The sequence below is a fragment of the Rhinoderma darwinii genome, chromosome 4, assembly GCF_050947455.1.
Source record: "Rhinoderma darwinii isolate aRhiDar2 chromosome 4, aRhiDar2.hap1, whole genome shotgun sequence".
In the NCBI taxonomy this organism is placed as follows: Eukaryota; Metazoa; Chordata; class Amphibia; order Anura; family Rhinodermatidae; genus Rhinoderma; species Rhinoderma darwinii.
The window spans coordinates 93,152,871-93,441,228 of record NC_134690.1 but is presented as its reverse complement, the minus strand read 5'-3'; the positions used below and the strand labels follow the sequence as shown (position 1 = coordinate 93,441,228).

The 288,358-nt window shown below is 42.8% G+C and overlaps 2 protein-coding genes across 8 annotated transcripts; one reads left to right on the top strand and one right to left on the bottom strand.

Moving 5' to 3' along the window:
- The first annotated feature begins 10,849 nt into the window (after positions 1-10,849).
- Positions 10,850-38,393, top strand: MTERF4 (mitochondrial transcription termination factor 4). Of its 2 annotated transcripts, XM_075861365.1 has the most exons (5): positions 10,850-10,933; positions 17,634-17,759; positions 18,029-18,805; positions 20,634-20,996; positions 22,372-22,550. In XM_075861365.1, the coding sequence occupies exons 3-4, from the start codon at positions 18,037-18,039 to the stop codon at positions 20,993-20,995; spliced, it is 1,131 nt and encodes a 376-aa protein (XP_075717480.1). In that variant the 5' UTR covers positions 10,850-10,933; positions 17,634-17,759; positions 18,029-18,036; the 3' UTR covers position 20,996; positions 22,372-22,550. The 2 variants fall into 2 exon arrangements, with proteins under 2 accessions (XP_075717480.1, XP_075717482.1); XM_075861367.1 differs by lacking the exons at positions 17,634-17,759; positions 18,029-18,805; positions 20,634-20,996; positions 22,372-22,550 and adding exons at positions 35,987-36,293; positions 36,464-36,648; positions 37,868-38,393 and having other exon boundaries at positions 10,858-10,933.
- A 9,601-nt stretch (positions 38,394-47,994) lies between these two features.
- On the bottom strand, positions 47,995-270,461 carry SNED1 (sushi, nidogen and EGF like domains 1). 6 transcript variants are annotated; one of them, XM_075861359.1, is made up of 42 exons: positions 269,676-270,461; positions 191,759-192,046; positions 189,854-189,994; positions 184,790-184,952; positions 179,363-179,488; positions 179,092-179,205; positions 177,951-178,064; positions 173,014-173,127; positions 169,626-169,739; positions 169,419-169,532; positions 168,880-168,993; positions 167,464-167,577; positions 164,517-164,630; positions 160,085-160,198; positions 159,749-159,862; positions 149,508-149,621; positions 147,713-147,820; positions 145,916-146,029; positions 144,181-144,294; positions 138,005-138,130; positions 112,094-112,195; positions 107,552-107,668; positions 103,523-103,639; positions 102,289-102,405; positions 101,750-101,866; positions 100,294-100,470; positions 100,092-100,205; positions 87,307-87,420; positions 69,165-69,278; positions 65,175-65,291; positions 63,840-64,127; positions 62,009-62,189; positions 60,440-60,552; positions 59,380-59,658; positions 59,158-59,296; positions 58,996-59,078; positions 58,805-58,903; positions 57,727-57,834; positions 56,371-56,458; positions 52,643-52,723; positions 49,875-49,912; positions 47,995-48,984 (listed from the first exon to the last, which is right to left on the bottom strand). In XM_075861359.1, exons 1-42 carry the CDS (start codon positions 269,871-269,873, stop codon positions 48,953-48,955), a joined length of 5,367 nt encoding a protein of 1,788 aa, XP_075717474.1. In that variant the 5' UTR covers positions 269,874-270,461; the 3' UTR covers positions 47,995-48,952. The 6 variants fall into 6 exon arrangements, with proteins under 6 accessions (XP_075717474.1, XP_075717475.1, XP_075717476.1 ...); XM_075861360.1 differs by having other exon boundaries at positions 52,647-52,723; XM_075861361.1 differs by having other exon boundaries at positions 147,782-147,820.
- Positions 270,462-288,358: the final 17,897 nt, after the last annotated feature.

Below are 288,358 nucleotides of genomic sequence, written 5' to 3'. Positions count from 1 at the left end.
CTGTGAAGACAGTAAGGCTGGGTTCACACGACCATGTTACGTCCGTAATGTACGGAACGTATTTCGGCCGGAAGACCCGGACCGAACACAGTGCAGGGAGCCGGGCTCCTAGCATCATAGTTATGTACGATGCTAGGAGTCCCTGCCTCGCTGCAGGACAACTGTCCCGTACTGTAATCATGATTACAGTACGGGACAGTAGTTCCACGCAGAGGCAGGGACTCCTAGCGTCGTACATAACTATGATGCTAGGAGCCCGGCTCCCTGCAGTGTGTTCAGTCCGGGACTTGCGGCCGAAATACGTTCCGTCCATTACGGACGTAATGTGCTCGTGTGAATCCAGCCTAAAGCGTGGTGCTGCAAAAATCATGATATGGGGATGTTTCTTATACCATGGTGTCGGGCCTATTTATCGCATACAAGGGATTATGGATCAGTTTGAATATATCAAAACACTTGAGGAGATCATGTTGCCTTATGCCGAAGAAATGCCCTTGAAATGAGTTTTTCAACACACAAATGACCCAAAACACACCAGGAAGCAAACAATATCTCTGTTACAGACCAACAGGATTAACCCCTTCCCGACATGCGCCGTACATGTACGGCGCTGTCGGGAGGTGCTTCCCGCAAAGCGCCGTATATGTACGGCGCAGTGATGGTGCGGGCTCAGAAGCAGAGCCGGCACCATCACCGCGGGGTGACAGCTGTATTATACAGCTGGCACCCTCCTGTAACTGCCAGGACCGGAGCTACTCTCCGATCCGGCAGATTAACCCCTCAGATGCTGCGCTCAATAGAGCGCAGCATCTGATAGGTTTTCACCCTACCGGCAACCCAGTGATGCAATCGCTGGGTTGCTGTGGCAATCGGACGCCAGAAAATGGCGTCCGAGTCTGCCTTGTAAGGGAGTCGATGAGGACCCGCCTGCGGCGTGTCCTCATAGGCTTGCTGTCAGTGAATAACTGACAGCGCTAATACACTGCACTACGTATGTAGTGCAGTGTATTAGAGTAGCGATCGGTGCATCAGGCCCTCATGTCCCCTAGTGGGACAAGTCAGAAAAGTAAAAAAAAGATATTAACATGTGGTAAAACAATAAAAACACACACATTTCAAATAAAGATAAAGCTAAACTGACTTTTTTCCCATAGTAAGACTTTTATTATGGGAAAAAACGTAAAAATTAAAAAAAACTATACATAATTGGTATCGCCGCGTCCGTAACGACCCAAACTACAAAACAATTATGTAATTTATCCCGCACGGTGAACGCCGTAAAAAAAAAACATGAAAAACAACGCCAGAATCTTTGTTTTTAGGTCACATCTCCTTCCAAAAAATGCTATAAAAAGTAATCAAAAAGTCACATTTACTCCAAAATAGTACTAATAAAAAACGCCAATCCGTCCCGCAAAAAATAATTCCTGACACCGCTTTGTGCACGCAAAAATAAAAAAGTTATGGGTCTTAGAATATGGCGACACAGAAAACAAATGATTTTATAAAAAAAGTGATTTTATTGTGCAAAAGCCGCAATACATAAAAAAAACTATACATAATTGGTATCGCCGCGTACGTAACGACCCAAACTACAAAACTATTATGTAATTTATCCCGCATGGTGAACAACGTAAAAAAAAAACAACGCCAGAATATTTGTTTTTAGGTCACATCTCCTTCCAAAAAATGCTATAAAAAGTGATCAAAAAGTCACATTTACACCAAAATAGTACTAATAAAAAACGACAATCCGTCTCGCAAAAAATAATCCCTGACTCCGCTTTGTGCATGCAAAAATAAAAAAGTTATGGGTCTTACAATATGTCGACACAGAAAACAAATGATTTTATAAAACAAGTGATTTTATTGTGCAAAAGCTGCAATACATAAAAAAAACTATATAAATTTGGTATCGCCGTAATCGTATCGACCCGCAGAATAAAGCTAACATGTAATTTAGGGCGCACTGTGGATGCCGATAAAAAAAACAATAAAAAACTATTCCAGAATTGCTTGTTTTTGGTAATTTCCTTTACCAAAAAATGAAATAAAAAGTGATCAAAAAGTCGTATGTGTTCTAAAATGGTACCAATAAAATCTACAGCCCGTCTCGCAAAAAACAAGCCCGCACACCGCTCAATCAACTGAAAAATAAAAAAGTTACAGCACTAGTAATGCGGTGATGAAACATCTCAATGCGCAGGCCGGAGGGAAACATTCATTCAGTTTCAGGGCCCTAGTATTTAGGAACTAGGAAAGGGAAGGGACATCGCACATCCACTGGAAGCGAGGTCGCCCGTATTATACCAGCGCAACACTTTCCCAGTAATATTTCCCAAACTACGAAGGAGAAAAAGTCCTCAAAAGGTGCAGAAAGTTGCAGAAGGGGAGTGAGAAAGAAAACCGTTTATCAGTGTGACACCGGCCTGTGCATAACGGATCGCTTCACATCGTACCACACATCTATGGATAATTGTATTATTTACCCCATTATTATACCCTCTTATTATGCCCTGATGTTCTCCGCACAGATTACATATGCCCCCACATTATAAACTGAAATACCAGCAAAACTCAAACAAAACTACCAAGCAAAATCCATGCTCAAAATGGCGGTCTATTCCTTCTTAGCCCTACAGCGTGCCCAAACAGCAATTTATGGCCACAAGTAAGGCATTACCATACCCGGGAGAACCCGCTTAACAATTTATGGGGTAAGATTCTCTAGGGGCACAACATATTGTGCGATGAATAGGCAGATCAGTGGAAAAATTGCAATTTTCACTTTGCACAATCCACTGCGTATTCATTTCTGAAAAACACCTGTGGAGTCTAAATTCTCACTACACCCCTTGATAAATGCCTTTAGGGGTGTAGTTTCTAAAACGGGGTCACTTTTGTTTGGTACATCAGGGGTTTTGCAAATGCAACATGGCGTCCGCAAACCATTCCAGCAAAATCTACGCTCCAAAAGATAAATACCGCTCCTTTTCTTCTGAATGCTCCCATATACGTAAACAGCTGATTATAACCACATATGGGGTGTTACCGTACTCGGGAGAAATTACTTTACAAATGTTGGCATGCTTTTTCTTCTCTATTCCTTGTAAAAATGAAAAATGTGTATCTAAAACGACATCTTGTTGGGAAAAAAAAATATTTTTCATTTTCATAGCTTAATTCTAATTAATTCAGCAAAAAACCTTTGGGATCCAAATTTTCACTATACCCCTAGATGATTCCTCAGGGGGTGCAGTTTGCCAAATGGAGTCAATTTTGTGGTGTTTCCACTGTACTAGTACTACAGGGGCTCAGCAAATGTGACATGGCGCCCAGACACTATCCAAAATCCAAATGGTGCTAGTTCCATTCTGAGCCCTACCGTGTGTCCAAACAGATGTTTGTGACCACATGTGGGGTATTGTTTTACTCGGGAGAAGTTGCTTTACTAATCTTATGGTGCTTTTTCTCCTTCAGTCCTTGTGGAAATTAAAAAAAAATACCTAAACCTACATTTTATTTGAAAAAATGTAGATTTTCATTTTTACGGCCTACTTCCAATAAGTTCTGTAAAAGACCTGTGGGGTCAAACGGCTCACTGTACCCCTAGATAATTTCCTCATGGGGTGTAGTTTCTAAAATGGGGTCACTTGTTGGGGGTTTCCACTGTTTTGTCCCCTCAGGAGCTTTGCAAATGTGACATGGCCTCCGCAAACCATTCCTGCTAAATTTGAGTTCCAAAAGCCAAATGGCGCTCTTTCCCTTCTCAGCCCTGCCGTGTGTCCAAATAACCGTTTATTACCACATGTGGGGTATTGTTTTACTCGGGAGAAATTGCTCTACAAATGTTGTAGTGCTTTTTCTACTTTAGTTCTTTTGGAAATGAAAAAAAATTAGCTAAACCTACATTTTATTTGAAAAAATTTAGATTTTCATTTTCATGGCCTAGTTCCAAAAATTTTTGCAAAAAAAAACTGGCCGGTCAAAATGCTTGCTACACCCCTAGATAAATTCCTCGAGGGGTGTAGTTTCCCAAATGGGGTCACTTTTGGGGGGTTTCCACTGTTTTAGTTCCACAAGACCTGTCCAAAGCTGACATGGTGCCTAAAATATATTCTAATAAAAAGGAGACCCAAAATCCACTAGGTGCTCCTTTGCTTCTGAGGCCGGTGTTTCAGTCCATTACCACACTAGAGCCACATGTGGGATATTTCCTAAAACTGCAGAACCTGGGCAATAAATATTGAGTTGCATTTCTTGGGTAAAATATTCTGTGGTACAAAAAAAATGGATTCAAAATGAATTTCTGGAAAAAAATAATGAACTTTGTAAATTTCACCTCTACTTTGCCTTAATTCCTGCGCAATGTCTAAAGGGTTAATAAACTTTCTAAATGCTGTTTTGAATACTTTGAGGGGTGCAGTTTTTAAAATGGGGTGACTTATTGGCGGTTTCTAATATCTAAGGACCTCAAAGCCAGTTCACAACTGAACTGGCCCCTGTAAAAATAGGATTTTGAAATTTTCTTGAAAATGTGAGAAATTGCTGCTAAAGTTCTAAGCCTTGTGATGTCATAGAAAAATAAAATGATGTTCAAAAAACGATGCCAATCTAAAGTAGACATATGGGGGATGTTAGTTAGCAACATTTTTGTGTGGTATAACTGCCTGTCTTACAAGCAGATACATTTAAATTGAGAAAAATGCTAATTTTTGCAATTTTTCGCTAAATTTTGGTGTTTTTTACAATTAAATACTGGATGTATCAGGCAAATTTTGTCAGTAACATAAAGTCCAATGTGTCACGAGAAAACAATCTCAGAATCACTTGGATAGGTAAAAGCATTCCGGAGTTATTACCACATAAAGTGAAACATGTCAGATTTGAAAAATGAGGCTCTGTCAGGAAGGTCAAAAGCAGCCAAAGAGGGAAGGGGTTAAGGTAATGTCGTGGCCAGCCGAATCCCCTGACCTCAATCCCATAGAGAACTTGTGGGGTGACATAAAAAATTGTTTTTTTTTAGGCAAAACCCAAAAATGCAGAAGAACCGTGAAATGTCGTCCAATCTTCCTGTACTGGAATATCTGTTCAGAGGGGACAGAAGTTGGTTGACTCCATGCAACACAGACATCAAGCAGTTCTCAGAAACAACAGTTATGCCACTAAATATTAGTTCAGTAAAGGGAAATGTGAAACATTTTTTCAGTTTATACATTACATTTCTGAATTTTTATAGAAATATGCTGGCACAATTTTTTTTTTTTTTGAACAGCCTAATATTCCTTTTTATTTACTTTCTGTAAAGGATTAACTCCTTCCTGCACCTTGACGTAACTGCATGTCAAGGTGAGCAGTAACTTCGCGCACCTTGACGTGCAGTTACATCTGTACTTTGACAGTTAACCGCCGCACGGCGCAACACTACAGCGGCGGTTAACTGTGCAGGGTGTCCGCCCTGCATTCCCTGTTGCCGATCAGCGGCCCATCACCGCTGATTTCGGCAGTTAACCCCTTTGATGCGGCGGTCGATTGCGATCGTCGCATTTAAGGTGTTTAGTGCAGATCGGCAGCCCCCACGTGAAATCACGGGGGCTGGCGATGTTACCCATGGTAACCGGACACCAGACAATGGCCTCTGGGCTCCCATGTACGGAAGCCTATGAGAACCAGCCAGAAGCTGGTCCTCGTAGGCTTCCTGTCAGGGTGACTGTCCCGTCACAATGACAGTTAGGTATGTGCACACGTAAACTGCAATTACCTCTGAAATTATGGAGCTGTTTTCAGGAGAAAACAGCTCCGTCATTTCAGACGTAATTGCTCATACTCGCATTTTGCGAGGCGACTTTGACGGCCGTAATTGTGAGCTGTTCTTCATTGGAATCAATGAAAAACGGCTCAAATTACGTCCAAAGAAGTGTCCTGCACTTCTTTGACGAGGCTGATATTTTACGCGTCGTCGTTTGACAGCTGTCAAACGACGACACGTAAATTACAGGTCATCGGCAAACCCATTCAAATGAATGGAAAGATGTTTGCCGACGTATTGGAGCCGTATTTTCAGGCGTAAATCGAGGCATAATACACCTCGTTTACGCCTGAAAATAGGTTGTGTGAACCCAGCCTTTGAATACATTACACTGCGGAGGTAGTGTAATGTATTCTAGGAGCGATCAGAGCTGCAAGTCTCGTATTCCCCTAGTGGGACAAGTGAAAAGAAGATAAAAATGTTTTATAAAAGTTTAAGAAAAAGTTAAAGTAAAAATAAAAGTTATAAGTTACATAAACAAAAAATGCTTTTTTTCCTATAATAAGTCTTTTATTATAGGAAAAAAAAAGAACACGTTAAAAAAGTACACATATTTGGTTTCACCGCGTTCGTATCGACCCAAACTATGAAACTATAATGTTATTTTTCCCGCACGGTGAACACCGCAAAAAAAAAAAAAAGTAAAAAACAATGCCAGAATCACTATTTTTTTGGTCACCACCCCTCCAAAAATATACAATAAAAAGTCGCATGCATGCTAAAAATTGTACCAATAAAAACTACAACCTGTCCCGCAAAAAACAAGCCCTTACACAGCTTTTTTGACTGAAAAATAGTTATGGCTCAGAATATGGGGACACAAAAAATAAATTATTTTATAAAAAATGATTTTATTGCGCAAACGCTGCAAAACGTAAAAAAAAAACTATCGCCGTAATCGTATCGACCCGCATTATAAAGTTAAATTGGCATTTATAGCCCAGGGTGAACACTGTAAAAAGAATAAAAAGCATTGTCAGAATTGCTGGTTTTTGGTCACCTTGCTTGCCAAAAAATGGAATAAAAAGTGATTAAAAAAAACGCATATACCCCAAAATGGTACCAATGAAAACTACAGATTGTCCTGAAACAAGCCCTCACACAGCTCCGGTGGAGAAAAAAAGAAAAAAAATTCTGGCTCTCAGAAAATGGCGATGCAAAATGTAAAGAGTTCCAAAAGCGGATAAGATCGGGCGCCATTTATCAGTGCGACACTGGCCACACATCTATGAAATATTATTTATATACCACATTATTATACCCTGATGTACTCTGCGCAGCTTACATATGCCCCCACATTATAAACTGAAATACAAGTAAAACCCCAAACAGAACAACCACCAAGTTAAATCTGCGCTCCAAAAGCCAAATGCCGCTCCCTCCTTTCTGAGCCCTGCAGCGTGCACAAACAGCAGTTTACGTCCACAAGTATGGCTTTGCCATACCCGGGAGAACCCAATTAATATTTTATGAGGTATTTGTCTTCAGTGGCACAAACTGGGCACAACATATTGTGCACTAAAATGGCACATCTGTGGAAAATTTAAATTTTCACTCTGCACCACCCGTTGTGCATTAACCCCTTCGTGCACCACAACTTAATAGCATGTCGTGGTGTGTGGGGGGGGGGATGTATGGAGCGGGCCCACGCGCTTAGCCCGTGCTATACTTTGCGGGTGTCAGCTGTGTATTACAGCTGACACCTGGGACTAACGGACAGAAACAGCAATCGTGACGTTAGAGCCTGTAAAAATGACAATATACTGCAATACATTAGTATTGCAATGTAATGTACCAGCAATCTAATGATTGCTGGTTCAAGTCCCCTAGGGGGACTAATAAAATGTGTAAAAAAAAATGAAATAAAGTTATTAGTGAAAAAAATTTAATAAATATTTAAAGTCCAAAAGGAAACCCTTTTCCCATTTTTTCGCTAAAGCAATGTAAAAATACACAAAATTGGTATTGCTGCGTCCGGAAAAGTCCGATCTATTACAATATACCATTATTTAACTCGCATGGTGAACGCTGTAAATAATAAAGAATTAAAAACGCCCAAATCGCTGTTTTTTGCTCACCTTAGCTCTAAAAAAAAATTTAATAAAAAGTGCTCAAAAAGTTGTACGTACCAATAAAAACTACAGTAGGTCCCGCAAGAAATAAGCCCTCACACCGCTCTACTAACCGAATAATAAAACCATTATGGCTCTTGGAAGGCGGGGAGTGAAAAACGAAAAAAAAAAATTGATCAGTCCAGAAAGGGTTAATTAATTTCTAATAAAAAACATTTATGACCACATGTGGGATATAGCCGTACTTGGGAGAAATTGCTTAACACACATTGGGGTGCTTTTTCCTCCTTTTATTCTTTGTGAAAATTAAGAAATTCAACATTTTAGTGGAAATAATGTTGATGTTCATTTTCACGGCCTAATTCTAATAAATGCTGCAAAAGGCGTGTGGGGTCTAAATGCTCACTATACCCCTAGATAGTTTCCTTAAGTGGTGTAATTTCACAAATGGGGTTACTTTTGGGGGGTTTCCACTGTTTTGGTCCCTCCAGTTAATTGCAAATGCGACGTGGCACTGAAAACTAATCTAGCAAAATCAGCACTCCAAAATCCAAATGGCGCTCCTTCTCTTCTGAGCCCTGCTGTGGGTCCAAACAGCAGTTTATTACCACATATGGGCTATTGTTGTAATCGGGAGAAATTGCTTTACAAATGCTGGAGTGTTATTTATTTTTTATTCCTTGTAAAAATTAAAAATTTCTACGTTTTTTCAGAAAAAAAAGTCGATTTTAATCTTCACAGACTAATTCAAATACATTTAGCAAAAAAACTGTGGAGTCAAAACGCTAACTATACCCCTAGATAAATTCATTGAGGGGTGTAGTTTCCAAAATGGGGTAACTTTTGTTTTTTTTCTATTGTTTTGGCACCACAAGAGCTCTTCAAACCTAACATGGTGCCTAAAATATATTTTTAAAAAAAGAAGGCCCCAAAATCCACTAGGTGCTTTTTTTCCCTTGAGTCCTGTGTTGCAGAATCTGGGCAAAAAATATTGAGATGCATTTCTCAGGTAAAACCTTCTGTGGTACAGAAAAAAATGTATTACAAATGATTTTTGGCAAAAAAAAAAAATGTCACCTCTACTTTGCTTTAATTCCTGAGAAACGCCTATGGCGTTAAAACACTTTCTGAATGCTGTTTTGGATAGTTTGGGGGATGCAGTTTTCAAAATGGGGTGATTTATGGGGACTTTCTAATATATAAGGCCCTCAAAGCCACTTCAGAACTGAACTGGTCCCTGAAAAAATGGGCTTTTCAAATTTTCTTGAAAATATGAGAAATTGCTGCTAAAGTTCTAAGCCTTGTAACGTCCTAGGAAAATAAAAGGATGTTCAAAAAACATTGCCAACTAGTATCACATTCCTCTCCATCCCTTCACACTGTAGTATCACATTCCTCTCCATCCCTGCACACTGTAGTATCACATTCCTCTCCATCCCTGCACACTGTAGTATCACATTCCTCTCCATCCCTGCACAATGTAGTATCACGTTCCTCTCCATCCCTGCACACTGTAGTATCACATTCCTCTCCATCCCTGCACAATGTAGTATCACGTTCCTCTCCATCCCTGCACACTGTAGTATCACATTCCTCTCCATCCCTGCACACTGTAGTATCACATTCCTCTCCATCCCTGCACTGTGGTATCATATTCCTCTCCATCCCTGCACACTGTAGTATCACGTTCCTCTCCATCCCTGCACACTGTAGTATCACATTCCTCTCCATCCCTGCACACTGTAGTATCACGTTCCTCTCCATCCCTGCACACTGTAGTATCATGTTCCTCTCCATCCCTGCACACTGTAGTATCACGTTCCTCTCCATCCCTGCACACTGTAGTATCACGTTCCTCTCCATCCCTGCACTGTAGTATCACGTCCTCTCCATCCCTGCACACTGTAGTATCACGTTCCTCTCCATCCCTGCACACTGTAGTATCACGTTCCTCTCCATCCCTGCACACTGTAGTATCACGTCCTCTCCATCCCTGCACACTGTAGTATCACGTTCCTCTCCATCCCTGCACACTGTAGTATCACGTTCCTCTCCATCCCTGCACACTGTAGTATCACGTTCCTCTCCATCCCTGCACACTGTAGTATCACGTTCCTCTCCATCCCTGCACACTGTAGTATCACGTTCCTCTCCATCCCTGCACACTGTAGTATCACGTTCCTCTCCATCCCTGCACACTGTAGTATCACGTTCCTCTCCATCCCTGCACACTGTAGTATCACGTCCTCTCCATCCCTGCACACTGTAGTTTCACGTTCCTCTCCATCCCTGCACACTGTAGTATCACGTTCCTCTCCATCCCTGCACACTGTAGTATCACGTTCCTCTCCATCCCTGCACACTGTAGTATCACGTTCCTCTCCATCCCTGCACACTGTAGTATCACGCTCCTCTCCATCCCTGCACTGCAGTATCACGTTCCTCTCCATCCCTGCACACTGTAGTATCACGTTCCTCTCCATCCCTGCACACTGTAGTATCACGTTCCTCTCCATCCCTGCACACTGTAGTATCACGTTCCTCTCCATCCCTGCACACTGTAGTATCACGCTCCTCTCCATCCCTGCACTGCAGTATCACGTTCCTCTCCATCCCTGAACACTGCAGTATCACGTTCCTCTCCATCCCTGCACACTGTAGTATCACGTTCCTCTCCATCCCCGCACACTGTAGTATCACGTTCCTCTCCATCCCTGCACACTGTAGTATCACGTTCCTCTCCATCCCCGCACACTGTAGTATCACGTTCCTCTCCATCCCCGCACACTGTAGTATCACATACTTCTCCATCCCCGCACACTGTAGTATCACATACTTCTCCATCCCTGCACACGGCAGTATGAAGTTTCTCCTGAGGATCACTATGTGTAAAACCCTCCTCTGCTTCTGATATTTCTCTAGCACTATGACTCCTCCCTCCCAGGCATGTGACCGACCACATGATCATGACATCATCAAAGGTCCTTTAGCATCTTGTGCTGTGAGAAGTGTGGAAGATCGAGAACTACAGGAGGAGGTAGCGCGGACAATGGTGAGTTGTAGTTATTTGCTGGGACTTGTAGTTCCTCACTGGGCGGACTGTGATGTACTGATCGTGGACATGGGGCTGGTTGTTGGGATGAGCGCCACATGACCGCTCTCCTCCTGTGCAGGTCACACTCTGGTGTCATTGTCATAGCTTTAGAGGAGACAAGTGATGGACAATTAGAGTTTTCTTATACAATGTCTTACCTCCCGTGGTTTAGGTAAAGTCACAGAAAAAACTGACTGATCAAAAAAAAAACAACTGCTCAATAAAACGTGACTTTTACTTCATATTGATAAAAAAAGAGGGTGGCTCAGAAATGCTATAGGGAACGCCATGGGAATGTATTCCATGGTTTAGAGCATAACACCGCGCTCCCATACTTTACACCAGCAGTCACTGCGCCCCCCCATACCAGTGCCAGCTAGTGCCCCACTACAGCTTTACACCAGCAGTCACTGCGCCCCCCCCATACCAGTGCCAGCTAGTGCCCCACTACAGCTTTACACCAGCAGTCACTGCGCCCCCCCCATACCAGTGCCAGCTAGTGCCCCACTACAGCTTTACACCAGCAGTCACTGCGCCCCCCCCCCATACCAGTGCCAGCTAGTGCCCCACTACAGCTTTACACCAGCAGTCACTGCGCGCCCCCCCCATACCAGTGCCAGCTAGTGCCCCACTACAGCTTTACACAAGCAGTCACTGCGCCCCCCCCATACCAGTGCCAGCTAGTGCCCCACTACAGCTTTACACCAGAAGTCACTGCGCCCCCCATACCAGTGCCAGCTAGTGCCCCACTACAGCTTTACACCAGCAGTCACTGCGCCCCCCCATATCAGTGCCAGCTAGTGCCCCACTACAGCTTTACACCAGCAGTCACTGCGCCCCCCATACCAGTGCCAGCTAGTGCCCCACTACAGCTTTACACCAGCAGTCACTGCGCCCCCCCATATCAGTGCCAGCTAGTGCCCCACTACAGCTTTACACCAGCAGTCACTTCGCCCCCCACACCAGTGCCAGCTAGTGCCCCACTACAGCATTACACCAGCAGTCACTGCGCCCCGCCACACCAGTGCCAGCTAGTGCCCCACTACAGCTTTACACCAGCAGTCACTTCGCCCCCCACACCAGTGCCAGCTAGTGCCCCACTACAGCTTTACACCAGCAGTCACATTGCCATTATACTAGTTCCAGTCAGTGCCCCACCATACATTACACCATCGGTCACAGCGCCCCCATACCAGTGTTACACCAGCAGTCACGGTGCCTCCATAACGGTGCCCCAATGCACCATTACACCAGCAGTCACAGCTCTCCCATACATGTCTAAGATGGGAATAACCCATTAAAGGCACAGGAAATAGAATACATGAGAAGATTTAAAAAATATACATCTAGAAAACAACCATTATTTTTGTTTGTAAATTACATTTAATAGTTACGCATAATAATAGACCATACAGAAAGAACCAGAGCATATAGCCAAAAGTATACAAAAATATGTCAATTTTATTACACAAATATAACAATGTATTAAAAAACATATAAAGACACAACTCTAGTAAAGTTTTATGGAGCAAAACAATTTGATGGATGACATGTAAAAAATATATATATAAGGACTGTACTAGAAAGCTGCAAGATTTTATTTCAGACCCAGAGGGGTCTCATACTGATTAACTCCAATCCCTGTAAACATTATTGACAAATAGGAAGGGGAACGGGAGAAAGTGTCAGTGCACGCAGATATAGCTCAAAACAGCCTTACCCGTAACAGCAAAAGGAGTTATATGAACCAATGTTTGCTCCACCACAAAGACCCCAACGCGCGTTTCGCCGTGAGTGCTTCCTGAAGTACTTGGGTACTTGAGGCTATATGCTCTGGTTCTTTCTGTATGGTTTATGTATTTATGGAGCTGCCTATATGGTAAATTATGGGGGGATGTTGGTGCTCTAGACATTTTCCAGCCCTTAACAGAACTGCTTTTGGAGTTTATATTTTGATTATAATAATAGACCTCTATAATGCGTGATGTAGGATTGAAGATCCGGTCAGGGGTCCTGCCCTCCGCTGTCTGTCTCCCATTTGGTGTTAAATCGAGAGAATTCACGTGCCCGCCGTTATACTCCCATGTGAATAATACCTTGGGGACTGAAGCATAGATTACACTGGCCAAATGTTGTCACAAATTCTTAATTTCCAAGATATTTTAACGATAATTGTCCAGTGTGAATGAAGGAGAAGATCAATAATAAAACACAAGTCGTTGTTCAGATTTGCTGCATATTTTTCATGCAATTTTTGAGTCCAAACCAGGATTGGGTCCAGGAGAGCCTTCCTTTATATATATTTCTTCTGATTAGGTGCCGTTTCTCGTTTTGGCTTGAAAAATGCAAAATCTGCTGCAAATCTGCACTATGTGAACAAGGCCTAAAACCACAGTTTATCTTCATAGTTTGTGCTACCTAAAAATCATTATTGGTGGCAAAATCGGCAAATGTAATTGCTGCTCCTAGAACTGGTCTGTCTCCGGCTTCTTTTCCAGCTCAAGTTGAATCTGAAATGCCGCTCATCATCTCATAAAATTGCAGAAAAAATACCCATTTTAAACAAGTGATAGGCACTGATGATATTGACCCAGCGTGTGATTCAGTCCTGCTCTATGGTCCACGACGTGGCACAGCGTCAGTGGGTCTGTGTTTAGAGTAGGGATTATACCGCTGCTGTATAGTTTTGTAACGTTCAGCTGCTGCATAGTTTGATCTTTGTGCAGAGGTCCCTGCCACCACCAGAAGGTACAAACGTACTTGATCTAAGGTTGTTTTTGCACATGGAGCAAATATCTATTTAAAGGGTAACTCCAGTTTACCATATGATTCTTAGGCCTCATGCACACGACCGTAAAAACTCCTGTTATTACGGGTCGTAATTACGACCCGTAATAACGGGGCTCATAGACTTCTATTGGCGACGGGTGCCTTCCCGTTTTCTCACGGGAAGGTGCCCGTGCCGTTGAAAAAGATAGAACATGTCCTATTTCAGGCCGTAATAACGGCACGGACAGTCCATAGAAGTCTATGGAGCTCTCGTAATGACGGGTGGCTACATGTGTGCACCCGTCATTACGGGAGCGTTGCTAGGCGACGTCAGTAAATAGTCACTGTCCAGGGAGCTGAAAGAGTTAACTGATCGGCAGTAACTCTTTCAGCACCCTGGACAGTGACTACCGATCAGTATAAACCTGTAAAAAATAAAAATAAAAGACGTTCATACTTACCGAGAACTTCCTGCTTCCTCCAGTCCGGTCTCCCGCCCGTTGCCTTGGTGACGCGTCCCTCTCGACATCCGGCCCGACGTCCTGGATGACGTTTCAGGCCATGTGACCGCTGCAGCCAATCACAGGTCAATCACAGGCTGCAGCGGTCACATGGACTGCCGCGTCATCCAGGGAGGTCGGGCTGGATGTGAAGAGAGGGACGCGTCACCAAGACAACGGCCGGGTAAGTATGAATTTCTTTAACTTTTATTACAGAAAGGGCTGTCCCTTCTCTCTATCCTGCACTGATAGAGAGAAGGGGCTGCCGATTAGTGCAGTGCTATTTTGCCGCCAAAAACGTGCCCGTAAATACGGGTGACACCGGACCCATATTTACGGGCACGGGTTCGTAAATACTGGTGCAAAACGGGTGGAATACGTGTGACACCGGACCCGTATTTACGCCAGTATTTACGGGTGGGAAAAAATACGGTCGTGTGCATGAGGCCTTACATGATGACTTATACCTGTGCTGTTTCTTCTGGCTTTTTGCATAGCAAGGTATCTGCTGGAATTTGCCTGGATGGTTGTATCCGGTGACCACATAAGATCTCCATACCCCTGTGTGATCTGGAGTTGTCACTGGGAGATCGTTCAGGTCACTTCCCGTCCCCTTTAGATGATGATAAGCTTGTGCCATGGAATTGGCTATTTCCCGTCCCACAGAGGAGTTTCTCCCCTCAAAGCTGAGTCTAGACGTCAAGTAATTATGCTACCAGGTAGGGCTGGGCGATTTTGGCAAAAAATTAAATCTAGATTTTTTTCAACCCTTTGGGCGATTTTCGATTTGAATCTCGATTTTATTCTTCGTTTTTCCCCGTTTATTTAACAGTAATACCAAGAGATAATTTAATAAATTATTTCCTTTATATAAATAACTGAACATATATTGCTATAATAATTGTACGTAACTTCACAACTTTTAACCCCTGCAAATACCTTTTTATCAGAAATACAATTGGAAAAATGACTATCTAATTGATTATTATAACTTCTGTGTTCCCTGGCATGGAACAGGTTAACAGAATCTATAATCAATGATGTGCTGCGTGCACTAACATCCCTCTCTGCCCGTCACCACCTCAAACGGTCTCCGACATTGCAGGGGAGAGCAGTGTAATTTGCAGCAGGGCCTGGCAGATAGCGCCGAGCGGGCACTCTGGGGGGAGATCACATTATAGTGTCTGAGGTGTGACACTATGTAGTACCAGTCCCACGATGGTGTTTTAAATAAATGACCGTGATTGGACCGTGAAAAACGGTCCGTGTCTCTGCCGGATTTCCCAGCCCGATCACGGTACATGTAAACGGGACTCCTGGCATCATAAACATTTCGGCTAGTCACACGATGGTAAAAGAAAAAAGAATGGTCATTTAAAAACTGATCAAATGTCAGTCCGTCTGTCTGTTTTTCATAAAAAAAAAAAAAGGATGGATCTCATTTGTCAGGAATTGTTGTATTAATCCCCTGAAAACAGCAGTGCCCATGTAGATAGTGCCGCAATGTCCACATATAGTGATAGTGCCACCCCTTAATATAGTGCCATAGTGCCCCACACCCTTGCAGATAGCACCCCCCACCCCATGTAGATTGCAGCACCCCTCCTCGTTTGTAGATGGCAACCACAGATGTGGGTCTCACCCCCACCACCCTTGTAGATCGCAGCACAACCTCCACTCCCTTGTAGATCGCACATCCCCCCCTCTTCCTTGTAGATATCGCCACTGCAGCTGCCACTAGGAGCTGAATCCCCGGACAGAGGTTGCCGGCACTTTGGCCGGGGATTCAGCTCCTAGTGGGATGCGATATACAAGGGGGGGTGGTGGTGCGATCTGCAAGTGGGGTGGTGGTGCGATCGGCAAGGGGGGTTGTGGTGGTTTGATCTGCAGGGGAGGTGTTATCTACCGCCGGGTGGTATCGCTATATACGAGGGGTCCCTGCTTCCCCGCGGAACTTCTGTTCTGTATTGTATCGTTTGGTTCAGTACAGCACAGCAGTTCCGTGGGAAAGCAGAGACAGCACACCAGGCAGTGACGAGGCGGCAGGGCAGAGCTTCCTCCTGCAGCGCGGCGGCGGTGCCACTAAAGAATCTATTCAACGATTCTGTTTAAAAACAGAATTTAGACGACCATCTCAGTGGGTAAGAGTAGATATAAGGACTTTATTGTCAATAGGGCTACGCGTTTCGACACCGAACCGGCGTCTTCCTCAGGCCAATCGCGCCGTTGGTCCATTTTTCCTCATTTTTAATCACTCTACAATCGACAGCAAACTCTGTTTGGCTGTGCTGTGGACCTGGCTGCAGCTTTCCATGCCCTATTGACACCTATGGTGTCCACCATCCGAGGTGAGCGTAATCGTCGCATCCACCACGTTCCTTTATCTTATTAGATTCTGATTTGGTTTTCTTGTGGCGCCGTGTCTCTTTTTTCTAATTATTTAGCAAAAAACAGAATTATGAGAGTCCTTGAGGGTGAATTAATCGAATTAATTTGATCGCCCAGCCCTACTGCCAGGTTACTCCCTACTGTAGGGGACCAGTTGAATTTCTAAATGCAATAGGTGGGTGAAAGAGCATTTGTCTCCAGACAGAGCTCTTTATCCTCTACTAAAGGGAAGGAGGTGTTTGTAGGATCTGTGTGGCATGTGCCAGGGAGGTGCTATCGAGCCTTTCTGCCTTAGAAAGGGTGTTAGATACAGGCTCCGCACGTCATCACTTTCTGACCATTTTAAAAAGCGTTGCTGAAGGAGCATGGCACCCAAAACAGCACCACGGCACCTATTTTGTAACAGTTGGTGGGAGTCCCAGTGGCTAGACCCCCACAATCATACGTTTATGGCCTCTTCAATCAAAAAAAGTTTGTGATGGGAAAACCTCTTTTTAATTCTGGATCAATACATTTGAATATATTTTTGTTTTATTACATTTATGGATGATAATAAGAGCTTTATTAAGACTTTACCTCTCGGACGTTGGTTATAACGTCCCACAATAACTGGATATTACACGGCTCTTCTAGCTGGTTACTTCCACACAGTCGTCTTGTCCGGTTTTGTTACCTTAGGCAACTCTATGCTGGATGCGTCTTATGCTTGCAGATGCCAGATTAAAGGAATTTTATTTGGGAAGGTATATGTTTTATGTCATACTGTGCCGTATAAACTAGAACATACTGGTGTAACCGGAAAATGACATGTGCACCTTCTATTTTTCCCTCTTTTCGTGGGTGTACAATCTTTTGATCACTCACTTAAAATAAACAAATCCATAAATAAAATATAAAGTTGTACTTACATTTTTAAATTCGCAGAAGTTGCGACATTGCGTCTTTATTACATATTGATTCGCACCAGGGTGTTACTCCCGGAAGTGTCTCTCTTTCCTTAGAATATCAAGCATCTCTGCGGCTGCTCTTCTGCATGAAGGACGCCATCTGGATCCACCATCTTTATTCAAGATACTCCAATTTATTGCTCGCTCTTCACTGCTATTAGGAATCTTATCACATAAAAAGTAAGTATTTTTCTCTTTTTATGTAAAACGTCTCATGTAAAATGATGAACTGAAACTTTAAACCACTGTTGAAGGAGCTGTTCGATACGGCACGTTCCAGTACTATAGGGCATCGATGGGGGGATATGTTCTAAGCCGACCTGTCCAGGGAATACAGTACTCTGTGTATTCCCTGTACTTACATGAAATTTATACTGTGTAAGCTGCACTACTGAAGAACTATTTTGCTTGGGGTTCATGTTATTCTTTTTCTTCTCCACCCTTGACAGTATCCACCATGTTCTTGACGGTGCCATATTTGATTCTGAGAAGATTGAGAGCCCGACGTGAACAATTAAATGAAGAAGTTCGCTATGAGCCCCCGCCACGTCCGTACAGACAGAGCAATAATAATATTAATAGAAGACAGTTCTTAAGACGGCGACGACGGAGGAGAATATTCCCTGTAAGAATTAATCTATCTGAAATTGATGAACATGACATTAAAGAACGTTACCGCCTTAATTCAGATGCTATAATGTCTTTATATGAACTCATCAAGAAAGACTTGATCTCCACTACAAAGAGAAGTAATGCTGTGCCAGGGATTGTGAAATTACTCTGTGCCCTTCATTATTTCACCAGCGGGTCCTTACAGAGTACTGTGGCTGAAGCTGGAGGCATAACCCAAAGCACTTTCAGCCGCGCTCTTTCCGAGGTGATATCCGCTATTCTCAAACTCGCTGACCAGTTCATAAAGTTCCCCGGCGACGCTGCCGGCTTACAACTCATAAAGCAAGGATTCCAGAGCATCGATGGTTTTCCAGATGTCTTGGGTGCAGTGGGTTGTACACATATAGCCATATCTCCACCATCAGAGATGGAGCAGATGTATCGCAACACGAAGCACTATCACTCCATCAATGTGCAGATTATATGTGACACGGACATGAGGATCTTGGACGTGGTCTCACAGCTTCCTGGATCCACACATGACTCTTCAGTCCTGAGACAGTCTGGAATTCATGATAGATTTGAGAAAGGAGAATATAGTGGGTGGCTGTTGGGTAAGTATTATGGGCCTGTGCTTAAACAGTAACGTAATCTAACCACAGAGTATATGTCATGTTTGATAACAAAGCGACAAGACATTCCCAACATGTCGGACAATGAGTCCAGGTGAGGGGTTCCCTTCTCTTGTAGATCTTTAATGCAGTCTGTCAGAAGGCTTGACCCCATATGGTGTTAACAACGCTAAATAGGTCTGAATTAAGTTTTATTCATGTGCACGTCGTATACCGATGAAGCCTAAAGGGTCCGTCAGCCGTTCAATCTTCGGTGCAGTGACCTGGGTCATCGGTGGCAACTTCTCCCCCTCCTGATTGACGTCTCCTGGAAAAGACGTCAAATTATGCAGGAGATGTCAATCGAGAGTGGTGGAGAGCGGTTGCCACCGATAACCCAGGGCACTGCACTGAAGATTGAAGGGCGTCCGGACTCTTGAGACTTCATCAGCATACGACGTGCGCATGAAGAAAGCGTTTTCTCAGGTATGGTTACATTATCACAGCAAACATGGGGATGTTTGAACTGCTTTAACATCTTTAGTGAAGGTCAAACCTGCTGACAGACTCCATTTTTAATTGGTTGTGCTTACCTAATAAAGGTGGCTGTTGGCAGTGGTATCGGTAAATGGGGACGCTGCTCGTTTCGACAATTAGGCTATTTTCACTCGGTTTGGATTTTCTGTGGAAAAAGAAACCTATTCATTGGAGTCTTTTTGCTGCAAAATAGAGCATTTACTTGCAAAGCTCCGTAGTTTGCTGTGGATTTTCGATGCAGAATCTGCATGGAACATTAACAGCAAATCCAACCCATGTGAACATGGTCTTGTAATGACTAGCGCATGGATCTCAGGTGATCTGTTGCTAGGCAGCCATGATGAAAAATGTCCATCAGAAATGGTTCCTCATAAACAGAGCTTAGGACAGGTGAACCTTCTCCTCCAGACGTAAAGGATCCAGATGTCGTGCGTGCACCTTCCACACCGCAGATCCAGCCCGTTACTGGAAAGTCAAGCAGCTTTGTAATATATACGTTGTGTGTGCATGAAAACTGTGCACAGCAACCAATCAGATCACAGCTTTCATTTGCTACCCTGCTTTTGGAAAATAAAGCTGGGATGTGATTGGTTGCCATGGGCAACCTTTTATTTGCATGATTCCCTGTTGGGCCCGTTTATCAATTATTTTTTATAAAGGAAAAATTGGACCAATTGTGATAAATTTTATTAAAGCGACATTTATTTAGCACAACCCACAACATACCAGGCATTCTTAAAGGGGTTTTCCCATAATCCATATTTATAAATAGTTGAGCGGTGGGGGTCCAACCGCTGAGACCCCCAACTATCCCAAAAGCAGTCTTACCTGGCCATCCCTATGTGCCCCATATGAATGGAGCCGTACTGCACATGCTCGGCCACCGCTCCATTCACTTTCTATAGGGCTGCCGGAGATGGCCCTTGGAAGTCTTTCATAAATGTGCATGCTACTGCCACCGTTTTTCTAACGCACTTTACGCCACTTTTCTAGAGCATTTTATTTGATCAATGTGCCCCTGTGTGTTACCGTTTTTTATTTTTCAAAATCCCGACCTGCTGTCGATGAGTGGGAACATGCGTGTTTATGTCCAGTGGCTAAAAACCTGTACAACGTAATATTTTTCACAATGGTAGAATACCTCTTTAATATGTTGAAGCATGGCAATATTTTGTTCATGGATGTATAGGTTGCTGTTTATTTGCCATTTTCCTGTTCGGCATGTAACTTTTCATTTTGTCCTCTGCTGTTGGGAAGAGTTTGACATTATTCTATTATATAACCTGTCTTCCAGGGGATGCCGGGTACGGCGTTAAACCTTGGCTTCTAACACCTTTTGAGAACCCGGTTACTGAGTCAGAAGTTCGTTACAACTTGTCACACAACGCATCTTATTCTGTGGTGGAGCGGACTATTGATGTACTGAAAAGCCGCTTCCGCTGTTTGGACAATCCCAATGGGGTTCTCCTATATAATCCTGAGAAAGTCAGTAAAATCATTCTTGTATGCTGTATAATACACAATATCGCAGTGGTAAAAAATATTGAGGTTGACCTTGCACTGGATCTTAGACCTTCAATCAAAGATGAATCGACCGAGGATGACACAATGGAGGGCACTGCGCAGAGAGATAAAGTGGTGGCGGAATACTTCTGAAGTAAGACGCGTCAGGAGTTACTCTTCCCGTGAAGCCGTTTGTATGGGTGATGGGTTATGTCCCTGTAAGCTGAAAACCAACACGTATCTGTAAAATGTTTATTCACAGACCCTGACTATAGTGTGAAGTTCAGGAAATCTTGTCCAAGATTAGAAAAAAAGGCTTTGCTTTTTCCAGGAGCCGCGACACATCTGACAATGGGCTGTATGTGGTATTTCAGCTCATCCCCATTTAAGAGAATACTGTAATACCAGACACAGCTCATGGCTCTATTGGCGTGATGTTGTACATGAAGCTCTCCATTTTCTTCTTTTCTCTAAACAAACCTGTCCCCATGGGGATCACTATGTAGCAAGGGGATATTTTAAAGTGGATCTTAAGTCTTTCACACAAGATGTACTCAAAAATGTTGAGTGTTTGGACTATGACCATAACCTCCAAACTGCAGTGCGGACCAGTAGGGTTTCTTCCGCTGCATTGGTCCCTGGGTTCTGCAGTGTAAAAGGTCCCTACTCATCCAAGTAATGAATTAATTTATTTGTAGCCAGTGACAGTGCGTGCGACGTTTCGGTCAAAACATTGACCTTCCTCAGGCACTTTAGTCAATGCTGGTCCTGCGTGGCTGGCGCTGTAAGATTGGCGGGTAACCGCTGTGTGAGGCACAGCACAGCGGTTACCTGCCAATCTTACAGCGCCAGCCACGCCGGACCAGCATTGACTAAAGTGCCTGAGGAAGGTCAATGTTTTGACCGAAACGTCACACGCACTGTCACTGGCTACAAATAAATAAATTACTTGGATAAATAACTCCATATTGGTGTGCATAGTACTTCGTTTCTTTACTGGATCGGGTTGGGCCCCTACTCATGCACCCACACTATTACCTAGAGCTATCCGAACCTTGTAACTAAGGTCCCTACTCATTGCATTGCCCTTGGTGGGAGCAAACTGGTAGAAATCAATGTGACTGCCAATCCCTCACATGGCACAGCCTTTGCCAGTCCGTTGTTGCCAGAGAATAATATGTTTCCCGCTTTTTTTCATCATATATGCGGAGATCAATTTAAGATTGTAAACTGAAATGTACAGATCCTTCCATGATCCGATAATCCAGAAAATCCAATAATCTAGGACTGTTTTCCAGCACAGAACTGCAATATTATGTGGAATGTCACTAGACAAAGCCAATTCTCCAGAATATAAAATCTGCTACAGTGTTTTTTTAATACGTTTCCTGACCATGACAAGTGAGTCTTCTATTCTGTTTCAGTATGTCTGATAATCTGGCACCTGTCAGGTCCTGTTGATGCCGTTATACAATTTTGTGATGTAGATGTTGTCTGACTGTTTTTTGTTTTTTTATCTTATGTTGTAGAATAAACGGATGAGAATACTGTAGAGACCTCCGAGGCTGACGCCGCCTATAGCATGCATGGTCTCCGCCTGTAACATCTCATTTCTTTTGTACTACTTTGTCACATTGTGTTGTTACTTCTGGTTCTTGGCTGCACTTACTACAATGTTTGTATTAATAAATATTTTCTTTTTCTAGAATCGTTATCTTGTCTCTTTGCAAAACAAATCCATTCACAGCTTCGTAAATGGTTTTGTATTTTTACCTAAAATCCGCATAAACGAAGCAGAATAGGACATTCAGTGAGTTTCTTGGAATGGACACACACTCCGTGAAAAAACACGGACACGTAAATAGGCCTATTGAAGTTAGTGTGCTGTCCTTAGGTAAAATGGACAGCAGGCGGACGAGAAGCACATTTGTGTGAATAAGGCCTAATGTTATGATATATCCCTTGCAGCAATATTGGAGCAGGCGACCTATCATGGCAAAGATAATCTGTGGCATTCACCCAAAATATCAAGGTTTGATTCTGACATAGATTCTTATAAAAGAATGGCCTGATAGGACAGAAACCAAAATTGCAGCCAAAAGGAAGAAACGGGAGGACGTATATTTACTGGGGATATCCTGATGCTCTTTACGGAGTACCCAGGGTTCGGATTATGCTCCTTTTTAAAGAACCTTCTAATGTTGGCGTCGCCTGTGGTATTAATACAATCATGGCATCTAATATCTTGTGAGCTATCCTCATTGGATGAATTTATTTTCAGCCCACTATTGTTCGGCTCATATTGCAGTAATAAGCTGACCGTCTATTTGGATTGATCTCATCGTAGAATCTGTTTTTGGCCGTGTCCAAGCGACCACAATGTTTGAAGCGAAAACAAAAATGATTTTAATAAAAATGTTTATATCTTGACAAGACTCCAAATGGAAATGTTGATAATTCATCCAAATATGCCAAGCATAAGTGTATATGGATGCCATCCCGGCTGGTAAACAATTTTCATATTGCCTTTAATCTAGTAATTGTATTAGTATTTCTAGAGACCATTGCACATCACGCTACGTCTCACTCTATCCGCTGAAACATACATTAGAAACAGTATAATTGTTTATGACGTTTCACCACAAATGAACCATAGTAACTAGAGGGATTCCCATATTGTCCGCACTGTTTTGGAAGCCGTCATAACAGTCTGCAGTCATCCCACTGGCACATTGCAGGCTGCCGGAAACTATGACAGAGAGGAAACATTTCTTTTTAGTTACTTGTACCCATGTAAAGTTACTTCTTTTAAAGTGTTTCTGGAGAGATGGTCAACTTACAATTAACTGGTTGCCGACACAGGACGAGTATGCTCGTCCTGAGCGGCGAGCACTTCGCGCATTAGGACGAGCATACTCGTCCTGTGTGACAGCCGTCCCTGCCGTCTCTGTGTGTGCGATCGAGAGCGGGGCAACGGCTGTAATATACAGCCACGGCCCCGCTCTGACAGCGGAGAGGAGAGAAACATCTTCTCTCCGCTGTTAACCCTTTGAACGCCGCGATGACAGCTGATCGCGGCGTTCAAAGAGAGGGGACTGCACATTGATCGCGTCACAGAAAATAACTGTGACGCGATCAAAGCCCACAACTCGTATGGCCAGACAGCCCAGGGTCCAGTGAAGGACCCCAGGGCTGTCTGAACATATTTCCTGTTGTTAGGGCATACTGAGGTATGCCCTAACAACTGCCTGTGTACGATCAGTAACAGGCTAATGTACTGGCATATAGATCTATGCCAGTACATTACAGTTACAAAATAAAAATCAAAATGATAAATCCCTTTATGGGATTAACAAAAAAAGTTAAATGAATGTAAAAAAAAAATAATGGTAAATAAATAAATAAAAAGTAAATAAAATACACAGAAATACACATTTTTTATAATAAATAAACTTTTTAAAATATAAGTCCCAAAACATGAAATAATATGGACATATTTGGTATCGCCACGACCGTAACAACGTGTACAACAAATGTATACCATTATTTATGATGATCGGTGTATGGTGTAAAAAAAAAAATATTAAAACTGCTGCGCAACTGCTTTTTTTCTGCATTTTAATCTAATTAAAAATTTATAGAAATTAAACGATAATGTATTTGTACCAAAAAATGGTACCTACATAAAGTACAACTCGTCCCGCAAAAAACAAAGTCTCATACAACTATGTCGTACAAAAAATAAAAGCGTTATGGGCGTCGGGATGCAAAGAGGGAAATGTAAAAAAAATTGCTCTGTCCTCAAGGCTAAAATTGGCCGTGTCCTTAAGGGGTTAAGTCTCCTTTTTGTTTATTGCCTTTCTCCCTCTTCCAAGCGGTGGTGGGGTGGGTTTGTACAAGGGGTTAAAACTAAAAGGGGAAAGAAAATGGTAATAAAATGTTGTTTTTTCTAAGGGTATGTTCACACGAGGTCGATACGTCCGTAATTGGCGGACGTATTTCGGCCGCAAGTACCGGACCGAACACAGTGCAGGGAGCCGGGCTCCTAGCATCATAGTTATGTACGACGCTAGGAGTCCTTTCCTCGCTGCAGGACAACTGTCCCGTACTGAAAACATGATTACAGTACGGGACAGTTGTCCTGCAGCGAGGCAGGGACTCCTAGCATCGTACATAACTATGATGCTAGGAGCCCGGCTCCCTGCACTGTGTTTGGTCCGGTACTTGCGGCCGAATTACGTCCGTCCATTACGGACGTAATGACCTCGTGTGAACATACCCTAATATTGATAATTATTTTTTTTTATATTACTAAAGAAAGACTGAAAAAAAAAGTTTATATTACTAGGGCTTTGTATTTTGGAGATTAGTAGAGGAGACCTCCACTTTTTAATTTTGATATTGAATTAAATTAGGTTTTCCCTCCATGCTCAGGTGTACACCACCTATTGAATTGTAGAAATGGTAGGTAAGGGGAGAGGAGGAAAAGGAGCGTGGTGGGTTAAATGTCGCCTTCAATTATTATATTGATACCGACTGGAATAAGAGCAGAAAGATTATGTTGTGCAATGTCCCCTTTTGTTATTGCCACATTGTATAATATTATTAAATTGTTACAATGTGTAGTTGCGACTTATATCTGATTCAACAAAGTAGAAAGCCTGATAGTTGCTTTCACTACTTTGGTGAGAATAAAAGAGGTAGTGCTGCAAGGATAATTGATATATTGTATCTGTGAGATTTCTTGCATAAGCACTCCGCAAGAGGTTGTATTCAGACTCCGTGAGCAACTGCGTATTGCCTGAATGCGTTTTTTGTCGTTCCAATTGGTTGGTTGGTTATACTATGGTGCAAAACGGACTGCAATTTATGCCGGTAAGCAGTTGGTTTGCTAGTGCGTTTTATTTACAACGCTTTTGATTCAATCCTAGTTAGATATGCACCTTGGTCAGCAACGTGAACAAATAGTATCTATCGTAGTAAACTGCTGATTCATAGTCTATTGTGTATTACATTCAGGCGGCAGTGTACACAGGTAGACAGGCTCTTCTTAAGTTGTGAGCATTACTGATAAATTCAATTATGAGACTTGCTGGTTATTTGCGCCAGCAAGTTATCAGGATATAAGCTGTCAGAGCCACGACAGCTCAGTAGCCTGTGATGATATTACCACCACGTTCGTTCGTTCCCCCTTTGTGCGGAACGAACTGTCAGCTCGACAACTTGTAATGGTGTTACCACTACCTCCGTTCGTTCCGGGTTTGCAAGGGACGAACTGATTGCGGTAAGATTAGATTTTTTAAATTTTCTATTGCTAATCTTGCCCTCTATAGTCGATAATCTTTCCCTATTACCAGGGTCGGTATGGTCCCGACGCGCGTTTCACTGAGCTAAGTCAGCTTCTTCCGGGGGCGGGAGCATTTTGTTTCTGGAGCTACTTAAAGCCCAGGCTTTGATTGACATTGAGTGTAGCCAATCGGCTACCAGGTGATTTCTTACACTGTTTCTATTGTCAAGGAAACTGTAATTGTATCCCCGTCAATAGTTGCAAACCAACCTCATTCTATACAAAATTCACCTCAGCGATGTTTAATGGATTGACTAAATTCTTTAACATTTGTTTGTATGTCCAAATCAATTGGACATGTTATGTTGAATGGTATCTCTTCTTATACTGTATATTATTAAATAAATTTAAAAGTGATATGCTACTGAAGTATTTTATGCTTTACTTATTTTATTATTTGACTTACAAAATCTTTATTTTTTTATTTTGTATATTAATTTTAATTGTTTTTGTAGTATTTTTTAATATTAATTTTATTGTTTTTAAATGTTTTTTAAAAAATTTTTGGTTTTTAGTAATTTTTATATTTACTGTTTTGGGTAATTTCTAACCCTTATAGGTAAAGTACTGTATTACATATACCATTTCTGCTAGTTCTAAGTAAAAACCATGTGTGAGTAAACTACGTCATACATTGGTAAGGGGAATTGTCCCAAAATTGAGTCTACCTTAAATAGCTGTTAGCTAGAATACCGTGTATGTTAATGTAGAGTGGTTTCGTGTGAATAATATCACTGCCACTTATTTGTCAATCCCTTGATTGTTATCTCATTAATATTCCAGAGGTTCCAGCCTCTGCAATTCTTTATTTCCTAAAACATGTATTTCATGTACCCTTGTAGTGGATATTCCTTGAGATTATGGCACTTTATTGCACACAATCTTGCAGGATCTCCTAATTATTTTTGATCTGATTTTATAATGGACTTCTTATAATATACGATTGGCTTATGACTGCATGTTTTAACACATAATGTAGGCTAGTTATTTTGGGAAATTGTAGTTATTGTGGATAGGGTGAATATGGGAGTGTCACTTATTTAAAGAAAGCAGCCAAAATTGAAGGATTCATTTAGTCCATGTGGGCTCACAGAGTTCATGTTAAAAATCCACTTAATCTTTCTGCTCTTATTCCAGTCGGTATCAATATAATAATCAATATAATAATTGAAGGCGACATTTAACCCACCACGCTCCTTTTCCTCCTCTCCCCTTACCTACCATTTCTACAATTCAATAGGTGGTGTACACCTGAGCATGGAGGGAAAACCTAATTTAATTCAATATCAAAATTAAAAAGTGGAGGTCTCCTCTACTAATCTCTAAACCAACTTGTGTCCTGCTTGGATACTTCTTGATCTTCCACTTAGGGTGATAAATGTGAATCCATGGCTACTTACAATATAGTGGATAAAATCAAAGAACGACAAAACAAACAACTATCATCAGTACACAATTTATTCTCAGCAGAGGATGTACTAACAAATGAAGTGGATAACCCTAATTTAGACATTTCATCACTCTTGAAACAATTTAAGGACTTAACGCTACAACAGACTCAAGCCTGGTGGACAAAGTCCACATTAGAGCAATATCTGTCTTTAAATCTGATCACTAGAGGTTTGAGAATACCGTTATTCCCAAGCTACGAACTCAGTAAAAAATAATTTAAAAACTAGGTGGGAGGAAGCTCTGACAGTCTGCTCTAGAACACTGATGACAATTCTGGTGGAAGATGAATCCATCCTGCTAGAAAAAATAGAAGCCCTTGAAACACACAAACAAAATAAAGAATTTGAGGATAAATTTGACAAAGTCCTGGTCCAGATTGACAAAATTGAAGCTAAAATAAAAGAAAAAAAGAGAAGGAAATTCTTACGTGACCAGCGTGACTACAAGTCCAATTCAGTATACATCTGGGGTAATAGATCCCAGAGGGCTGCAGATAAAAATTACAAAAAGAGTACTAAACCAGGATTCTCTCGATATAATCAAGAAAATAGTGAATCTGAAGTTTCAGACTCTTCAGAAATAGAGGGGGAATCCGAAAGAACAAAAAGCAGTACCTCCAGGGGTCAATCAAACCCAGAGACACAACAAGAACAATCAACTTTTTTACGGGACAGATTACGCTGGGGATACAGGGGACAACAGAGAGACAGAGGAGGTCCCCCAGGGGCAGGAGAAGGAGATAAATATACACACTGGTGAATACAACACAATGCAAATAATCAATCTGTCACAACATGTGCTTACGAAAGCACAAACCAATATCCTTAAAAGAGGTTATAACTTTTGCATAACACCTAGACTCAACAAGTTTGAGGTTATAAAAGACTTACACCTATTTGGTCGGAAATTAATATATAAAAAAATCTTTACTCAAAGAGATAGGGAAGTGGACCCCTTCAAAAGGAGCCTTAATGCACAAGAAAGTGCAACTCTGAGGAACTTAGAAGAACTAAGATTAGAAGGCGAGATTTTGAGTGAAGAAATTAACTTGGAAATTGCAACAACAGAATTAGAGGAAACCAATACCCTAAATCCGAGATTAAAATTAAAATCTAAAAAAATGCCCCCTTTGGACATATGTCCACAAGTAAAAATTTTAGTGGAATTAGTCACAAAAGATCTTCAGAAAATAAGTGAAAATCCACGACAAAATAATATCACACGTGACGAATATAAGGCTCTTGAAGAATTTAAAACCTGGACCGATGTGGTATTCAAACAATCGGACAAGGGTGGGAATGTGGTCATCTGGCCCAAGGATCTTTACATAAGGGAAGCCAAAAAACAGCTCAATAATAAAGATTGCTATAAACCCCTATGGGGGGATCCCACCATTCAATTTCAACAGGAATATGAGAGACTAATTAAGTCAGGTGTAGAAGAAAGGGCCATTTCTGAAAGTGAGGCCAAGTTTCTCTCAGTTGGGCATCCTAAGGTGGCAACCTTCTATATGCTACCAAAAATTCATAAAAATGCGGAACATCCACCGGGTAGACCCAATTGTGTCTGGCCAAGGATGTCTAACTGAGAGATGCAGTCAATGGCTCGATCAAGAACTAAGAGATTTTGTATACAAACTACCCTCCTACACCAGGGATACGATGCAAATACTCCAAGAGCTAAACAATGCTAACTTGGAGGAGGGAGAAATCCTCGTAACCCTGGATGTAGAGAGTCTTATACGAACATCAGACATGATTTGGGCTGCAAAGCTGTGGACTTCTTTTTGGGACGAGAACAAGATTATGAAAAAGCAAAAAGGAGACCCCCTAGTGGCTGGCAGGGATAATTAAACAATGAAGAGAAATGTGCCGAGGCACAGAGTCCCAATTTCCCAGCCACCAGTCGACTAGTCGATAAGTGTCAGTAAAGGCAGTTAAAATATAACTTTTATTAGGTATCAAACAGACAGACAACACTGAAGAGTTAAAATTATATCAAGAGACGGCCAGTATGTGTCGCAGAAGTCAGTGTGCATGCACCCAGTACAACGCTGGACGCAGTGAGAGAGACTGATTCGGCAGCTGCAGACTGCCGTGCATAGAAACAGTCCCCCACGAGTGGAAGCAATGACTGGACCGTCAGTGATAGATTAAAATGGCGATAGCCCCCCCGACATGTTTCGCTGCAGAAGCAGCGTCCTCAGGGGATAACACGGGGCTAATGAGCGCGCGTTTGAAAAACTGCTCCCTATATAGACTCGTGTGTCTGACGTCTGCATGACGTGTAGCGGCAACAACTCTCCTCAAGGCCAATCAGGTAGTCGCAAATGACAAGCCCCCACGTCGAGAAGAGTGGCATGGCAACAGGCCAATAGAACACCGTGATCAGGCATCCAATCACCACGGGAGCTGGGCGCAAGCGCACACCAGTCAAAACGGGTGATAGTCATTCAGAAAGCTCTATGTGCGGGGAGATTGACAACAAGGGCAGCCAGTAAAGAATACAGAACGGCGCCCAATCGAAATACACAAATCCAAACAAGTTGATAACGCAGAGAGCCTCAATCAATGGTGACAGCAAATGCCAAGTAACACATAAACATGCATTCAATACAATATACACGTCATGATAGCCGCAGAGAGAGCATGAATATACCTACACAACGTAACATGCAGAGTCAATACACGCAAGTGCATAATAATACATTCACATAAACACGTCCAGTGGACAGAACTAAATAGTGGGAGAGAGCAGGGATCAGAGCAAGTCGTCTGTTGTATCGATAACAGCATCAATGGTAATAAACATGCTTATCAAGCATTAATATAGTATAACTAGATATACATCAAGACTGCATATGTGGTGATCAGTATATCACATACCTGTCATACCGACAGAAGTATCAAAAGGAAAGTATGTTCAGCAGGAAAGATTAATTCAGCGAAAAGGGTTTAGCAAAAAAAGTGTTTAGCAAAAAAGTTTATGACAACAGGAGAAGAGGGTTCAGTACCTCCTATAGAAAAGCCATGAAGGTGAACCCCTCATTTAGGCCATTGGGACTCAGAGAACTGAGCCTATGTATCCATCGTGCCTCCTCCTGCAGTAGCCTCCTATCTAAGTTGCCGGCCCTAGGTCCAAGTTTCAACTGCGTAATGCCCCAAAATTGAAGTACCTTGGAGTCGCTCCCATGAAAAGATCTCACGTGTCTGGAAATAGAGGTGTCCTCTTTCATATTAATACTACTAACATGTCTAGAGATTCTTCTCCTGAGTTGCTGGGTGGTCTTGCCAACATACAATTTGGGGCAAGGGCCGCTACACGTCAGGAGAGTTGTTGCCGCTACACGTCATGCAGACGTCAGACACACGAGTCTATATAGGGAGCAGTTTTTCAAACGCGCGCTCATTAGCCCCGTGTTATCCCCTGAGGACGCTGCTTCTGCAGCGAAACATGTCGGGGGGGTTATCGCCATTTTAATCTATCACTGACGGTCCAGTCATTGCTTCCACTCGTGGGGGACTGTTTCTATGCACGGCAGTCTGCAGCTGCCGAATCAGTCTCTCTCACTGCGTCCAGCGTTGTACTGGGTGCATGCACACTGACTTCTGCGACACATACTGGCCGTCTCTTGATATAATTTTAACTCTTCAGTGTTGTCTGTCTGTTTGATACCCAATAAAAGTTATATTTTAACTGCCTTTACTGACACTTATCGACTAGTCGACTGGTGGCTGGGAAATTGGGACTCTGTGCCTCGGCACATTTCTCTTCAGAGAACAAGATTATAACCCCAACAGGAGGATCTTTGCCAATAAGATATTGAAATTTATTCTAAGTAGGAATTACTTTGTGTTTGACTCCCGCTTCTTCCTACAAATCCAGGGAATGGCGATGGGGACAACCTGTGCACCTACCTTTGCCAACCTGTTCCTTGGATGGTGGGAAGAAGAAGTTGTTTTTGGCGAGCCACTCCAGATATACATAGAGAAGATTACGATATGGCGAAGATATATCGACGATATCGTGTTCATCTGGAGGGGCACAGAGGGCGAACTACAAAACTTCATTAAGGAACTTAATACCAACGACCTGAATTTGAAATTAACCCTAAATTACAGCAGGCAGGAGGTCACATTCCTAGATATTAAAATTGGTACTGATCATAATCGTGATATTATCACGAACCTGTATCGGAAAGAGACAGCTACTAACAGCCTGCTAGATGCAAACAGTGCTCACCTCAAGAGAACTATTAGAGGGGTCCCCAAAGGGGAATTCCTCAGATTAAGGAGAAACTGCTCTACCTTTGAAAATTTCAAGAAGGGAGCAGTAGACTTGAAAAAAAGATTAAAAGACAGACATTACTCTGGACACCAGATAAAACAGGCATACAACATTGCACTTAGGACAGACAGGGACACATTGCTAGTTACAAAGGCAAAGTCGAAAAGTGAAAATACAGTGAGGTTTATCACCACACTGCACGAAAAATGGCAAGAAATGCACAACATCATGGCAAAACATTGGCAGATTTTACTACTGGACGAAGACCTTAAACAACATCTCGGTACAACAATCTCCTCAGGTTACAGAAAAAGCAACACCATAGAACAACACATTGTAAAAAGTCATTTTTCGAGGGATTGCATAAAAAAGAAACAACAAAAATACCCAGGGTTCTATCCATGCGGCCTATGTACAGCCTGTCAAATCCTCATAAAAAAGCAGGGTTTTAAGAATGGAAAAGGAGATCACCACAAAATTCGGGAACATATCACCTGTGCCACCAAGGGGGTGATATATGTCCTAAGATGCACGTGTAACCTACATTATGTGGGAAAAACCAAGAGAGATCTTAAAACTAGAATAAGGGAACATATTGGAAGCATAAGAAATTATGACAAAGTGGAAATGGAGACAAAAAAACAAAATAAACAGTTTCAACCCACACCAGTGGCCAGACACTTCAAACACAGCCATAATCTCAATCTTAAAGAATTATCAGGCTGGGCCATTTGCCACCTCACCACGGGAATCAGAGGTGGGGATGTGGACTCTTTGTTGCTAAAAGAAGAGAGTAAGTGGATTTTTAACATGAACTCTGTGAGCCCACATGGACTAAATGAATCCTTCAATTTTGGCTGCTTTCTTTAAATAAGTGACACTCCCATATTCACCCTATCCACAATAACTACAATTTCCCAAAATAACTAGCCTACATTATGTGTTAAAACATGCAGTCATAAGCCAATCGTATATTATAAGAAGTCCATTATAAAATCAGATCAAAAATAATTAGGAGATCCTGCAAGATTGTGTGCAATAAAGTGCCATAATTTCAAGGAATATCCACTACAAGGGTACATGAAATACATGTTTTAGGAAATAAAGAATTGCAGAGGCTGGAACCTCTGGAATATTAATGAGATAACAATCAAGGGATTGACAAATAAGTGGCAGTGATATTATTCACACGAAACCACTCTACATTAACATACACGGTATTCTAGCTAACAGCTATTTAAGGTAGACTCAATTTTGGGACAATTCCCCTTACCAATGTATGACGTAGTTTACTCACACATGGTTTTTACTTAGAACTAGCAGAAATGGTATATGTAATACAGTACTTTACCTATAAGGGTTAGAAATTACCCAAAACAGTAAATATAAAAATTACTAAAAACCAAAAATTTTTTAAAAAACATTTAAAAACAATAAAATTAATATTAAAAAATACTACAAAAACAATTAAAATTAATATACAAAATAAAAAAATAAAGATTTTGTAAGTCAAATAATAAAATAAGTAAAGCATAAAATACTTCAGTAGCATATCACTTTTAAATTTATTTAATAATATACAGTATAAGAAGAGATACCATTCAACATAACATGTCCAATTGATTTGGACATACAAACAAATGTTAAAGAATTTAGTCAATCCATTAAACATCGCTGAGGTGAATTTTGTATAGAATGAGGTTGGTTTGCAACTATTGACGGGGATACAATTACAGTTTCCTTGACAATAGAAACAGTGTAAGAAATCACCTGGTAGCCGATTGGCTACACTCAATGTCAATCAAAGCCTGGGCTTTAAGTAGCTCCAGAAACAAAATGCTCCCGCCCCCGGAAGAAGCTGACTTAGCTCAGTGAAACGCGCGTCGGGACCATACCGACCCTGGTAATAGGGAAAGATTATCGACTATAGAGGGCAAGATTAGCAATAGAAAATTTAAAAAATCTAATCTTACCGCAATCAGTTCGTCCCTTGTAAACCCGGAACGAACGGAGGTAGTGGTAACACCATTACAAGTTGTCGAGCTGACAGTTCGTTCCGCACAAAGGGGGAACGAACGAACGAACGTGGTGGTAATATCATCACAGGCTACTGAGCGGTCGTGGCTCTGACAGCTTATATCCTGATAACTTGCTGGCGCAAATAACCAGCAAGTCTCATAATTGAATTTATCAGTAATGCTCACAACTTAAGAAGAGCCTGTCTACCTGTGTACACTGCCGCCTGAATGTAATACACAATAGACTATGAATCAGCAGTTTACTACGATAGATACTATTTGTTCACGTTGCTGACCAAGGTGCATATCTAACTAGGATTGAATCAAAAGCGTTGTAAATAAAACGCACTAGCAAACCAACTGCTTACCGGCATAAATTGCAGTCCGTTTTGCACCATAGTATAACCAACCAACCAATTGGAACGACAAAAAACGCATTCAGGCAATACGCAGTTGCTCACGGAGTCTGAATACAACCTCTTGCGGAGTGCTTATGCAAGAAATCTCACAGATACAATATATCAATTATCCTTGCAGCACTACCTCTTTTATTCTCACCAAAGTAGTGAAAGCAACTATCAGGCTTTCTACTTTGTTGAATCAGATATAAGTCGCAACTACACATTGTAACAATTTAATAATATTATACAATGTGGCAATAACAAAAGGGGACATTGCACAACATAATCTTTCTGCTCTTATTCCAGTCGGTATCAATATAATAATTGAAGGCGACATTTAACCCACCACGCTCCTTTTCCTCCTCTCCCCTTACCTACCATTTCTTTGTATTTTGGACCATTACCTGATTGACATGGCAGACAAGTTTACTGTCGGATTACCCCTCTAAATGTCACTACTGCATATATGGTGTAAGCTACTAAATAAGGCTGGCCATGCACATTAAAACACTCATTCAGTCTTCAGCTATTACTTCAGAACCCCCCCCCCCCCATACACATGCAGGTTTAGCCTAGCGTGCATGCATTCTGAATGGGGAGAGGGGAGTAAGCGACTGGCAGTGGCTCATCTCCCCTGAGAACAAAAGGATCGGGCATGTTGAAATCCACCTGCCTGATTCTTCTCTCTACCGACATCTGCCGTCGGGGAGAGTCGGGAGGCCCCCATATACATTAGATGGTCGGCCGATCCTCACACATTGTATGGCCACCTGAAGAATGGATGCTGTTGTGGCAGACTTGGCCTGCCTATGTAATACAAGGTGGCCCATTTATTTCAATGGGCACAGACAATACTAAATAATGCTACATTTGTTATGCTACATGTGTCTATTTTTTTTCTATAGGCTTCTCTATGGGACAAAAATGGCAGGAAAAATGCATTGAAAAAATGACACTAATTCTAAAAACGCCACCAAAAATGCAAACAAAAATGTTAGCGCACAGGAAAAAAAAGTGTTTAAAGGTGACCTAAATCTGTGGAGTAAACTGGAATCAAGTGTTCAGTTCCCCTACAGAGCTGCAGGAAATAAAGCATTACATGGTGCCCATTGAAATCCATGGCTGTCCCCCGTGTAAGGCATGGATGCAGAGAGAGAAACACACTTTAGCTGTTCTTTCCTCCTTCTAATTGATGGAGGTCTCAAATGGGTATCCCCCTCTATTATTTCAGAAGTTCCTAAGAAAGTATTTGAGAATGTTTTCTAAACCAGATGACCCCTTTAAAGGTTGCAGCTTTGTCTTGTATTTATTTATGTGTGTGTGTGTGAGAGAGAGAATCGGCTTGTTATTTGACAGTGTTGCTCTGTATCTATCCACTTTGCAATGTAAGTATTGTGATATTCCTCCTACAAGGCTGGACATGGTCTAAATATATACGTGAACAATAGGGGCCCATAAAAAATCGAGCTTTTAAATTTGCACATGGCCGTCTCCGAGCTAGAGTCTCGTTTACAAATTAGACGACCCGTCACTGAGCAGACGCTGCTTTTGTAGCTTTCTGCTGGGTTTCCGAGTATCTGCAGTATTCCAGGTGTTTCCTACATGATCTGATTTTCCATCTGTCTCTTGACCTCTGTAGGTGTCCCTGTGTCTCAGACACGTTATCGCTTTCAGTCGGACCAGTCTGTGTTTGAGGAGTGTGTCCAATATTCCTAATGCAAGACAGGAACTTCTTGACCTTGGTTTCTCTGAGGAGCAAGCTGAAAAGCTCCAGAGTATGAGATGCCCTCCACACAAGATGCCCAACATCAAGGAGCTATGTCTAATTGGATTAAGTCACGAGACAGTACTGAAAATACTTCAAGACAGTCCGGAGCTTCTGAGGACTACAGTCAAGGAGCTGAGGGACAAAGTAGACACTCTGAGGGGCCTTGGCTTGGGAGAAGGTAAGATGTTTCAGCAAAAGAGACAGGTTAGCTGGGGGAGTATATACTGCATATTGGTTGTCTCTCAACATAAATCCTCTGTTCTTTTTCTTAAAAGTCATGAAATCTTCGTTTTGACTAGTATTTTCCCAAAAATGTTTTCTTTTATTTATCGACCTCTTACCCTATAGGGTCTCTGCAGAATGCTCTGACAAGTTGTCCAGCTCTTCTGTCAGTGCCACGCTCCCGTCTACTAGCTGCAACACAGTGTCTCAAAAGTCGATGTCACTTCACATCTCAACAGGTACTGAAAATCCTAAACACTGCTCCTCAAACACTGACTGAAGACCCCAGCCATTTAGAAGAAGTATTTCAGGTGAGTGGACACACGTCAGAGCAGCACCTGTTTAATTTTCATATGCTGTCATTTTAAAGAGTATGTAGATCTTTGTAACCAATACAAACAAACCCTGCTTGGTCTAATCCTGCATTCATACTGCAAATAGTCTTGTTGAAAAAATCCTACCATTTTATGTCTTCAGCTGCTAAGTAGACCATTGTGTTTCCATGGTTACAGACTACAAACAAGCCCTGCGTGTTGTCTGACCCTTCCACACATCCCCATTAACATACATTTGATATAACCTTTTAACTAAGAGCATCTATTAGATATATTTTGAAAAAATAAGTAAGGAGATACGACCAGAACTGTAGATCTGCACCCCTAGCTACCAGCTATAAAATAGAGGCCCCTCTTGGCTGTGAGCAGATCACGTGACTATCGATGACTCCTTTCTGCAAAAGAGCCAGATGTTCTTTTCTGAGCCTATTAGGTCAAGAGGGGACTAGATTTTGCTTATTGTGCATGGCCTCTACTTTTGTACTGAATGGAAATTAGTGACACAGAACAGTGGGTGCAGTAGTACCTGCTTACTTCTCTCTTTCAGAGGCTCTTAGTTAAAGGCGTTTGTCCTGGTGGAATAAAAAGGCCACGGACCGGACATGCTGCAATTTTTAATAAGAGACAGCAGGTCCTCAAATCCACTATGTGCACTCCTGCTGTGTAACACATTAATGTCACATATACACGAAAAACATTTAGGTTTAAAAAAATGAAGTACGTTATAGATGTGAAATAGATTTAGGCTGGGTTCACACGACCTATTTTCAGACGTAAACGAGGCGTATTATGCCTCGTTTTACGTCTGAAAATAGGGCTACAATACGTCGGCAAACATCTGCCCATTCATTTGAATGGGTTTGCCGACGTACTGTGCAGACGACCTGTCATTTACGCGTCGTCGTTTGACAGCTGTCAAACGACGACCCGTAAAAATACAGCCTCGTCAAAAGAAGTGCAGGACACTTCTTTGGACGTTTTTGGAGCTGTTTTCTCATAGACTCCAATGAAAACAGCTCCAAAAACGGACGTGAAAAACGCGAGTTGCTCAAAAAACGTCTGAAAATCAGGGGCCGTTTTCCCTTGAAAACAGCTCTGTATTTTCAGACGTTTTTGGTCATTACGTGTGCACATACCCTTTAGGTTACTATCTAGATAATGTATTGTTCAAGCATCTTTTTGTTTCCACCTATAGTACGTATATTTCCGCATGGGCGGGAAGCATGGGGAGATAATTTCTTCTCAAGTTTACCAAACATCGATTGACGAGATTAGAGTTCGTCATCAGTTCTTGGAACGTCTTGGCAAGTTCCAGCCCCCTGACAAGAAAAGGGTGTGTCCTCCTTCCAACCCTAAACTAAAAGAAGTCATCCAGTTCTCAGAGGACGACTTCTTATCCCATATAGCACACTCCTCATCTGAAGAACTCAACACTTTCCGTAAACTTTTGGAGCGAGAGGAGCGTGAAGGTGAACAGCACGTTGAGGACATGGATGATGAGCTAAGTAATGATGAGTCCGATGATGCGCAAGATTCAGATAGTGAAGAGGACTCTGAAGATGAAGACTTGAAAGAGAACGTTCATGAAGATAAACCTAATCACCGTCACAACAAAAAATAGAATTCTGGATGTTATTTTTGACTTTTGTAGTCCTCAACCTAAATATTTCATATGCTGTGCCTTTAAAGAACTCCACAAATAAATTCCACAGATTCTTCTATGACTGCATGTGGTTTCATGTAATCCAGTTACTAGTTATGGAATGTAGTAGTAGTGAAGCAGGCACACAATGCAATGTGGTTGGTATTCAAGTAATACTTTAAAGTTTGCCTATGCAGACACTGTGTTGTATCACGTAAACTTTAAAGCAAAGTCCTTTTGATTTTAACCACTTAACAGTTCATCTGCAGGAAAAGGCTCTTACAGTTTAGTCCGCGCAAAGCTTGGGCAGTGGGAGTGCAGAAGGTGCTGCTACTCTAAAGACTCTAGCTAGAAAGGGGCTCTTGGCTTTAAAACTAGACCAGAATCACGGTTCTGGACGTGATCTAGCCTGAGTTAGAGCCGGTTGACGTGGGAGCTGCATATACTGTACTTGCAGCTCCCACTTTTAGCCTTTGTAAAGAGCAGGGGGCAAGCAGAGGAGGACTTGCAGGGAGAGGAGGAGAATCTGTTATCTTGTCCCTGCATGGATTCAGATAAGCCCAGAGGGAGGGATAACAAGACCTTTTAGATTGGGTTCCCATAGTGCAGATTTGCTGCAGATGTGTGTTGAATGCGTTTTTTAAGCCAAAACCAGGAACGGAACCTAAGCAGAAGAAATATATAAAGAAAGGCCTTATAGGTCTGCTCTCCTGGATCCAATTCTGGTTTTGGCTTACAAAATGCATGCAAAATCTGCAGCAAATCTGCACTGTGGGAACCCAGTCTTAGGCCTCATGCACACGACCGTATTTTTTCCCACCCGTAAATACTGGCGTAAATACGGGTCCAATGTCACACGTATTCCACCCGTTTTGCACCAGTATTTACGAACCCGTGCTCGTAAATATGGGTCCGGTGTCACACGTATTCCACCCGTATTTACGAGCACGTTTTTGGCGGCAAAATAGCACTGCACTAATCGGCAGCCCCTTCTCTCTATCAGTGCAGGATAGAGAGAAGGGACAGCCTTTTCTGTAATAAAAGTTAAAGAAATTCATACTTACCCGGCCGTTGTCTTGGTGACGCGTCCCTCTCTTCACATCCAGCCCGACATCCCTGGATGACGCGGCAGTCCATGTGACCGCTGCAGCCTGTGATTGACCTGTGATTGGCTGCAGCGGTCACATGGCCTGAAACGTCATCCAGGACGTCGGGCCGGATGTCGAGAGAGACGCGTCACCAAGGCAACGGGCGGGAGACCGGACTGGAGGAAGCAGGAAGTTGTCGGTAAGTATGAACGTCTTTTATTTTTATTTTTTACAGGTTTATACTGATCGGTAGTCACTGTCCAGGGTGCTGAAAGAGTTACTGCCGATCAGTTAACTCTTTCAGCTCCCTGGACAGTGACTATTTACTGACGTCGCTTAGCAACGCTGCCGTAATGACGGGTGCACACATGTAGCCACCCGTCATTACGAGAGCTCCATAGACTTCTATGGACTGTCCGTGCCGTTATTACGGCCTGAAATAGGACATGTTCTATCTTTTTCAACGGCACGGGCACCTTCCCGTGAGAAAACGGGAAGGCACCCGTCGCCAATAGAAGTCTATGAGCCCGTTATTAGGGGTCGTAATTACGACCCGTAATAACGGGAGTTTTTACGGTCGTGTGCATGAGGCCTTAGTCCTAGGCTACAATTATCAATTGACAGCTGCAGTCGACAAGATTGCATGCAACTCAATAGGGGTCATTTATTAAGCATTCTACGCCAGTTTTCTGAAGAGGAATAGTCGCAATCTGCTCAAAAACTCCTTTGCATTTTTATGCCACCTCCTGCACTTTTCAAACCAGAGGGTGGGGTTTAGAAGGAGGGGGCAGAGCCACCCGCTGCCCAAGAAACTCACTATAGTTTACTCCAGAAACTGGCGTAAAGTATAGCGGAAATCTATTCTAGATCACATCTGCTGTAGATTTCCCTTTGTTTGTCATGGACTGGCAGATATGCCCCTTTTTTTTATTAAGAGGCGTGTGACTCTTAACCCCATCCCGACATTTGTCGTATGGATACGTCATGGAAAGCCAGTGCTTCCCGTAATTTGCCCTATCCCCACGACAAATGGAGAAGGGATTACAGTGTAAAGTTAAGTTACAAAGTAAAAATGTCTGCTGTTCATAACCGCAGCCATCTTTACACAACGCCCAGGGGGCTGGCCCCCCTGTCCTGGGAGTTAGTGGGAAAATAGTGTGGGATTTGGTGCACCCACTGCTGGACCAGGGTTACCACCTTTACGTGGATAACTTCTACACCAGCATCCCACTATTTAAATGCCTCTCCACCAAAAGTACTGCAGCATGCGGCACTGTGCGCAAAAAGCAGAGAGGCCTCTCTAAAACTCTGACTGGGCAACCCCTAAGAAAGGTGTAAAGTGTGTTACAAAAGGGGGAGAAGGCGAGACACGACTTCTCATTGTGAAACCTGCCACAGCAAACCTGGCTTGTGTATAAAGGAGTGCTTCAAAGTTTATCACACATCGATGGATTTTTAATTGAATAATTTTTTAAATGCTCACTATACCCCTAGATAAATTCCTTGAGGGGTGTAGTTTTCCAAATGGAGTCACTTTTGGGGGGTTTCCACTGTTTTGGCCACTCAGGGGCTTTGCAAATGCGACATGGCGCCGCAATCCATTCCAGCTAAATTTGAACTCCAAATGGTGCTCTTTCCCTTCTGAGCCCTGCCGTGTGTCCAACATCCGTTTATGACCACATATGGGGTATTGATTTACTCGGGAGAAACTGCTCTACAAATGCTGCGGTGATTTTTCATTTTCACGGCCTACTTCCAATAATTTCTGCAAAAATCCTGTGGGGTCAAAATGCTCACTATACCGCTAGATAATTTTCTCAAGGGGTGTAGTTTCCAAAATGAGGTCATGGGGGATTTCCACTGTTTTGGCACCTCAAGAGCCCTTCAAACCTGACATGGTGGGGGGGGCGTGGCTAGCGGGCAAGATGGCCGGACGCGTGTGAGCTGCTCTCCAGGGGACCGCTGAATACTCCTGAAATATCCTGGCTTGACAGCATGCTTTGGTGATCGGCAGCAGCCGGAACCGAACCACCATACCCCTGACTACCTCCAGTTCAAAGCGGTAACATCTGCCTCCACCGGAAGCAACACAGAGGGCCGGGAGAGCCGCGTGTAAATGCGGCCTAGCTGCTCTCCCTGAACGCCGACCGCACCAAGACACGCCGGCTATACATACCGCATATCCTGCAGGACTATACCGGCGGGTACCCGGAATAACAGACGTTCCTGGGAGGACGTCTCTATTGAAGGAGGTAGGAAAGATTAAACCTTGCAGACTCCTACCTTATTAACGGCCCTGAGACCTGCACGACACAGCCAGGCCTTCTGAGTGAGGTGCAGAGGAAGTAAGAGACGCCCAGGCCCCTGCACAGTGCCGAGAGGTCACCCCAGCATACATCCTTCTTAACCACTAATAATCTGCAGTCTGCCAGGACTGTTACAACGAGGAAAACACATTAAATAGTCCTGAAATCCTGACATTACTCTCCAAGACCATCCTGCATTTTCAGGGACAATAACCCTCAGTTATACACTTCCCCCTGCAATACAGGGCCCCATCCCTTACCTGGCTACTTTTGGAACACCGTGATATCACGCATAGAAGACATGCACAAATCTAAACTTCAGCCCACTATGGATAGGCTGAAAGAATATGCTCATACAGATGACGACGACGCTGTCGCCACTCCACGTGCCACACGCTCCACAAAGTAAAAATGTCTGCTGTTCATAACCGCAGCCATCTTTACACAACGCCCAAACGTAAGGCACGGCATGATGGGAGTTACATAATTCTAATCTATTGTAACATATTCACACCTTTATGTCCACTAGGTGTCATACTCGATATATAGCCTGTGGAGTGGCACATGACATGCAATGGGCAGTTGCCTCTCTGGACACCATGAAGGCTTTTGACTCAGTAGAATGGCCATTCTTATGGGCCTGCTTGGAACGTTTTGGCTTTGGTCCTCAATTTTGCCAATGGATCAGATTAATATACAAATCTCCTAAGGCTAACGTGGTGGTAAATAATACTCCTTCTCTCCCGTTCTCACTTTTCAGAGGCACCCGACAAGGCTGTCCGTTATCACCCGCCCTATTTGCGATTGCCATAGAGGCACTGGCGATTCGGCTCAGAGCCACCCCAGACCTTGCAGGTATACAATGGAAGGGCAGAACTTCTGTAGTAGGCCACTACGCAGACGACATGGTCCTTTTTCTGGATAACCCAAACTCCTCGTTTCATGTGGCGGCCAGGTTATTAGATGAATTTTCGAAGTACTCAGGTCTGAAAGTTAATTGGCAGAAATTGGCCATTTTATATACAGCTAAACATCCGACTCCAGACCCATATATGTCACAATATGGCCTTGAAACCGTCTCTAGCTTTAGATATCTGGGAGTAACTATAGTCCAAGATCATGGCCAAACTCGAGATACATCCTTAACCCCATTACTGACTAAGGTAGGAGACAGATTTAGGAAGTGGGCTAGACTCCCGTTATCTGTGGCAGGACGCATCAATTTGGTTAAGATGGTAGTCCAGCCCCAATGTACATATATCTTGCAACACATGCCTGTTATAGTCCCCATATCGTTTTTTAAATCTCTTAATACCTTGATAACACGTTTTATATGGGGATCTTCTAGGTCTAAACTTAGTCTAGCCACACTGCAGCGGCCAAAACTTGAAGGGGGAATGGCCTTAACGGATTTCCACTTATACTACTTGGCAGGACAACTCCGCAATATCCAAGGTTGGGTGCGGGATTCCCCTCTGTCTGACACAGATTACTATTTAGCCTCCCAGGTGGCAGGAAAAAATCTGATTAGTTTCCTAGAATACCCTAAGTTTACCCCCCATACAGACCTACTTCCTATACATGTTCTGGCATTGGCGGTCTGGCGGGCGGCCAAGAAAATAATTGTATACCATGATGTAATCCCGGAACTCCCTCTGTGGCATAATCCCACATTACCATGCCTTCAGTCATTGACTGATGCACGGGTGTGGCTTGATATGGGAGTCACCAAATTAGGAGATATGTATGATAGTGGTCTGATCCTTACATTCCTACAGGTCAAAGAGATACATAATATTCCAGATTTGCAGTGGTTCAAATATTTACAAGCACGTCACGCCATACAGACTCAATTCCCACCTCATTCCACGATCTTCTCAGCGTACCCTCTTATAGGCATACTGAAATCTCAAGGCCCTAAGGGTCTTATCACAGCTCTATACACACATCTGATCTCGGCTAAAATAAACCATACCCCACTCCCTGTCCTGGCCAAGTGGAAGACACAAATACCAGACCTTTCACTAGAAGATTTGTCTGACATCTTAAATTCACATTTGACAGTATCTCCGGCTATCAATAATAAACTCATACAATTATACATTATACACCAAGCTTATCTCACCCCAGTGAGATTACACCAAATGGGAAAAGTACATACTTCAGCATGTCATAGATGTGGTCAGCCAGAGGCAGATTTCTGGCACCTTATGTGGGAATGTTCATACATATTAACATTTTGGACGAAGGTATATGAGGTTATTACTCCGTTATTGCCTAGTCCTCTGACGTTTTCCCCGAAGATAGCCCTATTGGGACTCATTGATGATGAAAATTGGACACGGCACACTGGTATTTTTATTAGAGTCTTTATTTTTAGCTAGAAAAACAATAGCAATGCACTGGATGGCAGATACAGCACCATCAATAATCTCCTGGAAACGATTGGTTAGTACTGTTGTTACATACGAACAGTTGGTATACTCCCACAGAGGGTGTCCGGACAAATTTCAGGGAGTGTGGGGAAAATGGTTAGACTCCAGAGTAGCTCCTGATGAGAACTTTACTCCGCAATAGGATAATTTAATCCCCCGATTCTCCGGCAGGGGATAGGGTAATAATATCTGTGACCTTGCAATGCGACATAGGCGACCTGTTTTGTTTTGTTTGATCGATCTATATAAATGTTCCCTTTCGTATATGGAAAACAGCATGTAATAATCCTGTAATTCACTATTTGATCGAGAATTGACTAGTAGATTATTGCTATAAAGATAACTGTTTTTAATGGTTATATTATATACTGTATATATACTGTCATCATGGATATTGTCATGTTATATCCAATTGCTGTGATACTCTGTATGTGATATTTTGAATAAACGAATTTAAAAAAAACCTGACATGGTGTCTCAAAATATATTCTAACAAAAAGGAGGCCCAAAATCCTCTAGGTGCTCCTTTGCTTCTGCGGCCTGTGCGCCAGTCCATTAGCACACTAGGGCCACATGTGGGATATTTCTAAAAACTGCATAATCTGGGCAATAAATATTGAGTTGCGTTTCTCTGGTAAAACCTTTTGTGTTTAAAAAATAAATAAAAAAAGAATTTCTGAAAAAAAAAATGAAATTTGTAAATTTCACCTCTACTTTGCTTTAATTCCTGTGAAACGTCTAAAGGGTTAAGAAACTTTCTAAATGCTGTTTTGAATACTTTGAGGGGTGCAGTTTTTAAAATGGGGTGACTTTTATTGGGGGTTTCTGATGTATAAGGCCCTCAAAGCCACTTCACAACTGAACTGGTCCCTGAAAAAATAGCCTTTTGAAATATTCTTGAAAATGTGAGAAATTGCTGCTAAAGTTCTAAGCCTTGTAACGTCCTAGAAAAATAAAAGGATGTTCAAAAAAACGATGCCAATCTAAAGTAGACATATGTTAATTAGCAACAATTTTGTGTGGTATTACTATCTGTTTTACAAGTAGATACATTTAAATTTAGAAAAATATAAATTTTTCCAATTTATCGCTAAATTTTGGTGTTTTTCACAATTAAATACTCAATGTATAAAGCTAATTTTGCCAGTAACATAAAGTCCAATGTGTCACGAGAAAACAGTCTCAGAATCACTTGGATAGGTAGAAGCATTCCGAAGTTATTACCATATAAAGTGAAACATGTCAGATTTGAAAAATGAGGCTCTGTCAGGAAGTTCAAAAGTGGCTGCAGTCGGAAGGGGTTAACATATTAGGCGCATTTTACTCCAGTGCTCTTTATATTAATAAATAAAATTCCCCCATTGTATTTATGTGATTTCAACTATCAAGCTACAGCTGCAGTCCAATCAGTTGTGCTACAAAACGTCTCTGTGTAGCCCCATGCACACAACCGTAAAAAATCCTACGTAATTGCGGACCCACCCGGTTCTATTGGCCGCGGACACCTTTCTGGATCGCTACGGATAGGTGTCCATGCCGGGAATTATGGAGCATGTCCTATACTTTTCATTTTTTACGGGCTGTGCTCCCATACTTTGTATGGGAGAAAGGCCTAAAAATGCGGCCCGCGGCAGTCCGTGCCCGCAGCCGCGGGCTGTGATTACAGGCACGGCAGGTGAGCATGAGGCCTTATTCTATCTAAGATCGTCACACCTGTTCATGGTTTGTGTCTGGTATTGCAGCTGTGTTTAATGGATGGGGCTGAGCTGAAATACCATACACACCTGCAGACAGGTATGGCGCTTTTTCTGGAATAAAGCAGCTATGTTTTTGTAATCCATTACAATCCCTTGGCAAGTAACATTGTATCCCATTTGCCTAGGCGATGCTGTGTGCTCCTTATGCAATAAGCTTACTGCTCAGGCCATTCCTCATTAGGGTAAGGCCACATGGAGCGGCCCTTACACGGTTAATAACCGTGCCTGCACCATGTTCGGCATGGCTGTCAGTTAATGGCCGCACGTTATTGCGGGTAAAACGTCCCTTTACCTGTAAAATCGTGCAGCCATAAAGGGTGTATTAATTAATGGCCGCACGATTTTGTAGATAAAGGGATGTTTTACCTGCATTAACATACGCTGTTATCAGGGCCACTCCGTGTAGCCTTACCCTTAGGCCTTAGGGCATGACCACACGTGGCGGATTTCCTCCGCAACTGTCCGTATCAATGCCGCACAGAATCTGCGTTGCAGATTCTGCTGCGGATCTGCACAAAATGTGCAGTAAATTGATGCGGACTAGCTGCTGCGGACTGCGGTAAAAGTACTTCCCTTCTCCCTATCAGTGCAGGATAGAGAGAAGGGACAGCACTTTCCCTTGTGAAAGTCAAAGAAATTCATACTTACCGCCCGTTGTCTTGGTGACGCGTCCCTCCTTCGGCATCCAGCCCGACCTCCCTGGATGACGCGGCAGTCCATGTGACCGCTGCAGCCTGTTATTAGCCTGTGATTGGCTGCAGCCGTCACTTAGACTGAAACGTCATCCTGGGAGGCCGGACTGGAGACAGAAGCAGGGAGTTCTCGGTAAGTATGAACTTCATTTTTTTTTACAGATAGATGTATATTGGGATCGGTAGTCACTGTCCCGGGTGCAGAAACAGTTACTGCCGGTCGCTTAACTCTTTCAGCACCCTGGACAGTGACTATTTACTGACGTCTCCTAGCAACGCTCCCGTCATTACGGGAGCCCCATTGACTTCCTCAGTCTGGCTGTAGACCTAGAAATACATAGGTCCAGCCAGAATGAAGAAATGTCAAGTTAAAAAAGCAAGACGGATCCGCAGCACACATAACATGTGCATGACAGCTGCGGACTTCATTGCGGAAATTAGAATCTCCATTGAAGTCAATGGAGAAATTCCGCCATGAGTCCGCCACTGCTCCGCAACAGACAGAGCATGCTGCGGACACCAAATTCCGCTCCGCAGCCTATGCTCCGCAGCGGAATTTTACGCCTCGTCTAAACGAACACTGCTAAATTAAAGTGTAAGTCAATGGACAAACGGCTCCGCTGCGGATTAACGCTGCGGAGTGTCCGCAGCGGAATTTAAGTGAAATTCCGCCACGTGTGAACCCAGCCTTATTCACATGAACGTTGGTTATATCTGTGGGACGGCCGTTAAAACAACAGCCGTCACACGGACCTATGTAATTCAATGGGGCCGTTGTTTCAATGGACCGTATGAAGGGTCCGTTAAAAGATAGGACATGTCCTATTTTTTTGAGCTTCACGCATCCCTCCATATACTCTATATGGGGGATGCGTGATAAATGCACCTCGGGCAGTTTTTCACGTCCGAGGTTTCATACGCTCGTGAGAATCTAGCCTTACACTTGTCAACGCCAAATGCATCTCCCTACATAACATCACGGCGCTGTCTGTAAGCGCTACCATTGCCTGCCGGGATTTGCCCGTTATAGCTAGATGCACACGTGGAGTACAGTACCAGCCATGTAGATGAGAGCAGATGTCTTCCGCATGTTGCGAAATTTTTCCGCATGGAAACTGACATGCAATGCAGATTTTAATATCTGCATAATATACATTTCTGCTGCAGATTTTCACCATGGATTTCACGCCTTTGAATGAGATGGGTGAAATCTGCAGCGAATTTGCAGTGGATTTTTCTGCCGCGTGTGCACCTTTGCTATCGTCTAAGTGTTAGGCTATGGCCTAAGGCATTTATTGTTCTAGTAATTTACAAAATGAATAAGTCGGATTAGGAAGAGAAAAAAAATTAACTTGTTTTATAAAATGTTTTATTATAAAAACAAAAAAAAAACAACAAAGCGCCTGGTCTGAAGGCAATACGTAACACACTGTTCGAGCCCAATCTTCTGAGGTTCAGCTCTGAGTATTGTCATTCCCTCACCTGGAGGTACAACCTAACTTGCTGCTGCCTGGGCTGGTAAAAAGTAACGTGCGCAACACTCTGACTTACTGCTGCTGCTACAGCGTATGTGGGACGTGGGAATTTCTGGGTAAGGACCTAACATCCTGAATAAAAATTCTTTACCTATCCCCTCATGACACAGAAACTGCTGAGACAATCCCACATACACAAAATGCTTTAGAGTCTCAATGAAAAAAAACAAGGTTTGCGAAATTGCACAACGAGCTTCTTAAATTGTCTTGAGCTTTTCCATCAATCTCTAAACTACATAATAATTGAGGAGTTTTACAGTTTCAAACTGAGCTTGCAGATGCAGTGACGAAACAGAGCAGCAGAGACATGTATCTGTGGTCTTCAAAGTGAAAACGTTTTCCATCTCCCACATACTGATCCATTTAGTTTGTGCCATTTCAGAGCAGCACCACAATCTGCAGGTCATTCCAGCATGGAGCTAATAAAACGGACATGGATATGGAGTCCTGTGCTACATATCCCAAAATTGGGGCCAGCACTGGGCCTGTTTGAGTCATTGAGTGTAACAAGATTTCGTTGAGATTGGTAGTAGAGGCGGTAATCCTGTGCTCTGCTTGTCTGATAAATTAGACGGTACAAATGCCACCAGACCTATAGGAAGAATGAGTAATGGTCTTGTAGATCTTTGGCTGAAGAGAAAAGGGAATGCCACCCCGGTAGACGAAGCCAAGGTGAGAGTTTCTTCTTTGGTCGCTCGGTGATGGCAGAACATGGCCGGTGCCAGCTGCGCCTTTGCACACTAAGAGAAGTTGCAGGGTCCCATGAAGTTGGGGAGAGGGGCAGACCAGCTTAGTGACTCACATGGGGCCATGCGAAGTATGAATTCATCCCCAAGCAGTGGCTTGTGCTTCTGTGTCTATGAAAGGATGAAAAGCTGTAATTATTTACACAGATTGTATTTATGTTCGTACTCGCACACGCCGTTACTTTCCTATGGGCTGTGCAAGGTGTTGCAGAATTGTCACATTAAAGTAAAGAGGAGGAAAATGGATGTCACACAGAAACTACACAGAGGCAACATGGACATTCATATGCATGACATGCTCGTGTGAATAAGGCCTTAATGGAAAGAAAGTTGGAGTAAGATGCGACACGTGTATTATGAGATGAACGCCTTTTAATAAATGTGTCGCATTTTTCCCAGGCCATGCGCCATCCATTCTATTCTCACAGCCATAAAATAAAAACACACTCTCACCTCTCAGGCTCCCTCAGCATGCCACGTGGCTGGTACAAGCTCCTAACACTGAACAGCATCTGGGCCTTATATGCGACACAGCACTCAACGTCATCACCTGCTGCCCGGCGTCAGGACCTTGTATAAGCCGTGCGGCATGCTGAGGGGACCCAACGGCGGGAAGAGGAGTGGTGAGGTGAGCATAATTTTTTTTTATTACAGGCCTCTCCCTTGCTACGCCCTACAGAGTGAAATCTTTGCCGGCTATGAGCTGCCGTAGATTTCCACTTAAATTTTCGCCAAATTTTCTGGCGTAAATCATAATAAATTATAATAAATTCTGGCGTCAATTATAATAAATTTGTTGGGCCGGCCCCTTTTGAAAAGACACGCCCCTTCCAACGAAAGTGGCGAAGGCAGTGTAAAAAGGCAAAGAGTTGCAGTTTGCGACTTTTGGGCCTTATTGCCAGAAAACTGGCGTAGCAAGGTTGATTAATTCTCCCTATATCCTTATAGTTGTACGTGTATCTTAAAAAGATACAGATAACTGCAGCTTTCCAGTCACTTACCTGATCTAATCTTCAAGGTTTGCTTGAGACTCTCTTTCCTTTGAAAAAATAAAAAATATGAATGTTACTGATCTTACATACTCTTAGCACATGTGAATGAATGCATGTAATTTAGGGGGAGGGAGAGAGGTGGCTGTCAGAGATTGGTGCCACTTATCTAGGAGAGAAAAGGACGGACAGGTTTAAACCTGTCAAAGTGATGTACCATTTCAGCTTAGGCTCTTTTCACACTGCGTTTAGTGGTTTTCGTTTGAACGTATACACAGGGAAAAGCTCCTGACTTATAGGTTAAACAGGCCGTGAGGGATGCCACTGTTAGGTATCAGTTTCACGCATTCGTCACCGATAGGATATATGGCATCCGTTTAACTTATACATCATGAAAAGCTATCGAAAGGCTCATGGCACTTCCTAAATTCTATAAACAAGTGACCTAGTACCTCCTGGTGAAGGAGAAAACATGACAAATTAGAATTTCCAGTGTCTCAAGTATATGTATCTCTCAAAAAAACTTTTCTGTAAATAAGTTACTGAACTTTATCACTATATATTCTATATTAACCCTTTCATGACCAAGGGTCATTGATGCCCTTGTGTCCAGGTAAAATTTTATATTTTTTATATGCAGTTCTTTAAATGATAATATCTCTGGAACCCCTTTGAATATCACAACTATTTTTACTTGTTTTTTTACAAGACTTATGTGGCTTTCATTTTCTAGATTAGTTTAATTAATTCAGTGTTTTTAATTTTTATTATGAGCAGACAAATCACAAAAAATTTAAGAAAAAACACTTTTTTGTATATATATATATATATATATATATATATATATATATATATATATATATATATATATATACACATATACACATACACACATACACTGTAGAGCTCTATAACAATTAGTCCTCTTCTCTCACCGTCACCCTGGATTGCTGTGAGGAGAGAGTGAAGACGGCTATATAAACACGACCGTGAAAAAAATGGCAGTAAACAACGAATCAACTGTCAGTTTTTCATGGCTGTTTTGCATCAATGTGTCTCAAAATTTGAATCCATTTCCCGGCCGTCTGACCGTTTTTAACCGGCATTTGCCATCCGTTTTTCATGGACGTTAAAAAAAAATTATGAATTTTATTCGTAAGGGCTTTTCATCTCAACCCCCTGAAAATAAAACAGTGCTCATGTAGATAGTGACGCAATACCACTGTAGATAGTGCCACATTGTCCACATAAGTAGTGCCAGTGCCCACATAGGTAGTGCCCACTGTAAATAGTGCCATAGTGCCACAGTTCTCCCTGTAGATAATGCCCACTTACTGCCACACACAGTGACCATGTAGATAGTGTCACAGTGTCCCCTGTAGAGTGCCAATATAATGCCACAGTACCCATGGAGATAGTGCCACACCCCCTGTAAATAGCGTCACCCCCCTGTAGATAGCAATATCCCCCCTTTATTTAGCAATATTCCCGCTGCAGATAGCGCCACCCCCTCACCCCAGTAAATGGCACCCCCTTCGTGTAAATAGCACCACTGTAGCTCCCAGTAGGAGCGGAATCCCTCTGGCCGAAGATTCCGCTCCTACAGGAAGCCCCTGATGTCTCTGTCCATATATGGACAGTGACGTTAAGGGTTGACTCTAAGAGCGGAATCCCCTGCCAGAGCGGGGATTCCGCTCCAGGAGTAGCCCCTGACCTCACTGTCCATATATAGATAGTGACACCAGGGGCTTCTCCAGTAGCGGAATCCCCGACACAGAGCGACTCGACACCAGGGATTCCGCTCCTAGAGAGAGCCGCTGACGTCATTGTCCATATATGGATAGTGACACCAGGGGCTTCTCAAGTAGCGGAATCCCCGGCCAGAGTGTCGCCCGGAGATTCCGCTCCTAGAGGGAGCCACTAACGTCACTGTGCAAATGGACAGTGAGGTCAGGTGCAATCTCTAGAAGCAAAATCCCTGGCCAGTGCGATCTGACACAGGGGATTCCGCTCCTAGAGTCAGTTCAGGTGGAGTGGGGTGTGCGATGCTAGATAGCAAATCTCCGCTGTAGATAGCATCGCACCCCCACTGTAAATAGCGCCACCTGAACTGAGTCTAGGAGCGGAATCCCCGGTGTCAGATCGCACTGGCCGGGGATTCCGCTTCTAGACAGAGCCCGACATCACTGTCCAGACAGTGACGTTAGTGGCTCTGTCTAGGAGCGGAATCCCCAGCCAGTGAGATCTGCCACTGGGGATTCCGCTCCCAGACTCAGTTCAGGTGGCGCTATTTACAGTGGGGGGTGCGATGACATCTACTGCGGGGTGGGGGGGGAAGGGGGTTTCTATCTGCAGGGAGGGTGGCACTATCTACAGCGGGGATGGAAAGACGGCGGGGGCTCCAATTAGGAGGGGAATCCTCGGCCAGGGATTCCAATGCTGGAAGCAGCTTAGGTGGCGATATCTACAGAGGGTTTTGCGGGGGCTGTGGGTGGCACTATCTACAGTGGGGGGTGTATTCCGGGGCTCTCAAAGCCCCGGCACACATGCTCACACTGAAGCAGCACTGCACTCATTAAACCCCTTCCAGGCTGCCGATATCTATACACGTGCTAACTGCAAGGGGCATTGGCAGTTAGAATGTATATAGCCGTATGGCAGTCGTGAAGGGGTTGATAACTTGGCCTTTCCAATTTTTCATGCTCTGTGTAATCCCATATCATGCCCTGAAAGAAAAAAACAAGGTACTGATGAGCTTATAGCAGTTACTGTCATTTTACCCACTTGGTCGGCCTCTGGCAGTGCCTTCACAGATCTCTCTGGAGCATACATCATGTTGTACCTTATATACCCGCCTGTACCTGCAAAAAAAAAGGAAAAAACATATTCGTTATCATATCAGAGCTTACAGTTGCAAGAAAAAGTAATTGAAATATTTGGAATTACCTGGATTTCTACATTGATTAAGCCCTGATCACATCTGGAGGCTCCGTTAGGGGCCTCCGTTGCAGATTCCGCCGAACATATGCTGCGCTATTGTTTCCGGTAAATCTACGGACACCCTGACGGAACCCATTAAAATCAATGGGTTCTGTTGAGACAGCGGTTATCTGCGTCATTCTCATTATTCTGCTCCTCTGCTCGAGCAGAAGAACGGAATGCCGAAATTCGATGTGAACGTGGCCTTACTAATAAAATATGGTCTGATTGTAGTATGTCACAATTATAGATGAACACAATCTAACTAAAAACTCACCAATAGTTACACTGTTCATATCTTTTATTCAGTAATTCAATTTAATAGCCTGTAGATCTTCCATTAATCACCTCCACCAAATGTTTTTGGTGGCTGCAACTGAGATTTGCACAACGTTGAATATTGGATCTTTCCTCTCTGCAAATGTGTTTCAGTTTATGAATTTTTCTGAGATGCGTTGCATGTGCAGCCCTCTTCAGGTCATGCTACATCATCTCTATAGGGTTAAGGTCAGGACACTGACTTGGCTATTCCAAAACACAAATCTTCTTTTTCAACTATACTTTAGTTATTTACCTGTGTGCTGTGGATCATTGTCTTGTTGCAACACCCATCGTTCACTTCAGCTTGAGTTCATGGTCTGCTGCCCTTACATTCTCATGTAAAATGGTTTGATATAACCTTGAATTCATTTTGAATTCCATAACATGTCTTCTGAAGGTTGTTTGCTTGGAGGCAGGGTTCACACTAACCAATCTTTATTGAGAAGAACTGCTTTGACAGTAACCAGGCTTTGTGTGCCTTTATTTAATGAGAAAAGCACCTGTGAAACCCAAACCTCTAATCTCATCTCCTTAATTGAAACAGCTTTTGCCAATTAGCTCTTGGAGAAGTCAGTAACACAGAGGATCACTTAAGTTTCCTCCTGCACTATGGATGTTTAACTCAATGTGCTCAATAAAAGACTTGAACAGTACAACTGATTGTGTGTTATTATGTTAGTCAGACTGTTTGTCTATATTTGTGACTTAGGTAACAATCAGAACACATTATTTAATAATCACTGTGAGAGACACCTGCGCACAGTTCGTATGGTGCACTGGTATTGATAATTTTCCCTTGTGATAAAATAAAGAGCAGTAAATGAGAGCATTCAGATGTCAGAAAAGAAGCACAAAACTATATATAACTGGCTTGATCATTTCTACTGTTGTTAGTTTTGAACGGCCTGTACAGGCAAAACGCGCTGTTGTATCTAATTGCAATTACCATGGTCAATAACTAGGGGGCACCACTGTAAGAGTCCTATTACACAGGGCAATTATCGGGCAAACAAGTGTTCACAGAACGCTCTTTCCCGATTTATTGCCCTGTGTAAACAGGACAACAATCAGCCGATGTATCGTTTCTGCAGCCTAAAATATTATCTTTATCGGCAGCACCTCTTCCTGTGTAAACAGGGAGAGGTGCTGCCACATGAAGAAAATACATGGGGATTGCTCGCTCCCAAACATAGCTCCTTGTGAAAGGCGCAAACGAGCGCTGATCAATGAGCTGTCTCGTTGATCGGCGTTCGTTTACATGTCCCATGACGGGCCGTGTAAGAGGACACTAACTCTATTAGATAACGATAGTTATAATATTGTCCTAAATCTGGCATAAACACAGTTTAACAGTCCTCAAAAATACCAGACAAGTTGGATTTTAGCCTGATGCCTGGTTCCCGCTCATCCCTATTAGGATAAACTTGTACACTCAAAAGCAAGTGTTTATAGTGGTGTTGGCTGTCCGTTGAACGCACTAGCTATTGAATACATGTGACTGGCTTCAGACTATCCGCCAAGTAAGGGTCTGTCCACTGTGATCTTTAATGTTTTGTTAATTTTCAGCAGGAAATTGGTTTTCCCAATACATTCAGTAGTGCTCGCCAAATGTAGTAAATTTGATTTTATGTTGCAGGATGGAAGGATCTAGCAGCTGGCTGTTTAATTACTATTATTATGTGAAGGGCCTCCTGTGATTTCAATCTAATGCTCGGATTGCTCCCTCCTCCAGCACAGATAGCGGTAACTGAAGCTGAGCAGCGAAGGTCCAAGTGGATTAAAGTGCATAGGTTTTGAAGAGATCAAAGGCCTCAGGGACAGATATGTAGCAGAGCCATGTAGACAAACCCTGTACTACGGAGCCATAGACACTATGTATACTGCCACATGGTGTCTCTAAACAGCACCGTGTTACGGAGCCATAGACACTCTAAACAGCACCGTGTTACGGAGATATGCTCCCCTAGAAGAAATGGGGCAGATTTACTATTTCAGTCTTTCTTTATGCTTTTTAAATATGTGTCAAAGTGGTGTTTATACAGTGAGATTTATTAATTTGACGCACGGCAGTACGTCAATTTGGTGCATCGGTACATGCTCATCTCTGCAACAGAACGGGACAAGGTGATCAGTCTCAGTTATATCAACGAAGTATTGGTATGTATTGTGTCAAATGTTTGTGACAAAAACTCTCATAGAACACCCTTAGGCTTCGTTCACAATTGCGTCAGGCCTCCGGTCCGACATTCTGTCCGAGCTTTCCATCGAGCCCAGACTGACACAACCGGAAAGCATAGGTTTCCGTTTCCATCACCATTGTTTTCAATGGTGACTGATCCGCTGCCAATGGTTTACGTTTGTCTCCGTTGTGCAAGGGTTCCTTCGTTTTGAAGGAATGAATAACGTAGTCGACTACAGTATTGATTCCGTCAAAATAACGTAGACAAACGGAAACCATTGGCAACGGATCTGTCAACTTTGAAATCAAGGGTGATGAAAACCTATGGTTTCCGTCTGTGCCAGTCAGAGCTCCGTTCCGACGGAAAGCTCCAACGGAACGTCGGAACGGAGCCCTGAAGCAGATGTGAACAAAGCCTTAGGCCTAATTCACACGGGCGTTGCGCATCTCGGACGAGAAAAACTGATGTTTTTCACGTCCGAGGTGCATCTGTGCTTTTCTCTTACGTGGCCCCCTCAGACACCAGGACTCGTGTGACTGCTACCTCTGCACCCCCTATATCTATGCCCCTGCTGAGGACCAATGAAAGTGGAGTTATGCGTTAAGCGTTTTATTTAGTCCTGGAGAAATTTTAGTTTATAGCTTCTTTAAAAGAAACTGCACCGAACAGCATGGGCATAAGTTGGCGCACAGTTGGCCTTTTCTCAATAACAATCGAAATCCTTTGTGCGAAAGGTAAATTGGTAACAATAATAGTGAGATTATTGTTTTCCAATGGGTTAAACAAAGCTGTAAATTTGAGTTATGAGTTTGCAGAGCACAGAGTTGAGTAAATATGGGTATGATAAGTCTCTTTGATCAGAGAAACATTCACATTTGTTATTCATGCAGTGTCTCCTGCCAATTCCGACCAAAGGCTCTGGAGAGAATCCACTCTCCCTGCGCTGTGCTTTTAATGGAACAGTCCGTTCCGCACCTTACAGGTGATGACAGGAGGGCGCAATGATGTAGTCGGGGTTAATTACTTACAGGTGGTGACAGACTCCTCCCTCCCACACCGGATGTGACAGCGTTTCCGAGTAGAGTCTGGTGCAGGCAAAGGATTCCTTTCTGCAGGCTAAAGAGCAAAGGTGTCACCCTCTATAACAGCTCGCACACTTATATATTCCAATAAACAGCCGCAGCGTGCACACCACAATCACACTACAACCGTAGCGGCCAAATGACTCATTCCGTCTCTAGTGACCCATACAAGCGAATATTCACATTGTGTAACATCACGGCCCCTGCTGCTGGACTGGGTTAACTGATTTAATTATATGCAGCAGCCTAGAGATTTATACTGGAGAATAGAAGTCCGTCATCAGAATACTCCCAAGAAAAAACTTTTGAAGTCGTTTATTCGCGCAGCTGCAGTCGTATTAACCAGTGCAGCTACATATGGACAGCGCTGTGAGAAAGTCCAGATACACGGGGGAAACTAGAGGAATAGTTTAGAAACGTTCGCCACGTCTACAATAGGTGGTAATACAACCTACGTGCTCACTTTCTGTTCGCAGTCTACCGGCATTGCCCCACTAGTCAGGTTTAAAAATTATGACAAATTTGCGACATTTGTCTTCCCACTCCAATAAAAAAAGAACAGGCTAGAAAAGCATGCGTGATCAAGTAGTAAATGTAGTTTTTGCGTCAGTTCACATGGCGGATTTTGCGTGGCGGGCCCCGCAATAAAATCCGCTGCAGAATTATTCCTCCTAACAAGGATTTCAATGGGAGGTTCAGGGGGAATCCGCACGAAGATCGGGTGGGACGCTTCTTTTTCCTGCTGGCTGAAGAAAATAAGCTAGCGGGAAAAAGAAGCATCCGACTCCCATTAAAATGAATGGGAGGCAGAATTGTGCGGTGGAATCCGCGGCTGATTCTGCTGCAGAAATTCTGCTGTGTGAACAGGGCATTAGACTCTTATCAAAAGCAAAGGTTAAAAGGGCGCAAACTAGTTGTGCAGATGTAGTCAGACTATTCCAAATGTGCCCGATTTATTAGGAGGTGTGTGCTTTTAAATAAATTGGCGCAATTCTCACCAACTACTCTTTTCAATTTCATTGGTGCAAAATACTTCATTATTAATAAATGTGAGCCGCTGTCTTTACTTAATTTGACTACTGCTTTACATAGTTCTGCCGTACGTTAGTGGTTGTCACTGTAACAAAGTAATGTTATTATAGCATAACTAACTGGTGCAAACACTACACCCACCAATGCATCTGGGACTATTGTACCCCATTCAGTAAAACTGAGCTGGTGTCCAACCATGCAGCAGCATCCCCTGAAACTGATGAAATTACATTGTGAGCTCCATAAATATTGACCTTTTTGTATACCTACCCAACTGGCACTGCTGCCCTTTAAATCCGGGGGGGCAATCACAGATTTCTCCATTCACACAGGTTCCTCCATTAATGCATGGTGTTTCCAGGCAGCCTCCACGGGCACCTGTGAGACAATAAGTCCATAAACTATATGTAAGTGTTAGCGAGTGTTGTATTGCTGTAACGTGGCCGTAACATGGGGTGGATACTTACCAGATCCCCTGCTCGTTTTATACCGCTTTTTTATGCTATTATTTTGTATCACATTTCTTTGCTTCATAACTCTTTCATGGTCCTAACCGATTTCACTTGTGATTCCGCTGTCGCGTTGCTGTATTTAACTACTGTGTTCTTTTGTACTTACAGTTGATATGTTGTTTACACACTTCAATACTCTGTATGTGATTCTGATGTATTACAATACATTTTATTTGTGAATTTAAAAAAGTGGCTTTACCATAATCTACTAATTTGAGCCAAACATTAAAAGAACTAGCTGGATGCCAACACCAAACCAATAGTGTAAACTAAGTCTTAAACTCTGTTCACATCTGCATCTTTCATTTCTATTGTTCTGCTCCTTCATAGAAGCAGAACAACGAAAATGACGGCAATGAAGGATCCGTCACATGAAAGACATCAACGGCACCCGACGGGACTTTAATGGGTTCCATCAGGTTTCCGTCATGGTGTCCTTTATTTTCCTGGACAAAATAGCGCTGCATGCTGCACTATTTTTTCCAGGATGTTTAACGGAGCCTCCAATGTAAATGTGAACTCAGCTCTATAAACAGCCAATCTGTACATAGGCTGATGCAAAAATCAGTCAGGTCCAATCAGGATGTGACCGGGTGTCGACTGTGAATAAAATGTACAAATTATCACCCCAAATGTTTGCAATCAGAATAAAGGATGGCAGCATCTTGTCCAGAAAAAAAAATATTAGTCCAATCTATTTCACATACTGCAATATTTTGGGAGGGTTGGCAGGGTTACATGTCATTATCATGGCAGAATGGAGGTGGAGCGAAATGTATTGGGACATTAAGCAAACAATTCACTAGTCACGTGGGGTCAGCTTGCCTGTTACATACCATCTCTATTACTTTGCTCAGGGCCGTGCAGTTGCAGTGCTTGTCTTATGGGGATGGAGGATTCGTCAGTGTTCTCCATTCTGATAGGAGTTTCAGGTTCTGAAAAAAAAATAAAAACAGAATAAGGAAAGTGTTTTTTTGTATGTACTGTGGATTTTTTTTATATATGTTATGCAAAGAATTCTATTCACCTTTAGTGATGTTAATAGACCTGTTGCTATGATGACTGAATCTGGCAGTAATACGTCTTCGCCCATCCGTCAGCTCAGTAAATCTGTAATGCAAAGGACAGGTAAAATGTGATACAATGTAAGTTATGCTTCTGTTTGCAAACAGATGATATATATGTGTACCTGTGGGCTTGTGGAGTGTCAGCAGGCGGAGGACCCCTTTCTGTTAGCATGCGTATTTCTGGAGGAGTTTGTGGTGGAGGTCTGTTCCTTAAAATCCTAGGAGATGTCCATCGAGGCTCCTGAGTTCCCTCCCTCTGCACTGTAATATACACAGATAAATAATGGTGCAAGAGCTCCGTACAAGCACAGCACTATTGTCCTCTACCACAGCGCCGTACTTACATGTCTGTATCCTTAGAGTCTTTGGGTCACTATTCACAGGCCCCTGCGGGGTATTGCGCAGAGCCGTCGCAGTGATCCGATATCTCTGACCGGGTTGTAATTCTCTGACAGTATACGATGTCATCTTGCCATTAGGTATGTATCGGCTCTTGGTGCTGTGGTTGTGTGTTACATTAAATATGTATCCATCCACAGAGCTGTCAGGGGGTGAATCCCAATTTAAGTGCACAGTGCTTGTAGTGACCAGTACTGCTGAGAAGTTCCTGGGAGGAAGGGGACCTAGTGAATGAAAGGGTGAAATTCTTACAGACATGATTATGGCTACAATGAGTTTGGAAAACAAACTAAGTTCATATCTCGTTTTGTGCACACGTTTGTGATATAAGACGAAGTATACATTTTTTAAAGTTACAAAAACAAATGCATTTGTAACATATGCTTAGGTTTTATCGTAGTGTAAGTTTTTATACCTTTGTGTCCGTTCCTCTAAAAACGTTTCCTTTTTTTGCTCTGGAACTAAATCAATCTTTATAAAATCAAGATTTGTAAAGTCAAAATATAAAGGAAGAAGAAGGGAGTGGCTGCAGTGATTTCTGGCACCAGTGCTGAGGGATTTGGCAGGAGGAGGCACTGTTTTATATCATAAAGATTGCATACGTCATCCATACGTCGCCATTGACTTCAATACAAATAAAAACGTATACGTGTGGTATATGTTTTGGAAAAGTGCTGAAAAGCATCGTAGACTACGCTTTGTAAGACTTGCAAAAAAAAAGATAGAAGGTAAGCAAACAAAGCATATACACAAACTACACTATTAGGGCATCCATCCTGACCATGTTTTAACGCTGTTTTTTCATGCCGAAACGTGAACGTCGGATGTAGAGTAAAAACAAGATGTGAACTTAGCCTAATCTTGATTATTTTTTATTTAGGGATAATATACACATAAGTACTCCCAATATTTCAACCACAACCAAACCTCACACCATTGTATATAAAGAGAAAGAAAAAAATCCATATTATCTGTTTAATAGCAACCCTCTTTTCGTTTTCTTACGTGTCCAAGCCATCAGGGGTACACTGGGCAGGCTCTCTGAAGATGGGTTGCCTGGGTCGGAACTGCTTAATGTACTGATTTGAATCGAATATTTTTCTCCAGGCAGTAAATCTCTGTGGATATAAGAACATATATTAATGATGCTGAAATTATGATATTTTTTTTGTTCTAAAGCCAAAATTGCATAATGCAAATATAAAGTCGGCACACTGGGCTTGGCCCAAGCACTAGGTAGTGTCCCACTTGCCTATGAACAGATTGGTCCAGATGTTTTACCCTTTTATTATAAGAAGTGGGAGCTGTGATGGTGGGCCAACTCTCTAACATTGCGCCAATTATCCTATAATGAGTGACTAGAACACGTTATTCTCAATAATTACCCAAAGAAGATGGATCAATTGGGTAAAAAAAGAGATACACATGGTTGGGATGTGCTATTGGAGACTGTCCAAAATAAGTTTAGAAATCGGACCATATAAAAGAGGACAATGTAAAAAGTTGTAGAAGTATGACACTATAACCATACCATAATGGTGACCCCCGCATCCAATGGGCATGATCTTGGGGTTTTCAACATAACAAACTCAGCATACTGATCAAGAAGTCAAACTATATTAAACCAAACATCTCCCAGCTCGCTATTAGTTACACATTGGCATAGGTGGGTTGTAGAAACAAGCATGCACACGAGATGCCCAAGCCAATGGCGGATCATCATTGGGTGTTTTGGGCGGCCTCCCGGGGAGACCATAGCCGCCCCAAGTACAATGCGTTTTTGCAGCGAATCGCGGCAGAAACTGCGACAAAACGTCATTGTGTATGTCCTGTAAAGGACCTGCAGACATAAAGGTCACATGACCTTATGTCTGCAGTTCTTGTTACTGATTAGAGACATGCTGGTCACATGACCGCAGGTCCTACAACAGCAGCAAGAGAGAAGACCGTGAGGTGAGCTGCGAGGTAAGTATATCATGGATTTCTTTAAGGGGTCTGTATTTAGGGTGGTCTGTATTAGTTTAAAGGGTCTGTATTTAGGTGGTCTGGGGATGGTTGGAGAGTGTCAGTATGTAGGGACACAGCCCTTTGACAAGAGGAATCGTTTGTCAATGCTCTCACAAAAAGGTGGTGTTCATTATAGGCCCAGCAGAGCGGCGGTGGGGAAGGGGGCCCAAGTTTGTGGAACAGCCCAGGGCCTATGGTCTACTTAATCCGCCACTGGTCCAAGCTAATAAGTGGTGGCTACCTGTCACCTGGTGTAATAAAACCTGATAGCGAACAAGGTACGTTTTTAGGGTATCATATGGGTTTGGTCACCACGAGGCTGCTCATCGTGGTTTTAGATGGTTTTTTTTCTGCTGGAACGGTTTTCTTCAAGCAAAGTCCAAGCACCATAACATAAAAGTCTTCCCAGGTGGGCACGTATCTGCCCTACTTTTCTTATTTCATGGAAGTATAAAACCACCAAAAACGTTGAAACATTTTTAGGTCGATGACTTTAGCATGCTGTGGCCTGAATGCATTATGTGACCACTTAAACTAAGTAATCTTTTATGTACTCCTAATCCTCACCTAAATGTATATTCTCCTGCTGAAGGTTCTTGCTCTGCTTGCTGAATCCGTTCATTTGGGTGCTGAAAGGACAGTCTTACATGCGCAACTGGCAAGTGTCTGTGCGGGTTGAGTGACCAAGATACAGTAATGGAAGACTCCGTCACGGAACTGATCCGTGGTCTGTCCACTGTCGGTGGTCCTATGGAGCCAAACATACATTTTTAATATGCTAAGTATGTACAGCAGTCTTAAAAACACATACACCGCATTCCAAATTATTATGCAAATGTTATTTTTCGCTGATTTTCCTAAATAGTCGATGCAAATTACAGTCAGTATAATCTTCAAGCCATCAACCGTTGGAGTATAATGCAAATTTTATTGAACAAATCTCCTAATGATAACAAATTTTTTTTTAGAAGTAAAAAAACTCAAAATGCACTGTTTCAAATTATTATGCACAACAGAGATCAAAATATTTTAAAGGTTGTAAAGAGAACTAAAATGGTAATTTGTTGAATTTGCAGCATCAGGAGGTCATATTTACAGAAATCAAAAGCTCTTTCAATCAAAAAAAACTTAACAGGCCAAGTTACGTGTTAACGTAGGACCCCTTCTTTGATATCACCTTCACAATTCTTGCACCCATTGAATTTGTAAGTATTTGGACAGTTTCTGCTTGAATATCTTTGCAGGATGTCAGAATAACCTCGCAGAGCTTCTGTTTTGATGTGAACTGCCTCCCACCCTCATAGATATTTTGCTTGAGGATGCTCCAAAGGTTCTCAAGTTTCTCTCCTTTTATGCCCATAGCAGCCAATGACACAGAGGTATTCTTTGCAGCATGAGATGGTGCATTGTCATGCATGAAGATAATTTTGCTACAGAAGGCACGGTTCTTCTTTTTGTACCACAGAAGAAAGTGGTCAGTCATAAACTCTACGTACTTTGCAGAGGTCATTTTCACACCGTCAGGGACCCTAAATGGGCCTACCAGCTCTCTCCCCATGATTCCAGCCCAAAACATGACTCCGCCACCTCCTTGCTGACGTCGCAGCCTTGTTGGGACATGGTGACCAACCATCCACTACTCCATCCATCTGGACCATCCAGGGTTGCACGGCACTCATCAGTAAACAACACGGTTTGAAAATTAGTCTTCATGTATTTCTGAGCCCACTGCAACCGTTTCTGCTTGTGAGCATTGATTAGGGGTGGCCGAATAATAGCTTTATGCACACTTGCAAACCTCTGGAGGATCCTACACCTTGAGGTTCGCGGGACTCCAGAGGCACCAGCGGCTTCAAATACCTGTTTGCTGCTTTGCAATGGCATTTTAGCAGCTGCTCTCCTAATCCTATTAATTTGTCTGGCAGAAACCTTCCTCATTATGCCTTCATCTGAACGAACCCGTCTGTGCTCTGAATCAGCCACAAATCTTTTCACAGTATGATGATCACGCTTAAGTTTTCTTGAAATATCCAATGTTTTCATACCTTGTCCAAGGTATTGCACTATTTCACGCTTTTCGGCAGCAGAGAGATCCTTTTTCTTTCCCATATTGCTTGAAACCTGTGGCCTGCTTAATAATGGGCAACGTCCTTCTTAAGTAGTTTTCCTTTGATTGGGCACACCTGGCAAACTAATTATCACAGGTGTCTGAGATTGATTACAATGATCCAAAGAGCCCTAAGACACAATACCATCCATGAGTTTAATTGAAAAACTAATAATTAAATGTTTATGACACTTAAATCTAATGTGCATAATAATTTGGAACACGGTGTATACAACAGTCCTCTAAAAATTATAGGATTTGGGTATAATGGGCATATTAATGATGTCTTACTTGTGCGGGCAGAGAGCGTAAGTGGGCGGCTTATATCATTGTGGCGCATGTTGCGTTTCACTGTGACAATGGTAATGTTATAAGGGCGACCTGGGATGAGGCCTCGCAACTCATGCTCCGTTTGACCTCTCTCCACAAAGTCTGTCCTTGAGGAGCCATCTGGAGCTGTGTAGCTCACAGCAAAACCATCTGACGAATGTCCAGGCACTTCATCGGGAGGTGTCCAAAACACCCATACACTGTTCTCGCCCACAGCACCCAGCGACAAAGACAAAGGAGGGAGCAGATCTGTAGGAGGAAGGAGAAAGAGATAGGTATTAACCGTTAATATTATGTATGATATTAACCGTTAATATTGTGTATATAATATAAACTGTACATATTCTATATGTAAAGTATATTCAGGCATGTATATACTAATTTCTTCACATAAGGATCAAGTAGACTGTGGAGTCTGATGCTAGAACACCCACTGATCCATAGAATAAAGAGTGCCTGTTCCTGGTGGAGAGTTGCCCGAGTATGCTCAATCACTTTTCCTATAAATGAATGGAAGATATGGAAACAGCGCTGAAGCGGTTAAACTCACACCAGGAATTGTTTTGGCAAACTAGTGAAGTAAGTAGAACTAGCAGGATGATATGACATCATGGATAGAGGGTGTAACTTGTAAAAGAACAATTAAAGGGGGGCTGTGACTATTGAGGATCTGTGTGACTACTAGGAATGATAGGTGTGGGGGGTGCTTGCAGTGAGTACTGGGGAAGTGGACGTACATGCTGTGACTAATGGGGCATTGAGAAGGTCTTGCTATGATTATTTGGTAAGTGGGAGGTGCCTACTTTGACAACTGGGTACGTTTGGGAGGGGTCTACTGGGGATAATGCTGACCCCTAACTTTTGGATCATATACACATTATGTGACTGTCGGCTGAACATGCCGATTCTAGCATTAATTTAACATGCCCAATCCTTCCTTCCCCTGACATCTGCTGTCGGGGAGTGGCGGAACCCCCCCCCCCCCAACCCATTAAATGGTCATCTGGTACTGCCACTCCCTCGATGGAAGATATCTGAGAAAAGAAGAATTGGGCATGCTAGATTTCAAAATGCCCGATCCTATGTTTTCACTGGAGATAAGTCGCCACCAATGGAGTCTTGTGGCGGCGTATTCCCCTCTCCCCAATGTATCGGGAGGTTGTGAGTAATAGCTGTAGGCTAAACGAGTGTTTGGCCGACAGTTATCTAAGGTGTATGGCCAAATTTAGACCTGGTTAAGATTTGTCCAGGCCTCATGTACTGTGTAATTTAACAAACTTCACAAACTAATGTTACCTCTTTCACAAGTGATGCCGGTATAGCCAGTCCGGCAATTACAGCTAACTGCACCCTCTGCACTGGACATACAGACACCACGACTGCCACATGGGTTGAGCAAGCATAAGTCACTTACTACAAAACACAATTTTATGTAAAGGATCAGATAATACCTTTGAATAAAAAAAAGCACACTATTAACAATAACAGCTAACACAAGGATATAGTTCAGGGGTCTCAAACATGCGGCCCCTGAGACTGTCATCTTCGGCCCGCGGGGCACTGTAGCTCCCTCAGGAGAGGAGAGAGCAGGCTGAAGGAGGAATGCGCCGGCGCTCCTTCATTATGTCATGAAGGAGCACAGTCCGTTGGTGGTAGGTGAGCATTGGTCACACAGCCCCCTGTAGATATTGCAACCCCCCCTGTTGATATTGCCCCCCCCCCTGTAGTTAGCCCTACATTCCCCCCGGGCCATACATCTCAACCGTCCCGGACTCAGTGGGACAGTTTCCGGATCTCGGGCTGTGTCTCGCTGTCCTGGGCGGCCAGGGTTATGTCCCGCTGTCACCTGTAACTGTGTCCTGCGTTCTGAGTGGAGGAGCAGAGGGCTCCCCAGCAGGGGATTCTGCTCCATGAGTAGCCCCTGACATCATTGTCCATATATGGACAGTGACATCAGGGGTTCCCTATAGGAGCGGAATCCCCGGCCTATGCTCTGGCTGGAGATTCCACTCCTAGAGGGAGTCCCAATGGTGCTATCTACAGGGGTGGCACTATCTACAGAGGGCACTATGGCATTATCTACAGCGGGCAGTATGGCATTATTTACAGAGGGCAGTGTGGCCCTATCTACAGAGGGCACGGTGGCATTATCTACAGAGGGCACTGTAAAATATCTACAGAGGGCACTGTGGCATGATCTACAGAGGGCACTGAACTATGTCTACTCACACATTAACTTTACTGAAGTGTCTGGACAGTGAAGTGTCTATTCACAATCCCGACACTTCGGTAACGTTTGTGTGGGACTTAATGGCAGCAAGCGTGATCTCGTGAGATCACGCTGTAAATGACAGCACAGCGTGATCTCGATGTGCTGTGTGAGTAAGTGACACGCAAACGTTACCGAAGTGTCGGGATTGTGAATAGACACCGCGTCCTGGCTGGAACTGATGTCTATTCACTCTCAAGACACTTCAGTAACGTTAATGTGTGAGTAAGTGACAGCACATCGTGATCTCGCAAGATCACTATGTGCTGAGTACATGAATGGAGAGAAGTGTATGACGCTGATTGGGTACTTATAGTGTGGTGACAGAGCCTTTTTAAACTGGAAAACTGGATTGTTAAAATAAGCATGTGGAGTAAACTTGCAAATTTCCAGTAAATTTAAACCTAGCAGTATTATTATAGTAATATAGTATTGTTATAGTAATGTAGTGTTATAGCATTGTAGTATTATTATAGCAATGTAGTAATGTAGTGTTATTATTATAGTATTGTAGTATTGTTATAGTAATGTAGTATTATTCTAGTAATGTATTATTCTAGTAATGTAGTATTGTTATAGTAGTGTAGTATTATAGTAATGTAGTATTATAGTAATGTAGTATTATTATAGTAATGTAATATTATAGTAATGTAGTGTTATAGTAATGTATTACTATTATAGTAATGTAGTATTGTAGTAATGAAGTATTATTATAGTAATGTTGTATTGTTATAGTAGTTCAAATAAGTAATTGATTAACGATAATTTTGTATTGTATTAAATTTGAAAGTAATGCGGCTCGTGAACTTCAAATTTTTTCTGTGTGGCCCATTTTGAGACCCCTGATATAGTCTATAACATATAGTTCACCTACTGAACAAATTCTTTCATTTAGTAATTTCAAAATTGTAACCATTAAATAGATAATTATTCATATTAACCTGTTAGAAAGAACTTCAAATGTTAGTAAAGTAGTTTCACCTGATGTGTTAATATATTCTATGCAACATAAGGCATAACATAAAATCAAAAGCTGTCTATATACACTACCGTTCAAAAGTTTGGGGTCACCCAGATAATTTTGTGTTTTCCATGAAAACTCACTTATATTTATCAAATGAGTTGTAAAATGACTAGAAAATATAGTCAAGACATTGACAAGGTTAGAAATAATGATTTTTTATTTCAAATAATAATTTTCTCCTTCAAACTTTGCTTTCGTCAAAGAATGCTTCATTTGCAGCAATTACAACATTGCAGACCTTTGGCATTCTAGCTGTTAATTTGCTGAGGTAATCGGGAGAAATTTCACCCCATGCTTCCAGAAGGCCCTCCCACAAGTTGGATTGGCTTGATGGGCACTTCTTGCGTACCATACGGTCAAGCTGCTCCCACAACAGCTCTATGGGGTTGAGATCTGGTGACTGCGCTGGCCACTCCATTACAGATAGAATACCAGCTGCCTGCTTCTTCCCTAAATAGTTCTTGCATAATTTGGAGGTGTGCTTTGGGTCATTGTCCTGTTGTAGGATGAAATTGGCTCCAATCAAGCGCTGTCCACAGGGTATGGCATGGCGTTGCAAAATGGAGTGATAGCCTTCCTTATTCAAAATCCCTTTTACCTTGTACAAATCTCCCACTTTACCAGCACCAAAGCAACCCCAGACCATCACATTACCTCCACCATGCTTGACAGATGGCGTCAGGCACTCTTCCAGCATCTTTTCAGTTGTTCTGCGTCTCACAAATGTTCTTCTGTGTGATCCAAACACCTCAAACTTCGATTCGTCTGTCCTTAACACTTTTTCCCAATCTTCCTCTGTCCAATGTCTGTATGCTTTTGCCCATATTAATCTTTTCCTTTTATTAGCCAGTCTCAGATATGGCTTTTTCTTTGCAACTCTGCCCTGAAGGCCAGCATCCCGGAGTCGCCTCTTCACTGTAGACGTTGACACTGGCGTTTTGTGGGTACTATTTAATGAAGCTGCCAGTTGAGGACCTGTGAGGCGTCTATTTCTCAAACTAGGGACTCTAATGTACTTGTCTTGTTGCTCAGTTGTGCAGCGGGGCCTCCCACTTCTTTTTCTACTCTAGTTAGAGCCTGTGTGTGCTGTCCTCTGAAGGGAGTAGTACACACCGTTGTAGGAAATCTTCAGTTTCTTGGCAATTTCTCGCATGGAATAGCCTTCATTTCTAAGAACTAGAATAGACTGTCGAGTTTCACATGAAAGCTCTCTTTTTCTAGCCATTTTGAGAGTTTAATCGAACCCACAAATGTAATGCTCCAGATTCTCAACTAGCTCATAGGAAGGTCAGTTTTATAGCTCCTCTAAACAGCAAAACTGTTTACAGCGGTGCTAACATAATTGCACAAGGGTTTTCAAGTGTTTTCTAATCATCCATTAGCCTTCTAACACAGTTAGCAAACACAATGTACCATTAGAACACTGGAGTGATGGTTGCTGTAAATGGGCCTCTATACACCTATGTAGATATTGCATTAAAAACCAGACGTTTACAGCTAGAATAGTCATTTAGCACATTAACAATGTATAGAGTGTATTTCTGATTAATTTAATGTTATCTTAATTGAAAAAAAACTGTGCTTTTCTTTCAAAAATAAGGAAATTTCTAAGTGACCCTAAACTTTTGAACGGTAGTGTATATGTGTGTAAATTTGTCTAAATCCTGGTCATTAAAGGCCATATCTTGTTTTAGAAAAAAGTGTTTGCTTATTTTTTACAAAAACACTTCCATTCTTGTCCATGGAATGTGTCTGGAGGGCTAATCTGCAATACTAGATACTTCCTATGGACAAGAGTGGTGCTATTTCTGTTTTTTATTTCTATTCCTGGACAACCTCTTTTAAACAAACTGATGACTATAATGTTTGTATCCCTTTGTAACCAGGCCAAATTTTATATTTGGAAGCATCAAGCAAAATACATTCCTCATTCCAACACAGAAAATGTGGCTATGCTGGGACAAATATTACCTTATTTTATATCTACACTCACCTGTCTGACAGTGATAGCCATAGAAACCTCTAGGACACACACACAGGTAAGAACCTGCCAGATTCTCACACTTGCCCCCATTCTGACACGGAGATGACTCACAACTATCCAGCTCTGAAGACAACAATTGTATAAGGGAAATGAAAAATACATTAAAACAGAGACATTTTTTATAAAAAACATAATATTAATTTTCTCCCCCCCCCCTTTTATTACTTTTTCCTTTTTTGAACTGTTGCAATATTCAGAATATATTTGTTTGTTGTGATTCAATCTATGGGGTTAGACCCCCGGGTGCTGATTGCATTGTTTGATGTACAGTTCTGGGGTAACATCTAAGGATCTTCAATTTTTGACATACTCTTGTTCTTGAGTAATTGGCCAGTGTCCCTAAGGCATGTTATGCGCATAATTGATAGGTTTGGCTCTTTATCGGGATTAACGATCAATTGGAAGAAGTCCTCTCTCTTGTTGGTGGGACCCCAACCCCCTGGGGTGGAGGCTGCCACAGGGAAATTCCAAAGGGTTTCCTGGTTTAAATATCTCGGAATACATGTGAGTGACAGAGTTATGGATTTTGAGTCTCTTAATATTGACCCGTTATTAGGTAAGCTCCAGAGTAAGACGACAGAATGGTGTAATCTGCCGCTTAGCGTGGTGGGTAGAGCCAATCTTTCTAAAATTATATTTATGCCTCAGATATTATATTTATTGCATAATGCCCTGGTATGGGTTCCCCAAAGGATCTTTCATAAAATTACTGCTATATTTCAGGATCTGATATGGAAAAAAGGCGTTCCAAGGATTCGTATGGAAACTGTGCAGAGGCCAAAGGAGGATGGGGGTTGGTGGTGCCAAACCCGTGGTTGTATTATATTGCTGCTCAGTTGCAAGATATCAGAGGGTGGGGAGCGGAAGTACTATTTAATGCAGCGGGGAAGTTAATTAGTGTGGTGACTGGTGAGAAATAGCTATTATTGGTTCTGGAATCTGGGAGACTGGGAGAAAGAAGGTCGGACTTTCCTACATTAGCTATGATCTATAAGGTCTGGGACAGAGCGAAGGCTTTGGTGGGACTAGTGGAAAACACTCCTTATTCCCCTATCTGGGGAAATGCTCTTTATAAATAATTTGATAAATTAGTGAGGTTTGAGGAGTGTCAGCGTAAAGGTATTAGAACCCTTCAGAGTCTTTTTTCGAATTGTGTGTTTCGTACATTTGATGATCTTCAGGAGCAATTTGATCTGCAGAGATCAAGTTTTTATCAGTATTTGCAGCTTAGGCACGCTTATGATGTACAGAATAGACTTGTCCCGATAGTCCAGTCCTCTCATACTTCTTTTTGTTCTGGCGCAACCCGGTAACACTAAGGATATATTCTCCTTGTTGTACGGGTCCTTACTGGAATCCACTCTTAATGCTCGGCCTCTTAGGGTATGTTCACACGATTAACAAAATACGTCTGAAAATGCGGAGCTGTTATTTGACGAGCCGTCATTTTACGCGCCGTATTTTGACAGCGACGCGTAAAATGACAGCTCGTCTGCACAGAACATCGTAAGACCCATTGCAAGCAATGGGCAGATGTTTGCCGACGTATTGGAGCCGTCTTTTCAGGCGTGATTTGAGGCGTAAAACTTCTCCATTACGTCTGAAAAGAGGTCGTGTGCACATACCCTTACTATAAAGGAAATGTGGGAGAGAGATTTAGGTCAGATTGCTGACGAGGTTTGGAGGGACATTCTAGATTCAGTACCCAGCACATCACTGAGTGAGATGTATCGTCTTTCTCAGCTTTTTCTTTTACATAGGGTGTATAAAACCCCTCTTCTTCTTTATAAGATGGGATATAAAGGGGATTCCTGTTGCTATCGCTGTGGGGAACATGGCGCTGATCTTTTGCATGTTATGTGGAGTTGCTCGCGGCTTGGGGAGTTTTGGAGGAAGGTAGTGGGTCTCATAGGTCAGGTGTATAAATGTACAATTCCCTTGGATCCGATTGTCTGTGTCCTGGGCTACACTTCTGAATTGCCTGTGACAGAGAGGCAGAGACGGGCAGTTCTGAGACTTTTGTATCAGGCTCGTAAGCTGATAGCTGTGCATTGGAAGGATACTGATCCCCCTGAGCTTATAGAATTTAAATCCAGGGTCAATATTCTACTGCGGCTCAAAAATTTGTACATTTAAGGCGGGGCAAGTATAAGAGGTTTGAGGACTTATGGGCTCCTTGGTTGGATACACCGGATTTGGCCTCAGTTGTGCTGCTCTTGGACAGATTGCCTCGCTGATCAGATCTCTCCATTGGCGACGTTGTGAGTTCTTGCCAGTCTCTGGCCCTCCTCTGATAATGATGGGTATGATATGTGATGATAATGTGTATTGTATTCGTCAAGTGTTCTTTTATACTGACTAAAACAGTGATTTGATGTTGATATGATATTGACTGTTCATTATGATGGACCTCTATTGGTCTCTGATTATTCCATGTAACAAGTGCTAATTTGTGTTATACAGTATTATTTTCTAAATGCTGATTCTCATTTTGAGCAAGGGGTGGGTTAGGGGAAGGGTGTTCAGGGTTGTTTTCATGTATGTAAATTATGAAAATGTTAATAAAAAATGATTTGATTCAAAAAGGCTCTTCAATTTTTCTTACACTAAATAAAGTCAGAGTTTACAAGTCTAAATGTATAGAATGTCTATGGGAGGATAACAAAGGAGGAGCAGCCACTTTCCAATAACACTGAGGCCCATTTAATGTTTGCTGGACCCAATTGGATCAGCCTTTAGCAAGCTGAAAGAATGTTATGTAGACAGATATTTGGAGGAAACCAAAAACTGCAAATCAACAGAAAAACCTCAAACAAGAAACGTAAGCCATGTTCACACGTTGTAGATTTCTGCACCTAAATCAGCATCATATCCGCTCACAATCTGCTTCAATTGCAAGTGAATAGGGTTTTTATAACTCCATTCACTTTTCCAGTAACAAATCCACGACACGCTCATTCTTTGCGGATGTGCCACGGATCTTCTCCATTGACTTCAATAGAGGATCTAAAATCTGCGCGCAATTCACAGTGGTGCTAAAAACAAGCGGATTGGCATCAGGATCCAAGTCACATGAGCATGTGCAGATTTACAGCCAGGAACCGGAAACCCCCCTGGGGTATAGGCACAGCAGGTTGGGCATCAGAGGAATAGCCTCATGTGATCATGTGATACCATGATGAAGGGGACTGGATGTGTGGTACCCGGTAGAAGTCCATAAACCCCGAAGTGTCAATTGGGAAAATTGGTCACATATTGAACGCCTGCTGCGACCTGCAACGGCTCAACAGAGAGCGGGCCCTGTGTGTCTCAAAAACAGAGGATCGCCATAATTTAAAAGAAGGGTGCGAAACGCGCGTCGATTTGTTTCTTCTTTGACGGTTAGCAGCCATCATGCCAGCGGCAGGTAACTGTACCACTAGGTAAGATGTTGTTTATGTGATTTTAGATTTCAAATTCTGACTCTATATTATGTATACTTTGGGTTTGCATAGGGATTTGAGACTGTTTTAAACACACTCTCCCTGTACATCTGTAAGTCTGTTGTATAAAATACAATGAAATAACTCTAAATTGCATTATTGGTACACAGCTGATGGTCTCAGATGATTCTATTTTTAATTGTGCTTTAATTTTTGTATATATATTTGTTTTCTTGGGGGGGTTATCCATGTTTATGGATCAATAAAGTATATTTATGGACATCATGTGTCTGTATTGATATGTATCATATTTTTGAAGTTGAGACATATATTGGTTTATTTATGTTTGTATTATGTCTTGCGTATATACTGACGCCCAAAGGATATTATAGGTGTTAATAATGTAAAAGAATGTTTAGAATCACATAAAACATTGGATTTAATGGGGTGGTCCGGGCATTTTATATTGATGGCCTATTCTTAGGATAGGTCATCAATATCAGATTGGTGGGGGTCCTGGCACCCTCCACCGATCAGCTGACTGAAGGGGCCATGGTGTTCATCGCCGTAGCCTCTCCAGTGTTTACCAGGCACAGTGCCGTACACTTCCGTAGCGATTGTGCCTGGGATTGCACTTGAATGGGACCTGAACTGCAATGCCTGGCAAAGTCGCTACAATGTGCCTGTAAACTGGGAAAAGTCAGCGGCGGCGAACAGCAAGGCCCCATCAATCAGCTTATCATGGGGGTGCTGGGAGTCGGACCCTCACCGATATGATATTGATGACCTATTTTCTGGACAACTTCTGTAATGGAAAAAAAGCTTTCAAAACGTGGCAATTTTCACAAAAATTAGTGAAAAGACTCTCTCCTGAAGAGACATGGCGTTTGGAGTGGGATGGGTGGAGTTTTTTTTTGTCATGTGGGGTAGTACAAACTCAAGGAGGTGTATTCTTAAAGAGACTCTGTCACCACTTTATAAGTGCCCTATCTCCTACATAAGGAGATTGGCGCTGTAATGTAGGTGACAGCAGTGGTTTTTATTTAGTAAAACAATCTATTTTTACCACGTTATGAGCGGTTTTAACTTTATGCTAATTAGTTTCTTAATGCCCAAGTGGGCGTGTTTTTACTTTAGACCAAGTGGGAATTGTACAGAGGAGTGTATGACGCTGACCAATCAGTGACCAATCAGCGTCATGCACTTCTCTTCATTGATTTAGTCAGTACATAGTGACACTGCGTTATTCACTATGTGCTGTCTTATACTGACATATTAACGTCACTGAAGTGTTTAGACAGTGAATAGACATTCCTTCCAGACAGGACGGGATGTCTATTCACAATCCCTGCACTTCGTTAACATTTCTGTGGTACTTACAGCAGAGCAAGCGTAATCTCGCTGTAAATGACAGGTTACAGCGAGATTACGCCTTGCTCTGCTGTAAGTACCACAGAAACGTTAACGAAGTGCAGGGATTGTGAATAGACATCCCGTCCTGGCTGGAAGGAATGTCTATTCACTGTCTAAACACTTCAGTAACGTTAATTTGTCAGTATCAGACAGCACATAGTGAATAACGCAGTGTCCCTATGCGCTGACTAAATGAATGGAGAGAAGTGTATGACGCTGATTGGTCAGCGTCATACGCTCCTCTGTACAACGCCCACTTGGTCTAAAGTAAAAAAACACCCACTTGTGCAATTAGAAACGAATTAGCATAAAGCTAAAATCGCTCCTAAGGTGGTAAAAATTATCGTTTTTCTAAATAAAAAGCACTGCTGTCACCTACATTATAGCGCCAGGACAAAAAGAAAATGAGGCAGCACTACCAGATATTTGGATAAAGATCCTTTTATTCCACGTGCGACGTTTCAGCTCAGTGTGAGCCTTTCTCTGCTTGAGAAAGGCTCACACTGAGCTGAAACGTCGCACGTGGAATAAAAGGATCTTTATCCAAATATCTGGTAGTGCTGCCTCATTTTCTTTTTGTCCTGATTGAGGGGTCACTCTTGGACTGTGACCTAGGAGGCGTGCACCTGTTTTAGAGAAATTATCCTGTGCTGCTGATTTGCATCTATCTACATTATAGCGCCAATCTCCTTATGTAGGAGATAGAGCACTTAGAATGTGGTGACAGAGCCTCTTTAAAATCTGCATGAAAATCTGAGTGACAATCCACGGTAAAATCCACATACCATCCAGGGGCGTATACATAACACCATAGGGCCCCATAGAGAAACTCCAACTGAGAGCTATGACAAATATACACATTTTTATTAAGTTAATGTTCACTGTATTTTATAGGTAAAGCGCTTTTAATACGTATACATTGTGCGAGCGGTGTGCCAGTATGCTGTGTGTGTAAGATTGGGGTGCACTCCATGTTGATAAATCTGACTAAAGCTTTTCTAACAATTTAGTAGAAAAGTGATGGAATTTTTTAATAAACAAGTCGTGCTCCACACAACTCTAAAGCCTCGCCAACTTTACCAGACTCATATGTCGGAAAAAAGAAACAGGTGCTTCATAAATTTAGCGCTTAGTCTGAACATCATATTTTTCAATGTATTTACACCAGACAAATTAAATCTCCTCCATACAGCTCCAAATTCCCTGCTACCCTTCACACAGCATATAATAAACTGGCTGCCTGCAGCCACCACTAGGGGGAGCTCAGTACATATGAATTTATAAAGCTATCAATGAAATCCGTAAAAATCTCTATACCCTGAGCTCCCCCTAGTGGTGACTGCAGTAAAATGTTATGGCTCTATATCGGTAAGCAGGAGATCAGAGCTGGGCCCCTTCTCACAACAGGCCCTATTGCAGTGGCATGGCCTGCCTGTTTCAAATTGAAAATCTGTGTCAAAATTCTGCACGAAAATGAGCGAACTTCTGAAGCGGATTCCTTTGCAAAATCCATAACATGTGAACAAGGGATTTAGTTGTCCAATTTTTATTTGTATTGTTAATTTATAGAAAAGAAAATGATACAGTTGTATAACTTAATAGTACTAAACATGGCATCAGTCACATGACCTGCCCACACACCAACATATACACATCATGTGATCCTTAACATTCAGTTAGCAACATGGTTACATGCCATACATGTACATGTGTTGGGGCAAAATAGAGGATGAATCCATGGGCTAAGTGATGAGGATTAACGGTGGAATAATAGTGAACAGCTACGTCACTGTGCGTGTATTACTTGCATAACTAGTTGCCGTCTATAGGTGATGTATAACATTCCTGTCTATAGGTGACGATGTCATGTTGTCATGTTGATAATAAATTAACTGTAAAAAAAAACATACGCAACACACAAAGAAGATGAAGAAGAATGTAATAGCTGCTCCTACAAAAAAAAAATGATTTATTGTAAAGTTCAGACATTATGTTCTGAGCAAATAAACAGGGTTGACCCCTTTTTATAATGCCAGCTGCCACGGGTCCTGCTTCAGAAACAGCCAGCGATCAGCTATTATGACCGGGCAAAGCTCTGGCTGGCCATGTATAAGTTAGCATTACATGCTGGCGATTCAAATGAATGACTATCCATGTTAGAGGGGATTAAGCCAGTAGCACAGCGATACGCGTGAAGTGTTTTTTCCTACATTAAACCATGGGAACCATAGGAACATCACCATTTGTGCACATCCTAGCTCAATGAGACTTTTTGATATTGTATTGCTTGCTTCTACTTTTTTAGGGTGGATTCACACGAACGTGTATTGGGTCCGTGCGGGCCGCGTGGTTTTCACGCGCCAGGGAGGTGGGGCCAGATGTCAAGAGAGGCGCGTCACCAAGGCAACGGCCGGGAGGGAAGTTCTCGGTAAGTACGAACTTTTTCTTTTTTTTAAACAGGTTTCTCGATATTGTGATCGGCATTCACTGTCGAGGGTGCTGAAAGAGTTAACTGCCGATCAGTTAACTCTTTCAGCACCCTGGACAGTGACTGACGTCGACTAGACTCATCTCTATGATGGTAGCTGCGCGAAAATCACGCAGCCGCGCATCATACACGGATGACACACGGAGCTGTCAAGTGGTTTTTGCGTGCGCAAAACGCCGCGTTTTTTGCGCGCGCAAAAACGCAACGTTCGTCTGAATAAGCCCTTAGAGTGTAAGCTTTTATGCACCATATGCATGGTGTAAGTATCCTAGGTTCCACTGCATTTGTTCCATATGTGGTTGTCCTCTGACCCCCATTAGGTTTTAGAACTGTTGTTACACATGTGTCTATGCATTTTTAAAGAGAACCTGTCACTAGGTCATACATTAGTTGAACTGCTTTACTGACCTGAATAGTACTGTGTCCCCGATTCCAGCACTGTTTTTATTTTTTTCCTGGACCCCTCTGTTCCAAAGATATGGGAAGTATATGAAAATATGCTGTAGTTAGCCAAAGGGGTGGAGATAGCTTCCCTGCCTCTGAATCTGACCAATCAGCGCAATACAAAATGAGGGTAGTTCACACCCTGTTGGCTAACTACAGTAAAATAGCATAGAGGGAGCCAACACAACAGTGGGCCATATATCTGGAACAGACAGGGTAGGGTGGTCCAGGAATTAAAGAAAAAAAGCACTGGAATCAGGGTGACAGCGCTATTCAGGTCATATAATTAATTCAACTTATATGACCTATTGACAGGACCTCTTTAATTGTTTTTAATTAATATCTCGCCAACTTTATCCTCAGAAATCCGAAAAAATAATAATTTTAAACTCGTTTTATTGAAAAAGAATATTAGTTTATAGCAGTATGAACTATAAAAGGTACAGGACAAGTGTCCCTATAAATGTGACAATGCACACACAGGTGCTGAATATGATAGTATAGTATTGCAGCAATATATAAAACAAAAGGAACTAGTTAAGTTACAAAAGAAATAGAAGACATCAGTCAGAGTGCATGTTATACTATGTAGGCAGATATGCAAGAGGTCCAGGAGAGAACCACCAAGTGATCAGAACTGACCACCTCCCCATTCCTCCCACCAGGGCATACAATGCCAGGTCTAGTTCCCTGGAGGAGTAAGTAGTATCTGGAGATCTGCACTACGAGCCCCAAATTTAATTAAATTTGTCAGGGCAATTTCTGTGTTTGAATATAATACCTTCGTACGATACAGTAGAATTAGCCATGTGTTTCCAAATTGCAACATTGGGAGGACGTCTATACATCCACCGTTTAGAGATGCCTTTACGAGCCAAAAACAAAGTCTCACGCAAAAAGATTCTTGTATGATAAGGCCATAACATCGAGTTAAGGAAGCTAACAATCGAGGACCAATAGGACTTCATTTTAAACAATAGCAAAAGGCAATAAATGAGCTTGTTATTGGCTGCGAGCGATACATGTAAGTGAGATGTTAATAATTCCTCAATAGAATCTTCCATGAGCGACGGCATCAGTTGGGACCATTTGGAGGCAGTTGGTAGAGGAATATCAGAAGCCTTCTTTTCAATTAGGTGAGCATAGATAGTAGAAATCAAACCCCTAGGGCCTTGGGATCTGACCACTCCGATGAGAGGATAAGAGATGGGCTGGAGCGGCTGAGGAATTGTGTCGCAGGCAGATGACGCAACTGGATGTATATGAAGAAAAGTTGACTCGGAATGTGAAATTTTTCTATACATTTGTTCGAAGGACAAGAAGGCATTATCATCATATAGATCATCGAGCACATGTATGCCCGCATCGATCCAGTACACTGCATCTGGGTAGTTGAATAAGGACTCTAATGTGTCGTTGTGCCACAATAGAGTTTCCGCAGGAGTGTCAGAGCAGTTTGAAATTCACATAGCCGCTTTCCACACTCCCCTGGCCGTACGATGGATAGGCAACATAGATATTCTAGGGGTTCGGTGATGAAACAATACAGCCATAGTGATGTATGTGCAGAATAGTCCAGTAACATGCCGTCAGGGCCAGTTGGACGACTTATATATGAGTCCAGGAGCCAAGATACTTGAGTTGGCCAGCCAAATAGTAGAGGTAAAGATCTGGGAGAGCAATACCAGCCATCTCTTTTGGTCTTTGCAGTTTGTGTAGGGCCAGTTTGGACCTAGAGCGTCTCCATATCAATGAGATAATTAGAGAGTCCAGCTGTTTGAAAAAGGATTACGGTATAGGAATAAAGACATGTTGCAGAATATAAAGACATTTTGGAAGCACTACCATCTTTATCAAATTGATTCGGCCCATTACTGATAATGGAAGAGCTGCCCATATCTTGAATTTCTCTCTAAAAATGGCCAGAAGGGGAAGAACATTTGAGTGGAAGAAAGGGTTTAGCGATATGTACTCCCAGATACTTGAAGTGATCAACCACTGCAAGGCCTTCTAGCGTAGAACCCACAGGCTGTGAATCTCCAGGGTGGAGAAACAATAAGGCCGACTTTGTCCAATTAATACAAAGTCCCGGATAATCTCCAAATTTTTTTATAAGGTGCATTGCCCTAGGTAGGGAAAGCTGTGTATGTGATATAAAAAGCATGATGTCGTCTGCGTATAGGACAATACGATCCTCGCCTGCTTCATGTGAGATACCCTGCACCTCTGGGTCCGGCCGAATGGTTATGGCCAGCGGTTCCATCACTACAGCAAAAAGCAGGGGTGACAGGGGGCATCCCTGTCTCGTTCCCCGGCCAAGAACAAATGAGGTGGATGTTAGACCGTTCAAGGCTATAGTGGCCTTTGGATTTTTATAAATGATCTGTATCCATGACACAAATTCAGGACCAAAGCCAAAACTGGAAAGGACACTGGAGAGATTAGGCTATTTAATGGTGTCGAATGCCTTGGCGGCATCTAAGGAGGCCAAGGCCCAGTCATTATTGCCATGTTCACCCATCTGCGCCACTGCCTGGACCCTCCGTAGATTGTCAGATGTACTTCTTCCAGGTATGAATCCCGATTGATTAGAATGGATAAGATTGGTAATTACGGAGTTTAGTCGGATCGCAAACACTTTGGTCAACAATTTGTAGTCCATATTGAGCAGGGAATAGGCCTATAGGAACCACAATCCATAGGTGATTTATCTGGTTTCAGGATCACTACTATAGTGGCATCATAGAACGAAGCAGGTAAAGTTCCTCTTTCAAATGATGTATGTAAAATGGTAAGTAACTGATGTAGAAGGTGATCCCGGTAATTGTTGTATACTTCAAGTGGTATTCCATCATGGCCTGACGACTTTCCCTTTGCCATTGATGATAAAGCTTCTTTCAATTCGGTCATAGTGATAGGGGCGTCCATAAACTCTCTTTGTAACGCAGTAAGCGTGGGTATATTTATCTCCGATGGGTAATCCCGGATATTCGATAAGGAGACCTGTAATTTAGAACAGTAGAGTTCCCTGTAGAAGTTGGAGAAACGTGTGAGAATATCCACATTATCATGCAGGGTATCCCCTGACTCTGAGTTAATACGTAATATAGCTGGTGAAGTGGAATTACTATGAATGAGATGTGCCAATAGGCTACTTGACTGATTACCGAACTTGAAGTATCTCTGATTAGAGAAGTAGGTGCGTCGTTTAGTCTTTTCATGGAGGAAGAGTAAATATTGCCTACTCTTCTGTAACCAACACTGTTGGTTGAGGGGAGAGGGACCAGCAATAAATGTGACTTCTAGGGTTGTGTATTCAGTGGCACGCATCTGTTCCATCTTAGAGGATTGCTTCTTGAGATATGACATTGAGGATTGTAAACAACCACATAGATGGGCTTTTAGTACGTCCCATAGGACTGAGTGATTATAAAAGGGGAAGTTATCTTCAAAGAAAAGCGTTAATTGGTCCGGTATGCGATCCTGTTCACCAAATAGTGTGAGACTGAATGGGTGTATCTTCCTAGGGCCCCTACTCATCAATTGTGGACATAGGTTGATTTTAACAAGTATAGACGAGTGATTCGACATTGCTCAGGTAAATGGGAAATCATCTCCATCATACTATATACTTTAGAAATACTGCACACTTAATCAATTCTAGATAGGGAGTTCCTCCTGGGGGTGAAGCAGGTAAATGTAAATAGTGACCACTAAAGAAAAAGAACAGCACAGAGTATCACACGGCAGTCTCAAGTCGGTGCATACCCCTATAGGGTTTTTATGATAAATTTGAGAGACTGGGCACGAGTATTACCTATAGATTATCAGTAATTCAAAGCCATACATAGCAATACTGTAACATTAATTAGGAGCACGAGAGAGTAGAAAAGGAAGGAAATCAGAATTTTTAAACTGATCTCTCAAGTATCCTATATGGACAGAGAATAACCCTCTCATATAATGCGTGCAAGTAATGATTTAGCGGATGGCCAGACTAACGATATGACAAAGATCATATATACTGTACACGCATATACTCATCTGGGAATTCTAGACGATCACTCGCTCAGGAAGGTAAATTAACAGAGTATATATGGTGGAAAGTTCCAAGTGGAGCGGAATTCTCAAATTTTAAAACGACCAATGGAGCTAATCCAATCATCAGCTTCTGTCGGATTATTGAAGAATATAGTATGTTCCTGATGAATGAGTCTCAAACGTGCCGGAAATGCCATACAATAGGAGATTTGGAATTCTCGAAGTTGTCTCTTGACCTGCACAAAGGAGGCCCGTGTTTTCTGCAATGCAGCGGAAAAAACAGGAAATAGCTGTATGGCAGCATTCTGGAACTGGATCTCTCCATGTTTACGAGCAGCCTGCAAAATGGCATCTCGATCCCGGCTGCTGAAAAGGCGGGCTAGCAAGGGTCTCGGAGGAGCCCCAGGTAGTGGGGGCCTGGCCGGCACATGATGTGCCCATTCAATGGTATAAGAGGATGACAATATGGCGTCAGGTAAGATCTTTTTGAACCAGGATTCAATAAATAAACATGGGTCTCTGCCTTCGCTGCTTTAACCCCTTAAAGCCGAAGCACGGATATATCCGTCCTCTGCAGCTGCTAGTTCGCGCAGGAGGACGGATATATCCGTCCTGTGATGGCGCGGGTACTGCCACTGTACCCACGCGATCAGCGGCAGGAGCACGGATGTTATACACAGCCTGGCTCCTGCTGCAACTGCCGGAATCGAAGCGCGCTCCGATTCCAGCAGTTTAACCCATCAAATGCCGCTGTCAATAGTGTCACCCCCATCGGCGCCTCCGCAAAGAAATCGCGGGTCGCCGTCGGGTTTCCATGGCAGCCGGGGGCCTAACAAAGACCCCCAGGTCTGCCTCCAGCATCTGCCTGTTAGGCCATGCCGGAGGCATGGCCTAATAGATTGCCTGTCAGTTTTACACTGACAGGCAATAATGCTTTGGTATACTAAGTATACCAAAGCATTATATATGCAATCAGCAGATCGCATAGTGAAGTCCCCTGGTGGGACAAAAAAAAAAATGTAAATCAGTTAAATAATGTTTGTGAAAAAAAAATAAACGTAAATTACAGTCAAAATCATATAAAACTACTTTTTTTTGCCCACATACACATACACATACACATATATGGTATCCCAGCGATCGTAACAACTTGAACAATAAAATGAACACATTAATTAAACCGCTGGATGATCGGTGTCCAAAAAAAACGCAAAAAACCACGGCAAAATTCTCTCTTTTCTCCCATTCCCCCCATAAAAAAATTAAATAAAAGTTAATCTATAAGTCCTATGTATCCCAAAATAGTACTAATGAAAACTACACATTGGCCCGCAAAAATCAAGCCCACATACGGCCACATCGACGGACAAATAAAAAAATTACGGCTCTTGGAATGCGGCGATGCAAAAACAAGTAATTTTCTTCTAAAAGGCTTTTTATTGTGCAAACGTAGGAAAACATATAAAACCTTTACATATTTGGTATCCCCGTAATCGTGCCGACCCATAGAATAAAGTTAACATGTTATTTGTGCTGCATAGTAAACGGCGTAAATTTATGACGTGAAAATTAATGCTGGAATAGCTGCTTATTTTCAATTCTCTCCTAAAATAAAGTTAATAAAAGTTAATCAATATATTATAAGCATCTAAAAATGGTACAATTACAAAATACAACTCGTCCCGCAAAAAACAAGCCCTTATACGGCTATGTCGACGGAATTAAAAAAAAGTTAGGACTCTTGGAATACGACCGTGAAAAAACAAAAAATAATCCTTGGTCATTAATGTGCAAAATGGCCTGGTCATTAAGGGGTTAAGGTAGTCCCAAAATCCTTATATTATTGCGGCGAAGACTGTTTTCCAAATCATCCGCGCGTTTTATCCATTGGTTTGAAACCTTTTCAAGTTGAGCCGGCTTTGATGTATGCGGTGCCACCCTGTCCTCCAGCCCGGAAATGCGATCTTCCGTCTCTCTCACCTGGTCTCTCAAATTTTGCAAATCCTGCCTGAGCAGGCCCACATCAGACTTCACCTCGGCTATCTTCCCAGTTAAGGATGACGTAGACTGCTGGATCGCGTCTAGGAGTTTGGAGGATACTTGCACTAGGGTGAGTGCAGGCTCTGCATCAGACGGAGGATCAAGATGCTCACCCTCTGATGAGGGAGTCGGCAATGATACAGAGTCTCCGGCACCATCTTGGGGAGTAGCGCGCGCAAACTCTTTCAGTCACCAAGGATTGGCGTGTACGGTTCATCTCAGTAGCACCTTGTCGACGGCAACGTCTGCCAGACCGTAGAGGAATTTTAGCGGTAATGTCAGCAGGATAATAGGTGGAAAAACTCAGCTGGATTCGGAGCTCCTAAAGCATGCGACTGTCCAAGTCGGCAGTTGGCCACACCCCCTCCAATCCGAAAATTGTTAAAAGAATTAGCGCTTAGTACGAACATCATATTTTTCAATGTATTTACACCAGATCGATGACATAAATACACGAATAAATATCCTCCATATAGTATCACATAATAATATAAAAAAATTATTGTCATTGTTCTAGAGGGGAGTCAGTTATACGTGGGTTTTTTGTTTTTTTAAAGGTTTATTACAATTTTTGTCCACATAAAACTGGCACTCTTATTGTCTTATTTCAGTGGTGCCCGCATTTCCTGGTGTTGCATATTACACATGGACAGGCCGGGTCAATAAGAGCAAAAGCTGCTGTTTGCATTGATTCTCTGTTACGGTACATAGAGGGGTCTCTTTAATTATATCCATATGCTCTAATCGGGCATATAGACAGGAGATGTTGTAATGAGCCAACCCCTTTAAATATATTGCATTATATAATACTGCAAATATAATGCAGTATTCCTACACTGCAAGTATTTTAAAGGGGTTGTACCAGAATAGACAATTACCATCTGATCACCACCCCCACCGATTGCAGGAACGATCCCGCAGTGAGGAGGAGCTTAATTGGAGCGGAGGTCGAACATTTGCCCGCCTCTCCATTCAATGTCCATGCGACTGACGGAAACAGCTGAGCACTGTATTGGGCTGTTTCTGTCATTCCCATAGACTTTGAATGGAGCAGCATCACGCATGCTCGACCGCCACTTTATTGAATGTCCTCCTCGCTGCAGTCGAGTAGTTAGTAGGAACAATTGGTTCGGGATCCTCCTTCTTGCGATCGGTAGGGCTCCCAGCGGTAGTGGTAGGTGATAATTGTCAATTCTGGATAAACCCCTTTAAAGAGACTCTGTCACCACATTATAAGTGCCCTATCTCCTATATAAGGAGATGGGCGCTGTAATGTAGGTGACAGTAATGCTTTTTATTTAAAAAAAACGATCTTTTTTCACAACGTTAGGAGCGATTTTGGTTTATGCTAATGAGCTTTCTTAATGCCCAAGTGGGCGTACTTTTACTTTCGACCAAGTGGGCGTTGTACAGAGGAGTGCATGACGCTGACCAATCAGCATCATGCACTCCTCTCCATTCATTTACACTGCACTAACGATATAGTTATATCACTATGTGCAGCCTCATACACAAGCCCTAACAAGCCCTAACAAGCCCTCCGGCAAGTGAAACCAAATCTCGCGAGATTACGGAGCTAAACGAGATTTGGTTTAGTTGCCGGAATCTCACAAAAAAGAGTCAGAAGTGTCAGGATTCTGAGTACACATGACGTCCAGGCTGGATGGTCATGTGTATTCATTATCAGGACACTGCAGTAATGTTAGGGTTTGTGTATGTAGCTGCACATAGCGATATATCTATATCGCTAGTGCAGTGTAAATGAATGGAGAGGAGTGCATGATGCCGATTGGTCAGCGTCATGCACTCCTCTGTACAATGCCCACTTGGTCGAAAGTAAAAGTACGCCCACTTGGGCATTAAGAAAGCTCATTAACATAAACCAAAATCGCTTCTAACGTTGTGAAAATAGATCGTTTTTTTAAATAAAAAGCATTACTGTCACCTACGTTACAGCGCCCATCTCCTTATATAGGAGATAGGACACTTATAATGTGGTGACAGAGCCTCTTTAAGATAAAACAGTTTTTATGGAGAACCAACTTGAGTAACAAGAGGTGAAATTAGGAAAAAAATATAACATTTAATAAAATTATCAAAAGGTACAGGGGTAGCGTTCGCTGGAGACCTGCATGAAAATGTAGCCTGTCCCTGTGGAAATTAGTTTATAAGAACTGGAATATTTGTCTAAAAAATGCAGTAAGGACCAGGGCAACAAATTTAAACTCGAGACACTTTGCCACTGTAAGAGGAATAGGGGGTATATGAGAAGCCTGAGGAGCTGAACACACAATGGTGACACAGATCTGAAGTGTAAGTAGACAAGGCCACCTTGTGCACTAAAAGTGATTTTTGGCATACATCATGCATTTAACCCAAGTCCAAAGGACTAAATTTATTATTTGCGAGTTCTGCATCTTATGTGATTTAGAATGTCCCAGAAATAATTTTGTAAGATTATCACTAATAATATACATTCACAAACAGCATATTATATTTAGAGAGTAGAAAACAGGAGTCTTTCTATGAAGACTCCAAAAGTACCAAGCATGCATATATGTAATGGGTTTCCAAATGTCAGCACCATTCAAGAGCCGTGCTGTAATGTTCCACCACTCAGAGGGGAAAACTAAGCTGCTACAAGACGTGCCAATACTGGCATACGACCCTGGCAGTGATTCCAAGGTTATGATGCGTGAAGATGGCAGCGCAAGTATAACTGCATATGCTTATTTTTTAATAAAATTCTTCTAAATGTCTTCCATGCACTAACTGTAGTCTTCAAAGAAAGACACTTAAAGAGGCTCTGTCACCAGATTCTCAAATCCCTATCTCCTATTGCATGTGATCGGCGCTGCAATGTAGAGAACAGTAACGTGTTTTTTTTTAAAAAACGTTCATTTTTGGCCAAGTTATGAGCTATTTTATATATATATGCAAATGAGCTTTGAAATGGACAACTGGGTGTTTTTTTTTTCGTTATGTCCGACTGGGCGTGTATTGTGTTTTTAACTGGGCGTGTTTATGTGTATGACACTGACCAATCCGTGACCAGTCAGCGTCATACACTCCTCTACATTCATTTACAAGCAGCACAGCGTTCTTACTAGAAGTGCAGCCACATACACAAGTGTCCTGATAATGAATACACATGAAATCCAGCCTGGACGTCATGTGTACTCAGAATCCTGACACTTCTGAATCTTTTCTGTGAGATTGCAGCAAGCCACTCGTAATCTCACGAGATTACGAGGTAAACGAGATTTTTTTTCTCTTGCTGGAAATCTCAGAGAAAAGATTCAGAAGTGTCAGGATTCTCAATACACATGACGTCCAGGCTGGATGGTCATGTGTATTCATTATCAGGACACTTGATTAACGTTAATCTAGTGTCCTGATAATGAATACACATGACCATCCAGCCTGGACGTCATGTGTATTGAGAATCCTGACACTTCTGACTCGCAATAGAAACGAAATCTCGTTTACCTCGTAATCTCGCGAGATTACGAGTGGCTTGCTGCAATCTCAAAGAAAAGAGTCAGAAGTGTCAGGATTCTGAGTACACATGACGTCCAGGCTGGATTTCATGTGTATTCATTATCAGGACACTTGTGTATGTGGCTGCACTTCTAGTAAGAACGCTGTGCTGCTTGTAAATGAATGTAGAGGAGTGTATGACGCTGACTGGTCACGGATTGGTCAGTGTCATACACATAAACACGCCCAGTTAAAAACACTATACACGCCCAGTTGGACATAACGAAAAAAAGACGCCCAGTTGTCCATTTCAAAGCTCATTTGCATATATATATAAAATAGCTCATAACTTGGCCAAAAATGAACGTTTTAAAAAAAAACAAAAACGTTACTGTTATCTACATTGCAGCGCCGATGACATGCAATAGGAGATAGGGATTTGAGAATCTGGTGACAGAGCCTCTTTAAGATCCCAACCATATTCAGAAGTAATAAAATTAAGATTCCCTGTTCTTTTGAGCTATAAAGCTATGGGGAATGATAAGAAAACACACTTCTGTTACTCCTCTAATCTGTACAGCCTTATGAACTAAACATTTGATCAAAGAAAAATAAATGATGATTGTACAGGGAGTGGGTCTTATCAAACTGCAGAGCTATTATTTGTAACATCTGGTGTGTTACGCCTTTCTCTGATCTCACTTATAACTACAAGCAAACAAGTAATAACATGTGCCACTTATGTAAACTTTTGTTTCTTTACCAGTCTCACAGTGGGAACCAACAAAGCCCTCAGGGCAGGTACAAAGGTAGGCACCGGATAAATTCTGGCAAGTTCCTTCATTTTTACATGGATCCAAAGAGCACTCATTAATGTCTGGAAATAAACCATAAAAAACTGCAGTCAAGCAAAGTGCATAAATACAACCCCACATTTCTTTCCCATTTTCTGTCAGTACAGGTATCAGGATCTACCTCTCCAATACCGCACTCCAATCACACTACACTGTGAATACGTGAAGAAAACACAAACCCACCTAGTTGAAAAGTGCTAAAATGTTCCTGTGTCTTATACCCTGAATGAGACAGTGCTTCTTATCAGCCAGTGTGTCTTAGAGCTCATGCACAAGGCCGAGCCGTGTGGACAGAGCCTGTATGGTAGTGCAAGAAGGCTATACGGGTCTCTAGTACGGTGATGTGCTGTTCATGTGTGCTATCAGGTCCGTCGGGAGCCATATGTATGGAGATATTCTCCCCTGAAAGCAATGCTTTTAACGAAGAATACCTCTGGACATATGGAGTCAAATGGAACAAGACATTTTTTCTGTATGCCTCTATATGAAATCATAAGGAGGTACAGTAAGGACCCATACAAGTATATGAGTACTCTATTATGGCTCCAAACAACTCGGAGGTTGTAAAGAGCCATAATCCAGCCATGTGTATGAACCCTTTTAGTACAAAAATATGGCGTATACTCAAATATAACCTGTTACCTGTGCTATTTTATTTGCCACCATATATCATGTATATCACAGTTGTCACGGTCACGGACCGCTGCCGTTCCTTACCTCGCGACAGCCGCAACAACAGTCCACTGACATCCTGCATCTCCCCCTCCTAGGACACTGCAGCACTCGCGGCCGTCCGGCCCTGCTCTGAATGTTAGGGTGCGCACGTTCTCAGTCTCGACCTTAAAGGGCCAGCTCACGCACATGTTAAAGTTCCCTAACCACCCTAGACTATAAAAAGGGCTCCGCCCGTCCACTCAACTGAGCATTGTTGTTGTTTACCTATGTTCGTATTGCAAATGGTCCCTTAGTTGTATCCTGCTCCCAGTATCCTATATCCCGTGCTTTGTTTGTTCCTGAGCCTTTTCTAGTGTCGGAGTCGTGTTGTGTCATCTGCTACGCCTGCTGTTATACACCACGTCTGGTCTCATCTGCTACGCCTGCTGTTATACACGTCTGGTGTCATCTGCTACGCTTGTTGTCATACACCAGGTCTGGTGTCATCTGCCACTCCTGGTAACATCTGCCACGTCTGGCGCTACCTGCCACGTCAAGTTCCATCTGTGCCAAAGCCCCCGCTACTGTCTGGACTCTCTCAGGTACCCTTGTGCTAAGGACCTTGCATAAACTTTATATAGACTGTGACTTGGCCAGCTGCCACCCGCTACACTGGAGCGGCCTAGTGGGTCTACATACCCCTAAATCGTGACAATACGCACAGGCAAGGGAACCCGTTGGCCAACCTAAGACCGCCGTTCAGGTGATGCAAACGGATATGCGTGACCTGCGTGCACGCCAGAATCAACTCCTCGTGGCAGTAAACACTATCATTGCCCGACTGGATCAGCCTCCTGCTCCTCCTCCGGATGCTGAAGCCGTTCCACTGCCCGTTACTCCTACTGTCAGTTCTGGATCCATGGTTTTGCTGCCTCTTCCAACTCGCTATGACAGTGATCCTAGAGCCTGTAGAGGTTTCATCAACCAATGCACCATCCATTTTAGACTGCCTGCTCATCTCTTCCCCTCTGATGAGGCCAAGGTAGCGTTCATCATTTCCCTTCTTGCTGGCAAGGCCCTAGAATGGGCGAACCCTATCTTGGAATGAGAGGGCCCTGACTTCTCAGACCTAGCATTATACTTAGAGACTTTTCATACTGTGTTCGAGGAGCCGGGTTGAACATCCTCTGCAGCGGCCACTCTGCTAACTCTCAAGCAAGGAGGGTCCACGGTGGGAGAGTATGCTATCTCCTTCCTTACACTGGCAGCAGAGTTGGCATGGAACAATGAGGCGTTGGTGGCGACCTTTTCGCAGGGACTGTCCTCACACATCAAAGACTAGCTAGCAGCGATCTTCCTTCTACCCTGGATGCTCTTATCCTTTTGGATACCCAGGTCGACATGAGGATCCAGGAACGTAGTCAGGAGGTTCGGCGGGAGAGACTTTTGAGAGACAGACTGGCTTCCTCATTCCAGAGACCCCTATTGCCTCTTCCTGTTGCTCTACCTGAAGAATCTATGCAGGTAGACAGAATCAAATTATCCGAGCAGGAGAAACAGTTCAGACGCTCTTCTGGTCTGTGTTTGTGTTGCGGCCTTAAAGGCCATTTCGTGCGCCAATGTCCACAAACCCGGGAAACTCCAGCACCTAAGTTTGGTTGGAGAGACAACCCTAGGTGGGACGACCCCAAACGTCTAAGCCTCTCCCAAGTTATCCATTCCTGTGACTATCATCTCTGGATAGACATCACACCCCTCCTCTGCCTATCTGGATTCCAGAGCAGCTGCAAACTTTAGCCACCAGGAGCTAGTAGATCGCCTACATCTACCCACAGCTCTTCTGGAGAGACCCCCGGCTGTTGCCTCTGTGAATGGACTGCCATTCCCCGATCCTATTGTGTCTGTCACTAAACAACTGACACTACAAATCGGAGTCCTTCACTCGGAACAGATCACCTTCCTCATCCTACTTAAAGCTATCAACCCTGTTCTGCTGGGTCTGCTTTGGCTTCGTCTACACGCTCCGGTTTTCGACTGGAGTTCTGGAGAAGTCCTCCAATGGGGGCCCAAATGCCTTAACCACTGCCTGCCACAGGTTCGTCCTGTTTTGCCCCCACTGCCTCAGTCACTCTCAGATCTACCTTCACATTATGCTAGTTTTGCGGACGTCTTCAGTAAGAAGGAAGCAGACTTCCGGTTCCGGCGCTGGCGATGCAGGACGCGAGTGACTGAGCTCCCGCTCCCACTTAACCTGCTTGCCTGCAACAGTCGCTTCGGCGGCGAAAATCAGCTGTCAGACACCGGCCCTGCACACAGGAGCGTACCCGGTGGTGCCTGCATGGAACGGTACCTCCTCAGAAGCGCACACAAGCCAGCCATGGAGGATTCAGCCGCGGCCGTGGAGAAGGGAGGTAAGATGGCGGCGCTTCCCGCCACTGCTCCCCCGCTATACACACAGGATGATGAGCTGCAGCAGCCTCAGTCCCCGTTTTCAAGCCCTGCAGAGCCCATAGCCTCTTCTTATCCTGCACCTGTCGATTATATAGCCCTGGCCCATGAAGTGGCTAAGCGGATAGCTCCTGACCTGCAAAAAGCACTGGAAAAAAACGGTGCAAGCTTCTCTTAACCGCATGCATGCGGATCTGGCACAAGTAACTTCCAGGACTGATGAATTAGAACAGCGTATAATGCTGTTGGAGGATGAAAATGAGCGCCTGCAATCCAAACTTAAAGTGGTGTTGTCTACTACTACGCAGCTGGGGGACAAGGTGGACCTAGAAAACCGCTCCAGGAGGAGCAACGTGCAACTTGTGGGTCTGAAAGAAGTGGTGGTCCCTTCTGATTTGCAGCGTCTATGTGAGAGGACATTGCCAGCGCCCCTGCCGGGTGGAAAGGGCGCACAGGGTGGGACCGGACTCCAGAAATCTTCCATCAGCGGACGGCAGCAGCTCGCATCGCCCCAGACAAGTCATCTTTAAGCTGTTGGATTACAATGATAAGGTGGCACTTGTGAAGGCATTTCACAGCAGATCTCGACCTTTAGAGATAATGGGCATGAGAGTGCTACTTTTCGAGGACTATTCTACGGAGGTCGCGAAACGCAGGCGTTCTTTCAGCAAGATCTGTACCGCGCTGTTCCAAGCGAAAGTGCGTTTTAACCTGCAATATCCAGCCATCTTACGGGTGTTTCAAGAGAGTGGTCGGACCAAGACATTTACCACACCGAAGGAAGCGAAGGACGCACTTGCAGAGTTATGTAGAAACCGCCCCCCGCATGAGGAGCAACGCAGTCCAGGACACAACCCACGTCGCAAATCAAGAGAAGTCGGACGGAGTCGGTTGGATATGGAGCGAACCTGGGCAGAAGCTTTAATGCCCACACCCGGAAGAGCCCGTGGAGGACGATCCAGGAATGGAGGGGACTCTCCAAAGCCGCAGAGACGGCCACGGGACTGCACCCGGTCTACGTCTCCTGATTGACGAGTGGAGTTTTCTCAGGACCCTTATATCTTATGAGGTGGTTCTGTGGACGCTGTAGATCAATCGCAGGTTTCAATCTTTTGCAGATAAGTTTGCAGATAATTCTTGATGATTGCACTTGACTGTCTTATAATGCAGCATTTTTTTCTGTCGTCAACTGCTCTAATGTTACAATGTTAAAATGTATGCTTTTTGATATTCTGCGTATTTACACTGCAGGGGGTTTGAGTTTGAGTTAGGGCCTGTTCTAGGCTCTCTCCTTATATGCATCTCCGATCGAGAATTCTACAAGGCCTCTCTCTCGTAAGGGATTAGTCATGTCCGTTGCAGGTCACATACTCGGGGAATGTTCGGTAGGGGCCTCTGGGTCGTTGTGCGTGGCAGCCTTGAAGTGGAGCAGTGTTTATGTCTATATACTATACTGTAATCTGAACGGATTCTGGGCTGTTGGTCCTTTGGTATAAGACTGTGTACCGACTGCAAGGGGTTTATGGTATGTTATGGGCTGGTGCAGCTCTGTCACTATATGTGGTAAAAAAAAAAATTGCTACGCAGGTTTGGGGGGAAGGGGGAGGGAGGGACGTGTTAGTGCACAACAGAAAAAAGTGAAGTCTCTTATGCCAATGGGTACTAGGGGGTTGAAGGCCCTTGCCGCAGGCGTTTTTTCTTTTTCTTTTGGTCAAGGTCTGATGGCTTTGGAGTTTAGTTTTGTTCTCTAGGCCGGGTTTTGGCTGGGGGGAGACCTTAATACTGTAAGGTCCTCCAGGGAGAATAGGAGTGCAGGGGCCATTTCGCATAGAAATAGGGATAGGATCTTGCCAGACTTTTTAAGACACACTGCCCTTACAGATGCTTGGAGGAGTTTACACCCAGATGCTCGGGAATACACAGACTATTCCCATGTCCATCAATCGTGGTCGCGTATTGATTATTTGCTGGTGAATGACGCCTTTTCCCGCCGGTTACGTGACGCGGCAATAGAGGATCTCATCATTTCGGATCATGCCCCAGTTACCATTACTCTGGCCGACACAGTAGCTAGGGGACTGGATTTTATATGGAGGTTCCCCTCCTTTCTGGCAACGGATGAGGGCTTTTTACAGAAGTTAAGGGGATGGTGGACGGAATTTGATGGGGATAATGCGTCGCATCGTTCGGACCCGTCATTGTACTGGCGTACAGCTAAAGCGATAATTAGCGGGAAAATTATAACATTTATGTCTAATCTTAAACGCAAGACTACCGAAGGGTACAAGACGGCGAGTGAACGATTACAGTGTGCATGCACGGCATTTTTACACTCTCCGTCAACGTCTCTGGGGGAAACCTGGAGGGAAGCCAAGCGGCAATTTGATCAGTGGTTAGATAAAAGAGAAAGTATTTATCGGTCCCAATTTGATGCTGATCTCATGCGTTTCGGCAATAAAGCGGGCAAATTATTAGCACACCTAGCGAAGGGGAGGTATGCACCGTCGCACATTTTAACACTTAACGATACCAACGGAATTCCTACATCAGATCCTAAAAAAATTAACACTATTTTGCGTAAGTATTACCAAGCCCTTTACTCAGACACGCCCATTGACCCCGAAAAAGGTAGGGAATTTCTGGAGAAGGTAAATTTGCCTGGGCTCACTCAGGAGCAGAACGATTACCTGAGCGCAGAGGTTACATTGGAGGAAATCACGAGTACCATTAGGACCTTATCTAACGGAAAGGCCCCGGGGCCAGATGGGTTTACGGGAGAATTTTTTAAGTCCCTAAGAGAGGAAGTTAGCCCCATCTTGGTGGAATATTATAATACTTTATTAAGGACCGGTACTTTCCCAGCGGAGGCCAAAATAGCACATATAAAAGGTATTGCCCAAGAAAGGGAAGGATCCTCTTGACCAGGGGTCATATAGTCCTATATCATTGATAGACCAAGACCAGAAATTACTCACCAAAATTTTAGCTAATCGCTTGGCTAGGTATCTACCCACATTGGTGGGAAAATCCCAAGTGGGCTTTGTAAAGGGCAGGGCAGCAGTGACTAATCTGTGCAAGGTGTTGACGGTGCTAGAAACAGTCAGGCATGATCCCCAGCCAGGTACCCGGCCGGCACTCTTGGTGCTAGACGCAGAGAAAGCTTTTGATAACATACAGTGGGAATGGCTGGGGATGGTGCTGGACAAGATGAATGTCCAGGGAGCATTTCGGATCTTTTTGAAAGGTGTCTACAATAATCCCCAAGCTCGCGTTTACTCCTCAGGAGTCCACAGTGTTCAGAGGTATTCAGGTGGGGTCTCAGGCAGTTAAGTTAGCCCTGTTTGCTGACGACGTGATACTTTTTATGTCAAATCCTCAAGAGCATTTATTACCTGTCTTTAATTTTTTACAGGACTTTGGACAATGCTTGGGATACAAAGTCAACCTAGCTAAAAGCGAACTGCTGGAGTTGGGCAAACCGTTACCTAGGACCTTTTGGCAATCTTTGGGATGTGGGATATCTCCGGTCAAGCACTGCATTACTTATCTAGGCATTAAGATAGGGAAGGCGCCTGAAACCCTGTATGGCCTGAATTATCCACAGCTATTTAAAAAAATACAGGCGGAACTCACCAGATGGTGTTAGTTGCCGTTATCCCTTCTGGATAACTAATTAAGATGGTTAGTTTCCCCAGACTGCTATATCCCTTTCAAACACTCCCGCTCTTACTGAAACATGTGGATGTCTCCAAACTGACTTCCTCATTCACAAAATTTATATGGGCAGGAAAGAGGCCTCGCATTGCACTCACTAAGCTCATGATAGGCAAGCATGAGGGGGGGCTGAAGTTTCCAAATATCAGGGGTTATAACGTGGTATGTCTCTTTCGTCATGTAGTGGATTGGCTCCACGAAACGAGCCATTATTCCAACTTAGAGCTGGAAGGGGCGTATGCCTCACCCTGGAACCTGAAGAGTTGCTTCTCTTCCGTGCCGTCTCAAAACCTCCATTGTGCTGAGAGATACAGTCCTAGCCTGGAAAGCGGTTCGAAAATTCTTTGACCTGCCTCACCTGCTCTCTAAACATATGCCGTTGTGTGGACACCCGGAATTCCTACCGGGAGTAGATAGTGGGGATAGATTTGCCTCTTGGGGGATGCAGGCATTAATAGCGCAGGGGACCTTATGCATATAGAGGAAAGGAGATGGTTAACCGGGGCGGAAATCACCGCTAAACTCAGACCCTTAGAGGGTAATGTTAATTTTTTACAAGTTCTTCAGGTGCGCTCATTCTGTACCTCTAGGCTCAGGGATTTGAGTACGGAAGCCACCACTCATACTCTAGATGAGGTCATAGGCCCAACGACTCTTCGGGCGACTATTTCAAGGTTGTATAGAGCACTTGGGGATTGTTTTGTCCGCCCGCGACCACGGGCTATGTTCAAAGTCTGAGAACGATGGACTCAAGATCCAGGTATAGGAGAGATCATATTGGGGGGGTTGGGAGATGGTACGGAAGAGTATCGTGAACGAGAGCTGGAGAGAAACCTATTTTAAATTAATGCATTCGGCTATATATGGCTTCAATATTTTGCCTTCACAGTCCTTCCCCGATCGCATTACGTGTTGTCCCAAATGTCACACCCCCCTGACGAATTTGTGGCATGGAGTATGGGGTTGTGCTCATACCAAACAATATTGGGTGATGGTACACAATTATATTGTGGATCATTGGAAGGCGAATCTTCCAATGACGCCTCAAGCGCTGCTGTTCCATCAGGAACGACCGCCAGAGGAAGAGGGTGCTCGAGGGATGAGATCTCCTCCCCCTTTGGTACACACGATTTTACTGGTGGCCTTTAGATGCCTTCTAGGTAAATGGCTGGAAACTGACACGCCGGGGCTAGACATGATAGTGTCCCGTTTGAAACAGTTATTGGCTCTTGAGCGGGTGGAGGTGGAAAGACGGAAAGAAACGGGAGCCAAGCAGTTATTCGCTAAATGGCAAATATTTATAGAATCGCAATGCACAGTGGCCGAGGTGGTGGAAATTGATACGCCTTTCAGGCACACAGCGTGGTATCATACGCAGCTTCTGGCAGGCACTTTAGGAGGCTTGCAACTTCAGTTTAGTTAGGGGATAGATGGGACGTAGCTACTCATTGATGACCTAAGTCGTGTTCAGGGATAGGGGAAGTCATGTTTTTTCAGTTGATATGAGGATCGAAACTTATGCCATGATTGTATGTTATGCTATGTTAGTTTAATGTTATTTTGTTGCCAATTGCGTGCAGTTCACTTATGACGCAACCTTTATGTGAAATGTTTATAAGAAAATGTGAAAACTGTTAATAAAAAATGATGTTTTAAAAAAAAAGAAGGAAGCAGAGACTCTTCCCCCTCATCGTGTCTACGACTGCCCTGTTGAGTTACTTCCTGATGCCTCACCACCTCGAGGGCGAGTTTATCCTCTCTCCCTGCCAGACACCCTGCCATGTCTGCCTACGTTGAGGAGAACCTTTAACATGTGCGCGCGCTCATCCGGAAGTCTTCCTCCCCGGCCGGAGCCGGATTCTTCTTCGTGAAGAAGAAGGACAGATCCCTTCGTTCTTGAACCAAATTACGGTCAGGAATAAGTATCCCCTACCGCTCATCTCAGAACTTTTTTATAGAATTCGTGGGGCCGAGGTGTTCACTAAGCTGGATCTGCGCGGAGCTTTTAACATGATCCGTAACCGCAAAGGTGACGAGTGGAAAACCGAATTTAACACCCGTGATGGCCACTACGAATATGTTGTGATGCCCTTTGGTCTATGTAACGCTCCAGCTGTGTTCCAGGATTTTGTAAATTTTCCAGGACCTGCTGTATGTCTGTGTGGTGGTCTATCTGGATGACAGCCTGATCTATTTACCTGATTTGATAACACATCGGAAGCATGCTCGACAAGTTCTGTCGTGGTTAAGGGGGAATTGCCTATATGCTAAACTTTAGAAGTGTGTGTTCGAGCAGAGCTCTCTGCAATTCATGGGCTACCAAGGTTTGGCTTCTGGAGGGAGAATCAGCTTTTATTAACCTTTAAGAGCGCTTTCACCTCAGCCTCCGAACTCCATCACCTGATGCTTCTTGGCAGTTCTTTCTGGAGGCGGACGCGTCTTCCGTTGGTGTGGGAGCACTACGATGCCAAAAGAACGCTAAAGGCAAGATAGTGGCTTGTGGCTTCTTTTCAAAAATATTCTCTCTAGCAGAATGCAACTATTCCATCGGGGATCGGGAGTTGCTGGCCGTCAAGTTGGCCTTAGAGGAGTGGAGACACCTGTTAGAGGGTGCTATCTATCCTATTATCTATACTGACCACAGGAACCTCACGTACCTATAGTCGGCTTGGACCCTGTTCTTCGGCCCAATTTCAGTTTTTGTTCACTTTCGTCCTGCAGACAAGAATGTGAAGGCTGACGCTCTGTTTGAAACCAATGACTGAGGGGACTCCTCAATACACCATAGATCCTTCTAGGATTATTGCCGCCAACCCTCTGAAAATTAGAGACATTCCTCCTGGAAAAACTTTTGTTCGTCTTGCTGACAGGAAGAGAATTCTTTGCTGGGGACACAACTCTAAACTGGCTGGGCATTCTGGTGTCTGTAAGACACAGGACTTGATAGCTCATCAATATTGGTGGCCCACTCTGCCTAGAGATGTTGCAGACAATGTTTCTTCATGTATGAACTGTGCCTTGAACAAGTCTACCCGCTCCAAACCTGCTGGTCTGCTACTACCCCTGCCTGTTCCTGATGCCCCTTGGCAGCATATCGCTATGGAAATTATCACTGACCTTCCTCTCTCAGCTGGATGTACTACGATCTGGTTAGGAGTGGATCGTTTCTCTAAAATGGCACATTTTATTCTGTTGACTGGTCTCCTGTCTGCTCCTCACCTGGCAAACCTGTTTATTCTGCACATCTTCCGTCTGCACGGACTTCCTCTGCATTTTGTCTGGGACCGGGGTGTACAGTTTACATCCAAGTTCTGGAGAGCCCTGTACAACCTGTAAGACGTAAAACTGGACATCTCTTCTGCCTATCACCCACAGTCCAATTGTCAAGTGGAGAGGACCAATCAAATTTTAGAGAATTATCTTCGTCATTTAGTTTCCGCCCAACATGACAATTGGGTGCAACTTCTGCCTTGGGCGGAATTCTCGTACAACAATCATACAAGTGAGTAAACTGCCTCGTCTCCTTTCTACATTGTGCACAGCCAGCATCCTCGAGTTCCTCTTCTTGTGCCAGCCATGACACAGGGACCAGCAGCAAATTCTTCATTTGGGACTTTTATTCACATCTGGCAGTAAACTAAGTCTTCGATCCTCCAGGCAGTGGACCGCATGAAAAAGCATGCTGCTAAAAGAAGAAAAGTTCCTCCTCAGTTCTCTCCTAGAGTCAAGGTCTGGTTATCCTCGAGAAACATTAGTCTCAGGATGCCTTCTCACAAATTTGCACCCAGGTTCCTCGGTCCTTTCAAAGTTCTGCAACGGATAAACCCTGTATCCTATAAACTTCGGTTGCCTCCCACTCTCAAGATTCCCAACTCATTCCACGTGTCTCCTTAAGCTTGTGGTTCTGAACCGCTATAGTAAAGCTCCAAGGTCTGCAGCTCCTCTCAGCGGTTCTTCTGATGTGTTGGGGGTGAAGGAGATTCTGGACTATAAGAGAGTAGGAGGAAGAACTTTCTATCTAGTGGACTGTAGAGGGTTTGGTCCTGAGGAGAGGTCCTGGGAGCCAGAAGAGAACCCCAATGCCCCTACCCTCATAAGGAAATTCCTCTTACGCTCTGGACCCAAAAAGAGGGGGCATAAGGGAGGGGGTACTGTCACCACCGTGGTCACGGACCGCCGCCGTTCCTTACCTCACGACGGACGCGACCACACAACGTTGACATTCTGCCAGCATCTCCCTCCTAGGAAACGCCAGAACTCGCGGCCGTCCGGCCCTACTCTGAATGTTAGGGTGCGTGCCCGACCTTAAAGAGGCTCTGTCACCAGATTTTGCAACCCCTATCTGCTATTGCAGCAGATAGGCGCTGCAATGTAGATTACAGTAACGTTTTCATTTTTAAAAAACGAGCATTTTTGGCCAAGTTATGACCATTTTTGTATTTATGCAAATGAGGCTTGCAAAAGTACAACTGGGCGTGTTTACAGTAAAAGTACAACTGGACGTGTATTATGTGTGTTACATCTGGGCGTGTTTACTTCTTTTACTAGCTGGGCGTTCTGACGAGAAGTATCATCCACTTCTCTTCAGAACGCCCAGCTTCTGGCAGTGCAGACACACAGCGTGTTCTCGAGAGATCACGCTGTGACGTCACTCACTTCCTGCCCCAGGTCCTGCATCGTGTCGGACGAGCGAGGACACATCGGCACCAGAGGCTACAGTTGATTCTGGAGCAGCATCAGCGTTTGCACGTAAGTAGCTACATCGACTTACCTGCAAATGCTGCTGCAGAATCAAATGTAGCCTCTGGTGCCGATGTGTCCTCGCTCGTCCGACACGATGCAGGACCTGGGGCAGGAAGTGAGTGACGTCACAGCGTGATCTCTCGAGAACACGCTGTGTCTGCACTGCCAGAAGCTGGGCGTTGTGTAGAGAAGTGGATGATACTTCTCGTCAGAACGCCCAGCTAGTAAAAGTAGTAAACACGTACAGATGTAACACACATAATACACGCCCAGTTGGACTTTTACTTTAAACACGCCCAGTTGGACTTTTGCAAGCCTCATTTGCATAAATAAAAAAATGGTCATAACTTGGCCAAAAATGCTCGTTTTTTAAAAATAAAAACAATACTGTAATCTACATTGCAGCGCCTATCTGCTGCAATAGCAGATAGGGGTTGCAAAATCTGGTGACAGAGCATCTTTAAAGGGCCAGCGCGTGGAAATTTTTTAAAGTTCCCTAACCTATCTCTGATCACTGTGGACTATAAAAAGGGCTCCGCCCTTCCACTCCTTGCCTGAGCGTTGTTGTTGTCTAGCCATGTTCGTATTGCAAATGGTACCTTACTTGTATCCTGCTCCCAGTGTTCCAGTGCCCTGATACCAGTATCCTATATCCCGTGCTGTGTTTGTTCCTGAGCCCTTTCTAGTGTTGAAGTCATGTCGTGTCATCTGCTACGCCTGCTATTATACACCATGTCTAGTGTCATCTGCTACGCCTGCTGTTATAAACCACATCTGGTGTCATCTGCTACGCCTGGTGTCATAAACCACATATGGTGTCATCTGCTACGCCTGGTGTCATAAACCACATATGGTGTCATCTGCTACGCCTGGTGTCATACACCACGTCTAGTGTCATCTGCCACTCCTGGTATCATCCGCCATGTCTGGCACTATCTGCCACATCAAGTTCCATTTGTGCCAAAGCCTCCGCTACTGTCTGGACTCTCTCAGGTACCCTTGTGCTAAGAACTTTGCATAAACTTTGTATAGACTGTGACTTGGCCAGCTGCTAGTCCACTACGGTGCAGCGGCCTAGTGGGTCCATATACCCCTAGATCGTGACAACTGTTCTTTTAAAGAGAAATGGTCTTACCCAATTCACAATGTTCTCCACTGTATCCTTCTTGACAATCACATAGGAAGTGGGAGACCCGATCCTTGCACACTGCACCATTCTGGCATGGCTGTGACTGACACTCATCGATTTCTATGCAAGAGAATAGCCATAAATTTATAATTTTTACTTTATCAGCCATCCTACTCTCCATCCTATGACAGTAGAGGAAAGGACTTACCCTCACACTGTGGAGCTTCACTCCACATGCCATCCTCGCTGCATATGCGGGTATTGTTTGGGCTGCTCATTATGTACCCCTCGTTACAATGGTACTCTGCTTTTCCACCAGGAAATGTTGATGTTACAACTACTTTGGCATATTTTACATGTTCTGGAGGACCACAGTCCAATTCAGCTATAAAATTGTCAAATGAATGTTGGTGAGTTTCACACATTTATACTTAAGCTCTGTTCACATCTGCGTTTGGGTTTTCCGTTGTTCTTCTTCGTCATAGGAGCAGAACAACGGAAAAACGGAGTTGCCGAATCTGTTGCATGATAGAAACCAAGTGCGCCCAACGGAACCCATTGGGTTTTGTTGAGTTTCCATCATAGTGTCCGTCATTTTCTGACGGAATCTGCGATGAAGGCACCCAACGGAGTCTGCAGCGCAGATGTAAACAGATCTTGAATGGAGCAAATAGAATAAGGATAAACACAGAATGTGGTAAAATATAAAGTGATGTACTGCAACCACACTGTAACATTCACACGTCTTGTTTCCATGTTTCACATAACTTACATCACTTTTATCACATATAAAAGACAGCTCAGCTCAGCACATCATATCATATCATTCATACATATCACACATAGAGCCATTAATCCTAATTCCCCGTCCAGCATGCACATTCAGCATATGTAAGCAGGGCGCAACTGCCAGAGTAGTATATACAGCAACTGTTATGGGGTCCAGTAGCTGAGGGACCACTGTTAAAGGACCATCGAAAGTGATGCAAAGGAAGTAGGGCAAGAGAGAGCCTGACTGGGTAAAGGAAAAAGTAGGAAGAGAAATTTAGGGAGGCAGGAAAAGATGCACAGGACCAACAGATGGCAACTCATCTTCATATGCATGTTAAATAACACAAAATAATTATAGCCCTATTATGTGTTACACGACTGTATGTAAGGTCTATGAAGAATTGAAAGACGAAGCTGCCTGGGACTTCTGTCACTGCTTTTCCCTCAATCATACTCTTCATACTATTCTTTCACTTTATCGAGCGGAATCTGCTCACGATAATTAAAATTCTTTGGGAGGTTTAAAGGGGTTGCCTCAGGATAGACATGGTCGCACATCTCTATGATATGTCTGATCGACAGACGGCTAATTTTTTTCCATGCAGCTGCATAGTCGGTCATTGACTATAATGCGCCTACCATGTAGGCGTGTATCGACAAGAGGCAAAGTGGCAAAAAAAGAAGCCCCGTTTGGGCATACAAAGACTCGGAGTATAGATTATTTTCATGTGTTTAGGGGTAAAGTACACTGTTCATGGTGCAGATGTGTTTTCTTTTGCTTGGGATACTCTTGGAAAATGCATCTATATTACACAGGATGATCTGGACGAACAAACTCAGCATATGAAGAAATAAAAAGACAAAAAAATACAATGACCACTGCTGTCACTTACCTTTCTCACAGTGTCGGCCAGAGAAGTGTGTTGGGCAATCACATTTGTATTTGCCAAGATAGTGAAAACATGTGCCTCCATTGTGACATGGACCAGACGAGCAAGGGCCTCTCATTCCTGGATTGAACGGTATAAGATCTGTGTTAAGTGTACCATTTGTCATCTGTCTATACAAATAAAATACACCTAAGTAGCATCAAGCACGGATCCACCACATATAAGATAAAGGTTTAGGGTTAATCCTTGTGTCCTGTATGAGTTGCAGCCTATGACTGCTGTATGAAGATGGCTCCACAAATAAGCGGATATAAACTAAGGTCATATATTAACTACATATTCCACTATTACTAAAAATGATTATTTTTAAATCTGGAGGTAATTTTGGGGAGACACATTCTGATACTGGACAATTATTGTTCCATAAATGGTCACAATGTATGTGGTTTGACTAAGAGGTAACCAATGCAAATAGAAAGAAAACAACAAAATAGGAAAAAAAAGAAAAATGAAAACACATTCCATGTGCGCATTCTTCTCACCTGTCTCGCAGTGTTTCCCAGTGAAAGGGTAGGGGCACACACAGTAATAATCATCATTGGCCTCCTTACATGTTCCTCCATTCCGACAAGGTAGCAGACTACACAGGACCGGCTTTACTGAGAGAGACAGAAGTAGATAGAGAGGGAAGAAAACATTGGCTTATCAGTGAGCAAACCTGGCTTATACACATGCACGGTCACTCTCCATTATAATCAATGGTAGGTTTGGAAAAGGGCCAAGTATCCAAATCCTCAATAGACATTAATGGAGAGTGCCCGCTCATATGCGGGCAATTCTCCACTTTGAGTGATTAGGCACCCCTGTGCTTTTTTTTTTATCAACATGTTTTTGTTGTAAATATTTTATAACTTTTTACAACTAGCCATGGATTTCCACGGAAAACAGAAACAGAACAGGAGGGGAGGGGAGGAAAAAAAAAAAGGGGTGGGGAGGATTAAAGGGTTCAGAAAGAGAAAAGTCTCTAGGTCATTTAGGGGTCGTTCCGATGAGAGGGCTCCAGGCAGCAGGTCATCCAGGGTGAGTAGGCACCCTCGTTCTTGATATGTTATGAATGTCATTCAAGGGAAAACCTCTTTAATTTTTGCCCTGATATTTTAGTCTCTCTTAACACAAGCGTCAGGGCTTCTATTTCCCATGGTTTGTTTTTTTAATAGAATCTAAAGCGAAAGCTATATGTCATTGACCATGACCTCTCAATAAACAAAAGAAAGCAGGCAAAAATGATGCCAACCGATGACATCTGCCATTACAGAAATCCCACTGTAATCAATGGGGAAATTAACGGAAACTAATGGGACATCCTTTACATATTTCTGCTTGCCCAATAAGAAGTCAGCGAGACCAATCTTTTTACTAGAAAATCTGTTTTTCTTTTATGCTAGATTCCGCTTAGCTGCTTGGCTCTGCTCTGCTTTTGAGAATATGCTACAAGTGTGATGGTGTAATAAAAACTAGAATATTCCTAAATAAAGCTAGTACTTCTGCTATGGACTTGTTAACTCTTTTTGCAAGTGCTTTTCAATAAGACCAAACTTTCTCTTATTGGAAATCGGATTTCCATAATAATCCATAAAATATATGCTACCCTGACACTAAATATCCAATGAATGTCTATATTTATCAGGAGCCATACTACTGGCATTTTGTTCTGTATTTGATTGTACGCTTTTTCCTTCATTAAATATACAATATATGTAAAACATTTGTTCTTACCTTGTTCACACATTATTCCTATGAATCCACGGGGACACACACAGGAATAGGTATCTTCCTGAGATTCACATCTTCCACCATTTAAGCAAGGATCAGAGTCACAAGGAGAAGGCAGAGCTAGAAAAACACAGCAGTATGGATATAACCTTTAATACGTCATTACATTTTAATAGAAGTAGTTTAAAAAAGGAACATATCCACAAGTGCCGATATACAGTTAGGTCCAGAATTATTTGGACAGTGACACAAGTTTTGGCATTTTAGCTGTTTTCCAAAACATATTGAATATACAGTTAGAAAATCAATATGGGCTTAAAGTGCAGACTCTCAGCTTTAATTTGAGGGTATTCACATCCTAATTTGAGGAAGTGTTTAGCAATTACAGCTCTTTAATATGTAGCTGCCTCTTTTTCAAGGGACCAAAGGTAATTGGACAATTATCTCAAAAGCTATTTAATGGGCTCAGGGCCGGCTCCAGGTTTATGTGGGCCCTTGGGCAACACAGACTTAGTGGGCCCCTTTTGCGGGGGAACTCACTTTAAGCTGCATTAAAACGGAAATTTGTTACCCCATATATAAGTTAGGCCTTCAGTTTGTGCCCCCATATTGAGGTTAGGCCCCCTGTTTATGTCCCCATATATATAGTGCCCTCTGTAGATAATGCCATACAGCCCACTGTAGATAATGCCACACCCCCTGTAGATAATGCCACACCCACCCCCTGTAGATGATGCCACACAGCCCCCAGTAGATAATTCCACACACAGCCCCCTGTAGATAATACCACACACAGCCACCTGTAGATATTACCACACACAGCCACCTGTAGATATTACCACACACTGCCCCCTGTAGATATTACCACACTGAACCCTGTAGATATTACCACACTGCCCCCTGTCGATATTACCACACACTGCCCCCTATAGATAACGCCACACACTGCCTCCTGTAGAGAATGCCACACATTGCTCCCTGAAGAGAATGCCACACACTGCTCACTGTAGATAATGCCACACACTGCTCCCTGTAGATAATGCCACACACTGCTCCCTGTAGATAATGCCACACACTGCTCCCTGTAGATATTACCACACACTGTTCCCTGTAGATATTACCACACACTGCTCCCTGTAGATATTACCACACTGCCCCCTGTAGATAATGCCACACACAGTCATAGATGCTCAGACACCACCTTGCAAATAATCCCCCCCCCCATAGGGCCCTTTGCAGTCAGCGAGATGCTTAGACCCTCCCTTGCAAACAGCCAAAATCCCCTCCTGCAAAGTCAAAATCCCCCCCTTGCTAACAACCAAAATCCCCCTCTTGCTAACAGACAAAATCCCCCTTTGCTACCCCCTTGCTAACAGCCAACCACCCCCCCTGCTAACAGCTGAACCCTCCCTTGCTAACAGCCAAACCCCCCCTTGCAAACAGCTAAAATCCACACCCCCCTGCAAACAGCCAAAATCCCCCCCCAATCCCTAGTGTCGGCCGGCGATTACTTTTTTAAGTTAATAAGGGGCAGGGGGGGCAGGAGGCTGAGTGCAGTGAGCGGCGCTCAGTTGTTTTAAGCCAGGGCTCACCTCAATCTCAGCCCGGCTGCCTCTCCTCGGTGTCTTCTCTCTGGAGCTCCTGCTCCGCTCTGGTGGTGCATGTTCTAGCAGACGTGCCTATCGCCGCACGTCTGCTACATAAGAGATCTTAAAGGAATAGTGCGGCAAAATGTGGAGAACGGCCCTAAAAGTTTAATGTAGGACCGGCCGGGGGGAAACCGCCCCTGGACTTCCCGGGGAAGCCAGGACGGCAGCCATGAGGAGAGCCATGATGGCAACATCAGCACCCGGTGGTCGAGTGGGCCCCCCCGGGTGTAGTGGGCCCCGGCAATTGCCGGGTTCTCACGCCGGCCCTGAATGGGCTACATGGGCTATTCCCTCATTAATCCATCATCAATTAAGCAGGTAAAAGGGTCTGGAGTTGATTCCAGATGTGGCATTTGCATTTGGAAGCTGTTGCTGTGAACCCACTACATGAGGTCAAAGTAGCTCTCAATGCAAGTGAAACAGACCATCGTTAGGCTGAAAAAAAAATGGTACATTCTTGGGGGGGGGGGGAGAGTGCACTGGTGATCTCGTGAACTCAAAAAGGCCTGGACATCCACGGAAGACAACAGTGGTGGATGATCACAGAATCCTATCTATGGTGGAGAATAACCCCTTCACAACATCTACCCAAGTAAAGAACACTCTCCTGGAAGTAGGTGTATCAGTATCTAAGTCTACCATAAAGAGAAGTCTTCATGAGAGCAAATAAAGAGGGTATACCACAAGGTGAAAACCATTAATCAGCCTCAAAAATAGAAAGGCCAGATTAGACTTTGCCAAACAACATCTAAAGAAGCCACCCAGTTCTGGAACAGCATTCTTTGGACAGATGGAACTAAGATCAACCTGTACCAGAATGATGGGAGGAAGAAAGTATGGAGAAGGCTTGGAACAGCTCATGATCCAAAGCACACCACATCCTCTGTAAAACATGGTGGAGGCAGTGTGATGGCATGGGCATGCATGGCTGCCAAAGGCACTGGGTCACTGGTGTTTGTTGATGATGTGACTGAAGACAGAAGAAGCCGGATGAATTCTGAAGTGTTCAGGGATAAACTTTCTGCTCAGATTCAACCAAATGCAGCAAGGTTGATTGGACGTCGCTTCACAGTACAGATGGGCAATGACCCAAAACATACTGCGAAAGCAGCCCAGGAGTTTTTTAAGGCAAAGAAGTGGAATATTCTGCAATGGCCAAGTCAATCACCAGATCTCAACCCGATCGAGCTGCATTTCACCTGCTTAAGACAAAACTTAAGGCAGAAAGATCCACAAACAAGCAACAACTGAAGACGGCTGCAGTAAAGGCCGGGCAGAGCATCACAAAGGAGGAAACCCAGCGTTTGGTGATGTCCATGGGTACCAGACTTCAGGCAGTCATTGCCTGCAAAGGATTCTCTACAAAGTATTAAAAAAACCATTTTATTTATGGTAATGTTAATTTGTCCGAATACTTTTGAGGCCCTGAAATGAGGAGGCTGCGTAGAAAAATGGTTGCAATTCCTAAACGTTTCACAGGATATTTCTGTTCAACCCCTTGAATTAAACCTGAAAGTCTACATTTCAATTGCATCTCAGTTGTTTCATTTCAAATGCAATATGGTGGCATGCAGAGCCCAAATCATGAAGATTGTGTCACTGTCCAAATAATTCTGGACCTAACTGTATATACAGAACTGTATACATATCAGTGATGTAGAATAAAAGCTTAACTCAATGAAAAACCTAAAAACACCAGTTAAAGGGGTCATGGGGGAACCAAAAATTATTAGCAGTTTACTCACTGCAGTATGTTTGTACACTCGCTAATATATATTCCGATCCCCCGTCGCCCTTATTCTGAGATTTTAATCGATTTTTATAGCGCTGCCGGGAGACCGGAAGTCTAGTTGCACAGCCTTCTTTGATGACGATACAACTCTTCGTCACATGACAGACTCCGCTGTACTCCATGTACTCGCTGTACTACTGCTCCTGCTTGTACGTGGAGTACAGCGAGGTCGGTCACATGATGAAGAGTCATATCATCATCAAAGAAGTCTGTGCAACTAGAATTCCCGTCTCCGGCAGCGCTATAAAAATCTATTAAAATCTCAGAATCAGCGCGACGGGGGTCTGGAATTTATATTAGCGAGTGTACTCATATACTGAAGTGAGTACACTGCTAATACTTATTGGTCCCCGCATAACCCCTTTAACGCCAATATCCCTTTCTAACGGTCAAAGTAGTCAGGGAATAAGAAAAAGTGCTTAGTTTTATTTTATTCTTCTAAAAACAGCAAGTGAATGGGGCTAAACTGCAATACCAGACACAATCCATTGACAATAGTGGCACTGATTTTTGGCAAAAAAATGCGAACCTTTGTTCTAATCTAAGACAACCCTTTTAACACTTAAGTACTATTAATGCAGCATAACTTACAGTGGTTGCTGATGATATAATCTGTGTGACACACACACCGGTAGCTGCCTCCATATTCCATGCAGGAGCCGCCATCTGGGCACTGAGAGCCCATACTGCAGGGCAGAGAGGTGACCTCTGAAAACCAAAGCGGAGCAATAAAGAATTAGATACATTACTATGGAATGGCCACATTTCTTTATATTTTTAAAGCCACAAAATATATTTCTTGAAGGTTTGTAACACAGACTCATGAGAGACTTATTTTGTGACATCTATAGAGCCTAGTGGTAAAATGATGTAGTTGGGGACCAGATGAAACTGCAAAAAAACATTTTCAGGGGCTAGGCATGGGTGGTTATTATAAATACTCAAACTGAAGATGTTAGAAATGTCAGCCATTCAGATGACTAATCTTTTTCTCTGGGCCCCAGTGGATAAGCTGTATCTGTGACTTCCATCTAACTTTAACTATTTAGGATCTAAGAAGAAGAAAAAATGATATATTTTAAACTAAATTTATCTGGCTCAAAAGGCAAACAAATTTTTTGGTCCAAGGGCCATTTTGCCAGATTGAACTACTTAATGGGAACCGACAAATTGGATTGTTACTGCACCTCTTGCCACAAGCTGCATAGAACAGGATTGCGGGTCGCATGCTGTACATGTATGATCTAGGTATCATGATAAAGTTTTTGCGTGTTTAAAGAAATGATCGCCCCATTGCACTGATTTTTTTATAATCCTGCTTTATTATGTCAATGAGTGGGCTATAAACCCCTAGAGTGCTGGGTCCATTTGGGACTGCCACTCCTGCAACCCCTATAGTTACCACTGGCAAGGACATTATTATATTTGCACCTCTTTAAGTGTTTCTAAGCTTTTTCCTATGATAATGATGAACAAAAATTTTGAAGTGGTGACTGCATTAAACAGTAAATCAACAAAGTAAATTTTTTTATTCAATTAACCAAAAATCCCTTTCTAGACTAATGTAATGGAGATTTGACATTAGCTGTTGTAATTGAATTTTTTACTATAGCAATAAACTAAAACAAAGAAATCATAATACAGATATAACTGAACTCAAGTGGGAAAAACACTTGGAAACAAAAAAGTGGAATTTAGGAAATTCTTCCAACAAACTTATAAAGACCAGTTTTTTGTTTACAGTCAATACTAGTAGAAGTCCTTGTTTCTGATACGATTTACTCAGATATATTGAACTTGCCCTTATTCTATATAAAAGGTAATGTTAGAAAGTGGAGCTGGTAAAACCATTTGCATACACTCATGGGCCATGAGGACAGAAACAGTCTAGTAAATATGCATTGTGCAAGGCCAAGATGTGTCATTTTGGCTCTAGCTTTTATTTTACATAAACAATTTTCTCATTAATATCATTGGAGGACACGGCACCATGGGTATAGGCCCTGCCACTAGGAGGTTGACACTAGGATAAAAGTTGGCTTTTCCTATGCAGGGTATATCCCTCCCACAGGCTCTAGGATAATCAGTTTTGAGCCCAATGTCCTTAGGAAGCAGAAACTACCTGCTTAATAGGTCTGCTGCATTTTTTTAATTTAGCTTAATATCTTTTTTTTTTTTTTTATCCCACAGGCAGCGATGGAAACAGGGCTCAGACTCGTTTTCCCTCACCCCTTTGCACAGGGCTTTTGTCAGCATTGGGCTGCCATGCTAGTCATACTCCCCTGAGGGTGCAAGGAAACCAGGCAGAAACCTGCACTGTATTTTACTCCACCTCTGGTCACCTGTTCTCCTTCTCAGATTTGTGGTAACTCCACTTCTAGTGCGAGAATTACCGAAGGGGTGACCCAGCACGCACCTGAACATGGCAGAAGGGAAAGTACCTACGTAGCCTTTCCTCTGCTGTCCTCGATCCTCTGTCTCTATCTTTTTCTGCATTCCACATAAATGAGGATATTGTTCTCCCCTCTTTTTGCCCTGGATTTGGTATGTGATTACGGAAGCAAATTGGGCCAAGGGCAAGGTTCCTCCATATCAAGTGACTGTCCACTCCACATGGGATGTTGGAGCTTTCACGGCTGACCAGCATCAAGCTTCAACCTCTCAGGTTTGCAGGGCCACCACCTGGTGCTTGCCAGATTCAACCAGGTTCAAACCATGGCAGTTGCCAGTCGGGGCCGCAATATACTTCAGGCCACTGTGCACTAGACGGGTCACATGACAAATCTTACTCTTTTAATCCCAAATCTTACTCTTTTAAACGCTAGGACGTACCATGGTGCTGTGTCCCCGAAATGATACTAACGAGAAACTAGGATTTTTGTACTCGCCGTAAAGTGCTTTTCTCGTTGGATTGATGGAGGGACACAGTTCCCACCCATTATTGGTTCTGCTTGGACTGGGATCCTTATGGTTGTTTGGTTCAGTTTTTTCCCGGGACCAGGCTGTTTTCTGTTTTCTTCACTAAGTTGCTTCTTCATGTGGGTCTCCTACTACTCCTACTGCTTTTTTACAAAAAAAGGTGAGTATAGCTATGCCTGTGGGTATAGCCTGTATAGAAGGAGAAAACTTTTTTTTATCCTAGTGTCAGTGACCAAGTGACAGGGCCTATACCGATGGTGCTGTGTCCTTCAATTAAGCCAACTGATCCTAGATCTTCGATTGCCGATGACATCAATGCTCTAGATGTAATATTTGGGAAGCAGCATAAAAAGTTACTTTCTGGTTCTGTGTCTCTGTAGTGTAGGGGGTGGTACTGTGATTTCTCACCCCGTCCAGCCTTCCATCGACCCCAGTGGTATGATATATTATCACCCCTTAACCAATTACAGAGTATATGCTCTCTCTGACTTTCACAAATAGTTTTTTTTCTTTTAGTCTACTAAAGGGGTGAAAAGATGAGAAGTTGCACATCTAATTGTGTCTAATCAGGCCATTTGTGTACTTAAGAATCTGGATTGCAGAGATATATGGTCTCTTGAGTTTTGATGATTTTTTGAAGATATGTGCATGTTGTATGCTAAAGTGGCATTTATGAACTCAGCACATCTTGAACTTTTTTAGCATGTGTTGAGTGTGGAAGGCTCTGCTTAGGTCAGACGTTTAATCACAAACATGAATTTTTGTGCATCTTTTTACAAAACATTACACTTTGATGCAAAATTGCATGAAAGTGCCTGTTTGTGTGATGTCCTGAATGGCATTTTCCCCATGTGCCATGTGTTTAACTGCAGGAATGCATGATCTCTTTATCTTAGAACTCAGTTTTCATGTGGGTATATCAGGAAGTGTGAAAATTGTAGCGCAACCCGTAGCAGCGAAAGTCTAAACATTCCATAATGGAGAGTTATGTAACTAATATACTTTGTACCTGAGTTACAGGTTTTCTATGAGAAGAGCTTCTATGTCTGTGTACCCATAAGAACATTCCCCTATGCCAATGCAGTTCAGCATCGCCAAAGCAACATAGTGTGGATTCAAATCTACACTCATATTAAAGGGGTCGTCTGCTTTTCACAATCCCCTTACATCTTACAACAAAAATAGCCTGATCACATGGTGTCCTGCTGCTAGGACCCCAGGTGGTCGGCTGTAATTTGAAGGGGAACCTAGTAGCTAGTGTTGAATTCTCTTGAAGATCAATAAGGCGTATGGTGCCCATTGAAATCAATGGACTGTGCATAAACTGCATAATGCTGCACCCTCTAGAAACACTTTTCACAATTGCTCTCTGCTACAGCTTATTGATGGAGGTCTCGAATAAGTGACTCCCCTCTACTTTCACAGAAGGACCTAATAGCATATTTAAAAATTGACTTTCTAAACAGACAACCCCTTTAATGTCCACTGACTTGAATAGTAGTAAAAAGGAAGTGGACATTGGAGTGGATCCTTTGGAGCCTCATAGGGCAGATTTACTATTGTGTCTAGGTCTAGAAAGTGTAGAAAAATGTGCCAAATGGCGCATTAGGATAATTGCACCTCACTAGACACTTTTTAAAAAAGTCTTCCGAAAAGGTGTATGGCTTAGCGGGGAAAGGGTGCATGGCTTAAAATGTGCTAATGTGCACCAAAAAAGTGCCAAAAAACTGCGCAAAATAATAATAATAAAAAGTGGTATAAGGCAGAGAAAAGTGTCTAACAGGTCACGTAAGATGCTCCAGAATTATCTTGCATCATGCACCACTGGGATAAATTTGGTGCATTTTGTGACTGCCTGATCTATGTTCACCCTGTCTAACTATTACACAGCATTCCTAAATGTGGGCCATAGTCTTTTTTATGAGTATGCTGACCTGTTGGAAAATCTGGCAGAGATGATGCTCTTATCTGTAACTTCAGCACAGGAATAAGGTATTCAAAAGGGCTTCATATATGTATCAATATCTACTGTTAATAGAAAGCAGCAGTTTTCTGAGAAGCAACTGATACAATATGATAAAAGTGGCAAATCTTGGTGAAAATTTTGCTTTAAATATGTACACCTTCTACCATGTCTGTTATGGTTTTTTTTTAGACATCCATAACAGATGAAAAATATAATTAAAGTAAGTTGAACATGCACTTCAATCTTACCATATTCACAATGAAGACCAAAGAACCCCGGAAGGCAATGACAGGTGTTGTTTCCATCAGCACAGCGCCCCCCATTCCTACAGGCACAGCCATCGGACAAATCTGGGGCAAACTCATGAGAGAGGGCAGATCACTAGAGTGTCATCATAGACAAAGTGAAGCGTCACTTTTGATTAACATTGGCTATACAGAGAGCATATGTCAAATCTAGTTTAGCTGTAATATATCTTTATTACTTTTTTTTAACGTTTTCAGTTATTTTCCTGTTAATTGCTACCTTGTACGGTGGAGAAAAAAAATGTTGCTCCATGGAAACCATCAAATAAGCAGGCTGCTGTTAATGGATCTTATTAGTGCAAGTATTGGATATACATGTGTTTATAAGTATGGTGCAGAAGGTACTAAGGGGTAATGAACCAATTAGCATGAGCGGGACACGAATGTGTATTTGTGTCATACAACATGAAAACAGCGTTTAATAGGCTGTAGAAAGGCAGAGGGTAATTTTTTTAGTTTTTAAATCCATAAAATTGAATGCCCTAGGCAACCACCTAGTCTGGCTACCACATGTCCTGGCCCATTAACAGCAAGCATTGCAAAGCCTAGACACACGATGATAATAATAGCTGATTCATTAATTACCTGGAGATTATTATACTGAGTAAAAAAAAAACATGAAAATTACATGAAAACAGAAAAATGGTAATAAATGATATATTACAAAATTGCCAGATTTCACATTTGCTTCACTGTGAAATGAACAGTATATGTGTAGGCGTTAACAGATAAGACTGTAAAGTTTTCCATTGTAACAGTTAAAGACAATATCCAGTGTGATCCCAATGATTGGCTAGTATTGCCTTAGGAACTGCCACGTGTAAATTTAAGAGGACCTGAACAAAACTGTCTGTTGTTTTTTTCCTGGACCCTCCTGTTCCAGAGATATGGTCCACTGTTGTGTTGGAATCCCTATATGCTAATTTGCTGTAGTTAGCCAACGGGGAGGAGCTAGCTTCCCTGCCTCTTATGCTAACCAATCAGCGTGAGGCAGCTTGAGGGTAGTTCACGCCCTGTTGGCTAACTACAGCAAAATTGCATAGAGGGAACCAACACAACAGTGGGCCATATCTACGGAATGGGGGTTCCAGGAAAAAAGAAAAACAGTGCTGGAATTAGGGAGACTGTGCTATTCAGGTCAGTTAACCAGTTCAACTTATATGACCTAGTGACAGGTCCTCTTTAAAGCTTTATATGGCACCCAATGAAATCAACAGGCATCCATTGATGTTAATGGACACCTGTTTTTGAGCAGAGATTAAAGCCAATAGGGGGACTATCCTCTCTGACATGAACGTGCCCTATTACAATGGGTGAATTGCAGACCAAGGACTGAAAAAAAAGATTATTATTTGCAGTTAAATCCCTCACGATGTCTATTCAGACTCAATGATTTGGCACCAGAGCAACGTCCAGTCATGATCAGCTTGCAGAAAAAGTTTATTTTTATTATGTCTATGCCAGGGCGTGAAATATTTGTACATTTGACATTTCAATTATTTGAAATGCTCATCCTTTACTGGCAGTCGAATACAGGGTTCAAAAGGATTATGGACAGGAAAGTACTCTGTTTTATAGTGCCAGCAAATGCATGTCTGTACGACCTCGTTGACAGCACAGCAGGCACTGGACACGTAATATTAGCTTACAGATATTTCCGGTTAAATTAGATATCAAGCAACATTGTTCACTGATGGCAATATGTCTATATAGGATGGCTATACAGTGATAATTTATATTGTAGTGCACAATGTTATTGGGCTGGGAGGAGAATGGGTAATGGGTGTGGGGATGTTGCGTGTTTTTGTCAAAAACCTTTTTGTATGTGAAAAATTGAAACAAAAACATTTAACTTAAAAAAAAAAATGAGATATTAAAACACGTCACATTTAAAGCAGGTCTGTGACAAATGGCCAGTTGTCATGTTTTTTCTAGGCAATCTATTGAACATCCAGACAACTCTCTTTGCTAATTTTCTGGGGAAACAAATAGATGGGACACAAAAGGTTTCCCCAGGTGGCAGCTCTAGGGCTCTAGAGTGTCTGCCAGGCCTCAGAGATATTAACCCCTTAGTGACCACCAATACGCCTTTTTACGTTGGTCACTAAGGGGCCTTAGGCTAGGCTGACGCCTTTTCACGTTCGCCTAGTCTAAGTCCTGCACGGGTCTCCCGTGAGGCTGGAGCCGGGGCTCAGCTGTCTGATGACAGCTGAGCTCCTGCTCCAACGCCCGCGATCGAAGTTTACTTCGATCGCGGCCGTTTAACCCGTTAAATGCCGCCGTCAATAGCGACCGCGGCATTTAACTTTGTTTACAGAGGGAGTGAGCTCCCTCTGTCATCCATCGGCGGCCCGCGAATGCAATCGCGGGTCTCCGATGGGGTGTCATGGCAGCCAGGGGCTTGATAAAAGCCCCCAGGTCTGCCCTGGACATATGCCTGTTAGGACGCGCCGGAGGCACGTCCTAACAGATTGCCTGTCAGATTTACACTGACAGGCAATAATGCTCTGGTATACGAAGTATACCAGAGCATTATATCAGTGATCTGAAGATCGCACAGTAAAGTCCCCTAGTGGGACTAGTGAAATAAATAATAAATGTGAAATAAAGATTAATAATAAAAGTTACAGTAAAAAAATAAAACCATTTTTTTCCATAAAAAGTGTTTTTTTTTTAGTAAAAGTGTAAAAAACAAATAAAAGTACACATATATGGTATCGCCGCGACCGTAATGACTCCATTAATAAAGTTAATATGTAATTTAAACCGCAAGGTGAACACCGTAAAAAACGCAAAAAAACAATGGCGAAATGGCAATTTTTTTCCATTGCCCCCCAAAAAAGTCATAATAAAAATGAATCAATAAGTCCCATGCACCCCAAAACAGTATCAAAACTACGTCTCGTCCCGCAGAAAACAAGCCCAAAAAATCACTACATTGATGGAAAAATAAAAAAGTTACGGCTCTTGGAAAGCGACGATGCAAAAACAAATAATTTTAGTTCAAAAGTGTTTTTATTGTGCAAAAGTCACAAAACATAAAAAACCTCTACATATGTGATATCGCCGTAATCGTACCGATCCATAGAATAAAGGTAACATGTTATTTATGTCGCATAGTGAACGGCGTCAATTTAAAAACGCATAGAACAATGGCAGAATTTCAGGTTTTTTTTATAATCCCCCCCCCAAAAAGTTAATAAAAGTTAATAAAAAAATTATATGTACCCAAAAATGGTGCTATTAAAAAGTACAACTAATCCCGCAAAAAACAAGTCCTCATACAGCTGTGTAGACGAAAAAATAAAAAAGTTATAGCTCTTTGAATGCGACTATAGAAAAACGAATAAAATAGCTTGGTCATTAGGGCCTAAAATGGGCTGGTCACTAAGGGGTTAAAATATCAGCTAAATCTGTTAATAAAATTTATTGCCAGCTTTACACGGTTAAATTTGCAATGATCCAAACAAAACTAATGTCCAATAAAAAAAATCTCTTCACTACTGAAGTGCATCAATAAAAAATTTCCAAAGACACTTTTACAAATCCAACATCACACTTCGGTATCTGGACACCTGTAGACCCTAGGGAAACTATTATTTTCCCTAATAATACACATAAAGAGCAGCGTCTTTTTTTTATGACTCCCTGTATCACTCCCAAACTCACTACCTCTGTAAATGGGAGCAAGATTTCGAAGCTCAATTTTCAGTTAAAGATATTGTCCGGTTTCAGCAATTAATGTTATTTTTGTATAATTAAAAGCTATACAATTTTCCAATATACTTTCTGTATTAACTCCTCATAGTTTTCAAGACCTCTGCATGCTCACTTGAATGGGAGAAAGCTGTAATACTGTGAACCGCTGCTAGAAGTGTGTTGGCGATTCACAGCATGGAGCACTGACAGGAATGAAGGGAAAGCAGTGCTCGTATGAGCGCCGCAGCCTCATTTAAAACAGCTGAATGGCAGGGCTGCCAAGAGTCGGAGCCCCACCGATCAGATATTGATGGCTCATCCTGAGGATAGGTCATCAATTTGCTGATTTGTGGATTGCTGGGTCATCAGCCGAAATATCTATCGGATCTATTATTTATGGACAGTCCCGAGAATGTTCCAAAAATGTTATAACTGCCATGACTTCAGGAAGAGTACGTTCAGCATCAGACAGAAACAACAACATGTCACCTGCGTACAGAGCTATTCTCTCCTTTACTGTACCATATGTGAAACCCTTAATCCTATCATGTTGTCGAATGGCACACGCTAATGGTTCCACTGCCAAAGCAAAGAGAAGAGGCGATAACAGGCATCCCTGACGCGTACCTCTATCCAAAGAAAATCTTCCAGACAACACTACATTCGCCCGAATTCTAGCTGTAGGGGCTATATAAAGCAACTTCACCCACTTGATATAATTAGGCCCAAATACCATTTTACTCCGACCTGCCATAAGTAATCCCACTGAACACAATCGAATGCTTTAGCCGCATTTAGTGTTAAAACTGCTCTTCTCATATGTTCCTCCGGCCTCTACTCTAAATTGAGAAACAGCCGTCTGAGGTTAACCGCTGTAGATTTTGAGGGTATAAAGCCTGATTGGTCCCCATGTATCACAGATATCACTTAGGGTTAGACGCAAAGCCAATATTGCTAAAATTTTTGTGTCAAAGGACAATAAAGAGACCGGCCTATAGGACTCCGGTAACTGCAGATCTTTCCCTACCTTGGGTAGGACCACTATCGTCGCCTTGTACAAGGAATCAGGTAGTCTTCCCCTCTCAAAGCTATCCATGAAGGTGTCCAATATTCGTGGCCCATGCACTTCCCCATGCTCCTTAAAAATTTCAATTGGCAGGCCATCCGGTCCCGGGGCCTTTTCATTTGCCATACTCCGTATAGCAATCTCAATCTCTTCCAAAGAGATAGGCGCTTCCAATTCTCCCCGGTCCTCTTGATCTATACTAGGAAGCCGTATATGACTCAAGTAATCGTCCAGTTGTCACATGGTAAACTGTGCTCTGGAAGTATACAGGTCAGCATAGAATCTAACAAAAATTTGTAAAATCTGTCCCGTAGTCATTACTAATTGTCCCCCCGTTCCCCTCATATGGTGTATGTAGTTATTACCCCTCTCGGCCTGTGCCATTCTTGCTAACCCGTCTACCAGTGGTTTCATAAAAATTGTAGGTATAGGGAGAGAGGAAAAGTAGAGCATGGTGGACAATGTCGCCTTCAATTATTTATTGGTACCGACTAGTGTAGTAGAAGAAGGATTATACTGTGCAATGTCCCCTTTACTTCCACGTTGTGTGGTATTTCAATTAAATTATTGCACAGTGTGATTACAGCTTTAAACAATTCCACTGAGTGGAAGCTAATATAGGCTCTACCACTCAAGTGGAAATATGGGAGGTAGTGCTGCAAGGGTTATTTATTTATTGTTTTATTTATCAGTAAGATACCCTGCATATGCGCACTACAAGAGATTGTGTTCAAACTCTATGGGCAACTACCTGTTCATTGAATGCCTTTTATTCGTTGCCGCTCGAAACTTTGATTGAGCAGCAGCGCAAAAGGATGTTCATCTGGCGGGGCTCGGAGGGCGAACTACATAACTTCATTGGGGAACTTAATACCAATGAACTGAACCTAAAACTGACTTTAAATTATAGCAAGCAGGAGGTCACATTCCTAGATATCAAAATTGGTATTGATCATAACCATGATATTATTACGAACTTGTATCGGAAAGAGACAGCTACTAACAGCTTGCTAGATGCAAACAGTGCTCACCTCAAGAGAACAATCAGAGGAGTCCCCAAAGGGGAATTCCTCAGATTAAGGAGAAATTGTTCTACCTTCGAAAATTTGAAGAAGGGAGCAACAGATCTACAATTTTTATGATTTAACAGGTGGTGCACACCAGAGCATGGAGGGATAAATTTAACAACTTATAACACAATTGGAGGTCTACTCTATTTATTTCATTACCAGTGGTTTCACCCGCTTCATAATATTGTTGCCTAAGGAGCATTCTTCTATAGTCAGCATTCTCTAATTGATGATTTCTTAGTCATTTCTGAGCTTCTACCCAATTTGCAAGAGCGTTAGGAGAGCCCTCCTCCACATGCTGCCTTTCAGTATCCGCCACTTGTGATAACAGACTGTCTTCTAGCTGCCGAGTTTTTGGTTTGATTCGCCGTATATTTCTTATTAACACCCCTCTTATCCATGCTTTCATGGCGTCCCACAGCACCGCATGAGGGACAGTATCTGTATTAAATTGAAAATACTCCGCTATCTCTCCACACATAGCAGTCTTATCCAATTATCTCAGTCAGAACGCATTCAGCTTCCAGCTCCCCAGACTTCTATGCGGTTGTGCACCCAGTATTAAGGTTATCACCATAGGGGAGTGATCCGACAAAGCCCTTTGTAAATACTCTACTCGTATAATATGTGGTACTGCAGTAGAGGAGCACAAAACCAGATCAATGCGAGATAGGGACCTATATGTAGAAAAACAACACGAATACTGGCGTATTTCCGCATGTTTATCTCTCCATATGTCACAAAGCCCCAATTCCATAATGAGCCTTCCAAGGTCATTTCCACCTGCGAATCCCCATCCTGTGTGTGAAATCTGTCAAAGCCCTCCTGCATCACAGCGTTAAAGTCTCCTATCAGAATTAGCAGCACATGAGGCAAATTTGTGATTTTTTCTATAATTTTTTTAAGCGGAGTACTGGAAAATAGAGGGGGAACATATACCACCTCCACACACTCCCAATAGTAAAGGGTACAATGCACTCCTACAAATCTCCCCTCCCCATCTGAAAAGGAGGAATGACAGACAAAGGGCACATTCTTGTGTACCAGAAGAGTCACCCCCCCTAGAGTAGGTAGAATGAAAAAAGTGAAATCTGTGGGCTATCCAAACCCTATGTAACAGAGACACCGAATTTCTGGTCAGGTGCGTCTTTTGCAACCCTATTACTAGAGAATACTGTTGCTGAATATAATTAAACACCACATGACGCTTCCTCGGCTCCCTCAGACCCCAGATATTCCAGGACAGACAGTTAACCGACCCCATCACAGTTTAGAATAGACATATCAGATACATACACAATAACAAAAATCCCTAAAGTACCAGACTGTGCTCCCCACCACCCCCTTACCCATCCCTCAACTCCCAATAAACCTCCCCTTCTAGAAGGGTCAGGGCGACCACTAAAGTCTTCCCTAGCCAATGAAGACATAACCGAAAAGAGCAACATTTCACATTTGTTCCTTCGCCTTATCCTACCAATTGCCCCCCCCTTTAGACAGTAGATCCCACTGTCACGGAAACAATACAATATATTCTGCTAAACCAATATATGGAGCAGGTACATAACCCCAGCTGATAGCAGCAAGTATTGCAACAAACGTCCCAAAAAACATTGAACAGATAGCGAACAATTACTGGTACAGGTAATGCATTGAATCCCATTTGATATCAAAGTCTCACTGCCAGGGCATCTCTCCCAAAGCTGATTCCCACATAGGAGCACTCTCTCTGTCCACTCCTGCAGGTCTCCGTAACTGAGCTTCATGGCTATCCAGCTATCTCACCGCCTCTCTAGGTGTATCAAAGAATGAAGTAGACCCCATGGCCACCACCCGAAGTGTCACCGGATACATCATAGAGTATTGAACGTTCAAACTTCTGAGGTGTTGTTTCATATACACAAATTGCGCCCTTTTCTTCTGCACCTCAACAGATTCAGGAAAAAAAGAAATCCTCACACCGTTCATGGAAATATTCTGTCGTTCCCTCGCTTGCCGCAGTATCCGGTCCCAGTACTTGTAATGCAGTATTTTTATAAGAACTGGTCTTGGCGACCTGCCTGGAGGGCCCAGTCTTGTGGGCATCCTGTGCTGCCCGTTCCACAGCGCACAAGGAAGTCGGTTCAGTATGCCCAAATGTGTCCAGCAACCATATTTCAAAGAAGTCATCAGGATTATTCCCCTCTACTTTTTTTGGTACTCCTACCAGACGAACAAAAAACATCATCTGCTTTTGCATGCAGCGCCGTCACAGCCTGAGAGTGCGTTTGTATATCCTGCCGCATAGTCGGAATAGCGTCCTCCAAATCCGACTCTCTCCCCTCCACTGCAGTAGTTCTTTCCGCATCCTTTTGCAAATCATTACACAGCAACCGAAGGTTTTCTTTCAGTCCCCCCATCTGACCAGTAAGCAGAGAATGTACTGTAGCATTCTGCTTTACAGCAGCAAATACGTCAGTCAGGGAAGGTTCTGCCGGTCTATCTTCACCCACACATAATCCACCATTAGCAGCAGGCTGTCCACGTGGCGCTGTCCCGCTCATGTCCTCAGCCTCCTCCTCACTCACCATATCCCCTCCCAATACAGAATATTTAAAGCTGTACGATGGGCTATCAGCAGTTCCTCCGGCAGCTGCTGCCAGTTTGCTTACCGCGGAGCCACCAGCTCATGGTGTCCAAGAATATTTCTCCAGCTTGTCTGCCGCGTCTTGCCGAACGCTCCTGTGTTGGCTCTCCCTCACCCCTGTGCCATCTTGGGTTGCGGGCCCCCGGACTCGCCATCAGAGTTTTCTGTTTTTTAGAGAGGGTCATTGCAGCAAAATAAGTTGTCCTCGATTCCTCCATTCTCAAGCCCAGGGGGTCAGTATTTTATCCCCTGGAATAGCAGGTATATATATGTGAACAGGATGGGCACAGCGGGAGCTCCGGCTACACACATCTGCCTACATCTGCAGAGAGGCCACGTCCCTTCATGACTCATCTCTAATATTTTGAGAAAATGCTACCATTTTACTATGGGTCAGCATAAGAAACTTCTTATTCCCCCAAACACCATCTTTAATACAAAACCATAGCAGAAACTGGATGCCTGCTATTTTGCAGACACATCAGCCTACTGTCTTCCTAGTTCTAGTTAGTGTATAATAGAGGAGGAAAGATCAACCAGAAAATATGAGGCCTTTCAGCCCAGTTTTTTAAGACTTTGTCCACTTGAATTGGGACCACATCTTCAGTCTCAGCCTCCATTACTGCCACCATACACCATGGAGGTGATCTACAGCTATGAGAGCTACCACCACTGAGGGGTTTCCAGATTCAGCCTGAGACCTATAAGCCTGGAGATAAATTTCACTAGTCTCATGGAAGCTTCTCTTGAATAACTCAAACCGTGGGGAGTCCAGGACCAGTCTAACCTTGCTATCATCACGCTTTTCTACTCCCTTAAGAATAGGCTTGCACTAGATGAATAGCAGCACTAAGTGTCTCCAAATCATACACACAAACAGTGCAACCCTTGATACTGTCGATGGAAGCCACTCGCCCTTCATGGTCCATACATGTCTGCAGCCCAATAATTCTCTTTACAGCAATCTTTTTAATAAATTACATGACATATAGCCTTCCGCTTAAGCTTACTACCTGCTTGACAACTTATGCACTTCTTGTTTGCTGGCAAATTTTGGAACCGTACCAGAACTCTCTGACAAACAAGTGGGACTAACACACCTCATACATTACATCGCACTTAAAGGGGTTGTACGGGATTAGAAAAACATGGCTGCTTTCTTCCAAAAACAGTTCCACATCTGTCCACATGTTGCGTGAGGTATTGCAGCTCATCCCCATTCTCTTCAATAAAGCAGAGCTGCAATACCATACACAACCCAATGTCAGGTGTGGCGCTGTTTCTGTAAGAAAGCGGCTATGTATTTCTAACCCTGTACAACCTCTTTAAAGGACAACTAAACTTTCAAAAAAACTTCTGACATGTCAGTGACATGTGAGAAGTTTTTATCCGTGAGGGTCCGAGCACTGAGACCTCCGCCAATTGCTAAAATGAGTGGATGAGCGATGAGCAGCTTAGTTTCCGATCCACTTTCCTCGGAAAGCTGAGCAATTATTGTACAGGCTCAATAGAAAGTCTATTAGCCCGTACACCAATTGAAAAGCCGAGAAAATCTGGTCAGAAATGAAGCAGCTCAGCGCTCACCCGAGCGATTCTGCACTTCGTTTTAGTGATCAGTGGGGGTCATAGTGCTCAGATTCCCACCGATCAAAATTTCTGACATGTCACTATGATATGTCAGAAGTTTTTTGAAAGTTTAGTTACCCTTTAAAACTATTCTTCATCGGTACCTCGCACTATGCAGGCTATCCAAAGCCAAACTCCTCATACTTAACCCCTTCCCGCACCTGGACGTAACTGTACGTCCAGGTGAGCAGTAACTTTGCGCACCTTGGCGTACAGTTACGTCCGCGCTTTAACAGTTAGGGTATGTTCACACGCACTAATTACGGACGTAATTCGGGCGTTTTTGCCCCGAATAACGTCCGAAAATAGCGCCTCAATAGCGCTGACAAACATCTGCCCATTGAAAGCAATGGGCAGACGTTTGTCTGTTCACACGAGGCGTAATTTACGCGCCGCTGTCAAATGACGGCACGTAAATAGACGCCCGCGTCAAAGAAGTGACCTGTCACTTCTTTGGCCGTAATTGGAGCCGTTATTCATTGACTCCAATGAATAGCAGCGCCAATTACGTCCGTAATGGACGCGGCGTTCAAGCGCCTGCATATGCCGTTACGGCTGAAATTACGGGGATGTTTTCAGGCTGAAACATCCCCGTAATTTCAGCCGTTACGGACGCCCTCGTGTGAACATACCCTAAACCGCCGCGCGGCGCTACACCGCAGCGGCGGTTAACTGTGCAGGGTGTCAGCCCTGCTCTCCCCGTTGCCGATCAGCGGTCTGTCGCCGCTGAAATCGGCAATTAACCCCTTCGATGCGGTGGTCGATTGCGATCACCACATCGTAGAGGTTTACAGCGGATCGGCAGCCCCCCACATGTATTTGCGGGGGCTGGCGATCCTTATCATGGCAACCCGAGGCCAGACAATGACCTCCGGGTTGCCATGTACGGAAGCCTCGGAGGATCAGCCCCCGGCCGGTCCTCCGATGCTTCCTGTCAGTGTGACTGTCACGTCACAATGACAGTTAGAACACATTACACTACGTGTGTAGTGTAATGTGTTCCAGCAGCGATCAGAGCTGCCAGTCTAAGTGTCCCCTAGTGGGACAAGTAAAAAAAGTAAAAAAAAGATAATAAAAATGTTTTTAAAAAGTGTAAAAATAAAAGTTAGAAGTGACATAAACAAAGAATGCTTTTTTTCCTATAATAAGTCTTTTATTATAGGAAAAAAATTAACACGTTAAAAAAAGTACACATATTTGGTATCGCCGCGTTCGTAACGACCCCAACTATAAAACTGTAATATTATTTTTCCCGCACGATGAACACCGCAAAAAAAATAAACAAAAAACAGTGCCCGAATCACAATTTTTTGGTTACCAACCCTCCCAAAATATATAATAAAAAGTGATCAAAAAGTCGCATGTACGCCAAAATGGTACCAATACAAACTACATCCCGTCCCGCAAAAAACAAGCCCTTACATCGCTTTTTTGACTGAAAAATAAAAACGTTATGGCTCTCAGAATACGGTGACACAAAAATGTATTTATTTTATAAATAAGTGATTTTATTGCGCAAACGCTGCAAAACATAACAAAATTATATACATATGGTATCGCTGTAATCGTATCGACCCGCAGAATAAAGTATAATGGTCATTTATAGCCCATGGTGAAGGCCATAAAAAAACGAATAAAAAACATTGTCAGAATTGATGGTTTTTGGTCACCTGGCTTGCCAAAAAATGGAATAAAACGTGATCAAAAAAATTTCTGGTACCCCAAAATGGTACCAATGAAAACTACAGATTGTCCCGCAAAGAATAAACCCTCACACAGCTCCGGTGGAGAAAAAATAAAACCGTTCTGGCTCTCAGAATATGGCGATGCAAAACGTGCAGAGTGTTCCAAAAGCAGATAAGATTGGGCGCCATTTACCAGTGCGACACCGGTCACATATCTGCGGATTATTATTTATTTACCCCATTATTATACCCTCTTATTATACCCTGATGTACCCCGCACAGATAACATATACCCTGATGTACTCCGCACAGATAACATGTACCCTGATGTACCCCGCACAGATAACATGTACCCTGATGTACCCCGCACAGATTACATATGCCCCCACATTACAAACTGAAACACCAGTAAAACCCCAAACAGAACAACTACCAAGCTACATCTGCGCCCCAAAAGCCAAATGCCGCTCCCTCCCTTCTGAGCCCTGCAGCGTGCCCAAACACCAGTTTACGTCCACAGATATGGCATCGCCATACCCGGGAGAACCCGGTTAATATTTTATGAGGTATTTGTCTTCAGTGGCACAAACTGGGCATAACATATAGTGCACTAAAGTGGCATATGAGTGGAAAATTGTAATTTTCACTCCGCACCATGCGCTGCGCATTAACCCCTTCGCGCACCACAACATAGCATGTCTTAGTGTGGGGGGTGATGTATGGAGCGTCTCACGTGAAAAATAAAGAATTTAAAACGGCAAAATCGCTGTTTTTTTGGTCACCTTCGCTCTAGCTAAAAATGTAATAAAAAGTGCTCAAACAGTTGTATGTACCAAAAAATGGTACCAATAAAAACGACCGCTCGTCCCTCAATAAATAAGCCCTCATACCGCTCTATTGACTGAAAAATAAAAAAGTTGTGGCTCTTCGAACGCGGGGAGGAAAAAACTAAAAAGGAAAAGAAAAAAATGGATCAGTCCAGAAAGGGTTAATTACTTTCTAATGAAAAACCATTTATGACCACACGTGGGGTACAGCCGTACTCGGGAGAAATTGCTTTACAAATGTTGGGCGGCTTTTACCCCCTTTATCCTTTGTAAAATTGAAAAAAATGCAACATTTTAGTGGAAGAAATGTTGATATTCATTTTCATGGCCCAATTCTAATAAATCCTGCAAAAGACTTGTGGGGTCTAAATGCCCACTATACCCCTAGATAGATTCTTTAAGTGGTGTAATTTCCACTTTTGGTGGGTTTCCCCTGTTTTGGCCTCTCAGGGGCTTTGCAAATGCGACATGGCACCCAAAAACCATTTCAGCTAAATTTGAGCTCCCAAAGCCAAATAGCGCTCCTTGCCTTCTAAGCCCCGCTGTGGGTCCAAACAGCACTTTATTACCACATATGGCGTATTTACGTAATCGGGAGAAATGGTTTTAGAAATGTTTGGGTGCTTTTTCGCCTTTATTCCTTGTAAAAATTAAAAATGGCTACCTTTTTTCAGAAAAAAAGTCTATTTTTACCTTTACAGAATAATTCCAATGAATTCAGCAAAACAACCGTGTGGTCAAAATGCTAACTTTACCCCTAGAAAAATTCCTTGATGAGTGTAGTTTCCAAAATGGGGTCACTTTCCGGGGGATTCCACTATTTTGTTCCCTCCAGTGCAATTCAAACGCGACATGGCACTGAAAACCATACCAGCAAAATCAGAATTTCAAAATCCAAATGGTGCTCCTTCCCTTCTGAGTCCTGCTGTGGGTCCAAACAGCAGTTTATTACCACATATGGGGTATTGCTATAATCAGGAGAAATTGCTTTACATATGTTGGGGTGTTTTTTCTCTTTTATTCCTTGAAAAAATTACAAATTTCTACGTTTTTTCAGAAAAAAAGTAGATTTTCACCTTCACAAACTAATTCAAATAAATTTAGCAAAAAAAACTGTGGGTTCAAAATGCTAATTATACCCCTAGATAAATTCCCTGAGGGGTGTAGTTTCCAAAATGAGGTCACTTTTGGGGGTCTTTATTGTTTTGGCCCCACAAGACCTCTTCAAACCTGACATGGTAAGTAAAATATATGCTAAAAAAAAGGAGGCCCCAAAATCCACTAGGTGCTCCTTTGCTTCTGAGGCCGGTGTTTCAGTCCATGACCGCACTAGAGCCACATGTGGGATATTTCTAAAAACTGCAGAATCTGGGCAATAAATAATAAGTTAAATTTCTCGGGTAAAACCTCCTGTGGTATAGAAAAAAATGTATTACAAATGAATTTTGTAAAAAAAAAATGAAATTTGTAACTTTCACCTCTACTTTGCTTTAATTCCTGTGAAACGCCTAAAGGGTTAATACACTTTCTGAATGCTGTTTTGAATACTTTGAGGGGTCCAGTTTTCAAAATGGGGTGATTTATGGGGACTTTCTAATATATAAGGTCCTCAAAGCCACTTCAGAACTGAACTGGTCCTTGTAAAAATCACCTTTTGAAATTTTCTTGAAAATATGAGAAATCGCTGCTAAAGTTCTAAGTCTTGTAACGTCCTAGAAAAATAAAAGAATGTTCAAAAAACGATGCAAACATAAAGTAGACATATGGGTGATGTTAACTAGTGACTATTTTGTGTGGTATTACTACCGTGTTTCCCCGAAAGTAAGACAGTGTCTTACTTTCTTTTTATCCCCAAAAGCCCCACTATGTCTTACTTTCGGGGTATGTCTTATATTAGAAAAAAATTGTCGAATTTTTTGCACTTTACTTTATTATTTTTTTATTACTATGGTCTGTCCCTCAAAGGTCAAAAAAGACCTTTGGGGAACTTTATATATATTTTTTTCTTTCTTTTACACCATCTTTTCCCCTGTAACTGGAGCTGCACAGCAGCCCCAGTTACAGGGGAAATCAGCCCTCTCATAGTGACGATTGTCACTAATAGGGCTGTGCTGGGTCTTGTTAGACACAGCAGCAGCCTGCCACTAACGGGACCCGGCGATCATGTGACCTGTCACATGATCATCGGGAGGAATAGAGACAGCGCCGCTGCTGCTGTCTCTATTCCTATACACAGCGTTCATTGAACGCTGTGTAAAAACACATCGGAGAAGACAGAAGCAGCTAAAGCTGCTTCTATCTTCTCCTCCGGGTCCCCGGCAGTCACTGACAGCCGGAGACCCGACATTCAGCTGCCCGATCGCGCGGGCAGCAAGTTAAAACCCGAGCCGTAAAAAGTCTATGGCTCGGGTTTTAAGGAGGAGGCGGCATTGACAAGTGCTGGGGGTGACGTATGGAGAGGGGGGCGGCGCGGAAGTGGGCAGGAGGCGGCAATACCCCGTGTTTCCCCGAAAGTAAGACATATGTCTTACTTTCGGGGTACGGCTTATATTAGCCGACCCCCCTGAAACCCCCGATACGTCTTACAATCGGGGGTGTCTTACTATCGGGGAAACACGGTATCTGTTTCACAAGCAGATACATTTAAATTGAGAAAAATGCTAATTTTTGCAAATTTTCTCCAAATCTTGGTGTTTTTTACAAATAAATATTGAATTTATCAACCAAATTTTTTCACTAACATAAAGTACAATATGTCACGAGAAAACAATCTCAGAATCGCTTGGATAGGTAAAAGCATTCCGGAGTTATTACCACATAAAGTGACACATGTCAGATTTGAAAAATCGGCTTCGTCCTGAAGGCCAAAACAGGCTCAGTCCTGAAGGGGTTAAACCTCTGCTGGAGGAAATGTGGACATAAAAACAAAACACTTCCACATGTGCCAACTTGTCAACCCTTTCTGGGATTCATTATTGTCCTTTATCTCTTTGCTTGTCCTCCTTCCAATTTAGAGCCCAACCAAATTAGCACTGTGTTTTATTCATCTGGGAAATACACTCACGAATGCATGAACGGTGGTAAATATACTAGCCGCAAGATTTACCACGAAGAACTGGAAGAATACTAAACCACCCAGCATCACTTAAAGAGGCTCTGTCACCAAATTATTAGTGGCCTATCTTGTACATAATGTGATCGGCGCTGTAATGTAGATTACAGCAGTGTTTTTTATTTAGAAAAACAATCATTTTTGACGGTGTTATGACCTATTTTAGCTTTATGCTAATGAGTTACTTAATGAACAACTGGGCCTGTTTTTACTTTTTGACCAAGTGGGTGTTGTGGGGAGAAGTGTATGACGCTGACCAATCAGTGACCAATTAGCGCCATACACTTCTCCCCATTCATTTACACAGCATATAGTAATCTTATTACATCACTATGTGCAGCCACATAAACACACAGTAACGTTACTGAAGTGTCCTGACAGTGAATGTACATTAACTCCAGCCAGGACGTGATGTCTATTCAGAATCCTGACACTTCTATAGCGTTTCTGTGAGATTTACAGCAAGGCAAGCGTAATCTCGCGAGATTACGATGTAACCTGTCATTTAAAACGAGATTACGCTTGCCTTGCTGTAAATATCACACAGACGCTACGGAAGTCTCAGGATTCTGAATAGACATCACGTCCTGGCTGGAGGTAATGTACATTCACTGTCAGGAGACTTTAGTAACGTTACTGTGTGTTTATGTGGCTGCACATAGTGATGTAATAAGATCATTATATGCTGTGTAAATGAATGGGGAGAAGTGTATGACGCTGATTGGTCTAATTGGTCAGCGTCATACATTTCTCTCCACAGCGCCCACTAGGTCTAAAAAAGAAAAACACGCCCAGTTGTCCATTAAGTAACTCATTAGCATAAAGCAAAAATAGGTCATAACTCAGTCAAAAATGATCGTTTTTCTAAATAAAAAACACTGCTGTAATCTACATTACAGCGCCAATCATATTATGTACAAGATAGGGCACTTATAATGTGGTGACAGAGCCTCTTTAAGTTGTTTAGCTTCCCAAGGCTAATTTCACCATGGAACAATTTTTCACGATAAAAGTTCATTCGCCACAGAGCTTCCTGGAATCTTGGAGCCAAAGGCTTTTCTATACAGTCTAGCTTTTCCATAAGCAGATTTTACTAATTAAAGAGGTGTTTCTATCATAGAAAGGGATGGCCTAGGATATGCTATCATTTTCTGATTGGTGCAGGGCTGAATGAAGCGGCCGCTGCCTTGAAAAGTTTAAGAACAAACCTTAGGAGAGTGCAGGGAATTAACATGGGAGGGGAAGGGAAAGAAGTAGGAATTTGGGATGCCTTGTTATAGGTAGTCCGCAAAGCTGTGTTCATGGGTTGGCTTATGCTTGTGCAATCCATGTTTTGCTGCTTGATGACAAATAAAGGGAACAATTTTGCGGTATAACATTTACATTGTTCAGTGATATACCTTCCATAGGTGAGTGTTTGTAGATTGTACCATGGATTTACATTTATCTTTGTTAAACCGCAATAAAAAAAATAGTTATCGACCATGTCGAGAAGTTGCCATCATCCAAGATTAATGGTATCTATGTAAAGGATCTGCCAGGCACAGCTTCTGTGTCAATGCCCATAGGTAATCAGTCTGCACCTGCTTCTATGTCTGTGAGACTGACTCCATCTTCCACCACTCAGGATGGCAGGCTTAGGAGTGGGAGAGCCTATCACAGCCTGGCCACACGGAGCTAGCTCCCGCCCTCTGTCTATTTATACCTGCCTTTCCTGTTCCTCCTTGCTTGTGATTCTTCTCGTTTGGTTTCCTGGCCCTGCTGCAGCTTCTGAACTATTTGACCCTGCTTCATATTGACCCTGGCTTACTGACTACTCTCCTGCTCTGCGTTTGGTACCTCGTACACTCCTGGTTTGACTCGGCTTGTTCACTACTCTCCTGCTCTGCGTTTGGTACCTCGTACACTCCTGGTTTGACTCGGCTCGTTCACCACTCTTGTTGCTCACGGTGTTGCCGTGGGCAACTGCCCCATTTCCCTCTGCTTCTGTGTACCCTTGTCTGTTTGTCTGTCGTGCACTTATTGAGCGTAGGGACCGTTGCCCACTTGTACCCCGTCGCCTAGGGCGGGTCGTTGCAAGTAGGCAGGGACTGAGTGGCGGGTATATTAGGGCTCACTTGTCTGTTTCCCTACCCCCATCATTACATAATCACAAGCCCATATACCTAGTCTACCCTGGTCCCTCACACTACTATGGACCCCCTTGAGACCCTGGCTCAGCAAATGCAGGGTCTCTCCCTACAGGTCCAGGCCCTGGCTCAGAGGGTCAACCAGCCTGATGCTACCATGGTAGTGCCCCTCACCTCACCTCTTGAACCCCACCTCAAGTTGCCTGACCGGTTCTCAGGGGACCGGAAGACTTTTCTCTCCTTTCGGGAGAGTTGTAGGCTCTATTTTCGCTAAAAGCCCCACTCCTCAGGTTCTGAGAGCCAGCGGGTGGGTATAATTATGTCCCGGCTCCAGGAAGGGCCCCAAGAATGGGCCTTCTCCTTGGCTCCTGACGCCCCTGAACTTTCCTCCGTTGATCTTTTCTTTTCTGCTCTCGGACTCATTTATGACGAGACTGACAGGACTGCCTTTGCCGAGAGTCAGCTGGTGACCTTACGTCAGGGTAAGAGACCTGTTGAGGAGTATTGTTCTGACATTAGGAAGTGGTGCGTAGATTCTCGGTGGAATGACCCTGCCTTAAGGTGCCAGTTTAGGTTGGGTCTGTCGAACGCCCTGAAAGACCTGCTAGTTAGCTATCCCTCTTCTGACTCCCTAGACCAGGTTATGGCTTTAGCGGTACGACTTGACCGACGTCTCAGGGAACGACAACTTTAAAGTTTTTGTGTTTTCACCTCTGACTCCCCCATGATGCCTCCCGAGGTTCCGTTGCCTCGCTCTTCCACGGAAGACTCGGAGGTACCTATGCAACTCGGGGCCTCCGTGTCCCCCCGACTACGTAGAGAGTTCCGCAGGAAGAATGGTCTCTGCTTCTATTGTGGGGATGACAAGCATCAAGTGAACACCTGTCCTAGGCGTAAGAATAAGCAGCCGGAAAACTTCCGCGCCTAAGTGATTATCGGGGAAGTCACTTGGGCGCACAGGTATTTCCCGTAAATATGAAACGTAATAAAATCTTGCTTCCCTTTCAGGTCTCTTTTGGTGGTAGGTCTGCTACCGGCAGTGCCTTCGTGGATTCAGGGTCTTCTGCTAATATCATGTCTGTGGAATTTGCTATATCTCTAGCTATGCCTTTGATTGATTTGCCTAAACCTGTCCCGGTAGTGGGTATCGACTCCACTCCTCTTGCTAATGGTTATTTTACACAGCATACCACTGTTTTTGAACTCCTTGTTGGCTCCATGCATTTGGAGCAGTGCTCTGTACTGTTGATGCAGGGATTATCGTCCGATTTGGTTTTAGGCCTTCCCTGGTTGCAGTTGCATAATCCCACGTTTGACTGGAATACTGGGGAGCTTACCAAATGGGGTAATGAATGCTTGACGTCATGTTTTTCTGTTAATTCTATTTCTCCCCCTGAGGAGGTGAACACTCTACCTGAGTTTGTTCAGGACTTCGCTGATGTTTTCTCTAAGGAGGCCTCCGAAGTGTTACTTCCTCATAGAGAATACGATTGCGCTATCGATTTGGTACCAGGAGCTAAGCTCCCTAAGGGTAGGATATTTAATCTCTCTTGTCCCGAACGTGAAGCCATGAGAGAGTATATCCAGGAATGCCTGGCCAAGGGTTACATTCGCCCTTCTACTTCTCCGGTAGGTGCTGGCTTCTTCTTCGTAGGGAAGAAGGATGGTGGTCTTAGGCCATGCATTGACTACCGTAACTTGAATAAGGTCGCTGTAATGAACCAATATCCCCTTCCTTTGATTCCTGATCTCTTTAATCAGGTTCAGGGGGCCCAATGGTTCTCTAAGTTTGATCTTCAGGGGGCGTATAACCTTATCCGCATCAAAGAGGGGGATGAGTGGAAGACTGCGTTTAACACACCCGAAGGTCATTTCGAATACCTCGTCATGCCCTTTGGGTTGTGTAATGCTCCCGCGGTCTTCCAGAATTTCATAAATGAGATTTTAAGAGATTACCTGGGGGTATTTCTTGTAGTGTACTTTGATGACAGACTTGTGTTTTCCAAGGACTGGTCCTCCCACATTGAGCATGTCAGAAAGGTGCTCCAGGTCCTTCAGGAAAACAAACTGTTTGCGAAGACCGAAAAATGTGTGTTTGGGGTGCAGGAGATACCATTTTTGGGTCAAATCCTCACTCCTCATGAATTCCGCATGGACCCCGCCAAGGTCCAGGCTGTGGCGGAATGGGTCCAACCTGCCTCCCTGAAGGCGTTACAGTGGTTCTTGGGGTTCGCTAATTATTACAGGAGATTTATTGCTACCTTCTCGGTCATCACTAAGCCTCTTACGGACCTCACTCGCAAAGGTGCTGATCTCCTCCACTGGCCTCCTGAGGCTGTCCAGGCTTTTGAGGTCCTTAAGAAGTGCTTTATCTCGGCCCCGGTGCTGGTTCAGCCCAACCAAATGGAGCCATTTATCGTGGAGGTTGACGCATCCAAGGTGGGAGTGGGGGCTGTCTTGTCCCAGGGTACCAGGTCCCTCACCCATCTCCGTCCCTGTGCCTACTTCTCCAGGAAGTTTTCGCCCACTGAGAGTAACTATGATATTGGCAACCGCGAACTCTTAGCCATTAAATGTGCATTTGAAGAGTGGCGCCACTTCCTGGAGGGGGCTAGGCACCAGGTAACGGTCCTTACCGACCACAAGAATCTGGTTTTCCTAGAATCTGCCCGGAGGCTGAACCCGAGACAAGCTCGATGGGCGTTATTTTTTACCAGATTCAACTTTTTGGTTACCTATAGGGCTGGGTCTAAAAATATTAAGACTGATGCACTGTCGCGTAGCTTCATGGCCAGCCCTCCTTCGGAGGAAAATCCTGCTTGTATTTTGCCTCCAGGTATAATCATTTCCTCTATTGATTCTGATTTAGTCTCTGAAATTGCGGCTGATCAAGGTTCAGCTCCCGGGAACTTTCCTGAGAACAAGCTGTTTGTTCCCCTGCAATTCCGGCTAAGGGTACTTAGGGAGAATCATGAGTCCGCACTATCTGGTCATCCAGGCATCCTGGGTACCAAGCACCTCATTGCCAGAAACTATTGGTGGCCTGGGTTGCCTAAAGACGTTAAGGCCTACGTCGCCGCTTGTGAGGTTTGTGCTAGGTCCAAGACTCCCAGGTCCCGACCAGCGGGCTTACTACGTTCTTTGCCCATTCCCCAGAGACCTTGGACCCATATCTCCATGGATTTTATCACCGATTTGCCTCCATCTCAAGGCAAGTCGGTGGTGTGGGTTGTAGTAGACCGCTTCAGTAAGATATGCCACTTTGTGCCCCTCAAGAAACTACCCAATGCTAAGACGTTAGCTACCTTGTTTGTCAAACACATCCTGCGTCTCCATGGGGTCCCTGTCAATATTGTTTCTGACAGAGGGGTACAATTTGTTTCATTGTTTTGGAGAGCCTTCTGTAAAAAGTTGGAGATTGATCTGTCCTTCTCCTCTGCCTTCCATCCTGAAACTAATGGCCAAACCGAGAGGACTAATCAGTCTCTAGAACAATATTTAAGGTGTTTTATCTCCGACTGTCAATATAATTGGGTCTCATTCATTCCCCTCGCCGAATTTTCCCTCAATTACCGGGTCAGTAACTCGTCAGGGGTCTCCCCCTTTTTCTGTAATTTTGGGTTTAATCCACGGTTCTCCTCCGTTTCTCCTGGTAGTTCCAACAATCCCGAGGTAGAGGTTGTTCATCGGGAACTGTGCACAGTCTGGGCCCAGGTTCAGAAGAACCTAGAGGCGTCCCAGAGCATACAAAAAACTCAGGCAGATAGAAGACGTTCTGCTAACCCCTTGTTTATGGTCGGGGATCTGGTGTGGCTATCGTCAAAGAACTTGCGCCTTAAAGTCCCGTCCAAGAAGTTTGCCCCCCGGTTTATAGGGCCATACAAGGTCATTGAAGTCCTCAATCCTGTCTCCTTCCGACTGGAGTTGCCCCCATATTTTCGAGTACATGACGTGTTTCATGCCTCCCTCCTTAAACGCTGCTCCCCGTCCTTGGCTCCCTCGAGGAAACCTCCTGTCCCCGTTCTCACCCCCGAGGGGGTGGAATTCGAGGTGGCCAAGATTGTGGACAGCAAGATGGTCCAAGGCTCCCTCCAGTACCTGGTTCATTGGAGAGGATACGGGCCTGAGGAGAGGACTTGGGTACCTGCCCGGGATGTTCACGCTGGGGTATTGGTCAGGAGGTTCCACCTTCGTTTTCCCAATAAACCAGGTCCATCTAGAAAGGGTCCGGTGGCCCTCATAAAAGGGGGGGTACTGTAAAGGATCTGCCAGGCACAGCTTCTGTGTCAACGCCCATAGGTAATCAGTCTGCACCTGCTTCTATGTCTGTGAGACTGACTCCATCTTCCACCACTCAGGATGGCAGGCTTAGGAGTGGGAGAGCCTATCACAGCCTATTTATACCTGCCTTTCCTGTTCCTCCTTGCTTGTGATTCTTCTCGTTTGGTTTCCTGGCCCTGCTGCAGCTTCTGAACTATTTGACCCTGCTTCATATTGACCCTGGCTTACTGACTACTCTCCTGCTCTGCGTTTGGTACCTCGTACACTCCTGGTTTGACTCGGCTTGTTCACTACTCTCCTTCTCTGCGTTTGGTACCTCGTACACTCCTGGTTTGACTCGGTTCGTTCACCACTCTTGTTGCTCACGGTGTTGCCGTGGGCAACTGCCCCATTTCCCTTTGCTTCTGTGTACCCTTGTCTGTTTGTCTGTCGTGCACATATTGAGCGTAGGGACCGTCGCCCAGTTGTACCCCGTCGCCTAGGGCGGGTCGTTGCAAGTAGGCAGGGACTGAGTGGCGGGTAGATTAGGGCTCACTTGTCTGTTTACCTACCCCCATCATTACATCTATCTGCACCTACGACAACGGGTAGAGGGCAGGGGAAAGGGAGGAGAAGGGATTACAACAAATCAATTCGAATAGTAACAAAGTTACAACATTTCACCTGCTCTGACAAAGTATTTCAGAAGATTGTAAAGTAACAGTAAATTTCAACACTTTACAATTATGCGTGTGAGAAGTTCACCGAACAGAAGAAAAGGATAATCCTAGATTTCCAATGTTGCAAAGCAACCTGTGTTAAAACAAGTTAAATATTGTCTGGTCTTAAGATATTTGTGGCATGCGGGCTCCTTTGTGTAATGCCTCTACAACCATTCACCCAACATCAATGGGTGGATCCTAGAGAAGCATTCTCTCCTGGTACCAGACTGTCAGCCCTAAATAAAATCTCTCATGGCCCGACGTACAGTTAGGTCAAGAATTATTTGGAGATGCAATTGAAGTGTAGACTTTCAGGTTTAATTCAAGGGGTTGAACAAAAATATCCTGTGAAACGTTCAGGAATTGCAACCATTTTTCTACACAGTCTCCTCATTTCAGGGGCTCAAAAGTAATTGGACAAATTAACACTACCATAAATAAAATGTTTTCTTTTTAATACTTTGTAGAGAATCCTTTGCAGGCAATGACTGCCTGAAGTCTGGAACCCATGGACATCACCAAACGCTGGGTTTCCTCCTTTGTGATGCTTTGCCCGGCCTTTACTGCAGCTGTCTTCAGGTGTTGCTTGTTTGTGGGTCTTTCTAAGCAGGTGAAATGCAGCTCGATCGGGTTGAGATCTGGTGATTGACTTGGCCATTGAAGAATATTCCACTTCTTTGCCATACAAAACTCCTGGATTCCTTTCGCAGTATGTTTTGGGTCATTGTCCATCTGTACTGTGAAGCGACGTCCAATCAACCTTTCTGAATTTGGTTGAATCTAAGCAGAAACTATATCCCTGAACACTTCGGAATTCATCCGGCTGCTTCTGTCTTCAGTCACATCATCAATAAACACCAGTGACCCAGTGCCTTTGGCAGCCATGCATGCCCATGCCATCACACTGACTCCACCATGTTTTACTGAGAATGTGGTGTGCTTTGCATCGTGAGCCGTTCAAAGCCTCTTCCATACTTTCTTCCTCCCATCATTCTGGTACAGGTTGATCTTACTTTCATGCTGTTCCAGAACTAGGCTGGCCTCTTTAGATGTTGTTTGGCAAAGACTAATCTGGCCTTTCTATTTTTGAGGCTGATTAATGGTTTGCACCTTGTGGTGAACCCTATTTATTTGCTCTCATGAAGTCTTCTCTTTATGGTAGACTTAGATACTGATACACCTACTTCCAGGAGTGTTCTTCACTTGTGTAGATGTTGTGAAGGGGTTTTTCTTCCCCATGGAAAGGATTCTGCAATCATCCACCATTGTTGTCTTCTGTGGACATCCAGGCCTTTTGGAGTTCACGAGATCACCAGTGCGCTTTTTTTTCAAGAAGGTACCAAACTGTTGATTTGGCCACTCCTAACATTTGTGCTATTCTCTCTGATGGATTTCTTCATTTTTTTCACCCTAACGATGGTCTTTTTCACTTGCATTGAGAGCTCCTTTGACCTCATGTTGTGGGTTCACAGCAACAGCTTCCAAATGCAAATGCCACATCTGAAATCAACTCCAGACCTTTTACCTGCTTAATTGATGATGGATTAACGAGGGAATAGCCCAAGCAGCCCATTAAATAGCTTTTGAGATAATTGTCCAATTACCTTTGGTTCCTTGAAAAAGAGGCAGCTACATATTAAAGAGCTGTAATTCCTAAACCCTTCCTCAAATTAGGATGTGAATACCCTCAAATTACAGCTGAGAGTCTGCACTTTAAGCCCATATTGATTATATAATTGTATATTCAATATGTTTTGGTAAACAGCTAAAATGCCAAAACTTGAGTCACTGTCCAGATAATTCTGGACCTAACTGTATGTGATTTGGCGGACTGCGATACAGCTCTTTGAAATATTAAAACATTTTTCTACTTTTCTCTTCTTGCTTAGGGATACCTCCACCCAACTCATCCTCATTATAATAGAAAGATTTTCAAAAAATAGCCTGAATGCATGGTTGGGTTAAGCAATGTTTGGAGAATGCTTTTGCATCCTACCACCGCGACCGTGGTAAGAAACTAACGGGATCCTTTATTAAAATGGATTGGTTTCCGGATCCCTATATTCAAATATAGCCCATATGGGTTTTCTTGGAACATAATTTGTGAGGTGTTTGGATGCGGCCCCTTTAAATCCTTGCATCTGGTCAGCGGCTATGCAACTAACTGAAGTATAGTCCCATTCACTTGAATGGAGCTGTGCTGCAGTTCCCTGTAAAGCGGGTGTCAGGGAAAAACTGAGAAGGAGTAGCAGCTCTCAACCAGCACTGCTGATCCTTCATTCTCAGGATTGGTAGGGGTCCCGGCCCCTCCCCACCAATCATAAAGTGATGGTATATCTCAGCCATATCATGCCATTACTTCCTGTGAATGGGAAAACCCTTTTTACTTTTAACCGATTGCTGCTTTCGGATGAGAAGCCATTTTGTTTTGCAATAATAATTAATTTTTCAGTCTTAGATAATTTTTTTTTTTTTCCTGATGATGACATCTGTCTGACTGCTTTTGCGACACCAACCTTTGTTGAAAAGTCCATAATCAAGTGCCATCCAACTGTTTTGGGTGTCCCTGTGGTTATGTTGACTGGATAAAGTTTGCACTCTATTCCATTTGTTCGTTGTTTTTATTTTGACTGTTCCTGTTAGAATTTTTATCTACTGCTTTCATCACATATATCGCTAATATTTGGAAATCTATGAAGTTTGTTTAATCCCTTTTACCTTCATGTTATTAATGTATTTTTGCTCCAAAGTAAAACTAAAGAAAAAACTATTTTGCAAATGTATATGTATAAAATTTCCATATCCATTGTGTCCAAAAAATTCTTATCACCATTCGGACTATGAACAAAGCTTGTAAATGCATGTATGGGGAATGGCTGCGATTTCTTTAGGTACAATGGGAACTAAAATGGCCGGGTAAGAAATACCTTCCAAAAGGTCTGACTGGGACCAAAATCTAAAACCTTAGAGCCCAGCATTAAACAATCTTTCCATCGAAGATCTATAGTAACCTAGGTGAAGAGGATACTCACGGTTCTCGCAATGTATCCCAGTATATGCTGCAGGACAATCACATAAATATGCATCATCTGATTCTCTGCATACACCATTGTTCTGACATGGAGAGGAGAAGCATGGTCCCGGTAATTCCAAGATCTCTAGAACGTAAAGAAAAGGGGATAATGAAGACATATCAAGTATAAGAGTCAGTACACACGGTGGATTTTTCGTGGCGGGTCCTTCCACAAAATCCCCTGCGGAATTATTCCTGCCATCGGCAGCAAGTTTCCTCCTCCAATTGACTTCAATGACTTTGAAGATCGGGCAGGAAGCTTCTTTTTCCCACTAGCATGAAAATATCAGCTAGCAAGAAAAAGAAGCATCCAACTCCCATTGAAATGAATGGGAGGCGGAACGTAGCAGCGGAATCCGCTGCAGGTTTTGCCACAAAAATTCCACCGTGTGAACAGGGCCTAAGAGATTCTATTGGATTCACCCAATCACGATTAATGATACTATATACTGTAAGTTAGTTGTTTCAATGTCAAACACTGAATTAAAACATCTTACAGTATCCTATAAACGGAATGTGTCATCAGAAAATGACCTATAGTTTAAATCAAGTTTTTTTTTTTGTTTTTTTTTTAAATATACAGGTGATACATTCCCTTTAAGACGCCACAGAAAGCCATGGTGATTGTCACAGGCTGATTTCCATCCACAGTTGACAGATTTAAAGAATCAGAGGGACTGAAAAGCACAGGAATGGAGATTAAAGATGTAATCCATGGACCAACACTACACAATCTTATGTTAGAGACGTCTTAGAAGAAATGCTATAATCCAAAAAACACATCTATCATATTACATCAGCTAAATACAAGAGCTAAATATAGTGGAATAAAATGCTGAATCGAAGTATTTACTGGAAGTTCAAGATGAGTAAATAGCTCTTGATCTGGTGAGTCATAGAACAACCAAAATTATAAAGGTCATATCCAGTCACAATTCATGATCCACTGGCTCCAGGCATTTAATAAACCCAAAAAAAAGTTTTCTTCCAGACAGATTGTCAGAAATGATCTAAATCCATACTATGAACATTTTAATGAAACAACATTTCATGAAGTCCTTTCACTGAAAACCATGAAGGTAAGATTAAATGCTATTTTATTTTTTCAAGTGTAACTAAACTTTTAGATAACTTTCGACATGTCATAGTGACATGTCAGAAGTTTTGATCAAGCATTGACCCCAAATGATCGCTATAATGAAGCTGCAGAAGCGCTAGGGTGAGCGATGTGCTGCTTCGTTTCTGATCAGCTTTTCTTGGAAAGCCGAGTGAGCAGTGTCAGACTCATAGACTTTCCATTGAGCCTGTACACCGCTCCGATGAAATCGGAGCAGATCCGATCAGAAACTAAGTGGCACAGCGCTCACCCGGGCGCTTCTGCTGCTTTATTTTAGCAATCAGTGGAGGGTCTCAGTGTTCAGACCCCCACTGATCAAAACTTCTGACATGTCACTATGACATGTCAAAAGATTTTTAAAAGTTTAGTTACAATTTAAGTATCTTGTTTGCAGAAACACAATACGGTTCTAAACCAGTATGAAAAATTTTATTTGATTGTATACATTTCTGGCCACAAGTTTTGAGACAAATTTTAGTTTTCACAAAGTGTGTTGCTTCAGTTTTTATAGTAGCAATTTGCATTAACTCTAGATTATTATGAAGAATAATCAGATATTGCAAAGTCATTCCTTGCTCTGCAAATTAATCACACAAAAAAAAAATGTCCACTGCATTTGAGCTCTGCTACATGTTAACATCATTTTAGTGATCTAATCGTTCGCTCAGGAGAAAGGATTAATGAGGAATAGGCAGCAGATATCACTCTGTCATGTGGATTGAATTTTAAGAGCAGACTGGTTGCTTTAAAAGGGGGATGGTGTTTGAAATCATTGTCTTTTTCTGTTAACAATGGTTACCCCCAAGGAAACACGTGCAGTCATCATTGCTTTGCAACAAAAGGGCTTTATAGTCAAGGACATTGCTGCTTGTAAGATTGGCCCTAAATCAACCATTTATCGGATCATCAAGAACTTTAAGGAGAGAGGTTCAATTGCTGTAAAAAAGGCTTCTGGTGCCCAAGAAAGTTCAGCAAGTGCCAAGATCGTCTCCTAAAGAGGATTTGGCTACGGGATCAGTTCAACACCAGTCCAGAGCTTGCTCAGGAATGGTAGCAGGCAGATGTCAGTGCATCTGCACGCACAGTGAGGCGAAGGCTTTTGGAGGCTGGCCTGGTGTCAAGAAGGGCAGCAAATAAGTCACTTCTCTCCAAGAAAGACATCGAGGACAGACTGACATTCTACAGGAAGTACAGGGATTGGACTGAAGATGACTGGGATAAACTCTGATGAAGCCACCTTTAGACTGTTTGGGACATTTGGAAGAATGATTGTCCGGAGAAGAAAAAGTGAGCGCTACCATGAGTCCTGTGGCATGCCAACAGTAAACAATCCTGAGACCATTTATGTGTGTGGTTGCTTTTCATCCAAGGGAGATGGGCTCACTCACAATTTTGCCTAAGAACACTTTCATGAATAAAGAATGGTATCTAAACATCCCCCAAGAGCAACTTCTCCCAACGATCCAGGAGCAATTTGGTGATGAACAATGCTTTTTCCAGGATGAAGGAGCACCACGTCACACGGCAAAAGTGATAACTAAGTGGTTCGGTGAACAAATCATTGACATTTTGGGTCCATGGCCAGGAAACTCCCCAAACCTTCATCATATTGAGAACCTTTGGTCAATCTCCAAAAAGCGAGTACCGCACAAACAGGCGGGTAACAAACAAAAACACAGAAATTGTGATAAACTCCAAGCACTGATTAGGCAAGAATGGGGTGCCATCAGTCAGGATTTGGCCCAGGAGCTGATATCCAGCATGCCAGGGCGAATTGCAGAAGTCTTGAAAAAGAAGGGTCGACACTATATTGAGGCTTTGCCTAAACTTGATGTATTTGTCAAGAAAAGTTACAAAAATGTATGAAATGCTTATAATTGTACTTTGGTAACCATAGAAACGTCTTATTAAAAGATCCAAAAACTCTGAAGCAGCAAACTTTGTGAGAACTAAAATTTTTGTCAGTCTCAAAACTTTTGGCCAGGACTGTATCCTAATGAAAGAGGGACAGCTGGGATTCTGAAGCAAATGTCCAAAATTTTTACAATGAAAGAAGCTAAATGTAGTTCTGTCTGTAGTGGGATTGACAACTCTGCTCTAAATCCTGTTTTGCCACAGTCCTGTGTTGGAAGATTTCTGCACACAACACCGCAGCCCGAGAGTCAAAAATAGTGCAGCTATTCAACACAAAAGCTTATTCAGCAAACGGGAAGCTTCAGAAATGTGGAATAATGTGTGTTAGAAAGGTGGTACATGTGGCTTGCCCAATATTTATGAAAAATGTGTGCCATGTATAATCCTGTTCTGCATTATATACAAGAGATTTGAAAAAGATACAATAACCCGTTCACTGTCAAGGACATATGTAATATGTTATGACTTTAAGTGTTTGGCATGACTAGAATATAAGGTATAAAGCTTAGATATCATATTAAAGCCCAGAAGATGGGGCTTCTAGAGGGGTGAGAAGAATGGACAGTTGCACATCTTAATAACACATTGCGCCTAATCAGACAATTAGTCGACTCCGTTACTCGGATGTTTACTGGCCTCTGTATTGCAAGATTTTTGGTCTCTTCAGTTTTGCTGATTTTATGAAGATATGTGCAAGTAAACATAGACCTAAATGGCCTGTATGAACTTTGCACATCTTGAACTATTCTTTCTAGGAGGTGTTGAGTTTCTCAGGTTCTGCTTGGGTCAGACCATTAGCCATAAACGTTACTTTTTATGCATTTTTTACACAATGTTATGGCTTGTCCACATGTAACGGAATTGCTGCGTATTTTCCTTCCAGAATTGCAGATGGAAAATATGCAGCAGAATACAGTAGCAGCAAAATGGGTGAGATGTAACATCCACACCCTGCGTAAAATTTCCGAGTAGAAATTCACCTGCGGTGCGTATGCTTCGTACCCCAGCATGTCAATTCCTGCTGCGGAAAATGGACTGATTTGCTGCTATCACCATCTCCCAGCATTGAAAAAAACGCAGAAAAATCGGCACCATTTTCTGCAGTAAAAATGCAGGAAATGGTGCAGTTTTTCCGCAGCGGAATGTCTGCTAGTTTTAACGAAAATGCTGCAGACATTTACTGCAGGAATTCCGTTATGTGTGCACAAGCCCTTATGCTTCGATGCAAAATTGCATGAAGGCGCTTATGAGTATTTGGTTGGCATTTTTAAAATGCTTAAGGTGTCTACTTTCATAAAATATATGGGTCTGTGGTATATTATGATTTTTGGATTAGACATGACATTCTTTTGGTATTGGTAATATTTGTTTTTTATTTTTTTACTGCACATATTCACTAGTGGTCAATCTGATGTGGTGAAAATGTATATTTTGGAAATTAGACTCTTAGGCTGAGCTCACATAGGGCGGATACGCCGCGTAGTAGCACGCAGCGTATCCTCCCTGTGCGCTGTAGGGAATTCCGGCCGAAAAACCGCACCAAACTGCTAGCAGGCTGGCCTCCTGGGATGACGTTTCATCCTAGGCGACCGTTGCAGACTGTGATTGGCTGCAGCGGCGGTCACACGGGATGAAGCTTCATCCCAGGAGGCCGGCCCTTTGACATAATCCAGGCCGGCCTCTTGGAATGAAGTTTCAACCCATGTATCCGCCCCTACAGCCTGTGATTGGCTGCAGCAGTCACATGGGATGAAACGTTATCCCAGGAGGCCGCGCTGGAGGGAGGAACACAGACTTTTTATTAAGTATCAGGCTTATTTTTTTTCTGAGTTGCTTTTTTTTGTGGCCGAATTGCATCGAACCTGCCGCAAAAAACGCAACAACTGCTATTTGTTGCGGGATTTACCTCCCATTGAATTCAATGGGGAAAACCCGCAACAAAAAAGTAACGTTGACGCAAATAAAATTGACATGCTGCGGAATAAAATTCCGCTCAGCATTTACGCAGCGTGTGGATGAGATTTGTTTTATCTCATACACTTTGCTGCTACTGTATTTTCTGCGGATTTTCCGCAATGAATTCCGTTGCGGAAAAACCACAGTATTTACACAACGTGTGAACTGACCCTTATTGTACTTTTTTTTCCACTACATGCCATGAGTTATTACTATATGGTTAAAGAACAACCCATTTAAAGTCTGCCGGCGAGAATACTATACTGCTGGTATATATAATGCTACTATGTCTTCTCATCAAGTGGGGAAATAGTTATAACTATGACACACACTTTACGCAAAGAGTTCATGAAATGAAGCAGATATGATAAGCTTATACTAGCCATCCACATTACTCAATGGTGCTGTATGGAAATCTGATTTGTAGCATTGCAAAACCTCACCTTTTACATGCTAATCCCAATGGAGCAGATTTACTAATACTATCTAAGTTTTAGACAGTGTAAACTTAGACAAGGCAGTCAGAAAATGCGCCAAAATGCTGTGTGATAAATTTGTCGCATCTAGCTAGATATGCTAGACACTTCTCTCTTCCATAGACTACCTCTTCGTTGGCTATTTTGGCGCACAGGGTCGCCTTTTTAGCCTAGCCCCTTTTTGCTAGACCAAGTCCATTTCTAGCTAAGCAATGCCCCCTTGTTGAGCGTTTTGAAAAATGTGTATAAAACAAGTAATAAATGTGGCGCAAAGCTTGTGTGCATAATACAACCAGCAAAATTATATCCATTAGGCCTTATTAAGACAAACGTACATCTTGTCCATGTAACGGCCGTTTTTTTTTAACGCCCTTCACATGGACACATGTATTTCAATGGGGCTGTTCACACGGGCCATTGTTTTAACGGACCGTGTGAAGGGCCTGTGAATAAATAGGACATGTCCTCTTTTTGTCCAGTTTACAGATCCATCAATAGACTCAAATCTATGAGGGATCCGTGAAAACGGGTCCCACACGGGTGTGACTCGTACATGAAAAATTGCCATTTTAAACGTCAGAGTTTGCACTCGTTCATCTGAATCAGGCCTAACAGCGCTTCATTGCATTTTATCAGACACTTGATATAAAGAGTTATTAGAGTACTTCTCACCTGTCTCACAATGCAGTCCAGTAAATGCAGTGGTGCACACACAGCTATAACCATCACCCATATCCTCGCAGGTACCACCATTGACACAAGGCGATGACAAGCATGGCCTGAACTCTAGGTATAATGGGAAAACAACACAAAACAGCTCATACTCTTAAATAATAAATAATAACATAAACAGACATCTGAAGATTGGTGAAGTCATGATCAAGAGTAACTAATGGTACAAGTATTTTTTCCATGAATGCAGTTAAAAATATTTCGTTGTTTTTTTCTTTATAAATTAGCTCGGCAGAAAATTAGAACAATCATGAAATGAAATATATTAACAGGATCAAAAAAAAAAAAGCCAAAAAATTAATTGTTGTGTGATCAATTTGTCATAAACTAAGCATAAGCATTACCCAAAGTTACTGTATGGAAGATAAAGAAGGCCGGCACTGCCCCAATGCAGGGAAAAACACAGTCTCTGCGTGTAAAAGCTGTGTGGCTCAAAACACGTGGAAATACAGCTGTCAAAATGTTGCCCGCGGGGTGCTCATCGGTAGAAAACAGCATATGTGTAAAACTTGATTGTAGAAAGTAGAAAATACGAGGCACTCACCGCAATGGCAATAAAAGATTTATTGAAGTTGATCTCGGTCTGTTATAATGTGGAGGATGCCAACGACCGTTTCACGCTACAAGCGCTTTGTCAAGGCTCATGCGTCACTTCCTTATTGCTCCTTTTATAACGTGCTCCATTTAACATCTAACATTTAAGTTAGGAAGGAACTGAGATCGTTGCGGTCATTCAGACCCAGCGGTCCCAATGCCTCAGTTTGACCGCAACGATCTCAGTTCCTTCCTAACTTAAATGTTTTTTCATTTTCCTTAATAAATATTGTGCTGAATGTGTATTGTTATATTTTAGAAGCCTGCTATTTATTGCTGTTTATCCTTTTGCTCTCTTTTTGTTTCTATTTATTTTCTTTTGTATAATGTATTATGTAAGCTCACATGGAGCACGTTATAAAAGGAGCAATAAGGAAGTGACGCATGAGCCTTGACAAAGCGCTTGTAGCGTGAAACGGTCGTTGGCATCCTCCACATTATAACAGACCGAGATCAACTTCAATAAATCTTTTATTGCCATTGCGGTGAGTGCCTCGTAATTTCTACTTTCTACAATTATCCAGAGTTAGTTTGAAGAGCTCTAATATAGAATTTGTTAAAGGGCAACTAAACGTTCAACAAACTTCTGACATGTCATAGTGACTTGTCAGAAGTTTTGATCGGTGGGGGTCCGAGCACTGAGACCCCCACCAATAGCTAAAACGAAGCGGCAGAAGCGCTCGGGTGAGCGCCGAGCCGCTTAGTTTCTGTTCAGCTTTTTCCGGAAAGTGATGTAGCGGTGTACGGATTCAATAGAAAGTCTATGAGCCCATACACCGCTACATCGGCTTTCCGTAAAAAGCCGAACAGAAACTAAGCGGCCGAGCGCTCACATAAGTGCTTCTGCCGTTTTGTTGCAGCGATTGGTGGGGGTCTCAGCGCTCGGACCCCCACCGATCAAAACTTCTGAAATGTCACTATGACATGTCAGAAGTTTGTTGAACGTTTAGTGACCCTTTAAAGCAAGCTAACTAAATTTGGAAATGCTTTTGGAAAAGAGTGCTGGGAATGATTTACCTCTGCTTTTCTACAAAATAAACAAAGTAAAAAAATGACAAAAATTGCTTCAACTTTCACTCACCAGTCTCACAGTGTTTCCCGGTGAATCCCCATGTGCACACACAACTGTAACTATTAGCTTTATCCTTGCACATTCCGCCATTCAGACATGGAGATGAGGAGCACGGTCGGACTTCTAGAAATATATGGAGGCAAAGGCTAAAGAAGATTGTTTAAATAAATCTGAAACATGCTTCTTATTATTGAGATGAAGAGGATTTAAAGAGCTTGTGTCAGGACATACATTGATGGCATATCACTGGGCTAGGTAAGCGGCTGTCAACTCCGCTCAGCTTTTTTCAGGCAACATGGCCCACCATTAACTATAATGGGTCGACAATGTGGCCTTAGGAGAAAGCGAAGGCATGTTCTATCCTAGAGCTGTTGCCACTTCGTTCTAGCAAAAGGCATGTGTCACGGATGTCAGACCCCCGCCAAACTGACAATGGCATATCCTAGTGATATGCAATCAATATCTGTCCCGAGGCAAATTCTTTAAAGCAGTACAGGAGTGGAACACATGCACAACTGGGAAGATTTGGATGACAAGGAATTTAAAAAAATGTGTATTTGTTTATTAGGGTATGTTCACACGGCAGCGTCCGTTACGGCTGAAATTACGAGGCTGTTTTCAGGAGAAAACAGCTCCGTAATTTCAGCCGTCTTGGCATGTTGAGGCGCTTTTTCGCTGCGTCAATTACGGATGTAAATGGAGCTGTTTTTCCATGGAGTCAATGGAAAACGGCTCCATTTACGTCTGAAGAAGTGACAGGTACTTCTTTGACGTGGGCGTCTTTTTTACGCCCCGCCTTTTGACAACGGGGCGTAAAAAAAATGACCGTCGAAACAGAACATCGTAAGACCCATTCAAATGAATGGGCAGATGTTTGCCGATGCTATCGAGCCGAATTTTCGGACGTAAATCGAGGCGGAAAACGCCCGAATTACGTCCGTAAATAAGCCGTGTGAACATACCCTAAGGCAACCTCACCTCTGTATAAATTTTGCATAAAAACTTGATGGACTTTTGTGTCTCTTTCAACCTACTGTATGTAACTATGTATATGGATTATAAGACCTCATTCCCCTCCTAACTGTCAGTGTTTTCCCCACTGTACTTATTTTAGCAGTGTACACAGCACAGCAGCCAGGTGCTACATCAGCTTTGTGAACATCTCATTCATATTTTCGGTTTTGAAGACATTGCTAGTAGAGATTACTATGATTTTTACATTTTTATTTTACCACACCAAATGTGAAAAGGGGCTTAAAACAGTCACTGTATTTCTGTGATACCATAATGGAAATGTCTTAGGCTATGTTCACACGGGGTATTTTGCCGAGTTTTTTGACGCGGAAACCGCGTCGCAAAACTCGGCAGAAACGGCCCGAGAACGCCTCCCATTGATTTCAATGGGAGGCGTCGGCGTCTTTTTCCCGCGAGCAGTAAAACTGCCTCGCGGGAAAAAGAAGCGACATGCCCTATCTTCGGGCGCTTCCGCCTCCGACCTCCCATTGCCTTCAATGGGAGGCAGGAGAAAGCGTATTTCTCGCTGTTTTATGCCCGCGGCGCTCAATGGCCGCGGGCGAAAAACGGCGCGATAATTGCCGCGAAAATCGGCGTGCAGGGAGAGGAATATCTGCCTCAAAGTTCCAAACGGAATTTTGAGGCAGATATTCCTCCCCCAAAATACTCCGTGTGAACATAGCCTTATAGGATTGTTGATCTAAGTGTATCGTTTGGACTTTTTTGGATTGAATGTATCTGGTCTATCTGGATAGATATATTTAAAATAAAACAGCTAGCATTGGACTTTACCACAGTTTGTCCCAGTGAAACCCTGCGCGCAAACACAGATATAAGTAATCCCCACGTCTTTGCACACACCTCCATTAAGACAATGAGATGAAGAACAAGGTTTGATTTCTATGGAAAAATAGAAGGGAAAAAATATATATATTATTATTATTTTCATGCACAATGAATAACTCTCAATTCCCAGTGGAATCAGTAGTATGGCAAATCTATTCTGGTCAATCATTGATCAATAACAACTACTATCCATAGTCATATTAGGGTATGTTCACACTCTGAGTCAAAAACTTCTGAAAATACGGAGCTGTTTTCAAGGGAAAACAGCTCCTGATCTTCAGATGTTTTATAAGCCAGTCGCGATTTTCGCTGCGTTTTTTACGGCTGTTTTTGGAGCTTTTTTCAATAGAGTCTATGAAAAACAGCTCCAAAAACGTCCCAAGAAGTGTCCAGCACTTCTTTTTCGTGGCCGTTTTTTTACGCGGCCATTTTTCAAAACGGCCGCGTAAAAAAACGGCCCATCGGAAACAGAAGGCCGTTTTTCCCATTGATTTCAATGGGTAGATGTTTGGAGGCGTCTGCTTCCGATTTTTCTTCCGTTTTTCTGGCGCTTACGGTTCGAAAAACGTCCGAGACTCCAAAACGTCTGAAAAAAAATATGGAGCTGTTTTCAAGGGAAAACAGCGTCTGATTTTCAGACGCTTTTTGAGCAGCTTGCGTTTTTCACAGTGTTTTCGCTGGTTTTTTTTACGGCCGTTTTTGGAGCTGTTTTCAATAGAGTCTATGAAAAACGGCTCCAAAAACGTCAATGACTTCAATGGGTGCGTGATGCGTGAAAAACGGGAAAATATAGGACATGTCGTGAGTTTTACGCAGCGGACATACGCTGCTTGAAAATCACTGACAGTCTGAACGGCCCCATTGACTAACATAGGTCCGTGCGACGCGCGTGAAAATCACACGAGTATCACGGACGTATTATACGTTCGTCTGAATAAGGCCTAATAGAGGGAGGGGGAGCAGGAAAACAGTCAAATAAGAGAAGAAAGAGGCTTGTTACTCTGATATTACTGATATTAATATTACAAAGTTTCTTATAATCGCCTATACTATTCATTTCTGCAAAGTTTGTTGAAATGACAGTAACCCATTTAACGCTAGGTATCTCTGATAGTGATCTATGTTTCAGAATCTTTTTGCATGCAGTATCGTTCTATCCCAGGTTTCTGGCCTGCAGTGCATGTTCATGAATACATACTTTGGTTTCCTGTGAGCATGGAAATGGAAATCTACCAACTGCTTATACTTGGGTCAATGGTTGAATCTAGTTAACTCCTTCATCCTGTATTACAAGGTACTCTATATAACCAGAAAGTGTCCAATGAAATTCGACAAAGTATAGTCTACTTGGCTGAATACTCCAGTTTGCGGATCCGTTACAAAGGTTCAGAAACCTGCCTTCTAACCATCTGGAGTTGACCACCGTTTGTCTGACGGGTAGGGGAGCAGTGCGTGTGTTTGTGTAGTATGCTGTATGGTTGACACTTGTAACTGGCCCTATTGATACCAATTTTCTAATGTTCGCCTGTATTAACCATTCTGACTTATGTGGATACAATGTATCTGCATTTCTTATTCAGTTTATGCATTTGACCTGCTCACAGCTGTGTTGTTTTATTGTTTTTTTCTATGTTGGAAAAACTGCAAAAGAAAAACGTAAAAAAAAAACAAAGGAAATCTGTAGTGAATCTCTGGCCTATTTAAAAGTGACTTGAATGTAATGATAGTAATAAGCACTTACCTGTCTGGCAGTGATTTCCAGTGTATCCTTGTTTACACATACAGATGTATCCTTCGGCTGTATCCTCACAGATGCCCCCATTTAGACATGGATAGGATGAGCAGGGTTTAACTTCTACAGGCAGGAAATGAAAGATTTAAGTACTTTATGGTTGAGTATTTCTGAAATAAGCTGCTAACCCTCACATCAGAGGGTATCAGGTAAGTAAACTCTGCATTTCCCAGCAAACTGTATGTTCACACGGAGTGTTTTCAGCTGTTTTTCGGGCCGTAAACGTCCCGAAATACGGCTGAAAAATCAGAAGACTATAGAAAAACAGCTCCAAAAACGGCCGTGAAAAACGCGACTTTGATTAAAAAACGTCTGAAAATCAGGAGCTGTTTTCCCTTGAAAACAGCTCCGTACTTTCAGACGTTTTTTTTTTTGTGTGTGCACATACCCTCACTCTGAAGACATTTCTAAATTGGGAAGCTGATGAATCTTAGCAGACCCAAATCATCTCTACAGAGCGTGTAAAGAGGCTGTATTTCCCCCTGTAATTGTGGCTAATATATTAGCCCCAGTTCTAAGGGAAAATTAGAAATTAAAGAAAAAGGTACGTGATGTTGAAATGTCCCTTAAAGGTCTGTTATGGCTTCATAGGAGGCACAAAGTGTAAAAAAAATTATTTGAATACCCGAGTGAGGAAAATCTGCATGTACTACAAAAAAACAGCTAAACTGCACCTGATCATTAACCCTTTAGGGTATGCTCACATGGAGTGTTTTCAATCGTATTTCGGGGTGTTTACGCCTCGAAAAATGCCTGAAAAACAGAAGCAGAACGCCTCCAAACATCTGCCCATTGATTTCAATGGGAAATACGGTGTTCTGTTTACTACGGGGCATTTTTTTACGCCTCGTTTTCCAAAAACGGCACGTGAAAAGACGCCCGCGAACAAGAAGTGTATGTTACTTCTTGGGACATTTTTGGAGCCATTTTTCATTGACTCTGTAGAAAAACAGCTCCGAAAACGGCCGTTAAAAACGTCATAAAAATCGCGAGTGGCTTAAAAAACGTCTGAAAATTAGGAGCTGTTTTCACTTGTATTTTTTGGTTAAGCGGGTGAACATAGCCTTAAGGACACAGACAATTTCTTTTTTTTCTGTTTCGTTTTTTCATTGTTACATTTTAAGAGCCATAAATTTTTTATTTTAACGTCGGCATAGCCATATGAGCGCTTGTTTGTTGTAGGTCAAGTGGTGTTCTTAATAGTGCCATTTAATGTACCATATAATGTACTGAAAAACTTTTAAAAATAATTTTGTGGAGTGTAAGGGCATGGCCCCACGTGGCGGTTTTCTTCCGCAACTGTCCGCATCAATGCCGCACAGAATCTGCGTTGCAGATTCTGTGGCGGATCTGCCCAAAATGTGCAGTAAATTGATGCGGACTAGCCGTTGCGTATTGAGGTGAAAGTGCTTCCCTTCTCTCTATCAGTGCAGGATAGAGAGAAGGGACAGCCCTTTCCCTAGTGAAAGTAAAAGAATTTCATACTTACCGGCCGTTGTCTTGGTGACGCGTCCCTCTTTCGGCATCCAGCCCGACCTCCCTGGATGACGCGGCAGTCCATGTGACCGCTGCAGCCTGTGATTGGCTGCAGCCGTCACTTAGACTGAAACGTCATCCTGGGAGGCCGGACTGGAGGAATAAGCAGGGAGTTCTCGGTAAGAATGAACTTCTTTTTTTTTTACAGGTTGATGTATATTGTGATCGGTAGTCACTGTCCAGGGTGCTGAAACAGTTACTGCCGATCGCTTAACTCTTTCAGTACCCTGGACAGTGACTATTTACTGACGTCGCCTAGCAACGCTCCCATAATTACGGGTGCACACACGTAGTCACCCGTAATTACGGGAGCCCCATTGACTTCCTCAGTCTGGCTGTAGACCTAGAAATACATAGGTCCAGCCAGAATGAAGAAATGTCATGTTAAAAAACCAATACGCATCCACAGCACACATAACATGTACATGATATCTGTGGACTTCATTGCGGAATTTAGAATGTCCATTGAAGTCAATGGAGATCTTCCGCAATGAGTCCGCAACCAGTCCGCCACAACTCCGCAACATCCATTGTATACTGCGGACACCAAATTCCGCAACGCAGCCTATGCTCCGCAGCGGAATTTTCCGCCTCGTCTAAACGAAGCCTACTAAAAAGAAGTGGAAGGCAATGGAGAAACGGGTCCGCTGTGGATTAACGCTGCGGAGTGTCCGCAGCGGAATTCCAGAACAATTCCGCCACGTGTGGCTTTGCCCTAATTGAAAAAGAACGCAATTTCACTATGGTTTTTTTTTTTTTTATTTGTACCGCATTCACTGTGCCATAAAAGTGACATGTCAACTTTATTCTGTGAGTTAAGACGATTCCCGTGATACCATATTTATATGTTTTTTATCTGTTACTACTATTACAAAATAAAAATAATTTATTTAAAAAATGTACATTTGTGTCGCCATATTCTGAAACCCATAACTTTTTTAGTTTTGAGTTGAAGATGCTGTGTGAAAGCTTGTTTTTTGTAGAACGGGCTGTTTTTTTATTGACACACTTTTGGGGTACATGCGACTTTTGAATCACTTTTTTTCAATTTTTTTTGGGGAAGTTAAGTGACCAAAAAAAAAAACCAGCAATTCTGACATTGTGAATGTTTTTTTTTTCCTACGACATTTTCCCAGATTAAATACTGAGAATTTTAATAGTTCTGATTTCACGGACGCGGCGATACCAATTATGTTTACTTTTTATGTGTGTGAATGGAAAAAGTTTTTTTTTTACTTTTATTTTTTTCAATTTTTATAAGTTTTATTAAACTTTTTAACTTTTTTTTTTAGTCCTGCTAGGGGATTTTACCATACGGCAATACTTATATTTTGCCATGGATTGCCTTTTTCTGTGCTTTGCTTTTAAGCCCTGCCTGTAGCAAGGCTTTAGTGAAGCACAGAAGGCGGACCTGGAGGTCTTCACTAGATCTCCGGCTGCTATGGCTAGTGATCGACACTCCACAATTTCATTGTGGGGGTGCCGATCGCAAGACATAGAGAGCTTGCGCCCTCTGTCTAATCGCTCAGATGCCGCAGTCACTATTGACTGTGGCATCCGAAGGGTTAAACAGCTAGGATCACAGTAATCTGCAATCCAAGCCGTTGCAAGCAGGTGTCCGCTGAATAAAACAGCCGCCACCCACCGGGTATTGTGCGGGCTCAGCTCCTGAGCTTATGCCATATTGACATAGCGCACATCTGCCGTACATGTACGGCGTATGGCGCTAAGGGGAAAATGACCTGATTTTGAACTGGTTAAGGCTGGATTCGCATATGACACATTTTTACGCCACGGATTTGGCCGCAGCGAATCCATCACAAAATCTGCATATTTTATATGCAGATTTTGATGCGTATTTTCAGCGGAATTGCTGTGGATTTAACCCTTTGCAATGGTTCAATATCTGCATGGAGTTTGTATGTTCTCCCTGTTTTCGTGTTGGTTTTTTTCTGGGTTACCCTGGTTTCCTCCCACACTCCAAAAACATACTGATAGATTAATATGAAATTCAAATTCTGAGCCAATGGAGATAGGGACCGATGTGAGGGATGACAATCTCTGTACAGCAGTGCTAAATATATTAGGGCTCTATAAATGAATAAAATAAATATAAATATTAGTGTCTTTGTAGTTTTAACCCCTTAGTGTCTAAGCCTGTTTTGGTCTTCAGGACCAGCCCCATTTTTGCAAATCTGACATGTGTCACTTTATGTGGTAATAACTCCAGAATGATTTTGCCTATGCAAGCGATTCTGGGATTGTTTTCTCGTGACATGTTGTACTTTATGATACTGAAAAAACTTCGTCGTTAAATTCAATATTTATTTGTAAGAAACGCCAAGATTTAGAGAAAATTAGCAAAAATTAGCATTTTTCTAAATTTTAATGTATTTACTTGTAAAACAGATAGTAATACCACACAAAATACTTACTAGTTTATATTTCCCATATGTCTACTTTATGTTTGCGTCGTTTTTTGAACATTCTTTTATTTTTCTGGGACGTTACGAGGCTTAGAACTTTAGCAGCAATTTCTCACATTTTTAAGAAAATTTCAAAAGGCTATTTTTTCAGGGACCAGTTCAGTTCTGAAATGGCTTTGAGGGCCTTATATATTAGAAAGTCCCCAGAAGTCACCCCATTTTGAAAACTGCACCCATCAAAGTATTCAAAACAGCATTCACAAAGTGTTTTAGCCCTTTAGGCGTTTCACAGGAATTAAAGCAAAGTAGAGGTGAAATTTACAAATTTCATTTTTTTCTTCAAAAATTCATTTCTAATACATTTTTTATGTACCGCAGAAGGTTTTACCCAAGAAATGCAACTCAATATTTATTGCCCAGATTCTGCAGTTTTTAGAAATATCCCACATGTGGCCCTAGTGTGCTAATGGACTGAAACACAGGCCTCAGAAGCAAAGGAGCACCTAGTGGATTTTGGGCCTCCTTTTTTTAGAATATATTTTAGGTACCATGTCAGGTTTGAGGAGGTCTTGTGCTGCCAAAACAGTGGAAACCCCCCAAAAGTGACCCCATTTTGGAAACTATACCCCTCAAGGAATTTATCTATGGGTATAGTTAGCATTTTGAACCCACAGTTTTTTTGCTAAATTTATTTGAATTAGTATGTGAAGGTGAAAATCTACTTTTTTTGTGAAAAAACTTAGAAATTTTAAATTTTTACAAGGAATAAAGTAGAAAAAACACCCCAACATATGTAAAGCAATTTCTTCCAATTATAGCAATACCCCATATGTGGTAATAAACTGCTGTTTGGACCCACAGCAGGCCTCAGAAGAGAAGGAGCACCATTTGGATTTTGGATTTCTGATTTTGCTGGAATAGTTTTCAGTGCCGTGTCGCGTTTGCAATGCACTGGAGGGATGAAAACCATGGAAACCCCCCAATAGTGACCCCATTTTGGAAGCTACACCCCTCAGGGCATTTTTCTAGGGGTAAAGTTAGCATTTTGACCCCACAGTTGTTTTGCTGAATTCATTGGAATTAGTCTGTAAAGGTAAAAATCTACTTTTTTTCTGAAAAAAGGTAGCCATTTTTAATTTTTACAAGGAATAAAGGAGAAAAAGCACCCCAACATTTGTAAAACAATTTCTCCCGATTACGTAAATACCCCATATGTGGTAATAAACTACTGTTTGGACCCACACCGGGGCTTAGAAGGGAAGGAGCGCTATTTGGCTTTTGGAGCTCAAATTTAGCTGGAATAGTTTTTGGGTGTCATGTCGAATTTGCAAAGCCCCTGAGAGACCGAAACAGTGGAAGCCCCCCAAAAGTAACCCCATTTGGGAAACTACACCACTTAAGGAATCTATCTAGGGGTATAGTGAGCATTTAGGCCCCACACGTCTTTTGCAGAATTTATCAGAATTAGGGCGTGAAAATTAATATCAACATTATTTCCACTAAAATGTTGATTTTTTTCAATTTCACAAAGGATATAGGAGAAAATGCACCCCAACATTTGTAAAGCAATTTCTCCCAAGTACGGCTGTACCCCACATGTGGTCATAAAAGTTTTTTCATTCGAAAGTAATTAACCCTTTACGAACTAATTCATGTTTTGCTTTTTCGTTTTTCCTCCCCGCTTTCCGAGAGCCACTACTTTTTTATTTTTCTGTCAATAGAGTGGTGTGAGGGCATATTTTTTGCGGGACGAGCAGTAGTTTTTATTGGTACCATTTTGGGGTACATGAGATTTTGTTGATCACTTTTTATTCAATTTTTCGGCAAGCCAGGTGACCAAAAACCATCAATTCTGACAATGATTTTTATTTATTTTTTACAGCGTTCACCCTGGGCTATAAATGACTATTATACTTTATTCTGCGGGTCGGTACGATTACGGCGATACCATATGTATATACGTTTTTTTATGTGTTGCAGCGTTTGCGCAATAAAATCACTTATTTAGAAAATAATTTATTTTTTGTGTCACCATATTCTGAGAGCCGTAACTTTTTTATTTTTCAGTCAAAAAAGCTGTGTAAGGGCTTGATTTTTGCGGGACGGGTTGTAGTATGTATTGGTACCATTTTGGCGTACATGCGACTTTTTGATCACTTTCTATTGTATATTTTGGGAGGGGTGGTGACCAAAAAATAGTGATTCTGGCATTGTTTTTCGTTTATTTTTTTTGCGGTGTTTACCGTGCGGGAAAAATAATATTATAGTTTTATAGTTGGGGTTGTTACGAACGCGGTGATACCAAATATGTGTACTTTTTTTTTACGTATTCATTTTTTTTCCTATAATAAAAGACTTATAATAGGAAAAAAAGCAGTTCTTGTTTATGTAACTTATAACTTTTATTTTTACACTTTTTTTAAAACATTTTTATCCTTTTTTTTACTTTTTTCACTTGTCCCACTAGAGGACACTTAGACTTGCAGCTCTGATCGCTGCTGGAATACATTACACTACACACGTAGTGTAATGCATTCCAACTGTCATTGTGACGTGACAGTCACACTGACAGGAAGCCTACGACGACCACCCTCGGGGTGGTCCTCATAGGCTTCTGTACATGGCAACCCGGAAGCCATTGTCTGGCGTCCGGTTGCCATGGGTACGATCGCCAGCCCCCGTGATTTCACATGGGGGCTGCCGATCGGCGCTAAAGACCTTAATTGTGGCGTTCAAAATCGAGCGCCGCAATTAAGGGGTTAACTGCTGATATCAGCGGCGACAGGCCGCTGATCGGCAACGGGGAGAGCAGGGCTGACACCCTGCACAGTTAACCGCCGCTGCGGTGTAGCGCCGCGCGGCGGTTAACTGTCAAAGCACTGACGTAACTGTACGTCAAGGTGCGCGAACTTACTGCTCACCTTGACGTACAGTTACGTCATGGTGCGTTAAGGGGTTAATATCTGTATAGTAGGCATTCGGCCAACAAATAACTCAGTTAACTTAAGGGGGTTTTACACTGGGCGATTATCGTGCGGACCAGCGTTCATATAACGCTCGTTGCTGATAATTGCCCTGTGTAAACAGGGGAACTTTCAGGAGATGAACGAGCAAATGCTTGTTCATCTTCTGATCGTATCGTTTTAAAAAAGTAAAATATTATCGTTGTCAGCAGCAGATCTACTTGTGTAAACATGGAGACGCGCTGCCGACATAATAATAATGTATGGGGACGAGCGATCGTAGTAACCACCGCTCATCCCCATCCATAGCTCCGTGTGACAGGATCAAACGCTCGCTGCACCAGCCAAAATCGGCCGATGTAATAGGGGCTTTGCACACATTCCAGTCTTTCGTCCTACGCTGCCTGTATCATAACATATGATACTGAACAAAACCACACTTTACAATAAGTTGTAAACCACAATTTTTCTCTTCCACAAAGTCGTAGAAAAGTCAAACTCCAGGTGACACAAAGGCAATGCTCCCTTTTCTAGACCCAACCATAAAATGTTGTTTATGTCAGGAAAAGTTGTAAGGAAAGAGGGCGCTTCATAAATCTAATGTTTGTGCCTAATACCATTTTTTCCAATACATTTACATCAGAAACCCCAGAATGTATATTATGGCTTCATGTTGTTTCTTTGCATTTCTGCAGCAGTGTGACTAAAGGCAAATAGTAGTCAATTATGCTTATATATCTGGCTCTTTTTGTTGCTTCATGGTGCTTAATTCTCACAAGTTATCTAGGTGTAAGGCCGGGTTCCAACGGTTCGGATACGCTGCGTAAAAACTGTGCATCGTACCTGACCTGGAACCCGCAGCACCTTCCGTCCGAAAAACCGCAGCACATTGGAAAGTAGCGCTGAAAAAAACAACCACATTTATACTTACCCCCTCACTCTCTTCTGCGCATAGTCCGGCCTCTTAAGATGATGTTGCATGCCATGTGACGCTGCAGCAGTCACATGGGATGAAAAATCATACCAGGAGGCCGACCTGCAGCAAAAAGGAGAGAGTTCTGGATAGGTATGATTTTTATTTTTTTCATGAGTTGCAATCTTTGTGGCGGAATCGCTGCGATTCCGCTGCAAAAGTTGCAAAACTTGGCTTTCTGTTGCGGGTTTTGTAATGGGGATAACCGGCAACAGAAAATCAACGAAAACGTAGCATAAGTTGACATGCTGCGGATTGACATGTACCACAGGTCAATTTACTAACGTTTACACTGCGTTTTTTTCCCCGCAGCGTGGGCAGGAGATTTTCTAATTCTCATCCACTTTGCTGCTACTGTAAATGCTGCAGAATTTCCGCACACAATTCCGTTGCGGAAATTCCGCAGCGTTTATACTACGTGGGAACCCGACCTAAACCTTCAATCGCAGGTTTCTTTGATATGATTTGGGGCAGTCTGGTGTGTGACTACTGATACAAAGAAGCAAAAAGTTAATTTGCTACCTGTGTAGATGATGATACATTAATGGTTCTGCTACAGGGCTTTTTCTTAAATAAATAAATAAATAAATAAACAAACAAACTCAATGTGTGTGTGTGTGTTGCACATCTATTAGGCTTTATTCAAACGATTTGCACCCGTGCGGGACCCGTCTTCACGGATCCCTTATAGACTTGAGTCTATTGAGGGGTCCAGGAAAACGGGAAAAAATATGACATGTTTTTCCCGGGCCGTTCGCACGGTCTGTTTGAAAAAAGATCGGTCATACGGCCGAGTTTCCCTGTCATCTGAATTGGGGCTTAATCATTCTGACTCAAAACAGAATTTGATGAATAAATAGCCGATATATTTCTAAAACAGTCTCAAGTGTCTAATTTGAGTCATAGTTATTTTAGAGCACACATACACAATGTGTGGTCGAGAGCAATGTATGATCAAGATGCTTGGCTGCAGCTGTGGCATTAAGTGATAATATGACAGGCTACAGAAAGTCTTTAAAGGGTACCTGTTATTTTAGGTGATTTTTCAGAATCAGCCGTCATGTGTATGTACAGGAGGAATAAAACTATTCCTGACCATTATGACTTATGTTCTGCCTTTTTCAGCAGTTTCCCCTCTTCCGGCATCATATCTAATTGTCAGTTTCCCCTTAAAGAGGCTCTGTCACCAGATTTTGCAACCCCTATCTGCTATTGCAGCAGATCGGCGCTGCAATGTAGATTACAGTAACGTTTTTACTAACGAGCCATTTTTGTATTTATGCAAATGAGGCTTGCAAAAGTACAACTGGGCGTGTTGAAAAGTAAAAGTACAACTGGGCGTGTATTATGTGCGTACATCGGGGCGTGTTTACTACTTTTACTAGCTGGGCGTTCTGATGAGAAGTATCATCCACTTCTCTTCAGAACGCCCAGCTTCTGGCAGTGCAGATCTGTGACGTCACTCACATGTCCTGCATCGTGTCGGCCACATCGGCACCAGAGGCTACAGTTGATTCTGCAGCAGCATCAGCGTTTGCAGGTAAGTAGCTACATCCATTTACCTGCAAACGCCGATGCTGCTGCAGAATCAACTGTAGCCTCTGGTGCCGATGTGTCCTCGCTCGTCTGACACGATGCAGGACCTGTGAGTGACGACACAGCGTGATCTCTCGAGAACACGGCTGTGTCTGCACTGTCAGAAGCTGGGCGTTGTGAAGAGAAGTGGATGATACTTCTCATCAGAGCGCCCAGCTAGTAAAAGTAGTAAACACGCCCCGATGTACGCACATAATACACGCCCAGTTGTACTTTTACTTTTCAACACGCCCAGTTGTACTTTTGCAAGCCTCATTTGCATAAATACAAAAATGGTCATAACTTGGCCAAAAATGCTCGTTTTTTAAAAATAAAAACGTTACTGTAATCTACATTGCAGCGCCTATCTGCTGCAATAGGAGATAGGGGTTGCAAAATCTGGTGACAGAGCCTCTTTAACTCAGCTCCCGGGCGAGGGGGCTAGCTGCTACGATGTCTCTCATACACAGCACAGGGAGGACATCCAGCCCCCGTATCTCTCACACACACATAGAAGCAGCAGCATGGAAGACATTACATAGATGTAATGAGCAATGTTACTGTGAATCCAGAATAGGGTGAGACAGTAGGAGACTTACTAGAAGAAATTTTATGTGACTCACAAATAATTAGTATAAAATTTTTCCAACACCCCTCCAACAACCCCCCCCCCCCCCATTACCATATATGCAAACAAGCAAGCAGTAATCTTGTCACCTGTTTCACAATGTTCTCCAGTGAACCCACTTGAACACAAACAACTGTACTCAGCACCGAGGTCCTTACACAAACCTCCATTCAGGCAAGGAGAAGAAGAACAAGGCCGAGGCTCTAAAGGCAGGAAAGAAATTAAATCGAGAATAAGATAAGAGAAATATAATATAATACAGAAATAGAGATATTTACTCTACACTACTTTATAGTGGTAGGAGACACAAAAGTTCCTAAACTGACACAATTAAACATTGATTTGTGTTCTGACACACCATAAGAGGACATATATAGAATCAAATATACATCTATCTATTATGGACTCAGTGAATGTGATCTCACCTGTTTCACAATGGTCCCCAGTGAAGCCTCCTGTACAAATGCAGTTATAACCATTAACCAGGTCTTTGCAGATTCCTCCATTAAGGCAAGGAGATGACCAACAGGGTCGGACCTCTAGGAAAAGGTAAAAAAATACTTAAAGGGAATGTGTCATCGTAAAAAATAACCTTTTGTTTAAATCAAGTTTTCAAGTTAAGCATATATTTTAGGAATTTTCAATGATTTTTTTCTATATCATTATCTTTTTTAAAAAAAAATCTTAAAGGGAAGGTGTCATGATTTTTTTTTAATTATTATTATATTGCTGTTAATATGATATTAACATACATTTTATTTATTTGTGTTCTCATGTTCTACATTTTACCGCGTTTTTACTTTTACTTCTCTATGGGTGCTGCCATTTTTTTTTCATCTCTGTATGTAACGACACATACAGAGATGGAATACGGCACATACAACCCCATAGAGAATGCGAACGGGAGCCGTTCCATTCTCTGAAGCGTACGCCGTCTGTGTGGGAACGGCGCATGCGCCGCTCCCACACAGACCAAAACGAAGCTCATTCGCAGAGCGAAATCCGGTGCCATTTTCATGTGGACCGGAAGCCGCTGCCGGACAGTAAGATGACGACTTCCGGCCGCGGCTTCCGGCCATATGTTCAAGGAAGCGAAGGCGCAAGGAATAGGACTGGAGGCGGCAGCGGCGGCAGGAGCAGGTAATTTATGTTCGCGTATGTGATGTGTGTTTTATGTTCGTGTATGTTCTTGTTATACTGTCTGCTGAGCCCTGTATCTAATCCTCCTACACTGTGCAGTCGCTCAGAAAATGGCAGCACACAGTGTAGGAGGTTTGAAGATTCAACCCCCTCCTTCTCCTGGCACTAGCCAGAAGAAAGGAGGGGGGATTGTGTGAGGACACTAGAGAAGAGTGTGTCCACCCCAAATTTGCAGCATAAATCAATGAAGTTGCTTTACCACAGTGACCATGCTGCAATTTTGGGAACTGCTCCCTCTAGTGCCCAGCACATGGACATGTTATAAATTAGAATCTAATTTATAATATTTCCTGACTTGTGAAAAAATTAAAACAATGTGTAATCACTCAAATACTAATTGTTTAACTGAAAAAAAATAAAAATAATTCTAGTGACACATTCCCTTTAGGCCTCGTTTACACGAGCGTGATATACGTGCGTGCGACGCGCGTGCTTTTCACGCGTGTCGTATGCACCTATATTAGTCTATGGGGGCATGCAGACAGTCCGTGAGTTTTGCTCAGCGTGAGTCCGCTGAAAAAAACTCATGACATGTCCTATCTTTGTGCGCTGTTCGCGCATCACGCACCCATTGAAGTCAATGGGTGCGTGAAAATCACGCGCACCACACGGAAGCACTTCCGTGGGACGCGTGTGATTCGCGCAACAGCAGTCAAAAGTATGTTTGCAAACAGAAAAGCACCACGTGCTTTTCTGTTGACAAACATCCAAACGGAGTGTCATCGTGATGGCGGCTGCGCGAAAAGCACGCACCCGCGCATCATACAGGGCTGACACACGGAGCTGTTAAGTGCCTTTTGCGCACGCAAATCGCCGCGGTTTTTGCGTGCGCAAAACGCACACGCTCGTGTAAATGAGCCCTTAAACTATTGCAGTTTTCACTCTGGCCACTGAGACTTTCAATAGACGGACATTTCCTGTTCTGTAAAGTTCACTTCTCAGCAGTCACCTCATTATCATCACATGCAGGATTACAATGACAGGTAACACCTCTATATAAATAACACGGGATCCACCATTGATAATATGTGATGGATACAGCTCCCCGCCTCCCCTCCCTGCACAATGACCTCTATAGAGGTCACAGAGCATGCCTAGAAAACTCTCCCATATATGTTAATGGTCCCCTCCTGTTTGCAGGTTAATTTGGCGCATGTGGCTGCTGTAAAGCATACCGCTAAATGCTGGCAACAGCAGCTCAGGCAAGATGGCCGCCCCCATAATCATGTACAGAAAATAGAATTTAAAAAATCTATAATCAAAAAATAAAAAAAGATTATGTTTTACTATCTGGTTTTAATATTAGCGATACATTCACTTCAGCATTTTAACAAAACATTGTCACCGGTTAATATAATTCTTTGAGCTGTTTTCTTCTGTCAAGTTGCTAAACATTTTATTTGACCTTCCAAAACAGATGTTTCAATTTTGGGTAAAAAAGGAATAGAAAATTAAAAAAAGCGGTGTAGGTCTATCCCTCAAATCAGAATAGAGAGGTCAAAGACTAATTCTGCTGGTTGACCCCTGATTACTGATGGAGGACTCCCCTGCACCTAGTAGCAGGAGACATTTTCTATTTCTTTCTTCTGTGACATTCTGGCTTCCAATCTTTCCAGAGCACTGTTTGCTATGAGAATGACCTATTCAGATGAAGACCTGTCAGGAAATAACTAACAAATGTGTGAACATAGCCCTGCTCTCTGGAAACTGGGCACCATCTGGTCAATATGGGAATTTGATAATTCAGCACCAATGTGAAGGCAGTTTAAAAAGTAAAAAAATGTAAATTTTTAAAATGTGAACCAAAAAGAGCAATTTCTCAACTGGCTAGGTGGTATTATTGTGAATAAATGTTTGCTGAATATCTATTAATATATGTTCTGTAAATATACATATATAATTTTCTTCCAGTGAATATCTAACCATTAGCCAAGTCATTAAAGGGTTATTCCTATCTCGGCTCAATTCTCAAATAAAAATGATAAATATCTGTGTCTTCAAAATAAGAATCCTGCCTTGTCTTCTTCTGTTTTGAACTTCATTTCCCTGCTTCTCGCTCCCTGTCGCTGGCCGTTTGTAGGGGTTTCGCCTTATATGTCAGTCAGGTGGCGCTGTGATAACCTCACATTGCGCTTGCTTCAATGTGTGCTCTCTTGAGCAAGCACACTGTGAAAGCCCTGATAAGGGCTTAGCATCTACATACCATGTGCAAAACTATAGAACAGCTCCAGGGCTACTGCGAATGTCCGTGAGCCGTTCTATAGACTTACATAAGGCTGCATAGAGGTGGCCTGGTCTCGCGAGATCCTAGGCATTCTCACTGACACAAGCAAGGACAGCCGGATCCATAAGCTACCTTAAAAAATACAAATGAAAAAGGCCATGGCTGTACGGTCATCTGGATCTCGGACACTGTATCTTATTTGAAAATGACGCTAATTGGGAAAATTCTGATCTTGGTATTTTCTGACAATTGTTACAAGATGGGAATACCCCTTTAAGCAGAGAATTAAGTAGCAAGCTACCGATTTCTGGTAAAAACCAAGGAAATAGACTGAGAATGAATTATAAATATATGGAAAGCCTGAATATTTATATAAAAGAATTCAATCTTTTTCTCAATGGAATCAATGTGCAGTCTCGGATTACTAATCCCAATCTCACAAATGTTACAGTCATCACCTACCAATAGATTACCTGAAAAATGAATAAATACAAGTTGTCTAACTTGTACTAAACAATAAAAGCTGATCACCAATTGGTTTGTGTTATTTGATAGAAATGGTTTGTCCAAAATAATTGTTTGTGATTGCCTGTTAAAGGTGGCCAGGAAACAGCGCAATAACTTACCATAGCTGCAATACGCCAATAGAAGCAGGATAAAGTCGACAGCGCCAGTTCAAAGAAGGAGAGCTACAAAATTTACCTTTCTTTGTCATTATGCCAAACTAGTACAGTATAGTAGTATACATAGTATAGAGGAAAAAGAAGGTAATGTGTCCTTGTCTAGGCGATGCAACAGGTTCAACACATGTGCATCTGGTTCACTGAGGATGCCAAAAACTATTACTAGGTACGTACCACTGGTCACTGGGGTGTTACCATTCCCTTTGTCAATAGGAAGAGTCCTTACGCAGTCAGCACTGATTAGACAGTGTGTAGGAGCATGCCCCATTGATAAAGGGAATGGTAACACCAAGAAATCAACGTATTCATATATTTCCAGGAGGAATAATAGAGGAACAGCAATACACAATTCTAAGAAAATATGCTCTGGAAGTGTCATTTTATGCAAGTATTTACTAAAACAGACATGTCAGGAGAGCCCACAGGTTCTCTCTTAAGAACAGTTTGGCTGGTGGCTTGCATGAGCAGTGATGTCAAGGAGCAATTCAGTCAATTTATTACAGTTGTAGACCTGAGCTCTGGACCTTGCTGAGCAAAACATAGTCCAGCTCATAGGTTATAAAACTGCCCAAAACATGGGTACAAGATAAACATATTAAACTGTTAGGTTCAATGAGGCAAGAAATGATGTAAATCAATACATTATCTGTACTAAACTGTGAAATATGGAAATCTTGTAAAAATAATAAAAAATGTGGTCACATAAACGTGTAACAAATTCATTTTTGTAAACATTTCAATAATTTTTACCTGTCTCGCAGTGCGCCCCAATGAAGCCCTGTCTGCACAAACAGATGTAGTGATTTCCATCATCCTCACATGTACCGCCATTAAGACACGGAGCCGAGAAGCATGGTCTGATCTCTGGGGGGAAGAGTAACATCTTCAGTAATTGACAGTTTTATAGAGGCTGATGCCAACAACAAAACTACACTCCTCATCATTAAAATTGCAACACCAAGAAGGAAAAGTTTTGGAATTGTGGAAATCACAGGATCGATAGACATGTTAATGATATGCAAGTGATAAAAAAATGGAAACAAAATATTTCAAACATCTTTATTTATTCAATATTGAGTATGAACGCCACACGCAGAAATACCCACACTTAGGCCTCATGCACACGACCGTATTTTTTCCCACCCGTAAATACTGGCGTAAATACGGGTTCGGTGTCACACGTATTCCACCCGTTTTGCACCAGTATTTACGAACCCGTGCCCGTAAATATGGGTCCGGTGTCACACGTATTCCACCCGTATTTACGAGCACGTTTTTGGCGGCAAAATAGCACTGCACTAATCGGCAGCCCCTTCTCTCTATCAGTGCAGGATAGAGAGAAGGGACAGCCCTTTCTGTAATAAAAGTTAAAGAAATTCATACTTACCCAGCCGTTGTCTTGGTGACGCGTCCCTCTCTTCACATCCAGCCCGACATCCCTGGATGACGCGGCAGTCCATGTGACCGCTGCAGCCTGTGATTGACCTGTGATTGGCTGCAGCGGTCACATGGCCTGAAACGTCATCCAGGACGTCGGCCCGGATGTCGAGAGGGACGCGTCACCAAGGCAACGGGCGGGAGACCGGACTGGAGGAAGCAGGAAGTTGTCGGTAAGTATGAACGTCTTTTATTTTTATTTTTTACAGGTTTATACTGATCGGTAGTCACTGTCCAGGGTGCTGAAAGAGTTACTGCCGATCAGTTAACTCTTTCAGCTCCCTGGACAGTGACTATTTACTGACGTCGCTTAGCAACGCTGCCGTAATGACGGGTGCACACATGTAGCCACCCGTCATTACGAGAGCTCCATAGACTTCTATGGACTGTCCGTGCCGTTATTACGGCCTGAAATAGGACATGTTCTATCTTTTTCAATGGCACGGGCACCTTCCCGTGAGAAAACGGGAAGCCACCCGTCGCCAATAGAAGTCTATGAGCCCGTTATTACGGGTCGTGATTACGACCCGTAATAACGGGAGTTTTTACGGTCGTGTGCATGAGGCCTTACATGCCTTGACATGCTATCAATGAGGTTATTAAAGCAAATCATCAAGATTGGCTGCTAGCATCTCCCTTTGCGATTGCCGACAAATGACGTCCAAGATGTGCTCGATAGGAGACAAGTCTAGAGATGCTGCAGGCCATGGTAGCACGTTTAGGAATCGCAGGGTGCTCACAGTAGTATGAGCAACATGGGGCCTGGCATTGTCCTGTTGAAAAACTTCTTCTGGGACACTTTGGAGAAATATCCGTACCACTGGTACCACGACCAAATCAATGTAACGACGAGCTATTAGTGTTCCTGAAATGAAGACTAGAGGGGTCCGGCTACTGTACATTATGCCACCCCAAACCATAATCCCGGGAGGGAGTAGGACCGGTGTGACGTTCTCTTGTTAAGGCCTCTTCTTGGCGTTGCCCACATGGTCTGCAGACCAATCTCAGGCTATCATTGCGTCCGAGACAAAACCGGACTCATCGCTGAAGAGGATAGACCTCCATTCCAGCCTCCATTGCCGTCTTGCTATGCACCATGTAAGCCTTTGAGAGTGGTGGCGTGTGGTCAATGGAACACCTGTAGCTGGACGTCTGGATCGTAGCCTTATGTCATGCAAACGCCTTCTAATAGTTCGTGTCAACACTGGTTGCCGCCCTAGGTTTGGGTTCTGACGTCCAATTTCACTTGTAGTACAGAATGGATCACTACACGCAATTATTCTTATCAGATTATACGTCCGTGCAGAGGTTCGCCTCTGTGCACCTCTTGCTGTCACTCCTGTTTGTTATTGTTCTCCCAACCTCTGGCACACGCAACTTTAAACAGCGCTGACATCTCGGCCAAAGCGTGTAGCGATCTGCCAGAGTGATAAACCAAGGTCAGTCAGTTCGAGGATTCTGTCCCTCTCAGTTTGCGACAAGGGGCGATAACTGGCACGGCGACGAACAGGAGGCATCGCACAATCAATCCCACACCACTTGATCCAATTTTTGAGATTTCATGTGGTTAAAAAACTATGCCTTCAATCTGGATTGTGTGCCCTCCCAAATGCCACAAATTGGAGCGAAGTGCTTGAAAATGTGATAATTTGCAGATCTTAGCGACACCTGCTACTTCCTCCATTTGCATAACCTTACGACTTGTCCTTCTTGGTGTTTTAATTTCAATGTTGAGGAGTGTAGATAGTCTGAACTGTTATACAATGAAAGTATGCAACAGAAAAAAAAACAATATACAGGTAAGTTACGTGTCCATTTAACTGCAAATGAATCTAAAAATTACACATAAAAGGAAATAACTAGGCAAATGTTTACACATAATACTGAAGCCTAAAATAAAACTTGATATAAAGGAGCAACGAATAACACTTAATTTATGTCAAACCTGATATAGAAATATATATATAATTTTTTTTATTTCAAGGACCACATATAAAAGGAGATCAAATATAACTGTAGCCGGGGGCATAACTAGAGTTGGATGGGGAGGGCTGGCGTTGCTTGTGCCAGAAGTTTTTGGAGATGGGGGGGGGGGAGTGATTTAGCATAAAGCCACTTTGCCTTGGCTGGGGTATTTAGATATGGGGACAGAACGAGACACAGACATAGAACATTTTATATTTGTGACTTTTATAAGTACTTCTGTTATATTTTTCAACGACAAATAGAAAGTAACCAGAAAATAATTCCCAATCCTTACCAGTTTCGCAGTGTCTCCCAGTAAACCTCTGCTTACACTCACATCTGTATGTATCACCCACATCCTCACACATTCCCCCATGGAGACAAGGGGATGAAGAACATGGTCGGAGTTCTGTGGTGTGAAATGCATCACATAACAGTTAGTGGAATCTGAATATTTTCCTGTAGTCTACATGTTAATGTTGTGTAATATTCTTCTCAGAGATAGAAAAAAAACATATGTCTTTTTTCTGCCTAACAAATTATGTTACTATAGTTATACTTAAAGGGAGTCATTTATTAATTTTGACATTTGTACAACTCTATCGTTTATGTTGAGATGCCACTAAAAATGTTAAAATGTGCATCAACTTCAGATATGTTGTGCATTTTAATAAATTCATCACTCAAACGGGTGTATTGTACCCTTATTTGAGAGTCTATATTTTGGATGTAATACCCAGACCTCTGCAGTTCTACTGAATTGAACATACAGCACCATTGATCCCCATATAGCACGATATGATTGTGTAAATTTGGTTCAGTAGAACCTCAGGGGTCTGGCTGTTACATCTGAAATACTAAGGGTATGTGCACACGGCTTATTTTCGGCCATTTTCCGGGCCCTAAGAGGCTGAAAAAACGGCCGAAGCATCGAAAGCCGAACGCCTCCAAACATCTGCCCATTGATTTCAATGGGAAATACGGCGTTCTGTTCTGACGGGCCGTTTTTTTTAAAAACGGCCACGAAAAAGTGCATGTCACTTCTTGAGCCGTTTTTTGAGCCGTTTTTCATTGACTCTATAGAAAAACAGCTCCAAAAACGGTCGTAAAAAACGCAGCGAAAAATGCGAATTTGATTAAAAACATCGGAAAATCTGGAGTTGTTTTCCCTTGAAAACAGCTCCATATTTTCAGAAGTTTTTTAGTAAGGGTATGTTCACAGGGAGTGTTTTCAGCCTTTTTCTTGGGCCGTAAACGTCCCGAAAAACGGCAGAAAAGTATGAAGCAGAATGCCTCCAAACATCTGCCCATTGATTTCAATAGGAAAAACGGCGTTCTGTTCCGACGGGGCGTTTTTTACGCGGCCATTTTTCAAAACGGCCTAATGGTATGTTCACACGCCCTATTTACGGACGTAATTCAGGCGTTTTACACCTCGAATTACGCCCGAAAAAACGGCTCCAAACCATCTGCAAACATCTACCCAAAAGACGGCGAGTAAAAAGATGCCCGCCTCAAAGAAGGGCATGTCACTTCTTGGGATGTAATTGGAGCCGTTTTTCATTGACTCCAATGAAAACCAGCTCCAATTACGTCCGTAAAAGTCTGCGAAAAACGCCTGAAAACAGCTCCGTAATTTGAGACAAAATTGGCGTTGCCGTGTGAACATACCCTCATAGACATGACAATAGGTAATCTGTGAGTTCCTTACCTGTCTCACACCTTCTTCCAGTGAATCGCTGCAGGCATAAGCAGCTGAAACTAGAACCAATATCTTCACAGCGGCCTCCATTCAGACATGGAGAGGAAAAGCAGGGCTTAAGCTCTGGTAGGAAAAAATGTAAAACTGAGGAATGGTGTTAAATAATCACAACTTATCAACCAGGTTTATGAATTATATTAAATCCGTCATACTTGTTATAAGGGAGACTCCAAAGAATTAATAGATGGAAATTGCAAGGAAAATTAAGAAATAGTAATTCTTCAGAAATGCACTCCAAAATATTGAACCTTTACATGAATATGTAGTGCTATTTAAACATCGAATTCAACCATAATGCCAATATAGAAAATAATTTTTTACTAGAGGATGCAATGAATTACCAACTGTAAAGGCCTATACTATTGTAGATTGCTCTTTTGCCACGAGACACACTGAAGAACATCAACGTCAATGAATGAAGACCTGAAGCAGGTCAGATCCCATGAATTATGCATTTCACAAGACTACTAAACTGTTATGCCTCTCACCTGTCTCACAGTTCAGACCAGTAAATCCCCGAGTACAGAGACAAGAGTGGGTATCACCCAGATCTTCACATGTTGCCCCATTCATACATGGAGCTGAAGAGCACGGTTTGATCTCTGGGAAATCAGACAGTGATAATATTGTTAGCTGGGACATAAATCCTTTTTTTACTTGTAATGCAAGCATACCATTAAATCCTGGACGCTTACCATTCTCACAGTGTGCGCCAGTGAACGATGATGAGCAAGAACACGTGTAAGTAAGACCCAACTCCACACAGGTTCCTCCATTCATACAGGGTCCAGAAAAACAAGGACTGACTTCTGGGAAAGGAAAAACACAAAAAAACAGATACTAGAGAGGGTAGAACATACACTTTTAAAGTTTATTAATGTTATTGTCCCCGCAGCATTCTTAATGGCAAAAACTAAATTGCATTCCCACCTATAAATCCTCCAATAAATACAAGTAATCTTCCGTCAAGTTGTTAAAAAAGCTATTCTGAAATTCTATAGTTATATTTATATTCCCTCTCTGATTTTTAACTTAAATTACAGCGCCAATAGGAATTGTCACCCAGTTTTACCATGCTCCTGAACAGCACACCTATCTAGTTGTTTATGCAGAAATATGTGGATGGGGATTTTTGCTACATAACTAGCCATCATTGTCATTCTGGAGTGCAGGAAAACTGGGTAACAGCCTGTGTTAGAAGATGGCCAAAAGTATGTGACACCTGACCATCACACCTATATCATATATGCTTGCTGGACATCGTATTCCAAAACCATGGGCGTTAATATGGAGTTGGGTCCCCTTTTGTGTCTTTAACAGCCTTCACCAATTTGGGAAGGCTTTCCACAAGATTTTGGAGTGTGTCTGTGGGAATTTGTCTGCATTCAGCCAAAAGAGCATTTGTCAAGTCGGCCACTGATGTTGGGCAAGAAGGTCTGACTCACAATCTGCATTCTAAATCATCCCAAAGGTGCTTAAAGAGGCTCTGTCACCAGATTTTGCAACCCCTATCTGCTATTGCAGCAGATAGGCGCTGCAATGTAGATTACAGTAACGTTTTTATTTTTAAAAAACGAGCATTTTTGGCCAAGTTATGACCATTTTTGTAGTTATGCAAATGAGGCTTGCAAAAATCCAAGTGGGTGTGTTTAAAAGTAAAAGTACAAGTGGGCGTGTATTAGGTGCGTACATCGGGGCGTTTTTAATACTTTTACTAGCTGGGCGCTGTGAGGAGAAGTAACATCCTCTTCTCTTCAGAACTCCCAGCTTCTGGCAGTGCAGATCTGTGACGTCACTCACAGGTCCTGCATCGTGACGGCCACATCGGCACCAGAGGCTACAGTTGATTCTGCAGCAGCCATCAGCGTTTGCAGGTAAGATCGACTTACCTGCAAACGCTGATGCTGCTGCAGAATCAACTGTAGCCTCTGGTGCCGATGTGGCCGTCACGATGCAGGACCTGTGAGTGACGTCACAGATCTGCACTGTCACAAGCTGGGCGTTCTGAAGAGAAGAGGATGTTACTTCTCTTCACAACGCCCAGCTAGTAAAAGTATTAAAAACGCCCCGATGTACGCACCTAATACACGCCCACTTGGACTTTTACTTTTAAACACACCCACTTGGACTTTTGCAAGCCTCATTTGCATAATTACAAAAATGGTCATAACTTGGCCAAAAATGCTCGTTTTTTAAAAATAAAAACGTTACTGTAATCTACATTGCAGCGCCTATCTGCTGCAATAGCAGATAGGGGTTGCAAAATCTGGTGACAGAGCCTCTTTAATAGGGTTTAGGTCAGAGCTCTGTGCAGGCCACTCGAGTTCCTCCACACCAAACTTGTCAAACAATGTCTTTATAGACCTCGCTTTGCACACAGTGGAACAGTCATGCTGGAACAGGAAAGAGCATTCCCAAAACTGTTCCCACGAGGCATACCATTTTCCAAACTGTCTTTGCATACGGTATCTTAGATCCGTCCATCAGACTGCCATATTGTGAAACATGATTCATCACTCCAGAGAACACGACTCCAGCCCATGGTTGGAATTGAGCATGGTTAGACTTATGTGCAGCTGCTCCGACATGGAAACTAATTTCATAAAGCCCCCAGTGATGGGTTTTTGTAACGACGTTACTTCTAGAGGCAGTTTGAGACTCTTTAGAGAATGATCTAACAGAGAATTGGCGATTTCGACAAACCAAATTGACATGTGGCAAAAGTGGCAGCTCTTCAGTACCACTCATACTACTACCAATGTTTGTGTAATGATGGGGGTAGGGAAACAGACAAGTGAGCACTAATCTACCCGCCACTCAGTCCCTGACTACTTGCAACGACCCGCCCTAGGCGACGGGGTACAACTGGGCGACGGTCCCTACGCTCAGTAAGTGCACGACAGACAAACAGACAAGAGTATACAGAAGCTAAGGGAAATGGGGCAGTTGCCCACGGCAACACCGTGAGCAACAAGAGTGGTGAACGAGTCGAGTCAAACCAGGAGTGTACGAGGTACCAAACGCAGAGCAGGAGAGTAGTGAACAAGCCGAGTCAAACCAGGAGTGTACGAGGTACCAAACGCAGAGCAGGAGAGTAGTCAGTAAGCCAGGGTCAATATGAAGCAGGGTCAAATAGTTCAGAAGCTGCAGCAGGGCCAGGAAACCAAACGAGAAGAATCACAAGCAAGGAGGAACAGGAAAGGCAGGTATAAATAGACAGAGGGCGGGAGCTAGCTCCATCTGGCCAGGCTGTGATAGGCTCTCCCACTCCTAAGCCTGCCATGCTGAGTGGTGGAAGATGGAGTCAGTCTCACAGACATAGAAGCAGGTGCAGACTGATTACCTATGGGCGTTGACACAGAAGCTGTGCCTGGCAGATCCTTTAGGCTGTGTTCACATGACCTATTTTCAGACATAAACCAGGCGTATTATGCCTCGTTTTACGTCTGAAAATAGGGCTACAATACGTCGGCAAACATCTGGCCATTCATTTGAATGGGTTTGCCGACGTACTGTGCAGACGACCTGTAATTTACGCGTCGTCGTTTGACAGCTGTCAAACGACGACGCGTAAATTGACTGCCTCGGCAAAGAAGTGCAGGGCACTTCTTTGCCACGTAATTTGAGCTGTTCTTCATTGAACTCAATGAAGCACAGCTCAAGATTTACGAGCATCTCAGAGCGTCTCAGACGCCTCGTAAATTACGAGGAGGAGCATTTACGTGTGAAACGAGGCAGCTGTTAACAGTCTGTCTTTTCACACGTAAATGCCTCTCATCGTGTGAACATACCCTTACAGTTTGTCTATTGAGATTGTATTGTTATGTGCTTGATTTTATGTACTTGTTCACAATGGGTGTGGGTGAAACACCTAAAACTCCATAAGTATGAGGGGTGTCCACATACTTTTGGCCACATTTTATATTCTATAACTAAGACATTGTTGAACAGAATTTTATAATCATAGAAAAATCTTAAAACAAATCTCAATGATTCAAGTTTACAAGAATTGTTTTTTACATTTTAGTTGCAAATGCTTAAAAAAATCCAAATAATGATTTTTCTTAGTTCTGCAGGCTTTACCTCTTTCACAGTGTGCTCCTTCGAATCCTGAATTGCAGAGACAACGGTAGGTTGTCCCCAAGTCTTCACAGATTCCACCATTTAGACAAGGAGTCGAAGAGCAAGGTCTTATCTCTAAAAAACAAATAATTAATGAAGTTGTACAAAGTCAGAGAGATTTATGTTTGCATGTGGTTTGAGCCAACATATCTTGTCTCCTTAATGAGGCTTTTCACCCAAAACGTAAAAATGAATTAAGGCATTAGCAGTTCCAAAAGTTTGGTATTTTTATATATGTTTTTACTTTTAGAGAAATTAGAATTTGTCTGTTTTGTTGAGGCAGAAGCATTTATTTTTTGCATAAGTGAAAACAGAAAGTTACTCAAATTGGTTGTCACTTTCAAATAAGCATCTCGGAAACCAACAACCGACTGCCATTTTGTCAGCATGTTCAACCAAAACAAAGTGACAGTGTCATTAGTTGCTGAGGACCTAATTCAAAGGTAACACCCAATATGGCTGCACTTGCCATTGTCACTTTTGGGGAAACCAACATCACTTTAAGTAAAACACATATAATAACAAAACTTCTGATTTTCTAAATTAAGGTATTTTGTAAAAAAATTATAGAAATTCACTTAAATAGAATTTATTTTCCCAATTGGTACAACAACAAAAAATAAGCCCACCAGGTAGATTGCTATTGGACTTAATTTGTGCCTTGTTTAAGAAGTTTATATGTGACAACCTAAGGCATACTTACTGCCATTGGATTGTCACCTATGAAAAACAGTTCCCTCCTCCTTGACCCCTCTTGTCCTAAACTCTGATTCACTATCAATCGTCCTGAAGTCCAGCATCTTCCTCCATGTCCACAAATAGAGATCAAATCCAGTATTTAGAAAGAGCTGATAAGTGCCCCGTCTGCATGTGGAGTGGGTGATGTAGCAGATGGATGAAGCTGATCCCCCAGAAATATGTATGGTAAGGAGGTGCTCATACCTTGATATTTAGAAGCTACATGCATTTTCCCCTTGTGCTTTTATTTCTCCAATGTCGTTTTACCACAAAAAAAGTCAATGGGGAAAAAAACCCACATTGAACATCAGGAATAGAGCAAACTGTGATCTGCAAAAACTGCCCCCCGCCCACGAATCCATGCGGTTCAGATTAATATAAACTCTTCTTTGTAGTCTGAAAGTTCAAAAGCCGTCATTTGACATACAGTGAAGGAAATAAGTATTTGATCCCTTGCTGATTTTGTAAGTTTGCCCACTGTCAAAGACATGAACAGTCTAGAATTTTTAGGCTAGGTTAATTTTACCAGTGAGAGATAGATTATATTTAAAAAAAACAACAGAAAATCACATTGTCATAATTATATATATTTATTTGCATTGTGCACAGAGAAATAAGTATTTGATCCCTTTGGCAAACAAGACTTAATACTTGGTGGCAAAACCCTTGTTGGCAAGCACAGCAGTCAGACGTTTTTTTGTAGTTGATGATGAGGTTTGCACACATGTTAGATGGAATTTTGGCCCACTCCTCTTTGCAGATCATCTGTAAATCATTAAGATTTCGAGGCTGTCGCTTGGCAACTCGGATCTTCAGCTCCCTCCATAAGTTTTTGATGGGATTAACCCCTTAATGACCAGCCTATTTTGGACCTTAATGACCAAGCTATTTTTTACGTTTTTCAATCGTCGCATTCCAAGAGCTATAACCTTCTTATTTTTGCATCGACATAGCTGTATAAGGTCTTGTTTTTTGCGGGACAAGTTGTATTTTTTAATAGCACCATTTTTAGGTACATATTATTTATTGATTAACTTTTATTAACTTTTTTTTGGGGGGGAATAGAAAAAAATCTGACACTTCGCCACACTTTTTTGCGTCCTAAATCTACGCCGTTTACCGTGTGGTATAAATAACACAATAACTTTATTCAGCGGGTTGTTACGATTGCAATGATACCAAATTTGCATAGTTTTTGTATGTTTTACTACTTTTACACAGTAAAAACGCTTTAGCCGTAACGTTTTAATTTTTTCGCCGATGCGGTTGTATGAGGGCTTTTTTTTTGCGGGACGACTTGTAGTTTTTATTGGTACCATTTTGGAGTAGATGCGACTTTTTGATCACTTTTTATTACATTTTTTTAAAGTCAGGATTCACAGAAAACAGCAATTTTTCCATAGTTTTTTATTATTTTTTTTACGGCGTTCACTGTGCGGGTTAAATAATGTAATAGATTTATAGTCGGGGTCGTTACGGAAGCGGCGATACCAAATATGTGTAACTTTTTTACATTATTTTGGTTTTATAATAGTAAAGCATTTTGTAAGGGGAAAAGCTGGGTTTTTCATTTTTTTTCACATTTTTTTTAAAATTAACTTTATTATACTTTTTTTTTACTTTTTTACTAGTCCCACTAGGGGACTATAATATGCGATTCTCCGATCGCATTTATAATACACTGCAATACTTTTGTATTGCAGTGTATTACTGCCTGGCCGTTTAACACGGACAGGCATCTGCTAGGTCATGCCTGCGGCATGATCTAGCAGGCATTCACTCCAGGCAGCCTGGGGGCCTTTATTAGACCCCCGGCTGCCATTAGAGACACAGACACTCGGCGATCGTATCGCCGGGTGTCGGTGGGGAGAGAGGGAGCTCCCTCCCTCTCTCCAAAACCACTCAGATGTGGTGCTCGCTATTGAGCACCGCATCTGAGGGGTTAAACGTGTGAGATCGATACTAATATCGATCTCACACGGCAGAGCAGGGACGCTCCCAGCCCTCAGCTGCCTCTGGCAGCTGAGAGCAGGGAGACTTGACAGCTCCCTGCTCTGTTTACTTATTCCGATGCCGCGACGTAAAAAGTCTATGGCATCGGAATAAGGCCCGTTAGTGACCGACGTAGAAACACGATGGGTCGGTCACTAACGGGTTAAGGTCTGGAGACTGGCTAGGCCACTCCATGACCTTAATGTGCTTCTTTTTGAGCCACTCCTTTGTTGCCTTGGCTGTATGTTTCGGGTCATTGTCGTGCTGGAAGACCCAGCCACGAGCCATTTTTAATGTCCTGGTGGAGGGAAGGAGGTTGTCACTCAGGATTTGACGGTACATGGCTCCATCCATTCTCCCATTGATGCGGTGAAGTAGTCCTGTGCCCTTAGCAGAGAAACACCCCCAAAACATAATGTTTCCACCTCCATGCTTGACAGTGGGGACGGTGTTCTTTGGGTCATAGGCAGCATTTCTCTTCCTCCAAACACGGCGAGTTGAGTTAATGCCAAAGAGCTCAATTTTAGTCTCATCTGACCACAGCACCTTCTCCCAATCACTCTCAGAATCATCCAGATGTTCATTTGCAAACTTCAGATGGGCCTGTACATGTGCCTTCTTGAGCAGGGGGACCTTGCGGGCACTGCAGGATTTTAATCCATTACGGCGTAATGTGTTACCAATGGTTTTCTTGGTGACTGTGGTCCCAGCTGCCTTGAGATCATTAACAAGTTCCCCCCGTGTAGTTTTCGGCTGAGCTCTCACCTTCCTCAGGATCAAGGATACCCCACAAGGTGAGATTTTGCATGGAGCCCCAGATCGATGTCGATTGACAGTCATTTTGTATGTCTTCCATTTTCCTACTATTGCACCAACAGTTGTCTCCTTCTCACCCAGCGTCTTACTTATGGTTTTGTAGCCCATTCCAGCCTTGTGCAGGTCTATGATCTTGTCCCTGACATCCTTATAAAGCTCTTTGGTCTTGCCCATGTTGTAGAGGTTAGAGTCAGACTGATTAATTGAGTCTGAGGACAGGAGTCTTTTATACAGGTGACCATGTAAGACAGCTGTCTTTAATGCAGGCACCAAGTTGATTTGGAGTGTGTAACTGGTCTGGAGGAGGCTGAACTCTTAATGGTTGGTAGGGGATCAAATACTTATTTCTCTGTGCACAATGCAAATAAATATATATAATTTTGACAATGTGATTTTCTGTTTTGTTTTTTTTTAATATAATCTATCTCTCACTGGTAAAATTAACCTAGCCTAAAAATTCTAGACTGTTCATGTCTTTGACAGTGGGCAAACTTTCCTTCACTGTATATGTGATGTGAGAGCATTACTGTATCTGAGTTCCTGGGTCCGCCAAGCCCGTTGTTGCAGAGTAAGCATACTAGGAGAATTGGTGGTTTCAGTGGCAATCAGTTTGGCATCTCTATGGTACAGGCTGATGAGAAGGAGACTGAGGAGGGGATGTGCAGTTCCACATGAGAAATCCTCTTGTTGGCAATGCTGCACCCTCTCTCTGGCAGAGAAGCCCAACATCTATTTTGACCCCCCCAAATTTGCTTGTCAGGGACATTTTACAGGCTTTTATTGTGGCTACTACTTTATTGAACACCTGATTGAGCGTAGGCTCGGTGTCCGAGGATTCAATGTCCTCGGTGTGTTCAGAAGGAAAGGCTGATTAAACAGGCCATGGAGGTGAAGAGGGCCATCATTTTGGTGTAGTTGTCTACCAAATTTTTTAAGCTGTTCCACTAAAAAGGCAGATTTATCGCAACTGATTATACTTCTCCAGTGATGCCCTCTCTGTTTTTACTGCATAGGGAGGTTACTTTGAGCATTTGGGATGGGGTTAGCATGCGGTAAAACACGGGCTAGTAGCGGATACTACAGAGAAATACATTTGTACATTACAGCAGTAAGCCAGTCTGAATGAGCCTTATCAGAACAGCATAACTTTGTCTACAGGTTACAATAAACAAAAGCAAAATTCGGAGAGAGATTAACATGATGTTCTGTGATTATTACATTTCAGCTTTATTTTGCCAGCATTGTGGACTAGACTTATTTCATCATACATTACCATAAGTATTGTTCATCATCCATTCATGGTAACACTAGTGCAGTATTGCTCATTGACATGTCATCTTAATTTTCCTTACCGGTCTCACACTGGTCGCCTGTATATCTTGGGTGACACTGGCACACTGCAATCCCATTGTAAACATGGCAGAGTCCTCCATTCCAACAGTTCTTGCCAGTGCAGGGCGATACCTCTAGGATAAAAACAACAGGCAGGAACTAAACTGCCATAAATCTCTTTAATGTCAGAAATACATGGAAATCCTCACTGCACTAAGGGCTGTATAAGTTGTAGAACATCATACCATAGAGATGCAAACCAGAAAAATGACAGACCTAACTGTCCAGAAAACATCTGCTCACAGGATGAACGACAACCTTTCGGCACAGCATCTAATCTGCCTTTAGTTTTTACTCTGTTTATGGTTCTTTTTGTTGTAGCCCATAATTTAAGCAATGATGGAGCACTGTCAATTCTAGATTTACTACTATTTGTATGAATGTTTGATATGTCATAAATAATTGGTCAGAGTCTGACTGATCAGATTGAAAAAACAGTGTCAACTCACGAGCAACCAACACTTCGTGGAAACAAAGGACTGGTCACCCTATCCCATTGATCTCAAATTTGGGCCACATGCACACAATGTGTATTCTATACGGATGTGCCGCACAGATTTTCCTGCATTAGATCTGCCGCGTAATACAGTACCAGCAAAGTAAATGAGACACCAAGTAATCTCCTCTACATGTTGCAGAATTTTTACATCCGCACCAGTTTCTGCATCAAAATGTAAAAACCGCACCTAAAAACGCATGAAAATATGCAACGTGTACATGTTCTCTTATGCCACATCACAAAATTTGTGAGAAAACCTTTAACAGTTTATTTTCATTAAGGCCCAAAAAAACAGTATTAAAGGGGTTTTTCAGCCACTACAAATTGATGGCCTATCCTCAGGATAGGCCATCAATAGCTTATCTGTAGGGGTCCGACTTTTCCCTCATTCACTTCAATGGGAGAAAAGGCTGCAATGTCCTGAAAGTTGGACCCTGACCCATCAGCTATTGATGGCATATCTTGAGGATGGGCCATCAATTTTTAGTGGCTGGAAAAAACCTTTAAGTGGTTAATGCTCTATAATGTACTGCGAAATGTTAATACGTAGCATGTGACACAGTGTGCAGCATGCCTATCTGAAGAACCGGTTCTGAAATTACCTGTCTCACATAATGGTCCAGTGAAGTCTGCCGGACATATACAGGAGAAGGATCCGGGTTTATCCACACAGGTGCCACCATTCTGACATGGCTGAAAGAAGCATTTTCCCATGTCTGCAAGACAAGTTGGACATATATATAAGAATGTGTAAGACACGTGAAGTCTTTTTTGTAAAATTATCATATAATCTTGCATAATCCTGCAGGGATGTGTAAACTCACACATAGCAAATTATTATCAAACTCTCTATGAAAAAAAATGATTTATTACCAATATGACAATGTTTCCCGGTGAAGCCACTAAGACAGGAACATGTATAAGAAGGGTTCCCAGTGACACAGTCATCAATACATCTGCCACCATTGCGGCAGGGGCGCAAAGTCCAGCAAACAGAGGCTGAAATAAGAAAAAAAAGAATCTCATGTAAATATGAAATATTATTATCATAAACGGCATCACTACACCCAGTGTTGCCTATGTATAGTGACATAATTAGACATTAAAATCAAAGCGACAGATGTAGAATTTCCATCATGAAACAGTATATTCAGGAACTATATTATCCGCAATTTCTATATACATATGTAATACCTGAATTGTTCATTTGTAAAGGGAGCTTCATCTTAAAAAACCATATATAAAATACATATCAACAATTATTACTAATTATTTTCATTTCCAATAGAGTAGTGAACTGTCATATCAACTTCTGTTTCTCTTTATACTTGATGTGTCCACCTTTGAAATCTTACTTACAACTTTATTGCTCTAATGCATCTAAAATAAACAATGAAGTAACTTTGCTAAATCTTCATTAAAAGTATCTTAGTTTTGAGTCTACAGTTACTATGCAGACCTATGTGTCTCCATGGTTACAGACTACAAACAAACCTTGTGTAGTCTGATTCTGCAGTCATACTCCCTTCCATCTGTCACCTACTTCTGGTTAAAATACATTTGGCGGGTAAGAAAGAAGTAGAGGACAGATGGGAATATGACTACAGGATCTGCTCAAACAGAGTTTACTTGTAGTCGGTTACCATGGAGACAGATTGGGACCTTGGTCAATTAAACTTTCATCAGAGCCTGTCTATACAGTTAAGAGATGACTATTTATTCAAGCAGTGGTCATCGTCTTACTGCATTTTACGCCATGATCAGGGTCATTCATAAATGACACACTGTCGTTCCAGTGTCCTCCTATCCCTTCCATAATTGCTCCGTGAGACCAGCAATACAGCTCTACTCACAAGTTAAATATTTAAATATATATATACATATATATATATATATATATATATATATATACATACATACACACTACCGTTCAAAAGTTTAGGGTCACTTAGAAATTTCCTTATTTTTGAAAGAAAAGCACAGTTTTTTTCAATGAAGATAACATTAAATTAATCAGAAATACACTCTATACATTGTTAATGTGCTAAATGACTATTCTAGCTGCAAACGTCTGGTTTTTAATGCAATATCTACAAAGGTGTATAGAGGCCCATTTCCAGCAACCATCACTCCTGTGTTCTAATGGTACATTGTGTTTGCTAACTGTGTTAGAAGGCTAATGGATGATTAGAAAACACTTGAAAACCATTGTGCAATTATGTTAGCACCGCTGTAAACAATTTTGCTGTTTAGAGGAGCTATAAAACTGACCTTCCTTTGAGCTAGTTGAGAATCTGGAGCATTACATTTGAGGGTTCGATTAAACTCTCAAAATGGCTAGAAAAAGAGAGCTTTCATGTGAAACTCGACAGTCTATTCTTGTTCTTAGAAATGAAGGCTATTCCATGCGAGAAATTGCCAAGAAACTGAAGATTTCCTACAACGGTGTGTACTACTCCCTTCAGAGGACAGCACACACAGGCTCTAACCAGAGTAGAAAGAGAAGTGGGAGGCCCCGCTGCACAACTGAGCAACAAGACAAGTACATTAGAGTCTCTAGTTTGAGAAATAGATGCCTCACAGGTCCTCAACTGGCAGCTTCATTAAATAGTACCCGCAAAACGCCAGTGTCAACGTCTACAGTGAAGAGGCGACTCCGGGATGCTGGCATTCAGGGCAGTGTGGCAAAGAAAAAGCCATATCTGAGACTGGCTAATAAAAGGAAAAGATTAATATGGGCAATAGCACACAGACGTTGAACAGAGGAAGATTGGAAAAAAGTGTTATGGACAGACGAATCGAAGTTTGAGGTGTTTGGATCACACAGAAGAACATTTGTGAGACGCAGAACAACTGAAAAGATGCTGGAAGAGTGACTGACGCCATCTGTCAAGCATGGTGGAGGTAATGTGATGGTCTGGGGTTGCTTTGGTGCTGGTAAAGTGGGAGATTTGTACAAGGTAAAAGGGATTTTGAATAAGTAAGGCTATCACTCCATTTTGCAACGCCATGCCACACCCTGTGGACAGCGCTTGATTGGAGCCAATTTCATCCTACAACAGGACAATGACCCAAAGCACACCTCCAAATTATGCAAGAACTATTTACGGAAGCAGCAGGCAGCTGGTATTCTATCTGTAATGGAGTGGCCAGCACAGTCACCAGATCTCAACCCCATAGAGCTGTTGTTGGAGCAGCTTGACCGTATGGTACGCAAGAAGTGCCCATCAAGCCAATCCAATTTGTGGGAGGGGCTTCTGGAAGCATGGGGTGAAATTTCTCCCGATTACCTCAGCAAATTAACAGCTAGAATGCCAAAGGTCTGCAATGCTGTAATTTCTGCAAATGGAGCATTCTTTGACGAAAGCAAAGTTTGAAGGAGAAAATTATTATTTGAAATAAAAATCATTATTTCTAACCTTGTCAATGTCTTGACTATATTTTCTAGTCATTTTGCAACTCATTTGATAAATATAAGTGTGAGTTTTCATGGAAAACACAAAATTGTCTGGGTGACCCCAAACTTTTGAACAGTAGTGTGTATATATATATATATATATATATATATATATATATATACATATATATATATATATATATATATACATACACAGTGAAGGAAATAAGTATTTGATCCCTTGCTGATTTTGCAAGTTTGCCCACTGTCAAAGATATGAACAGTCTAGAATTTTTAGGCTAGGTTAATTTTACCAGTGAGAGATAGATTATATAAAAAAAAAAAAAGAAAATCACATTGTCAAAATTATATATATTTATTTGCATTGTGCACAGAGAAATAAGTATTTGATCCCTTTGGCAAACAAGACTTAATACTTGGTGGCAAAACCCTTGTTGGCAAGCACAGCAGTCAGACGTTTTGTGTAGTTGATGATGAGGTTTGCACACATGTTAGATGGAATTTTGGCCCACTCCTCTTTGCAGATCATCTGTAAATCATTAAGATTTTGAGGCTGTCGCTTGGCAACTCGGATCTTCAGCTCCCTCCATAAGTTTTCGATGGGATTAAGGTCTGGAGACTGGCTAGGCCACCCCATGACTTTAATGTGCTTCTTTTTGAGCCACTCCTTTGTTGCCTTGGCTGTATGTTTCAGGTCATTGTCGTGCTGGAAGACCCAGCCACGAGCCATTTTTAATGTCCTGGTGGAGGGAAGGAGGTTGTCACTCAGGATTTGACGGTACATGGCTCCATCCATTCTCCCATTGATGCGGTGAAGTAGTCCTGTGCCCTTAGCAAAGAAACACCCCCAAAACATAATGTTTCCACCTCCATGCTTGACAGTGGGGACGGTGTTCTTTGGGTCATAGGCAGCATTTCTCTTCCTCCAAACACGTTGAGTAGAGTTAATGCCAAAGAGCTCAATTTTAGTCTCATCTGACCACAGCACCTTCTCCCAATCACTCTCAGAATCATCCAGATGTTCATTTGCAAACTTCAGACGGGCCTGTACATGTGCCTTCTTGAGCAGGGAGACCTTGCGGGCACTGCAGGATTTTAATCCATTACGGCGTAATGTGTTACCAATGGTTTTCTTGGTGACTGTGGTCCCAGCTGCCTTGAGATCATTAACAAGTTCCCCCCGTGTCGTTTTCGGCTGAGCTCTCACCTTCCTCAGGATCAAGGATACCCCACGAGGTGAGATTTTGCATGGAGCCCCAGATCGATGTCGATTGACAGTCATTTTGTATGTCTTCCATTTTCTTACTATTGCACCAACAGTTGTCTCCTTGTCACCCAGCATCTTACTTATGGTTTTGTAGCCCATTCCAGCCTTGTGCAGGTCTATGATCTTGTCCCGGACATCCTTAGAAAGCTCTTTGGTCTTGCCCATGTTGTAGAGGTTAGTCAGACTGATTAATTGAGTCTGTGGATAGGAGTCTTTTATACAGGTGACCATGTAAGACAGCTGTCTTTAATGCAGGCACCAAGTTGATTCGGAGCGTGTAACTGGTCTGGAGGAGGCTGAACTCTTAATGGTTGGTAGGGGATCAAATACTTATTTCTCTGTGCACCATGCAAATAAATATATATAATTTTGACAATGTGATTTTCTTTTTTTTTTAATATATAATCTATCTCTCACTGGTAAAATTAACCTAGCCTAAAAATTCTAGACTGTTCATGACTTTGACAGTGGGCAAACTTACAAAATCAGCAAGGGATCAAATACTTATTTCCTTCACTGTATATAAATATATATATATGTATTATTTTTTTACATAGGAAGGAATATAAAAATAAGAATTTATACATCAATATAAATTACGATTTTTTTATCTTCTCGGTTATACAATGACAGCAGAGAAAGAGCACTTTGTTTCTTATATGTATATTTGTTTTTCATTGACTTCTAAGTCAAATATTTTTAAACAGAAGCTTGGTTCCTTGGCATAGGCTGAAGTCAATATTTACTAATTGGTGGATTCCAGAACTCCCAACAATGGAACACAACATTCCATTTCAATGGGCAGTAATGTGTTGCCCAGATGTGTTGGCATTTTAAGGATTAACAAAGTTTTAACCTGGCATGTCACGCTGCTGTTTTGGGGCTGTATAAGGCTTGCTCTATTCTACTTTGCAGCTAATAAATTGTTTGACTGTAGCTCAGTTCCATGTCAGCCATTTTTGTTGCACTTCCTGAAAGGTTTATTCAATGTGGGAGAATAAAATTTACAGTTACCCACATTATAAATGTTGTTTTTAAAATATAAATGTCAAAATGAAGTAATGCGAAGCTTAACATATGATAGAATTTCTTCCAGAAAAGTGCAAGCAATACCCATTTATTTATTAACTTAAATCACCCTTTAGTATTTTCCTTCCAAAAAAGTAAATCACCAGTAAATATAGGCCACTGAGTTCTTATTTTTCCTCATATTGTTAAATAGTCATTACTTAGTTCTACCTGTGTATGAGAAAAGTTGAGTGATGTCCAATACGGCCTCCACAAAAGCGCCAACAAGGGTTGTCACCTCAGACTCCTTCCTGAACGACAACTCTGCCTACTTATGCAGCAAAACAGCCCAGATCACTTAAAACTGCCGTTCACAACTCTAGAAAAGCTGGGTAACCACCACTGAGGAAGATGCAATGGACGCTCTCTGAAACCCTCAAAATAAACACTGGGCGATTACCAAAAGAGCAGGAATGTAATGTATCACAGTTGGTCTGATCACCAGGTTATAGAAGCAGAAAACCAGTACAAACATCTGCTGATGTGCAATCCCAATACAGAAAGAGGCTAAAACATGACAGGAATCCCTTGTCCTGGTGCCACGTACTTGCGTTATTGCATCCCCCAACCTGCACGTGGTTGTTGTCGATTCGAAAAACCCAACGTCCGGGAATTCCTACATTAGTGGTGTTTGCGATTCCTGCAATGTCATCCGTGCGAGAGCCGGGAATATTAAAATACCTCCAGCCATCTCCTGCATTGAAGCCTGCCTAGGAGACAAAGAGGAGTGAATTATGAGACACAATAAAGAGATCTGTTCAATATAAAAGGGACCCGCAACTTAGAAATTCATCAGATTTAAAGCGTTCTCCTAACTCCAGACTTCTCCTTGTTCCTTCTTGTCAGCCATATTAGCACATAATGTTTTGTCTATATTTAAGTAAGGCCTTGCCTGTCTCCCCCTCTGTCAGCTCAATCTGGTCACCACTAAATGGGTGACAAATCTCTCTTTATTGTAAAAATGCATTTCTCTACAAATATACATATACCATTGCTTCCTTAAATGAGATCAAATAGATTTATTCACTTTAAGATATTCAGCAAGGTTGAAGGTTGCGGCTTACAGGATGAAGAAATGCTGAAATATATGCTGACTAGCTACCACACGAACATTCCCATCCTAGAACATCCATGTTGCCCACCCATCAATAGCCTTACCTCCAACCCTGCCTGGTTGCCCATTCTACTGACAGGCCATCAATGAAACTTCCTGGAAAACCTCTTTAATATTGTAATATAATACATGAATGGTGTTTACTGCATTTCAGAGAGAGAGAGAGCTGTAAATACCTTCCTTATACTAGGGTTTCATAAAAGGGTTGTCTCATTGCGAGAATCCCTTTTTAAAATTAGGCTGGCATGGCTCCAGAAGTTGCGCCCGCCATACATCTAGTACTACATGCCAGCCACAGAAAGTACATTGACACCATGAGTCCGTCTGGGTAAGAGTTGATTATCAGCTCCCCAGTCTGGCTGATAGAGTAGCGAACTACACCAAGAGGCGTAACTAGGGGTTTAGCACAGGGGGACGAAATATATCTGAGTGGGCCCCAACCCAGTGGACCCCTTCAACGCATGTAAGACGCAGAATCGAGCTGTTAACAATCACATCTAAGGCTTCGTTCACATCTGCGTCTGAGTTCCGATCATGGGTTCTGTCAGACCTTTCCAACCTTTCACACAGATGTGAACGATGCCTAAATTCATAACTTAGATGTGATCAATAACAGGTGGATACTAGGTGTCAGAGACACGCAGGATCAGCTGTTACTGAACCCGTCAGTCCCGCCGGCCTTGACGGGTTCAGGTCTCTGTGCTAGATACAGCCGCTGTGTATACAGGATACAAAGCAGCTGTATCTCAAAAAGTGACAATAATTTTTAATAAAATCTAATTAGAAATTTGCACTGGTCCAGCCATCATCACTGTATATAACCCCATCAACCCGTATATAACCCCCATCATCCCTATACAGTTAGGTCCAGAATTATTTGGACAGTGACACAAGTTTTGGCATTTTAGCTGTTTACCAAAACATACTGAATATACAGTTATATAATCAATATGGGCTTAAAGTGCAGACACTCAGCTTAAATTTGAGGGTATTCACATCCTAAATTGAGGAAGGGGTTTTGAATTACAGCTCTTTAATATGTAGCTGCCTCTTTTTCAAGGGACCAAAGGTAATGGGACAATTATTTCAAAAGCTATTTAAAGGGCTGCATGGGCTATTCCCTCGTAAATCCATCATCAATTAATCAGGTAAAAGGTCTGGAGTTGATGTCAGGTGTGGCATTTGCATTTGAAAGCTGTTGCTGTGAATCCACAGCGTGAGGTCAAAGGAGCTCCCAATGCAAGTGAAACAGACCATCGATAGGCTGAAAAAAATGAAGAAATCCATCAGAGAGTTAGCACAAATGTTAGGAGTGGCCAAATCCACAGTTTGGTACATTCTTGAAAAAAAAGAGTGCACTGGTGATCTCGTGAAGTCCAAAAGGCCTGGACGTTCACGGAAGACAACAGTGGTGGATGATCGCAGAATCCTATCTATGGTGGAGAATAACCCCTTCACAACATCTACCCAAGTGAAGAACACTCTCCTGGAAGTAGGTGTATCAGTATCTAAGTCTACCATAAAGAGAAGACTTCATGAGAGCAAATACAGAGGATTCACCACAAGGTGCAAACCATTAATCAGCCTAAAAAATAGAAAGGCCAGACCAGATTTTGCCAAACAACACCTAAAGAAGCCGCCCAGTTCTGGAACAGCATTCTTTGGCCAGATGAAACTAAGATCAACCTATACCAGAATGATGGGAGGAAGAAAGTATGGAGAAGGCTTGGAACGGCAAATGATCCAAAGCACACCACATCCTCTGTATGTCACTGTGATGGCATGGGCATGCATGGCTGCCAAAGGCACTGGGTCACTAGTGTTTATTGATGATGTGACTGAAGACAGAAGCAGCCGGATGAATTCTGAAGTGTTCAGGGATATACTTTCTGCTCAGATTCAACCAAATGCAGCAAGGTTGATTGGACGTCGCTTCACAGTACAGATGGACAATGACCCAAAACATACTGCGGAAGCAACCCAGGACTTTTTAAGGCAAAGAAATGGAATATTCTGCAATGGCCAAGTCAATCACCAGATCTCAACCCGATCGAGCTGCATTTCACCTGCTTAATACAAAACTTAAAGAGGCTCTGTCACCACATTATAAGTGCCCTATCTTGTACATAATATGGTCGACGCTGTAATGTAGATTACAGCAGTGTTTTTTATTTAGAAAAACAATAATTTTTGACGGAGTTATGACCTATTTTAGATTTATGCTAATGAGTTTCTTAATGCCCAACTGGGCATGTTTTACTTTTTCACCAAGTGGGCGTTGTGGAGAGAAGTTTATGACGCTGACCAATCAGCATCATACGCTTCTCCCCATTCATTTACACAGCACATAGTGATCTAGCCAGATCACTATGTGCAGCAACATACACACACATTACCGTTACTCAAGTGTCCTGACAATGAATAGGCATCACCTCCAGCCAGGACGTGATGTCTATTCGGAATCCTGACACTTCGGTAACGTTTGTGTGAGATTACAGCAAGGCAAGCGTAATCTCGCGAGATTACACTGTAAACTGTCATTTAAAACGAGATTACGCATGCCTTGCTGTAAATCACACACAAACGTTACCAAAGTGTCAGGATTCTGAATAGACATCACGTCCTGGCTGGTAGTGATGTCTATTCACTGTCAGGATACTTGAGTAACGTTAATGTGTGTGTATGTGGCTGCACATAGGGATCTAGCTAGATCACTATGTGCTGTGTAAATGAATGGAGAGAAGTGTATGACGCTGATTGGTCAGCGTCATACACTTCTCTCCACAACGCCCACTTGGTCAAAAAGTAAAACACGCCCAGTTGGGCATTAAGAAACTCAATAGCATAAAGCTAAAATCTTTCATAACTCTGTCAAAAATGATAGTTTTTCTAAATAAAAAACACTGCTGTAATCTACATTACAGCGCCGATCACATCATGTACAATATAGGCCACTTATAATGTGGTGACAGAGCCTCTTTAAGGCAGAAAGACCCACAAACAAGCAACAACTGAAGACAGCTGCAGTAAAAGCCGAGCAAAGCATCACAAAGGAGGAAACCCAGCGTTTGGTGATGTCGATGGGTTCCAGACTTCAGGCAGTCCTTGCCTGCAAAGGATTCTCTACAAAGTATTAAAAAGAAAACATTTTATTTATTGTAATGTTAATTTGTCCAACTACTTTTGAGCCCCTGAAATGAAGAGGTTATGTAGAAAAATGGTTGCAATTCCTATACGTTTCACAGGATATTTTTGTTAAACCCCTTGAATTAAACCTGAAAGTTCTTCTTCAATTGCATCTCAGATGTTTCATTTCAAATCCAATGTGGTGGCATGCGGAGCCCAAATCATGAAGATTGTGTCACTGTCCAAATAATTCTATACAGGAATGATGGCTGATATATACAGGGATGATGGTTGTTATATACAGGGATGATGGGTGTTATATAAAGGGATGATGGGTAGCCCAGCCATCATCCCTGTATTAACCCCCATCATCCTTGTATATACAAGCCATTATCCCTGTATATAAACCCTAACTATATAACTTTATCCATCAGGGAGGGGTGCTTACTCATCCTCTCCTCACATGCAGGCTTCTACTGCTCCTGACGGGCAGCGTCAGAGGCGTGCTCTAGCAGACATGCCTAGCGTGCGGCACGTCTGCTAGATTGAATAATACTGTAGCGTGGCCGCACCAGTCATTGTGGGGCGGCGGAGCGGCTAGGCAGAAGCAGAACAATGAGCAGAGATAACCAATTAGAAGACTTCTCTGATAAAAAATAAGAAGGGGTAATAGAATGGTTTACATTCAAATTTTATTATGGGCTATCTTCCTTGAGCTTTCAAATTCCAAAGTGAAAATTACATACGTTTCTTTGACGAAAATCTGAATATTTTATAATATAGCACCTTTCAGTCAGTTAAAGTTAAAGGAATTTCACTACATGCTTTTTCTTTTTACATTTTATTATTTTGTTTTACCAGTTTAAGGCTCTTTTATATGCTATATATCACGTCGATCTGCGCTCCTTTAGCTCCATTTAGCTGAAGCAGTCATTGCACATTCGGCTGCACATATCCCGGTGTTAACAGGGGATGCGCTGCAGACAATTCTGCAAACTGTATGGAGACAAACAAGATTGTTCGTTCCAATACAGTTTGCATCATTGCTTGTAGCACATCCCATTTATATGGGGAGATGTACTGACAACAACGATGATTTTTACTGCCGCGTAAAAGATGCGAACAGCCGACAACAGTGCGTTTGCTCGTTTGTCAGCTGATCGTGAGACCATAATACAAGCCGATGACCAGGAGGGAGTGTTCCAGTCCTTCGATCGTTGCCCCTTGTAAAATGGAGAACTTGATTGACTTTGATAATCTAAAATATGACCCAGGTAAATAAGAAGCTTTGTTCAATTAATGACTGTGATCACTATGTAAGTACAAAAATAACAATGTGTGTGCATGGGGTATGCTGATAAAATACCGTACCTGCGCAGCAATGCCACCTCTACCCCAAGTGTCACCTCCACTGCTTGCATGTCGACCAGTGGTCCATTCTATTGTCTCATAGTTGAAGATGGTGAAGGATCGAAGCCCATCTGTAATCAAGACGATCTGGAAGGTGTTCACCTGCAAGTTCAGAATATTACAGTTCAGGTATATAACTTATCTGGGGATGTAATAGCAGCAGTTAATAGGTAGCAGTATTCACATGTGCCAGTATGTATGGGTAGTATTATGGTAAAAAAAAATGCAGGTCAAAACCATGAGCAATTTTTACTTCGAATTACCATGATTTTTCTATGCAGATTTTCATTGTGCAGTTTTTACGGGTGAAGAGGCATTTTCGACCATGCGACACATTGCTGGTATGAATACTCCCGAAAATAAAAAAGTAGATTCAGAAATTAATCCCATTTAAGGAGGATCTGTCAGCTCTACATACATAGCAATGCTGGGGCACCTTTTCTTAAAATCTTTGCATTGTGTAATTTTTCTGTCATTCCTCCTGGAAATGTCTAAAATTGTCAACTGGGTGTTACCATTCCCCTTGTCAATGGAGTCTGTCCCTACAAACTATGACACTGTCCAATGAGTGCTGACAGTATCAGACTGTCCAGGCACACACCTTATTGACTTTGGAAATAGTAACACTCAGTTGTCAATTTGTTTATACATTTCTAGGATAAATAAATGAAGAATGACACAATGCAGAGTGCTAAGTAAAGATGCTCCAGAATTGTTATTTCATGGGGAATACGGGGAAGTATGAACTAAACAGACATGTCACGAGAGGAGACAAGTCCTGTTTAAAAGGGTTGACCTTGTTTCAGCAAATTAATGCTAGTTTTTGTATAACTAAAAGTTCTACAATTTTCCAATATACTTTCTGCATTATTTCCTTACGGTTTTCAAGATCTCTGCTTGCTGTCGCTGCGTGGGAAAATTCATTGTTTACTTACAGTGGATACAATTCTGTCCATGGTCATGTGATGGACACACAGGTGCATGGCTCGTTACAAGACACAGCTCTGTAACACATACTGTAACGATCTCAGCACTTGTATGTCCATCACATGACCATGGACAGAATTGTAGCCACTGGAAGTAAACAATAAATGTTCCCACTGAGCGACCGCAAGCAGAGATCTTGAAAACCGTCAGGAATTAATACAGAAAGTATAATGGAAAATTGTATGACTTTTAATTATACAAAAAATAATATTCATTTTATTAAACCGGGCAGTACCATGAATGATTAAAAGGAATGATGACTAATGAAAGAATATAAGAGACTGCATAAACCCAATCAGGCCGCATCGAAGCTGACCTTTTCCAACACACATACAGCCCATCAATAGAAATCTGAGTATACTTAGGGTATGTTCACATACAAAATAAAAAATGGCTGAAAATGACAGAGCTGTTTCCAAGGGAAAACAGCCCTTGGTTTTCAGCCATTTTGAAGTCGAAAAATTTTTGGAGGCGTTTTTGGAGCTGTTTTTCCATTGACAAATTGAAAACCAGCTCCAAAACCGGCTCAAGAAGTGACATGCTCCTTCTTTTTATGGGGCGTATTTTTACGCGACATTTTTTAAAACAGCGGCTTAAAAAAATATGCCATGTCTGAACATAACGTCGTTTTTCCCATTGATTTCAATGGGCACATGCTTGTAGGCGTTCAGCTAGAATCTTTTCATGCGTATTTCAAGGTGTTTACGCCACGAAATACGCCTGAAAACACAGCGTGTGAACATACCCTTAATGTGTAAGAGGTATTAAAATACACTATGTAAAAATGCCAAAAATTCCAGGACCCACCTCTTTTGGCACCACACTTTCAGTGTGACATATCATATAGAAACTGAACTTTTATAAGTATAATTCACTCACTGGTGAATTGGCATCTCCACCATAGAAAGTGACTCTGTGCCAAGTAGAAATGAAGACCCAAGTGGCACTGAAGTCAGGCAATTCAGGAAAGTAAGCTTGTACATCCTGGCTGGCACGTTTCAAGACTCTAGGGTCCTCTGTCTCCCGGTAAAATACATCCCCTCCTCTGCGGTTATCTACATCAGCCCAAAATGCAGCCACAACTCTGCGGTCACCAGAAACAGGAAATGCCACGGGAGTAAACTGAGACACCTCACGAAGGAAAGACACAACCCCATTATTATTTACCTAAAAAACAAAAGCAAAAACATTACAGGCTATAGAGAGAAACTTCATACAGGGATACACCTCTCATCACTATAATCTCCATAATGTAACTTTGCAGGGTACCGGGCTCTTTCCACCATCTCTCTCATCCCATTAAATGGCCACTAGATCAGCTCACTCATTTCTTGCCATAGGAAATTATGATGTTAAAGAACTTTTTTTTATGTTAGTTGAATGGAGAAGCAACAGTATAAACAGTAAAATAAATTAACAAACCATATAAAGGAATACAAATATAATACGGACAGACTATCCACAACATATGGACAGCTTGATTGTATTAAACATTGCGCAATTCATATAGTGCTAGCCCAGATGAATATAGTTGTTCAGAGCTTTATAGCATAACAGACTGGATATCATAGGGCACATTTCAGAAGTGGCAGACTCGTTGCGTATTTCCACGACAGAGAGTCCGCAGCGGAAATCCGTAGTGCACTTGTATCTCATTCATTTATATAGATACACTACCGTTCAAAAGTTTGGGGTCACCCAGACAAGTTTGTATTTTCCATGAAAACTCACACTTATATTTATCAAATGAGTTGCAAAATGACTAGAAAATATAGTCAAGACATTGACAAGGTTAGAAATAATGATTTTTATTTGAAATAATAATTTTCTCCTTCAAACTTTGCTTTCGTCAAAGAATGCTCCATTTGCAGCAATCACAGCATTGCAGACCTTTGGCATTCTAGCTGTTAATTTGCTGAGGTAATCGGGAGAAATTTCACCCCATGCTTCCAGAAGCCCCTCCCACAAGTTGGATTGGCTTGATGGCCACTTCTTGCTTACCATACGGTCAAGCTGCTCCCACAACAGCTCTATGGGGTTGAGATCTGGTGACCAACATAAATGGTTAAAATTCTCAGTGCATGGATCGGGTCAGCAACCATTAGTGGTTGTGTCAGTATGCACGTGTATTTGCCGTCTATATCTGCAGACCGGCAAAGTCTGGAGAACGTTGATAGCAACAATGGACTCCTGAGCATGTACATTTACATGCTGGATCTTAGGGTTTAACAATTTAACAATCGAACTGCTCAGGAGTCCATTGTTGCTATCAACGTTCTCCAGACTTTGCCGGTCTGCAGATATAGACGGCAAATACACGTGCATACTGACACAACCACTAATGGTTGCTGACCCGATCCATGCACTGAGAATTTTAACCATTTATGTTGGTCTGTCTGTTTGTCTGTTTGCTGAATCAGCATAATAAAGATTACATTTTAAAATTTAACAATTTCTATGGTAGCTGGGAAATAGGGCTTCTTTGCCTCTGGCATCTGTTTTTCAATTGTTGTATTTGGCCTGCCAGTTACCAAGGGTCCAAACCATATCTTTTTGGAGATCTGGTGACTGCGCTGGCCACTCCATTACAGATAGAATACCAGCTGCCTGCTTCTTCCCTAAATAGTTCTTGCATAATTTGGAGGTGTGCTTTGGGTCATTGTCCTGTTGTAGGATGAAATTGGCTCCAATCAAGCGCTGTCCACAGGGTATGGCATGGCGTTGCAAAATGGAGTGATAGCCTTCCTTATTCAAAATCCCTTTTACCTTGTACAAATCTCCCACTTTACCAGCACCAAAGCAACCCCAGACCATCACATTACCTCCACCATGCTTGACAGATGGCGTCAGGCACTCTTCCAGCATCTTGTCAGTTGTTCTGCGTCTCACAAATGTTCTTCTGTGTGATCCAAACACCTCAAACTTCGATTCGTCTGTCCATAACACTTTTTTCCAATCTTCCTCTGTCCAATGTCTGTGTGCTTTTGCCCATATTAATCTTTTCCTTTTATTAGCCAGTCTCAGATATGGCTTTTTCTTTGCCACTCTGCCCTAAAGGCCAGCATCCCGTAGTCGCCTCTTCACTGTAAACGTTGACACTGGCGTTTTGCGGGTACTATTTAATGAAGCTGCCAGTTGAGGACCTGTGAGGCGTCTATTTCTCAAACTAGAGACTCTAATGTACTTGTCTTGTTGCTCAGTTGTGCAGCGGGGCCTCCCACTTCTCTTTCTACTCTGGTTAGAGCCTGTTTGTGCTGTCCTCTGAAGGGAGTAGTACACACCGTTGTAGGAAATCTTCAGTTTCTTGGCAATTTCTCGCATGGAATAGCCTTCATTTTTAAGAACAAGTATAGACTGTTGAGTTTCACATGAAAGCTCTCTTTTTCTAGCCATTTGGAGAGTTGAATCGAACCCACAAATGTAATGCTCCAGTTTCTCAACTAGCTCAAAGGAAGGTCAGTTTTATAGCTCCTCTAAACAGCAAAACAGTTTACAGCGGTGCTAACATAATTGCACAAGGGTTTTCAAGTGTTTTCTAATCATCCATTAGCCTTCTTACACAGTTAGCAAACACAATGTACCATTAGAACACTGGAGTGATGGTTGCTGGAAATGGGCCTCTATACACCTATGTAGATATTGCATTAAAAACCAGGCGTTTGCAGCTAGAATAGTCATTTAGAACATTAACAATGTATAGAGTGTATTTCTGATTAATTTAATGTTATCTTAATTGAACAAAAACTGTGCTTTTCTTTAAAAAATAAGGACATTTCTAAGTGACCCTAAACTTTTGAACGGTAGTGTATTTCTTTTAGTTAGTGCATAAGTTGGGAAAAAAATCTGTGTGGAAATTAGATTGCGGAGTGAAATTTAGATTCCGCAGCATGCTCTTTCTGTTGCAGGGAAGTAGCGGATTTACAACTCAAATTTCACACTTTGCAATGCATAGGCTGAGATCTGCATCAAATCCATATCAAAATCTGCATGTTCCGTAAGCAGATTTTGCCGCAGATCCATTGGTGATTGTCGTTATTTCACTGCAAAATTCACAGTGGAAATTGTCCGCCAAGTCTGAATGTGCCCTAAAGTCAGGAGTGGTTGCCACTTTTTATAGAAGATATAACAGTATAATTGATATGTAATTATGCTAGACCTTATAAACTTATGATCACACTTGGCAGCACAGGTAAATCGCTACATGGAGAAAAAAACAATGGATAAGGAATAGACATACAGTAGTTTTAGTACTCAAATGGAACGTGTAAACCACCTGAATAAGAGACGAGGATAATAACACAACTTTATTGTTCAATTTAAAAAGAAAGGAGGACAGAATGAACAACTAGTGAGAAATATATAATATATGCTGGAATACCGTACAATACTCACAGTATGGAATTTTAGTGTAGCATGCAGATTGAGGAGTATGACACAACTACCAATTACACTACGGCCTCGTTCACATCTGCATTGGAGGCTCCATCAGGGGATTCCGTCGCCGATCTGGCCAACAATACCGGAAACAATAGTGCAGAATGCTGCGCTACTTGTTCTGGTAAAACCATAAACACCCTGAGGGAAACCATTAAAATCAATGGGTCCCGTCGACCAGCAGTGGTGTCCAGGGTGCAACGGAACCGGCCCTTCCGTGGTTCTGCTCTTCCAGAACGACGGAAAGCCGTACGCAGGTGTGAACCTGGCATAAGTTGTACCTCTTGCAGCTCTCCATCACTGTGCCACACAGAAAATTGTAAATAAGAGTCAAACAGTATGCAACCTGCAAACTAAACCCAAAGTTTTTTCCTCATGAAAAATTTGTGTCAGAAAAAGTGGCTTGTGTGTGTGTGTGCGTGTGTGTGTGTGTGTGTGTGTGTGTGTGTGTGTGTGTGGAGGGGGGGGGGTAATTTGGCTAATAAATTTGGCGCTCAGCCAGACGCCAATTTTTTTCAATGTAATTACGCAAAAAAAATTGTTGTGATTGAATTGACTAAGTTGCCCATATCAGTAATTCACCAAACTTTTTACCATGGAGGAACAGCTGACAAAAGTGTTCCCCTTATGGAGAACTCCACAAACTACCCCATCCCTCCTGTAATAGTGACAGCTGTTGCAGTCTTCTGGGTATCGGTGCACCTAATCAAATTACGGCCTTATAAAAGGAACACTTATTTCATTCATTGATATTGATCAAATTATCCATCCCTTCCAGTACCTCTACTTTGGCATGAAAGCAGTCTGCACACATAGAGCACATACTTTGGTATGACAAGAGTCTACCACGAGCACAAAGAAATGGTGAAAGATTCCTGTTCACCTTAGTTTATTACATTAGAAATATTTATGCCGGCCTAACTAGCGTTATTATTCTATTTTGCTCGCCCAAACCACCGACCCCACTTCAATACACCGCACAGAGTAAGAACATATGGTACACAATCAGTAAATACAGGCTACGGTACATCGATCAAAAAATGTTGTCCATATATATTTTTTTCATGTCATTTTTATTGCAAGATTATAAATTTACATATACAAAAAAAAAAAACAAGAACGAAATACTACTCCCTACCACCACCAATTCTTGCACTAATAACCAATATCTGATTTTGAACATCCATAACAGTATACTTGCCATTTTACGCAGAGATTATGTCTTATGGGTACACAAATAGATAGTGTGTCGTCACAAATATTGTATCGTCACAGAAATGTGACAGATATTGATTACCAGAAAGCCTATATTAACCCACAATGATCTGTCCCTAGTGAGTGAATAGGGGGCCAAACCAGGCGTATCTAACCATTAGATATGCAGTACATGTTTTGCTATATAAAGTCGCCAATTAAAGGTACTCGACAATTATCATTTATTCACAGGATAGGTAATAATTGTCTGATCGCTGGGACCCCACCAACAGGACTCCTACTGATTGCGAGAACAAGGGGCCTGTAGCCCCTGTTTCTCCCAACTGCTTGACCGCAGTGAGAAGAAGCTTGAATGGAGCGGCAGGCGAGCATGCGCACTCAATTCAAAGTCTATGGGAATGACGGAAACAACCGAGTACAGCAAGAACAGTGAATATAGCGGTTGACCCATGCTTGAACGCCGCTCCATTCAAGCGGCAGTGAGGGTTATCTGGGGTTTAGGACCCTCATTCTTGCGATCAGTGGAGGTCCCAATGGTTGGGCCCCCAGCGATCAGGCAATTATCACCTATCCTGTGGACAGATAAACTTTGTCGATTTTGGGACAACCCCTTTAACATTTATTTTAAACTCTTGTACTGTAAGTGGTTGATTATCAACCAATGTTGTACTATTAGTTTTCTAGCTGTGTATAGCATTCTAGCTATAGCCAGTCTGACATGTTCAGAGATCGACACATCCTGTACATAAACTAAAATGCGGACAAAAGCGGTTGGAGCCACCGACACTTGATAGATTGAGTTCATTTTGCCCATACTCTAATACGTGTTCTGCTTCCATTCTAGTTGTCATTTCTTATATAACCATCACTTGTAACAGATATAGTAAGGCTAAATGATTGATTTCTCCTGATCATTCAGTATGCCAACGTCATTGCATTATTCAAGGTGGAAGGTCTTACTTTACCTTGTATACTTTTGAGCCTATGTTTTTTTCTTTGCATTTTCTGTATAGTGAATTCCCACTAATCTACTCTTTGTGTGAATGCATTCACTTGTGTTATTCATGTTTTTTCTTGAAATCCATAAATAAAGCCTTACAAAAAAAAAACAAAACATATCTCTGAAACCTAATACTATATAAGACAGTGATCCCCAACTAGTGGCATGGGAACCACACGTAGCCTTTGAGCCCGTATGAGCTAGACGCACCAGTCGGCACCATGTGTGGGTTAGCAAGAAAAAAGGGCTGAGGGAGTGGAGTAACACATGGACTATGCATAAAATGAAAGCTGAACTTTGATTGGTTAACAAGGCCACTTTGTCAGTTTTACATATATGAGGTCCAGAGGTGTAGCTAGGTGTTTATATAGAAAAATTGCCAGAGGCAATAGAACCCCGTTTATTTCCCAACTACTTGCTACCTAGTAAAATTGTTGAATTGTAAAAAATACCTTTAGTTAAATCAAGTAGGGACAAACAACATAGAATTTAAAACTACAATGTGTGCCGACCAGTAATAGTATTAGTAATAGTATCAAAGTTCCTATGCCATACAAGAGATAAGAATAGCCCAATGCAAATTATAAGCACTGAGTAAAAGTGCTAGCTGTAGTCAATAGTATAGATCAGCTATCACTAAGTAAAGATACTAACTGTAGTCAATAGTAAAGGTCAGCTGTTAACCCCTTCCCGCTATTGAGCGTGACTGTACGTCCTGATTTACAGTGCATTCCCGAAATAGGGCGTACAGTCACGCCATGTAGATGAAACAGGCACAGGAGCATCTTCATCTTCAGCGGCTATCAGCTGTAATATACAGCTGACATCCCACTGCAACGGCGGCGATGGCAGTTACCGCCAATCGCCGCTGTTTAACCCCTTCAATGCGGCTGTCAAGAGCGTCCGCCGCAGTGAAGTAAAAGAAAAAAAAAATGTTAAAGAAAAATAAATAAATAAAACGTTTTAACTAATAAAAACAATAATCGCCGTTTCCCTGATCAAGTCCTTTATAATTAGTAAAAAAAAAATGAAACCATTAAAAAAAGTATACATAATAGGTATCGCCGCGTTCGGAACGGCCTGATCTATAAAAATATCACATTATTTTTACCGGAAGGTGAACGTCGTAAAAAAATGAAATTAAAAACAATGACGGCATTTTATTTTTTGGTCATCTTGCAAGTAACCCAGAATGGTAGCAATAGAAACTACAGTTCGTCACGCATAAAACTAGCCCTCCCGCAGCGATATTAACAGAAAAATAAAAAAGTTATGGCTGTCAGAAAATGGCGACACTAAAACATGATTTTTTTTTATAGAAAAGAGTATTTTTATTGTGGGAACGTTGTGAAATTCAAAAAAACAATATAAATTTGGTGTCGCTGTAATCGTATCGAATAAAAAATAAAGTTAACATGTTGTTTATACTGCACGGTAAAACACTGTAACATATTTTAAAAAAAGTGTTAGAATTGCTGTTTTTTGGTTTCCCTATCTCCCAAAAAATGGAATAAATAGTGATAAAAAAAAAGTGTGTACCCCAAAATAGAACAAATAAAAATTACAGCTCGTTCCACAAAAACCAAGCCCTCACACAGCTCCGTCACCGGAAAAATAACACGTTATGACTCTCAAAACGCAATGATGCTAAATGATGCTAAATGACGGCCCAGACTAATTTCTTAGGTCCAGTAGTTTCTCACTAAATACCCCACATCATCATTTGCTGGACCCCACAGGTGGACCCTGTAGAAGCAGCAGAGATGTGGAAACTTTAGGGCCTTGTGCTGCTTATAGGGCTAGTGAAGAAGTCAAAGATTAGGCAATTACGGAGCGCAGATATTTTGTATAATACCCAATACACCCGGCCTGTGCATAAAGGATTGGTTCAAAGCGTACCTCACCAATCCATGGATTCTTCAATTTATTATTCATTCACCCCATTATTACATCATCCTATTATGCCCTGATGTACTCCGCCCATTTTACATATACCCTGATGTACTCCGCCCAGCTTACATATTCCCTGATGTACTCCGCCCAGTTTACATAATCCCTGATGTACTTCGCCCAGTTTACATATGACCTGATGTACTCTGCCCAGTTTACATATATCCTGATTTACTCCTCACAGCTTACATATTCCCTGATGTACTCCGCCCAGTTTACATATTCCCTGATGTACTCCGCCCAGTTTACATATTCCCTGATGTACTCCGCCCAGTTGACATATTCCCTGATGTACTCCGCCCAGTTTACATATACCCTGATGTACTCCGCCCATCTTACATATTCCCTGATGTACTCCGCCCAGTGTACATATTCCCTGATGTACTCCGCCCATCTTACATATACCCTGATGTACTCTGCACAGCTCACATATGCCCTGATGTACTCCGCCCAGTTTACATATTCCCTGATGTACTCCGCCCAGTTGACATATTCCCTGATGTACTCCGCCCAGTTTACATATACCCTGATGTACTCCGCCCATCTTACATATTCCCTGATGTACTCCGCCCAGTGTACATATTCCCTGATGTACTCCGCCCATCTTACATATACCCTGATGTACTCTGCACAGCTCACATATGCCCCTACATTATAAGCTGAAATACCAGTAAAACACCAAGCAAAATCTGTGCTTCAAAAGCCAAATGGTGGTCCAACTGAGCCTGGCAGTGTGCCCAAACGGCAATTTATGACCACATATGGGGTATTACTGTATTCTGGAGAACCCGCTTAACAATTTATGGGATGTGTGTCTACGGTGGTACAAGCTGGGAACAACACATGGGCCACTGAAATGGCATATCTGTGGAAAACGGCAATTTTCAATCTGCAACATCTATTATGTACTAATTTTTGCAAAACACTTGTGGGATCAAAATGCTCAATACACCTCTAGATCTAGTTTCCAAAATGGGGTAATTTTTCGGGGGTTCCACTGTATTGCTACTATAGCTCAATGCCACATGGTGTCAAAAAACCGAAACTTCTAAAATCTCCACTCCAAATACTAAATGGTGCTCCTTCCCTTTAGAGCCTTGCTGTGTATCCAAATAGCAGTTTATGACCACGTATGGGGTATTGCCTTACTCTGGAGAGAATGCTTTACAAACTTTGAAAATGCAAAATTTGGGGCCAGAATTACATATTTTCGCAAAAACAAATGTATTTTATTTATTTTTTTCACATCCCAATTCTAATAAATTCAGCAAAAATCTGTGTGGTCAAAATGCTCACTACACCCCTAGATGAATTCCTCAAGGGGTGTAGTTTACCAAATGGAGTCACATTTCAGGGGTTCTTAGTGTACTCTCAGGGGCTTTGTAAATTCAACATGGCGCCCATAAATTGAACCTGCAAAATCTGCGCTCCAAATGGTGCTCCTTACCTTGTATCTTGCCGTGTATCCAAATAGCTGTTTATAACCACATATGGGGTATTTCCCTACTCTGAAGAAGTTGTTTTACAAATGTTGGGGTACTTTTTATCCTTTATATGTTGAGAAAATGAAAAATGTTGAACTACTGCTACGTCTTCTTGGAAAATAATGTAATTTTTCACTTTCACTGCCCAAGTCTAATAAAATCTATGAGACACCTGTGGGGTCAAAATTCTTACTACACCCCTAAATGAATTCCTTAATGGGTGTAGTTTGCCAAATGGAGTCACTTTTGGGTAGTTTCCACTGTACTGGTACCTAAGGGGCTTTGCAAAAGCGACATGATGCAGAAAAACAAATCCAGCAAAATCTGCTATCCAAAAGCCAAATGGTGCTCCTTCCCTTCTGAGCCCTGATGTGTATTCATACAGTGGTTTATTACCACATATGGGGTATTTACATACTCTGGAGAAGTTGCTTTACAAATGTTGGGGTGCTTTTTCTCCTTTATTTGATGAGAAAAATAAACATTTTGACCTAAAGCTACGTCGTAGTGGAAAAAAATTCATTTTCCTTTTCACTGCCCAATTCTAATGAAATCTATGATACACCTGTGGGGTCAAAATGCTCACTACATTCCTAGATGAATTCCTCTAGGGGTGTAGTTTCCAAAATGGGGTCTTTTTTTGGGTGTTTCATTTGTTTTGGCACAAGACCTCTTCTAACCTGACATGGTGCCTGAAATATAATTTAAGAAAAGGAAGGCCCTAAAATCCACTAGGTGCTCCTTTGCTTCTGGGGCCATTGTTTCAGTCCATTACCACACTAGGACCACATATGGGATATTTCTAAAAACTGCAGAATTAGGGCAATAAATATTCAGTTGTGTTTCTCTGGTAAAAACCTTCAGTATTACAGGAAAAATGGATTAAAATGGAATTTCTGCAAAAAAAAAAATGAAATTTGCAAATTTCCCTTCCACTCTGCTTTAATTCCTGTGAAATAACATAAAGGGTTAAGAAACTTTCTAAATGCTGTTTTGAATACTTTTAGGGGCGCAGTTTTTAAAATGGGGTGATTTGTGGGGGTTCCTAATATATAAGGCCCTCAAAGCCACTTCAGATCTGAACTGTTCCCTAAAAAAATAGGTTTTTGACATTTTCTTGAAAATTTTAGAAATTGCTGCTAAACTTCTAAGCCGTGTAACGTCCTAGAAAAATAAAAAATATTGAATTTATCGACCAAATTTTTTCACTAACATAAAGTACAATATGTCACGAGAAAACTATTTCAGAATCGCTTGGATAGGTAAAAGCATTCCAAAGTTATTACCACATATACACGTCAGATTTTAAAAATGAGGCTCTGTCATTTGGTCCAAAAGTGGCTGCGGCGGGAAGGGGTTAACATTGCTCTAAAATAGGATTAATATAGATGCCCGACATGTTTCGCTGCAGATGCAGCGTCCTCGGGGGTTTTGGGGCATATAATGGCACGCTCCAAACAAAACAGCCTCTTTATCATGTACCACCTAGATTGAACCAGGTGTGTAGTTACATGTAACCAATCTCATCTATCCCTTTGCCAAGAAACCTCCTTCCCTCATGACAGACTTGGCATATGGCCAATAGAGGGCTAGTATGGAACAACCAATGGCATGCGAATGCCCACATCTGCACACTAATGCCGGAGACACACTCCGAGACCAAGTTATAAAAAAGTGCTACTGGGCATATCAAGAGACTTAGAAAAAAATTGTCAAACAGTGCGAGAATATGTATACACTCTGAAGCCAAGTGGAAGATAGATGCTACTGCGCATGTCTGAGGACTTAGAAAATATCAAAATATCACATAAAAAATCAGAGGCCATAGAAACATTCCGAGACTAAGTTGAAAATAAGCGCTTATTGCGCATGTCAAAGGACTTAGGAAAAAGTCGGGGGGGGGGGGGGGGGGGCTATATTAATCCTATTTTAGAGCAATGTTAACAGCTGACCTCTACTATTGACTTCAGTTAGTATCTTTACTTAGTGATAGCTGATCTATACTATTGACTACAGCTAGCACTTTCACTCAGTGCTTGTGATTTGGATTGGGCTATTCTTATCTCTTGTATGGCATAGAAACTATGATACTATTACTAGTCGGCACACATTGTAGTTTTAAATTCTATGTTGTTTGTCCCTACTTGATTTAAATAGAGGCATTTTTACAATTAAACTATTCTACTAGGTAGCAAGTAGTTGGGGGAAAAAAGGGTTTCTATTGCCTCCGGCAATTTTTCTATATATTCTAAGTTTTTTTAACCGCCAACTGCTAGGGTCTTTTTCTATTTTTTGTTAAGCGTAGCTAGGTGTTTAGCACAGTGGGGTAGGGGATATCTGAGTGGGCACAAACCCAGTGGTGCCTGAGTGGGCCCCCCCTGTGCTAAACACCTAGCTACGCCTCTGGACCTCATATATGTAAAACTGACAAAGTGGCCTTATGTGGGTGTGGGTTATACGGGTATATGGGTCTATGAACTGAGGATCAATAGAAGGTGAGTCTTGTAGCAACACGACAGTCCAAAATCTAAAACTGGCCACACACATTAGATCAGTGGTCCCCAACCTTTTCTGCACCAAGGACCAGTTTTATGCAAGACAATTTTACCACAGTCCGGGGGGGATTGCGCGCATTACAAAATACTGTAAAGTGCATATTATATAATTAAATTATTACATTTATAATGTAAATGTGACTCAACTCACCATAATTCAAAATCAGTGGGAGCACTGAACTTGTTCCCCTGCAATGAGATGGACCCATCTTGGGGAGATGGGAGACAGTGGCACCCAAAGTGTGTTCCTTATGTCCAGTCTACCCGGTATATCTTGTTTTGGTTGCTGTCACTGCAGAAAAACCCACTTCACAAAGATAGGACGTTGGAAATGGAAGCAGGGTTTTCAGTGCTTTTGTGGCAATCTCAGGATATTCCGCCTTGACTTTAATCCAGAACGTTGGGAGATCTGAAGTCTCAAACATACTTTTTTTTTTTTACAACAATGTTTTTTAATTTTATTGAATGAGTAAAGAAAGGTTTAACAAATCAAGTCGTTCTAACAAATATTGATTCTCTTATACATACATAGTTACATGTCTTGGATTTATAGTACATGTCACGGTCTGTGGGTATGTGGAACCACTTGGCCGGACCTCCGTAGCGGGGACGCAGCTGGCCAAGCAACAGAGCACCCAAACAATACAAAGTCCCGCTCTAGGGTACCTGAATAGTCCAGATAGTGGCCGAGTTTTTAGCACGGATGGAGGTGGGTGCGGCAAGTACGACAGATGTGGCGGATGACAGCAGGTGTAGCAGGTTGCGCCAGATATGGCGGATAACACTGGACGTGGCAGATGACACTGGACGTGACAGACGACACTGGACGTGGCAGATGACAGCAGGTGCAATAGGACACAACTCCAACACTAACAGGCTCAGGAACAAGAACACAGCACGGGATACAGGATACAGGTAGCAGGGCACGGGTAACAGGAACAGGATAACACTAAGGGACCATTTGCAAGACTGACATGGGATTAACTAACAACGCTCAGGCAATGAGTGAAGGGGCAGTGCCCTTCTTATAGTCCAGGGTGATCTGGGAGCAATCAGTCAAATCTAAAACATGTGTGTGTCCTGTCTCTTTAATCCTGGGAATGAGCTTGAGCGAGCACCCTAGTGGTCACTGCAGGACAGGACGGCCGCATGTGCTGGCATCTCAGGGAAGACGTCTGCAGGATGATAGGAGTCTGCGGTCCTAGACCGCGGACGTTACCGTACAAACATACTTTTAAGACCACCATCGTTTGTGATCTCAAGCAGTTGGTCTACTTCCAGCATGGACAAGATCGATTCACCCGACTTGTTCACAAATGGGTAGTGGATCCATTCCTTTCTAGTTCTGGGGTTTTTTGTGGATGGAAAGTAATGCTCAAACTCTTTTAAAAGCTGAGATAGTGCGGAAAAGAGGCACAGATGGAAGTGGTCATTTTTCAAAATAAAACACCCTGCAGACTGCAATTAAATGGAAATAATATAAAAATTAAAACGTTTTGAATCTTTCTGTGCGGCCCGGTACCAAATGATCCACGGCCCAGTACTGGCCCGTGGCCTGGTGGTTGGGGGCCACTGCATTAGATCAATGTCGGTCTTTTTAGGCCTTTATCAACTATGACCACAGAGGGGTGAGTATTGGGGTATAGTGGGGTAGCTTTATAAAAGGTTTATAATTTTTAATCATTTCTAGAATACATGGTTACACAATATTATTTAAAAACATATACAGCGCATACATTCATTTTCTGTATTCAGTTAAGTGAGGTTACATCTTGGGAGAGTTCTGTGTGTATAATGTAAACCAGTCATCCGCAGGACTCATGGCAAACTGTTCTTTATAGAACATACACTAAGAACACGACCCGTACAACACACATCATATTGATGCTCATTTGCAAATCACGATTATTGTTTAAAAAATTCTGTTTCCGAGCAGCACAACCAGAGGTTTTTTATAACGGGAAGAAGAGCTTAATAAGTCACAGATATCTGTACACTCAGCATGATCTCCCCCTCCTTTCTGAATAAACAAATATTATATACCATGCAGTCACTATCATGTAAACAATTTAATCTTTTCTCATTCCTTCTGACCTTGATTAACCATTCCCAGATTTCCGTGGCTCTGACACTATGAGGTTACATGAGGTCGGCCTCAGACAGCTAACATTAATATTTACATGATGCCCCAGTACACTCATTGTGCTTCCCTTAGGCATGGTCTGGTTATTCACACTCAGATTGGTGGGAAAGCTCAGTCTTTAAAGGTACAGACTCAGCAAGATGATCGCTCTTGTTTATGTTTAAAAGTACCTTTAGCTCCCCTTCCCCCATACAGCTGCATGTATTTAGGAGAGATCTGAATCTTTCATCTGACAGTAAGAGAAGTCAGCGTTTTGGGACATTATCAGTGACATACTGGAGAACGATCTCACTATTAAAACTGCACAGTCAATTTTCTAAGCCTGAAATTAAATACAAAGTCAGATCTTTCTTAATCAGGTCAAGAAGCGCAAGAAGTTTTTTAAGTTCATGTAGTTGGAGTGGCAATTTTTTGACAATTACACATGAAAATGCATTTTATGACTTATTACTACCACATGAATATAATTCTAAATAAGCCAAGGCTCATAAATATTAGCTGAACAATAGGCTACATGCCACCATGATATTACTATATTTACTTAAAGGGGTTCTTTCATCCCGATAAACTCTTTGCATTTGCCCTATCAGGGCATGTGGATGTTATAGAAGGGGGTCCCTGACTCAGAAAACTTCTCTATGAGCCGGATCAGAGAGCAGATAACAAAGAGCGCCTCTGGTGGACTGGTCCATGTATGACAGGGTCGGACAACTATTTAAATGGCTGGTAAGTAATACGACTTTTCTCCAGTAACCAGCACAACACACTTAGGCCTCATGCACACGACCGTATTTTTTCCCACCCGTAAATACTGGCGTAAATACGGGTTCGGTGTCACACGTATTCCACCCGTTTTGGACCAGTATTTACGAACCCGTGCCCGTAAATATGGGTCCGGTGTCACACGTATTCCACCCGTATTTACGAGCACGTTTTTGGCGGCAAAATAGCACTGCACTAATCGGCAGCCCCTTCTCTCTATCAGTGCAGGATAGAGAGAAGGGACAGCCTTTTCTGTAATAAAAGTTAAAGAAATTCATACTTACCCGGCCGTTGTCTTGGTGACGCGTCCCTCTCTTCACATCCAGCCCGACATCCCTGGATGACGCGGCAGTCCATGTGACCGCTGCAGCCTGTGTTTGACCTGTGATTGGCTGCAGCGGTCACATGGCCTGAAACGTCATCCAGGACGTCGGCCCGGATGTCGAGAGGGACGCGTCACCAAGGCAACGGGCGGGAGACCGGACTGGAGGAAGCAGGAAGTTGTCGGTAAGTATGAACGTCTTTTATTTTTATTTTTTACAGGTTTATACTGATCGGTAGTCACTGTCCAGGGTGCTGAAAGAGTTACTGCCGATCAGTTAACTCTTTCAGCTCCCTGGACAGTGACTATTTACTGACGTCGCTTAGCAACGCTGCCATAATGACGGGTGCACACATGTAGCCACCCGTCATTACGAGAGCTCCATAGACTTCTATGGACTGTCCGTGCCGTTATTACGGCCTGAAATAGGACATGTTCTATCTTTTTCAACGGCACGGGCACCTTCCCGTGAGAAAACGGGAAGGCACCCGTCGCCAATAGAAGTCTATGAGCCCGTTATTACGGGTCGTGATTACGACCCGTAATAACGGGAGTTTTTACGGTCGTGTGCATGAGGCCTTATTTAAAGTATTCTTCCATCTCAATAAACATCCACTACCATTTCAAAAGCTTCATCATAATTTCCTAATATAAAGTTATTATTTTCAGCACTATATTCCCAGTCATCAAACAGCGTTGATTTTACAGGAGAATATAAGTGACCTGCCCATTCAGCTACAGGATTGTTCAGCCAACGACTATCTTCCCCGACTGTCCCACAAATATGCCTGTTTAGCTGCACAGGTATGTGGTTTTAAAAGGGAGAGATGAGCCACTGCCAGCCACTGGCACTGCTTATCTCCTCTGGAAAAAAAAAGTGTTAATGCATCAAACCGTCCAACACAAGCTTTTCCTGACAGGTGACGTCAGGAAGAAGACAGACGTTCTAAACGAATTAGATTGTTGTCTTACCCCTGTGACGGATTCTCTTTAAATCAGTAAATCCTGGCTACCTGCAGCCACCACTAGAGGCAACGTAGGAGCTTTCCGCATTCTGTGTTATTATTAAATGGGTTATGTGAACTGTATACATACTGGTGATGTAGAATAACTCCAAGAAAATCCTAAAAACTGCAGTTAAAGTGGTTATGTGGGGACCAAAAATTATTAGCAGTGTACTCACCCCTATTTTATGTATAAATCGTATGCTGTAACCTCTAGTGGTGGCTACAGGCAGCAAGGAGTTTTTCTTCCAGGGGGTTTGAGGCTCTGTAACAGAAAGTTCCAACTGCTAAAAAGATACACTATATGTACAAAAGTATTGGGACACACCTCAACCATTGAATTCAGGTGTTACATTCAGTCCTATTGCCACAGGTGTATAATCCAGGTGTATAATCCTGGTCATGCAGTCGCCTTTATACACATTTGTGAAAGAATGGGTCGTTCTAAAGAGATAACTGAATTCCAGCATGGTACTGTAATAGGATGCCACCGTAACAAGTCTGTTTGTGAAATTTGTTCCATCCTAGATATTTCACGATCAACTGTGAGTGGTATTATTGCAAAGTGGAAGCGTTTAGGAACCACAGCAACTCAGCCACAAAGTGACAGACCACGTAATGTTACAGAGCGGGGTCGCCAAGTGCTGAGGTGCGTAGTACATAAAAGTCGCCAACGCTCTGCTGACTCAATAACTGCAGAGCTCCAAACCTCCTCTGGCATTAACATCCGCACAAAAACTGTGCCCCGGGAGCTTCATGGCCAAGCAGCCGCATGCAAGTCTTACATCACCAAGCACAATGTCAAGCGTTAGATGGACGGGTGTAAAGCTGCCGCCACTGGACTCTGGAGCAGTGGAAACATGTCCTGTGGAGTGAATAATCACCCTTCTCTATCTGGCAGTCTGATGGACGAGTCTGTCTTTGGCGAATGCCAGGAGAATGTTACCGGCCTGACTGCATTGTGCCAACTGTAAAGTTTGGTGGAGGAGGATAATGCTATGGGGTTGTTATTCAGTGGTTGGTCCAGGCCTCTTAGCTTCAGTGAAGGGAAATCTTTATGCTTCAGCAAAACCAAGACATTTTGGACAATCGGATGTCATAAAAGCTCCTGTAATGTATAGGTGTCCCAATACTTTTGTCCATATAGTGTACAGGGTGGGCCATTTATATGGATACACCTAAATAAAATGGGAATGGTTGGTGATATTAACTTCCTGTTTGTGGCACATTAGTATATGGGAGGGGGGAAACTTTTCAAGCTGGGTGTTGACCATGGCGGCCATTTTGAAGTTGGCCATTTTGTATCCAACTTTAGTTTTTTCAATGGGAAGAGGGTCATGTGACATCAAACTTATCGAGAATTTCACAAGAAAAACAATGGTGTGCTTGGTTTTAACGTTACTTTATTCTTTCATGAGTTATTTACAAGTTTCTAACCACTTATAAAATGTGTTCAAAGTGCTGCCCATTGTGTTGGATTGTCAATGCAACCCTCTTCTCCCACTCTTCACACACTGATAGCAACACCGCAGAAGAAATGCTAGCACAGGCTTCCAGTATCCGTAGTTTCAGTTGCTGCACATCTCGTATCTTCACAGCATAGACAATTGCCTTCAGATGACCCCAAAGATAAAAGTCTAAGGGGGTCAGATCGGGAGGCATTTCTTCTAAGTACTCATTAAAAGATTCTCATGCTTTTGAGTTCTGTCAAGAACATGTTTCTCTTGTGGAGAGGAGTAACCCTCACACTATGTACATATGGAAGCAACTTAGTACTGAAGTTTTATTATTTCACAGGATGATGGATTACCCGGAGCCCATATTTTTCCAAAATCAGGAATCTATGGCTCATTATTTAAAGAGGCTCTGTCACCAGATTTTTGCAACCCCTATCTGCTATTGCAGCAGATAGGCGCTGCAATGTAGATAAGAGTAACGTTTTTATTTTTAAAAAACGAGCATTTTTGGCCAAGTTATGACCATTTTTGTATTTATGCAAATGAGGCTTGCAAAAGTACAACTGGGCGTGTTGAAAAGTAAAAGTACAAGTGGGCGTGTATTATGTGCGTACATCGGGGCGTGTTTACTACTTTTACTAGCTGGGCGTTCTGATGAGAAGTATCATCCACTTCTCTTCAGAACGCCCAGCTTCTGGCAGTGCAGACACAGCCGTGTTCTCGAGAGATCACGCTGTGACGTCACTCACAGGTCCTGCATCGTGTCAGACGAGCGAGGACACATCGGCACCAGAGGCTACAGTTGATTCTGCAGCAGCATCGGCGTTTGCAGGTAAATCGATGTAGCTACTTACCTGCAAACGCTGATGCTGCTGCAGAATCAACTGTAGCCTCTGGTGCCGATGTGGCCGACACGATGCAGGACCTGTGAGTGACGTCACAGATCTGCACTGCCAGAAGCTGGGCGTTCTGAAGAGAAGTGGATGATACTTCTCGTCAGAACGCCCAGCTAGTAAAAGTAGTAAAAACGCCCCGATGTACGCACATAATACACGCCCAGTTGTACTTTTACTTTTCAACACGCCCAGTTGTACTTTTGCAAGCCTCATTTGCATAAATACAAAAATGGCCATAACTTGGCCAAAAATGCTCGTTTTTTAAAAATAAAAACGTTACTGTAATCTACATTGCAGCGCCGATCTGCTGCAATAGCAGATAGGGGTTGCAAAATCTGGTGACAGAGCCTCTTTAAGCTTCCAGGATGGTTTTGAGTGAATGTGGACAGGAACATTGTACTTCTTTTTATAATAATTATTATTATTATTATTATTAAGAGGAAATTGAAGTTGACACATATTAACAATCTACCTAAATAGAAATCACAGCTATTAAAATTATTATTATTTAAATTCTAGTGACTCGTTCATTCACATAAAATAGTCCTTTTAGACCTGCATGTAAGCTCGGCCATAATATCCCGGCTGAACAAATAACATTATAAAAACCTTTATTCAAAGGAGTTGCCCCCTAACGCAAGTTGTTTGATGGCGATCTTGCTGCAGGAATCCCCTAAAATCAGCTGCGCTATGCAGGGAACCACTGTGTAAGGCCCCATGCACACGACCGTAAAATCGGCCGTAATTACGGACCCATTCATTTCTATGGCCAACGGACCCCTTCCCGTATATTTACAGCAAGGTGTCCGTGCGACAGAAACTTTCAGAAAAAAATCGGACATATCCTATTTTTTTATTTTTCGGACTGTGCTCCCATACTTTATAGTGGGAGCACGGCCCGTAAATACGGGTCGTAATTACGGGCACGATTGTGGGCATGGAGCCAAGGTTCTTGTATTCCCTGCAGCATTAGAAAAAGCCAATTGAAATCAACAGGTGTCTATAGCATCCACTGTTGCTTTTTTTTTTTTTTTTTTTAAATAAACTTTTTGGGGAAATATTTTGAATTACAAAGAGTCATTTACAGAATATATCCCAATAGTTTTTAAAAACATCTGAAAGTGCAATAGGTGCTTCCTTCTTGACATAAGAATATCATAGCATATCTTTTGTACTACATTAAACAGAACATATTAGACAAAGGACCGCATTGGGAGCAAAAGAAAAATACTTGTATCTTAATTGCCAGAGGCATATACCTATAAAAGATCAAATGTGTCATGTGATCGACCTTACTCATACCATCTTTCTGAGGGTCCTATTACATGGCCCAATATGGGCTGTGAAAACGAGCAACGATCAATGAGACAGCTCTTTGATGGGCGCCTGTTTGCTCCTTTCACAAGGAGCTATGATCAGTAATGTATAGGGACGAGCAATCATTACTACGATCGCTAGTCCTCATACATTTCCATCATGTCGGCAGCATGTCTCTGTTTACACAGGTAGATGTGCTGCAAAAAGGATCATATTTAATGCTGCATAAATGAGAAGATCAGCTGATGAATGAGCGTTTGCTCGTTCATCAGCTGATCGTTGCCCTGTTTACACAGGACAATAATTGGGAACAAGCGTTCATATGAACACTCATTTGCCCAATCATTGGCCGATGTAAAGGGCCTTTATATATTATTTAAGGCTGTTTCAAGATTCCCAGATACCAGTTTGTATGAAATGTCGTCATTATTTCCCAACTTTTAGTTTGGGTATGATGTGTGACAATGAACTTCTTTCATTTTGTAAAAAAAAAGCGTGTTGCTTTTGTTTCTTTTTTGTATATCAGTATCGATCTCACCGGTTTAACCCCTCAGATGCGGCGCTCAATAGCGAGTTTGCCTGTAGTGTATGCCTGCTAGGTCATGCCAGAGGCATACGATGCAGGTGTCGGCTGTTTGTTACAGCCGACACTTCAGAGTAACGAGCGGCATCACGCTCGAGCGCGATCCCGCTTGTTTAACTCGTTAAATGCTGCGGTCAATAGCGACTGCAGCAATTAAATCGTTAGAAAGAGGGGGGCGACTCCCTCTAACAGCTCATCGCGCCCCCCGCAACGCAATGCTAAACTTAACATCAAATCCCTATATGTGTGACTTATGTTTTACATTATCCTCTTTGCATATATTATGTAACAAAAGTTGACAAGTGGCCTTTTATCATGTCAGATCTTTTTTCAAGTTTTTTCTCTGTATAAATGTCTGCATCTTACCCATGTCTTAATCTTTGTGATACTGCCTGAGGAGGGAGCCGGTACGGCCCCGAAACGCGTCGCCTGTAACTATATCATCACTATCAATAAAGGATCTTTCAACTTGAATCTCCCAGTGTCAATTTTGACTATGCATCAATAGAAGTAAGCTAAGTACAACGTTTCAAGGGTACAGCGTCGAGCCAAGGGCTGTTTTTTCAGAGAATCCCACCCAACAGAGTGAGAGTATCGCAATATCACTATCTCCTTTCAGGCCTGATTCACACTAAGGGTATGTTCACACGTAGTCAACCAAAACGTCTGAAAATCCAGAGCTGTTTTCAAGGGAAAACAGACCCTGCTTTTCAGACGTTTTTTTACCAACTCGCATTTTTACCAACTCGTTTTTTTACCAACTCGTTTTTGGAGCTGTTTTCATTGGAGTCTATGAGAAAACAGCTCCAAAAACGTCCAAAGAAGTGTCCTGCACTTCTTTTGACGAGGCTGTATTTTTACGCGTCGTCGTTTGACAGCTGTCAAACGACGACGCGTAAATAACAGGTCGTCTGCACAGTACGTCGGCAAACCCATTCAAATGAATGGGCAGATGTTTGCCGACGTATTGGAGCCGTATTTTCAGACGTAAAACGAGGCATAATACGCCTCGTATACGTCTGAAATTTGGCCGTGTGAACATACCCTAACGTGTCTGTTTTGTGTCGGCAAAAAACTGATACGTTTGTTATGCGTTGCAGTTCCATGTTGCATCCGTGTGTGTTTTGTGTGGCATCAGTTGTTGTCTGTTTATGTACACATTTCTATATTTTATATTTTTTCTCTTCATGTATCCGTGTGCTGTCCATGATTTTCACGCACCCATTGACTTCAATGGCTGCGTGATGTGCAAAAAACGCACAAGAATAGGACATGCAGTGAGTTTCACGCAACGGAAACACGCTACGTGAAAAAGACTGAATGTCTGAATGGCCATATTGAATTGCATAGGTCCGTGTGACGGCCGTTGTTTTAATGGCCGTCACACAAACGTATTTAACGTTCGTGTGAATAAGGCCTTATAGTAAATATATAAATTTCCCATAAAATAACAATTCTGGAACATCTTTTCTTAGAACTTCTGTTCTGCCTTTCCTCAGATTTTTCTTTGTGAACAGTATAAATGAATTGACACTTGGGTGTTAGCGTTCCTTGTCATTGATCCATGTCCCTACACACTCTGACAATGTCCAATTACTTCCGAGAGTGTCAGACTGTGCAGGGACACACCTTATTAACAAGGGGAGTAGTAACGCCCAGTTGTCAATTCATACATTTCCAGGAGTATAAGGCTATGTTCACACGGGGTCTTTTGCCGAGTTTTTTGACGCGGAAACCGCGTCGCAAAACTCGGCAGAAACGGCCCGAGAACGCCTCCCATTGATTTCAATGGGAGGCGTCGGCGTCTTTTTCCCGCGAGCAGTAAAACTGCCTCGCGGGAAAAAGAAGCGACATGCCCTATCTTCGGGTGCTTCCGCCTCCGACCTCCCATTGACTTCAATGGGAGGCAGGAGAAAGCGTGTTTTCTGCCCGCGGCGCTCAATGGCCGCGGGCGAAAAACGGCGCGATCATTGCTATTCACACGGAGTATTTTGGGGGAGGAATATCTGCCTCAAAATTCCGTTTGAAGCTTTGAGGCAGATATTCCTCCCCCAAAATACTCCGTGTGAACATAGCCTATAACAGTGCAGCGGCACAACACAGAGTTCTAAGAAAAGCTACTTCGGCATTTTTTTAAGTAAGTATTAGACTTTACTATGTTGTTGTATTCTAATGTGATGTAGTCAAGTTGTAGCCTTACTGAATTGGGGCGGCAATCAAAGGCCTGAAAACTGAGGAGGAATACAGCCCCCTCTCCCCTTCTTTACTATGCTAAAGACAAAAAGCCCAAACCTGAACCTTTTATTGGAGCAGATGACTGAACCAACTGTGTGAATGGGCTTGCACACTTGGTTCAGTCAGTCGCCCTGTATGGATGTAGCCTTTTAGGGTAGGATCACACGTTGCATAAATACTGCGGATTTACTGCAATGGATTTCTTGAGGAAAATCCTCAGCATTATACAGTAGAAACAAAGTGGATGAGATTTTAACAAATGTCAATTGTATTTGCGTAATTGCTGATTTTTTGTTGCAGGCTTTCCCCATTGAATTCAATGGGGGGATAAAACCTGCAACAAATAGCAGATGTTGCCATTTTTGCGGTGGAAAAACTGCGATTCCGCCGCAAAAATCGCAACTCAGGAAAACAATAATCTTATACTTACCCAGAATTCTGTACTTCTTCATCAAGGCCAGCCCCCTGGGATGACGTTTCATCCCATGTGACCACTGCAGCCAATCACAGGCTGCAGCGGTCACATGGGAATAAATGTCATCCCAGGAGGCCGGTCTGCAAGACGTCAGAGGGTAAGTATGTGTTTTATTTATTTATTTTTTTAAACCTGCAGTTTTCCGCAGCGCACATTCCGGCTGACAAACTGAACCACAATTTGGTGCGGTTCTTTCAGTCGGAATACCATGCGGCCGCCAGCCTGGATACGCTGTGTACCTTTATTCAGCGTGTCCGCCCTGTGTGAACGTAGCCTTAGAGCAGAGACATCACTCGTCATGGTACCTGGGCTACATTGTTCTCAGCTCAACACAATGCATGTTAGAAGTCTGAACATTACATGTGTCAAACTAGAAAATACAAAAATAGGGACACATCTATGGAAGATCAAAGGAACCGTCATCAATGGACAACAAATCCTATAAGTAAGCAACCTGTGTATTTACTGTAAGGCTGTGTTGAATTTCCAGATTCAGAAAAGATTCTGTGATGTTTCCAGGAGAAATCCAGAATAGGATATCCACATTGGGAACACTGCGAATTTACATTTTTGCAGCATGCACTCAAACCTACTTGCATTTTTTCTGCAGCATGTGAATGAGGTTCGGAAAAAAAAATAATTTGCTTACATTTACTGTATTTCTGGTACAGAATTTCTGGTTAGGAATCTACACTAAATGTGAACTATGTAAACATATCCTAATAACAATAATAATAAAAAATACAATTGCATTGTTGAGTAGTGGCAGAAAAGTGTTTTGTTTTCTAACTATAACATAGCGATATGTATGTGAACAGCTGGTACCAGGAAAGTATTATAAACCCCTGGGGAGGCTAAATTCTTTGTGGGAGGATGAAATATCATAAAAAGTTACATGTAGAACAAAGACTTTTAAATGAAATGAATTTTCTGCATGAAAACCACATTGGCCACTCAAACATGGAAAAACAAATGTGATTTATAACAATAGAATTGTCATTTACATAGTTGGGAAGATAGAAAGAAGAAACAAGCCATTCTTGTTCAACCTACTATAATGCTGTAATGCAGTGGCAGGAGGGCAAAAACAAACCCCATTGAGTTGCCAATTGTCCTAATGTATAAGGTAAAAAGGAGTCTACATGATCCCAGACACAGAAACCACAATTCATCTCAGGATCAATTACAAATGCAAAAAAAATCGAATGTGGGTAACTACGGCCTTAAAATATAAGGCTTTAAAATGAGACTGTCTATCCTGTGCTATCCTGTGCTATCCTTTGTCTGAACTGCCTGCAAGTGCACTAGAGAAGAAGCTGAGCAGGCCAAGTGCTACTTCTTCATAGCCTGCCTAGTGTTGGGGATTATTGAGAGTTTAATTTGGGAGCGGTATAGTCAGTGCCACACCTGCCATAAGGCGAGGTGAGCCGACAGCCTCAGGCGGTGCCACCTACCCTAATATGACGGGCCGGATTTTCAGCCAGGGACGGACTGGACCGGGGGGGAGGGGGCATGTAGACTTAGCAGATGTGCCGCATGATGGGCACGTGTGTAACAATCCTCCTCCTCTCTGAAGCTGTACGGAGCATGAGCCGCCAGAGAGGAGCAGGTCTGTAGGAGGAGCGGTCGAGCGAAGAGGAGAAATCACGAGGTACGTTCCTGCCTTAACTCGGTCAGCCGAAGATGCTGGGGCCGATACCCGGAAGTATACTGCAGGGGGGGGGTCTGAGCATTTTACTGACAGCCAAGGGCTCTATGGGAGTGGAATAATCCACCCCATAGAGCCCTCACATCACTATAATGGAAGGATAGGGGTGGGGGTGGGATCTGAGCGGCTGACTTACTGCAGAGTGCTCTATAGGGGGGGGGATTCTGACCACCCCCTTTAGAGCAGTCAATCAGATACTCAGACCCCCCCTAACCTTGCAGTTTAGGAACTAGTGAGGGCTTTCTGGGGAGATAATTCCCCCCTATAAAGCCCTCTGCTGTCAGTAAAATGCCCAGATCCCCCCCTTGCAGTATACTCCCGGCCCCCCAGCCTTGGCCGACCCCTTTTAAATTAGTGGGGGCAGGAAGCTGAGTGCTTTATAGCTCCCCCCACAGCAGTCACCCACAGCACTCCCACAGCAGTCAGAGTCAGTACCCTCCTTCCAGTATAATCCCCCATAGCACCCTCAGTAGTTATTAAACTGCAAGGGGGGGTTCAGTGTGATTGGCGCTACTTTCTAATTACTTTTTATTAAAAATTATTAAAAGTTATTTTGAGATACAGCTGCTTTGTATCCTGTATACAGAGCAGCTGTATATAGCGCTGAATCTTGTAGCCGTCAGGTCAGCGGGACTGACGGGTTCAGTTTCAGCGGGTCCTGCAGGATCCAATCACATCTCATAACTTAGATGTGATCGATAATAGGCGACCTAATGGATTCAGGCCTCAGCGCTATATACAGCTGCTTTGTATACAGGATCCTGCAGGATCCAATCACATCTCATAACTTAGATGTGATCGATAATAGGCGACCTAATGGATTCAGGCCTCAGCGCTATATACAGCTGCTTTGTATACAGGATACAAAGCAGCTATATCTCAAAAAGCAACAATAATTTTCAATAAAAAGTAATTAAAACTTGCACCAATCACATTGATCGATATCTTTATATATATATATATATATATATATATATATATATACAAAGTTTTTAATGGTGTACATAGCCTTTTAATGGTGTACATAGCCTTTAATCTGTAACCAAACTTTTATCATGTCATAGTGACATGTCAGAAGTTTTCATCGGTGGGGGACCGAGCACTGAGACCCCCACCGATCGCTAAAACGAAGCAGCAGAAGTGCTCGGGTGAGCGCTGTGCCGCTTCATTTATGATAGACTTTCAGCCGAGTGAGCGGTGTACGGACTCCTAGACTTTCTATTGAGCCTGTACACTGCTCCAAGGAAAGGCAAACAGAATCGAAGCGGCACACGCTCACCCGAGTCTCAGTGCTCGGACCCCACTGATCAAAAGTTTTTAAAAAAGTTGTTACACTTTAAAGAGAACCTTTCACCTCCCCACTGATTTAAGCTTTATTTCTTTTTTTTAATAAAATGGTTAAAGTGGATTGTGTGGAAGAGTTGTTATTTCAATCAAATAAAAAAATTTGATGTCTCTGTTTTTTAATACTTCATTACCGCCTTAGTAATGGCAGCTGTCTGATTGAGAGCGCCAGTAATAAGGCTAGCACTAACCCCCTATTATTACCCCGGTACCCACCGCCACCAGGAGTATCGGGAAGAGCTGGGTACGATCCAGCACCCGACCGTCTGAAGTGAAGGGCGGTTACTGGGGTGGCCGCAGACTGGTAATATCAGGCTCGGAATGGCCAAAAACCATGGCCCTTCCCACCCTGGTAATGCTAGGCTGCGGCTGCTTTATTGTATCTGGCTGGTTATGAAAAATGGAGGGGATCACACGTAATTTTTTTAAATTATTTCTTTTTTAAAAATGACGTGGGGTTCCCGCTATTTTTCATGACCAGCCAGATACAATAAAGCAGCAGCAGGCTAGCATTACCAGGGTGGGAAGGGCCACAGTTTTTGAGAAAGGCTCAATGTAAAGAGCCGAAACGTCGCACAGGGGCTAATAAAAAGCCGTTTTTTCACTACTATTTGGAGTGCTGTCTCTTATTGGACGACTACAGAGGAATTGGAGCTGTGATCGGGCTCCTGGGACGTGAATCCACTTGTATTTCTGACCGGTGCTGCTGGATGGTGGACTTATATATATATATATACACTACCGTTCAAAAGTTTGGGGTCACCCAGACAATTTTGTGTTTTTCATGAAAACTCACACTTATATTTATCAAATGAGTTGCAAAATGACTAGAAAATATAGTCAAGACATTGACAAGGTTAGAAATAATGATTTTTATTTCAAATAATAATTTTCTCCTTCAAACTTTGCTTTCGTCAAAGAATGCTCCATTTGCAGCAATTACAGCATTGCAGACCTTTGGCATTCTAGCTGTTAATTTGCTGAGGTAATCGGGAGAAATTTCACCCCATGCTTCCAGAAGGCCCTCCCACAAGTTGGATTGGCTTGATGGGCACTTCTTGCGTACCATACGGTCAAGCTGCTCCCACAACAGCTCTATGGGGTTGAGATCTGGTGACTGCACTGGCCACTCCATTACAGATAGAATACCAGCTGCCTGCTTCTTCCCTAAATAGTTCTTGCATAATTTGGAGGTGTGCATTGGGTCATTGTCCTGTTGTAGGATGAAATTGGCTCCAATCAAGCGCTGTCCACAGGGTATGGCATGGCGTTGCAAATGGAGTGATAGCCTTCCTTATTTAAAATCCCTTTTACCTTGTACAAATCTCCCACTTTACCAGCACCAAAGCAACCCCAGACCATCACATTACCTCCACCATGCTTGACAGATGGCGTCAGGCACTCTTCCAGCATCTTTTAAGTTGTTTTGCGTCTCACAAATGTTCTTCTGTGTGATCCAAACACCTCAAACTTCGATTCGTCTGTCCATAACACTTTTTTCCAATCTTCCTCTGTCCAATGTCTGTGTGCTTTTGCCCATATTAATCTTTTCATTTTATTAGCGAGACTCAGATATGGCTTTTTCTTTGCCACTCTGCCCTGATGGCCAGCATCCCGGAGTCGCCTCTTCACTGTAGACATTGACACTGGCGTTTTGTGGGTACTATTTAATGAAGCTGCCAGTTGAGGACCTGTGAGGCGTCTATTTCTCAAACTAGAGACTCTAATGTACTTGTCTTGTTGCTCAGTTGTGCAGCGGGGCCTCCCACTTCTCTTTCTACTCTGGTTAGAGCCTGTTTGTGCTGTCCTCTGAAGGGAGTAGTACACACCTTTGTAGGAAATCTTCAGTTTCTTGGCAATTTCTCGCATGGAATAGCCTTCATTTCTAAGAACAAGAATAGACTGTCGAGTTTCACATGAAAGCTCTCTTTTTCTAGCCATTTTGAGAGTTTAATCGAACCCACAAATGTAATGCTCCAGATTCTCAACTAGCTCAAAGGAAGGTCAGTTTTATAGCTCCTCTAAACAGCAAAACTGTTTACAGCGGTGCTAACATAATTGCACAAGGGTTTTCAAGTGTTTTCTAATCATCCATTAGCCTTCTAACACAGTTAGCAAACAGAATGTACCATTAGAACACTGGAGTGATGGTTGCTGGAAATGGGCCTCTATACACCTATGTAGGTATTGCATTAAAAACCAGACGTTTGCAGCTAGAATAGTCATTTAGCACATTAACAATGTATAGAGTATATTACTGATTAATTTAATGTTATCTTCATTGAAAAAAACTGTGCTTTTCATTCAAAAATAAGGACATTTCTAAGTGACCCTAAACTTTTGAACGGTAGTGTATATATATGAGCTCTATGCATACTGTATAAGTACATATTCATGTTACATTGTTCTATTATTTACTTTTGTATTCGCAGTCATGACTCTAATGTGTCTTCTGCATATATTTTGCAATGACTTTATGTATATCTGTCATTTACAGTTATATGATGTTAAAAACAAAAATCCTAACATGTGAAAGCAGGGATGCTTCTCCAAAGGTTTTTCTTTTTCACAAAGGGTTTAGTGCTTTCTAATGACAAGATCTGATCCCATTTTGGCACTAAATGTATGGATCTTGCAGACCTGTATTACGGAGATAAGCCCTTTCATAGTTATGACGTATTCAAAATTATGACACCCAAAAAGAGCAATAAGCACTGAAAAGGCATGATTTGCATATTATTTAAAGAAAAACTGTAAAAATTCAAGCGTACCTAAATCTTTCAGCCAATTTTTGAGAATAAGCGGTCATGTGTCCGTACATGAGAAATAACACTATATTTGACCATCATATGATTTATAGCCTGTATTTTTCATCAGTTCTGCACTTCTGTATGTTCTATTTCTAACTGTCGGTTTCCTCAGAGCTCAGCTCCGGAGAGGGAGGAGATTGTGCTGTGTATGGGAGATATCATGGAAAACATTATTTTAAAGTTTTAGGTACTCTTTAACACCTTCCCGACCGCCCACTGTCTTTTGACGTCAGGCGGTGCGGGTGCTTAGTCTACAGAGACGTCTTTTGGCGTCGCTGTAGATTAGGCTGATGAGCGCTCGTGTGAACTCTCATCCTCTAAGCAGGAGCTGTTACTAACAGCTCCTGATCTTAGAGCAGCCTCCTGAACACAGCTGGGGTCGGCAAACATTCGGACCCCAGCTGTTTAACACTTTGATTAGCGCGATCAGTGACCGCGGCATGATCAAAGGGAATTCCCCTCTTTGATCGCATCACCGGGATTCCAGTGATGCAATCAAACAATGGGGAATCCCTCTGCAGTCAGCCCTGGGGACCTACAAAGGACCCCAGGGCTGTCTGTTCCGTGTGCCTGCAGTTCGGGCACACTATGTGCTGCCCGATCAGCAGCCTGTGTCATAGTGACACAGTGTAATGTATTAGCGTACAGAAGTATGCTAATACATTACAAGTAAAAAATAAAGTTACAAATAAAGTTATCCCTTGCTGGGATTAAAAAAAAAAAGAAGTAACAAAACAAATAAATAAAAAAAGTCCCAAAAAGAGTCTTTATTTTGCATTAAATACATTTTATTGCCCCTACACTAAATAAAAACAAAAAACCTACGCATATTAGGTATCTCCACAACCGTAATAACCTGAAGAATTAATCTAATGGGTTATTTAGCGTGAAACGTGAACGGGATAAAAAATAAACAAAAAAAACTATTCCGAGAATCGCTTTTTCCTATATTCACGCCGTAAAAAAATTTGTTTTTACCCCCAAACTGTGGGGAAAAAAAAAATACTATTTCTCTCGCATAAAACAAGGCCTCATACAGCCACGTCAATGAAAAAATAAAAAAGTTATGGCTGCTGAAACGCAGAGAGGCAAAAACAGAAAAATTGAGCTGGTCATTAACAGGTTCCCGACCGCTGGCCGTAAATATACGGCCAGCGGCCAGGGTCTCTAAAGTCCGGCGTATAGTATATATACGGCCGCACTTCAGAGACTGTGCACGCGCGATCGCGTGCACACAGCTCTATGCCCTGGCTGTTGCTAACAGCCATGGGCACTGGGCAGAATGTCAGGGGTCAATCTTTTGGCCCCTGAACATGTGATCGCTGTGACAACCAATCACAGCGATCACATGCATTTCTGCATAGAAAACAGTGTGCACGCGATCGCGTGCACACAGCCCTGTGCCCTCGCTGTTACCAACAGCTCTGGGCACTGGGCAGAGTATCAGGGACCAATCTGATGGTCCCTGATCATGTGGTCGCTGTGAAAACCTATCACAGCGACCACATTTGTTTTATTTTGACTTTTCTGGCAGTAAATCTCCTGCCTCTTTTCTTCTCCTCAAACATTGTTTCAGTTTGAGGAGAAGAAGAGACTCGGGAGAATTGCTGCCAGAAGAATACAGTGAAAAAAAATACAGTTACACTAAAACATTCTCTGTATAGATAGATTTCTATCTATCTATACAATCTATCTATCCATCTATCTTTTTTTCTATCTATCTACCTTTCTTTCTTTTATTCTATTAGAATAGGCAGGTAGGGAGTATATAATTATATATATATCCACATATATATAATATATATAGCAATAGCGGTTTATTTTTTTGTTAGCGGTAGTGTAGATATATATAGCAGTTAGTTTGTGTGTTTTATAAAAAAAAAAAAAAAAATTTGTTTAGTTAGTGTTAGTGTTAGTTACGTTATGGCGAGGAAGTTGTTTAGCGCCGAGGAGGCATACGCCATGCTGTGGTCTGAGTCGGAGACCGCATCAGAGATGGCGTCCGAGATGGAACCTGTTTTAGGTAGTGACGATGACAGCGTCACTTCAGGTTCATCTTCAGGGGACGTTGTCCCTGATGCAGTCGAAACTGCAGAACATGAAAGTGCAGGGCCAAGTAGCGCTGTAGCACGGGACAGCCTGGTCCCTCCAGTCCAGGCTCTTGTATGGGCACCTGCCCCATCTTTTGGGCCTAGAATCCACGGATTTACGGCCACTCCTGGCATAACCGTGGACAATACAAATTTTGTCCAAATGGATTACTTCCATTTATTTATAACGGACGACATCCTAAATCAGATTGTCCACGAAACAAATTTATATGCCACGCAATATATAAGGCAGAAACCTTCATCCACCCATGCCAGAGATTGGACGCCCACCAATTTGCAGGAATTAAAAAATTTTTTGGGGCTCACCCTAAATATGGGTATTGTCAAAAAGCCCTCCATTAGGTCTTACTGGTCAACAAGACCCGCCCAAGCCACCCCAGTATATTCTGCAGTAATGCCCAGGTCTCGTTATGAGACAATAATGAGGTTCCTCCACTTCAATGACAACGCACAGGCCCCCCCAAGTACCGATGCAAACCGGGATCGGTTGTTCAAAATAAGACCGCTAATAAATTCCCTGAATAATTTATTTCTGCAACTCTACACCCCTGAGCAGAATGTAAGTGTGGACGAATCCCTCCTCAACTTCCATGGCAGACTTAGCTTTCGCCAATATCTACCTTCAAAAAGGGCAAGATATGGCGTTAAGCTCTACAAATTGTGTGAAAGCGGGTCAGGATATACCACCGCCTTCAGGATTTATGAAGGGCGGGACCGCACAATAAATGTTCCTGGATGCCCCCCTGATCTTTCCACCAGCAGTAAGATCGTGTGGGAGATAATGCAGCCTCTGCTTCACAAGGGGTACCACCTGTACTGTGATAATTTTTATTCCAGTGTGCCCCTGTTTAGGCATTTGCATGCTGCAAGGACTGGGGCATGTGGTACCATGCGCAAAAACAGAATTGGTTTTCCACAGCAATTAGTGGGGAAGCGCATGGTAAAGGGGGACTCCTGTGCTTATGCATCTGAGGAATTGCTGGCGGTCAAGTTCAGGGATCGCAAAGATGTGTATGTGCTAAGCACGATTCATACCGCAGGAACAGTGGCAGTGAGGGAAAGAGGGGCAACATCGGACAAGCACAAACCAGTGAGCGTGTCCGAATATAACAAGTACATGGGGGGGGTGGATTTAAGCGACCAGGTTTTACAGCCCTATTTAGTAAAACGCAAAACTAAAACCTGGTACAAAAAGGTGGCCATTTATTTGTTACAGGTGGCCATCCACAACTCATTTGTGCTCTATAAAAAAAACAGAGGCAGAGACACATACCTGGATTTCCAGGAGAAAATTATTGAAGGCCTCATTTTTGATGTTCAGGACACCCGAGAATGCCCCCAGTCTGAGGATGTCACGCGACTGACTGAAAGACACTTCGTCAGTCGGATTCCCCCAACAGCAACCAGAAGCAACCCCCAGAAAAAGTGCCGCGTCTGCAGAAAAGACGGGCACCGCAAAGATTCCCGATATTTCTGTCCCTCATGTCCCTCGCAACCAGGCCTGTGCATTGAGCCATGTTTTAAAAAATACCACACTGTTCTGAATTATTAGATTTTAGTTAATTTGTTGAAAATATATTTGCCCTACATTACGTTTTTATTTTTCCCCTGATTTTACTCCAAGGGTGAGGGAGGGAATGGGTGGGGGGTGGATGTCATGTTTGATGTTTTCTAAAGTTCATCTGCTGGAGAGCTCCATTTGCATTAACCTGAAATTTCTTATTTTAGAAAACCCCAAAAAATAAATTCCCATTATACCGCTAGATGAATATTTTGGGATCTCTGCTTCAAGAGCAGATATTTTGGAAGTGTTATAGAAACTCTGTTGAGTTTTGTAAAACCAGCTTTGAAAAAAAGCGATTTGTGAAATAATCTTCTTCTATCGTCCGCCCTCCTACATCTCTATGTGATAAATAAGGCCACATATTTGGTATCCCCATGCACGGGAGAAGTGGCAGAATGTGAACGGAGATTAATTTTGACCGTGGTCTATGCCGTGTGTGAAAAATGCTGGTATAAACTGACGCATTTGCTAAAAAATTGCTAATTTTATTTTGATCCATCTTATTCAAGAAACTTTCAGAAGAAAACGGGACTGTCTAAAAATATGATAAACCCCTTGAAGGAAACCTTGTGGGGTCTACTTGTGTGAATGAAGTCATTTATGGGGTGTTTCTAATGTTTCAGCAGCATTAGGCCCCCCAGAAAACAGTATGCTGCTATAAAATCAAGTGCAGAATTCCTGGACCGAAAAGGCCAAAAAGCCTCCTTTTATGCCAAGCCCTGGCACATGCCCGTGAATAAAGCACACATATTTGGTATCCCCATGCACGGGAGAAGTGGAAGAATGTGAAATGCGATGAATTTTGTCCGTTGTCCATTTTGTGTGTGAAAAAGCTAGCATAAACTGGCGCAATTGTTAAAAAAAAAAGGTAATTTTATTTTGTTCCATCTTATTCAAGAAACTTTCAGAAGAAAACTGGACTGTCTAAAAATATGATAAACCCCTTGAAGGAAACCTTGTGGGGTCTACTTGTGTGAATTAAGTCATTTATGGGGTGATTCTAATGTTTCAGCAGCATTACACCCCCCAGAAAACAGTATGCTGCTATAAAATCAAATGCAAAATTCCTGGACCAAAAAGCCTCCTTTTATGCCAAGCCCTGGCACATGCCCGCACAGCGAATAAGGCACACATATTTGGTATCCCCATGCACGGGAGAAGTGGAAGAACGTGAAAGGAGATGAATTTTGGCCGTGGTCTATACCGTGTGTGAAAAATACTAGCCTAAACTGACGCATTTGCTAAAAAAGTGCTGATTTTATTTTGTTCCATCTTATTCAAGAAACTTTCAGAAGAAAACTGGACTTGCTAAAAATATGATAAACCCCTTGAAGGAAACCTTGTGGGGTCTACTTGTGCGAATGAAGTCATTTATGGGGTGATTCTAATGTTTCAGCAGCATTAGGCCCCCCAGAAAACAGTATGCGGCTCTAAAATCAAATGCAAAATTCCTAGACCGAAAAGGCCAAAAAGCCTCCTTTTATGCCAAGCCCTGGCACATGCCCCCCCATTGAATAAGGCACACATATTTGGTATCCCCATGCACGGGAGAAGTGGAAGAACGTGAAAGGAGATGAATTTTGGCCGTGGTCTATACCGTGTGTGAAAAATACTAGCCTAAACTGACGCATTTGCTAAAAAAGTGCTGATTTTATTTTGTTCCATCTTATTCAAGAAACTTTCAGAAGAAAACTGGACTTGCTAAAAATATGATAAACCCCTTGAGGGAAACCTTGTGGGGTCTACTTGTGTGAATGAAGTCATTTATGGGGTGTTTCTAATGTTTCAGCAGCATTAGGCCCCCCAGAAAACAGTATACGGCTCTAAAATCAAATGCAAAATTCCTGGACCGAAAAGGCCAAAAAGCCTCCTTTTATGCCAAGCCCTGGCACATGCCCGCACAGTGAATAAGGCACACATATTTGGTATCCCCATGCACGGGAGAAGTGGAAGAACGTGAAAGGAGATGAATTTTGTCCGTGGTCTATACCGTGTGTGAAAAATACTAGCCTAAACTGACGCATTTGCTAAAAAAGTGCTGATTTTATTTTGTTCCATCTTATTCAAGAAACTTTCAGAAGATAACTGGACTTGCTAAAAATATGATAAACCCCTTGAAGGAAACCTTGTGGGGTCTACTTGTGTGAATGAAGTCATTTATGGGGTGTTTCTAATGTTTCAGCAGCATTACACCCCCCAGAAAACAGTATGCGGCTCTAAAATCAAATGCAAAATTCCTGGACCGAAAATGCCAAAAAGCCTCCTTTTATGCCAAGCCCTGGCACATGCCCGCACAGCGAATAAGGCACACATATTTGGTATCCCCATGCACGGGAGAAGTGGAAGAACGTGAAAGGAGATGAATTTTGGCCGTGGTCTATACCGTGTGTGAAAAATACTAGCCTAAACTGACGCATTTGCTAAAAAAGTGCTGATTTTATTTTGTTCCATCTTATTCAAGAAACTTTCAGAAGAAAACTGGACTTGCTAAAAATATGATAAACCCCTTGAAGGAAACCTTGTGGGGTCTACTTGTGCGAATGAAGTCATTTATGGGGTGATTCTAATGTTTCAGCAGCATTACACCCCCCAGAAAACAGTATGCGGCTCTAAAATCAAATGCAAAATTCCTGGACCGAAAAGGCCAAAAAGCCTCCTTTTATGCCAAGCCCTGGCACATGCCCGCACAGTGAATAAGGCACACATATTTGGTATCCCCATGCACGGGAGAAGTGGAAGAACGTGAAAGGAGATGAATTTTGTCCGTGGTCTATACCGTGTGTGAAAAATACTAGCCTAAACTGACGCATTTGCTAAAAAAGTGCTGATTTTATTTTGTTCCATCTTATTCAAGAAACTTTCAGAAGATAACTGGACTTGCTAAAAATATGATAAACCCCTTGAAGGAAACCTTGTGGGGTCTACTTGTGTGAATGAAGTCATTTATGGGGTGTTTCTAATGTTTCAGCAGCATTAGGCCCCCCAGAAAACAGTATGCGGCTATAAAATCAAATGCAAAATTCCTGGACCGAAAAGGCCAAAAAGCCTCCTTTTATGCCAAGCCCTGGCACATGCCCGCACAGTGAATAAGGCTCACATATTTGGTATCCCCATGCACGGGAGAAGTGGAAGAATGTGAAAGGAGATGAATTTTGGCCGTGGTTCATACCGTGTGTGAAAAATGCTAGCATAAACCGACGCAATTGTTAAATTCTTGCATTTTTTTCCAATTTTGCCCACTTTAGTGAAAAAAAAAAAAATGATATATACTGACAAATGCCACTAAAACAAAGCCCTATCTGTCCTTTAAAAAGAGTGTAAAATTCAAAGATGAACTTTATTCACCTGCTGAGTTATAGTCATGTAAAGAAGCGCATAGCAAAATTGTGAAATTTGCTCTGGTCATTTAGCTGTAAAACAGCCTAGTCCTTAACCGGTTAAAGAGGCTCTGTCTCCAGATTTTGCAACCCCTATCTCCTATTGCATGTGATCGGCGCTGCAATGTAGATAACAGGAAAGTTGTTTTTTTTCAAAAACGAGCATTTTTGGCCAAGTTATGACCATTTTTATATTTATGCAAATGAGCCTTTCTTAAGTACAACTGGGCGTGTTTAAAGTTATGTCCAAGTGGGTGTGTATTGTGTATGTACATCTGGGCGTTTTTACTTGTTTTACTAGCTGGGCGTTGTGAATGGAAGTGTATGATGCTGACGAATCAGCATCATCCACTTCTCTTCGTTACCACCCAGCTTCTGGCAGTGCACAGACACACAGCGTGTCCTCGCGAGATCACGCTGTGACGTCACTCACTTCCTCCCACAGGAACTTCATCGCGTCGGATGAGCGAGGACACGCTGTGTGTCTCTGAACTGCCAGAAGCTGGGTGGTAACGAAGAGAAGTGGATGATGCTGATTCGTCAGCATCATACACTTCTATTCACAACGCCCAGCTTGTAAAACAAGTAAAAACGCCTAGATGTACACACACAATACACGCCCAGTTGTACATTACTTTAAACACGCCCAGTTGTACTTAAGGCTCATTTGCATAAATATAAAAATGGTCATAACTTGGCCAAAAATGCTCGTTTTTGTAAAAAAAAAAAGGTTCCTGTTATCTACATTGCAGCGCCGATCTGCTGCAATACGAGATAGGGGTTTGAAAATCTGGTGACAGAGCCTCTTTAAAGAGGCTCTGTCACCAGATTTTGCAACCCCTATCTGCTATTGCAGCAGATAGGCGCTGCAATGTAGATTACAGTAACGTTTTTATTTTTAAAAAACGAGCATTTTTGGCCAAGTTATGACCATTTTTGTATTTATGCAAATGAGGCTTGCAAAAGTACAACTGGGCGTGTTGAAAAGTAAAAGTACAACTGGGCGTGTATTATGTGCGTACATCGGGGCGTGTTTACTTCTTTTACGAGCTGGGCGTTGTGTATAGAAGTATCATCCACTTCTCTTCACAACGCCCAGCTTCTGGCAGTGCAGATCTGTGACGTCACTCACAGGTCCTGCATCGTGTCGGCACCAGAGGCTACAGTTGATTCTGCAGCAGCATCAGCGTTTGCAGGTAAGTAGCTACATCGACTTACCTGCAAACGCCGATGCTGCTGCAGAATCAACTGTAGCCTCTGGTGCCGATGTGGCCGACACGTTGCAGGACCTGTGAGTGACGTCACAGATCTGCACTGCCAGAAGCTGGGCGTTCTGAAGAGAGAAGTGGATGATACTTCTATACACAACGCCCAGCTCGTAAAAGTAGTAAACACGCCCCGATGTACGCACATAATACACGTCCAGTTGTACTTTTACTTTTCAACACGCCCAGTTGTACTTTTGCAAGCCTCATTTGCATAAATACAAAAATGGTCTTAACTTGGCCAAAAATGCTAGTTTTTTAAAAATAAAAACGTTACTGTAATCTACATTGCAGCGCCTATCTGCTGCAATAGCAGATAGGGGTTGCAAAATCTGGTGACAGAGCCTCTTTAAGGTCTTTTCAGGCCCAGTCATTAAGGGGTTAAGTAAAAGCTCCCAATGTATAGGGTAAATGTAGGCTTTGACAAATGCTTACCAGTGGCATGCGTCACCATTGACTTAAAATGGACACTAACTTTTCATACAACTTGTGCTAATCTAATAGTATATCTGATGTCTAGCAACTTTGCCATTTACAATTTAAAAAATAAAAAAATTATCCTTGCAAAATATTTATGAAGTTTCTGCCAATACCACCATTTCTCTATTGACTGCGATGTCCCTTCACTTCTCAGACTCCATGTGCACTTTGCCCTATAATGTCCAATGTTTGCCACAAACATCTCTCAACAATAACTAAAAAGCTGCATGTTAGCGCTAATGCTGGAGCAGCTGAACAGGGGGAATAGAAGGTGAAAAAGAATTCTGAAAGCACTGAAATGTGGGTAGAACATAATAACATCATTGGACTGAGGAGCATGACGATTTTGAATTTTTTGATGAAAACTCAGGTACGTTCTGTTAAACGGATACGTTGTGAACTGGGATCATGAAAGTTCATGATGTATCTATTAAACAGATAACATTATAGTCTATGTGTGGCGGATGCCACTGTTAGGCATCCGTTTAACGTCTCCGTCACCCATAGACTATGACGGCATCCGTTTAACGTATACGTAATGAAAGGCTATTGAACAGCTGGGGTGGTGGAGTATTTAAACTAGGGCTGAGGAGGGAGGTCAATGTAGAAAATAAAGGGGTAGTTAGGTTAGAGAGGGGTCAAACTATATTGGTGGAGGGAGAAACAGACTGTGGGGAGAGGACTAGACAACAGGATAAGGAGATCCTTTTGTTACAAAACAGCAGTGAAAATAAAAATTCCCAAATAATGTAAAATAATCACATTTCTGCTAATAAAAGTGAACAACTGAAAGGCAAGTTAAAGTGTATGTTCACAAATGCCAGAAGTCTAGCAAGCAAAATGGGGGAGCTGGAGGCCTTGATACTGGAAGAAAATATAGATATAGTTGGTGTTGCTGAAACATGGCCGGACTCTTCTCATGACTGGGCTGTAAATCTACAGGGTTTTACACTTTTTGGAAAGACAGGACAAATAGGAAAGGTGGTGGTGTATGTCTGTATGTGAGAAGCGATATGAAGGTGAGTGTGAAAGAGACAATAGTGGGTGAATACTGTGAGGAGGTTGAAACCTTGTGGGTGGAACTAGAAAGGGAGGTAAACACTGAAAAAAATTACTTTTGGTATAATCTATAGACCCCCCAATATAACTGAGGAGATGGAAGGCCAGCTATATAAACAGATGGAGCGGGCCTGATCAGGCGGGTACTGTAGTGATAATGGGAGATTTTAATTAATTGGTATCATGTTTCGGCTTCAACTGCGAAGGGGAGACATTTCCTCAACCTGTTGCAGGAAAATTTTATGGGCCAGTTTGTGGAAGACCCGACTAGAGGTAAAGCTCTGTTGGATCTGGTCATTTCTAATAATGCAGAGCTTGTTGGGAATGTCAATGTTCGTGAAAACAAACACAGGCTGGGAGGGCAAAAACACTTAATTTTAAGAAGTCCAATTTCCCCAGGATGAGGGCTGCAATTCAGGATATAGACTGGGAAGAACTAATGTTAAATAATGGGACAAATGATAAATGGGAGATTTGCAAATCTACTTTGGGTTATTATAGTGCAAAATTTATTCCTACAGGTAATAAGTATAAACGACTAAAATTAAACCCCACATGGCTTACACCTTCTGTGAAAAGGGCAATACATGACAAAAAAAGGGCATTTAAAAAATGCAAATCTGAGGGTACAGCTGCATCCTTTGTAAAATATAAAGAGCTTAATAAAATCTGTAAAAAGGTAATAAAATCAGCAAAAATACAAAATGAAAGGCAGGTGGCCAAGGATAGTAAAACAAATCCCAAAAAATTCTTCAAGTATATAAATGCAAAAAAGCCAAGGTCTGAACATGTAGGACCCCTAGATAGTGGTAATGGGGAGTTGGTCACAGGGGATCAAGAGAAGGCAGAGTTACTAAATGGGTTCTTTAGCTCTGTATATACAACAGAAGAAGGAGCACCTGATGTAGCCGGTGCCAGTGCTGTTAATATATCAGTTGATATACTGAATTGGATGAATGTAGATATGGTCCAAGCTAAATTAAATAAAATAAATGTGCACAAGGCCCCGGGACCAGATGGGTTTCACCCTAGAATTCTTAAAGCGCTTAGTTCAGTTATTTCTGTGACCCTTTTCATAATATTCAGGGATTATTTAGTGACTGGTATAGTGCCAAAGGACTGGCACAGGGCAAATTTGGTGCCTATTTTCAAAAAGGGCTCTAGGTCTTCCCCGGGTAATTATAGACCAGTAAGCTTAACATCCATCGTGGGGAAAATGTTTGAGGGACTATATACAGGATTATGTGACAAAAAATAGTATTATAAGTGACAGCCAGCACGGTTTTACTAAGGATAGAAGTTGTCAAACCTAATCTGTTTTTATGAAGAGGTGAGCAGAAGCCTAGACAGAGGGGCCGCTGTGGATATAGTGTTTTTGGACTTTGCAAAGGCATTTGACACTGTCCCTCATAGACGTCTAATGGGTAAATTAAGGACTATAGGTTTAGAAAATATAGTTTGTAATTGGATTGAGAATTGGCTCAAGGACCGTATCCAGAGAGTTGTGGCCAATGATTCCTACTCTGAATGGTCCCCAGTTATAAGTGGTGACCCCAGGGTTCAGTGCTGGGACCACTATTATTCATCTTATTTATTAATGATATAGAGGATGGGATTAATAGCACTATTTCTATTTTTGCAGATGACACCAAGCTATGTAATATAGTTCAGACTACGGAAGATGTTCGTGAATTGCAAGCGGATTTAAAGAAACTAAGTGTTTGGGCATCCAGTTGGCAAATGAAGTTTAATGTAGATAAATGTAAAGTTATGCATCTGGGTACTAACAACCTGCGCAGTATAAATTTTTTGTGGTGGGATGCCGCATGATGGAATAGCAAAGTCTACTTAGCTGTCCCATCTTTAAAGAAAAGGTATACTGATGTACGGTATACCAGCCTGAAGCAGGCCAAAAGGATACACTTTTGGCCTTCGTCGTGCTAACGTGATACTATGGTTCAGCTTTCCCGAATGAATAACGTAGGGCAAAAAATGTGATGTGAGCAGGCACTAAAAGCAGTAAACCTTTCATTGAAATCTAGAAGCCAAACACTGATGCACTTTCTGCATATGTTAATACAACATGTTACAAATGGAAAGCTCCTTTGAATGTACCAAATGCTAATTAACGGGAAGAAATAATTCTAGACATAACTAAGCAATTTGTAAATAATGGACAGATTTTGGTGTAGCAAAATAAATATTTTATCATGACTTTGTCATAGAATAAATATAAATCTTATATGTGTATACTTTCTAGGATGTGGTTTTTAACCCCTTCCCGCTCCTTGACGTACTATTACGTCATGGCAGCTGTATCGTTCGCGCTCCATGCCGTAATAGTACGTCTCGGGAGTAACGGCCGTTTCGGCCGTCCTCCCGACACATACAGGAGCTGTGACGCTGCTGTCTTGTTCAGCAGCTGTCACAGCTCCTACAGCGGGGACCGATCGCTGTGTCCCCGCTGATTAACCCCTTAAAAGCCGCGTTCTATAGAGATCGCGGCTTTTTAGGGGTTAAGCTGCCATCGCCGGCCTGCTACGCGATAGCGGCCGGCGATGGTGACTATGGCAACCGGACACCAAACAATGGCGTCCGGCTATGCCATAGACGGAAGCCTAGTGGGTCCTGACAACGTCAGGACCCACTATGCTTGCTGTCAGTGAGTAGCTGACAGTTCTAATACACTGCACTACGCATGTAGTGCAGTGTATTAGAATAGCGATCAGGGCCTCCTGCCCTCATGTCCCCTAGTGGGACAAAGTAATAAAGTAAAAAAAAAGTTAAAAAAAGATGTGTAAAAATAAGAAAATAAAAGTTTTAAAAGTAATAAAAGTAAAAGTCCCACTTTTTCCCTTATCAGGCCTTTATTATTAATAAAAATATATAAACAAACAAATAAACTATACATAATTGGTATCGCCGCGTCCGTAACGGCCTGAACTACAAAATTATTTTGTTATTTATCCCGCACGGTGAACGCCGTAAAAAAAAATATTAATAAACCGTACCACAATCACAATTGTTTGGTCACTTCACCTCCCAAAAAATGGAATAAAAAGAGATCAAAAAGTCGCATGTACCTAAAAATGGTACTGATGGAAAATACAGTTCGTTACGCAAAAAATAAGTCCTCGCACGGCTTTATTGATTGAAAAATAAAAACGTTCTGGCTCTTAGAATAAGGTAACACAAAAAGTGAATGATTGTTTACAAAACGTATTTTATTGTGCAAACGCCATAAGACATAAAAAAAACCTATAAACATCTGGTATCGCCGTAATCGTATCGCCCCGCAGAATAAAGTGAATATGTCATTTATAGCGCACGGTGAACGCTGTAAAAAAAAAAGTATACAAAAACAATAGTAGAATTGCTGTTTATTGCACCCCAAGAAAACTACAATGGATTCCTCAAGGGGTCTAGTTTCCAAATTGGGGTCACTTTTGGGGGGTTTCCAATGTTTTGGCACCACAAGACCTCTTCAAACCGGACATGGTGCCTAATAAAAAAGAGGGCTCAAAATCCGCTAGGTGCTCCTTTGCTTCGGAGGCCGGTGCTTCAGTCCATTACCGCCCGAGGGCAACATGTGGGATATTTCTCTAAACTGCAGAATCTGGGCAATAAGTATTGAGTTGCGTTTCTCTGATAAATCCTTTTGTGTTATAAAAAAAATGGTATAAAAAGAGTAAATTTCACCTCTACTTTGCTCTAAATTTCTGTGAAACACCTAAAGGGTTCATAAACTTTCTAAATGCTGTTGTGAATACTTTGAGGGGTCTAGAATGGGGTGTTTGATAGGGGTTTCTAATATATGGGCCCCTCAAAGCAACTTCAGAAATGAACTGGAACCTAAAAAAATAAATAAATGAGGCAATACTTCGCTTCTTACATTATACTGATAATGAGCCGTGCCCACTCCGAGATGACCCCAGTTTTGACCGTTTGTATAAACGGAGACCCCTATTAGACCGTTCCAGTGCCCGGTTTTCCCAAGCATACACCCCGAGAAGTGAATTTCTATTGATGAGTCCCTGGTACATTTTAAAGGGAGGGTTCAATTCCGCCAGTACCTGCCAGGTAAGAGGGCAAGGTATGGCGTGAAGATGTATAAGCTGTGCGAGAGTGCATCAGGGTATACCTACAGGTTTAGGATATATGAAGGAAAGGCCACCCCCAAACCAGACTGCATCCTGGACTACAATAGGTACATGGGAGGGATGGACTTGTCAAATCAAGTCCTGAAGCCCTACAGCGCCATGCGGTGTGGTATAAGAAGCTGGCCGGGCACATCATACAGATGGCTTTGTACAATGCGTATGTGCTACGTCGATGTGCAGGCCAGAGGGGAACTTTCCTGGAATTTCAAGATCTAATCTTTAGGGACCAGGAAGGGGGGGCGCATCGTACCAGGGCAACACTTTCCAGGAGAAGGTCCCCAAACCGGTGGAAAGGGAAAGAGTCAAAAGAGGTGCAGAGTCTGCTATAAGAGGGGGATAAGGAAGAACACAATATACCAATGTGACACGTGTCCCGAAAAACCAGGGCTCTGTATAAAAGATTGTTTTAAAATGTATCATACATCCCTTGATTTTCAATTTACCCTGATGCACTCCGCACAGCTTACCCCCCTCATCTTTCCCTTCTGAGCCCTGCCGTATGCCCAGGCAGCTGGTAACAGCCACATGTAGGGTATTGTCGTACCCAGGAGAACCCACATTACAATTTAAGGGGTGTATATCTCCGGTGGCGCATGCTGGGCACACTATATTGGACACTGAAATGGCATATACATATATAAAATTGCAAATCTCACACTGCACCATCTGCTGCGCATTATCTTTTACACAGTACCTGTGGGGTCAAAATGCTCACTACACCTCTAGATGAATGTCTTAAGGGGTGTAGTTTTTAAAATGGGGTCACTTCTCGGGGGTTTCAACTGTACTGGTACCTCAGGGGCTTCTGCACACATGACTTAGCACCAGAAAAGCTCCAGTAGGCCAAATGGTGGTCCTTTCCTTCTGAGCCCTCCCATGGGCCCAAAGGGCAGTTTATCACCACAAATGGGGTATTGCCGCACTAAGGACAAATTGGGCAACAAAATGGGGTATGTTGTTCCTTGTGAAAATAAGAAATTTTGATCAAAAATGACATCTTATTGGAAAAAATATCATTTTTTTCATTTCACAGCCCAATTCAAATAGGTGCTGTGAAAAAACTGTGCGGTCAAAATGATAACAAAAACCATAAATGAATTCCTTGAGGGGTGTAGTTTCCAAAATGGGGTCACTTCTGGTGGGTTTCCATTGCTTTGATACCTCTGGGGCTCTGCAAATGCAACATGGCACCCGAAAACCAATCCAGCAAAATCTGGACTCCAACAAACACATAGCGCTCCTTTCCGTCTGAGCCCTCCCATGGGCCCAAACGGCAGTTTATCACCACAAATGGGGTATTGCCGCACTAAGGACAAATTGGGCAACAAAATGGGGTATGTTGTTCCCTGTGAAAATAAGAAATTTTGATCAAAAATGACATCTTATTGGAAAAAATATAATTTTTTTCATTTCACAGCCCAATTCAAATAGGTGCTGTGAAAAACCTGTGCGGTCAAAATGATAACAAAAACCATAAATGAATTCCTTGAGGGGTGTAGTTTCCAAAATGGGGTCACTTCTGGTGGGTTTCCATTGCTTTGATACCTCTGGGGCTCTGCAAATGCGACATGGCACCCGAAAACCAATCCAGCAAAATCTGGACTCCAACAAACACATAGCGCTCCTTTCCTTCTGAGCCCTCCCATGGGCCCAAACGGCAGTTTATCACCACAAATGGGGTATTGCCGCACTAAGGACAAATTGGGCAACAAAATGGGGTATGTTGTTCCCTGTGAAAATAAGAAAATTTGATCAAAAATGACATTTTATTGGAAAAAGTATCATTTTTTTCATTTCACAGCCCAATTCAAATAGGTGCTGTGAAAAAACTGTGCGGTCAAAATGATAACAAAAACCATAAATGAATTCCTTGAGGGGTGTAATTTCCAAAATGGGGTCACTTCTGGTGGGTTTCCATTGTTTTGATACCTCAACGCCTCTTCAAACCTGGCATGCTGCCTAAAATATATTCTAATAAAAAAGAGGCCTCAAAATGCACTAGGTGCTTCTTTGCTTCTAGGGCTTGTGTTTTAGTCCACGAGCGCACTAGAGCCACATGTGGGACATTTCTAAAAACTGCAGAATCTGGACAATACATATTTAGTAGTGTTTCTCTGGTAAAACCTTCTCTGTTACTAAAAAAAAATTGAATAAAATTGAAATTCAGCAGAAAAAATGAAATTTGCAAATTTAATTTCCACTTTGCTTTAATTCCTGTGAAATGCCTGAAGGGTTAAAAAAACTTTCTATATGCTGTTTTGAATACTTTGAGGGGTCTAGTTTTTAAAATGGGGTGTTTTATGGGGGTTTCTAATACATAGGCCCCTCAAATCCACTTCAGAACTGAACTGGCACCTTCAAAAAAAGGCTTTTGAAATTTTCTTAAGAATATGAGAAATTTCTGTTTATGTTCTAAGCCTTGTAACGTCCAAGAAAAATAAAAGAATGTTCAAAAAACGATGCCAATCTAAAGTAGACATATGGGAAATGTGAACTAGTAACTATTTTGGGTGGTATAACCGTCTGTTTTTCAAGCAGATGCATTTAAATTCTGAAAAATGCTATTTTTTGTAAATTTTCTCTAAATTTTGCAATTTTTCACAAATAAAGACTGAATATATCGACCAAATTTTACCACGAACATGAAGCCCAAAGTGTCACGAGAAAACAATCTCAGAATCGCTTGGATAGGTTTAAGCATTCCGACGTTATTACCACATAAAGTGAAATATGTCAGATTTGAAAAATGGGCTCTGAGCCTTAAGGCCCAAACTAGGCTGCGTCCTTAAGGGGTTAACATAAAATATGATCCTAGTTTTGATTTGTTTTGTTTGTTTGCCAAGCTGACAGCTGTCACCTGGATGTTTCCAACACATGTTTCCCAGGTGGGTCAGAGTTTGGGGAAATAGTTCAGTCGCAGTTATATGAGACAGGATGATATGCTGGGAGCTCTCCAAATCAACACAGCAAAATAAAACGCTGTAGTAGTAACTTTCCTTGAGGTGCAGGTGTTGCCTGTTTATTTATGATAAAGGAAAGATTACAGCCAGAGTTACATCAAATCATAGAAGTAATGTTCAATTTATTGAGCATGTCCCTTTAAATTCAGGTCATTTTCAGCTCAGCTGATAGCATCTCTTCCTAAAATAATTTTTTTTTAGACCCCCTTTCTAGTAATATATGATAGTATCAGGGCCTGTTCACAGCTTATTTTCCAGCGCATTTCGGAGCGTAAAACACTCGTATTACGCTCCAAGATACACTTGAAAACACCAATTATTTTCAATGGTAAAAACTGTGTAGCTCATGCGATACTTAGGCTGGGTTCTCACGGGACGGATACGCAAAAAATCACGCAGCGAATTCAACCTGGAACCCGCAGCACCTTCCGTCCGAAAAACCGTACCACATTGTGGTGCGGTTTTTCGGACAGAATTTGCGCTGTGTAAAAAAGTGCTCATACTTATCCCCTTCCTCCTTTGACGACTGCTCTGGCCTCCTACGATGACGTTGCAGGCTATGTGACGCTGCAGCCTGTGATTGGCTGCAGCAGTCACATGGGATGAAACGTCATCCCAGGAGGGCGGACTGCAGCAAGAAGGAGAGCGTTCTGAGTAAGGATTTTTTTTTGTTCCCATTTTTTTGCGGCGTAATCGCTGCGAATCGGCAGTAAAAGTCTCAAACACTTGGCATTCTGTTGCGGGTTTTGCATTTAAATTGAACTCAATGGGGAAAATCTACAACAGAGAATCAACAAAAACACAGCATAAATTGACATGCTGCGGAATTCTGCACCACAGGTCAATTTATTAACGTTTACGCTGCGTTTTTTTCCGCAGCATGGGCATGAGATTTACTAAATCTCATCCACTTTGCTGCTACTGTAAATGCTGCGGAATTTTGTTGCAGAAATTCTGTAGCGTTTACTATACGTGGAAATCCGGCGTTAGGGTATGTTCAGAAACACTTCTGCTGCTTCGTTTTAGCGATCGGCGGGGGTCTCAGTACTCGGAGTGCGCGGTAATGGCTTTAAAAACTGCATTAAAATGGCATGTGTGAAAGAATTCTTTGTAGGTGACTACTTATATGGTTGCCATTGCGTTCATTATGTATTGATGCAATAATAGTGAGTTTTTTTCTTTGAAACACTACATTAACCCGTTCCAGCTCCTGGACGTACTATTAGGTCATGGTAAGTGCATCGTTCACGCTCCATGATCTAATAGTACGTCACGGGAGGATCGGCCATTTCGGCCGTCCTCCTGACACATACAGGAGCTGTGACAGCTGCTGTCTCGTACAGCAGTTGCCGCAGCTCCTTCAGCGGGGACCGATCGCGGTGTCACCGCTGATTAACCCCTTAGAAGCTGCGTTCAATAGCGATCACAGCTTCTTAGGGGTTAAAGCACCATCGACAGCCCGCCACATGTTAGCGTGCAGCGATGGTGGCTATGGCAACCGGAGGCCTAATAATGGCCTCCGGCTATGCCATCTACGGTAGCCTACTGGGTCCTGGCAAAGTCAGGACCCACTATGCTTGCTGTCAGCTAGTAGCTGACAGCTCTACTAATACACTGCACCATGCATGTATTAGAATTGCGATCAGGGCCTCCTGCCTTCAAGTCCCCTAGTGGGACAAAGTGAAAAAGTTTAAAAAAGTTTAAAAAAAAGTTGTGTAAAAATAAAAAAGTAAACGTTTTAAAAGTAATAAAACGTAAAAATTGCCCTTTTTCCCTTATCAGTCCTTTATTATTAATAAAAATAAATAAACAAATAAACTATACATAGTTAGTATCGCCGCGTCAGTAACGGCCTGAACTACAAAAGTATTTTGTTATTTATCCCACACAGTGAACGCCCTAAAAGAAATGAATAATAAACCATACCAGAATTACAATTTTTTGGTCACTTCACATCCCAAAAAATGGAATAAAAAGAGATCAAAAAGTCGCATGTACCTAAAAATGGTACTTATCGAAACTACAGTTGATTACGCAAAACAAAAGTCCTCGCACAGCTTTCTTGATGGAAAAATGAAAAAGTCATGGCTCTTAGGCCTCATGTACACGACAGTAGCCATGTGCACGGCGGTGATTACCGGGTCGGCCGGCCGGCCACGGAGTGCCAGCCGCGAGCCGCCCGCAAATCTCGGGGCGTGCACATGGCCACGGCCTTTATTTTCAATGAGGTCCGGGCTCCGGGGCCATGCATGGACCATGAAGACCACGGTCGTGTGCATGGCCCCATAGGAATGAATGGGGCCGCAATTCTCCCGTGGCTTTTCGGGGGAATTGCGGCCGCAAAAGCACGTTTGTGTGCATGGGGCCTTAGAATACGGCAACACAAACAGTTAATTCTTTTTTATAAAAAGTATTTTATTGTGCAAATGCCATAAGACATTAAAAAAAATATAAACATATGGCATCGCCCCGCAAAATAAAGTCATTTATAGCGCACGGTGAAATGCTGTAAAAAAAAAAGGAATAAAAAAACAATAGTAGAATTGGTGTTTTTTAATCACCACGCCTCTTAAAAATAGAATAAAAACTGATCAAAAAGTCGCATGCACTCCATGAAAACTACAATGAATTCCTCAAGGGGTCTAGTTTCCAAAATTGAGTCACTTTTAAGGGGTTTCCCCTGTTCTGGTACCTCAGAAACTCTGCAAATGCGACATGGCGCCCAGAAACCAATCCAGCAAAATCGACATGCCAAATAGCGCTCCTGCCTTTCTGAGCCCTGCCGTTTGTCCAACCAGCAGTTTATGACCACATATGGGGTATTGCCATAATCGGGAGAAATTGCTTTACAAATGTTGGGGTGCTTTTTCTCCTTTATTCCTTGTCAAAATTAAAAATTTGTACCTTTTGATCTGAAAAATTAGATTTTAAATTTCACAGCCTAATTCCACAAAATGAAGTAAAAAAACTTGTGGGATCTAAATGCCCACTATACCCCTCGATAATTTTCTTGAGGGGTGTAGTTTGCCAAATAGGGTCACTTTTGTGGGGTTTCCACTGTTTTGGCACCACAACCTTTGGAACTCTTCAAACCGGAAATGGTGTGTAATAAAAAGGAGGCCTCAAAATCCACTAGGTGCTCCTTTGCTTTGGAGGCTGATGCTTCAGTCCATTACCAAACTAGGGCCACATGTGGGATATTTCTCAAAACTGCAGAATATGGGCAATAAGTATTGATTTGCGTTTCTCTGGTAAAACCTTCTGTTTTAAAGAAAAAAAATGAAATAAAAAGGGATTTTCTGACAAAAAAATGAAATTTGTAAATTTCACGTCTACTTTGCTTTAAATTGCTAAATGCTGTTTTGAGTACTTTGAGTTTCTAAAATGGGGTGTTTTATGGGGGTTTCTAATATATAAGCCCCTCAAAGCCACTTCAGAACTGAACTGGTTACCTAAAAAAAAGAGGCTTTTGAAATTTTATTCAAAATATGAGAAATTGCTGCTTATGTTCTAAGCAATGTAACGTCCTAGACAAAAAAAAGAATGTTCAAAAAATGATGCCAACATATGGGAAATGTGAACTAGTAACTATTTTGTGTGGTATTACTATCTGTCTTACAAGCAGATGCATTTAAATTCAGAAAAATTCTATTTTTCTTTCAAATTTTCTCTAAATTTTGCTATTTTTTACAAATAAACACTGAATATATTGACCAAATTTTACCACTAACATAAAGGCCAATGTCTCACGAGAAAACAATCTCAGAATCGCTTGGATATTACGAAGTTATTACCACATAAAGTGAAATATGTCAGATTTGAAAAATGGGCTCTGAGCCTTAAGGCCAAAACAAGGCTGCGTCCTGAAGGAGTTAAAAATGTTTAGAGAACAGTTTCTTTTTGAGAAATGCATGTGGAACAACATGAAAATACAACACTCCTGCAATTGTGCTTAGGTTTTTCTTACGTAAACTCATATACACAATATCATGTGCAGGGGTCCGGTGTCCCCTTTTTAAAAAAAAAAAGAGATGTGGCCACACATGTGCAGTAGCCCTTCATTATAGTGTACAGGAAATTGGAAGCATCTGAGCATGCTCACTCTGATATTTCAGATTCTCAGACAGAATTGAATGGAGAGTGACTATGTGTGGCCGCCTCTCCGCAGTAAAGTGCTAAGCTGACCACCACCTGGCTAGAATTGGAGAGAACATGCTTCACATGGATGCCCACGGAGCTCTAAACAGGCAAGTCAGAGAATATAGGTCTTGAAAATAAAAAACAGCAACACAGAAATAAAGCCTTTAAACATAGTGCAGATTGAACCTCTTCAGGCGAAAGAAACAGATCTAAAAATATATAATACAAAGGTCCACATACACTAAGTTCTCACCACTCCTGATGAAGCAGGGATCACCTGCGAAACGTTGAGCTCCTGGTTTCTATTTATTGTTTTATTTATGTATTTTACCAGTCTATTGACTACAACTTTGTATAATGTTTATCCTAATTTATCCTATAATGCTAATTTTCAATAAAAAAATAAAAAGTAACTTTGTGACCGAACATTGAAGCCAAGTGTGTTACTTTTTCACGGACATACAAGGCCCAACTGATCTATACGATCACTTAACCAGCATGACCAATGATACAACAGGACTTCTGGAGGACTATTTACAGACCACAGACGGGGTGGACGATCCCAGGTCCAACAACTGAGGATCACATTTCACCTCATGTGAGTACAGCATTTCGATACTGAACCTTTAAAACCTATATATTACACAATGGCGCTGGCTGTCTTTGCTTAAGTTCTTTCACGTAGGGTTACTTTACGTTTCCATTGCTGCAACATTAACCCCTTCCCGACATTTGCCGTATGGGTACGCCATGGAAAGCATGGACTTCCCGCAAATTGCCGTACCCATACGCCAAATGTTTGGCACCGGCTCAGAAGCTGAGCCGGTGCCATCATCGCCGGGTCTCAGCTGTATCTTACAGCTGACATCCGGCTGTAATGGCGGGGGACCGAAATTAGCTTCGATCCCCGCCATTAACCCCTTAAGTGCAGCGCTTAAACGCGATCGCTGCACTTAAGGTGTTTGCAGCTCATCGGAACCCCAGCAATGAAATTGCCGGGGTTCCGGTGGCTGCAATGGCAACCGGAGGCCTAATACTGGCCTCCCGGTCTGCCTACCACGGAAACCAGTCAAGATCCGGCCGGCGGCGGAGCCTGATCGGCTTCCGTAGCCGCCGGCAAGATGGCGCCGGCTCAGGAGCTGATCCGGCGGCATCAGCGGTGGAAGTCAGCTGTATGTTACAGCTGACATCCACCTGTAACGGCAGGAACCGGAGCTAGCTCCCATCCTTGCCATTAACCCCTTCGATGCAGCAATCGAAAGCGATTGCTGCATCGTAGCAATTACTAGCAGATCGCCAGCCCTGACAGGCAATCAGGACTGGCGACTGCTGCTATGGCAACAGGAGACACAAAGGTCTCCTGCTCTGCCATTACGGAAGCCGACTAGGCCCCGCCGGGAGGCGAAGCCTAATCGGCTTGCTGTCAGTGAATAACTGACAGATCTAATATATTGCACTACGTAGGTAGTGCAATGTATTAGAAAAAAATAAATCTGACAGCTAGACCTTCAAGTCCCCTAGTGGGACTTGAGAAAAAGTGTAAAAAAAGTATAAAAAAAGTGTAAAAAAAAAAGTGAAAAAAATAAAAGTTTGAAAACAATAAAAGTTTTAAGTAATAAAATAAAACACAATCACCCTTTTTCCCTTATCAAGTCTTTTATTATTGAAAAAAAATAATAAACTATACGTATTTGGTATCGCCGTGACCGTAACGACCTGAGGTATCAAAATATTATATTATTTATTGCACGCGGTGAACAGCATAAAAAAAAACCGTAAAAAACTATACCAGAGTTTGTTTTTTGGTCACTTTGCCCTATAAATATAGGAATAAAAAGTGATCACAAAGTCGCACGTATTCCAAAAATGGTACCTATAAAAACTATAGCTCGTCTCGCAAAAAACAAACCCTCATACAGCTGCGTCGACAAAAAAATTAAAAACTTATGGTTCTCACAACATGGCGACAGAAAAAATACATTATTTTTACAAAAATAGTTTTATTGTGCAAAAAGTTGTAAAACATAAAAAAGTTCTATAAATTATGTATCGCCGGAATCATACTGACCAGCAGAATAACGTGAACATGTAGTTTATAACGCATGGTGAACGCTGTATAAAAAAAACTAAATAAAACTATGCCAGAATTGCGGTTTTTTGTTTACCTGGCCTCCCAAAAAATAGAATAAAAGGTGATCAAAAAGTCGCATGTACCCCAAAATTGTACCAATAATAACTACAGCTCGTCCCGCAAAAAAAAGCCCTCATACCACTACGGCTATGAAAAAATAAAATTAGTTATGGCTCCAATAAGTCAGGAAATAAAAAATATTAAGTTGTGCCGGACCGAGGGGAACGTTTCTTCTGTTTGAAGAGGAGATTTATCAAGGACCTAAAATTAGGGAACCAGGAAAGGGAGGGCCCAAACATATCTGCTGGAAGCGAGGGTGCCCGTATTATACCAGGACAACACTTTCCCAGCAAAATTCCCCAAACTGCAAAGGTGCGGAGTGTGGACCAAAAGGGGCATAAGAAAGGACACCATATATCAGTGCGACACCGGCCTGTGCAGAAAGGATTGTGTCACAGCGTAACACACATCTATGGATCATTTTTATGTTTTTTTTTACCCCATTATTATACCACCTGACTATGCCCCTGATATACTCTGCCCAGCTTACATGTACCCCCACATTATAAACGGAAACACCAGCAATACTCAAACAAGACTACTACCAAGCAAAATCCGCACTCCAAAAACCAAATGGCGTTCCCTCCCATCTGAACCCTACAGCGGTCCAAACAGCAGTTTACTTCCACATATATGGCACCGCCATACCCGGGAGAACCCTTTTACCAATTTTTGGGGTGTGCATCTCCAGCGTCATAAGCTGGGCAAATGGGGTCACTTCTCAGGGGTTTCTTTTTATTATTTCACATCAGAGCCTCTGCAATTGTGAACCAATACTTTGTAAATCGCCAAATTAGGCCTCAATTTCGCATGGTACTCTTTCACGCCTGAGCCTGGTCGAATGTCCAGGCAAAAGATTAGGGTCACATGTAGGGTGTTTCTAAAACCGGGAAACACTGCATAATAATTAGAGGGCTGTCTTGTTATGGTGGCACAAGCTGGGTACCACATATTGGCATATCTATGGAAAAAATCCCATTTTCACTCTGCAACATCGAGTGCACACTAATTTCTACAAAACACCTGCGGGGTTAACATGCTCACTACACCACTAGGTAAATGCATTGAGGGGTGTAGTTTCCAAAATGGGGTCACTTCTAGGGGGTTTCCACTGTTTTGGTCCCACAGGCGCCCAGAAACCGATACAGCAAAATCTGCACTCCAAACGGCGCTCCTTCCCTTCTGAGCCCTGCCGTGTGCCCAAACAGCAGTTTATGACCACATATGAGGTATTGCCGTACTCGGGAGAAATTGCTTTACAAATGTTGGGTTCTTTTTTTTCCTTTATTTGTTGAGAAAATGAAAAATTTTGCTCTAAACCTACGTCTTATTGAAGAAAAAGGATTGTTTTTATTTTCACTGCCCAATTCTAATAAATTCTATGAAACATCTATGGGGTCTAATTGCTTACTACACCCCTAAATGAATTCCTCAAGGGGTGTAGTTTCCTAAATGGAATCACTTGTTGGGCATTTTCATTGTTTTGTCCCCTCAGGGGCTTTGCAAATGTGACATGGCCTCTGCAAACCATTCCTGCTAAATGTGATCTCCAAAAGCCAAATAGCTCTCTTTCCCTTCTGAGCCCTGCCGTGTGTCCAAACAGCCATTTATGACCACATGTGGGGTATTGTTTTACTCAGGAGAAATTGCTTTACAAATTTTGCGGTGCTTTTTCTCCTTCAGTATTTGTGGAAATGAGAAAAAAATAGCTAAAGCTACATTTTCTTTGAAAAAATTTAGATTTTTATTTTCCGGGCCTGCTTCCAATAATTTCTGCAAAAAACCTGTGGGGTCAAAAACGCTCACTATACCCCTAGATAATTTCCTCAATGGGTGTAGTTTCCAAAATGGGGTCAATTGTGGGGGGTTTCCACTGTTTTGTCCCCTCAGGGGCTTTGTAAATGTTACATGGCCTCCGCAAACAGTTCCTGCTAAATTTGAGCTCCAAAAGCCAAATAGCTCTCTTTCCCTTCTAAGCCCTGCCGTGTGTCCAAACAGCCGTTTATTACCACATGTGGGGTATTGTTTTACTCGGGAGAAATTGCTTTACAAATTTTATGGTGCTTTTTCTCCTTCAGTCCTTGTGGAAATGAGAAAAAATTAGCTGAACCTACATTTTCTATGAAAAAATTTAGATTGTCATTTTCAGGGCCTACTTCCAATAATTTCTGCAAAAAACCTGTGGGGTCAAAACGCTCACTATACCCCTAGATAATTTCCTCAATGGGTGTAGTTTCCAAAATGGGGTCACTTGTGGGGGGTTTCTACTGTTTTGTCCCCTCAGGGGCTTTGTAAATGTGACATGGCCTCCGCAAACCATTCCTGCTAAATGTGAACTCCAAAAGCCAAATGGCGCTCTTTCCCTTCTAAGCCCTGCCGTGTGTCCAAACAGCCATCTATGACCACATGTGGGGTACTGTTTTACTCGGGAGAAAATTTCTTTACATATTTTGCAGTGCTTTTTCTCCTTTAGTCCTTGTGGAAATGAGAAAAAAAATCGCTAAACCTACATTTTCTTTGAAAAAATGTAGATATTAATTTTCACAGCCTGCTTCCAATAATTTCTGTAAAAAACCTGTGCGGTCAAAATGCTCACTACAACCCTAGATCATTTCCTTGAGGTGTGTAGTTTCCCAAAAGGGGTCAAACCTGACATGGTGCCTAAAATATATTCTAATAAAAATAAGGCCCCAAAATCCACTAGGTGCTCCTTTGCTTCTGAGGCCTGTGCTTCAGTCCAGTAGCTCACTAGGGCCACGTGTGGGATATTTCTAAAAACTGCAGAACCTGGGCAATAAATATTGAGTTGCATTTTTCTGGTAAAAGTTTCTGTGTTACAAAAAAAATTAATTTAAAATCAATTTCTGCAAAAAAAATACGAAATTTGTAAATTTCACCTGTACATTTCTTTAATTCCTGTGAAACGTCTAAAGGGTTAAGAAACTTTCTAAATGCTGTTTTCAATACTTTGAGGGGTGCAGTTTTTAAAATGGGGTGACTTATTGGGGGTTTCTAATATATAAGGCCCTCAAAGCCACTTCCCAACTGAACTGGCCCCTGGAAAAATAGCCTTTTGAAATTTTCTTGAAAATGTGAGAAATTGTTGCTAAAGTTCTAAGCCTTGTAACGTCCTAGAAAAATAAAAGGATATTCAAAAAACGATGCCAATCTAAAGTAGACATATGGGGGATGTTAATTAGCAACAATTTTGTGTGGTATATCTGCCTGTCTTACAAGCAGATACATTTAAATTGAGAAAAATACGAATTTTTGCAATTTTTCGATAAAATTAGGTGTTTTTCACAATTAAATACCAAACATATCGAGCAAATTTTGCCAGTAACCTAAAGTACAATGTGTCACGAGAAAACAATCTCAGAATCGAACATTATTTTTTTGCCATGACTAAGAGCACCGTGTGTGCTTGAAAAGCGTAGGCTCAGGCTACCAGCCCGCTACTACACCTCACCTTGAGACTGCGTCTCCTTTTCCTTTTTTAATTATATCTTCAATAAAATTGGGAATCGCATTTCCTTTTTAAAATCTGACTAATGACCGGGGGGTAGGGAAACGGACAAGTGAGCCCTAATCTACCCGCCACTCTGTCCCTGCCTACTTGCAACGACCCACCCTAGGCGACGGGGTACAACTGGGCGGCGGTCCCTGCACTCAGTAAGTGCACGACAAACATACAAGGGAATACAAGCAAGGGAAAGGGGCAGTTGCCCACGGCAACACCGTGAGCAACCAGAGTGGTGAACGAGCCGAGTCAAGCCAGGAGTGTGCGAGGTACCAAACGAAGAGCAGAAGAGTAGTCAGTAAGCCAGGGTCTGTATGGAGCAGGAACAAAATAGAAGGAGCTGTAGCTGGGCCAGGAAACCACACGAAAAAGAATAACAAGCAAGGAGGAACAGGAAATGCAGGTATAAATAGACAGAGGGCGGGAGCTAGCTGAGTCTGGCCAGGCTGCGATAGGCTCTCCCACTCCTAAGCCTGCCAGCCTGAGTGGTGGAAGCTGGAGTCAGTCTCAGGGATGTAGATTCAGGTGCTGACTGATTAATTAAGGGAGTTAACCCCGAAGCTGTGCCTGGCAGATCCTTTACAGTACCCCCCCTTTTATGAGGGGCCACCGGACCCTTTCTAAGTGGACCTGGCTTACTGGGGAAACGCAGGTGGAACCTCCTGACCAATACCCCAGCGTGAACATCCCGGGCGGGTACCCAAGTCCTCTCCTCGGGCCCGTAACTTCTCCAATGGACCAGGTACTGGAGGGAGCCTTGGACCATCTTGCTGTCCACAATCCTGGCCACCTCGAATTCCACCCCCTCAGGGGTGAGGACGGGAACAGGAGGTCTTCTCGAGGGAGCCAAGGACGGGGAGCAGCGTTTAAGGAGGGAGGCATGAAACACGTCGTGTATACGAAAAGACGGGGGTAACTCCAGCCGGAAGGAGACAGGATTGAGGACCTCAATGACCTTATACGGCCCAATAAACCGGGGAGCAAACTTCTTGGACGGAACCTTGAGACACAAGTTCCTAGACGACAACCACACCAGATCCCCGACCATAAACAGGGGGTTAGCAGAACGTTTTCTATCAGCCTGAGTTTTTTGTACGCTCTGGGACGCCTCTAGGTTCTTCTGAACCTGGGCCCAGACTGTGCACAGTTCCCGATGAACGACCTCTACCTCGGGATTGTTGGAACTACCAGGTGAAACGGAGAACCGTGGATTAAACCCAAAATTACAGAAAAAGGGGGAGACCCCTGACGAGTTACTGACCCGGTTATTAAGGGAAAATTCGGCGAGGGGAATGAATGAGACCCAATCATATTGACAGTCAGAGACAAAACACCTTAAGTATTGTTCTAGAGATTGATTAGTCCTCTCCGTTTGACCATTGGTTTCAGGATGGAAGGCAGAGGAGAAGGACAGATCAATCCCCAACTTCATACAGAAGGCTCTCCAAAACAATGAAACAAATTGTACCCCTCTGTCCGAAACAATATTGACAGGGACCCCATGGAGACGCAGTGTTTGACAAACAAGGTAGCCAACGTCTTGGCGTTGGGTAGTTTCTTGAGGGGCACAAAGTGGCATATCTTACTGAAGCGGTCTACCGCCACCCACACCACCGACTTGCCTTGGGATGGAGGCAAATCGGTGATAAAATCCATGGAGATATGTGTCCAAGGTCTCTGGGGAATGGGCAACGAACGCAGTAAGCCCGCTGGTCGGGACCTGGGAGTCTTGGACCTAGCACAAACCTCACAAGCGGCGACGTAGGCCTTAACGTCTTTAGGCAACCCAGGCCACCAATAATTTCTGGTAATGAGGTGTTTGGCACCCAGGATGCCTGGATGACCAGATAGTGCGGAGTCATGATTTTCCCTAAGTACCCTTAGCCGGAATTGCAGGGGAACAAACAGCTTGTTCTCAGGAAGGTTCCCGGGAGCTGAACCTTGATCAGCAGCAATTTCAGAGACTAAATCAGAATCGATCGAGGAAATGATTATACCTGGAGGCAAAATACAAGCAGGATCTTCCTCCGAAGGAGGGCTGGCCATGAAGCTACGCGACAGTGCATCAGCCTTAATATTTTTAGACCCAGCCCTATAGGTAACCAAAAAATTGAATCTAGTAAAAAATAACGCCCATCGAGCTTGTCTCGGGTTTAGCCTCCGGGCAGATTCTAGGAAAACCAGATTCTTGTGGTCGGTAAGGACCGTTACCTGGTGTCTAGCCCCCTCCAGGAAGTGGCGTCACTCTTCAAATGCCCATTTAATGGCTAAGAGTTCGCGGTTGCCAATATCATAGTTACTCTCAGTTGGCGAAAACTTCCTGGAGAAGTAGGCACAGGGGCGGAGATGGGTGAGGGACCTGGTACCCTGGGACAAGACAGCCCCCACTCCCACCTCAGATGCGTCAACTTCCACGATAAATGGCTCCATTTGGTTGGGCTGAACCAGCACCGGGGCCGAGATAAAGCACTTCTTAAGGACCTCAAAAGCCTGGACAGCCTCAGGAGGCCAGTGGAGGAGATCAGCACCTTTGCGAGTGAGGTCCGTAAGAGGCTTAGCGATGACCGAGAAGTTAGCAATAAATCTCCTGTAATAATTAGCGAACCCCAAAAAACACTGTAACGCCTTCAGGGAGGCAGGTTGGACCCATTCCGCCACAGCCTGAACCTTGGCGGGGTCCATGCGGAATTCATGAGGAGTGAGGATTTGACCCAAAAATGGTATCTCCTGTACCCCAAACACACATTTTTCGGTTTTGGCAAACAGTTTGTTTTCCCGAAGGACCTGGAGCACCTTCCTGACATGCTCAATGTGGGAGGACCAGTCCTTGGAAAACACCAGTATGTCATCAAGGTACACTACAAGAAATATCCCCAGGTAATTTCTCAAAATCTCATTTATGAAATTCTGGAAGACCGCAGGGGCATTACACAACCCAAAGGGCATGACGAGGTATTCAAAATGGCCTTCGGGCGTGTTAAACGCAGTCTTCCACTCATCCCCCTCTTTGATGCGAATAAGGTTATACGCCCCCCGTTGATCCAATTTAGAGAACCATTGGGCCCCCTGAACCTGATTAAAGAGATCAGGTATCAAAGGAAGGGGATACTGGTTCCTTACCGTGACCTTATTCAGGCTACGGTAGTCAATGCATGGCCTAAGACCACCATCCTTCTTCCCCACGAAGAAGAAGCCAGCACCTACGGGAGAAGAAGAGGGACGAATGTAACCCTTGGCCAGGGATTCCTGGATATACTCTCTCATGGCTTCACGTTCGGGACAAGAAAGATTAAATATCCTACCCTTAGGAAGCTTAGCTCCTGGTACCAATTCGATAGCGCAATCGTATTCTCTATGAGGAGGTAACACTTCGGAGGCCTCCCTAGAGAAAACATCAGCGAAGTCCTGAACAAACTCAGGTAGCGTATTCGCCTCCTCAGGGGGAGAAATAGAATTAACAGAAAAACATGACGTACAACATTCATTACCCCATTTGGTTAGCTCCCCAGTATTCCAGTCAAACGTGGGATTATGCAACTGCAACCAGGGAAGGCCTAGAACCAAATCGTACGATAATCCCTGCATCAACAGTACAGAGCATTGCTCCAAATGCATGGAGCCAACAAGGAGTTCAAAAACAGGGGTATGCTGTGTAAAATAACCATTAGCAAGAGGAGTGGAGTCGATACCCACTACCGGGACAAGTTTAGGCAAATCAATCAGAGGCATAGCAAGAGACATAGCAAATTCCACAGACATAATATTAGTAGAGGACCCTGAATCCACGAAGGCACTGCCGGTAGCAGACCTACCACCAAAAGAGACCTGAAAGGGAAGCAAGATCTTAGTACGATTCCTATTTACTGGAAATACCTGTGCGCCCAAGTGACCTCCCCGATGATCACTTAGGCGCAGAAGTTCTCTGGCTGCATTCTTACGCTTAGGACAGTTGTTCACTTGATGCTTGTCATCCCCACAGTAGAAGCAGAGACCATTCTTCCTGCGGAATTCTCTACGTTGTTGGGGGGACACGGAGGCCCCGAGTTGCATAGGTATCTCTGAGTCTTTCCTGGAGGAACGAAGCAACGGAACTTCGGGAGGCATCATGGGGGAGTCGGAGGAGAAAACACATAAACGTTCATGTTGTCGTTCCCTGAGACGTCGGTCAAGTCGTACCGCTAAAGCCATAGCCTGGTCTAGGGAGTCAGAAGAGGGATAGCTAACTAGCAGGTCTTTCAGGGCATTCGACAGACCCAACCTAAACTGGCACCTTAAGGCAGGGTCATTCCACCGAGAAGCTACGCACCACTTCCTAAAGTCAGAGCAATACTCCTCAACAGGTCTCTTACCCTGACGTAAGGTCACCAGCTGACTCTCGGCAAAGGCAGTCCTGTCAGTCTCGTCATAAATAAGTCCGAGAGCAGAAAAGAAACAATCAACGGAGGAAAGTTCAGGGGCGTCAGGAGCCAAGGAGAAGGCCCACTCTTGGGGCCCTTCCTGGAGCCGGGACATAATTATACCCACCCGCTGGCTCTCAGAACCTGAGGAATGAGGCTTTAAACGAAAGTAAAGCCTACAACTCTCCCGAAAGGAGAGAAAAGCCCTCCGGTCCCCTGAGAACCGGTCGGGCAACTTGAGGTGGGGTTCAAGAGGTGCGGTGAGGGGAACTACCAAGGTAGCATCAGGCTGGTTGACCCTCTGAGCCAGGGCCTGTAGGGAGAGACCCTGCATTTGCTGAGCCAGGGTCTCACGGGGGTCCATAGTGGTGTCAGGGACCAGGGTAGACTAGGTATGGGCTTGTTATTATGTAATGACCGGGGGGTAGGGAAACGGACAAGTGAGCCCTAATCTACCCACCACTCTGTCCCTGCCTACTTGCAACGACCCGCCCTAGGCGACGGGGTACAACTGGGCGGCGGTCCCTGCACTCAGTAAGTGCACGACAAACACACAAGGGAATACAAGCAAGGGAAAGGGGCAGTTGCCCACGGCAACACCGTGAGCAACCAGAGTGGTGAACGAGCCGAGTCAAGCCAGGAGTGTGCGAGGTACCAAACGAAGAGCAGAAGAGTAGTCAGTAAGCCAGGGTCTGTATGGAGCAGGAACAAAATAGAAGGAGCTGTAGCTGGGCCAGGAAACCACACGAAAAAGAATAACAAGCAAGGAGGAACAGGAAATGCAGGTATAAATAGACAGAGGGCGGGAGCTAGCTGAGTCTGGCCAGGCTGCGATAGGCTCTCCCACTCCTAAGCCTGCCAGCCTGAGTGGTGGAAGCTGGAGTCAGTCTCATGTAGATTCAGGTGCTGACTGATTAATTAAGGGAGTTAACCCCGAAGCTGTGCCTGGCAGATCCTTTACACTGACACAGCGCTGGATCGTCTCTCTCGTTTTTCTGTTGTCTTCACCGCTGGCCGTCGCGGGGATCCGAGCGAGGTGTCTGGAGACGCAACTACCGGTGAGCTGGAGGTTTCCTCCCTACTTCTACTAATCTCAGAATCGCTTGGATAGGTGAAAGCATTCCGACGTTATTACCACATAAAGTGAAACATGTCAGATTTGAAAAATGGGGCTCTGTCAGGAAGGTCAACAGTGGCTAAAGAGGGAAGGGGTTAAATAATGAACAGGAAACACTTCATAAATAAGGAATGTGTTCAGTATCTCGTCATATCTTTTACATGAAAGGTGTCATTCTAATTTTGGATAGACCCCCTCTAAGTAAACATGTTTATGTTAAGGTATGTGAAAAATAACTAATTCCAGCCTGGAAAGAATCTGCATGTAAACAAAATCATAGGACTTACAGGTTGTGTATAATGTCACTATATAAAACTGCAATGATGCTTAATAACACGGCCTTCATATATTTACATAAGAAAACACTATAAATTATGTGAGGAAAATATTCCTGCTGAAAAAATACTTCATTTTTTAGGGGTGAATTAGCACAATAAGGTGCAATTTACTGAACCATGTGCGACCCAGAACACATTTATACACCTTCCCATAAATCTGTACTGTTGAAAAAAAAATCACTACCTTCGACTTAGGCAGTGGCGTAACTACCACTGTAGCAGCCATAGCGGCTGCTACGGGGCCCGTGCTGCTCGCCGTCACGGGCCCCCTCTCCATGCCCGTTGGCGCAGCTAACAGCCGCTATGGCGACGCCACATTCAATAGTATCTGCGTCCTTAGGACGCAGATACTATTGAACAGTCTACAGCAGAGCAGGGAGGTATCTCCCAGCTCTGCCATTAAAGGGATTGTCCCACAGGGATTGTCCCACAAAAAACATGTATTCACTATCCACAGGATAGGGGATACATGTGCATACTTGCCAACTGTCCCAAATTTGCCGGGACTGTCCCGAATTTTCAGAGACAGTCTCGGGAAATTATTGTCCCGGGACTTGTCCCGGCAACTGCCACATTCAATTTTATCTGCATCCTCAGGAAGCAGATACAATTGAATACTATGGCAGAGCAGGAAACTATCCGCTTCCTGCCCTGCCATTCACTCCTCCTGGAGAGAAATCCCTGGCCAAAGCGTTGCCGACGCCTTGGCAGGGGATTCCGCTGTGGGAGGTGCCACTGACGTCACTTCCCTTATATGGACAGTGAAGTCAGGGCCCTCTCTATGACCGGATTTCCCGGCCAGGGCATCAGTAACGTTTTGACCAGGGTTTCCGGCACTACAAGAGCAGCTCATGACTTCACTGTCCATATAAGGGCAGTGACGTCAGGGGCACCTCCTGCAGCAGATTCCGCTCATAAAGGGAGCCACTGACGACGTCACTGTCCATATATGGACAATGAAGTCAGAGGCTCCTCCTGGAGCGCGGAATCCCCAGTCAAAGAGTTGCCGACGCCTGGCCGGGTATTCCGCTCATACAGGGAGCCCATGACTTCACTGTCCTTATAAGGGCAGTGATTTCAGGGGCACCTCCTGCAGCGGAATCCCCAGTCAGAGTATTGCCGACGCCTGGCCGGTGATTCCGCTCATAGAGGGAGCCACACGGGCTATATCTATAGGGAGGGGGGTGGGGACTATCTACAGGGGTAGTATGTGGCACTATCTACAGGGGGAGTATGTGGCACTGTCTACAGGGGGGAGTATGTGGCACTATATACAGGGGGAGTATGTGGCACTATCTACAGGGAGGTGTGTGGCACTATCTACAGAGGGGACTGCATAGCGCTATCTACAGGAGGGAGGGCTGTATGGCTCTATCTACAGGAGAGGGGGCTGTATGGCGCTCTCAACAGGAGGATGGGCTGTATGGCGCTATCTACAAGGGGGGCTGTACTGCGCTATATATAGGAGGGGGGCTGCATGGCGCTATCTACAGGAGCGGGACTGTGTGGCGCTATCTACAGGAGGAGGCTGTATGGCGCTATCTACAGGGGGGCTGTATGTCACTATCTACAGGGTGCTGTATGGCACTATCTACAAGGGGAAGGTGGGGGTGCTATCTACAAGTGGGTGTGACACTAACTACAGGGGGGCTGTATGGCACTATCTACAGGGGGCACTATCTACAGGGGGGCGCTGTGTGGCAGAATCTACAGGGGGCACAATCTACAAGGGGGGCTGTGTGTGGCACCTAGGGCATGGGGTGGGCGAAGTCAAAAGTTTACTATGGGGCCCAGTCTTTCCTAGTTACGCCCTTGCACTTAGGATCACTGTTTTCATGAACACCTTAAGGGCTATGCACTCCCAATAAAAATGTATTGTTCATTTGTTTCCAAAATGCAAACTTAATTAACTTTCTAAATAGTCTTCATTAATACCTTATCATAATTCAAGTGAATGGCGTTGGCTGCATTTCTCTGCTCAGCTAGGTGGCCGGGAGCACCACTGTGCAGGGGAAACTTAGAAGGAGATACATCGCTAAATCAATGCAGGAACGGTAAGGTCCCAGAGTTTGTACCCCCACCGATGATAAAGTGATGGCATATCCTAGTCATATGCCATCACTATCTAATATGGAAAAAACTCTTTAACAGTAGGTCACTACATTTTCAGCAAATCTCTAATATTTATTACATGTGGTAGCAATTAATGTTATAGTGCAGTGCTGCGAGAGGAACTTAAAGCGTAGGTTCAGAAATTTGCCATTTGTACACAAATGTACACTTATCAGGTCCCCAGCTTTGATGCAGAGAACAAAGGCAATAGAGACCTTCTCCCCCAAATAGCAAAACTTTACATTATTGTTCCAAACCTGCTCTTCCTGCTGTTACAGGGGACAGGATGTTATATCCATTGTAAGCCGTATTAGAGTTATGTATTCTGGTCACCCAGTATGGATAGGTGTACATAGACTCTTCTTTGTTCTTGACTTCACATCTTTTCTCTCCATGTCTGTAAAGCTGCCCATACACTTTAACTAGCTTTTGGCCAAACAGCTATTCCTCCTAACTCCCACAAGCGTGTATATGTATTCAATGGGGAGAGGTGAATAAGCCCCTGCCAGACACCTCTGGCAGTGGCATAGCTCCTGCAGGAACAAAGGATTGGATATATTGAAATCCAAGGAGAAAGTCAGGACACCCCCATACACATCAGATAGTCAGTCGCTCCTGACGAATTTGGTGGATTTCGGGCGGCTGTCATCTGATGTGTGAGCACCTTTATTAAGTATATCACTTTCAAAGCCAAGTTCCCTTTGCCTTCTTAGCTTAGTAAGGGTGGTTTTACACGGCAGATTACTGCCCAGTAACATCCGCCGATTGACCGGAATGACATGTTGATCGTTTTCTCCATTTATATGGAACAATGACTGTGGCTTTTATGGGGACGACTGATCGTATTAACCCATATGGTTTGCAGATTGTCGGCAGCACATCCCCTGTTTACACAGAGAGATGTGCTGCTGCCAAACCATCATTTTAATGTCAAAATAAAAGATCCAATCTGTCTACGAACAAGCATTTACACTTTCATCGGCTGATTGCTGCCATGCTTGCATGGGCCGAAGATCAGGAAAATGCATTTGTACAATCGCTCGTTTCCCCGCTCTTCGTCTTTGTAAAAGGGCCTTGAGCAAGGAGAAGGCACTCCTGAAGTAACAATGTAAACTACTCTTTATTGTTCAATAGATAGCATTGCCTGGGGAGCACCAGCTATAATAATATGACAAGACGTACCTCCTGAGGCACAGGTCTACCCAAAAAAACTTTTAACAAATAACTGGTCAAATCCAACCAGGCACTGAGCTTTTGCCAACAGTACAAAACCCTAAACCACTCATTTGCATGTTTCTCATAAGACCCTTTTCTACGGATCTCCACGGCCTGTCCTCCCAGCTAAAGTGCTGACAGAGCATTATCTTACTACTTTCATGTCTGATTCACAAGGAATAATCTGTGCTGCTAAGAATTAGGACCACGGCTAGGAGATGTTTAGAACTTGTGGTCAACCATACATGAAGTCACCGAAACCTGGAGGTCATCAGAAAAAGCAAGGGAGGATGTGGACAGCAGGTACTTAGGGGGGAATTTATTAAGAAAAATCTAAAAAGAGCTGAAGTAAGATGCTTCTAATTTATTAAGAGGTAAAAGCCTCTTAAAAATGTAGCGCTTCTCTAGCCATCCGTGCACCGGAATGTTAAATCTATGACAGCTATGAGAAGGGAATCCGTCATGATGACAGACCCCTTTAAGTTAGAGCATCTATAACTCTGGTACCTGCTGGATCTTATTTGAAACACAAATTCAAACATAGGTCAATAGGACAAGTCTGAAAATTTCCGTTTCCATTTGACATTTGGACAAAAATATAATTTTTATGTGTGAACGACCCATTTTTATCATTGATTGTGTTTTCCTTTATTGATAGTTCTATTAGGGTATATGGAAGTCATAATGGAGGTTCCCCGATTAGGATGATGCACTATTAGCCAAAGTGGTGAGCCTCTTGCTTGTTGCAAAGGGTGAAATGCACTGCAAAATAATCTGCAGACTCTGTATGTGACACATGTGGACTTTGACGGGGATATCAAGCAATTGCCACATAAGAAATTTTCATTGTGTGTGAACATGGCTTCATTTTCATATCTTGCAGTGAAAGGCTTGAAAATCTGTTAAGAGCCTATTGAGAAGAAAGATCTCTTCTCATCATCTCCACTGTCTGTCTTCTCATCTAAGCAGCCTCACACATGAGCGTGTTTGGTCCGTGATATACGGTCCGTATATCGGCTGCATTTCTCGGACCGAACTGAAAACGCATGTTTTCAGTATGGGACAGTTGTCTCGCAGCGCGGCAGTGACACCTAGCGTCATAAATAACTATGACGCTAGGAGCCCGGCTCCCTGCAGTGTGTTCGGTCCGGGAAATGCGGCTGACGTACAGACCATATATCACAGACCGAACACGCTCGTGTGTGGGGCTCCTTAGGCTTCGTTCACATCTGCTCCATTCTGGCGTTTCGTCTGAGCTTTCCGTCAGAACAGAACCCTGACTGAAACAAATGGAAACCATAGGTTTCCGTTTGCATTACCATTGATTTCAATGGTGACGGATCGGGTACAAATGGTTTCCGTTTGTCTCAGTTGTGCAAGGGTTCTGTAGTTTTGGCGGAATGGAAAGCACAGTCAACAACGGTATGGATTCCGTCAAAACAACGGAACACTTGCACAACTGAGAGAAACGGAAACCATTTGCACCGGATCCATCACCATTAAAATCAATGGTGATGCAAACGGAAACCTATGGTTTCCGTTTGTTTCAGTCAGGGTTCCGTTCTGACAGAAAGCTCAGACGAAACGCTATTTCGGAGCCCTGACGCAGATGTGAACGAAGGCTTCACTGTCGGTCTGTGTTCTCATTTTATCTCCACTGTCGGTCTGTAATGATGTTGCTTATGGGTATCCACTTTATACTGTATGCTATTCAATGCCCAAGGCAATTTGGGCCACGGCCTAAGAACAGGTCAAAGGACAACACATGGTTTGTGTGACCTGCATTGCAGAAGTGCTTGTGACTAGCCATTTAAACAGGTTGTCTGGTTTACAAATCCCATTTTCCAATACGCTGTTAGGTTAGGATCACACACACAGTTTGGCCTTGTTCACACAGTGCAGATTTGCTGCAGATTTTACATGTATTTTTATGCCAAAACCAGAAGTGGATCCAGGACAGGAGCCCTTTAAGGCCTTCCTTTATATAGTTCTTATGTTTAGGTTCTGTTCCTGGTTTTGGCTTTTGATGCAGTTTTTGGCTAATTATTTTTTTGTGCCAAAGCCAAAACTGGATTTAAAAATGGAGGAAGGGTGTAAGGAGAAGACTGATGAATCTGCTTTATTTTGTGTCCACGTTTGTGTTTGGCTAAAAAAAAATTGCACCAAACACTACATGAAAATTGTGTGTGTGATCCTGGTCTTAGAGAAATCTCAGATAATAGAGGGGGGGCCTCCATTCAGGAACTTCATCTCCAGAGTGCAGTGTGGCTAGAAAGAGAGTCTCCCACTCTGGAGGACCTGACATGTCTGTGCACAACATGAACAGTCGATTGATTTTAATTGGTGCTGTATAATGCTTCCTTTATCCTGTGGTGGTGCTGTAAAGGAAACTGTACACTTGCTGCCAGGTTTTCCCACCGATCACAGCTGATCATTGGCGGTCGGGATAACCTGTGATCAGCTTATCATTTGGGAACCTCCTAACAAAGGGAATGTCTAAAATGGACAACCCCTTTAAAAGAAGTTGCCTGCTGGTCCCATGGTAAAATAATATAAAAAAAATAATATAAAACTTATATCCCAAACTAAGACTGCAATGGTATTATTTCTGCAGATCATTTCATGTTTCATCGTTTTTTTACGTGTTTGTGGAAACATTTCATAAATCTTGCATACACAATTGGTACAGAAATGTTCATATAACCTTTGTCTCTGCTGTGAATGTATACAAACTGTTCTGTATACATAAAGTCTTCTGTGTGTGCAGCTAGAAAGTTTAGCTTTGAAGATTAAAATGTATATGTGTTTCTAATCCAACACGTGGTAGATTCTCTGCATCCAGTCATTTACATCTGGATCGAGTTCCACCACTCCAAGGAATTAGTCAATTTGTTAAAAAACAAAAAGTGTTGCATAATCGGTACAAATAGTGTTGAGTAGGCCAGTTTTATACATTGTTGCATAAACTATATAAATTGTTCTAGAGCAAGGTCAGATGGAGATGACCCTGCTCCCCTCCACCCACTTATCCCCAATCTCCCCTCCACCCACTTATCCCCAATCTCCCCTCCACCCACTTATCCCCATTCTCCCTCTCTTCTCTGGAACAACGGCTTTAACCCATGAGCTCTCTAGAGTATTATTCTATTGTGCACAAGCTAAACATGGCTGTTTGAGTCACAACTTGAACATAACACAAGAAAAAAAAAAAATGCTGTCTCAGGATGTTGCAACAAACCATAAACTCCTTGATTTGGGATTTCTTGAAAATGTTCAAGTCACTCCACACTGCTAATCCTCAACGTTTAGCTCAGCAGCTGTTGTACAACTTCAATGTCCGGGAATCCCTGACAATGTTATTATATCTCTACATCACATTCACTGACTCAATTATTTTGTTCATTCATCGATGGACAAATTGACTTTTAGAAGCCGAAAGGGATTTTTTAATATATTTATTTGGCCAGAATACAAAACAGGTCGAGTGTATGAGCAATTCACCAATATGCGTCACCCCAATTATATAGAAATGCTGCAACGTTCCTTTACATATTCCTATATTATATTTATATTTTTATTAGGTTCTGTGCTGATATAGAGGTTGGAGCTCAGTATTTATCTACACAGATCCATATCCCCTGCCTAGACTTGAAGTCTATTCCACCTTTGCAACCATTTATTTTAATTATCTCAATGAATCTAAAATGATAATTGAAGCAACTTTGCATTCTGTCTTAATTAAAAATGTCCTAAGATTTTTTTTCTACAGCTTCTATGCCGACCTATGTGTAACCATGGAAACAGACAACAAACAAACTCAGTGTAGTGTGATCCTGCAGACATACTTCCTTCAATTTTGTCCCCAAAGTTATGCTAAAATTAATGTGGTAGGTTAGAAATAAATAGAGCACAAATAAAAGTAAAAAATGTCTGCAGGATCTGACTACACAGAGTTTGTTTGTTGTCTGTTTCCATGGACACACATAGGTCTGCATAGAAGGTGTAGAAACGAAACGTAGGACATTTTTGATCAAGACATAATGCAAAGTTGCTTACATTTTCATTTTAGAAGCATTGGGCCAAAAATAAAAATGGTTGTGAAGGTGAACTTTAAATCATAAACAACTATAGCCGCCACTAGAGGGAGTCTAGGGGTTCACAGAATACTGTTTTATTATATGATTTCAATATATAAATATTATGCGGTAAGGCCTCCTATTGGTGGTAGAATTTTATCATTAACTCTATAGCTATGCAGGGGATTTGGAGCTCTGTAACAGAAAAACATAGCTGTAATCGCTATAAAAATTTATTAAAGAGGTTGTACCAGAATTGACAATTATCACCTATTCACAGGATAGGTGATAATTGTCTGATTGCTGGGGGCCTCATCGCTGAGACCCCTACAAATTATGAGTACAGGGGCCCAAGACATCTCTTACTCCTTACTGCACCCCCCACAACAAGGAGGTGCTCGAATTGAGGGCAGATCGAGCATGCACCCACTGCTTCATTTAAAGTCTATGGGACTGTTGAAAACAGAGGAGCGCTGAACTCGGCTGTTTCGGTCATTTCCATAGACTTTAAATAGAGTGGCAGAGCGAATGTTCGGCTGTGGCTCCATTCAATGTTGTCCTCACTGTGGTGGAGCAGTGAGGAGCAACAGGAAGTTCAGGGCCCCTGTTCTTATGATCGGTGGGGGTCCCAGAGATCAGACAATTATAACCTATCCTGTGGATAAATGACGATTCGGGGAATATCCCTTTAAATGGAAGGTGTCATGATTTTTTTTTTTTTTATCATATTGCTTTTAATGTAATATTTTCAAAAATTGTATTAAATTGTGTTCTCATGTTTTACTTTTTTATGTTTTCTTTCTTTTACTTCTCTATGGGGGCTGCCATTTTTTTTTCATCTCTGTATGTGTCGATTAACAACACATACAGAGATGGAATATGGCACATACAACCCCATAGAGAATGCGAACGGGAGCCGTTCCATTTGCAGTTGCGTACGCCGTCTGTTTGGAAAGAGGGCATTCGCCGCTCCCACACAGACCAAAACGAAGCTCGTTCGTAGAGCGAAATCCGGCACCATTTTCATGTGGACCGGAAGCCGCTGCCGGACAGAAAGATGACGACTTCCGGCCGTGACTTCCGATCATATGTTCAACGAAGCGAGGCGCAAGACAGAGAAGCGTAGAGCAGCGGAGGCGGCAGCAGGAGCAGGTAATTTATGTTCGTGTGTATTATGTTCATGTATTACTGTCTGCTGAGCCCTGTATCTAATCCTCCTACACTGTGCAGTCGCTCAGAAAATGGCGGCACACAGTGTAGGAGGTTTGAAGACATTCAAACCCTTCCTTCTCCTGGCACTAGCCAGAAGATGGGAGGGGGAATTGTGTGAGGACACTAGAGGAGAGTGTGTCCACCCCAAATTTGCAGCATAAATCAATGAGGTTGCTTTACCACAGTGACCATGCTGCAATTTTGGGAACTGCTCCCTCTAGTGGCCAGCACATGGAAATGTTATAAATTTGAATCTAATTTATAATATTTCCTGACTTGTGAAAAAATTAAAAAAATTAAAACAAAGTGTAATCACTTAAATACTAATTGTTTAACTGGGAAAAAAAATAAAAAAATTCTAGCGACACATTCCCTTTAAGAAATTAAACAGTACAGACTATTAAGATTAAAATAGACTAAATGGTGTTCAAAGGTAAACATTAATTTTGAGGTCATTAAAAACTCTTACTTTTAAGTCAAAGTGCACAATTGAGCACCATTTAGTCTTTTAATTTGAGAACTCTTGTTTTGCAGGTCCTGGGTTCGAATCTGACCAGGGGCAAAATCTGCATGGAGTTTTTATGTACTCCCCGTGTTTGCGTGGATTTCCTCCGGGTACTCCGGTTTCCTCCCACACTTCAAGAACATACAGATAAGGAATTTATATTATAAATCCTACGGAGGACATTGAGTGATGATAAATGATCATCACTGTGGAATATGTTGGTGCTATATAAGTAACAGAAATAAATAAATATGATAAAGGCCTGTGTCTGCAATGCACTGGTAGAATATAAGCTTCTGGCAATTCCTGCAGGCTATTATTGGATCGAGTATAATATATTAAAGGGAAACAACATATTAACCCGTTAGTGACCGGCCCATCGTGTTTCTACGTCGGTCACTAACGGGCCTTATTCCGATGCCATAGACTTTTTACGTCGCGGCATCGGAATAAGTTTACAGAGCAGGGAGCTGTCAAATCTCCCTGCTCTCAGCTGCTAGAGGCAGCTGAGGGCTGGGAGCGTCCCTGCTCTGCCGGGTGAGATCGATATTAGTATCGATCTCACCCGTTTAACCACTCAGATGCGGTGCACAATAGCGTGCGCCGCATCTGAGTGGTTTTGGAGAGAGGGAGGGAGCTCCCTCTCTCTCCCACCGACACCCGGCGATACGATCGCCGAGTGTCTGTGTCTCCATTGGCAGCCGGGGGTCTAATAAAGGCCCCCAGGTCTGCCTGGAGTGAATGCCTGCTAGATCATGCCGCAGGCATGACCTAGCAGATGCCTGTCCGTGTTAAACGGACAGGCAGTAATACACTGCAATACAAAAGTATTGCAGTGTATTATAAATGTGATCGCAGAATCGCATATTATAGTCCCCTAGTTGGACTAGTAAAAAAGTTAAAAAAAAGTTTAATAAAGTTAATTTAAAAAAAAATGTGAAAAAAAATGAAAAACCCAGCTTTTCCCCTTACACAATGCTTTACTATTAAAAAAACAAAATAAAGTTAAAAAGTTACACATATTTGGTATTGCCGCGTCCGTAACGACCCTGACTATAAATCTATTACATTATTTAACCCGCACGGTGAACGCCGTAAAAAATGTAATAAAAAACTATGGAAAAATTGCTGTTTTCTGTGAATACTGACTTTAAAAAAATGTGATAAAAAGTGATCAAAAAGTCGCATCTACTCCAAAATGGTACCAATAAAAACTACAAGTCTTCCTGCAAAAAAAAAGCCCTCATACAACCGCATCGGCGAAAAAATAAAAACGTTACGGCTCTTCAAATATGGAGACACAAAAACTAATAATTTTGAAAAAAAAGCGTTTTTACTGTGTAAGTAGTAAAACATACAAAAACTATACAAATTTGGTATCGTTGCAATCGTAACAACCCGCTGAATAAAGTTATTGTGTTATTTATATCACACAGTAAACGGCGTAGATTTAAAACGCGAAAGAGTGGCGAAATTTAAGGTTTTTTTCTATTTCCCCCCCAAATAAAAGTTAATAAAAGTTAATGAATAAATAATATGTACCCCAAAATTTCTTTGCGGGGGCGCCGATGGGGTGACAGAGGGAGCTCCCTCCCTCTGTCAAACACATTAGATGTCGCTGTCACTATTGACAGCGGCATTTAATGGGTTAAACTGCCGGAATCGGAGCGCGCTTCGATTCCGGCAGTTGCAGCAGGAGCCAGGCTGTGTATAACAGCCGTGCTCCTGCCGCTGATCGCGTGGGTACACTGGCAGTACCCGCGCCATCACAGGACGGATATATCCGTTCTCCTGCGCGAACTAGCAGCTGCTGAGGACGGATATATCCGTCCTTCGGCGTTAAGAGGTTAAAGGGGTTCTCCAATAATCATTATTTATCCCCTATCCACAGATCACTAGAACGTGCTTACCGTGCTGCTTCTGGGAGCCCATTAGGAATAGAGCGGTATTGCACACGCTCGACCAGGGCTTCATTCATTTCAATGGCGTTGCTGAGCGCTATCTTCGGCAGCCCCATAGAAATTAATGGAGTGGTGGCTCACTACCGTTCTATTCGTATGGGGCTCCCAGGAATGGCAAGGTAAGCCTGTTCTCGTGATCGGTGGGAGTCCCAGAAGTTCGGTCAGATATTTATCACCTATCCTGTGGATAGTGGATAAATATTGATTATGGGAAAACCCCTTTAACTCCTTAATGACCGCAGATAAGCCTTTTAACGGCGGTCATTAGTGGGCTTTAGTCTACAGCGCCGCCATTCCACGGCGCTGCATTAGAATAAAGTAAACAGAGCAGGAAGCTGTCAAATCTCCCTGCTCTCAGCTGCCAGAGGTAGCTGAGGGCGTCCCTGCTCGACCGGGTGAGATCGATATTAGTATCGATCTCACCCGATTAACCCCTCAGATGCAGTGCTCAATAGCGTGCACCGCATCTGAGTGGTTTTGGAGAGAGGGAGGGAGCTCCCTCTCATCCCACCGACACCCGGCGATAAGATCGCCGAGTGTCTGTGTCTCTGATGGCAGCCGGGGGCCTAATAAAGGCCCCCAGGTCTGCCTGTAGTGAATGCCTGCAAAAGTATTGCAGTGTATTATAGTAGCGATCGGATGATCGCATATGAAAGTCCCCTAGTAGGACAAGTAAAAAAAAAAAGTTGAATAAAGTTAATAAAAAAAATGTGAAAAAAAATTAAAAACCCACTTTTTCCCCTTACAAAATGCTTTACTATTAAAAAAACACAATAAAGCAAAAAAGTTACACATATTTGGTATCGCCGCGTCCGTAACGACCCCGACTATAAATCTGTTACATTATTTAACCCACACAGTGAACGCTGTAAAAAAAAAAAACAATAGAAAAATTGCTGTTTTCTGTTAATCCTGACTTAAAAAAATGTGGGGAAAATTGATCAAAAAGTCGAATCTACTCACAAATGGTACCAATAAAAACTACAAGTCGTCCCGCAAAAAACAAGCCCTCATACAACTGCATCGGCGGAACAATAAAATAGTTATGACTTTAAATATGGAGACACAAGAACAAATCATTTTGAAAAAAGTGTTTTTACTGTGTAAGTAGTAAAACATACAAAATCTATACAAATTTGGTATCTTTGCAATCATAACAACCCACTGAATAAAGTTATTGTGTTATTTATATCAGACGGTAAACGGCGTAGATTTAGGACGCAAAAAAGATGGGTGAAATTTTAGGTTTTCTTCTATCCCCCCCCCAAAAAAGTTAATAAAAGTTAATGAATAAATAATATGTACCCCAAAATGGTGCTAATAAAAAGTACAACTTGTCCCGCAAAAAACAAGACCTTATACAGCTATGTCGACGCAAAAATAAAAAAGTTATAGTTCTTCGAATGTGACGATGGAAAAACGTAAAAAATGGCTTGGTCATTAGGGCCCAGAATGCAAGCAGGGGGAAGGGGTTAAGCTGAAATTTTAGGGGCTCCACTGTATGGAGGTGTTTTGTGTTTATTAATACACACATGTTCATAGGAAAAGTCAATGGGGGGTGCAGTCACCTTGAATTCTATGTACATAGTGTGCCATACACGTCATATGAAGGTGTGAATGTGAACACATACACAAGGTTCTTTTCCCTCAAGGATTCAGTTGCAGCAGTTCAGAAAGCTTCAGCTTTTTCTAAGATGAAAGGAATAAAACCAGAACCCTACTCCCAAAGAGACATTTTAGGATATTTTTACACATTGCAGAATTGACACTGGAATGCTCCATACATCTAAATGGAGTTTTCCCAAAAAAATACGTGAATATGCTGCAGAAACAACCCCATGTATGAAGGAAATTTTCAATCCCAGAAATTCTGCAACAAATCTGCCCCATTTGAACATAGCCCTAGACATCATTTATGGAGTCAGCTTTATCTAGTTGTATTCATGGATATTGACACCTTCTCATCTGCAGACCTTATGCCCAGTAGGTGCCGGATTCCGCCCTTTTTAATAAAAACATTTGTTCGTATGATATCAATCGGATAAGTTCTTTGGAATATCTCCCCATGTATGGGACGATTTGTAGAAAAGTTGTCATATCAGGATATAAAGTAACTTTTACCCGCAGTACCACTTTTCACCACCGCCTCAGCGAACACAGATTCCATAGACAGTATTGCAACAGCGCCCCCCACTTTTATTTATCAAGACATGATTTGGCAAAACACTTCGAAGCTCAGTAATTTGGGAATAAAGCATCCTGTGGAAATGACAAACACCATGTTTAATTACCTAAGAAGAGTTCAACAAAACATTTCTATTTTGGAAAGTATGTGGTAGTATAACAAGAATATTTTATGGAATTCGCTGTAAGTCAAAATTCTACTCACCGTTTACAGAAATCAACAAATATGCGCGCATCTGGTTTGCGCTCTTTTTTTATCTGAGAATCACGACGATTATGGTATGATCCAACAGCGATAGATTACCTCCTAGATTAGGCATTCATAAATTGGATCACCCAATGCCTTATAGTAGTTTACACCTGGTATCAGTAAATGAAAGGGGTTATCTGGGTTTTTAAAATTGATAGCCTATCCTTAGTATAGGCCATCAACATTAGATCGATGGGGGTCCGACTCTCAGCACCAATGCGGTGCTGTCACTTCTCTCATGGTATTGCCATTCAATCATAGGGTATGTTCACACAGCTTATTTTCAGCCTCGAAAAACGGCTGAAAAATCAGAAGCTGAATGCCTCCAAACATCTGGCCATTGATTTCAATGGGAAAAACGGCGTTTCGTTCTGAAGGGGGCGTTTTTTTAGGCAGCCGTGAGAAAACGCCCCGTAATAATAAGTGCATCTCACTTCTTGAGCCGTTTGTGTCAATAGAAAAACAGCTCCAAAACTGGCGCAAAAAAACGGCTCCGTATTTTACAGCCGTTTTTGGTTTTGCATGTGAACATACCCATATGGTTGAATTCACATGCACCAGATTTCTGGCAGAAACTTCTGCGGCTGTTGCATTTATCTGAATAAGGGTATGTGCACACGCAGTGTTTTCAGGCGTATTTCGGGGCGTTTACGCCTCATTTTAAAAAAACGGTGCGTAAAAAGACGCCCGCGAATAAGGAGTGCATGTCACTTCTTGAGCCGTTTTTTGAGCCGTTTTTCATTGACTCTATGGAAAAATAGCTCCAAAAACGGCTTTCAAAAACACCGTGAAAAACGCGAGTTTGCTTACCCTTGAAAACAGCTCCGTATTTTCAGACGTTTTTTGCTAAGCGTGTGAACATACCCTTAGTCTTGCAGACATCCATGTGCTTGATGCTAAAACAACCCCATTCAGATGAATGAAACGGACTTTCAATTGCAGAAATTTCTGCAACAAATCTGCCATGTGTGAATATACCCTATCAGATGCAGCGTCTCACAGCTCTTCAGATACTTCAACTAAAGAACAAGATTGTCCCTAAACTCGGTGACGTTGTATCCAACATTTTATGAAAAGTGCATGAAATATTTTAAAAGGGATTTAACTTTTTAGTTGCCACATCATTGAGACATTTCTGAAGATACAATAACATTGGTGGAGGTCCACAAACTATGATGGCCAATGATGGGGTAAAAACGTTCAGTAGTTGAAGATCATAGTGGATTGGTAGTTCTGACACAGCGTTTCTTCAGCACTTTTTGTGACATATCTATAATAAAGATTCTGAAAAAGTTGTAAGTGTGAGATTCTGAGTTATGGAAATCTCTAAGCAGCACTGGAGGCAAGAGTCCTGGCTCTCGGATCTACCGTAATTTATCTTCCGACACATCTGGCACAGGAACCAAAAGCTTGCATTCAATATCAACTGGAATTTTAGGGTAAGGTCCCATGTAGCGAATACGCTGCAGAATTTTCGTCCGGATTTAAGAGGAAAAGTGGATACGACGTGGATGAAAAATTCCACACAGAATAGGTGCATAAATTGACCTCCGGTGCAGATTATAAATCCACAGCGTGTCAAATAATTTTGCGGATTCACAGCGCCTTTATTGCAGAATTTCCCCACTGAGTTCAATAGGGAAGTCAAAATTTGCAACAAATTCTTGCGGAATTTGCTGTGTTTACGCTGTGCATTCGCAGCAAATTCCACAAGTTATAAAAAGAAAAATATTTTCAAAGTCAACAAAAGATTATACTCACCTTTCCTGGCGCTCCCATAGCAACGCGGATTTCCCTTCAGTTTCTGGGTTGGGTACACTACCGGCTTTTCAAAACGTATCCGACCCGTGCGACCTTACCCTTACAGACTCTGGAATAGACTAGAGCTTCACACTTTTTGTAGTTAGGTTGCCCGTACATGTAACGGCCGAGCAGCGGTCGAGTGCCGCACAGATAAGAACCATGCAGCAAAATGCACTCGTTTTACCGTGAATTGTAGCGGTTTTGTGATGCGGTTTTTTGGAAACGTGGCTTGTACAGGTGAAGCACATGATTTGCATGTTAAATTTGCACATGAGGGTAAAAGATTATAGCGTGATTTTTACGGTACCCTGAGCTCAGAAATCCCAGAATGTAGGGATTAAAAATCGCTAGCGCCTCACTTGACTGGAGGGTTTTTGATAAGATCCTCTACTCAATACATTCCTATGAGCCCGTACATCGGCTTTCCGAGAAAACCCAATCAGAGATGAAGCAGCACAGCGCTCACCCGGGTGCTTCTGCAGCTTCGTTTTAGAGATCGGTGGGGGTCTTAGCGCTCGGACCCCCACCAATCAAAATTTCTGACATGTCTAAAGTTTTTTTTAAACTTTAGTTACACTTTAAGAAATGAAAGAACAATTTACCTACTTGTCATTAGTACGATCTTTATTTCTGGAGAAGCCCTTTAATATCTTACTACATTTGAAAGCTTTTAAATCCTATAAAGTTTTGCAGATCGGGAGACGTTGTTAGCAAAATGAGACAATAGGATGCATTTTATTATATTCAAAAGTACCATAAAAGTAATGTTTTTTTTTCGCCCTCTGACAAGGTAATTTCCATTATTCGTGTCCTAATGAAGTATTTTAATCACAAGCACATTCTCTAGGTGTGATCTACCCCTCGTGAATACCGGTATACAGGTAGGTGACAAGACCAGCTATATACAGCACGTTCCATTTCCTCCAATAGATCTACAAACATGTAAGCAATGCCTGGTGGCTCTCCAGCTGCTGTGAAACTACAACTATCGCAATGCCCTGACAGTCTGCTGGGAGTAGTAGTTTTTTGGACAGCCACTGTTTGCCGACCACTGACTTGGTTTTTGACATAGCTTATAAAAAGTTGAGAGATGTGCTGTACTCACATAAAGTCCACTGTGCTTGTCTCCGAAGAATGTGAACGCTCTGGAGATGGGCAGTAATCCAGATCCACCATCATCCTGCCTGCGGGTCACCGAGTCTCCTTCTTGAGGACCAAATGGGTAGAAATCTGACAATGGTACCAAGCCACGGGCACCAGAAAATACATGCCACACCAACAAGAGCTGGACCAGTGACCCCATCCCCAAATATAGTAATTATGCCACTGCCCAGGGTGGCACTATATGGCACCCAGGAGACTAGAGGTGATGAGATGCTTGTCACAGCTCAGCAGGGAGTCTGGAGGTCTTAGGTTTCCCTCAGAGCAGGGTACAACCTTCTCATGTTGGTGTCTTTGCCAGTCCTCTGCAGGTATTGTATGATTTCTGAGTGTCAGGTACTGATATTAGACTGGATGTGATCTGGTGGTATCTGTATTATGCAGAGAGACCCTCCATCTCTTGTCTTCTATTACCCCCTATACTATGACTTGTGTATGCCAGCCTGCATTACCCTGTACAGTACCCTGTATATTACCCTGTATACCGCCACTACTCTCTGCTGCACTACTTTCCTGTGCCTGGGATGCCCATGTATGCCAGTCTGCCCCTACACTTCCCCTCTACTACATGACTTCGCTGTCCCTGAGATGCCCATGCATGCCAGCCTCTGCCAGCACCCTCCTGCACTGTGGCTCCCGATATCCCGGTCTCAGTTTCTCCCTGTGCAGCCTGCAGCTCAGTGACACTGAATTCTCTCTCTGTTCACAACTGACTGGGGGGTTCTGTCCCCTCCCCCAATACTCTAACAAACCCCCAACCCCCCCCCCCCCCCGGAATAAGAGGTGGGGGCCCCTACCAATCAGGAGTAACCCTCTCCGTCGTGACGCCGTCTCTTAAAGAGCCCGGGAAGGCCGAGCTTGAAGTAGTTAAAACGAGAAGTTTTGGACAGGAGTTGTGGAATGTGTCGGTCCTTCCGCAAAGCATCCTGGGAGTCGTAGTCCCCGCGCTACATTAAATATACGTGCACGACTATGGTGGTTACCTCAGGGTCACTTTTATTAGAGGTTTACAACCCGTGGCTCCACAGACGCGTGGAACTACAACTCCCAGCATGCGCCGTAGCTGGGGAGCTTTAGGTTGTAGACGCTGCCGCCCCGCACCTCCTCACAGACATTGGAGAAGAAGTGTCTTATATCTCCTCCTGGTGAATTATAGCTGCCATATTTCCTACAAGGATTGTCACCCTGCGTTCCCAGAGCCCTACAGGGGGTGACAACCCCAAACATGTAACAACAGCACCTATATTGGCTCACATTACATCTAACTGCTTTCAATAGAAACCCATTTGAATCAAAAGTGACCAAAAATGTGTTTATTTATTAGGCTTTTTTCACACAAAAAAAGCCATCACGTCCCCAAATGGTGGCCGATATATTGTACCACGCTGCCATCTTCTTTTGCCTGTCAGTAAAACGATGCATGGAATCCGGCGAGTGTCGGGCCATTGTAGGGCTGGATCGGAACAACCTGAGTCCATTGTCCCCATTTGGCTAAAATATTTTTAGCCCCTTGGAGACAGCCATTTTTCGTTTGTTTTTTTAAATTTTGTTCTTCCATCGTTGCATTTCAAGAGCCATAACTTTTTATTTGCCCATCTACAAAGCCGAATGAGGGGTTTGGTTTTTGAGAGACGAGTTGTCATTTTTAATGGTACCATTTATTGTACTATATAATACTAGGAAACAAAAAAATAATTATTTGTGGGGTAGTATGGGAAAAAAAACAGGCATTCACTGTGAGATAAAAACAACATGTTAAAGAGGCTCTGTCACCACATTTTGCAACCCCTATCTCGTATTGCAGCAGATCGGCGCTGCAATGTAGATAAGAGTAACGTTTGTTTTTTTTCATAAACGAGCATTTTTGGCCAAGTTATGACCATTTTTATATTTATGCAAATGAGCCTTTCTTAAGTACAACTGGGCGTGTATTGTGTGTTACATCGGGGCGTTTTTACTTGTTTTACTAGCTGGGCGTTGTGAATGGAAGTGTATGATGCTGACGAATCAGCATCATCCACTTCTCTCCGTTACCACCCAGCTTCTGGCAGTGCACAGACACACAGCGTGTCCTCGCGAGATCACGCTGTGACGTCACTCACTTCCTCCCACAGGAACTTCATCGCGTCGGATGAGCGAGGACACGCTGTGTGTCTGTGAACTGCCAGAAGCTGGGTGGTAACGAAGAGAAGTGGATGATGCTGATTCGTCAGCATCATACACTTCTATTCACAACGCCCAGCTAGTAAAACAAGTAAAAACGCCCAGTTGTAACGAACACAATACACGCCCAGTTGTACATAACTTTAAACACGCCCAGTTGTACATGAGAAAGGCTCATTTGCATAAATATAAAAATGCTCATAACTTGGCCAAAAATGCTCGTTTTTTAAAACAAAAAAAACGTTACTCTTATCTACATTGCAGCGCCGATCTGCTGCAATAGGAGATGGGGGTTTGGAAATCTGGTGACAGAGCCTCTTTAAAGAGGCTCTGTCACCACATTATAAGTGCCCTATCTCCTACATAAGGAGATCGGCGCTGTAATGTAGGTGACACGAGTGCTTTTTATTTTAAAAAAACGATCTATTTTCACCACTTTATTAGCGATTTTTGATTTATGCTAATGAGTTGCTTAATGCCCAAGTGGGCGTATTTTTACTTTAGACCAAGTGGGTGTTGTACAGGGGAGTGTGTGACGCTGACCAATCAGCCTCATGCACTCCTCTCCATTTACTCAGCACATAGGGATCCTGCTAGATCCTTATGTGCTGTCTTATACTAACATTAACAATACTGAAGTGTTTAGACAGTGAATAGACATTCCACGGGATGTCTATTCACAATCTCTGCACTTTGTTACTGTTTCTATGGTAGTTACAGCCGAGGAAGCGTAATCTCGTTGTAACCTGTCATATACAGCGAGATTTTGCGAGATCACGCTTCCTCTGCTGTAACTACCACAGACAGAGTAACGAAGTGCAGGGATTGTGAATAGACATCCTGTGGAATGTCTATTCACTGTCTAAACACTTCAGTATTGTTAATGTGTTAGTATAAGACAGCACATCAGGATCTAGCAGGATCCCTATGCGCTGAGTAAATGAATGGAGAGAAGTGCATGATGCTGATTGGTCATCGTCATACACTCCTCTGTACAACGCCCACTCGGTCAATAGTAAAAATACGCCCACTTGGGCATTAAGTAACTCATTAGCATAAATCAAAAATCGCTAATAAACTGGTGAAAACAGATCGTTTTTTAAATAAAAAGCACTCGTGTCACCTACATTACAGCGCCGATCTCCTTATGTAGAAGATAGGGCACTTATAATGTGGAGACAGAGCCTCTTTAACTTTATTGTGCTAGTCAATACGATTCCAGTAAAACCAAATTTATAATGTTTTTTTTTTATGATGTACTACTTTTAAAAAGAAAAAACTTTTTGTTAAAAAAATAATAATTATGTCACCATATTATGAGAACCATAACTTTTTTAATTTTTCCATCGATGGAGCGTTGTAAAGATTGTTTTTTTCGGGGTGAGCTGCAGTTTTTATTAGTACCATTTTGGGGTACATATGACTTTTTGTTCACTTTTTATTCTATTGTTTTGGCGAGCTAGGTGACCAGAAAAAAGCCATGTTTGCATTGTGAAAAAAATTTGGCGTTCACCTGGCAAGTTAAAGAGGCTCTGTCACCACACTATAAGTGCCCTATCTCCTACATAATGTGATCGGCGCTGTAATGTAGATTACAGTGGTTTTTATTTTGAAAAACGATAATTTTTGAGGAAGTTATGAACAGTTTTATATTTATGCTAATTACTTTCTTAATGCCCAACTGGGCGTTTTTTAACTTTTGACCAAGTGGGCGTTGTAAAGAGGAGTGTATGACGCTGACCAATAAGTGACCAATCAGCGTCATACACTTCTCTCCATTCATGTCCATTTGTACTCCGCAAAGCGTGATCTCACGAGATCACGCTGTGCTGTCACATACCCCAACATTAACTTTACTGAAGTGTCTCGAGAGTGAATAGACAATTCCTACAGCCAGGACGCAATGTCTATTCACACTCCCGACACTTCGGTAAAGTTTGTGTGGGACTTAATCGATGCACAGCGTGATGTCGCTGTCATTCATAGCGTGATCTCGCGAGATCATGCTGTGCAGCGATTAAGTCCCACACAAACTTTACCGAAGTGTCGGGAGTGTGAATAGACATCGCGTCCTGGCTGTAGGAATTGTCTATTCACTCTCGAGACACTTCAGTAAAGTTAATGTTGGAGTATGTGACAGCACAGCGTGATCTCGCGAGATCACTATGTGCTGACTACATGAATGGAGAGAAGTGTATGACGCTGATTGGTCAGCGTCATACACTCCTCTTTACAACGCCTACTTGGTCAAAAGTTAAAAAACGCCCAGTTGGGCATTAAGAAAGTCATCAGCATAAATATAAAATTGCTCCTAACGTGGTCAAAAATTATCGTTTTTCAAAATAAAAACCACTGCTGTTATCTACATTACAGCGCCGATCAGATTATGTAGGAGATAGGGCACTTATAATGCGGTGACAGAGTCTCTTTAAATAATGTGATATTTTATAAGTTCAGGCTTTTACGGTCAACTGAGAGATTGATGTCAGTGGGAGATTTAAATCCAGTGTCTCTAACACACAGGATCGAGCTGTTATCGATCACATCTAAGTTCATAATGTAGATGTGATCGATTACAGGTGGATCCTGAGTGTCAGAGACACGTCGGATCCGCTGTCACTAAACAGTGCCGCTGACCTGATGGATTCAGGTCTCAGCGAAAGACTCAGCCGCTCTGTATACAGGATACAAATCAGCTGTATTTCAAAAAGTAAAATAAATAAATAATAAAAAGTATTTTGAAAGTTTCAGCAATCACACTGATACACATTTTTATTTAATACAAACAAACAAGAAAAAAAAAAGTTTTCAAATGTGTACATAGCCTTTAAGGTGTTAACAAATACTTCTTTACAAAGCAGGTCCCTAGATTATGAGAGGATCTCACTGCCAGGAGCCCCGACAACCAGGAATGTGAATGGCAGTTATGTGTAACAAACACCTGTGGTCCTCCAGAGCTTATAGCTAATATATGGGTGGTCTTGCCCTCTTTAGGTAACCTTGCTATATTAGTTAAAGGCTATGGAAGAGTCCTGGGTTTGAATCCAACCAAGGACAACATCTGGATGGAGTGCGTACGTTTTCCACGTATTTGTGTGGGTTTGCTCCGGGCTCTCTAGCCCTAGAGATATCTGGCAGCCACTTATATCTCTTCCCCTTCTAAAATAACATGCCTGTTAGGCCAATAGGATAACCATAGGATAGGTCATAAATGTCAGATAGATGCGGGTCCCACCTCTGGGATCCGCACCTATCTCTAGAACAGGGCCCCCTAAACCCCGTGCTAGCTTGTCTGCTATCACTGACTCGCGGCCACTTCCTGACTTTATGGTCGGGAGTTACAAAAATAGCGTAGCCCGCTGAGCTATGCTGTTTCTGTAACTCCCATAGTAGTGAATAGCAGTTACGGAAGCAGCGTAGCATGCGAGATTCGCTGTTTCCGTAACTACCATCCAGTTCTATGGGGCTTACGAAAACAGCATAGCTCAAGTTTTCACCTTCATGGTCGGAAATCAGTCGACACACAAAGAGGTAGAATGGAGTTTAGGGGCTCCGTTCTAGAGATAGGTGCGGGTCCCAGAGGTGGGACCCGCATCTATCTGACATTTATGACATATCCTATGGATATGTCATAAATCTCCCTCGTGGGAAAACCCCTTTAATGGACATGTCTATGAGGGGAAGTCAGGAAAAACTGACAGCTATCCTATGTGTATAGCCAGCTTCTCTAAATCAAAAGACTCAGGCTACATGCAAATTCAGATACACAGCACAATATGTGCAGTCTAGTGAAGTTCTGCTGCTGCAGTGTCCAAGTTGCAGTTGACTAAATCTATTGAACTGCACAATCATCCCCCAAAAGAAATCAGTATTAAAAGTTGCACACCATTTACATTGACTTCTATTGGGTAGTACGACTGCTTGTACTTGGCATCACAAAGAAAAAAGAAAAAAATCACCCCCCCCATGCACGTGGCTCCTGAGTACAAGCCACATGGCCCCTGTGTGCTGCCTGCCAAACAAGCGCCTTATGTACGGAGAATACATCATCCAATGGTGCATGCCTAGATTTCTTCTGTACGGAATCCAACAAAAAAGACCTCTATATGCAATCAAAGGCATGGGGAGGCACAGTAGAAGCTCCATTCATCTCTATGGGAGCCCTATTGAGGCACTGTACAAAAGGGAGCAGTAATACAGACATGTGCATGAGACCTGAAGGTTTTTATTCTTCCCTCAGTTTAAAAAAAAAAAGAACAGTGGAAAACACAGCGGCTGGAATTTTGCAGTTAGTAATAACAATTGTGACATGTTCCATCAGATGCCGTATTCAAATGGCGGCACACAGAGTGCCTACAGGCCTGTAGTATAGACACATAGGGACTCTATGTACCAATCTACAGGCCTGTAATATAGACACATAGGGACTCTATGTACCAATCTACAGGCCTGTAATATAGACACATAGGGACTCTATGTACCAATCTACAGGCCTGTAATATAGACACGTAGGGACTCTTATGTACCAATCTACAGGCCTGTAATATAGACACATAGGGACTCTATGTACCAATCTACAGGCCTGTAATATAGACACATAGGGACTCTTATGTACCAATCTACAGGCCTGTAATATAGACACATAGGGACTCTATGTACCAATCTACAGGCCTGTAATATAGACACATATGGACTCTTATGTACCAATCTACAGGCCTGTAATATAGACACATAGGGACTCTATGTACCAATCTACAGGCCTGTAATATAGACACATAGGGACTCTTATGTACCAATCTACAGGCTTTGTGCACACGGCTTTGCCTTGTTCCTTCAGTGACCAGATATTTCATCTGTTTCCAATTCATCTTTTATAGCTCTCCTGTTGGTATTCCCCAGGCCTGGTTTTCATGCATCAGGTCAGTATCTTATTTTACACAGCTCTTCTCATACACTGGAAACAAAATGAAATATTGTTATCTCTCGTGAGCAGGTGACATGTCAGCTTCAAGGCCTATTCTAATCCACACACAAGGTCCTGGAGCGGTCATCTGTTCTTAAAGGATAATAAGATTCTATTTTACTCACATACTACCTGAAATAAGTTGTGGCCGAAGTCATATGCTGGTCTTGTTAGCTTGGACAACAGTTCGTGTTTGTTTTTGGATTTTCCACTTGTTCCTTAGGTGTTCTCTGTTGTTATAGGTGTGAATGTGTCATGAATACCTCCGAGTCCACTTTTTTTTTCCTCCAGCCCATGTTATCTTTTTTTATTTTGGTATCTCTGTTTATTTTGTTATTTCTTCTAACTTCATTGCTCTTCAGAGCAGCCGTTACTTCAATTGTAGGAAGAGTGATTATGGAATCCATGTGAGACTTCATGCTCACTTCAGTCTTTTTCTTCAGGGTGCTAGCCGTTTTTCTGACGGCTAGCACACTGACCCATTCATTTCAATGGCCCCATGCACACTTCAGTTTCTTTGACGGTCCCGTTGCTCCGTTCCGATCCAAAGTAGAGCATGTCCTACTTTGGTCCGAGATTCTGTGACCGTGAGGCCCATGCAAGTCAATGGGGCTGTCAAAAAAACTGAAGGCACATGGAAGGCATCCGTGTGCCGTCCGTGTGTGACGGAGCCGTTGCCTAGCAACCGTCGGGCTGGGAGAAATACATTACAGATATGTTACACTAATTGGCAGCCACTTGTCTCTATCAATTACTGATAGACAAAAGAGGCTGCTGATTAAAAATAAAATAAAAAGCAGTTCATACGTACCCGGTCGTTGTCTTGGTGACGAGTCCCTCTTCTTCCTCCATTCCGACCTTCCTGTATGACGCGGGAGCCTGTGATTGGCTGCAGAAGCCGCTGCAGCCTGTGATTGGCTGCAGAGGCGGTCACGTGGGATGAAGAGTCATCCTTGGAGGCCGGCCTTCTGACATCATCCTGACGTGCGTGACCGCCACTACAGCCTGTGATTGGCTGCAGCGGTGACATGGATGAAACGTCATCCCTGGAGGCCGGACAGGAGGAAATTAAGTATGAACTTATTTTTTTATTTCATTAACCCCTTTAGGACACAGCCTGTTTTGGCCTTGTGGACACAGTGTTAGGGATCTGCCAGGTACTTCATCTAGCTATACTCCTGGGATTAATCAATCCACACCTGAGGCCAGACCTGTTCGACTGACACCATCTCCCACCAACCAGGGTGGCAGGCTCAGGAGTGGGAGAGCCTATCGCGGCCTGGTCTGTCGGAGTTAGCTCCGCCCCCTGCCCTTTATTACCTGCCCTGTGCTCTCCCTCAGTGCTTGTAATTCTTTTGGATTCCTGGCCCCACTGCTGCTTGCTCCAGCCTGCTCCTGCCGTGCTTCTGCCTTGCTGCAGTTCTGCTTGACCTGCTTTGCTTTGCCCCTGGCTTGCTTCTGTCTCCGTGCCCGCTCGGGTGTACTCACTTCGTCCTGGTCCTGACTGTTCGTTCGCCGCCCCGTTTCCTCGTGGCGTTCCGTGGCTACTGCCCCTTCCCTTGCGTGTTCCCTGTTTGTCTTCCTGTGCACTTAGCCAGCGTAGGGACCGCCGCCCAGTTGTACCTCGTCGCCTAGGGCGGGTCGTTGCAAGTAGGCAGGGACAGGGCGGTGGGTAGATTAGGGCTCACTTTCCCTTCACCTCCTTCCTGCCATTACATAATTACAAGCCCTTACCTAGTCTACCATTTCTCCTACGCTGACGCGATCATGGACCCCCTTGAGACCCTGACCCAGCAGATGCAGGGCCTCTCCCTACAGGTCCAGGCCCTGGCCCAAAGGGTCAATCAGGGTGACGCTGCTTTAGTAGTACCCCTCACCTCACCTCTAGAACCCGACCTCAAGTTACCTGACCGGTTTTCAGGGGACCGTAAGACGTTTCTCTCCTTCCGGGAGAGTTGCAGACTGTATTTCCGCCTAAAGCCCCACTCCTCAGGTTCCGAGAACCAGCGGGTGGGTATCATCATATCCCGACTCCAGGAAGGGCCCCAAGAGTGGGCCTTCTCCTTGGCTCCTGACGCCCCTGAACTTTCCTCTGTTGATCATTTTTTCTCTGCCCTCGGACTCATTTACGACGAGACTGACAGGACTGCTTTAGCCGAGAGTCAGCTGGTGACCTTACGTCAGGGTAGGAGACCGGTTGAGGAATACTGTTCTGATTTTAGAAAGTGGTGCGTAGCTTCTCAGTGGAACGATCCGGCCCTAAGGTGCCAGTTTAGGTTAGGATTATCTGACGCCCTGAAGGATCTGCTGGTTAGCTACCCCTCGCCTGACTCCCTTGACCAGGTTATGGCCCTAGCAGTACGACTTGACCGACGTCTCAGGGAACGTCAGCTAGAACGCTTCAGTGTGCTCCCCTCTGACTTTTCTGCGATCCCCCCCGAGGTCCCGTCTCCTCGCCCCTCCACGGAGGACTCGGAGGTACCTATGCAACTCGGGGCCTCCATGTCCCCTCGACAACGTAGGGAGTTTCGCAGAATGAATGGTCTCTGCTTCTACTGTGGGGACGACAAGCATCTACTGAACACCTGTCCCAGGCGCAAGAATAAGAAGCCGGAAAACTTCCGCGCCTAAGTGATCATCGGGGAGGTCACTTGGGCGCACAGGTATTTCCCGTTAATGTGAAACGCAATAAAATTTTGCTTCCCTTTCAGGTCTCGTTTGCTGGCCGGTCTGCCACGGGCAGTGCTTTCGTGGATTCTGGCTCATCTGCTAATATCATGTCTGTGGAATTTGCTATGTCTCTAAAGATGCCTTGTATTGATTTACCTTATCCTATCCCTGTAGTAGGAATCGACTCAACCCCCCTTGCTAATGGTTATTTTACTCAGCATACTCCTGTTTTTGAACTCCTGGTTGGCTCCATGCATTTGGAGCAGTGCTCTGTACTGGTGATGCAGGGATTATCGTCTGATCTGGTTTTAGGCCTTCCCTGGTTGCAGTTGCATAATCCCACATTTGATTGGAATACTGGGGATCTCACCAAATGGGGTAATGAATGTCTTATGTCATGTCTTTCTGTTAACTCTATTTCTCCCCGGGAGGAGGTAAACACGCTTCCTGAGTTTGTTCAGGACTTCGCCGATGTGTTTTCTAAGGAGGCCTCCGAGGTGTTGCCCCCCCATAGAGATTACGATTGCGCCATCGATTTGGTGCCTGGTGCCAAGCTTCCTAAGGGGAGGATATTTAATCTTTCATGTCCTGAACGTGAAGCGATGAGGGTGTATATCCAAGAATGCCTGGCCAAGGGTTTCATTCGCCCCTCGACTTCTCCTGTAGGTGCTGGCTTCTTCTTCGTGGGGAAGAAGGATGGTGGTCTTAGGCCGTGCATTGATTATCGTAACCTGAATAAGGTCACCGTAAGGAACCAGTACCCACTTCCTTTGATTCCGGATCTTTTTAATCAGGTTCAGGGAGCCCAATGGTTCTCTAAGTTTGATCTACGGGGGGCATATAACCTTATCCGCATCAAAGAGGGGGATGAGTGGAAAACTGCGTTCAACACACCCGAGGGTCATTTCGAATACCTGGTCATGCCCTTTGGGTTGTGTAATGCCCCTGCTGTCTTCCAGAATTTTATTAATGAAATCCTGAGAGAGTACCTGGGTAATTTTCTTGTTGTGTACCTTGATGACATACTGGTGTTTTCCAAGGACTGGTCCTCCCACGTGGAGCATGTCAGGAAGGTGCTCCAGGTCCTTCGGGAGAATAATCTGTTTGCTAAGACTGAAAAATGTGTCTTTGGGGTACAGGAGATACCATTTTTAGGGCAAATCCTCACTCCTCATGAATTCCGCATGGACCCTGCCAAGGTTCAAGCTGTGGCGGAATGGGTCCAACCTGCCTCCCTTAAGGCGTTACAGTGTTTTTTAGGGTTCGCCAACTATTACAGGAGATTTATTGCCAACTTCTCGGTCGTCGCTAAGCCTCTTACGGACCTTACCCGCAAGGGTGCCGATGTCCTCCATTGGCCCCCTGAGGCCGTCCAGGCCTTTGAGACTCTCAAGAAGTGCTTTATCTCGGCCCCCGTGCTGATTCAGCCCAACCAAGAGGAGCCATTTATTGTGGAGGTTGACGCTTCCGAGGTGGGAGTGGGGGCCGTCTTGTCCCAGGGTACCAGCTCCCTCACCCATCTCCGCCCCTGTGCTTACTTCTCTAGGAAGTTTTCGCCCACGGAGAGTAACTATGATATTGGCAACCGCGAACTTCTAGCCATTAAATGGGCTTTTGAGGAGTGGCGGCACTTCCTGGAGGGGGCCAGACACCAGGTAACGGTCCTTACGGATCACAAGAATCTGGTTTTCCTAGAATCGGCCCGGAGGCTTAATCCTAGACAAGCTCGGTGGGCACTATTCTTTACCAGATTTAATTTCTTGGTTACCTATAGGGCTGGGTCCAAGAATATTAAGGCTGACGCTCTGTCACGTAGTTTCATGGCCAATCCTCCTTCCGAGAAGGATCCTGCTTGTATTTTACCCCCTGGTATAATCGTCTCTGCCACGGATTCTGATTTAGCTTCTGATATCGCGGCTGATCAGGGTGCAGCTCCCGGGAACGTCCCTGGGGACAAACTGTTTGTTCCCCTGCAATACCGGCTGAGGGTACTCAGGGAAAACCATGACTCCGCTCTATCTGGTCATCCTGGCATCTTGGGCACCAAACACCTCATTACCAGAAACTATTGGTGGCCTGGGTTGCCTAAAGATGTTAGGGCTTACGTCGCCGCTTGTGAGGTTTGCGCTAGGTCCAAAACCCCTAGGTCCCGACCTGCGGGCCTACTACGTTCCTTGCCCATTCCCCAGAGACCTTGGACCCATATCTCCATGGATTTTATCACCGATTTGCCTCCATCTCAGGGCAAGTCGGTGGTGTGGGTGGTAGTCGACCGCTTCAGCAAGATGTGCCACTTTGTGCCCCTTAAGAGGCTACCTAACGCCAAGACGTTAGCTTCTTTGTTTGTGAAACACATCCTGCGTCTCCATGGGGCCCCAGTCAATATCGTTTCTGACAGAGGGGTACAATTTGTTTCCTTATTTTGGAGAGCTTTTTGTAAAAAGTTGGAGATTGATCTGTCCTTCTCCTCCGCCTTCCATCCCGAAACTAATGGCCAAACGGAAAGGACCAACCAATCCCTGGAACAATATTTAAGGTGTTTCATCTCTGACTGTCAATTCGATTGGGTCTCATTCCTTCCCCTTGCTGAATTTTCCCTGAATAACCGGGTCAGTAACTCGTCAGGGGTCTCCCCGTTTTTCTGTAATTTCGGGTTTAACCCAAGGTTCTCCTCCGTCTCCCCTGGTTGTTCCAATAATCCTGAGGTAGAGGAGGTTCATCGGGAACTGTGCACTGTCTGGGCCCAGGTTCAGAAGAACCTAGAGGCGTCCCAGAGCGCACAAAAGATTCAGGCGGATAGTAGACGTTCTACTAACCCCCGGTTTGTCGTCGGGGATTTGGTCTGGTTGTCGTCCAGGAACTTGCGCCTTAAGGTCCCGTCCAGGAAGTTTGCTCCCCGATTTATTGGACCTTATAAGATCATTGAAGTCCTCAACCCTGTATCCTTCCGTCTGGAGCTCCCCCCATCCTTTCGCATACATGACGTCTTCCATGCCTCCCTCCTTAAACGCTGCTCCCCGTCCTGGTCCCCCTCGAGGATACCTCCTGTTCCCGTTCTCACCCCTGAGGGGGTGGAATTCGAGGTGGCCAAGATTATGGACAGTAGGATGGTCCAGGGCTCCCTCCAGTACCTGGTCCATTGGAGAGGATACGGGCCGGAGGAGAGGACTTGGGTACCTGCCCGTGATGTTCACGCTGGGGTATTGATCAGGAGGTTCCACCTCCTCTTCCCCACTAAACCGGGTCCCCTTAGTAAGGGTCCGGTGGCCCCTCATAAAAGGGGGAGTACTGTTAGGGATCTGCCAGGTACTTCATCTAGCTATACTCCTGGGATTAATCAATCCACACCTGAGGCCAGACCTGTTCGACTGACACCATCTCCCACCAACCAGGGTGGCAGGCTCAGGAGTGGGAGAGCCTATCGCGGCCTGGTCTGTCGGAGTTAGCTCCGCCCCCTGCCCTTTATTACCTGCCCTGTGCTCTCCCTCAGTGCTTGTAATTCTTTTGGATTCCTGGCCCCACTGCTGCTTGCTCCAGCCTGCTCCTGCCGTGCTTCTGCCTTGCTGCAGTTCTGCTTGACCTGCTTTGCTTTGCCCCTGGCTTGCTTCGGTCTCCGTGCCCGCTCGGGTGTACTCACTTCGTCCTGGTCCTGACTGTTCGTTCGCCGCCCCGTTTCCTCGTGGCGTTCCGTGGCTACTGCCCCTTCCCTTGCGTGTTCCCTGTTTGTCTTCCTGTGCACTTAGCCAGCGTAGGGACCGCCGCCCAGTTGTACCTCGTCGCCTAGGGCGGGTCGTTGCAAGTAGGCAGGGACAGGGCGGTGGGTAGATTAGGGCTCACTTTCCCTTCACCTCCTTCCTGCCATTACACACAGATGATTTTTTCAAATCTGACATGTGTCACTTTATGTGGTAATAACTCCGGAACGCTTTTACCTATCCAAGCGATTCTGAGATTGTTTTCTCGTGACATATTGTACTTTATGTTAGTGAAAAAATTTGGTCGATAAATTCAATATTTATTTGTGAAAAACTTCAAATTTTAGCAAAAATTTGCAAAAATTAGCATTTTTCTAAATTTTAATGTATTTGCTTGTGAAACAGATAGTAATACCACACAAAATAGTTACTAGTTAACATCCACCATATGTCTACTTTGTTTGCATCATTTTTTTTCACGTACTTTTATTTTTCTAGGACGTTACGAGGCTTAGAACTTTAGCAGCAATTTCTCATATTTTCAATAAAATTTCAAAAGGCTATTTTCTCAGGGACCAGTTCAGTTCTGAAGTGGCTTTGAGGGCCTTATATATTAGAAAGTCCCCATAAATCACCCCATTTTGAAAACTGCACCCCTCAAGGTATTAAAAACCACATTCAGAAAGTATTTTAACCCTTTAGGCGTTTCACAGGAATTAAGGCAAAGTAGAGGTGAAATTTACAAATTTCATTTTTTTGGCCGAAATTCATTTGTAATAAAAAAAAATCTGTAACACAGAAGGTTTTACCAGAGAAACGCTACTCAATATTTATTGCCCAGATTCTGCAGATTTTTGGAAATATCCAACATGTGGCCCTAGTGTCCTAATGGACTGAAACACAGGCCGCAGAAGCAAAGGAGCACCTAGAGGATTTTGGGGCCTCCTTTTTTTAGGAATATATTTTAGGCACCATGTCTGGTTTGAGGAGGTCTTGTGGTACCTAAACAGTCGAAACCCCCAAAAAGTGACCCCATTTTGGAAACTACACCCCTTAAGGCATTTTTCTAGGGGTATAGTTAGCATTTTGACCCCACAGTTTTTTTGCAGAATTTAGTGGAATTAGTCTGTGAAGAAAATCACCTATTTTTCTGTGGAAACATAGAATTTTTTCATTTTTACAAGGAATAAAGGAGAAAAAGCCACCCCACATTTGTAAAGCAATTTCTCCCGATTACAGCAATACCCCATATGTGGTCTTAAACTGATGTTTGGACCCACAGCAAGGCTCAAGAGGGAGGGAGCGCCTTTTGGATTTTGGAGCGCAGTTTTTGCTGGATTGGTTTTCAGTGCCATGTCGGGTTTGCAACGCCCCGGAGGGACCAAAACAGTGGAAACCCCCCAAAAGTGACCCTATTTTGGAATCTACACCCCTCAAGGAATTTTTCTAGGAGTATAGTGAGCATTTTGGCCCCTCAGGATTTTTTTTAGACCTAAGGTGACCAAAAAACAGCAATTTTGGCGCTTTAAATTCTTTATTTATTACAGCGTTCACCGTGCGCAATAAATTAAGTTTTCATTTATTGTGCCGGTCGGTACGATTACGCCGATACCATATGTGTATAGTTTTTTTTACGTTTTGCAGCGTTTGCACAATAAAATTATGCTTCTATAAAATAATTTATTTTCTGGGACACGCTATTCTGAGCCGTAACTTTTTTATTTTTTCGTCAAAAAAGCTGTGGGAGGGCTTGTTTTTTGCGGGACGGGTTGTAGTTTGTATTGGTACCATTTTGGGGTAAATGCGACTTTTTGATCACTTTTTATTCTATATCTTGGGAGGGGTGGTGACCAAAAAGTAGCGATGCTGACAGTTTTCCATTTATTTTGTTTGCTGCGTTCACCGTGCGGAAAAATTAACATTATAGTTTCATAGTTTGGGCCGTTACGAACGCGGCGATACCAAATATGTGTACTTTTTTTTAACGTTTTCATTTTTTCCCTATAATAAATGACTTATTATAGGAAAACAAAACCTTTTATTTTTACAGTTTTATAAAACATTTTTATTAACTTTTTTTTACTTTTTACACTTTATATTTTTGTTTATTTACTTTTTTTTTACTTTTTACACTTTCTTTTTTTTACCTGCAGCACTGATCGCTGCTAGAATACATTACACTACCTAGGTAGTGTAATGTATTCCAACTGTCAGTGTGACGTCACAGTCACTCTGACAGTTGGTCTACGAGGATCAGCAGAGGCTGATCCTCATAGGCTGACATACATGGCAGACCTGGGGGCCGTTGTCTGGCCCCCGGGTGCCATCACAAGCATCAGAAGCCCCCACGATTGCATGGGGGCTGCTGATGCGCTACAAACCCGCTACATGCGGAGATCGCAATCGAGCCCCGCATGTAATTGCCGAAATCAGCGGCGATGAGCCGCTGATCGGCAACACTGGAGAGTGTCAGCTGTCGGGGACAGCTGATCTCCAAGTTCCCGATGCACACTGTCGCCGACAGTGTGCATCGGGAACGGCACGGTGACTTTCTGTCACTCTGACAGGAAGCCTATCAGGACCAGCCGTAGGTTGGTCCTGATGGGCTTCCGTCCATGGCAGACCCGCAAGCCATTGTTTGGCTTCCGTTTGCCATACTAACTATCGGCAGACCCCGCGATATGTTAGAAACCCCTAAAATTCGGCGATTGCACCCGATCGCCGAATTTAAGGGGTTAAAGGACCGCTGGCCGGCAAGAGGGGAGTGTCAGCTGTCGGCGACAGCTGACCTCCCGATTCCCGGTGCACACTGTCGCCGACACCGGGAAAAACTCAGTAACTATAAGTACTCGTGCGGGAAGTAACCTCCCTCAACGACGGACAGTTACGTCCTGGTGCGGGTAGGGGTTAAAATTTTATTTTCCGAGCGCTGAGCATGGTACTGTCCAGGGTGCTGAAAGAGTTACCGCCGATCAGTGCAGCCCATTAACTCTTTCAGCACCCTGGACAGTACCATGCTCGGAAACGGAAACACGGAGTGCACACGGCCGCTAAAACGGGCACACGGATCCGTCAAAAACGGCTGTGAAAACGGTGTGGGAAGTGTGCACGAGGCCTGCAGATCACCACAATACACAGGCCGTAGGAACCACCATGAAGACTTTCAAGCGATCCAGGCATATTGAGAGTAGTACAGGTCCTTCTCAATGAATTAGAATATCATCAAAAAGTTAATTAATTTCAGTAATTCAATTCAAAAAGTGAAACTCCTATATTATATAGATTTATTACACACAGAGTGATCTATTTCCAGCATTTTTTTCTTTTAATGTAGAGGATTATGGTAACAGTTAATAAAAACCCAAAATTTAGTGTCTCAGAAAATTTGAATATTATATAAGCCCAATTTCAAAAATGATTTTTAATACCGAAATGTTGCCCTACCGAAAAGTATGTACAGTATATGCCCTCAATACTTGGTGGGGTTTCCTTTTACATGAATTACTGCATCAATGCGGTGTGGCATGGAGGCGATCAGCCTGTGGCACTGCTGAGGTGTTATGGAAGCCCAGGTTGCTTTGATATCGGCCTTCAGCTCGTCTGCATTGTTGGGTCTGGGGTCTCATCTTCCTCTTGACAATACCCTATAGATTCTCTATGGGGTTTAGGTCAGGCGAGTTTGCTGGCCAATCAAGCACAGTGATACTGTGGTTATTAAACCAGGTATTGGTACTTTTGGCAGTGTGGGCAGGTGAAAATCCTGCTGGAAAATGAAATCTACATCTCCATAAAGCTTGTCAGCAGAGGGAAGCATGAAGTGCTGGAAAATTTTCCTGGTAGACAGCTGCGCTGACTCTGTACTTGATATAACACAGTGGACCAACACCAGCAGATGACATGGCCCTCCAACCATCGCTGACTGTGGAAACTTCACACTGGACCGCAGGCAACTTGGATTGATGTCTCTCCACTCTTCCTCCAAACTCTGGGACCTTGATTTCCAAATGAAATGCAAAATTTGCTTTCATCTGAAAACAGGACTTTGGACCACTGAGCAACAGACCAGTCCTTTTTCTCCTTATCCTAGGTAAGAGGCTTCTCACGTGGTCTCCGGGTCATGAGTGGCTTGACACAAGGAATGCGACAGTTGTAGCCCATGTCCTGGATACGTCTGTGTGTGGTGGCTCCTTAAGCACTGACTCCAGCCGCAGTCCACTCCTTTTGAATCTCCCCGATTCTTGAATGGCCTTTTCTGGACAATCCTTTCTAGGCTACGGTTATCCCTGTTGCTTGTGCACCTTTTTCTACCACACTTTTTCCTTCCTCTCAACTTTCCATTAATATGCTTTGATACAGCACTCTATGAACAGCCGGCTTCTTTAGCAATGTCCATTTGTGGCTTACCCTTCTTGTGGAGGGTGTCAATGACTGTCTTCTGGACACCTGCAAAGTCAGCAGTCTCCCCCATGATTGTGTAGCTACTGAACCAGACTGTTGGACCCTTTAAAGGCTTAGGAAACCTTTGCAGGTGTTTTGTGTTGATTCGTTGAGTAGAGTGTGACACCATGAGTCTACAATCTTAAAGGAACAGTGTAATCACAAATTATTTTTTTATATGTTAAAGATGTTAGTGCTTTATTAAAAACGTTTATATTCATTTGTGTGTTTGTGTTTTACTTTTTCTTATTTTTACACTTTTTCTTCCCTATGGGGGCTGCCATTTTTTGTTCCATTTCTGTGTGTGTCGATTAACGACACATACAGACATGGAATACGGCAGCCACAGTCCCATAGGGACTGCGAACGGCTCCCGTCCCATTGACTGCAGTGTACGGCGTCTGTGTGGGAACTGGAAGTTGCGGCCGGACAGTAATATTACTACTTCCGGTCGCGGCTTCCGGATTTGTGCACTTGCACCAGCGGCAGCAAACGGAGCGGACGGGCCGGAGGGAGCCGCGGCGGCAGGAGCAGGTAAGAGATTTCAATGTATGTTCGTGTTTGTGTGTGTTTACTACTGTATGTAAACCTACTACACTGTGGGTTAGCTCAAAAAATGGCGACACACAGTGTAGGAGGTTACACCGTTCAAACCCCTCGTTTATCCCGGCACTAGCCAGGATAAAGGAGGGGGGGATG

Excerpts from the sequence above, each read along its gene's own strand:
- SNED1 (XM_075861359.1), bottom strand. The coding sequence starts at position 269,873 with ATGGGGTCACTGGTCCAGCTCTTGTTGGTGTGGCATGTATTTTCTGGT. Across the intron at positions 178,065-179,091 it reads TGGACCATTATGTGAGACAG|AGGTATCGCCCTGCACTGGC; the intron begins GTAATTTCAGAA and ends TTTTTATCCTAG. Across the intron at positions 69,279-87,306 it reads TGGTTCCCACTGTGAGACTG|AGCTGGATAGTTGTGAGTCA; the intron begins GTAAAGAAACAA and ends TGTTGTCTTCAG.
- MTERF4 (XM_075861365.1), top strand. The coding sequence starts at position 18,037 with ATGTTCTTGACGGTGCCATATTTGATTCTGAGAAGATTGAGAGCCCGA. Across the intron at positions 18,806-20,633 it reads ATATAGTGGGTGGCTGTTGG|GGGATGCCGGGTACGGCGTT; the intron begins GTAAGTATTATG and ends CCTGTCTTCCAG.